Source organism: Mchenga conophoros, linkage group LG7 (assembly GCF_057382185.1).
Source record: "Mchenga conophoros isolate Kocher_MC1m ecotype Shallow Benthic linkage group LG7, M_conophoros_male_GT1.1, whole genome shotgun sequence".
Lineage (NCBI taxonomy): Eukaryota > Metazoa > Chordata > Actinopteri > Cichliformes > Cichlidae > Mchenga > Mchenga conophoros.
Window position 1 is genome coordinate 16,482,699 of NC_140532.1, and position 241,439 is coordinate 16,724,137.

A 241,439-nucleotide genomic window follows, 5' to 3' on the forward strand; every position below is an offset into this window, starting at 1 on the left:
TGAGGAAACTGAACAAGTAGAGGACAAAAGAAACAAGTTAAAAGCTTGAAAAATATCTACAAGAAGTGAAGCCTGTGTGAAAGTAAATGTAAACTTGGAGAGAAAACGAAACAACTGAACACTGTGAGTCATGGATTGGCCTCCCCAGAGCCCGGACCTCCACATTATGGAAGCAGTGTGAGAACGGAACAAAAGGCAGGCATCAGAAAGCTTGTTTAAGAGAGTTTGTGTTGTTTTGATTAATAAAGGCGGCCATGGCAAAATATTCACATTCATTTTAAGCTTATTAAAATTGTACAAACTTTTTTTCTTCTTAGTTTTTGCCTTCTCGACTGTATTTCCATGTCTGTTTACACGTTTCCCATTTTCCAAGTGAAATATAAAGAAATGAGGGGCGGCTTAAGACTTTTGTACATTACAGCAGATTGCTGATTATATTTGAGAGACATCACGTGTGGAAATTGTTTCCTTTTCTGGTATGCTGGAACAATCAAACATTAAACACTTAAACTCGATCAACAAGAATATAAACAGGCATCAACCTCTTGAGGGTAAGTTCACCTTTGGCCTCATAGGGACAGTAAAATGTCCGATTTAGGAGAAATAACTTATGGATGACTGTCGTCAGTCTACCATATTAGCCTACTGAACCCTTCCATTGAAAAATTAATGTCGTTTCAAGGTGTTTGAGGGGTTTTGATCCCCTGTGCATGCTTTTACATGTACTACCTGCTTCAGATCTTCAGTCGAAAGCATTTCAGTGGCATTCGTTTACCTGCCCATTAAATAACACTTCATTTGTTATTTTTGATCTGTGTCCTGGTGGATTTGCATGTGTGCTTTGGTTCATTTTGCTGCTAAAAGATCTGTTTCTGGTTCAGTGTAAATCTTTGAACAGACACCTTCACAATACCTTCAAGCGCTCCTTGATACGATGCAGAATTCATGGCTGATTCAATTACTGCTAACTTCCAAGTCCCCAAGGGAGCGAGGCAACCCCAAACAATAACATTTCCACCACTGTGGTTTGCAGTTATTATGAGGTTTTTCTCCTCAAAAGCTGCTGTTGGCCTGTTTCTGCCTATCTGTCATCTGACTATCTTGACTAAAGTGCTGGCCTTTAGAGTAAAAGTAAACTTTTACAAGGAAGACAGTTCTTTGTTGGACAGCAGTAACTTTTTCCTGGCACTTCTCCAGTGTAACACAGATCTATCCAGTCTCTTTCTGGCTGTAGATGCACTTTGACATTGAAAATGGCCAAACTTACCTGCATGCTGTAATGAAATTTGGTTTTCTTTAGATGAGCTTTTTTTTTTTTTTTTTTATCACATAAACTGATCTTAATGGTGAATTTGCTGGGGATGTCAGTCTTAAACTTGCAGCCATTTGAAATTAACGCCAGATGATGTTCCCTGCAGCGGAGTGATGTATTTGCTATCATTTGGAGATCATTTGGAGATCTTTTGCCAGACTCTTAGGCATAAATGTTTTGGGGTTTTTTCCCCCTGAAGATCTGAAGGAGCTCTTTAGATCTTGGAATGATGAGACCACACATTTCAGTGGCAAAGTGAACACCAGATGTCAGATTTAAATAAATCAGGTTCCACCTGTCTCTTAAAAAGGTTCTAATCACTGACACATATCCTGCAGCCTCTGATTCCAAATTAAAGGAACTTAAGCTGACATAAATATCGAAAAAAAAAATTTTGAATGATGACTGAGTGCATCAGCAAATCTCAGCTTGAAAACAAAAGGAAATATTAATCAGAAAAATCAGGCCTATATTGCGCCATCATCACGCCAGCCTTAGTCACGTGATTTAAAACGAACCTCACAATGAGATACATAACATCCACATGTAGCAGCAGTTGTTGAAGGCATGATGACAAGCTGTCTCCTGCTTTCAGAGAGAACAAAGAAGGTCATTGACGATGAGAGCTGAACGATGTATTTGCACTGCAGTTCTCGGGACGAAGACACGTGAAGAGGGGCCTTTACAGCCTCCTGCCTCACAGGGCTCCTTTGGCCTGTGTATAATTGATGAGTGGAGTGAATAAGGGATGAGTTTGTGACTGTCAGCCACCCTGATGGGGACAGACAGAGCTCAAGTTTGGCTCTCCTCATCTGGCTGATGATGACAATGATGGTGATGATGATGCTCCTGCTTCTTCCATGACTCCTTCGTGGTCTGTGTTTGGACTGTGCATCACCATTATCGTCATGCTCACTACTACCTTTTCTGGATGGCATGCGGGGGGGAGATGAAGTAAGAGAGAAACAGCTTGGAAGTGGAGAAATTTGTTCAAAAGAAATGATGAAATGCAAATAAGACCGGGATTTGGTTTGAGAACAAATCGATCATTGCAGAAGGAAAGTTTTAAATCATACATATACATACATATAAGAAGATGTGCATTCTGGTCGACTAAATCTTTGGCAATCGTAGCCTATAAACTCAGCAGGCAGAAAAGATTCTCGTGGATAATCTTGCCATCCTTATTCTTCTCACATTTCACTCTCAGGAAATAAAAGCACCTTGGTCATACGGGATGTTTAAAGGTACATCTTCCCTCAGGAATTCTTCCATCATGGTAAGGTCAGCCAGAGTCACCAGGATTTGGTTTAACATAAGCCTTTGAAGCCCACAGTTTGATTGGATAGTTATTACATGGGAAGATCCTCACTTCACGTATCTGTCATTGTTGTCCCAGTACACCACTGGGGTTACGACCTTTACTGCTCCTCCTGCTGATCCCGTCTAGTGACTGAGATTGATGTGAATGCTCACAGGTTAGAGGCGGGAGGAGAAAAAAAGTCAATATATGCCCAGGTCACATAGGACGCAGTGTGAGGTGACGAGATGGAGGAACTGCGATTAGAAAACTGAGCAGGAAACACCTTTCACAGTTTACTGCGCTTCCAGAGTATCTATTTTCAGTCTCAGGCGCTGCCGCAGAGTCTGTGATCGAAGAATGTTTAACCGAGGGCCCTGACACATTTAAACAGTTATAACGCCGCTCTAGTGAAACTGTATCAAGCAGAATATTGTCATGATTGCGATCGAAAGGGCCTGCGATTGCATGTGTAACATCAGGAACGTTAGGACAGCAGTGTATGAATGAATTACTGAGTTTGCCCCTGAGTCATTTTCAGTCTGTCTCCTCTTTTTAATAACTACTCTGCCATTCTGAGACAACAATTTACATATCAATGTGATCCTTCTGAGAGGGATTACCAGCAGAAATTGGACTTGTTACAGATTTGATGGGGGGGAAAAAGCATTCTACAAATGGCTTATAAAGGAAAGCTTCCTGAATGCTGATGTTAAGCTACCATCATAGTGCCGGGAGATAACTTGGCCATGTTTAAACTTTCTAGGACAAAACTGTCAAGGATTGACCGAGCTTTGAGAGGTGAATGTTAATCCCCCGCCGCAGTTAATGAATGAAGGTAATGTTGGAAAATGAGGATGTGTGCTTGTGAGCTTATGTGTATATACTTGTTTAATCGTTAAATGAAATACACATCTACACATTAAAGCCTCTTTTCAGCGCCAGATGGAGCATTGTGAGAGAAGGAAAAATTGCTCTAAATGTACAGATAATAAAGCTTACACGATGACTACAATTTGTTTGTAAATTAAAACATAATCTGCAATTCAGCCTTGTAACATGGCATGTGTCAGTTGTGGGGTAAAAACACCATCTGGCATCGGCTCTAAAACTACACTCCTCGGTATTTGGATGGTTTGCTTTTTTTTCTCTTTCGGAACAAAAGTCGTCATATTTCTTTGAGAAAAGTTTTACATTTTTAAACGGATTATGTTAACATTTTACAGCCAGCCGCCTCTTCAGTCAGTCGTTCTCAAAGTTAAAATAATAATGATGGTCTGTAAGCAGACATGGATTATAGTCTATCAAGACAACTCAAGAACTGCACATTAATCTGACTTTTCTCTTTTATTTATAAAGATAAATAATGAGTCTCATTGAGATTGACATTTCCAAGAGAGGGGCCTGGCCATACCACACATATAAAAACACAGCAAGTATAAAACAAATACAATATTCCACACAAACAAGTGAGATCATTAAGAGCAACATTAAAAACACTCACGCTCACTAAAAGACTAATTCTCTCACTCCTTAATAATGGACTGCAGGGTAACCAGTGTATGTAAAAGCCTTTATTACCGATTCAATTTCAAATTCAATGACGTTTTTAGACTTAATATAGTGGCTGCTATAATTTTGAATTATGTAATAATTGATCACAAGAAAATCCCCTAAATATCTCTCCAATCAAGTGAATAAGAAGGCCAGAGTGGACAAACTAATAGAGTTAGTTCAAGATTGGGAGAAGCAGAAAAATTCTTCTGAAAATTTTCTCTCTAACCTCTGGAGAACAGGTGGCTGGGCAAACTTTTCAATCTGCTGAAATGGTTGTCTAGTTTTTTTTATTATAGATACTCGCGGCTGTTCCTGGGTGAACTCTAAAGATTTTTTTCCAAAATGCCTTGCCAGAGTACCCCTCCTGATTGCTGTATCACTTCTTTAAGAAACTGTTGTGTTTACATTTTCTTTCTCTTGAATCTACTGACGCCACAGACAGTCTAAGGCTCGGCAATATTTTTATTTATTTATTTACTTTTGCTCAATAATCATGTAGATGCATAAATCATTGATATCCGGTTCATCCTTTAAATATTTAATAGAGGAAAGGTTAGGGAATCTGATGGTTCAGTGAAAGGCATCATTAGTGGCATGGCGAAAGAACGTCTGCCCTTTCCACAACCTCTGAGACTAGGTGACTGACATTTCTGGTAATGTCATCATATGAGCCGTGCCATTTCAATGAAGACATGGACAGATGCCACCCTGTGCCTACACCACCCTGACCACACAGGAAACTCTATGTCTCGCTCTGTTTTCAAACGAGAGCCTTTGGAAGTAAAGTTTCTGAAGCCTTCTATGAAACTACGCTGAGTCCTTAAATCTCAAATGCTGAATTATTCAAATGATCAATAAGTGCAGGGGTCAACACGGAGGCAAGCACATTGTACGCTGGGACATCACATGGCTGCACATGTGGAAGGTTTTCAGTGCTTCTCGCTACAGGTTTAGTTTATTCGCAGACATGGCAAGTTGCGTGTCTGAACGTCATTTACCGCTAACATTTTGCAACGTGTTTTGTTCAGATGAATCCCATTTGTTAACAATGCATGATCTACTTTTACAGCAGTCCCTGTAATCTGACGGGAGTGAGAGCTTGCAGAGCTCTGAACTCTCTCGGCTCCCTGACAGACTGCACTCACCCTCCCTCTACTTTGTGTCTTTTGGGGGAAGGTGTTAGTTGGATATGAAGCAGACGAGCCGGCAAGCAGCGTAGCAAGGGGAGCGAAGTGTTTCAGCTGAGTCCAGCGTTTTTCTCTCCACTCGCTGATGGTTCCCAGATGTTTTTAGCAGACACTCTCTCTGTATTTGTTCTCTTCATACCCCCTGTCTCCCTATCCCTCCTCTCACGTATTCTCCTGGCTTCTTCCTTTCAGTGTTTTCCTCTCTTCAGGAGTCGCACCCTTGACAAAAGTGCTTGCTTCACCTTGTCTGATCGTAATCGCCCTTCGCCAAATAAACGCTCCTTCTCCACACTTGTTCTCTTATTCTGTGTCTCTTCTTTTCCCCACCCCTGCTTTTCCTTCGTTTGCTTCTTCCCCTCCCTCTCATCTTTCATCACTCATCATCTGGTCTGATTGAGGGCAACGGCGTACTGTTTCTCCTACAGTGTACCTGACCTTCTCATGTTTTTGCTGTGTTTGACCACAGATCAAACTGCCTTCACCATCAAATGCATTGCACATGTGAAAACTCTGTGATTGTAATGCACTCCAGGCCTAGCAAAGATTCATGGTTTTTCACAAGGAATCTAAAAAAAACAGTGTAAGAAAAACATTTTATCCATATTGTTGATATCAAAAGTTTCCACCACTAGTTTGGTCTTCATCAGCACATTTAGACATCTGATTGCACTTTTTCAGTAACTACTTGGACTTCTACAAACTCTTGACAATCACTGCCCTTTTTTAGTTTTGCCTCTAGGCAGTTATTATAAAAACCTTATGTAAAAAATTAGCAAAAGCTGCAACTTGTCATTGTGTATAAAAAATTCATGTAAATAATCACCAGTGAAATTTGATAAGCTTTTTGTAAAACGCAAAGCTTATTATACTGTCACACAACAGTTCAACTTAGTTCACCACAAAAAGAGTGCAACCTAATCTTCTGTTGTTTTTTATACATTCTTTTATCTAACCTCACCAGCGCACTCGAACAAATACCATGTCGTGCACTTGGCCATAGTATTCTACGTATAAATATTACCTATATATTTATGACAATAATGTACATTTCGCTGCAGCTGAACCTGTCATGAACCTCTCTGTAGAACAACACAATGTCTTGTTTCAAGGTTAGCCCTTTGGGGGTAATCGTGAGATTACCGCCATCTTTGGTCGGTGCAGGACTCTTTCGTAAATTTCTGCTAAGCAGTCTTTCTCTGACCTTATTAGTGATGTCAGAAACGGCATCAGATAACATCAAATGTGGCACACATCTGCAGTTTTTATGGGGCTACATAAGGCCTTCAATGATAGCCTTGACTCACAGGTCAACATATTACATGCCCTGTGTCAGATGTGGGCAATATCTGGTCCACATGACATTAGCCAATGGTGTAACTGAGTTGTAAGTACCAAAAGTAACCCACATGACCCACTACTTCTGTCTGCACCGAACCAGTAATGCTAGAAGTCTTATTTGCACAGTGAATGACAAAGGGCTCTGACATGTTAACTATTCAAACCTAGCTTAGCAGTAATGTATTAGTTAAGCAGTGTTACAGCCTGACAGCATAAAATGGAGAAATCAGAGTTTTTAGAGTTTATTTCAAATTGCTATGTAACCTATTCTAAAAATAGCAGCTAGGAGGGCAGGACATGGCCTAGCATGTAACATGCCCAGGCATCACTTGCACCAGGTAAGTGCTGCAGAGGAGTGTTATGCTAGTAACACCTAATGCTAACAACTGGCTAAGGCTAATAATGCTGAGCAGGTTGCTAGTTAAATGCTCCTTTGATATTACTAGTAGTGAGGTTTAAAATGTCATAATGGTGGATAATGACTCCAAAGGTTCAGTTTTGGCATCAGGTATCTTTATTCATACGGGGAAATAGTAATTTTACTGAATGTGGGAGTGCTCTTTGAAAACCTTTGTATTCTTTTCAGAGAGGTAAGGTAGAAACTTAGGGAGCTTATTTGTCATATTGCTCTGTTTGCACACATTCTGGATATAATTAGCTTAAAAAAAATTAGTCAGCTAGAGTCAATTACCATTTTTAAGCCCATAGTGTTTACTGTTGATATCATTTTCTTAACAGCCACGGATGGATTGTTGCAACAGCTAGATGCAGGTTTCACATGAGCTTGCGCTGACAGACAGTGAAGTTGACTGTAAACAGCGTGATCTGTTTTGATGACGCACAACCCACTGCAAGCTCATTGATATGGAGAGTGAACTGAGGGCAGGAGCTGCTTCCCCAGCACACACATTCCTGTAACGTTGACCAAATGAACCCCACAGTCTGCCGTTTTGCATCTAATGGAGGTAGATATGCATTAATGGTTAAAAGCCCAGAAATGATCACACAAGCAACTATTAAATGCACCCAAGTAACTGCCTGAAACTCTATATCAACCTTGCACTCTTTCATTCTAATTCCCATTTCACACCACTTTTTTTCATCATCTCATTTTATGTAACCCTATAATCTCCAAAAGCATAAATGAGAAGCAGGTTGTGATGAAAGCAACCTATAGGGAGAGATTTTCCTCTACAAACATAAACATAAGCACGAATCTAAGCTAATTATTGCACAACAGTTCCTTTAATTAGAAGACTACACGCTGGTGCACTTTAGCACAATGACAACTTACTCCAGATTCTTCAAATCATACGTGTTGCAACAATACTCGTTACGAGGAGCTGTGTAAGTACCTCTTCCTGCACCCATCTCTCATTATTTTCTTTTATTTCTCTTACTTCTTTTAATCCATTTCTATTCTGCTAAAGAGGTTTACCCTGCTCTTTCTGTGTCCTCCCGCTCACTCACTCTTGCTGATTACCACTTACTGTATCAGAGTCCTTTCCATAATCCCCCTCCATCCCCTCTCCTCCCTCTGTCCCTCCTTTTTCTTATTAAAAACTCTTCCACTTGAGTGTTGCTCTGGCCCAGGTCCCACTTTTCTCTACCAAATGATCCAAGGCATCCTCCTGGGGGTTTCGACTCCTCCCCGTCCTGCCTCTCTCCTTCCAGCTCTCCCTCGCTGGCTGGACGTGTAAAGAATGACGCACGGTGCTGCTGCTGGGGTGAGATAGCAGACCTGGCTGTTCCTGTGACGTCACCAGGTTATTCCAAGCTGTTCTCATGCGGTACTCAGACCGGCTTCAAATACACACACATGAACTTGCATGTGTAGTGTTTAGCAGTTGCAGAAGCACAGCTGTCGAGATTACAGCGCCTCTGCAATGCTCTCACACCTCCAAAAACTGCACATCAGTTATCAGGGCACATGCCTTAGTGCCACACTAAACGCTACACTACATCGGTTATTTACGTGCTCCCTTTTCTTTTTACTTGTAGCAAGCAACCACTCATTAATACATCTACTCTTCTCTTCTGCTATGCTCAGATCAGACTTGCTGCATGTGCACAAATGAGTGCGTCCTACTTTATACTACAAAATATCAATTAATGAGATCTTAAAGCAGAATATTTGAGTAGGGATGTGCAACATGAGCTGGGGATACACATTGGGACACATTGCTGCCTTTCTTTCCAGCCTTTAATATTTCATACAGTCATTTCAATCAGTAACTCATAGTAGTTTTGAAAATTGTGCCAAATGCCCATCGGTTATCCAGAACCCTGTTTGACACTGTCACCTGTCTTGTTCAGTGCAACTAATTTCCAAAAATCCAAAATAACGATATTTAATAATTAGTGGGAGGAAATTACACAACATTTTATTCACGAGTACCAGCAAATGTTTGGTATTTTTGTCTGGTTTTAAATTGTTCCTACTTTTATTGCAGCCATTTCAATTCACATTGTCATGCAAACAATTTCACAACTTGTTTTCAAATGTGCTAATTAGAATTAAAATAAATGTAACGACTTTGTAAGTAAAATTAGAAAGTTCTACTTTTGCAAGCAGAATAAGAATAAAATCAAATGGGCGCAATAAATGAAACTGAAACTCACCAGTCTGTGATGCAGTTGTGCCATTAGTTGAAAAAAAGAAAATTAAAGTACTGATAATGGGAAAATATCCCTGCTGTCAAACCATTAGTGAGGTTAATTTGGAACCAGTGAGCTCCATTGCTGCACCACCTCCTCCAGTAATGAAGGGAGAGGCGAGCTTGGCTGTGGCATGTTTTCACAGGTGGGTAGTAGACCCAGAGTGTGGATGATGGATGAATATGGAGGTACCAACCCCCGGACAGCTGTTTGATCAAGACTCTTAACTTGTGATGGTGGTTATATTTATACTGCATATTAGTGAGCCTACAAGCTCAGAATGCTTTTATCATTTTTAGGACCAAAATCAAATGCACGAGATTCTTCTTCCAAATTTCCAAATGAACCATATTTCCAAGTGGCTGGAACTTTGCATGCATTGAAATCAACCCCCACCCCTCATATCCATCATGCTCAGTGTATTCCTGGAGTTACACGTCCATCAGAACTGCATTTATAGTCACACCACCTCCTAATTGTAATTTAAGTGACCAGTATTTAACGAAAAACATCCACCCATCACTCTCTCCATTTTCTGTGGCCTTATCCAGTTCAAGATGGCAGGATGGGGTGATTATCCCAGCCAGCATAGGGGAACACACATTTTCGACAGGTCGTCAGTCTATCACGGGTAAAACAAATCCTGTTTACATGAAGGTAAGAGTGCTCTACACACAATATACACCAATGTAGCTTTTGTGAAGACATTTGCAATGCATGTGCCCACAATATTTCCTTCCTAGATGTCAATCCTTCTTAGATGTGTACTAGCATCCAACTTTTGCAGGTTTAGTTAGTTAGTTAGTTAGTTAGTTAGTTAGTTAGTTAGTTAGTTAGTTAGATAGATGGATGGATGGATGGATGGATGGATGGATGGATAGATAGATAGATAGATAGATAGATAGATTCCTCCGGTAAAGCTAGCTGAAACGTTTTCTGTTGCTTTTTTTGTTTTTGAAATATTATGTATAATTATACTAGCTGTAGAGGCTTTTAAAATAGGTCAAATAAGTCAACAGGTCAGTTTGAAACTTTCCTAATATGCATTACTTCTAATACAAAGTTAAGCTTTTTCTGGTTTTTGGTTTTTATGACAGCATTTATCCCTTAGGTACTGTTAAGAGTACACCACTTCCACAGAGAGCTGCACTGGAACAGAGAGCATTTTTTCTAATAGAAATTTTCAATGCCTGATTTCACATTCACAGTCAGTCTTAGAGTAAACCTTGTCCAAGCCCCAAACTGATTGGAACCTTTACGGCCAAGCACAAAAAAGGGCCAGTCTTTCAATATTCCTTTGAAGTAGAAAATCAGGCAATGGTGAAGTTCAGTGGGTTTGGGTGGGATTCATATGAATAAAATTGGACGGCCCACTTTTTTCCGCTTCATTGAACTCAGATGAGGACGTGATGCCAACTCTTAGATGTGTCGCAGAATTTGGCAGTCGTAACTTTATGCAGAGGCAGCTGTGTTGAATAGCGTCGACCTCCGGTAGAACTGGGAGACTCAACCACCCAAATTTTGATCTTCTTGTTCTTTACAATCATGTATGGATTCTTCTTTTTCACCACATTTGTTATTGTTTTCTTTTTAGAGTAATGAAAGAATGTTTTAATACTTTTCTCATATTGCATTGAGTGTCTCTCTAGGCTGTCATCAACATCCTGTCCGCCACTTGGCTGCATGGAGCCCCGATCTTACCAGAAATGGGGCAGCCAGATGCAGGCAGATGTTTGGAGTGGTGTCTGGTTGTGTCCATGAAAAATGTTAGAGGACAACAAAAACAGCAGGACACACTTCTCCTAGCTAATGATGCTGGGTACAAGAGGAGAGGACTGGGATGGATGCCGCCACTGTGCTTTGCTTTGTGTTCACCGGCTTACATCAGCCAGCCCTGATGCAACGTGGCTGAGGAGACGAGGGTCACAGTAGACTGCTGCAGAATACCACTTTGAACATGAACTCTATGTGATAGTGATCTGACATTAACAGCATGTCAGGAGAATTTGTTTTGATTCTTTCAACGTAAGGGTGCAAAGTGTGATCACAGTGGTCTCAAAGTCTGCTTCTGTTCACTTGCATCTTATTTAAGCTGTGAGGCGTCACAGTCATGTTTGTGAAGTTATAAATATGAGATTAAAATACAAATGTGACAACTGCAGTGCATTTGCAGTTTGCATGAGCTAACACCCACATCATCAACAGTTGGAAAAGGTGAAATTATCAGCATATAAGAGATGCAACTTTCCCGTTCCTGACACATAAAAAACAAAACAAAAACAAAACACACCTGATTCAAATTTAGAGGTGATATTTATCTCCCCTTCAATATCATCTCTTTGTGCACCCCTGGACGTCTCTCAGTGCACTTTGACCATATCCACTTCTGGCTCTGCACCATGTCACAATGAACTTGAAATGATACAAAGAACATGTATCAACTTATTACATTTATCTCAGGAGCTGAGTTTCTGGCTATGACGCAGATACTGAATCAAGAGTTCAGCTGAAGAATCTGCAATGACCCAGTAGAGCAGGGCGATATGACCAAAAATATTTATCACGATATACATTTGAAAATTTGCAATAACTATATAACTGACGATATAATTGACACTAGACAAAATGCTTTACAACTCCACAACTTTATTAGTGCAAAAAACCCCATCAATGTATTTTCACTTAAACAAGCAGCTGTTTTTTTATGTGCATTAAAGTTATATAAAAATGTAACAGTGCAAATGCAAATTCCTTGCTGACAGTTTAACCAAAAGTCGTTTCCAGTGGAAATTGGAAAACAAATCCTCAGCATAACCATGTATAATATCCACAAAACTTAAAAAGAGGTTATACACATACAATACGGTAATATTATGTTGAAGCACAGTACGTACCGTATCACTCCGTGAGGCTCCTGCCTATGATAACCGTAATGCTCCGACAATCCATCAAGCGGTGCGGGTTCGTAGCTTAGCAAAGTCGTACTAAAACATTTGACAGATTGCTGAGCACCGTGTACGACATAAAATTGTTTCGAGGTCAGTAAACACAACCAGAATTCATACATAAGGCACACGGGATTATAAGGGGCCCTGTCGATTTTCAGAAAATTCAAAGGATTGATTTTAAGTGTGCCGTATTTTCCAAAAAACACGGTAATAACGACGGCCCGCTAGCATGCTCTACCAAAAATAGTGCTTTGTTGTGTATCTGACGGACGAAAGCCAAACCAGTTCCACACCACTGAAGTTGCAGCATTTTTACAAACCAATTCTGGTTCATCCGTTTCATTCAACGATCTGCTTTCGCCCTTCTCATTCTCCGCCGCCGCCATACTTTTTCCGCTATGTGCGTATGTAAACAAAGGCACTGCGCATGCGCGTTTTACCCATATTCTACGCGATATTTCATTTTCTTATCGTTGCCCAACATTATACCGGTATTACCGTGAACGGTATGATATGGCCCAGCCCTATGACCCAGCTCAATAATGGCGCAGTAGGTAGGGAATATAAGCATGAGGATGTTTTTTTTTTTTGATGTTCTCAAATATTGTACCCCATGAATTTGTCCACCATGTTTTCATTGCATAGTTCTGCACTAATGTCCTTTTTTTTGTCTTGCAGCACATTAGAAATGTGGGGGTATTTTTGGCCACACCAACACAACTGTAGCTCACCATGAGCAAGAGAACTTGCTTCCTACAATTTTCTCCTCCCTCCTAAAATGACATGCAAACCAAGTTTCTGGTTTGACACAATAGAGGCGATCCAGTGGGCATGACAGTGTACACATGCAAGTGGTCAGACTGCGATTTCCATGAGTAATCTAAAAATCATAGCCAAGGAGCGACTTTGAAGGGAACATCAGCCAAATAAAAATCAGGCAGCACTTCAAGTTCACCCACCCTATTGACTGATAGGCTCTAGTGCATTGTTTAACCTTAGTTTAATATATTCAGTCTTCTGACCAACAAACAGATGTTGAAAGTGTCATCTCATTTTATTAATAGTGTAAAATGTATCATGTAATATGAATAATAATAATGAAAATTTAAAACTTATCTTAAAGGCTTAATTGTTATTTTAAAATGATCTGCACAGCTATCCATGTGGTGTATCTGACTAACACATCCAAACCAATGGTCCACTGCTGCAGTCAGGTCAGCTCATCTGAAGCAAATTTCTTGGATGAGTAAAACAGCTCTTTACACCTGTGGTCCAGTTCTCATCAAATATGCAGTATGCATAATTGTCTGGCTGTACTATTTTTTGACTGTATTTTTTTTTAATTCAAACCCTGTGTGAAAAGGTGATTGCCCCCCCAAACCTAATAATTGGTTGAACCACCTTTAGCAGCAATAACTGCAATCAAGCATTTACAATAACTGGCAACGAGTCTTTGACTAGGCCACTCCAAAGTCTCCATTGTGTTTTTTTAAGCCATTCTGACGTGGATTTGCTGTGTGTTCTGGATCATTGTCCTGCTGCAGAACCCCAATGCATCAGCTTGAGCTTTTGAGCTTTTGTCTCGTCAGTCTGCAAAAAATATTTTTGGAAAATGTGAGATAAGGCTTTGTGCTCGTTTTGGCCAGCTGTTTTTTTCTCTTTGAACTCGCAAATCGATGCTATCATAGTCTCTTTATATTGTTGAATCAAGAACTCTGACCTTAACTGAAACACATGAAGCTTGCAGTTCTTTAATGTTGTTCTGGGTTCTTTTGTGACCTCCTGGATGAGTTGTCGATGTGCTCGTTGAGAAATTTTGGTCAGCCGGTCCTGTTCCACTCCTGGGAAGCTTCACCAGTGTTCCAAGATTTTCCCATTTGTGTATAACGGCTCTCACTGTGGTTGAGAAATGCCTTTGTAAACCTTTCCAGACTTATAGATGCCATGACTTTGTTTCTCAGCTGTTTCTTTAGGTTGTGGCCTGTCAGACAGCTTCTACTTAATTGATTTCTTGATTCATGTCTGTCAGTAATCAAATCTGAGTGTGTTTAGTGAAACTGAACTTTTTAAAAAAAAATCACAGTTAATTCATGATTTAACAAGAGGGGCAATTGCTTTTTTACAAAAGACCAGGTAGATTTGAACATTTTTCCCTTGATCAATTTCATTTAAAAACAGAATTTTGTATTTCTTGGGTTATGTTTGTCTAATAATAAAATTGTTTAAGTTGGTTTGAGTGTGCCTAATATCCAAAAACTAGAAAACCAGGAAGGGCTTTTTTACACCACTGTGTGTAGTGCTAGAACTAGCTTCCAGGACACACAAGTGTTCTTTTTACTTTTCTAGGCTTACTTTTCCCGAATCCTCACATCATCAGTCAGCACAATCAGTTCTTGGCATACACATAAACAGTTGGCAGTGTGCGAAGATGGCATTCCTCTCTTTTGGGGATTTCACTCCTGCAGGCATGATAGTGTGATTCACAGTTCATCTGACTGTAAGTCAAACTAAGGAGAGCGCAAGGTCAGAAGCAGTGACCACAGTCCCTGTGCTCAAATGTGCCAGCTTTCTTTTTTTTATTATTGTTGTTTGTTTGTTTTGGGTGGGTTTTTTTCTGTTGTTTTCCTTTATGGTCATCATAAATTTGAAATCTGAAATCTGTCAACCTGGCAAAGGCAGGCATAGGCAAGTGCCAAAACCGGGAAACAATCTCTTCATTTGCTCCACATCAAAAGAATGCACTGTGTGCAACATTAACAACTCTAAAGGGGACAGGAAAGAGATTAGTGAGGAGCTTAAAATGCAAGGCAGATAATGATGTCCTCGGTTTGCTTTGGAAAGATCCTTTGGAGCCAGCACCAGAGCAATCAAACAGGTCAATGAACTATAGAAAAAAATAGCCCCAAAAGCCCAGCAGGTTTCATCAGTCTCCCTTCAGTGAAAGCTGATCTCCTTCCTGACTCAGTGTATTAAACTTATGAACATTCGCATAATTCACGCTGCAATTTTACCTCTCGCTGATTGCTAAAATATATCCATTCAGTAAAAGTTGTTTCCCAGTTCACTTCATGATGACAGATAGATAATCCAAAGTGTATCAGAACCTCTGGTTTTGACAACAAGCCAATATTCCATGCTTAGCTGGGAAGGATTTACTGGGCTGACTGACGAAAGATGACTGGAGTGTTTCTGGGAGTTGCTATGTACGGTGGAAATGTCTGAGTAGTTCTGCTTGTTCTCCCTCATGTATGGATGTAGTTATTTTTCTAATAAAACCACTTGTGTCATGGATCCAAGCTACTGGGTTATTAATGCATGTAGGGCTGCTCAATTATGGCAAAAATGATAATCACGATTATTTTCACTGAAATTGAGATCACGATTATTTGACGATATTTATTTAACCCTTTAAGACCTACTATAGAACCAAGTCCACCAGAGCTTTTTTTTTTTTTTACATGCTGTAGTGCCATTTGTGGGAGCATTTCAAGTTGCTATACAACTGTTATAGCCCATATTTTACTAATATGTATGCATTAAGTCCATAGTAATTACATGTGATGAAGGAGTACGTATCTGTGAGGGCTATTGTGTAGTGTTCATATGCAGCTGAATTATTCATGCAAAAGAACAGCAGAGTTTTATTATTTCTTTGTCACGTATTTAAAAAAATTGATGTTTATAAGAAATTAAAAGAAAATTAAAGAACTGGTCATTAAATTAAACTTTAATTGACAATGTTGCCTTGTCATTTGAATTGGTGGCCCAAAGCATTCATACGGTCAACTACAACACCTTGAATTAAGGTTTTGTTGCACGAGTAGGTTTAATGACTTAAGATTTGATTCAGTCATTGGATAAAACTTCATGCACAAGTTTTTCAAGCATTTTAAATTCTTTTGTCTTAACTATTTATTTAATTATTTACTTTCTCACTTTAATGCTCACTTCCTTGATATTGTACAATTTCATGGGCTGGGATCACACAGGCTGATGGTGTATTTAATCTCCCGCTTTTGCTGGCATGACAGTAAAAGGCCAAACCCAGATGTGGCTGTGATAGATTACTGTAGTGCCCTCTGCACTGTTTATCAGACCTCTTTCTTTTTTACTGCCTGCATCTACCAGGCTCACAGTAGTTAAATACTAAAGATAAAAGCATGTAGTGCTGGGCCCACATAAAAACAGCCTCTCAGTTGATTTATTAAGCCGTCCTCCACCACCTCCACTGTGGCCTTGTGGTTCTCAAGGCCATAGGACAATGATGGCTGCCCTGCAACATGCCATGTATCTAGTGTTGTGCTGTATCCACTGACAGCTCTATCCACTGTGCCCCCTGGCAATAATTGTCAGCTTATTAATGGCTTTTCTACTTTGATGCATTTTTCACATGTTGGTCGAACATGGAGCTACTTGAACATGTTCTTTAGGTGGCCGCCTGATGTTGTATGTATTCCACTCACAGTTTGTCGTGCCATAGATTGTTTCCGTTTCCTTTAATTCTAAAATTTAAAGGGGGTTCCTAATTGAATAAGGCATGGGGAACACCTCTCCTGCGTCCTGTGGTTGTTTAAAATGTGTTGCCTGTGGTTCTTTTCTCCATTTGATTGACATTTAGAGATAACAGCAGCTGAGGGAAAGTACCTGTTTGCTCACAGTAAAGCAGGAGCAGGGTGGGCAGCCAAGAAAAAGAGACTTGAAAAGATAGACAATGTGATAGAGAGAAAATGGGAGGGCAAACTGAGATAACCTCAAGTCCTCCTCCGATGACACATGCTCCTATCTCTGACTAGGTCGATTATGATGACAGCAGCCTTTGCTCACCCGGGTTCAGCATCAGCATCACATTCCTCTATCTGATGAAGACATGTGAATAAGAGACTTCTTGTTAAAGCAAAGAGGACGATTTTGAAAATTTCAAATGAAAGCTTTGGTGTAATGCTTTTAAAGCCAGTTAAACATGTAAAATACTATTTTATAAAGTGTTACTAGGAAGAAGCCAAAACAAAGAAAATCAATGCACAGGCCAAAATTTACATCTGAAATATCATACTGCAGTTCCAGCTTCCTGTCCCATGATACCCACAAGAAACCTGGCATGCACATTTAAAGCATGCTAGTCTTTAAATGTGCTGTAATGTTTCAGGATCATTAATGAGTTAACTATAAATATAATAAGAATTTACAGCCTAATTAAAGCTACTTCTTTGGCTGTCATTAAATTACCATCAGGCAGGCAGATAACACAAAAATATCCTCTTTTATATTCTTTATCTGATGTAAAGAAAAACCAAGGAATGAAGCGAAACCAATTAGTGAGCCATGATTCTGGGGAATTTCACACCCCTCATATTCATTTCAAGTTATTTATTTAACATGGGCCAATGCAGTTAACCCAGTTCCAATATGGGGCATGTCGCTGATGTGCTGCACATAAAGTTTGTGGCTGTTGCTGATTTCCAACCTTTGACCCATGTTGGGTTTTTACATCTACAGTACACAATCAAAATTATAACACCCAATTACGTAAAACTACAATACACTATGAATATAAAACTTTTTTTAAAATTAGAAGCACCTAATAGTTTGCTTTAGGAAAAAAAAACAATATTCCTTTATAAATTGAAGTGAAAGAAAATTAATGAACAATGGTTGGTTTATGGAAGTCTCACGCTACGTGGATGTCTACTAAAGATAGCTTTGTGTGGCAGTTGATAAGGACTCTGAGAAGAAGTTTGCTGAGAGTTTTATGACTCCATATTGTTCTACGACAATCCACTGCCAGATCTTTGATAATTCCACATCATCTGCATTATTAAGTTTTGTGTTAATTATCTACTGGGATCATGTTTGATCTCTTATAAATACTGACGTACATGCTGTCCTCATCTGGAGAAATATTTTCTAATGCCAAACCCCTAGTTAATGAGTGGCCACAGTAAGAGATTGTGTTACAGAATAAATGCTGAATGAAACCACATTTAAAAGACATTTAATATTCTGTCATCAACTTGAGTGGCAAGGGCTTAGACATCAGTTTTCAATATTTCACTGTGTGCTCAAGCCTTGGCACTACACGAGACTTGGATGTTGTGACTGTGTGATCGTGGCGTAACCCCAGCATTAATGTTGTCACATTTGTCTGTATTTGTATGCATTTTGTGAATTTAAAAAAAGTAACATCATTCAACCAAGATTGCTTCTTGTTATTGAACTGTTGGCCACACATTTGTAACTTATAAAAAAAAACAATGAAGGGCACTGAAAGAGTGGAAGTATATATGCATACACAGTCGTGAAGCTTTTACATATCAGGACCAGAGATGGGCAGTAACGCGTTACTGTAATCCGATTACTTTTTTCCAGTAACGAGTAACGTAAGGGATTACTATTGCAAAAACGATTTTTTTTGCCAGAATGTTTCATGACAGTGACGTAAGCGAGTGCGACGTTCGTGACAACAGCTGTGTGCAGATCAACAATGGATCATATGAGTGTGGGAGAGAGTATGAGCGTGCAGCGTTTAAAGCGTGGAAGTACTGACCTTACTTTGAGTTTGATTCGATAAAAAGTGACAAAAACATTAGTCTCCACTGTGCGTGGGAAGAAAACTTCTTTTCACAGTGAAATAAACCCCTAAACTTCCGAGCAAGCGCCGAGTGCGCTATGACGTAATGGGAAACTCACAGAGAAACTCGCGGATTCTTCAACTGACCGCTGCGGCTCACCTGCACCAGGGTAAACCTCCGCCTACGCCACTCCTGCTTTACAGGTGAAAATAGAGCAACAGGACCGCTGAGTCTTTGACTTTATTTATTTTCTGCTGTGTTTTACTTGCATCTATTTGAAAGACTGAGTGTAAACACAAAAAAATATTTTATTTTATGTGCTGGAATGTGCAGAAAATAGGTTTAAATATTAAACAAATTTCTTCCAGTCAGAGAATATTGCATATAATTAAATTTTTACTTGATGCATAAAATTAGAAGATTAAAACTAATAAAACAAGTTTTAAAAAGAGGCTTTTCCATTTGATTACATTTTGTATGATAGATTGCAGAAAAAGTAGAATTGGGCTGAAAGATCTATCGCTTTATCACCTATTCAGGTTGTAAATCGTGTTTTTAAAAAGTAACTAAGTAACTAAGTAATTAATTATTTTTGAAAATAAGTAATTAGTAAAGTAATGGGATTAATTTTTTGGGGAAGTTGGTCTCCAACGCATGTAGTTAAAAAGCACTCAGTTGTGAGATTGGGTGAATGTGGGATGTTGTATAGAGCGCTCTCAGTACTCTGGGAGAGAGAGCAAAGCGCTATATAAGAATCGGTCCAGTCCATGTTTTTCTTAGAAAGAAGTCGCCTTCTCTTTACAAATATGCCACATGTGTTCAGTCTTTTCTAATTGTCCCTTCATGAACTTTAAACATTTAACGAGATAATTGAGTTTTATAGCTTTTAAAGAGGTGACCACACGCTTATGATCAGTTATTCAAGTGTATTACATTCGCAGGTCATGGCTGTTACTTACCTTCTGAATTCCTTTGGAAGCAGGAGTGGTGTACTTGTGTTCTTTTTTCCCCTCACACTGGCTGTTGTTTATCTGAAGCTTCATTAACTTAAGTTAAGATCAAATGATTTTTATGATGCCCTTATTATTAAAACCTTAAAATTGAAAGAAGGTATTCATATTTTTTTATATGACCATATATTTCATAAATCGATGTCTGCAAACATGTCTCAGTCTCAAGAGTTCTTCTGCAGCTCGATGGCATTTGTACATTACATCACCTTCATGTTCACAGTAAGTGATTCTATTACTTCTATTCTATTACTTACTATTGATTCTATTATTCATACCTTTTATATTTCAGCGATTCACATTTTAATTTCTGTCCTGTTGCTTTTTTTTGTTCAGGGAAATTTAACACCTTTTCAGCAGCAGTAGACGCGGCGTCGGTACATGATTAGAATCTTTTAGCCCAACCGCAACCACCACTGCCGTCACCACCACTGCCACAGACCTTCGAAGGAATAGATCACCTCCAAATATCATGTTATGCAACCTTTAAACAACTGCAGATTTCTCTCTCTCTGCCTCTTTCTTGAGAGACATGGGACCACAAGCGTGCCTGGAGGCCATATGCAGATGATGGTCTGTCAGTTTGCGGACCCATGGTCAGGCCATCATGATGACATTTGCACTCCAAGAATGTCTGTAGCACTCATTCTCAACCATGTTTCCACCCTCAGCTTGAGCAATGTAGGCTAATTCTCCCCCTGCAGAATGCGGATTGTTATGAGGGATTGCTCATTCAGTATGTTTGTTAGACCACAGTACTCCCTCTTTAAGCCTTTTTTCTTTGTGGTGCATGCAGTTCAGTGATATATAGTCTTGGCAAGATTCTGCACAAGCGTCGAGATTGAAACATATTTGACAGAATTCCTTTTTTATCAAATATTTGTCTGGATTTGGGGTGTAAATATCAGCAGTTATGTGCGATGTGCTAGCCGCAGTGACCGTTCGAGCAATTCTGTGCAACATCAGCGAGTGTAAGTGAGGATAGATGAAAAGACATTTTCATGCATGGCAGAAGTCCCTCTGGATCTGCTAATGACATGGAGAACTTCAAATATTTTGAGCGGGACATGCATACTTCCATTCAGTCAGTCTCACCACCTGACTCTGTCTCGCTCTTCCTCCATTTTTTTCTTTCTCTGGCCTTTTTTTGTGATAGAAGCCCTGATATAAAGAGAGTTTCATGAAAGAAATATTTAGACAGATCACAAGCTTGAACCGGTGCTTTGAAGCCCACGATGGTGGTGTTGACAGCAGCTACTGGAGCAGCTAATTAGGCTGCAGAGACGGCATCTCCGTGAGGGCTTCTGTGATGCAACTTGGAAGGAGCCCAGCTAGTGCCACCACAGTAACACTGCAAAGATAGCGCCTTTGAAAGAACTGATTAGAGTTTACAGTGTGTCAATTGGATCTGTAGCATGGATTTACACTCAGGTTATAATTGCTGAGCACTTTGGAGAATGCCTGGTAGAAGTTACTAGGTTGCTAGTACACTGATCTGAAGGTTTGAGGTTAGCGGGGGTGCAACAACAGGGCTTGGCGTGTCGCTCACGTTTGATGTACAGCTTTCTGGGAAACGATCAATCTTGGCTCGGAGTTCCGTGTTGATAAAATGTCTTAGGCAGGAAACTAGAATAGCTGTTGCCTGTATAGTCAGCTTCCTGTATGGAGTCTGACTCTGTTAGGCCCTGTGTGAATTAAATATGGACCAGGGCCATTATAAATGACAGGTCAGAACAGCCAAATAGGGTTGGTGGAAAAACAAAGAGACCAACAGGATCTATCATGTCTGCCAGCTCAGTGAAACTTTGTTGAGTAAGGTCATGTCATCAACAAACAAACTAATACTAAAAATCTCTGACTTGTCTTTTACTGTATGTACCACCTTTTGCACATAGTACAAATACTACAGTACTCTTATAATAAAGTTTATTTCTATCTATCTAAAATAAAAATAACTTCATTTATATGATGTGGCAGAGGCTGTTTTTTGTGTGGTATGGTGTTGTTGATGGTTTGTTGTAACTGTCTGATTGATACTGCATTATTCCTACCCCATGATACTTAAGAGAACACTTTAGGCATGTGCCTGTATTCATTATCTACAGAGACTCAACCTAATGATCACAATAAAGTTTCCAAAACAAATGAAATGCTCATTAAAATGTAACAGGTTTACTTAAATTTAATAAGCAAATCTGTAGCTTATAACATTTATACAGTATGATAACTAACATGTTTTATGTAGAGATGAAATGATTCAAAACTTAATGATTTTATGTTTTTTTTTCTTTATAGGAATGACAAAACTTCACATGCAGAAAGGGTTAAAAATATTTGTGAAAAATATTCTGATTACTCAAAAATAATACTTAAAACTTGTATTTGCCAGTATCCTGTATTGTTCAGGTTATGTCCAGTGTGTCTTTTGTGCAGCATCTGTGTAAATATTATTTTGCCAGCTAGAAAAAGCTTATTTTTCACTCAGCAAATGTTTCCACTTGACTTTGTGATGAACTTTCAAATAAACCCAGATTCACATTTCCTGGCATCGCTGACTATCTTTTCCTTTGACTCATCTAAAAAAGTGAAATAAATTAACAGCTCTATATAAAAAATAACATTTCATAATGATCAAGGAGATTGCTACTAACCGTCATTCATCTGAAGCTTTCATGTTTACTTGTCATTGTTGTAGCAAATGCACTGGGCTATCTTCTCAAGGCCAAGTCACTGCCAAGACTGCCAATTCAATCCAAGGTTCTCACTGGAAAAAAACCCCAGTTTGTTTCATATGTCTCAGCCTTGTTATCAGGAGCAGGAAAAAACACTGTGATAAAGTAGACTGTTAAAGAATGGTGTAGCTTTACAAAAGCACATTTGTCTCTCACCTTGTGAAAATAAAGTGAACATGTTTGGAGTTAACACGCAGGCCTTAGCGATCCTTACTGCGGCTGGTCAGTAAATGCCACTGGTTTGGGGCATTAAGAAATAACATTAAAAGGAGAAAACCTTTACATACATGGATTACTAAATTAATTTGATTTTCACGTGTCTGTATCTACAAGTACATTATATCATAAATTACTTATGAATAGAACACAGCTTTGGCCACTTATTGTGCCTCATATACAGAAATTTCTCTTTTTTCATGTACCTGTTTTTTCTTTTACTGGGCGTAAATGCAAAACATAATCATTTACACTGCGTTTTCTCTCGTTCTTACATGTAGGCTATGTTTATTCACTTAGGTTTCAATCTTTCCTTTGTTCTGTTGTTCAGACGATGTGTGCTCTCATTTTCTTGTAAACATTGTAAATGACTTTCTTGTAAACTACAGTTATTTAAGTTTTTGAAAGCAGTTGTTTTAGGGTTAATCGTCTCACTTAGAGTTTGAGGCACCAAAATGTCACAGTTGGAGTTTTTAATTGTAATGTCATTTACAAATCTCTATTTACCTACACACCTACTTATGTACCTACCTACCCCCCCCATACACACACACACCTACCTTTTTGAAAGCAGTAGTTTTGGGTTTAATCATCTCAGAGTTTGAGGCACCAAAATTTCACAGTTAGAGTTTTGATTGTGATGTCATTTACAAATCTCTACCTACCTTCCCACACACCTATCTACCAACCTACCTACCTACACACCTTCCTACACATCTACCTACCTACACACCTGCTTACACACACACCTACCTACCTATACACAAGACATTTCTGGTGAATTCTGAGCCAAAAGCTAAGCTCAAGTCTGCTTCAAAACACTGTTTTAGACTGTTTTTCTAATCTTGGCTATGTATGAAGTCAGTGCTATGGATATGCCTAATGTGGTCATTTCAGGCATACAGCTCTGGCCATGAAAGCAGGAGCCCCACCCACTTGTGATTCAAATTTTCCTGTTTATCAGATACAGCCAATCGAGAGAAAGTTGCCTTAAAAGGGAGTTCAAACTGATGATTAAAGCAGTGGATTAACTAATGGTCTGCACCGTCAGCACCAAAGCCCAGTATAAAGATAAAAAGATTTTTTTTTTTAACTGTGGAAGAAAAAAAGCTGCTACTGGAGTCCAAGCATGAAAATATGAACCTGGAAATGAGCATAATAGATCCATTTAAAATATAGCCCCGAGCCTCCTCGTTTCCTTAATCAATTAAACCCGCTGGATTTCTTGCAACCTGAGCCTTATTAATAGTTTGATGCCTATCGAGTTCTCATACACTGTAATATAGCAAACTGCAGGCTGACTCATACCCCTTCAACTCACAGTTTCTGTTTTAATTGTAACACTAAATAATAATGTGTGTTATTACAATAATCTTCTCCTGCTAATATTGTAACAGCTTAGTGCATCAAGCTTGACTTTAGGGCCAATTAATTTCTCCTGGTGGAAATGACAGCTTGTGCTGTGTTTTCCTTGGAATACTGAGGAGATCGTTGGTTAACACAGTTCTCTCCGGGGTTTAACATTAGGTCAGAAGGTTGGGAGCTCAATCTGTCCTACAAGCTGAGCGTATCCCAAAGCTCACCAACCAATAACTATAATTAACCCTCTGCTCCAGAGAAACGTGAACTTTTGAACTTTTCCCCGGTAGTTACGTTAGCTCACCCTTTAGCATCGGGACAGGGAATGGGGATTTCTCTCGGCAGACAAACTCCCTCTTGAGATAACTGGCCTGATAAAGTTGACATCCTCTGCCAACTTTCACAGAACAGTTATATTGTACTGTCAGTTTTCCATTCCCAGCCACTGAGGGTTGGAAGTTTTCCACACAAAGTCAGTTTTAATGACAGCTTTGCCAAATTAAACCCATAGTTTCTCTCTCTCTCCCTCTCTTTCAAAGCATGTTGTAAAAACCGAACTCAAATTCCTGCGTTCACAAGACTGATTGCGTTTGTTGCATCTTTGTATCATTCCAAACTGAATATCTTTGGAGGTTTGGTGTATTGGTCAGAAAAAAACAAGGAATTTAGTGACCTCATCCCTCATCGTGGCTTCTGTGATTGACAGTTCTTCACATGTTTTGTGCATTAGACTTTTCCTCATCTGTTAGTGGTGAATCATGCTGGCAGATTAATAGATAGTGAATGTTTGTTTCAATCCTACGGTCGTGCTTCTCTGTGCTGGCCTCCTTGCTTTCATTTACTGCTGTTGGTGCAGGGTGCAACTCAGTAACTACGCATTAGGCGTATCTTATTTTATAATTTTATAGTATATATTTGTTTTAAAATATGGAACCACTCTTTTGCATCTTGGACTAAACCTTCAAGTCTTGTGAGAACCGTAACTTTGAATTTCAAAATGAACATAATAGTATATCTCAGTGGGTCAAAGGTCAGCATCAACATTATTACAGTGCTACATACGCAGCTAGGCAAACCTCTGATGGGATTTAGCCGAGTTTTTGACTGTTATCTTTTTGAAATCCTAATCCACTTGCAACAGGGATATCAGTTGTAAGATGCTCTTTGGAAAGTGACCCATTCCTTTCATCCCTTGAATTTATCTTCTCCCTTTCGATGTCAGGCCTTTTCCCAGCCATAAATCCAGTCTCTTACAAAATGCTCTAAAAACCATGTAATTGTACATTGCTAACCAAACAGATTCCTTTCTTGATTACTGCTCAGATAGAGGGGCCAGCTGGAAAGTTTCCCTCGTAGATTCTGCCCTGAACACAACAGAGCAGCCAGAAGAAACATTAGTCGGGCGGCACGGTGCAGGGCAGCGGTCAAAGCTACCCACCCCACACTCGAGGGTCAAGGATTCGGTTTGTGCTCCTGTAAATACATCACTGGCAACAGCACACAATTTAAAACTACATAAAGATATCAGCGAAGACCTAAGTAATATAAGCAGATAAATTAAAGGCCCTCAGATGGTTAGGCAAACACAGTCAAGTCTTAATTCTCGTTTATCTAATAAATACCCCGATTTTCCTTTCCATTGTTTTACAAGCAGATTACGCTGTGGGTGTCCTGCACTGTTAGTATGGCTGTATCTCTCACATTCCTTTTTGTCAGACAGACTATCGTCTAGTGTGGTCTAGAAGGTAAACAGGACCCAGGGGGGTCTCTGAGCTCTAGTCTGCATTCGCTCCTCAGTGTCAGAGTCAAGTGTTAGCTAATGGAGCCTGTCAAAATCCCTCTAGCCTAAAACCACCTGCCTTGAGAGGCCTTGTGCGTCGATGTCAACTTGCTATACTACTCACTAGCCCTGGAGCTAGAACCAATACTGTGCTATCACACTTGATTTATACACTAAGTGTGGAGGAATAAATGCTACAATTAATCTTAATTAAGCCTTAGTAATCCTGACAGAGCTCTCTTAGCTGTGACTTGTGTGACCTTTAAATTGAAAATGCCTATGTTTTCACACGGTCACTTTAATAATAACCCTACAATAAATTAGAGTTGAGGTGCAGCTGTGTGGTTTACAAACAAGGTTGTCTTACCACTCAGGAATCCATATAGCCACTTTGTTAGGTACATCTGTTCAACTGCTTTTTAACGCAAATTAGCGAGTCATATGGCAGGAACTCAATCAGCGCCAAATCACAATAGCAGTAACCTCAAGGTGCTTTATATGATAAGGTAGACCCTACAAGAATACAAAGAAAACAGAGAAAACCAGCAAGCACAAGGAAGAAACCTGCAGCAGAACCGGGCTCAGGGAGGGGGTGGCTATCCTCCGCGGCCGGTTTGGGTGAGGAGAGGAAGACAGGACAAAAGAAATGTTGTGGAAGAGAGCCAGAGTGTACTAATACATAATAAGTAACACAATGCATATCGACATGTAGTCAAATGGCTTGCTGAAGTACAAACTGAGAATAGGAAGAGAGGTGATTTAAGTGACTTTGAACGTGGCAAGGTTGTTGGTGCTAGATGGGCTGATCTAAGTATTTCAGAAACTGCTGATCTACTGGGATTTTCCTGCACAATCATCTCTAGGGTTTATACAGAATGGTCTGAAACAGAGAAAATATCCAGTGAGAAGCAGTTCTCTGGGTGAAAATGTCTTGTTACTCCCAGAGGAGAATGGCCAGACTGCTTCAAGCTGATAGGGAAGGTAACTCAAAAAACCACTTGTTAAAACCATGGTATGCAGAAGAGCATCTCTAAACACCAACGCATCCAGCCTCGAAGCACACAGATTATAGCAACATAGATTCAGATGGTAGGGTCAGAAATTTGTCACAAAAAAAACATGAAAGCATGGGTACATCCTGCCTCATATGTTGCCAGGTCTTGAGATACAGCTGCATTAATGCAATACACATGGCATCATGGTAAGTGAGTTTACATGTGCGTGGACCATATGTTTATTACCTGGTTAATAAATACATCATGTTTTACTGAGTAACATGTAAAAACATAATTTGTTTGTTTATGTATATTTATGATTATTTCAAATCAGTTTTCATGCCACATTGTCAAATGCCCCTTATTGACCTGTACTTACCTTTACTGTCCACTCTTTCTTATATTTTTCACAATCACTGAGTGTGAAATTCACAGTAACATATTTTCCCTGGAAAATACAGCCCTTGCACCATTAGCTGGCAAACAAACTGTGTTTGTGTCGAGCTGCACATAAACAGTTTTTGTATTTGGTGATAATTGTCACCAAGTACATAAATACCGAGGACTGAAAAGTGAATGAAAAAAAAAATATTCCATTTAGGTTTGCTTATTTTCAGTGCAGCCAGCTAGAGGCAGACGTACTACAACCGCAACTTTATTGACATGTACATAGATTAACATAATCGGGTTGAGAAGGAAAAAAGGGATGCGTGCCATATCGTGACTCAATTGCGTCCTTGGCATCATTGCCATTCTGCAGCACATGAAAAATAAACTTATTTAAAAGCATTTTACGGTGGCCCCGAGAGGCCAAACGGATCGCAACTTAAGAAAACGCCAGCAAAAGCACACAAAACACAACGGAAATAGGAAAAACGAAAACAGAAATAGAAAAAACGAAAACAGAAATAGGAAAAACAGAGTTCCTAAAGCACAAGGGAAGTGTTTCTGGGGAGACAATAATCCGACGGACCAGTTGCAGGAACCAAAACATGCTAGGTAAGTGTATTTTAATCTCATGATTTATATAATACTGATGACGGATTTTTAGGCTAATGGTTAGGCTAACACACTTACCTCTCGTCTTTTCTTTCCTCACAAAACTAATAGATCCTCCACATCTTTTAAGTGTCTCCCTGTGCAATTGGTCCGTCGGATTATTGTCTCCCCAGAAACACTTCCCTTGTGCGTTTGGAAATCTGTTTTTTTGTTTTTCCTATTTCCGTTGTGTTTTGTGTGCTTTTGCAGCATTTTTATTATTGCTGGTGTTTTCTTAAGTTGCAGTCTGTTTGGCCTCTCAGGGCCACCATAGCAGGGGCATTTTGTATTTAATTCCCTAGAGTAAATTACACATTAAGTGAAAATGCAAGAATGCTATTCTGAATGATTCAGACCCACTTTGACTCCTGTATTTAATCACCCAATCAACTCAATGCTCTGTGCTACCATGGTCAGACTCAAATGTACTTAAAAACTTGAACAGCCACCAACCTAGAGTGTCTTTTAGGATTACTGAACAAGACAAAACAACATCCACTCATGATGTGATATTATAGTATATAGTATATCAGAAATCTGTTCACTATTTTTATTACAAATTATATCAGTAAGGAAGCTGACTAAATATTCACTGATAATTTATGGGACAGGGGTGGGATTAAATAAGTGTATACTTCTTCCCACTCCCTTTCAACATGTAAATTAATCAGAATGTTTTTTTGTATGTAATTTGTATAGTATTTTTTTTCTCTCTTATTTCTTTTCTAAATGTACTTGTATATTGTTCACATGTTGAAATAAATTACCAATCAATCAATCAATCAATCAATCAATCACTTGTCACTTAAAATTCCCATACGCTTAATATAATTTAAACAGTATGTTTCTACAAGTTGCTATCATAAATGGTAAACACTTTTTGTTAACATGTTTATTTCTGATTTAAAGTATTTCATTTTAAGTATTAAAAGTATAGAAAAAATGAACGTAGGTCCAGACACTATGACTTCACCCACTGGACTCAGTATTAGCGCCTTGGTTGTCATCATGTTGGGTGGAGGGCTCAGACTGCAACCCCCACCTCCTTCATTGCTGAAGTTGGGGTCTGTCTTGCTCTGAAGCTAACCTCCGGTGGCCATTCAATTATTTATTAGCCACTCCTAGCGTGCACTACATTTTTCATATTGTTCTGTCAGTTAGAAGCTGTAATTCATAAAATGGGTTGCTAATGTGGTTTTTATGAATGGAACAATAAAAAAAAAAAATGATGTGATTTTCTTGAATGCAGTATAATTTGTTTCTATTTGATGGAAACAGCTAGTGGTCATACGTTTTACTGAATACTGCACCACTGACAGTATAATTTTAAAGGAGCATGCTACCCTGGGTAGATAAAACCACATGATGTCATAGCCTCCTGCATAGCACGCTACACAGTAGGTGTTTCAACCTTTTTCTTCAACGGAAACGCCATCCAGCTTCTCTTCCAGTCATCTTGGATCAGCCAAATATCAAGCTAAGGAAACTTGAAAACACTCCGTTCTTCCCAGATGGTGTGCCTGCTGTTAAATCCAAACATGATGTGTGTGTGTGTGCCCTCAGCTGTACATACAAACAAATATAAAAAGCTCTCATACGCATGCAAATGTAGCTGCAGGCTGGGCTTGTCATGCACACTCAGCTATGGTTATATGCTCATGCATCCATCTACAGGCATAAGTTCCCTTAACAGACGTTATCTTTGGATTCCTGAGTGGTTAGTTAGTCGGCAGGCTTATCTGGCCTCTGAGGCCAACGTCAGAGTGCACATGTAGAGGAAGGAGCACTTTCCCCGTGCACTAGACTAATAACAAGCTCTGCTGGCTTTTCATGCCCAGTGCAGATTATATCAGAGCCAGTGCCTGATGGTTTGGTCTATCTGAGACTCTTTTTGCTCTTACCATTTGGACTATGTGGAGGTTTTCTCCTTTGGGAAGCAGAGTAGAGTGACGCAGGGAAAGTCAAAGCCAGCACACACTGGTCCAAGCACCAGGAAGTGCAGACAGGAAGCGACCTGGGTCTTTGGAAGTCATTAAACCCTTAATCTGATACCACGGGGAATGGACACACTTCAGCAGCTGCCATTCCCTCTCCTGTCGATTTATTATTCAGTTTTTCTAGGGAAGTTTTCAGCTCGTTATTTCATTTTTTTTGCTGCACAACCAGACTGTTTTTGTTTGATTTGATTACAGACGATGGCTCAGATAAATTATTAAATTCGCGAAAGTATTAAATATTTTAAAATCTAACATATCATACAAAGTCAGATAAAAATAATCGCACCACTAATATACTTCCAACAGAGACAAGTGTTAAAATCATTACAGTCAAATATTGACTAAACAGAAACACGTCCTAGATTAGAAAGTCCTAGATTAGAAAGTCCTAGATTATACATTTTTCTTTTCTTTACTCCGTTTTCACCAGAGTTTGGTTGCTCTGTGCACCAGAAATTTAAAACCAATCCTTTTTAAGTCTCTACATGGCTTATGCCCTGTGAACATCAAACTGGTGGGACGACGAGAACAGTGCAGTGCTCAAGTCCAGCAAAAAGGGGGGTGTTTAAATTTTAAACATATGCCATTTTAGTCTTTTAATTATTGAATGCTCACAGTGAGCCATGAATAAGTTGTGCATAATGTACACCCAGAGAAATGTGTCAGCACCGTATAGTCAGAAAGATTTGGCTCACGTCTGTATTCAGCAGTTCTCATTACAAGTGTCTGAAAGAGCGGACAAAAATGAGCAGCGAGAAGATTGTTGTGTGATGGGACTCGTAAGTCAGTTATGACACATGTTTTGCCAACATAAATTTCTTGATCGGAATTCCTCTATTTAAGTGAATTTGACTGTAAATGTACTGAAAAAAATAAATAAATAAAAAGCAACCAAAATTACAGAAGACACAACAGAAAACCCAGATGTCAATTTCCTGAGACAAAGCACTCAATGATTAAAGCAAAATACTTAATGACAGGGTTGCTTCATATTTTGAAAAGAAAACATAATATTTAATCGAGTGTCGAGACTATTATCATTATCGAGCTCAGGAAATACATAACTATGCAAATGCCCAAATTAAACAAAAGAATAGAAAATAAAAAGAATAGAAACAACATTAAAGTAATAAAATTGAATTTCTAGTGGCACGAATTGAAATAAACAAAGTGTTTAAAAAATTGGTTTCCTTATTTGCATTTCATTGTGCGTTCCCATCTGGAGCGTCAAACTGATTTTAATTCCCAGGCCACATACAGCTGGACAACTTACACCGTTGCAGAACAGCCCATAAAACTAAGCACACTCCATTTTTCCCGTTTCTTTTAGTGTAAAAAAGTACATTCTGAATCCGTTCACATTAAACAAACCATTCATTACAAAACAGAAAAGTGCAATTTCGATGGTATCTCTCAGGTTTTCCACAGTCAGTCGGTTTGCTGTCATTAGGAAGAAACGCTTGTGTCATCACTCAAAGAAACACATCAGTACGGCTCCTTGGCTTAACCACCTCCCTTTGGTGTGGTATGGCAGGCTGTGGGTAATATCTTTGTCAATAAGAAGGCTGCAGAAGTGACGACTGACACATCTGGCTCAGATCGTGTCGTGATGACACATGATCCATTTCTAATGACTTGTAAGACAATGCTTTAGGATGGAGAATCTAGTGAAACTGCGACAGGATTTATGCCTTTCAACTACATTTTGGTGTTTACTTTTCTGGCCTTGATGCCCCTGCTTTAGATGCTGGTACTGTATAAAACTCATTTATATTGCACTGGCTATCCAAAGCACACTAAAGAGTGTACTTGCTTATCTATGGAAAAATTTGGCTTTCAATTTTTGTTATTCCTTTTTTATAATTATTACTATTCACAAACCTTTAACTTTATATTTACCTCGACCCTGCGTAGAAAATCTGTATTATCACATTTGGCACTATTACCAGCCTAACAATACCCTGACCGCTCGCTTTTCCTTTAAAGGGTAACACAGATCTGTTGGTGCAGTCTGTGCATCACAGTGTTATAAACACTCCTGACACGGGGTAATGTTCATTGTATCTAGGGGCACACACGCTTTCTGTAAAGAAAAGTGGAGACTGAAAAAAACAGAAACAAGTGAAGCCATATATTAGCACTGGGAATGATAACATTTAAATTTATGCTTTAAAACATGCCGCTTAAGTCTAATCTTTCACGCTGAATTGAAATTTATGTCCTTAATCCGTGGCAACTCTAAGTCATTTGTTAAATAATGTCAGTCAAAACAGTTCCTATTACCAACAAAGCACTACATTTCTAGATTAGTCCAAGCAAAAGCTTTAGCTGAGCTGCTACTAAATTATGACATTATTTGTGTCCATTTCCATGGCAATCGAGTAAACATATTGAGTCAGCGAACATCTGGAGTAGTGCCTTTATGTTAATATAAAGAAAACAAGTGTAGTTTTTGCATTGTCACCAGCACCGGTTTTGGTATTTTGGCTTCTTGAAAGTATCCCTTTGTCCTGTTCTGGGTTAGACAACGCTTAGATATGAATATTGCACAAGTGTATTATTTTTTTTTCTCTTTAAAGGAACATAAAACACTTGTACAAAGGGGTAGAGGTATTCACAATGGGTTTTTTTTCAGCACATCTGGAATTCCAACACTGCTTATTCATTTAAACTCCTTCTGTCAAACATAATGTTTTATGCCACCGATAGATGTTTCTGCTTTTGATCTCTTTCGAAGATAATATATTGTAAGATGAATATAACTCTTGTTTCATGAGGTTAAGAAAATATTGTCCTTTCCACTTTGGTAAAGCCTAACTTACGGCCAGTGATGGGAATAACTAACAACCAACAGCGTTACTTTTTTCAGTAACGAGTAATCTAACTAATTACTATTCCTATCGCTACAACGCCGTTACCGTTACTAACAAGAAAATGCGGTGCGGTCGCGTTACTTTTTTTCAAGAAACAGACAGTTGAAGCTGTGTTCAGCTTACCGCAATTTATATCAGTTGCACGGAAGTAGCTGTCTACGTAAGTAATCTGGGCACTACAGCTTTAAGCAGCTGCGCGCGCTCCCGCGGACGGTAATCACGATCACTTTTTGGCACAACACCTGGAGCAAAGGGGGCAAAACAATCGCATGAGTTCTGCTGTTTGACTGAGGAAGATTAAAGTAGTCGTGGTAAGCCAATCACATGTCCACTTCAAGATGACAAAGCAACAAGGTGATATATACCAGTTTTTAAATTGTGTTGATAGGCCACATACAACCATGATGTAGATGATAAACAATATATATGCAGTGTTTTTTCCTCAATAGTTTCATATCATCTAACATCTAAGGACAGCGACATGAGCAAAAAATTAAAAAACAAAACAAAAGACGCCCTTTCGTGTTGGTGGAAAAATGTACTATGTGACCAATCAAAAAAATGATATGACAACATGACATTTGGTTGTTTAGGAAGAGGGGGAAGTTTTAGGAGTGATGGCGACAGAGAGAGAGAGAGAGAGAGAGCAGAAAAATAGAGAGAGCAAGTACGTACATATTGAATACAGAACAGCTGAGTGTTATATAAATAGTTTGAAATGGTTATAAAAAAGAGGGTAAAAGGTAAACAGCTGCAAATAACTTTGTTGTTTGCAAAACTTGTGCATATGATTTTAAAATTGACAACTTATATTTGCATTTAAAGTTATGAAATATGACTCAATAAACATGTTTGTGATTATTAAAAAAAACACAGTTTTTCCACTCGGATTTTATGTTTTTTATCTGATTATACATCAATTGTGTTAATACAGTATGTCAAAATGAAAACATAACTGTAAATTCAGAAACGTGAGGTTGTGCTGAAAAGAATGATACCAAACAAGGCAAAGTAAATCGTTTTTAAAGGTTAAATGTAGAGGTAAAATCAAAAGTGGTTAAAAATAGCCAATTATACCCTGGAGCCCAGGGGGTTAAACTTTTTTTTTTAAAGTAATGTAACTTTTCAAGTAATTAATTACTTTTAGAATCTTGTAACTCGGTTACTATTTTGAAGAAGTAACTAGTAACTATAATTAATTACCCTTTCAAAGTAACTTGCCCAACACTGATTAAGGCACACATTGTACTCAACAGATGCTTGTGAGTGGCAAGGATCATGTAAGATTTTTCCCTGTTTACAGTGTTCAGGCTCAACCAAATGACAACTGTAAGCTGTTAGCGCGATTTCTCCTCTTTGTCAGTTTACTTTAGACAGTCTTTCCTCCATTAAATGACGTCAAACGGCCACGGGCTAGACTAAGTAGGGCTTTTTAAAGTCTCTTGTCCGTCTACACGAAAGTCCTCACGCTGATCTTAATGGGGGGGATTTTAAGTCCATCTTTCTCCGCTTATGAGAACAGTGGTGAATACTTTGTATTCTAATTTTAAGAGCTAAAAAAACCCCCTGTTGCTTTAAAAGTCTCTGTTTAGGGTATCAACGATGTAGGTGTTTCCTATAAAATGTTAGATAAATGACAGAACAAAAGTGCAGCGCGAGAGTTTGTAAATGGAGGCCTAAATCTGCCTCCTTCCTCTAGGGAGACCACACACTTTACGGATTACTTCCTCCTCTTCTCTGGTCCAAGAACAGCATAATGTGTGCCGGCGCCATGCTCTGTGATGGCAACCGGGATGAATTGTACAAACAGCGGGGGATACGAGGCAGCTTAAAAGCTTCTGTCCCAAATAAAAGTTACAAAGAACCAGAAAGGGAGAGGGGTTGTGACAATCCTGAGATGAAGAGTGGCTATGTGAGAGGCAAAGCTGATTGGACAGAGATGGGATCAGTCTGCCGTTTCTTCTGCTGCTTCTTCCCTTTCTTGGGGACGGGAAGTTCTGGCTCCCTGACTTCTCACAGCCTCTCCTTCTGTTTAGAAGCCAGTTTGCCTGTCTGCTGTTTTTGGCTGCTTTTTTGAGGACTGTTTGTAAGTCGGCTAACAGCAACCTAAAATCTCATTCTATCCTCTTTATCGCAGGACAAAATCGTGTTTTACAGTAAACTGCTAGACAAGTGATTCAGAAAGAAAACAAAACAAAAAAAAACTTTTTATGAAGGTCTGCTTAAATTCAGAGGATTTGGCCTGAGGAGAGGAAAGTTGACTTGCATGCTTCACTGAAAGCCCACAGCTGTTTGATGATTCTTAGTGGTGCCCTAAATTGTTCCGTAGGTTTTCGTCCTTGATGATTGTTTGTGTCTGGCATTTGAAAGACCACTTCAGATTCCACTGTGTATGAAGTCCTCCTTACGCAGCTAGACACATTCTCCAATAGCATATTTATGCCCTAGGAGAATAAAGTGTCCAGCCAGCCTAGACAATGTTACTAAAATATTACAGCAAGGAATCTGACCTTCTCTCCTATGAATTTTGACCTACACTTAGGTTATACATCTGGTGCTGCAGCATACCAAATACCACTGCTCACTTGTTCCCAGATTTAAACATAAGTTACAGTCATGTGAAAAAGAAAATTTTCACTGGACTCTGTGAACGTGCTGTGAAAAACTAAGTGCACCCTTACTGTTTGTAATCAAGAGGCAGCGGTAGCAGCCAGGTGCTGCTAACGAATGACTTAACTGATTCTAACTGATTAAAAAAGCAGAAGTGTTCATTGTTTGCTGGCCTGGAAATTTCCACGTGTCTGTTAACACAATGCCACAAGTGGACATCCTAGCAAATCAGATGATTTGGCTGGAAAGGAGAAAACGTTTTCTCTCTAAAACATGGCAGTTAAGCTAAGGTTTACAAAGTTGCATCTGAACAAACCACAAGGTTTCTGGCACAATGTCTTTTGGACAGATGAAGTAGAAGTTGAGATGCCTTACTAATGCACAGCACCGCAGTTTGCAAAAACCAAGCACAGCATTTCAGCACAAACACCTCATACCAACTGTCAAGCACGGTGGTGAAAGGATGATGATTTAGGCTTATTTTACAGCCACAGGACCTGGGCACCTTGCAGGCATCGAGTCATCCTTGAACTCCTCTGCTTTCCAAACTATTCTAGAGTCAAGTTGGCGTGAAATTTGGTCATTTATGTATTTATTTATGTGCTTAAATTATCCCAAGCACAGCAGCAAGACTGTAAAAGAAAAGAATCAAGGTGTTGCAATGGCCCAGTCAAAGTTCAAATGTCAACCTGACTGAAATGCTGTGGACATTGAGTGCTTTCATAGACTGCAGAGAATTGTGTGAAAACTTTCACACTTTCACTGTATATATGACAATTTCAGTCCTTGTGTTGTCCTGTGCTAGCTTTCTGTGTTGATACAATTTTCCAGTTTAAAAAAAACTACATATAATTTTGCTAACATTAACATAATAAGCATCATAATAAGGGAACAAGGGGTCAGTATAGTCTCGAAATTACTAATCAGACAAGTAGCTTCATACCAATTTGTAACAGAGCTATATTTGGCCTTACTTTCACTAATCAGAAGCAGCTTTGATTCTTTAAGTTGAGCTACCATTTATAACTAATGAATCTAAGAAATGCGCTCCCGAAAAAAAGGTTGCATTTGGGTCCCGATATGCAAACACTGTTAGTTTGAAAAAAGAAAAACCTGAGTTTTCAAATTGTCCAAAATATATTTTTTGAGCTTGATAGTCATGCTTTTTGACTCCATCCAGTTGCCTTGGAACGAGTTTCATCTGCAGAAGTATCCTGGGATTTTATAATCCTATAAAAGTCCTTGTGATCCTTCAGCTGAAAGTCAACAAAACTGGAACTGCACAGTTTCTCCTGACCGTGGTGTTCCCATGACAGGCGTGTGCTGCAGTTAATAAGAATTTATTTGATTGTTATTTGTGATTATGCTTTTGGAAAAGGCTGCCTGTTGCCACCATGCTTTTTTTCCTGACAGGAAAGTTGCCGTGAAGCACTTTATCCATGACCCCATGTTTCCCTGACAAGTGAATCGAGGCTATGGATCTGTTTCTGGGCCTCAGCTCCAAGTAGCATTCCTCGTGTTTAGGAAAACATGTAAACTGACGTTAAAAAAATAAAAGTGAGCAGTCAGCTCTTTTGGCCTTTCTTGCACGGCCCAGATGCCCATATGAAAGCTGACTTTTGTATGCTGGACAACTCTCACACAAGGTGGATGGCCTGTGTTTTTCCTGGCATGTCTTGAACAAACACAGACCAATTACATTGGGCTGCCTGGTGTGTCAGCCTATGATCTACAGTTGTATTTTGCATTATTTGAACAGGCTTAGGAAGTAGGTTTGCTCTTTGCAGAACAAGAGAGACAGAGATATATAATACAAGTTCATACAGTTTCCCTGGGTTAGCATAAATCCCAGGCACAAACTGATATCTAGTTTCGAAGACAGGCTACATCCTGTGCCAGCAAAGTGCCACATGGTTTAAGCGAGCTACAGTTGCAAAAAGAACTTTGAAAACTTTGATCTGAAATATTCAAAACTCATACATGCAACTTTTCTGAGGCTCCTTAGTATATATGCATTAAAATGCGTGGCTCCTATCCCACTCAAACCGTAGAATTGCATTATTCATCTGAGACAGTGTTTCAGCGTTCTCTCCGAGGCCGCAGTGCTCCCACCCACACAACCGAGTACCTGTCTTCTAATTCACTTTGGATATTCTTTGCAGTCACACTCCAAACAGTGAGTCTTGTCAGCGCGTGCATGTTCTGACTTTTTGTGCATGATAGAGACACATATGACTATTACACCTAATCATGTCAAAGAATGAACTAGCAATAGCACACTATAAGAATATGTACTGCTTCAATTTTACTTTTGAAGAGTCATGAAAGTATTAGTTAAAAATGAATTACTTCAAATTTGGCAGGAAGGGACAAACTCAGTGGTATAATTGAGGAACCGAAGGGGCGGTTCTTGTCATATTTGGTTTGATCCACTACTAAACTGATGACAATAATTACAGACATCCAATTAAACTGATTTGATTGTGTAGGAGTCATTTGTGAGTAATAGTGGGCAAACTTTTAAGGCTCGTGCAGATTTACCATGTGGGAAGGTGGATGGGTGGCAAAAAACATGTTGAATTGAATTTTTTCTGGCCTGCTGTCTCACTGGTGATGAGACTTCTGGTTTTATCCCTCGTTTCTTTGTATTTTGCTCTTGAGCAAAGTTCTTTTTGGACATTGGCTTGTTTTACAGGTATTTTCAGTGTGTACTCATAATCACTTTACTCGGCCATTTTCAGAAGAATTGTTGTTTGTTTGTTAAGCCACATAATACTTCAAAAAGCATCTAATTCTACCTTGATGAACTAGTGTTGTGTCCACACAAAACAGACAACCGAGGAACGAACGGATTTAAATTTTAGTTTTAGACTCTTTGTTATTATAAAAACCCACAATTTGTTCCCATTTCTTTACATGAATCCATGAAATATGTCAAAAGAGCACATTTTGACACGCATAAAATAGTTTTTTATGTGATAGAGATGATTCCAAAAGTGCTAACTTGGCTTATCTTGGCACATTGTTCAGCATTTGCTTAAAGAAATTTGAGTAAATGGGACAAGTGGAGGACAAATGAACAAGTGGCAGTCCTAAAAGTCCACCTAGAGCAGATTGGCAAAGTCTGAAAAACATGTTCTCAAGAAACAAAAAGAATCCAGCAAGTACTTCACCCAAGACCTGACCTGAGAGATGCGTCTGACCCTTCAGCTGATCCATATCCGGTCGTTAAGTGATGACGTGACGAATCCTACTTCCGGGCCTAAAGTAGTCTGCGTTTAATATGGCTTTTGTGTTGTTAACATGTTTAATGTTATGTATTTTCTTCTATTTAATCTCAAAAAGCTCCTAAAACAGTCAGTGATCACTGTTGACCTCCCTCGGCTTTTATTACCGCTAATCATTTATTTAAGCTCAGTTTTTAAAACCTTAGGATGTAACTACAGCCCAGCCCATGCAGCAGTATATGAATGACTAACCGCGTATTGTGGATGGATTATCTCAGTTGTTCTCCTGGCTGAAGTTTGGTCCTTTCACAGCATCCTGCCATGCGATTACATTTGTTCCTGACCACCGAGAACACTCACGTTAACTTTTATCGAGTGGAAAAAAAGTTAGCTTGTTTATATTATGCTAACATAGCTGTGTTGCTAGCGGTCACGTAGCACATCATTATATACCAGCTAGCCAAACTTCAGTAACCCTGCAAACGTCACTGCTGTTTAGTTTTTCTGTCTTCATTTATGTTGGAAGTGATAGCAGAGCTGTACGTTTTAATTTGTTTCCAAAACCCCGCAGTCAGGACATGCTATATTGTATTTAGATAGAAGCTAGCGAGCTAACTCCCTGCTAACTTCTAACTCTGTTAAATGTCGTAAATTCCGTTTTCATGGATGCCTGGATGTTAAACTCAATTGTTACACCTGGTAGAGCAGAACGCTGATCATTTTATTAAAGATGAAAGACTTTAGACAGTTTTTCAACTCTCAGTAATGCCATAGTGATCATTTGATATATGGACCTGCAGCGGAGTTTAGGCCCAGACACGGCTAGTGACGTCAGACTTAACGACCGGATACTGTTCACTGGATACTCACCTGAAATGGTCTCAGTGGAAGGTTGAGTGTAAAGAAATATTCTCAAGGAAGGTAAACAGGGAGAGAAGGCTGAAGTACGCTTAAGTAAACTGGACTTTAAATCATTGGCAGGAAATCCTACGTGGTGATGAATCCAAATTTGACATCATTATTATGTATAGAAGAGGTCAGTACAGGGCTACAACAGTGTAAAACATGGCCGAGGCTCTGTTATGGTTTGGGGTTGCATATAAGCCAGTCATGTTGGTGGGTCAAAATTGATGTAATTATGAAGGCAGAAAAATACCATCAGATCTGGATCCACTGTGCAGTACCATCTGGAAAGCATCTGATTAGCAACAACTTCCTTTTTCAGCTTGGCAGTGATCCCAAACACACTGTGAATACAATAAAAGCATGCCTGGATAGAAAGAAACACACAATGCAACACTATTAGTTATGGATTGGCGTCCCCAGAGCCTGGATCTCAACATTATTGTTGCAGTGTGGGATCATCTTTACAGAGAACACAAAGACAGCCAACAGAAGAACTTTGAATGTCCTTCAAGAAGCCTCTAGAACTATTCCTGAAGACTGCTTAAAAAAATGACAAGAAAGCTGGCTTAAAGAGCTCAGTTACCAAATATTGACTGTCAAGCTGGTTAGAGTGATACAAACTTTTTGTCTCACATACTGTTTTTCCAGATATTGTTTGCATATGTTTCATTAAATAAGTGCACCTATTTCCCATTTTCCGTGCAAAACATGGAAAAATGAGGGGTCACTCAAGACACCTTTGCTTTGTTACTCAGATCCCCCCTTCATTTGCCACATTTGGTTTCAAAGTCAAGGTCCATTTTTTTGGAAAGACATAAAGACCTGGATGGCCGCTAACTTTCTGCTTCTTAATTCAGATAAAACTGAAGTTATTGTACTCGGTCCTGAAAATCTTAGAAATATGGTATCTAACCAGATTCTTACTCTGGATGACATTACCTTGGCCTCCAGTAACGCTGCGAGGAACCTTGGAATCATTTTTGACCAGGACATGTCCTTCAATGCACATATTAAACAAATATGTAAGACTGCTTTCTTCCATTTGCGCAACATCTCTAAAATTAGAAATATCCTGTCTCAGAGTGACGCTGAAAAACTAGTTCATGCATTTATTACTTCCAGGCTGGACTACTGTAATTCATTATTATCAGGATGTCCAAAAAACTCCCTGAAAAGCCTTCAGCTAATCCAAAATGCTGCAGCAAGAGTCCTGACAGGGACTAGAAAGAGAGAGCATATTTCTCCTGTTTTGGCTTCCCTTCATTGGCTTCCTGTTAAATCCAGAATTGAATTCAAAATCCTGCTCCTCACATACAAGGTCTTAAATAATCAGGCCCCATCTTATCTTAATGACCTTGTAGTACCATATCACCCTATTAGAGCACTTCGCTCTCACACTGCAGGCCTACTTGTTGTTCCTAGAGTATTTAAAAGTAGAATGGGAGGCAGAGCCTTCAGTTTTCAGGCCCCTCTTCTGTGGAACCAGCTTCCAGTTTGGATTTGGGGGACAGACACTATCTCTACTTTCAAGATTAGGCTTAAAACTTTCCTTTTTGCTAAAGCATATAGTTAGGGCTGGACCAGGTGATGCTGAATCCTCCCTTAGTTATGCTGCAATAGACGTAGGCTGCCGGGGGATTCCCATGATGCATTGAGTTTTTCCTTTCCAGTCATCTTTCTCACTCACTATGTGTTAATAGACCTCTCTGCATCGGATCATGTCTGTTATTAACCTCTGTCTCTCTTCCACAGCATGTCTTTTATCCTGTCTTCCTTCTCTCACCCCAACCGGTCGCAGCAGATGGCCGCCCCTCCCTGAGCCTGGTTCTGCCGGAGGTTTCTTCCTGTTAAAAGGGAGTTTTTCCTTCCCACTGTCGCCAAAGTGCTTGCTCATAGGGGGTCATATGATTGTTGGGTTTTTCTCTGTATCTATGAAGCGTCTTGAGGCGACTTTTGTTGTGATTTGGCGCTATAGTCTGTCGCAGGGCCGGAGAAATACTAAAACTATAAAAAAACAACTTGTCTTGCTATAAATTCAGTGTACTTGAAAGTCAATCTACCAAATCTACATCATGTGTGTGTGTAAATATATTGGTAATAGACATCTGTTTTGGTGTGACATTTCATAACCTTCTAGACACAATATGTTGCAGTCTGTGGAGAGTCAGCAGTATTATTTACAAACAATAAAAAGGTGACTTTGTTGAATGGAATCATTTATTGTAGAATTCAGATTCTAAAACACATTGATAATTAAAGTTTCCCAAAGCCCACGTGAGTTGTCTTGTTTTTGTACGTCCACATTCTTCAAATCACTTCTCAGATTTTCAGACATTTCCTGATAAATAATCTGTCGGCAGACCTGTGACTAATCTCTTACTTATTGCAGATTATTTAGCGATAGAACATTGTTATAAAATTGTATCTTGTGCAATCTGATGGAAATTCGGAATATTGACTTGAAAATTCTGGCCGCTGTCGGTGTCACTGACCTAAACTGATAATAAAGTTTTTGCCCTGATTGTGCAGAAGAATCCGGCACAGACTAATTCCAGTTATGTTACGAACAGGCTCCTCTTTGCAGAGAAAGGATGCTCGCTGATTCCTCGGTTGCTCGTGCTAGAAGGCCCGTGCTCTACAGGCACTCGTGCAACTGTGTGTACGAGTGCCTGACACAAATAAAAGACTGTGTCAGGGGATGCGTGCACGTGCATGACTGTGTATATGATGGCGGTGGCATTTGTGTCTGTGTGTGTTTATGTGTAGCGATGGGTGCCCACAGCGCCACAGTGGAAACTTGGCCACGAGCCAGCTTTTGCCCATGAGGGCTGGTAAACACACCGTGATGGATCTCGTTCTCTGCACTCAAGTGCCAAACACAATGTAAACTTGCTTCCATCACGCCACTCAGCCACTCTTCTCCTTCTGTTCTTTAGTAGTTCAACACTACATTAGGCTGCATTCGATGTGTAACGTCAAGAAACAGCTTTTTGCATCTCTTTTTAACATTTTTTGACAAAATCAAACAGACATCTGCAATTTGTGTATACTTGAAAGCTATTTACAACACAAATTGCCTGAAGTGAAACCCAAGCGTAGTATATGGCATCAGATCATGTTCATATTGGATTCATGAAGCGCAAAGAGGCTTCTGGGTCAAGTGGTTTACTGGTAAATAAGCTGGCCTTTGGATATTCACACTTCCAGAGTACACATCTTCCTGTAGCAGGCTCACAGGCCGGCGTTGGTCTGAGAAAGGTCACTTGTGAAGACTGCACCCCCATGCAACATCAAAACCAGATGTCTGATGAATTGCTCCTCATAAAAGATTCCTCTTTTACAATGGAGCGTGGCATTGCCAAATACGGTAAGACAGTTAGGTGAGCATTCCCCAGTTGTTAAAATTCCTTTGGGTAATTCAGAATAGTAGCGTTTTGGAGAGACAGTCGCAGGAACGTTTCACAATGAGCTTGCTGTAAGATTCTAGATGTAGTGCGGGATATGCTCCAGGTTTGGAGTTATTTCCTTTCATCTGCCACAAACAGTCTGAAACAGGATGTGATGCTTTTCATTGAAGAATCTATCTGACCGTTGACGGGTTTGTGCAAAACAAGGGCAGCTGTTAGCTTTAAATTTTGATAACACAGGTGGTGTCCAAAGCATCCCAACCTGGTGTGCTTCCCTTTACACAATCTATTTTTGCAACCTATCACATAATAAAATCATGTTGCATTTCATTACCACACACAGCGATTTAACGAATGCGTGTATATCCTGTATTCTGGCTGACTTCAGCTCTGCCCTCTTTTGTCTTCCTCTTATCTTCCGTGTTTGAAGAGGGAATGTTTCTGTTCCTATCACCTATGAAATAAACCATTCTGATAAGGCAACATTGTTTCAGCTCTCCCTGAGAAAACTTACCTATGGGTTCTGATAAGCTGAAAAAAAAAGTCCCAAAAAATGTGGAGCCAGCAGCTGCCTGGTGACACGCTGCACTGAAAGGACTGTCTGGCTCTCTGCGAGCGTGTGCTGAGAGGTGATGGACAAGACCCGGCCTCCTCCCTGCTCCTATCACTCCCTGTTAGCGCGTCTTCTCCTCCCCTGCTTCTAACTAATCACAGCTGACAAGGCATACACAGGGCTCTGTAATACGCCATTGGGTGGAAGGAGTTGTGCTGACCTGTCTTAATCAGGGGAGAAGGAGCAGGAGAAGGACGTTGGGCTATAAAAGCGCGACCTCGGCTTAACAGAGACAATGCTCTGTCTTCATGAGAAGACCAGATGTTAAATGTTAAACAGCTTCAGGGTTAAAAGTGTGTGCTTAAGTGTGTGTGTGAATGTGTAAGAGAGAGAGAGGGAGAGGAGGGGGGGTGGGTCAGGGTTGAGAAAGAAAAAAAAATACTAGTCCAACGTGAGGCAACTTCTTTGCACAGCATCAAATATGAGATTACCTGTGCTTGCTTTGGTGGATCTCTGTTTGCATATGGTGCATCCAATTCACGTGATAAGGATGTAATCCCACGAGATTATAGCAGGCCATGTGAGGAAACACACATATGCACCTCATGAACTGTGAACACCGTGCATTTATACACCCACAGGCTCTCTTGTGCTGAAACATTGATGCAGACCTTTCACTGTGACGTAATACTGTATATCATCACTGACACTTACAGTGGGATGATGGGATAAATATTTCAATGGAAGGGGGGTCGAGCTGGAGGACAACCACAGCACTGTTCCGGGAATTTCGCCGAACTACAGTTCGCATGCAGAGCGCCCCGTTTCTCTCATCAGCATCTGCGCATAGCCTCAATTTAAAATGAATTCATCTCGAGGCAATTTGAAGCTCTGAAGTTTGCTTGGTTCTCCTGAAAAAATAAAATAAAATTTTTGACAAAAAAATAATGTAAGAAAATGATAAATTAAAATAAACTCTTTGTGATGTAACGTGCTTTGAATTTTTGTTCCTAAAGACCCCGTAATTACTCCAAACAGAGAGAAACTCCAGGGAAATATAGGTCGTCCACATTTTTTTTAATTTTTTTTTTATTTTCTATCTTAAAAAAACGTATACAAATACTCATATGCATGTATATGTTACATGGTGATGTATTAAAAATGTTTTAAAAAAATATATGTGAGGACAACGCCTGCTGGGCTGGCTGAGGAGGATTTGGGGGTTTCACTGCCGCTGCAATATCTTGCTCCCTGTGTGAAGTAGGAACTCGGGGGTGTGAATGAGCTGAGACTCACGGCTGGTTAAAGAGCTGGTGACAAACACGCGAAACGCTGAGCGACAACCTGGCGGACACTCACTCGAGCGGCTTAAATTCCTCAGCGGCTTTTATCCTCGAAAGTAACCGGAGACTCTTACCGTTTGGGGAGAAACCGAAAAGTGTCGAAACAAATGGTTTAAGGCTGAATGTTCGCAGAACGGGACGGATGTTTTGCAAAGACTGCTACTGCTGCTGCTGGTGCTGCTGCACGGGCCGTGGATGTACAAAAGAACGAGAATGACAGCAGACAAAGTCAAAGAGACGGCGCGCCACAAAGGAGGGCAACGCGGGACATGTGTGTGCAAAGAAGCGGTGCCCTAGATCTGTAACACATCTGAGTAATTCTGTCGTCCATGCTTCTTTTATGTTGTTTTGGGGCAGCAGTTCCTCATCCCGCACCTGGAAAAACAAAAGAGTGCATTCCCTGGCAGTACATCTCCATGCGTAAATGGAGAGACGTGTGTGCGTATTCGCCGTGGTCTTTTCCTTTGTGCTTACAATAAATTACGCTTGTTTTGTCACTTGTGTCCTGTCCCATGACCGCACTATCATAGATGCATTATAGACTTCCTCATACTTCATATCTGCCATGAGTGATGGCGATGCCTTCAGAAGCTTGCAGTAACGGTGCGCAGAGTAGCACTTACGAAAGAAGCTTCGGCGCACCGGATCGCAATGGTTATGTGAAAACATGTGTCATTCCACTGTGGCGAGACCGACACTATGAGTCGTGGGTGAGACTGATGTTTACAAAAATATGGAGTTCGCAAAGACTCCGGAGTGCGGTGTGTGTGGGCTCGCTTTCGTTTTTTCTCGCTCTGCTGGTCAAATGTGCAGACTGGAAAGCTGATGCCAGCAGCAGCGCTGACAGCAGACTCTCGCATTCATCGTCTCCCCTTCACTTCGTTTCAGGCTGCGCAGCAGAGCTGTTGCAAACTTGCTGGAGTGTGGTTTCGCCATTGTTCACCCTTGTATGTGCCTTCTTTTGGGTCGGTGTGTACTTAATCCGCTGCGGGGTTCTAATCCAGACCGCCATCTCCCTCCTAACCTTGTGCCACCTGGGCGAAGTAGCGGCGTGGTCTCTTCTGGATGGGACAGATGAGCAGCTGTTTTCATTCACGACAGCGGCCGTTGTTGTGCTCCTCTGCGTGGCCACCGGCGCACTCATGGTAGTACGGTTGAATCAGGGCATATCGGTGATCGTTTTCATCAGCGTAGTCAGGACTATCTCACTCTTCTCTCTGCACAAAGTGCGGGCCACTTGGAGACCATACGTAGCGTACCTGGTTGGAGTGCTGGGCATCCTGCTGGCGAGGTATGCTGACAAGCTCCTTCCCAACCAAGGGAGACACAAGGAGGGCTGCACCCCTGTGACTGAGGCCAGGGAAGAGATCCCTGTATTTAAAAGGCGCAGGAGGTCCAGTTCTGTGATAGCCTCAGACATGGCACACAGTCAGTCCAACAGCAAGTCACATCGCCGGACCTCTCTGCCATGCATCCAAAGAGACCAGGTAAGAAGTTCTTGTCCCCTTGAACTTTTCTCTTTCTGCTTTGTGTCCTATGAATTTTTTTTGTTTGTTTTTGTTTTTTTGAGTGGAGCGGAGGAAAGATGGGAACAGTCTGAGCAGTGGCATCAAAACATGGACCACTGGCCCTTTATGGATCTGATCACAAATTTCAATGTTATTTTATTATTATTAGCAGGGATTTTAACAAAGCCAGACAGTGTGCAGGATCCTAATTTGAAAAGGAAAGTCAGGCATGTCACAACAGAATAACATAACAACAGAAAGTCTAATAATATGATAATACAAGTATTATTATAATTATTGTTAAGTAATGTGCTGTTTTTTGTATTTTTTTTTAACCTTGCAGTGTGGAGATTACAGTTTACTTGGGTGTGCTTTGATCTTTGATCAGATCAAATCATTTTTGACAGATATCTTGTCATATTTTGTGGAGCTAATTGCAGCCACTCTCAGGCACAAATTCAATACTAACAAAGGATTTATTTTTCCTATTTACATCCACACTTAAACTGTTTAGACAAGTTATCATTACAAATACCTTTTTAAAAATCTAAACTGATAATACATCTTAAAAAACATATGAATTAATGCAGATTTTCCTCATTTTTCAAGAAATCGATGCACATTTCAAACCAGTGTAATGTTTTTGGAGTAGAAAAAAAACTTCGGCCTATGGTTTAATGTCAAGCTCACTTTTGTCATTTCAAAAATAAAGTACCAAATGTGAAGTGTTTTTGCTAAATGGAATGCTATTTTTGAGTCCGTGCCTTCGAGTACTGATGAGAAAGGGAAGCTGATCCCTGTCATCCCTAATTTTTTTTTTATCAAATGTTTTCCCCAGATAATGTCTGAGCCACTGCTTTTCTGTCTTGGACTTTAATGTCACTTGTTTCTCACCACTTTACTTGCTTGCTGTACTTAAACCTCTGGAATGTGGTTGCACTGACTTTCAAATTTTTACTGATACTGTTACACATGCATTCCTGCGTTAAAGAAGACAGGTTAGCTTCACTTAAATGAACTCATATCAACTCTTAAAGCCTTTCGAATGCAAAATCAATGAATGGGAAACTGACTTTTAGAGCCATCAAAGCTATCGTTGTGACCTATGAGTGTGGTTAGTGTGGCAGATGAGAGGCTGCACTGTCGGCCACTTGAAAGATGCCTTCAGGGCTAGTTAGTGTTGCAGTGTGCTAGTTTGTTTTTCTTTGTGGTCACACACATGCACACATATGGTGCACAATTTGGATATGAAAAGACTCTTAGATATTTTACACTTTGCACTTTTTTTTGATTTAGGAATGATTTTGCAACTGAAGCTTATTTTTGTGTATTTATTTTTTACTTTTTTTTACTTGAAGTAGGATGTTAAAGAGTTGTCCCACAAATAAAATAAATTATTTCATATTATATTTATTTACACATGAGGAAAGCAGTTCAATTTCTACATATAGTTTTTGATATCTTCTCAATTCTGCATGAAATATTCTCTAAATTTGCTCTTGTTTTCAGTGTACGCGACGATGCTTTTAAAACAATTCAGAAATCGAGTAAAGGTAAAAGTTCAGTAAAGTATATTTTTAATTTCTCCATGCCTCACCAAAGCAGTGAGACTACGCGGATACATTTGACGGCTAAACTGCAATAAGTCACAGCAATGCACCTTTACAAAGCTTGCAGATGTCAAAACACATAAAAAAGGGTGGACACCAGGTTTTACTTTTGGATTCAGGCTCCACTGAATTCAAAACAGTTGCTTAGAGCACAGTAAAAACAGACAAGTTATGATTTATGATGTTTTCAGTCCCCATACCTCACTCAAAAGCAGGATGGAACCAGCTGACAAAGTAGGCAATATCATGAAAGAGTGCAGACATTTACAACATCTGTGACTCTCCTACATTGTCACCTCAGCCAGGCTGGAGCCCTCTGCTGAAAGACCGTCTCAATTACAGGTGTTTGTAGTGGGACGTAAAGACGGCAATGCAGGCACCCACAGCGCAACATGAAGAAGTTCACGACATATTAAAGCTTCTACAACAAAGGCCAAGTGATGCACCCTTCCCTTTCATCTCTGATGGTTCTGCTTAGCAGTTGACCAGTCACCGCCTGCATGTAATTGAGCCACACATGGCGTGCATATGCTGTCTTGTCTGTGTGGTCTGTAATGTGTAAACAAGCTTGCGCTGATCCACACTAGTCATCACCTTATTCCCACTGGGCTCTGGCATCCCAGGGGGTTGGTGGGGGTGAAGGGGATCAGTCACACTTTTCGGGGCCCGCGAAGCAACCGCCACATGGTGATGGGAACAGGAGAGATGCCAGACAGCAAATATATACATCTATATATTTTTTTAAAAATCCGTCTGGCAGATGAAAATATATGTATTTAGTGTTTAACAGCAACGAGGCTGTAATTTTCTAGGAGTGTCTTTGTTGTAAAGAGGCTGGTTGATGTTTTAACAGTTTGCCCTTTTGCTGTTTTCAAGAGAGTTATGATGTTTTAAAGAAGCAGCATAACAAGGAGTACATCTGCGCTGTGTTGACCCGATGATGTTTACACTAGTGCTGTGTGACTGAAGTGTTTGAAGAACAGTGTAATCCTGGATGGAGCATTACATTTGATACTTAACTTTATTTTTCTCAGGAAGCTTCTCTCAAAGACCTTTGAGTCTTATTAAAAAAAACAAAAAAAAAGAAACAAAGCTCTTCAGATTCATAGTCACAATGTAAAAACTGTTTATTCAGAAAATAAACAGAGCAAAGAGAAATCTGTTTCTTTGCTTCATCACAAATCTCAAAGCTTCTCTACCCCCCATTCTCATCACCATCCTTCCAAAGTCACGCTTTGAGGCACTGCTCAAATTCGCACAACAGTAGATTTGATAAACAGTAATTTTCCCTTTTTTTAAACACAAATTGGCTGCCGACATCTATCAGCTCACTAAATAGATGCATTTTGCAATGCTGGGGTTGTCCCCCCCACCTCCCACCCCCATCTTTGGCTTAATAAAAGAAAGTCATTATCAGCTGATCTGATAGCAGCTAGCAGGGGCCTCTGCGGGATAGTTCTTCGTCTTGGTTTAATACGAAATGACAAGCCGGTCTTCTGTATTTCAGTTGGGGATATTGAACTGGAGAATAAGGTGTGGACTCGTGTGGATCACTTTTCACAGCATGTGAGGAAATTTGAGTCCAAGGCTGTCCTGCTGCAGACATAAGCGCCACCATAGAACTTTCTGTGCGCAGAAGCAGAGGAAAGCAGTTTTGACCTCTCCTACCTGAGCTGCAAAGTTTGGGCAGAGCTGATCAGGCCGGTAATGGGGAGTAAAGTACTACACCCTTTGCAAGGTCTTTGAAGCCACTCCCCTTTCTCTCACTAACCCTGCCCCTTTCCATAGCTATTTCTCCACTCTCTGTACTCTCTCTGACACCAGCACAAATATTATCCCAGCCAGAGGAGGAAATTCTTTCTTAACTCGGATGATGAAGATATTCTTGAAATCTATGATAATGACTTCCTGCAGAATGGGTTCCAAACACAATTACTGTTGCTCTTGTAAAGGTTTCCTCTTACTCTATTTTTACCGCACTGTCCGTAATTGAATTGTGTTTGGGATGGAGGAGGTTGTTGATAGCCTGTAGGGCAGTGATTTACCACTGCACACTCTCATCCTGAGCAGCTTGTTTGTATTCTAAACTCGTAGCCTCATGGGACATGATGCGTTTTAACTTTTTTTTTTTTCTTAAATATTTTTCAAAAACTTGAATGGCCTCTGGGTTAGGAATGGTCTCACTGAAAGCCTCCTTTTGCACTTGGAAAGGAAGCTGATATCAGCATGGGGTTCCGTGTCTTGTGATTGGGCGTTCCACTTCACACTTTCAGTCCTCATTCAGTCCCCGTGTATTAGCTGTGCTGTGCGTGTGTGAAGAGGAGGAGGCGAGGGGTGGAGGAATCGGGGTAGGAATGAAAGTAGGTCATTTGAGGTTTTGTTTAGTAGCCAGGCAAAACACCAGGCTTACTCTTACCCCCCCCCCCTGAATGGTGGAAGAGTCTTGCGTTTTACTGATGCAGAGTAGCAACTTTTAACGTGCTTATGCTCCAGATTTGTATGTGTTACCTCTGCCATGTTGGCTAACCAGCATGAAGCCACATCACTCCAGGTTTTGGTCTTGAAGTTGCCCGTCCAAGCCTCCAAAGGTTCTCTTGGAATTATGAGAACTGGGTGCTGTTTCCATAGTTTTGTCAATCACTTCAATCAAATATGTCGTCATTGTGCACACTGAAGTGATTAATATGTAGTTCAGCTGGCTTAAGTATCAGATAAATGGCTTTGACACTATGTAACCAAACCAAACAGGTTATCTATGCCAGTGGCTTTTGTTTTTTAATTTCTTTTAAATAATGTATCCAGCTGATCAACAAATAGTTTTAAACAATGCCTTTACCAAAAGCTAAGACTTTGTCCAGTGTTTTTTTCCCAGATTTTTCCACAAACTGTCAAGTTTTCAAACCGTTCCAACGTCTTCTTCTGTACATCTGTATGTCTCTCAGCTTCCATACTGGAATAGCATTCAAATGGCGGTAAAAAACCACTACGATTGTACACTTGTGTCTTCAACCAAACTACAGTTGCCATGGCGCAACGTGCCAGGTTACAAAATCAAGAGCTGCACGACTGACTGAAGTGCTACAGAGATTGTTGTGCGCGACACAGGCTTACAGGATGTGATGTCAAATTTGCCGCATGACACAGTGCTATATTTTGACAATGAGCTAATTTTCTTGTCCATAATCACTTGTTAGTGATATTACCTTGATCCTAGAGCTTAGCATTTAACTGAGCGAGAACAAAGTTATCAGTATTGATCGCAAAACAACACAAATAACGCCCAGGCTTTGATTAACCAGAATTATTCTTTAAACTACTCTCCTGAATCACACATCTGTGTCCACTTCTTTCATTTCAGTCATTTACAGCAACAAGATCTAGCTCATTCCCTGTATCTCTGATCATTTAAGCCAACCAAACTAGAGGTCCGGGACTGAATTGAATATCCTTCCCTCTCTTCCCTAACCCTGGCACAACCACGCTCTGGTTCTCTACTGATTACCATGGAAATTGCAGACGTCTGTGTGAGCATGTGTGCACATGTGTGTGTGTGTGTATGTGGTGCCAGCAGCTTGATGGCTGCCAGCTGCTGTAGGCTGAGAGGTTGAATCCGCTCTGAGAAACATGGAGGGCCTCTAACCACAGACGCAACCCAACACAGCTGGAACGGCTAGACAGATGCAGGCCTCCAGCTCTAACACACATCACACATATTAACACCTCAGGTTCCCAGTAACTGGCTCACACTGGACTACAGCAGAATCTAAAGTGAAGTACAGATTTTTTTAAACTTCTTTTTTTGCGTGAATTGAATAGTAGATTATGAACTGTACTCATTTCTCCTGTGTTCTTGACTAAGGCAACTATGTCACTCAAGTTTTCTGTGTTACCATAAGAGATGGACTATTTCTGTAATGGAGGTGAACAGAATGTTCCTGGCACAAAAGTGTTTATGAGTAGAGTATGTGGGCGTCCGTGCTTGTGCATGAGTGTGTGTCTGTGTATGTGAGACAAAGATAGAGAGAAAGTGTGCGCACGTGGTGGTGAAGAAGTGGATGTCCGTGCATACCAATAGGGCTGGATAGTGTTTGTAATACTACGTAGCCAATACTCGCGTCAGCATGTCATTACCATAACTTGTTGATTTTTTATTTTGAGAACTGTAGACATGTTTTTATTTTTCTAGAGAAAAGTTTTTTTTACTTGTTATAGCTCATTAATGTCTTTTTATCTTACTGCTAGAACAACTGAATTTGTAATGATTGTATAAATATATATATTTTTGGTCTATTTAAGACTGCACTTTTAAGAACTGGCCGGGAACAACTTTAAAAAATTAGTCTATATGGGGAAATCTGGCTTAACAGTAAGCATTATCCCTGCTAGATAGATCTAAATGCATGAAGAAATATTAGATAGCCCACTTTGTAAATGTGGTAAACTGCCCTTAAAGAAAAATAATAATACCAAAGAAACTGCAGAAGTAAAGAATATTCAGCTTTATTTGTCATTACCATAACATCGTTTATAGAAACATGCAGCCTAAAGTGATTTTAGAGCACAGACGGTGGTAAAAACATAAATAGAGATTTTATAAGATCTTAAAGTCCTCAGATCAACTAGGAGATCAGTATCTTCTTATTGATCTATTTGGTAGATATATTGATTCTTTTAAAAAGCCACAACATCGCTCTGACCCTTGAAATATGAACATAGGTCCTTTTTGGGGTGTCCTGTGATGCCTGTGGTACCAGGAGGGTGGCAGTGGTGTCTTGTGGCTTGCAGGTTGGAGCCCTGAGGGATCAAACTTAGTGTGGCACATCCTGCAGATGCTCAGACTGCAAACAATGTTTTGGTGGGTAGGCTTGTCATAGTTACCCAGACATAAATGACAGAACCCGAGAATTTTATTCAGTTCACCTAGTCAGAGGTTTTAGTGTTGTGGCTGATCACTGTAGGTCAAATGCATGCCTGAGAGATGGTGCCAGACTACAGGGGCAATACAGGAAATATCTAGTAAAGGATTGTTCCAGGAAAAAGTCCTGCTGGTTCCACATTCCAATAACGGTTGTGGAATTTTTATGGTGGATCTTTTTTCATAATTAGGCATTGTGGTCCTTAGGCCATGGCTGCTTTCTGGCTAACATTTCTAGCATCACTGTCAGGCCTTTACAATGCATATGAAACGAGGGTATATGTTGAAAATTTACTTACAAACTTATATTAGCAAGCAAACATCTAACATCTAAAAGAGTCATAAGATAGCTTTTCCTAAATTCTGAAGTCTGAAACCGAAAAAAATTTGAATAACTTCAGTATTTTCTTGAATCCAAACATTTGTGTCTGTAACCCTGAAGCCAAGCCATTTTGCTCTCTAAGGGATGGGCAGTACATTCGTTTGGGGAAATGAATGCAATGCCTCAGGCTTTCATGTCTATTTATCATCCTAGGGGCCTTTCAATCACAAGAGGAGCCCACCTTTAAGACAGTAATCCCTTACATGAGGAGACATTCCAGCCGTTGCCCTGCTGCTATATGAATTGGAATGTGCAGGTTGAAGGGCCTGAAGGACAGGCCCACGGGCCCATTTACTCAGCCCTTTCCCTTTCTCTCCCTGCACACCGTGACCTGAGCCAACACCACCATCCCGGGCTGTCACCAGGTGTACAGCTGGCCTCTGCCGAATGAATAGATACTCTCACATTTCCCCAGGAGGTGTGTGCTCAAGTGAGCATGTGTACGTATTCAGGAGAGGGAGGTGGAAATGTAGTTCTAGACTGAAATAGCGACAGCCAGTAGAATGTGTGAAACACAGAATAAATAACTGTTCGTTTCCACTCTCTCTTTTCTTCCTTTTATATTTTGGAAAATACCTCCCCAGAAAAAAAAATTATCTAAGGACTCTTTCATCTGAGCTCAGATTGAGTAGGGGAAGGTCAGCTAATCCTCCTGTTCCAGTATCATTGTGTCTGCATTAGAAACAGAGCAGGCCACAGTTGCTGCTGTCGCTCCTGCTGCTGCTGCTGCTGCCATGACTCATTTAGCGAGGGGGAACATTTTGAGCCCCTATGACTGAGGCTGCCCAATAAATCCAAACATAGTCAGCTATTAATTGATTATATATTTCAAGAGCATGACAAGAGAAGTGGTTTTCAGTGATGAATGACTGCATTTAGTAATCCACTGCCTGGTTTGTTTCTCAGGCTTTCAACTGTTCAGACTGTCGAGACTTTTTTGTTCAATTTAACTTGAACATGTAGTGTGAGTTGTCCCTTAAACATTGTACTGTTTCCAAAATGCCAGTGTTTATAGAGGTATTCAGATCCTTGATAACAGCTTGCATGAACACAGGAGTGGTGGAGATTCAAACTATTCAAATTCTGTCTTATAAATCCAAACAACTTGTTCTTTGAGTGTTTTGATTTCATGCCCCTTTGAGCTTCTATTGTGCATAAATTCAAACATATTTTGTGACACATTTACTTTGAGTATTGAGATTAGACAAAAAGATGACAACTTTCTAAATTGTAATTAAAAAAAGTAAAAGTTCTTCTTATAGTTTTGTGTTTTATTAATGAGAATCAAGTAAGTGCAACACTTAGCATTAAAGGAAGAGTGTATTTCCATAATTACACACACACACACACACACACACACACACACACACACACACACACACACACACACACACACACACACACACACACACACAGTGCTTTTTCTTTACATCCTCACAGTAATAAAATTGGCCTTTAGTTTAAATAGACTGCTCAGTCCACGATTTACGTTTGTGCTTAAATATATGTACTATAAATATATGTAGATATAGGTACTTTGATGTCACTGCCTCAACAATGCTCTATATGGGAGTTAAATATACATTATATCATGGAATTACTATTACCTGTTCCTCAATATATAAAAATTACTTTAGGGATATATCTTGCTGAGTTTAGGCTCAATCTTTTACGTAGGTTAACTTTTTTCATCTGCACATTATAGCTGTAAACCTAATAGAATGAAATGTAGAATTTTTGTGTCTGGTATACAGTGTAGAGTGTAAGTATAAAGTACTGGAAAATTGAGATTTCAAGTAGATTAAAAGTTTGAGTGCAGCACAGTAAGTGGAGTAGACTTACTCAGCTACATTGTGCTAAAACAGTTTCAGCTTCATATCGTTAATGACAGAGTTCCCTGGTTAATAAAGTACATATCGTATCTCACTTTATTTCATTTGGTCAAGCTCTGACTATGGAATATAATCTTTTAGACCCGAATGTAAAGCCGATTTAGTCAGCAGGCTTTATGTCTCTCCCGCTCAGTGGCGTGGTGCAAGGAACTGTGTTATTGTAACCTCTGCCTGGGGAGCCCTCCCCTTCAGTCCGGCCCACTGCCTCACTGGCTCACCATGAGCCCGTCTGTCCCTGCAGCCAACAAGGCTTCTGCTGTTCCCTGCTCAATGCTATGTTTTACTCTCTAAATATGTTAGAGAAAAAAAAAATCTGTCTGTACATCTGTCTGTCAGTCGGGCTATTTCACCACTTGCAGTGGCAAGAGTCTTCGGGTTTGGGTTAGGGGTTGTTTTTTCACAGTCACTTTCAATTAACCAGATATTAAAAGTGCAATGTATAACTGTAGGTACATGCTGAACTGGCATGAAGATTAATGGTGTTGATATGATTTGTTTGGTTTTTTTTTAAAAAGAACATTTTTGGGAGCATTTTATGCCTTTCTTTTTAATAATACTATTAGAGATAGACAGGTAATGCAAGGAAACAGAGTAGGGGAATAACAAGCAAACTGGTGATTCATTACCCATGTGGCATGCGCTCTAACCTCTCATCTATTGGGTCACCCCATAATTTAGATTTTTATGGACGTGCTGTGGATGAGGTAATACCAAAGTAGGTTACATTTAATTTAACAGTGCAGAGCCTCTTTTGGACAACTTTGGTTACATTTTTAATCCACTATGCAACAACAAATAGCTAATTTTTCAGAAATAAGTTAGTTTTCCATCCATACATCCATCCGTCTTCTTCTGATTATCCAATTCATTGCCAGTCTATCCAAAGACATGCATGGCGACTGCTGATTCTGAAATAGCCGTAACTGTAAGTTTTGACTGTCTTTCTCTGTTAAGTTCAGGGAGAGTTTATGTTATGTTTTAATGATGTGAACACTAAAGTTTAGAGGAACTGTTTTCTTTTTGTTCAGTGTGTGTATGATAAATATTTAAATCTTTATTTTAAGTGAGTATTGTGCACTTGACATTTACTTGTTTCAAGATGCAAAGAAAGCAACCAAATGGCCCTCCGACAGACTCACACTTGCACGACTTAATTGCTCACTCAGTGCTCTCGTATTAAGTTAGAAGTGTGGGTCTGTGTCCAGTTGTTAGAAAACAGTGAGACGAAGGCAGCGCCACTGTCCTACATCTATCATCAAATGCTTGTGCTCTTTAAGTATAATGAAGAGCACGATGAAGTACCGCTGTGCATATTTTCTGGACAATGTAACTGCCTTCCAATATACAAACGCACAAACAGATTGCAAGGTCCCATTGATTTGTTATGGCACTGCTTGGAGACACTAAGCAATGCAAAGGGCAACTTGCTTTTATGTAGATGACATCCATTTATATTCTGCCTGAGTTTATTGCGATGAACAGCAGGCTCTTCCATGTATGCATGTTTTGCCACACAATCCTGTGTAAATATTGGACTGTTGATTCCAGGCACCCCTTCCTTCCCAAGTTAGCCAATACCAACTGCTAGCTGCTTGAAGTAGCACAAGCCAAACCAATAAATGATAATGTACACTCATATGTTTAGTGCGTGTCTGTAGTCTGTGTGTTGTGAAGAGAAACGCTGAAAGCTCATACAGTAGCAATGGGACTGAGATTAGAACAGGAGTACCAGGCTTTTTGAATGGTTATTTGCCAAGGGCCACCTTAGATTTCTCTCTCCACATTCCCTCTCTCTCCATAATATTTTCCATTAGCTGCTGTTCCATTCATACTCTCTCTGGTTCCTGCATCGTCTCCTCCGGGGCCTGACAGCTTGAATGAAATCTCCATATCTATGATTATCCTTCCCTTTTCTTCTCTTCTGTTCAGATTGGAAAAAAGTTTGCCAACATAATATGTCTGTCGTGTTGCACCCCCCCACCCCTTCCCATGTGGTCAGTCACACTTCAGTATTGCCATTCAAAAATTCTGATAGGTTTGGCTGATGATTCTTTAGGGTTAGCGTTTCCATTGTAAGGATGAAGAAAGGCATGTGGTGGTTTTGGCAAAACTCCACAAACTGGAGAGGCAGAAGGACCTTTGTCGTCATCAGGAAACGTGACCCACTTCTCAAGAGGCAAGGAGCCTTGGGCTGGTTGAGCAGATGTTGCACAGATGAGCCTGCATGCGCACGTGCATATACACACGCACACACTAACACCTAGTTTTTATGCACACATTGTACTCTGTCTTTATTTTCCGTTAAAATGCCCACAGAAAGCGAATAAATGACACAAGACATTTAGGTGGGTCTCATTTGCGTTTATGGCTGTGCGCAGACGTGAACCAATGCGGTCGTCTGCTTGTGAGATATTAGTCTAAGAGTTAAAGCATCACAGAAGTGACTTAGTGAGTCACTGAGGTAATATCTGGTGGTTTTTCTCTAACAGGTGTCCGAGCGACAGGAAAAAAGGAGCCTGAAGCCGATTCTACAGTACGTCTTTTAGTTATGCCACTTTGGTTATGTAAGGTGGATGTTCAGCTCTCCAGCAGCTCCATCAATTGTCTCCTTTTCCCATCTGCCGTGATTTCAGATGTTACATAAAGCCTTTCTTCCTGGTCTGTCAGTTAGATATGTAGGCTCTCTTTATCTCACGGCTATTTGCACCTTTTCCTGAAAATGCAACTGTGCCTGTCACGTTTTTTTGTTCCAGCAGAGTGACTGCACAGTTCAAGCTGACATGCATTCCCACTGGAGAACCAAACCTGTACAGTTTTGTTACAGGTGTGACATCTGCAATCAATATTATTATGCTGAAGCTGGGTCACATGACTTGTTGTAGCTGCACTCATAGCTTAGTCACCATTATTGCCAGAATCTGCCGTTCCAGCTCCTTCAAGCGCTTTACTATGTTTTAAATCATTGTTTTGGTTTTCTAAAGAATGCTCTGTTGCATGCAGAAATCCCAATAGGAGAAGGGTCGATTGATTCTGACATCTATTGGTTCTATAACCTGAAATCACTGAACAAGGGCACACTATTGACCAGGTGTTTGGGGGTCTTTCTTTTTTAAAAAAAATCTCTTGTTCTTGTTTTTTTATGGCAAGTGACCCTAACCAGGGAAGGTTAAATCAGATTTTAATGAAAAACAATCCTTAAAAGTTGAGTCAACACAAACATTTCTGAGAGTAAAAGAAAAAATTAAACATAGAAGCCCTGCTGGAGGTTTTCCTAAACTACATTACAGATCGCTGTTGTGGTCTCACATGTATCTGATCAGTCTGTAATTAGAAGGTATTGAGTATATCTGTATATTCAATCATTTCATTGCCGTTTTAATGTCAGAATTCAACCCAGAAACACAATTATTATGGGTTTGTTTTTATTTATTACTTTCAATTTTTGTTTCTCTTTTAGCCTTTTCATGTGACATCATTTGAATCTGGACTCATTCTCCCGTGGGAGTTTCGTCTAATCAGATTTCACCCCCTAAACCTGATATGCAAATCTGCGGCGTAGCTGATCTTCTACATAGTTTGCGCTAATTTGAACAAATTTGATTACATCAAATAATGGAAACAGCATGTTTATTCACACAAGAGTTAGATGTGTAGTCTCTCTCATTCTTCCTTTGTTCATTCTTCAGCAGAGAAAAGGTGCAAGCAATTCTTTGCTGGCAGAACAGTCGGCGATTTTTATATGAACAAGTCCGTCTTATTGTCTTTGCAAACACCTCATTTCCAGGGATTTATCCCAGAATCTTTGCAAATATTTGGATTTTTAGACAAATATTTTGGATATCTATGTTGCATATACGTCACAATAATATGTTCAGCCTTTCTCCCTTGCTTCACTTTCTGGCATGCCACAGCTGGCAGTCAGTTTCCAATTTCTGAGAAAAAATTTGCTTATCCTAGATCTTAAGAAAGGCAAACATCAGTGCCTGTTGATCTCAATTAGTAGCTTGGCTGCGCAGTCGTGATAATGTTAGGTTTTTAATCCAGATCACTTTTTAGCAGCTGTGTCCTCTTTGTTAGTTATGGGAAGCATCAGAGGCATCATATTATTCCAGGCAGATGTTTGATCAGGCCTCTTCACGAACAAAATGGTTGGACCTCTAGAGGGTCCTCATACTGTTTATGACGAGCTGATTATTTCGGAAATGTCAGGGATAACGAAGATTGGTCACCTTCAAGAAGTGACCCAGTTTCTAAGATTTTTGCATTCCTCGCCAGCCCCTCTGGTTGCTGACGGACAGCGGGCTGAGACCCGAGCCAACTACATTACATGTTTATAAAGATAATTATCTGCTTCATTTTACACAAAGTGCACATGCACGCATAACACGCGCGCCCACCTGCAATAAAGGGGGCCAGAGTGCAGTGTTGCCACAGATGTAATAAGCACCCATTTATTTCCACATTGGCACAATGTTAACTCTGATTCAGGGACCGGCGGATGAAAAGGTCAGTGGGCTTGTTTTGAGTGTAAGATTTCCATCATCACATCGCACGCTCTAGCAGATCCAGTCCAAACTGCACAAACAGTGTCTCTGCAGCACTTGACAGCCTTGATTCTGCCATTAAGTCAATAATCTACCCTCACCCACTCCCTCTCCTCCTCCCTTCACAACTGACCTGCTGTTAGCTTACGTACTTCCCTTTTTACTTACCCTCAACAACTCTTATCCAAACAGCAGTATAATTTTCCCCCTTATGTGTTTCCCTTTCTCCCACCGTGTCATTTTCCACAATTCTTCCTTTGCATTTTTTTCTTCTCCCCACACTTCTCACCCAGCATCTTTTCATTGTTTCCAGACACAGCGGTGAAACATATTGAAGAGAATGTGTGGAACGTCAGAGTCTGTTTTCACAGAGAAAGGCAGGGATACGGACACACACACATACACACACACACACACACACACACACACACACACGGGGAGAGATGTTCCAGGAAAGTGGCATCTGTGCAGCCCATTAGGGAGGGATTCAGTGGACCTGTGTGGGCCTTTTACATATGGTGATCAGCTGCTGGAAAGGAACTGGAACCAAGGGTCACATCTGAGAGGAAACATTAGGGGAGATGAGACATGTTGGACAGATGCATTCCCTTCAAGGTCCTTTAGCGCTCTATATCAATGCCGTGGTAGCAGCAGACTGGTCAGGTTTTTCAGATCGGCAGGACTGTGCTGCAGGTTGCAGCAGCCAGCAATTCCATTGGCTGCAATCGAACCCTCCCACTAACTCAAACATGTGGATAAAATTCTAACACTCCTTGAATCATAATCCCTAACAAAAAGTTGTTCATTTGTTCTCAGGAAGTCTGAGGATCAAGAGTAAACGGTGCGGGAGAAACTGAACTCCGATCAGCAGTAGCACTGTTATTACCGCCGGTCCGCCCTAAAGTAACGGATGCAGAAATGGCTCTCTTGAGTGCAGGTGTACCCTCTTGCCCTTAGTAACAAGAGAAGTGAGTGAGGAAGAAAGCGTGGCAGAGGTTTTTGTTTTTTTTGGGAGGTGAAGTAATGAGGTGGCCTTCTCTTCAGACCCCGCAGCTGCAGTTCATCAGTATATTTGTGTTGCTAAGTCTGAAATGACTGGACTAGATCCCGACTGGATCCCGTCCATGTCGGGGCAAGATACTTCCTTCTTTGCCCACCCCTGTCTTTAGTAATTCAGTTTAATGCTAACTTGTAATGAAAATATTGTTTTCAATCCCCAAAATATCAGAATTCATTTTAAATATGAAATGTAACTCCTTCTATTACAAGTTGCATTAGTTCTCGGTGCTGTGTAGCTTCATCGTATGTAAAGTTGGGGGGGGGGGTTATTTTGGAGAAGAAAATACTTTTTAGCCAACAACACTAAGCAAATGTTCCTGACTCAAGCTTTACACAGTGTGTATTAGTGTGTAATTCCATCTTCTAACAAACTGATGTATTCCCGGAATCATAGAAGCTGCCATGTTGCCTTCCCATCTCGAATACATTGGCCAAGACGAATATTGCTGCTTGGCCCAGTACTTTTTATTTATGTGGCTAGAGACCGGGCATATTTGTAGTAGTAGAAAAGAAGTCGTAGGCATTTGCGACAACGTGACCGTCATTTGGATAAAATGTCATCCTCTTCCTCCTCACCTCAAACCTCATCGCCTGAACTATTTGGAGCTCTAACACAAAAAATGTGCATAAAAATGCTCATTTATTCCAGATCTTGTAAGAATTACTTGTTGTCGGCAGATTACAGAAGCTGACAAAAACTGGCTAAGCATCCACCTTTAGCTAGGATTAAGCACTTGAATTGAGAGGTGTTGACTGCAATATACTGACATCTAGTGGTGAGATTTTAAACTCTGTAACTTTAAAATAAGAACAATAACAAACACTAATGATGTTGAGAGTTGAATAGGAAAATGGAACAAGATTATATGCAAAATGATTACAAAGTAACTGACATTTTCCCGCTTTAGGCAATGTTTGTGACAGCCTTGCACCTTTTCAAAAGTTAGTTATAGTTAGCTAGCAAGATTTTAGAACAACATTTTAAAGTAAAACAGTTTCTTCTTAGCTGGTCACGGTGATATTACTAGAGGAACCGTCCTCTGGGAGGCTCCTGCTCACGTTGTTTTTTGAAGATGTGTTGTGTCAGAGCACCTGGTCATCAGAGCCTCAGGCGGTGGATGTGGCTGTGCATGCTGCATGAACGTGAGACTCATTAAGCCCACTGGCGTGCCAGGTGGACTGCAGCTTGTGCTTGTTTTAACACACACACACACACACACACACACACACACACACACACACGTGTGCGTGCGCACGTCTCCATAAGCTTATTCTGTGATGCATCAACACATATATGTGTGCTTACTAATAGGAGCACAAATAAGACACATTTACACAATTTGCAGTGACACACAGAGGTAGGGAGAGCTACTGGCCTTGTAAGCCTCTAATTAGATCATCTCAGATATGGTATCATTGTAACCAAATTAGTGATGATGCAGAGTATAGTATATCAGGTTTTGGCCAGAGCTCAGTCACATTTGTGGCAGAGAAATGACATGGAGTACTTGTCCCAAATGCAATAACTGAACTTGCGTCATGGAAATTAAGGACAGTTAAAAATACAGATACTTCAGAGGAAGGTAGATTGATGCCTGATAAAGCTCACATGTAACATCATGTTCGAGCATAAAGAGGAAAAAGAGAACATTCATCTGGCTGGATGAATACTCCTCTTGAAATCACTCAGCAGTAGTTACAATCTGTCTTATGATCGATCAGTGCTAACCTGTGTCACTTTTTCAAGAAAAAACTCCTTTGAAATGTCAATACAAAGAAACATATTTGTTGTTAAATTGTATTTTTTTTAATCATTATAACATTAAACTAAACTTGACTACTATTGCCAGCTGTCTCAAGATATTTGTTTATAATTATTGATATTTTTCTCACATGACATCATGGGGACATTTCTCAAGAGTTGTACACTATACTTGGTGTGATAAAACCACCAGTTTCTCAGGAAAAAGTGTCTATTCCCTGACTGCTTGGCAGTGGTTCCTGGAACTTTCTTGCTGTCTCTGAGTGAAATCAGTTTTAAAGTAAGGGTTGAACCCAAAAAAAAAGCAACCCCGGGTGATTGATTTGGTTGCTAGAAGATTCCCACAGTTGTCTGTGGGTTTTCATGTTGTTCGTGTTGGAAAAAAATGAAAAGAACAAGGTTCACCTTCAAAAGTAAAAGTTGGGCCTTTTTCAAAATGTACAGCTTTTACTTGGAAGGTAAACCATTTCCATTTCCAATTTGCATCACACGTTTCATAGTTTCGCTGCAGTTTGAGGGATAGCTGGACAGTGTTTGTAGACAAGTCCATCACTTCCATTCAAACCATGACTGCAGCATTATGCTAGCAACCAAAAACAATTGCAAGGAAGTTTTTGCCAACCATTTAATGATTACATGTTTTTCTCTGGTGATGGTGGTTGCCTGGAGTCACAGACTGGTCTGTAGACTTGTATGACTTCATTTTCCCAGCGACTGCCACCGACTTCAAGCAACTCTTACAACCATTTCTCCCTTCATGACTGGTGGTTGCCTGACGGTCATTTCTAAGTCTGTGTGACTGCATCTTAATCACTTGATCCTACCTCATCTACATGATTGTTACACACTCAAAATGCTGGGCAAGGTTGTTTTTCTAACCTGTCATGTCAAGCAGCTTTAGCAAGCAAAATCATGATCTGAATCCACTGTTGCACCTAAAACATTTACTTTGTGGACAAGTTAACGTCATAGTGGTCACACATCTGAAAAAACCCTCAATATGTATTATGATTTTACATTACAATAAAACAACTGGGAATAGGTGAAATACCAGATTTACCCCTTTGATGTGAAAAATCTGCTAAAACAACAATGAGTTTTAACACATTGTTTAACACAAGCACCTTTTTATGAACAATCACTCTTATTTAAAAGTTATGTCTCACTAATGTAGTTTGACCACATTTAGATTTATGACAGTCTATACTGTGTGTAGCCACATTATTGTTAAGACCACTAAACAGCATCTTGCTCATATGATTAAAAGAATTATAATATTGCAACCCAGTACCACATATAATAGACACACTGGTCCACTGTGTCGATTTCACACTTTGCCTCTCCAAAGCGTGAAAAAGACATGCATCCAGAAGTTGCAGTACTAGTTGCAGTAACAGCAGAGAAAGATATTTTATTTTATTTCAAGCCAACATGAAAAAATCACGGGATGCAACTTCTGCATGCGTGTCCAACTTTTCCCCTATCTGGTAGCATATAAACATGCATGCTCACCGCAGTGTGCCATATTTGATATATCGCCCACTCCTGGGTGAAGTGTAATTGGTACATTTTTAATAATGTTTTAATACTACTCAAACCTTATAGTGAACAGGATAGTTAAACTAGCAACTTAATTAAGTATTAGCATATTATAATGGAGTCACTTCAGGCTGGTGTATTAAGTTGTGCTTTTGTGTTCTTCTCAGTCCAGAAAATAGTAGGACGTCTCCTAAATTTTTGAGCAACCCATCTTTCATCTCATTTTTCCTGCATTCTGACATTTTAATATCTCCAGCTCCTTATGGTTACTGTTTCTACTTGTTTCGACTTGATTTTAGTAACATACATTCCCACTGTTTCCATAACCCATGAATCTTTGTTTCTGTGGGCTAACTAACATTACTGCAGCTATTAGAAAACATGAGCTGGCTAACATCAAGCTAGCAGCATTTTGAGCAAATATGCATTGTTGAATACACATTTAGCAGTTTCTGGAGGACAGCTTACGGTCTGCTGTGTCTGAATCAACTCTGGTGAGTTAAGAAGTTTAATTATTTCAGTGCAATTCAAACATTAAGGTGCAAAATTCATAAGCATTGATTGGTATTTGCAACAACACGTGCCACTTCTTTTGTGTTTATGCTAGCTGGCAGTAAAAAATAAGAAAAATGACCTCATTGGCTTTCCATGCTCTTGCCGTCCGTCTGAACTCACCTAATGGTCTTTGTGTCGGGAATGTGTAAGGCCTTTATAATAGAGTCTGCATTACATGTTTGTCTCTACATGCTCTTCTCTGATAGGCCCATTTTTCTTAATTACCAGAGTGACTGTTTATCCACTCTGTTTGCCTGGATCCTTATCAGCCCTAACAGTGTTTTAACTCCCAGTGGAGAATGTGTGGGAGAAGACGAGAGGAAGTGTGCATGCAAGTGTGTGTGTTGTGACGCACAATAGTGTACATGTAACCGTCTGTGTTTGATGTGCTTTGTCAGACACGGGTCAGAGTTTGTGGAATGCCGAACATGCAGATTCTGTCAGTGATATCCAGGTTGTGGTTGTGCTGCTGAGGTAGTGTTTTGTGTTCCTCCTGGTTGCGATGGAGAGGTGGGTTCTCTGTCTGTTGTCACCGAGTGGACACTTGTGTTGACATTTTAGAGCAAAGCGATGAGTGTTCAGGTTATTGCCTCATTCCTCAGCACTGACATTATCAAGCATACAAGGAATTTGCATGTTTTCCATGCCAAATCAGGAGCATTTGTAAAAACTGGCATTATTTTAACAAGCCTGATTGTAAAAATGTTCTTCTAGACCGTCGTCTGCAGTCTTTTTCTCATTTAAAATGGAGCCGTTTGAATGAGTTGGCCATGTGTATATGTATATGCTTTTGTTTGTGCTTTTAGTGTACGTGTGTGTGCGAGTGCACACTGAAGTATGTGTGTAACCTGAGCTCTGGCCATCTCCCTGTGTGTGAGTAATGGTCCCTGTTTTATTGGCCCACTCCTCAACAGAGTCTATGAGTAATCACATAATGCATGCTCTGACGTCAGCACTGTTTCCATGGTAACACAGTGCTCCCCACTCTGGGGAGGTGCGTTCATTTTTTTTCTTTCCCCCACATCTCGTCCTAGAGCCTTCAAAGCTCCGGCTCAGGATGGAGACATTACTCCTAAAGCTAGAATCACCTCCCCCCCAATCTATAGTTTCACAATGTGCTTGTATGATTAGCACCAAGGACTTTGCTCTATTTTACCTGCCGCTTCTCCTTTTTTAGTTCTTTTCATCCTCACGTCTCTGTGTTTCACTCTAAACCTTGTAGTCTTTCATTTGATTTGTCCCCATTTTAGTCCTCCTCTGTTTCCTTTTGCCTCCCAGCTCTCTTTCATGATTAACCCTCATTTTAATCTCTGCCCTCTCTCTTCCCTTCTTTCTTCTGCTCTCAAAAACTCCGTAATGGTGAACAAACCACCTCTCACGCCAGATGTACTCATTTCCCCCCCGTTTTCACGCACTGCTGAATTCCACTGAACGGACGACCCCTCTCTTTTCTAAAGGCTTTCCTTTTTTTGTACGATATTTTGCCTTTTCCCTTTTCCTTCCTTGTTCTGTTCAGAGGACCAGCTGTGTGTATCTGTTCCTACCAAAGATTAATATAATTCCAACCACCCGAGGGTTGCGACATTTCACTAAAGCAAGTTCAGGTACAGTTCATAACTAGATTGTGAATGGAGTATGTCTTATCTACACAGGTACTCTCTTAAATTCATTTAGCGTTAGATTTCTATCAAATAGATGCATTAAAAAACAAAATACTGCATTGCATAGTTTTTCCTGCAAAACTAAAACCCTAACTCTTACCCACTGCAAAGGTTTTCTAACTCCACTATGCCAAATCTATCAAAGTTCCACAAAGTCTAACTTTTTTCCAAGCCTGAAAACCATCAAAATGTCAATAATCAGGCCAGCCTCGATCTCTAGCTAGCAGCAGACTGTCTGTCTGGCTAGCCAAACACACAGTGAAGCCATTAATGGCTCTCTGTTTTGTCTGTTGTTAATGCACAGAGAGGCAGAGACTGAAAGCATTACGTTGCCCATTTTAACCATCTCCTTTTCCTACTGAAAGTGGAGCGTTGCTGTTGAGAAAAAGGGCATTGGGGTCGCCTAAACCTAGCAGTGATTTGCCACTGCCTTTCTGTCATTTAGATGCTCGACTCTGCTGTTCACTGTCAGGTGCGTAACTGGAGGCTAAGAGTGAAGACTGACTGGTTGTCTGGGTGACAAGGGAGCAGGACCGCTGTAATAGACTTTGTGTCTCTTGTTAATCAACAGGGCTCTGCTCACACAGGCGTCCATCTTCATTTTCCAATCAATTAGATCCAGTGCACACCACACACACACACACACACAGGTGCATGTGACTGAAGTTACTCTGTGGATGTGTGGAAAAGAGGCAAAAGAGTCAGATGGAGGAACCCCGAGGGGTAGTTATAAACATGTGTGATTCTGTGCAGTTTGCCAGTAAGGCAGTCATAAAAAAAAAAAAAGCTTTACTGGTCAGCCTTGGGTTTCTGGATGACTTCGCCTTGACTTTGAGAGGCCCAGGGACACACAGAGCCACAGCCATTTGTGTATTTGTGTATTGTTGCATGTGAGTTGAGTTTTGACCAAAGACCCTGAGAGTGCAACCGAACCATAAACCAGTAAGCCCCAGTTGAGGGCTTAACCGCCCGAGGCAAGGTCTGTTCTGCCAATGCAGGTGCCTTGGTTGCTGACAGTTTAACACAGCACTGCCAGCACTGCAAAAAGATCAAGTGCAATGAAGGACAAGGAAAAGGTGAACATTAGAGTCAGAGTATGGACTAAATATGAATGTAAAAAAAATATATCTAAAAATTGGGAAATTTTATGAAATACAGGTATCTAAACTTGTAAATATGACACTACATTCAAGAGATGGTTAGCTAAATGTAGCATATGGAACAAAGGGATGCTGCTGCTCTCTTAATGTCTGTCATTTTCTTCCAAGCTCATACACTCTGTGATTTCTAAGCCAGTTTTGTTTTTTCTAATTTTGCTTCACCTGCTCTCAGTGTGTAAAAATTCTTGGCGCTACAATGCATAACCAAGTTATATCAATTGTTGTTTTTATGTCATTTTTTTTTCCAGGAATAGCTTTGCGATCTGAACAAGAGATTTTTGGCTTTTCTGAGGTTTTAGGTTTTTAGGTCTTGGCAATCAGGAAAGAAAAACTGTAGTTACTCACTCTATTTCACCTGAAAAATCATTTCATTCTTCTTCTGGTAATTGTATATCTGGTTAATCAGTGCTTCAGAGGAATTGCATCATCCATGTCTTTGAGCTAAGCTTAACAAAACTGTAGCTTTACTCTTGAAGGACAGATACAAGAGTGTTAAACCACATCTTCTATCATTTTACGTTGTCGATCATTGCAAATCTACTAATTGCTATTCAAATGTATAAATGATTGAAATGAATTGTGACACATGGCAAATGCAGCAGCTCATTATTGTTGCTGTGATTAGTCATGTAATGTTGTAATCACCAGCAGCGACTGTTTTGGATGTGAGCGCAGGCTGGACGAGCTCTGCCCATCTTGCTTCTTCTCTTTAGGGATTTACAATGTGACTGTGTTAGAGGTGGCCAGATCTGAATTTTGCATTCACATCCGTGCCCCTCTTTTTCAGCAGGAAAAAAGGGGTACCAGATCCACTTGGCTCAGGCCAGGCGCATGTGTACTGCTCAGGTTATAAGCGGAGCGGTGATTTACTTGGGGTCTGTTTTCAATTAATGTAGTACGCACATGCAAATGATAAACATGCAGATTTTTTTAATATAAAAATTTCCATGGTTTTTAACTCCAGGGTGGCCATTTTGTATTTACAAGTCCTACACAGTACAGCCTTATCCACTGTGCAGTTGTAGTTGTTAATGGCTTGGTTTTATGATACCTATCTTCTAGTCTACCTTTCCAATTAATTGAACTACTTCCCATTATAGCGGATTATCCTTCCCAATTGGGCATTTTTTGAGCCAGGATTGTTTTTACAATGTTCGTCATTTATTCAGAGTTGCAGCAGACTTTATTTCTTTCTGCTTTTACATGGTCTATGGAAAGTACAATTAAAGCAATTACAGATGAGAATTAACACTAGCTTCAGGCTACAGACCTGCTTTGTTGGACTTATACGGGATGTGAACCTCTGCTGAACACGATCTTAAGGCTAAGGCTAATCTTTCTTTTCATTGTTTGATTAATTATCCTGCCAACATTACTGATTGACCAATTAAGAGAATAACAAATGAGCTTTTGGACCATGTAATGACTGCGCGAGGTTAAACACAGCCTCCATCAAAATTCTCCATAACATTTTTCCTGCTTTTTTTTAAGACAGTAGCAAGATGAGCCTGCTGTTCTGTGGTGTCTTTTGAGCACGGCGTGGGGAGCAGAATGTTAAAGGCAAAGGTCTCAACAAATTGTTTCCTCAGCTGTGCTGCAAAGGGAACTGCAAAGGATAGCCTAAGAATTCAGCCCTGTTAGAGATTTGTTGTCTTAAACTTTCTCTGTTGTGAGAGTTTTCCTTGGTTTCAGCAACAGAATGCAAAATCACCTCCTGTTGTCAAGAAGAGCGAGAGGAAGTTTTTCCCAGCTCACAATACGTTCATGTTTGTGATCAAATTTACTCTGCATGTAATTGTTAACATTAGGGATGGGTATCGTTTAGGTTTTATCTGATACCGGTGCCAAATCGGTACTTTTGAAACGGTGCCGGTGCTCAAACGGTGCTCAAACCAGTGCTTAAACAATGGAAAAAATACAAACTTTGTCCAAAAACCTCTCATGTTTAGCTGTTTCCCTCTTTTTCTTTGGTCATTTTAGCCTTTTTGGCCAGGGTGAAGGGAGTATCTGCCATCAAACAAGAAGACAGCCGCATGTAGCTATGATGATGTTTGCTAGTTCACCTTACCTGCATTAATGTAATAACGTGGTTAGCCTACTCAACGTAAATTACACACGAACAACATGAAGCTACTCACGCAGAGAAGAACGGCTGCTGCTGCCATCAAATACGGCGCATTTCTCAGCTTTTAAAAAAAAACGCTATGCGTCGCCAGGTGTTTCATCGGATTCGAGGTGTTACTTCCTTTGACAGTATCACAGTATCAGCTTAAAGCACTTGTTGCAGGCTGCTGAGTTTGCATATTTTGCTGTGAAGTACAGCCAGACTTTTGACCGCTTCGCCTTGGGCATTTTTAATCTGTAGCTCTGCATAAAAGAACGTACGTACCTGGCCCCGCCTACTATCCTCGGAAACGTAAAATGATTGGCTAGAAGTGTATCACAGCTCAGGAAAAAAAAGCACTGAAATAAAGCACCGAAATGTGCGCTGCTTTTCGGTCTGGTTACTACCGTTTATGCCAGATGGCACCGGACACCGGTAACCATCCCTAGTTAACATATTAATATTCACCCTCTGTAAAAAAAAAAATCAAACATGTTTAGACTTAAAAAAATGTCACATATATTTTTTCCACACATATTTCACATTTCAGAGCTCTTTTCCCTCTTAACAAATTAAATCGTCTAATATTGAATTGGTTTGATGATCTGCAATATGAAAGTGTGACATAAGTGCAAAAATGAAGAAACTAAGAGATCACAAAGAGAGCAACTATTTTTCACAGCACGTGTAAATAAACAAAACCAGCCTTTTAACCAAAAAGAGATCTTGGTAGATAAATTACAGCATAAAAAAAATCATTGGTATGGACACTGATTAGCGGACAAATTGGAACCTAAACACAGTGTTGGTGCAGAATTTAGTAACTGCTGAATCTGTAAATGTGACAAGGTTTCCACCCATTAATGTTTAAATTACGAGTTTTTATTTGAGTTAGTGTTCAACTCATTGCTTTTTATTTTTAGTAAATACAGGGCATTATCTCTCTCTCTCTTGCTGCTTCCAGCTGCTTTATTCACCAGGGGTGGCCACAGCAGGTAGTGCCACATGTTTGATTTGTCAGATGTTTTTACGCTGGTTGGCCTTCCTCACACAATCCCAAAGGGATTTGTGTCTCCTCCTGAGACTGGACCAGGGATTTTTGCTTGTTAGGCAAATGTGTAAATGACTACACAACGGAGCCACTCAACATATCTCATAAACAAGTGAAAGATCCTGGCAAGGAAAATGTTAGTCATAGTCAGTCTACTCATCACCGTGTTTCTCTTAAAATATATTTGCTGTTGAACAGAAGCATCATTTAGGTAAACAGCATACTTCAAGTCATGCAGAGTTTGCACATTACCACTGTTCTAGTAGTATATGCCCTTGCTCTATACATTGTATATACACTCTAGAGTTACCAAATACTGTAGTCCAAAAGAAGCAGAATGCTTTTCCTGTTATGTAATGGTTGTAGTGTGGTAAGTGGTGAGTACAAGTTCCATTCCATTTACGCGATGACGTCCGGTACCCCAAGCTTTTGCTGGGTTGAGTGAGGAAGTCACGTTTCCAACATGATGCAGTGCTTCTTTGCTTTTTTAAATCAAGTTTGGCCTGAATGCTGTGAAGCTTTTCAGACCCCACTTTAACCCTGTGAAGCATGTTAATTAAATGTTAAAATGTTAAAGTTATGTAGAGTGCAGCTCATGTTTAGTACACCAGGTGCTCTCTGCTAATTTGGCATTGTGCATGCTGACTGAGGCTCAACATATACTTTAAAAGAAAAACAAATGTAGCCATCATCCTCATCTCAGAAATGGTAATTGTGATACTGAACTAGTCCAACTCCACAAAAAAACAACTGTTTGTTGTTCAGTTTTTTTGTTTTATCTATCTTTTTTAACATCTTTGCCTACATCTAAATTTGTAGCCGTGCTAGTTATCTATTTACATTGGTGTACAAATTGAAAATGAGCCAATGGAATAAGAAAAAAACACTGCAAACCCTCACAAAAACACAATAACATGACAAGCTAATATTATGTGCTAATTGCAAATCTGTATCTACAGTATTATATGAATTGTGATTAAAACACACATTACCTTGAATCCTGTTTCTTCTCAGCAAGTCTCAGTGCTTCCTTCATGTCCTAGTTTTTGTCACTTTAACTGCTTTGGTTATATTATCGTCTCCCAAAAAATACTTCTGTTTTTGTTTTATTCAACTTCTGTTGTGTTTTGTGTGCTTTTGCAGTGTTTTGTTAAGTTGAAGTCCATTTGACCTCTCAGGGCCATCGTAAAACAATGACGCAATCAAGAACAACGGGACTTTCCCATATTTTTGATATCCTAATTTCACTGTCTGCAAACTCTCTGAAAACTATGTCAGAAAAATGTGATTTATTGGTCTGTTTCCGATCCCAAAAAACAAATACACAAGACACTATTTTGCCCCTGGTTCTCATCCAGCAAAGCTCTCTGGTGTGAGGGTAAACTCATCACAGCCTCGTGTGCCTGGGTGCACAGTCAGCCAATAAAATTTGTCCCCTTAGTGATGCTGGCAACTTTTCCTTATTTGACCTGCGGTGATAATGCTGTGTGGATTGTGATCAATCAGCAGTTTCTTGTAGACAGTTTTTAATCCGAAGTTTAATCATTTGCAACTGTGCTACAAAGGACTATTTATTTATTGGAATTATTAATAAACCACAATAATTTAAAGAGTAGACTCAGTTTGTAATCTTAGTTAGAAATTCATAAAAATCAGCAAAGACATAAAACCTTTTTTTCCTTTCCCAGAAGGGAGGACGTTTGTAATTGATTCCATTTGTTTGTCTGTCTGTTTGTTAGGAGTCTAGCGTCTACCGTTTTCAGGATATCGTTTTCAAATTTTGTGTGATAGTAGGTACCAATAACAGCTTGAGCTTGATCAAGGTCACAGCAAATGAGTAAGAACTTTATATTATGCACAATTTTTTATGCATTGTCTTTATACTGCACAACAATATACTAGGCCTTGGGGGACATGATTACCTAGGTTGACTAAGAATTTGACTGTAACCTTTAATGTTAGCGTAGTGCTATGGAAAACAAAATAATTCAAGAAACCATACTGAGTAACTTTCTCTATGGAAGGGCGTGTTTTTGTTTTTTCAATATGAAAAAAATGCTTTTTGTTTTTTCAATATGATGCTCTATGACTATAGCCCTTGCCCTTCTGGGGGCTGTATAACATGAAACATAAGAAAGTCAAAGGCGCTTCCCCTTTTTTGTAGGAAACATAAAAAAGGGGGGAAAAAGGACTTTAGCCTGCTGTTTGCATGCTGCGTCACATATAGCTAGCAACCTTATTTGAAAAAGCAGCAATTCCGTTTTTTCTATGGATGTCTAGATGCTATGGATGTGCTTTAGTGGAATTATTATATTTTTAATCTTTTGCAGCTCTCATCGGTCTCTGTGTGTTTCTTTTCTTTGGACAAGCCATCATAAGTCATACATTCTTTTACAAGTTAATTTAGTCAAGCAGTAACTTAATGCCATAACAGGAGTACCAGGAGTATTGATTGTAATGATTCAAGGATATGGACCTTTTGTACATTATCATACATACATTATTGTAGGATCCTCATTCTTCCTGTTTGATTCTTTATCACATAAGCTAGAAAAATAATAGGCCGCCCACCTAACACCCAAAAGAAAAACTAAAACTGAAGTATTCCTGCATATTTATGTGGTGAGTTATTTCTTCCATGCATCCATCTCTTGACAGCAGTTTTGCAATTATTTATGGACTTGATGTTTTAAGTGGAATAGGCTATTTTGGGCAATCCCTGTCCATGAGCTAATGAAAACAGATGGCAAACATGACGCAGTGCTTATTTATTTTATCAGGATAAGATATATATATATATATATATATATATTGCTTTTATAATGTATGATGTTTGCTACTTCTGTTCCACAGCATCTGAGACCATATCAGTGAGAACTGAGGCTCATGAATGTGTGGAATGTAAGCTGACGTCAGTGGCCCTACCGTAGCTCCAGTCACATGGCTAGGTAAACATGAGTAGCCATTTGGCCTGCTGTGCGTGGGTTGCATGAGAAGCTCTAATCAAGAGGATCTAAGAACTAAATTCCAAGTTTTTGCTCTCTGTTGTTGAGTGCGAAGAAAACCCAAATCCTCAGTGTATTTTTACTGGGATTCTTTTCATGTTTAAACAGCAGACTAACAAAGTTTTTTTTACTACTGTTTTCCTAGCATGTGGCAAGCCTTAATACTATTCCAAGTCCTGAACACACTTGCACACTGTTACAGATATATGCTGTATATGCAATTTCAGACACAACGCAGGTATAGAGATACAATGCATGTTTATTGTAATGTACTGATAAACTAACAGACAACAGTCATGTAAACACATAAATGACCTAAGGCCAGACATGAAGGATGTTCAGATATTCAAAGGAGCTTGCAAAGAAAAGCGTCTGGACTTCTTTAAGTTGCTTGAAGACGTTTCACCTTTGCAAGCTCCTTTGACTACGATGACCTGGATGACTGAGAACCTTCACAGACAGATGTTCAGATATCATTCATTTAAGCTCAATCATGTGCTTGCACCAGTTGTGCTATATAACAAATACAAGTACATTTACTTCTTTATTTCCAATAATGCTGATTCATTCAGTTGTTTTTCCTCCATCAGACTTTTGGAGGGAACTATTGCACTTTCTACTGATATATCCAACAGTTAGCCGCAAAGAAGACACAGCTGTATCAAATAGCAAGTACCTACCATTACACCAAGCTTAAAACCCTAATAAAGTCTTAGAACTAAAGTTGTTTTTACACTTGCAGTGCACTCCTTAACTTCCCTGAGCTAACAAGTTTACAGCTAGTGAGCAGGCATCATGTGTCCTGGCTCCTGCACACTCTAGTCAGGCTGCACCTCGGACTAAACCACAGAATATCTCCAATAATGAGAGAGCAGATGACACAAAGTATCGTTTGTTGTCTACATGTGATAAAAGACAACTTCAGACTGTTTCCCCGACCTGATTTTCCTCAAATTTAAAGTTTGTAATATGTCAATGCCATGTCTGCTCAACCCTTTAGCAAGAAAAAAGAAAAAGTAAAATCCTTCTTTCACTAATGATTTAATGCATAGCGTCTGAACACCTTTAAAGCATTTGTTCTCTCAAAAAACTCTTAAAAAACAAAACAAACACCTTTGCTCCTGTAAAGACTGGTGTTGGCTCTCTCTGTGGTAGAGTATCACTTCCTGTTTCTGTTACAACATGCAGTGGTGTTTTTGTGTCTTTTATCTGCATAGCCAGTTTAATTAAAAATGTAAAGATAACGTCTTATTACGAAGTGTAATCTTAACATGCTTTATCCAAAGCACACTCTCTGTTCATTCACCTGCTAATTATATTCACAGTATTCGCTCACTGTGTCTTTAGGGATTCGCTAGCTTAACTTAGCTCGTAGCCAACTAGGGTTGCCAACTTTTTAACTATCAAATCAGGGATACTTTGATGTGCCAGAGCCACAATACACAGCCAGCTGAGCATAGTGTAAATATGCACTTTATGTTCATATTATTAAAAAAATAAAAATCAGTTCTATTTGTTGTTATACATCATCCACCTGGGTCTTACTCAAGAGTTTTTGTTTGAATTCTCAGACTTTTTATCTGATTCAGTGCTCAGCTCAGATAAAATAATTATTATGGGTGATTTTAACATCCATGCAGATACTAAAAATTACAGCCTCAACATGGCATTCATTCTATTATTAGACTCAGTTGGCTTCATTCAAAATGTAAAAGGACCCACTCAACACTTTAATCGTACTCTAGATCATGTTCTGACATATGGCATAGAAACTGAATATTCAACAGTATTTCCTGAAACCCTCTCTTGTCCGATATTTTCCTAATAACAATTTACAGCCATGGATTACACAGCAATAGGGAATTGATTTTATCATAGTAGACGTCTTTCTGAAAGTGCTGTAACTAAGTTTAAGGATATAATTCATCCACTGTTATCTTCTTCAATGCCCTGTGCTAACACAATGCAGAGCAGCTAACTGAACCGCTATCTTGTTAATATTTTTACAACTCTGGATACTGTAGCTCATCTGAAAAAGAAAGCCTCAAATCAGAAGTGCTTGACTCCCTGGTATAGAATTCAGAATAGAATAGAATAGAATTCAACTTTATTGTCATTGAACATGTCACAAGTACAAGGCAACGAAATGCAGTTTGCATCCACCCAGAAGTGCTTTAGCCATAATATAGATATATTAAAAAATATATATTAGCAATAATATAGATATATAGATATATTACAGAAATCGGTCTATTGTAGGTATGTATGAGGGTACAAACACACCTTAAAGCAGATAAAGCTGGAGAGGCAGTGCCATCTCACTACTTTAGAAGCTCATCATTTTGTCTGGAAAGCCAGTTTGCTGCTCTATAGAAAAGCCCTCCAAAAAGCTAGAGCACCTTACTCTTCATTACTGATTGAAGGATATAAGAAAAACCCTAGGTTTCTCTTCAGCACTGTAACCATGCTGACAAAAAGCCAGAGCTCTGTTAAGCCAAACACTGCTTTAACATTAACTATTAATTTCTTTCTAAGTCTTTCTAAGTTTCTTCTTCTTAGTTGAAAACCCTTTGCTGGCAATGACACCCTGAAGTCTTGAGCTCATGGACATCACCAGATGCTGGGTTTTCCCTTTTTTAATGCTCTGCCAGGTCTTTACTGCAGCGGCTTTCAGTTGCTGTTTGTTTGTGGGCCTTTCTTTCCAAAATGTAGTCTTCAACAAGTGAAATGCATGCTCATTTGGGTTAATATCAGGTGACTGACTTGGCCTTTCAAGCATATTCCACTTCTCTTGAGTTTGTTTGGCTGTATGTTTTATGTCCATCTGTATTATGAAACACCGCCCAATCAATTTGACTGCATTTAGTTGGATTTGAGCAGACAGTATGTCTATGAAAATCTCCAAAAGTTGATTCTGTTCATCTGGACTAGAAATGTTTTCAGTGGGAGAAATGTTTCGTCACTCATCCAAGTGACTTCTTCAGTCTCAGCTGACTGCAGGTTTCCCCAACCTCAACAGTACATTTGGATAATGACTGAAACCAGCACCACTGAAGGAACAATGGGCTGGGAGGTCAGTTCCTTCATCATAATTATGCAAATCCTCATGGCCATTGATCAACAAAGGCCACTGATCAATGGCCATGAGTGCCATTCACAGAGAGTTGGGGAATGGATGTCTATGAAAACCTCAGAATTCATCCAGCTGCTTCTGTCAATCAAAAAACGCTAGTGTTTCAGTGCCACCGGCAACCATGCACGCCCAAGCCATCACACTGCCTCTGCCGTGTTTTACAGATGATCTGGTATGCTGTGGATCATGAACTGTTCCAAGACTTCTCCATACTTTCGGGAATGTTTTTCCCTCTGGTGGCTTTTTTAAACATTTTTTTTCAAATATTTTTTCTTTTAGCAATGTCCAATCTAGCTTTTCTCTTCTTCAGGCTTATGAGTGGCTTGCCCTTTGCAGTGAACCCTCTGTCTTTACTTTCATGCAGTCATCTCTTTATGGTAGACTTGGATATCAATACGCCTACCTTCTGGAGAGTGTTGTTCACTTTGTTGGCTATTTTGAAGTGGTTTCTCATCACCATGAAAATAATTCTGGGATCGTCCACCACTGTTGTCTTCTGTGGACATCCAGATCTTTTTGCGTTGCTGAATTCACCAATGCTTGCTTTCTTTCTTTCTTTCTTTCTTTCTTTCTTTCTTTCTTTCTTTCTTTCTTTCTTTCTTTCTTTCTCAGGATGTACCTGAGACCTCAGTACAGTGTTTGATACTGTAGACCATAATATTTTTATCACAGTGATTAGAGCATGCTGTAGATATTAAAGGTACAGTGCAGTGGTTTCAATCATATCTATCTAATAGACACCAATTTGTTCATGTAAATTGAGCATCTTCTTCACACTTAATTATGGAGTTCCACAGGGTTCAGTGCTAGGACCAAACCTGTTCACATTATACATGCTTCCCTTAGGCAGTATCATTAGAAGGCATAGCATACACTTTCTCTGCTATGCAGATGACACCCAAATTTATCTGTCCACAAAGCCAGATAACACACACCAATTAGTTAAACTACAGAAATGTCTTGAAGACATAAAGACCTTGATGGACTCAAGCTTTCGCCTTCTAAATTCAGGTAAACCCGAGGTTACAGAAATGTGGTTTCTAGCCAGATTCTTACTCTGCGTGGGAGCCAAGTTAATATAGTTCATATATATTAGTATTTATATTTCGCTGTTGTTAAACTTGTTTGTGCAATTAATAATTTAAATAGTAAATGCATGTTTATGGTGGAACTAAAATTATTTTATTGCTGTGTTGGCTTGGTTACGTAGTACCGTGAATACATGTGTCTTAAAGGCTTGTGTTTATAGTTAAATCCGGACGTCATGGATGTATGCAAATGAGCGCATGCGGTGCGGGAGGGGGGAGAGAGAGAAAAAAAGTTAATACGCGGGAGCTGGGGAGAACAGAGCCACACGGTTTTCCTTCCGTAGTAGGTTTTTTTTGTTGAGGATAAGTTAAACCTGACCGCTCTTGTAAGATGACCAGCAAACTGTGGAATACATTTTTTGTTACATCTTTTCATGTCGGAGTCCCGTGGAGTTCTTTTTCCTCTTCAAACTAACGTACACGAGTGAAGCACGGGAAAACTGGTCTCATGGCTATACACTCTGGATGACATTGCCCTGGACTTCTGGGAACACTGAGGAATCTTAGAGTCGTTTTTGAATTTAGCAGAATTGAATTTAAAATCCTGTTCCTCACATACAAGGTCTTGAATAATCATGCCTCATCTTAACTTAATGACCTAGTACTGTATCACCCCAATTGAACTCGCAGAGTATTTAAAAGTAGAATGGAACGCAGTTTCTTCTGCTTTCAATCCCCTCTTCCAGTTCAGATTTAGGAGACAGACACCATCTACCTTGAAGATTAGGCTTAAAACTTTCATTTTTGACAAAGCATATAGTTAGGGCTAAATCAGATGACCCCCAAATCCTCCCTTAGTTACGCTGCAATAGGCCTAGGTTGCTACGGGGATTCCTCTATACATGGAGTGTTTCTTCTTCAGTCACCTTTTTCACTCTCTGTGTGTTTATAAACCTCTCTGCATTTAATTATTATTATTTTTGTTATTTAATCTCTGGCTCTCTTCCACAGCAAGTCTTTTGTCCTGTCTTCATCGACTCACCCCCAACCAGTCGCAGCAGATGGCTGCACCTCCCTAAGCCTGGTTTTGCTGCAGGTTTCTTCCTGTTAAAAAGGAGTTTTTCCTTCCCACTGTTGCCAATGTGCTTCCTTATTGGGGGTCCTATGATTGTTGTTTTTTTTTTCTATGTTTTCTTTCTATTATTGTAGGGTCTTTAGCTTACAATATAAAGCACCTTGAGAAAACTGTCATTGTTATTTGGCACTATATAAATAAAACTCAAGTGAATTGAATTGAATAATCACTCTGGGTGGTCAAGTCATAGAACTACTGTCACTTTTCACCTGAGCTCTATTATCACCATGCTTTATGTGGTAGCTTTGCCAAAGGCAAAACTGCTACACAGCAGAGTGACAGCATATCATTACTTCATTATGTGTCTTTTTTTAACACATCATATATCACATTGGCAAACAAGACAGGGAGCTTTAAGGTAGTATGTATTGTTTATTGCTTGCTAAGCCTCAGTGAGCTCCACTGAGGGTGTGATTGAAGAAGATGGCTTTCTGTCACTCAAAGAGCCTGCAGCTTATTTCCCCAGAGGACAGCCGGCATCTCCCCTGACTTATGCCACTGTTTGCTTTCCACTAAGCCAGGTTTCCAGGATAGGCATTAGCATGATGGGTCATTCTTAATGGCCGCATGTTTTGTCTTGTTAAGAAAAAAAAAAGGCTCAGCAGAGACCTGTACCATCATTGTCTCCTTTAGTTCACGCTATACATGGAACTAGAGCCCAGTACCCCATGGGAATTTCATTGACAAAGCAACTATTTTACAAGCTAATTGTGAAAAACCTGCCAGTGGGGTTGACGTGAGCCTTTTCTACCTGAGCGGGCTACCTGCAAAAAAGAGGAAGCAAAGATTTATTTCCCCATGCAGACATACACACTGTTTATCTGAGCCTGGCATTTAAACACTTTCATGCACACACACACATGTTTAGTTAGTACAAGGGGGCTGTCCCGACTGCACGTTTATGTTTGAACACTGGTGATTTATGAAGGATGTAGGGATGTGATTTAAAGGCATTTAAAGGATTTAAAATGCTTCAGCGGACAATTGCTGTCTGTTTGTTTACTGAAGTCCTGTGGGAATCTTGATGGGACTGGAAATTAGGGATGGGTATCGTTTAGGTTTTATCCGATACCAGTACCAAACCGGTACTTTTGAAACGGTGCCGGTGCTTAAACGGTGCTCGAACCGGTGCTTAAAGAATGGAGAACACAAAATTGGTCCAAAAACCTCTCATGTTCAGCTGTTTTTTTGTAAAAAGATAACAATGTTAGCCTTTTCTGCAGCTATAGGGCATATATGGTATCACTCTTGGCTGGAAGCAGTGCTTAATCAATGGAAAAAACACAAACTTTGTCCAAAAACCTCTCATGTTTAACTGTTTTCCACTTTTTCTTTGGTCATTTTAGCCTTTTTGGCCAGGGTGAAGGGTAGGGCTGAACGATTATGGAAAATAATCTAATTGCGATTTTTTGCCCCAATATTGCGATTGCGATGCGATATGCGATTATTTTTTAAGGTCTTTGTCTTCTGTATTATTAAACAAAGACAAGCAATACATCTTATAGTATGGCCAATACTATATTACATTAATTTTAAACTGTTCTTTCCTGGAAGACAGACCTCTGTTATGATGACATGAGGTGATGCATGAATTGATGACTGACATTTTTATTTAACTTCTTCAATCACAACAGTATATTTGAACATACACAATAGTTTATTTTTAGCTTACAAACATCTGAGCATAAAGTGCTGACAAGGAACCCTGGTGTAAACATTAAAATGAAAGTCAGTGCAATGTGCAGATTGCAGAAATATACATAAAAAAAATCGGTGGCTTTACCACACTCAGTTTTTCGACATCTGTGAACTACTAGACAGTCATAAAATTAAAAAATAATATTAAATAAATAAAACTAATAAATAAAAAATGCACACATCTTACTGATCTCTGCAGTCAGTAACATTACACATAAAGTGCAAACATAATAGCAATTGTATAAACACACACACAAACACGCCTTTAAATTAAAACTGGCTGAACATCTTGATTATCTGCAGTAAGTAACAGCAACACAGCACAAACTAAAGTGCACAATGAGTATGGCTCAGCTAGCCATAATCATCCTAGCTCACAGGTTTTTTGCTAGGAAGACCAGCATATCTACTTTTGCTGGCTTTAAGGATGAGCGAGTGCAGGTCACTATATTTCCTCCAGTGCTGAACAGACGCTCTGAGGGGGCACTTGTGGCTGGCTTGCACAGTCGTGGAAAGTGAATGTTGTGCACCTTCCACCAGGCTAAGGGATCATCCTCTCCGTCAATGACAGGGGTCAACAGGTAACTATTCAACTCTGCCTCCACGACATCTTCAAGTGGCAGAGGCAAAGCTGAAGAGGCCGCACTGGTCCTCAGACGGTCGGGTAGGCCGGATGTAAACGGCCGTGAAATTGGACGGTCTAGCCTTCTGATTAGCGTCACCGCTGTCTCGGTGGAGTTTAATAAACTCGGCCGTCTGCTTCATGCTATCTAAAATATAACCAGACACTGGTGTAAATTCTCGACTGTCTCATACTTCTGTTTAATAAGTTTTCTGTTTGACGTTTAGTCAGCTGTGTGAAAACCAAGGAGGAACCCACCCGGGGGATTAATAAAGTTTTATTTTATCTAATCTAATAACTTTAATCTCAGCCAAACCGATTTACTCACGAACAAACAAAACACTGAAAAAAGCCCAACAATAACATTTTTAGGTTGTCTAAGTGACTTATATATTACGTTTAACCCGAGCAGCGAAAGTCCGCGGTGATCTGAAAATGATGTGCCGGGAGTTGTGCTGTTCTCGGCCGCATCAGTAACCCTCGAGCTCCCGGCTAGCTATCGAGCTGGTGGGTAGCAGACGCCTCCGAAAACGTCGAAGCACTTTTGCAAATATGCGATATCTTGATAAACCGAGCAGATATTTGATGTTTACACAACTACTTTCTCGCCTGAAAATATGTTAAAAGTTTATTTTGTGACCCAGAAAGATTAGTATGAGTAATTTTAAAACTTAGTAGCGGCCGCCATTGTTGGAAACTGGAGTTTGGCTGGGCCGCGCTATGAATTCTGGAATATGGTAGGCCACGAAGGACACACCCGACCCATCCTTCAAATTCGGGGAAAAGGAGGACGCATTTGTCGGCTACATTCGGAGGAGTCTACGAATTTGGACAGCCTTCGGCGCGTCGCTGTGACGTAATCGGTCTACAAATGCGGCCTCAGGAGGATGCAGCCCATGAATTTGGACATGTCCAGAGTATAATCGCAGCCTTTGCGGTTAGAAAATTGCACTTGATCATGTCGCGATATTATCGCAAATGCGATATATCGTTCAGCCCTAGTGAAGGGAGTATCTGCCATCAAACAAGAAGACAGCCGCATGTAACTACGACAGTGTTTGCTAGTTCACCTTACATGCATTAATGTAATAACGTGGTTAGCCTACTCAACGTAAATTACACACGGACAACATTAAGCTACTCACGCAGAGAAGAACGGCTGCTGCTGCCATCATCATCCTTCATCATTTCTGCTACACTGGCAGGGCTAGGGGCCAGGACTCTCCTCTTCGGGTTTTTGGGGGATGTTGCAAACTCCGGGTCCGATAACAGGCAACCCACCCGCAGTAGATGTGCCCGGTGTGAGGTCTCGCAGCAAGCTATCAAATACGGCACATTTCTCGGTTTTTAACAAAATGCTATACGTCGCCAGGTGTTTCATTAGATTCGAGGTGTTACCTCCTTTGACAGTATCACAGTATCAGCTTAAAGCACTTGTTGCAGGCTGCTGAGTTTGTATCTTTTGCTGTGAAGTACAGCCAGACTTTTGACCGCTTCGCCTTGGGCATTTTTAACCTGTAGCTCTGCTCTAAAAGAACGTACGTACAGGTACCTGGGCCCGCCTACTGCGCTTGCAAAGGTAAAATGATTGGCTAGAATCCAAAGTGTATGACATCTCAGGAAAAAAAAGCACCGAAATAAAGCACCGAAATATGCGCTGCTTTTCGGTCTGGTTACTACCGTTTATGCCATAATGGCACCGGATACCGGTACCCATCCCTACTGGAAATGCTGAAACTGTTTCTGTGCCTGTGAAAGTGTCTATGTGTGTGTGTGTGTGTGTGTGTGTGTGTGTGTGTGTGTGTGTGTGTGTGTGTGTGTGTGTGTTTGTGTGTGTGTGTGTGTGTTTGTCTGTGTGTTTCAGTGGTCCCCTCTCTGATGAGTAAAGACAGAACACAGAATACAGGCCTTGCTGAGTCAGACCTGTGAATAAAAGATGAAATAATGTATGCTCTGGAGGCACAATGCAGGCATGCATGCAAAAAAATCCCTTAGTGTTTTCATAACATGCATTTCCCCAATCTGAAATTATCTTGCAGCAAAGCTTAATTTGTATTCTCGAGCCAGATAAGAGTCATTTCAAAGAGTACAGTTCCACGCATCGCTATTTAGCCAAAAATAACCCTGTTAAGAAATTCTGTGGGGTTTTCTTTGGTTTTCATGTAAAGGTCAGGTCGGAATAGGTTTGTTATTCATCTGTTCATTAACTTTGAAAATCCTGCTTGACATACTTTGCGTCTTCCAAAAGAAATATTGCCTCTTGTCCCAGTCAGACTTATGGCTTCATAAAAAGGTTTTACAGTGGAACACTGTAACACCCACTCCTGCTGTTGTCTGAGACCATTTTTCATGGCTTAAAAAACACCACTGAGCAACAAAATAGAGCAAGCTGGATTAACTCTTCTCATTTGCTGACATTCTTTGTCATCTGGCCTTTCATACACAAATGTGTAATTCACATATGCTTCATTATATATGCAAATTATTTTGCAAGACAAAGTAGAAATGTACAGTTTCTATTCTCTAATGAAAGTTCAGATCATGTAAGAAGCATGTAAGAGAGAATATCTTTCTGGTTAGCTGTTCAATACGCAGGTGTAGTCACCTTTGGGGAAAATACCCCACAGCCATGGCTTTATTTATCTGTATGGTAAATGAAAGTATTTAAATGAATTTTAATGTCGTAACTGATTTTGTTTGACATAAGCCTTCAAAAAAAGTGTGCTGTTTCCTGAGCACAGCTACCGTTGTTGACGTACTGTACACTGTTCAAATCAGTTGGGAATTAAACCGCACAAAGCCCACTGGCACCTTGCAAACCGAACAGAGTAAAGGCTTGTAAAACAAACAAACAAGTGGGGCTGCGCTCCCTTCTCAGCTCTCCAGGACCCAGCAGCAATCCTGACTGTACTATTATACACTAATGGCTTTGGCATGCTGTTTTTGGTATAGGCTGCCAGGTCTGCCCAGCCAGATCCCCTCTTTTTCACCCCGTTGCCTGTGTGGAGCTGGGAGCTCATAAGCAAGGAAAAACAGTGTAATGTTAGCAAAAATAAGTAAATAGGTGTCAATTTTACTCATGAAACACGTCTGTAAAGTCGGTATCAATAATGTAGGCCTTCACGAACAGATTTTCACTGTCTGTCTGACATATTTCATATCATTGTCTTTGAAACCTTTTAGCTCAGAATATAGGGTACCCGCACTGAGGTTTTCTCTGGGTCACGGCATCCTTGTCGTGTGTGCTTTCACCCTCAGAGACTGACAGATCTATCTCTGGCAAAGATTCATACAGTGGGTTTCTTCTAGGATCAGCCAAAGTCTCTCCCAGGAAACATAAAGAGGATAAATCCCATTAGCCGCACGTTTGAAATTATAAGCGTCTGAGTAAGAACATGTCACAGGCAAGAGAGGGGAGAGGGAAAAGCCAGTGTGCACATGCAGGACTAATGTGAGAAATATGTCACGGATCACGCTTGAGCTTGTAAGCTTTTTAAAAAAAATTTTTTTGGTGATTTTCTTCATTAATTGAGTGCTTTGCAGGAAAATGAATGTGTGCGAGAGAGTGTGTGCACACATTTAGATGTACATGTGCTAATAAAGTATGTTCCTCATTCCCCGCACACAGCCCCCTCCTCTGCCCTTGGCAGCCCACCTCAATAGTTCCCTTCCCTCTAGCGATGACGCAAATGACCCACGATGACTGACCCCCACGGTAAAACCTGTAAATCATTAGCCAGCATGAATAGGAATGACTCTCCATGCACTCAACTCAGCCTTCAGGCAGAGAAGGATTTATAAGAGTCCTCCCCAACTGCTACACTTGGGACGGATGTGGCAGAGGAGAAGGTGGGGTGAGGTTTTTGCAGTCACCTGGACAAGGAGCCACACAGTTTGGATCGCAATTTTTTTGTGCGTCTGCCTAAACAGGCTGTAGTTTCGCATTAAACTTTAGCATACACATACCGTTCAAACTATCACCCTTTAATTTTGGTTTTTATCCTTTTGAAAGTAGCTTGTGTCAAGACACATTCATTAAAGTTTACAAAGACATGTTTAAGTCATATGATAGCTTGCTTAACGAAAAAGACAGTAGAGATTACCAGAGGTGTGGACTCGAGTCACATGACTTGGACTCGAGTCAGACTCGAGTCATTAATTTTATGACTTTAGACTTGACTTGAAAAAATGTTCTAAGACTTGTGACTTGACTTGGACTTTTACACCAATGACTTGGGACTTGAATTGGACTTGAACCGGTTTACTTGAAAAGACTTGATATTTTACCCCAAATATAAAATTTAACATGCATATTATATAGAGATTGAAAATGTGACGTCATTCACGGGTAGAACCGCAAAGGATTCTGGGAACTCGTGGCAAGCGGTACTAGCGCACGCAGGCTTTCAATTGAAATCAGTCACACAGCGATAAAAAGAAACACAAAAATGTCAAGAAGCTGTTGTGTTATTAACTGCAATAGCCGGTCGCATGACAGCCACGGGAAGCCGACGGGTAAAGAGATCGGTTGTTATCGGATTACGTCGTTGAAGAGAAATTGTTCAAACCATGTTTCCGAAGTAACAAAGACGCCACGGATGGCCTGGATTGCAGCCATTCAAAGATAAAATATAACGTCCCAGAACACTCCAGCTCACAGGTTAGTCTGCTCCAAGCATTTACACAAAGGTCAGTCTGCTGTTGTAGTTAATGCGTCATTTTTCTTAACATAATTGGTGATATAGGTTACAAGCAAGTCTGGCGCTGAACAGAAATTGTCGCGCTATGCTCCTTTATTTATTGTGCATAAATAGTGAATTGTCCTGACACAATATTGCGTTTCGCCTCTGTTATTATGGCACATTGACAAAAACATATACTTTTATTCACGGGATAAAACAGGTTTTTTGTATCACTAATTGCCCAGTACGATTACAGCATACAATATTATTGTCACTGCTACATTTCTGTGATGGGTACCAGAAATTATTTCCACTACTAATTAATTACCGTTGAGCTCAAAGGTCCTATTAATAAACTGTTAAGGAATGTGTATTTATGACGACAGTTTGTGAGACTGGTAAACTTATGATACATACGATGGTCTTTCGTTCTACACGGTGCATTTCAAGGTCCTGTACCCATCCGTAGGTAAACTGTACCTGGGCTTGTTGCAGTGACCTGAAGTTACTAAACTTCATGAGTGTATGCACTCACTCCAAGAAGCGTATAATTATAAATATGCATATAAATATGCTAAGATGAGATAGCTGACTTCATCTAACTAGCAAATGTTGTCCAGGCTACGTTGGTGATACAGTTTTTTTTTAATGTGTATGATATTTTTGTCATGCGATTTTAAAGCTGGTCCTACAACCGCATCCAAGAATAACATGCAGCTTATCTCAGAACTGTCGGTGAAAATTATTCTAGGAGCTAGGTTTAATTGAGCTGCATTTTAAAGAGGTGCAATTTCACAATTTGTGTATATTTTCTAAGTTCACTATTTTGTCATGTGTTGAGAAAAACACAGATTTTAAAATTACATGGTCTAATATTTACATTTAGCATATAACTGCAACATTATTTTTTCGTTGTTTTTTTTAAAGACTCGAAAGGACTTGAAATTCAAAGTTTCAGACTTGTGACTTGACTCGGACTTTTACACCAGTGACTTGAGACTCGACTCTGACTTGCCTGACATTACTTGAGACTTGACTTGAGACTTGAGGATAAAGACTTGAGACTTACTTGAGACTTGCAAAACAATGACTTGGTCCCACCTCTGGAGATTACAATACAGGGTAAAAAGAAAACCTTAATGATCACACTTGTGCACCATTATGATTACTTTTATCATTAACATGGGTCCAATTCTCCGAGCTAAATGGACTTTATCTGTCTAGATTTCAGGGCCAGGAAATTATAACAAGACCCTGGTAAACCAAGCAGATCGATCATGTGTCCAGAGTGTAGCTGGTAGATAACTAAGATATTAAAGTTTATCCTGAGAAAACCCCTATATGATTTGGTCTAAATTCTGTGTTATATTCCAAATGCTACCATTATTAAATCCTGATATTATTGCATATTTGTTATCACAATATACTTATTTTCTAAAATGTCTCTAAAACTCATAAAACAAACAAACAAAACTTTTCAAAGGGCGTCCCAGGAGAAACCGTACTCGTGACACTAATCATGAGAATACCTCCACCTGCAGGTGTAAAACAAGACTACACCTCGTTGTCAAAGGTAGGGCGAGCAAAGTAGAGTTTTACTGTGGTTCTAACACCCATGAAAGGGAGAATAAAGTTCTTTGATTGTTGCCTTGATGGTGTCCTTAGGGCTAAGCCGCTATAATTTCTGAAGCTTTCATATAGAAAGACTTAGTAGAATCTGACCTACTTTCTTTATGTCAGCTAGAGTGAAAGCGAGTGCAGGGATGTCTGAGTCAAACACTACAGACATCAGAATATCTTTGACACAGTGCACAGATAAAAGAACAAAGGAAAATAAAGAAAGGAAATACTCAGAGACCTCGAGGCGGTGGGTGTGTGCTCATGTATGAACGAGTTCGCGTGCGTGTGTAACGGACATATGTGTGAATTCATGACTTTGCAGACCTAACCGTAAGTGAGAGTTTAATTGGACACAGAGGTGCTTCATTAAACCTTTGGGTCAAGCTCACTGGAAATCCTGCAGACTGATCTTTTGGCCTCACAACAGCACCTTAATTAACCCGACCATACTGAAAGACCTGGACACAGCTCTTTTTCTCCCTCCCTCTTCTCTAACAGGGTGATCGGCTGGCACCGACTTCTCATCCCAGCTTCTAACAGCCCTATGTATGTATATATATATATATATATATATATATATATATATATATATATATATATATATATATATATATATATATATATATATATATATATATATTTATATATGATATTACGTAATACACTATTATATAAATATGCAGAACATAATGAAAAAAAAGAAAGGAAATAACCCATATCGTTGTTCAAAATAATTCATCTTGTTTAACTTGATAACAGTGGGAAGTGTTTACTGTGAGGCTTCTGGTTAGTCACAGTAAAAGTGGTGCTATAGGTGCTGCTGCTGCAGCTCCCACCACTTCACAGCCACAGAGATGTGGTTCTCAGCTGGATATTGGCGGGAGCAAGTGAAACAACAAGCATATTCCAGTAGTTTGTTTGTGCTTTGACACCATGGTGTTTGCCCAGCACCTCAGAGGCACGGCAGCGTGCCATGGTGGTAGAAAGGTCATTTTCTGTATACTGGAATCCACACAGCTGCCCTCTTAACACTCTATGCTTGAGGACGGTTGGGAGTTTACTTGGCTGGTACTGTTTGAGCCATGAGATCACAGCTTGGTTGGGATATTGTGCCTGGCTGATCCCCATTACAGTGTAAGAGCATCCTTATTCATTCTTGTAATGCGTTATGATGCAAATCCTGCTGCGCTGCATTTTACAGTCAAATGTGATCAGTTATTTACGCGAGATAATTAGAAATAAAACTAAAATAGCTGAGACGCGAGCATATAAATTGGTTAGTGTGGTTTTATTTATCAGTGCTGTGTACTTTAAATAGCACTCACACCATTTCTCTCTCTGGCTGCAGATTTTACTTTTGTGTTCATGCCATGCTGCTCTGCACCATGCAGACCGATGTCCTTAAAGAGCTTCTTTACGCTTTATTTCCACCTATTGTTGGCGTGCTTCACTGTGATTGGTGCACTTCCTTCAGAGCAACGAGACCAGAGATGTGACTGGCTAAGAGTCACTTTACTGACCACCTCACCCTTTTGGTTTAAATTCACCTTCAGCCAGTCCTTTGAACTTTATGTGCAGCTGCAAATAAAGGAACCAAAATAGCAGGTCCTGTGGGTCAGGCAGATAGACAGTGTCAGCTTTTTGTCACAACTGAAAATATTGCCTTCCCACTCCAATTGGCAAGTAGTATAAATGCAAGAAGGACTGAATGTATAGTGTAATGTGGTTACTTGTTCCTGTTACTTATTTCCATCTTATTTTACGGAAGGAGCCTCAGTCTGGCTGCATCTTATAAAGTGAAGTAATCTGCTATTACTATTACTGACGAGTACCACTCATTCAGATTATAACAAGAGTCTCATAAAAATGCCTCGGAGCTTATTGAGTGCGTCATGTTATTCAGGTAACTACAGCAGAAAGTCTGAAAGAGACGACTCTACTTTCAAATCACCACCATTAGACCTGGCTTATTCTGACTTATGGCCCGGAATAATGAATCAGAGGGTGAAACAAAGGGCACAACTTCTACAAAGTTGTTATTTTTCCCAGTAGGTGTACTGGAGCTTTAGAACAAAAACAAGTCCATTTGAAAGTTTTACTGCTTCAGCTGTGTTATGCTGTCTGGACAGTGTCCACGAAAACCAGGAGATATCTAAGAAATCATTCATGTGTGGTTTTACCTCTTCAGAAATGATACTGGCAGTGACCTTTCATGTGTTTTAAGTATTATCTTTGACCACTCTCCTCGATCCCTTCGAAGCAAAGCAAACATAAAGCAAAACCAAGACTTACTTTCTTTCTTCTAGTTGCTGTAGATTGTATACACTGATGTTTAGTCATCTAGTTCTTTTTCTTATAGACTCATATTGTTGCTTTTTGCCTCTTTAAAACAGATGATGTGTGTGCATTTGTTTGCTTATTGTTTATTCTAGCACTGGCAGCTTGTATTTAAAAGCATAAGTGATTTTCCATCTGTGGTTAAACGCACACACACATACTGGCATCCAACTGCACCCACCGTTTGAGAAGAGCAGCTACTGTACATGCACATGTATTAACATTTTTTTTTGAGTACTCTCAGAAAAAATAAACTTCTGTGGCCGGGGAAGTCACTCTGCGCAAGAGGCTATCGGCACGACTCAAATGTTGTGCTCAGCTTAGGTATTGTGTGTGGGGTTTTTTTTTTGGCACATCAAAGGCAGCGTGTAGACTTCTGTATAGTCTATGTCCGTCTCTCAGAGCAAGGAGATGAAAGGTTGGGTTATATAAGATCGTCAAACAGAAAGGCTGTTTACTCGTGTGCGCCTGGAGAGACTCACTGATACTAGGACTTTCTAATGGAGTTCGACTCTAGCGCAACTGTAGAGTAGCCTACTGCCAGCTCCATACTGTAAGAAAAGCTGTCATTAGAGCTGTAAAGAATAAGACAAATAGCACTGACTGGGTAATACTATTGTCTACAGTGATTTACATCCACTGCATGAACATACGCCTTTTACACATTTGATTGTTGACTTCCTTTTGTACTCTATCGAGTATAGCTCTGTTAGTGCATGAGACAGTATGTTCAAGCTCGAAGTAGTTTAAAGCAACTCACAGATGTTATCGTGCATACAGTCATTGCCAAAGCACAAGAGTATGTTTTGGGTAAACCCTTCACATTGTGTTTTATTCAACATCCTAACTGTAAAACTGTGGCACGTCAGCTGCACCTAAAGAGTGATTTACATTATATAGCAGTGACCTTGTTTGCTCTCTGTCACGGTCACCACATTTTGTGCTGCAGTACCCATTGTTGTGAAAACCTTGACTAAAAGGATGAGCGATACAATAACTGTCCCACAAACTTAACAGCAGATTGCACTTTACATTTTGCCACAAAATATGTCGAAGCTGTTGCTTATTAAAGCAATTTAAAGCTGCTGTGACTCCTAAATTCAAGACCTTAAAAACTGTTTCCCCTCACTGCTAAACAACCTACTACTTCTGACTATGAGCGATGGATCCTGTGCGACTTTCTCCCAAATTTGGAGCTGCTTCTGTTTTCTCACATGAGAAGTTTCTGTCTTTGCTTCTTCTTCTTTTTTCACAATTTAGAAGTAGGTAGAGCTCAGATGGAAAAAAGGATTTGCTGGATTTTAGCAATACTTGACTTCAAGTGTGGTGACAGCTGGAGGGTTGTTTGCTTATTTTGGCCACTGTCAATCACGTGTGATTAAACGGTGCCCACGCAGTGCAGATGAAGTGTGAAACTGTTCATAGATAATACCCAGAAGCTTTATTACCAAAACTTTATTTTTGATTGCTGCTTATTGAGTATTAATTATTTAACGTTAAAGACACATACTTTAGATTTGAAGTACCCAGTAACAAAAACAATAACCTGCTTAATTTTTTTCAGTGATTTTGTACACCTGGCCGTAAACCGAGGCATTTTTTCCCAATTGTAAAAAATGACACTTAAAATTAACAAATTTTTTTGAATAAAAATTTAAATGCTGTGAATAAAAAAGGAAATTTTCTGTTGGCCTCCAAAGTGTAGTGGGGGTAAAATCCCAGTTTATTAAGAAGGTACAATCCCAGTTCATTAATGGGTACAAGAAGGCAAAAAAATATATAAAACTAAATTACCCTAATTGGGCAGCAGTAACAATAACTCTAAAATTGCATTTGTTTAAAACAAAGCAGCACTGTGGGGGAAAAAAAGCTAAACAACAGCGCTGCCCACACAAGCCCACACAAGCCCACAGCACCGGCAAATGAAAACCCACTGTTTTCCTAATGTTTTTACTCACAGCATGACACAACTCAATGACCTACACTGACACAGTAAATTACACCTGAATTATCAAATTGGCTCTTATGCTGGAGCCTCTTGCCTCAGTGTGTGCAGCAGCAATTTGTCAAAGCAGCCTGCTGGGGTTCTCAGGACTTCTCACTTATGGGGCAGAAAGCCCTAACAGAGCCAGTTGGGCAGAGGGGTGGCTAACGTTGACTTGGCTCTGCAGTGTGCCCACCAACCATCAGTGACAGTCGCTGCACTCCTGCATTTAGTTACTCCCAAGAAGGTGGAAAACGGGTTTACAAGGCCTGTGGGAGGACACAGTGGCTGGTAATTAAACAGCGTAAAAATCCTCAGCCTTCAACAGCCCCTTAGGCGGTGAATAAGAGCTAAAGTAAACCAAACCTGACTGTGAAATTGCATTAGACGTCTGTGCTTAATGGAAAGTGAAAAAAATAGACAAAACCCATTTTTGCTTTTATGAGCGTTTCCATTTCCCCCACACTTCTTCCACTTCTTTGCTTCTTTTTCCTTTCTATTCTGCTTGAGCAGAGTTTATCTGCATTATGGTGGCGCTGCTGCTGTTGTAGGAAGCGAACAGAAACAGGATGTGCAGGACTGTGGTTTGAACATGTTTCTGTTTTTGTTTCCCACAGATGCTCCCCCGTTCGGATTGGGACCACAAGAGAGGCTCCCGAGGATCACAGGTTAGCAGTGTCCACAAGAAAAAGAAAAAGAGAGACAGAGAGAAGAGAGAACAGGATCTACATCCCCGATCTCTAGTATTCGCCTACATGCACCTTATAAATGACGCAAACACCATAAACCCTACCGCTAACTGGCCTGTTCACACCCACTTATTTTAGTAGTGCTTAAACAGCATTTCTCTTCCCACCAGTGTCCTTGTTGCACTGTTAGTTTAAAGGACGCGTGCATGTGAGTTGGCTCTGAGGAGCTGCGAAAGCCACCAAAGATCAAGGGAATAGTTCAGTGTAGGGGACGCAGCTTGTAGAGGGCAGGCACAGCCACATCCTCGACATTACTGTACCATCTCCATCTTTGTGTGCGCATGTGTATGTTTAAATTTATGTATTGAGTTGCTACAGTGCCACAGGGCAGGACTCTGGAGGACACGGATAACAAACAATGCCCTTGGCACTGGCGTGGCCGTATACACTATGCGTGTGTCCTGTACTGCATGGTCTCCTATCAGGAGGATATCCTTTGGAAATAAATAGACGCTGTGTCTTTGCTGACGATGTATGCTTGAGTAGCAACAGATGTTGCAAAAGCTGTAGTTCAGGGTAAGGCAGAGTGGGGGGATAGTGTCAAAAACTGTACAGAGCAGGATTAGACTTGAAAATTACAGCATATAATTTAACAAGAGATACAGCTAATGCAGTTTTGCTAAAATCAGCCTTACAGTAAAATCCCGCTCCCCTCACGGAGAAGAAATTTTCAATCGCATGCTACCCTCTTAAAATATTGTCCGAGGCCAGCGAGCACATATTTTTTGATTGATGCATTCCCTTAGCTGCCATTTAGATTCAGTGGTCAGTTCTGTCTTTTTTATTTGGACTAGTGCAGTGCATTCGTCAGTGGAATCCTGTAATAGTCCAAGGACTGACAAGACATGTAAGAAGTCGGGGCTTATGTTGGCATCTCTCTCCATCTTGTGGCTATTTTCCCTTGGCTCCGCTGTCTTGGACCACGTTGTCGGTCAGAGAGGCCGGTTGCACTTCACTATAGCACCTCATAGCGTGTGTAAATCACACAGAGAGAACCGGAGCGCTTGATTGATCTCCACTGCGTCACATTCGCCAACATGCACACATTAGCAGGCTCATTTTCCAAACCACATCTTCTTCTTCTTCTTTTTTTTCTTTTCCCCCGTGCAAAGCTTGCGGTGGATGTTTTAGCTTAGGAATTGACAGTGAAGTTATGTATGGAAAAGAGCTTTTTAAATATTTGTATTCAACTTGGAGATACATCGGTTTTGGAATATTACCCGAGGAGATTATCGGAGAAAAGAGTACTTGTAGGCCCAGATTTTGTGGATGTTATTCTAAATTACAGCATGACATCGCAGTCATGTAGAAGATTTTTCAGAAATCGCTGTGAGCGCTTCAAACACTGATCAACATTTTTGAAACTGCAAGTTTGGAAGTTGGAAAATTTCTCTGACGTCTTTGTGGTTGGTCCCATAATAAGAATCTAGTAGATTATTTTCTCATTACGCAGTGTCCTGTGGCAAGAGTGAATTTAAGGGTGATATAGAATGAAAACACTGAACTACTTGTGCTTTTGACTATCCAATGCCTGAAAAAAATAAATAAAAAATGGAATAATATAGATGAATTGCCACTTTTAAGACTTAGTTTTTTCAAATTACTTTTAATTTTAGTATATCTGCTCATATTCTCTAAACACATGAGTGTGTGCACTGATGTGCTCATGATGAATACATTAACCTCTGGTTTTACACACACACACACACACACACACACACACACACACACACACACACACACACACACACACACACACACACACATATATATATATATATATATATATATATATTCTTATATATCCTTTTTTTAGCTTCTGCCTCTACCACTCTGTCTCACAGCTTCTGTTTTTTGCATATTAGCTATATTAGTGGGCTCCTTTGCTGGAATTATACACAATGAAATATGTGGAAGAGAAATGTGAAGGGTCAGTGGGCTTGACCTTTCCCAGTAAATCATAAATGAGGCAGTTATGCTTTTTTGTTTTGTTTTGACACCTCGTACAACCTCCCAGACGAGCCACGTTTTAATAAAATATATAATAGCGTGTAATTGTACCCTGGCTGCAGAGCCGGGACCTGGCTCAGTCAGTCGGAAGGTTTGTGAGGAGAGTTGGGTCGCAGTGGGGCCGAGCGTTGGTCTGAAAGTGAGAAGGGTAGTGCTGCTTCACGAGCTTTGGCTGGGATTTCGGAGCGTCTCAGTGGAGTTTTGTGTTACCCTTATGCTGTGATTCATACTGTATCACTCCTCTGTTATTCTAGAGAACATCGTCGTCTCCCTAGCTTCTGTTCGCCTAATCCAACCCGACAGATGCAATCAAGGCCATTACGTTAGCTGCGCTACCGCTGAAACTGAAAACTGCATGGTAATGATTATTTCAAAGGTGGTCAAAGTTTTGGGTAAATAAAGTCAAAGTAAGGAACACACTAAATTATTTTCAGATATATTCCCCAGCTTCTTGCTCAGAACATTCTTGCTCTTCCCATTTTTCTTTTTTTTCTTTATTTTTTTTTTTGCGTGGGGTTAATTGCAAAATAAGCTCTGCAGTATATGTACCTTATGAAAAAGCAGAGTTGCTTACATTATTGCCGGACCTTCAGCTTCCCTCTGGGACACATTATATTCTCACCATTGCACAATTTTCAGAGGCCCACATATCACTGTTACTTTACTAGAGGCTCAGATGACTGTATGTTTAGATGAGTGAGCCGAGAGGTTAAAGGTGCATCAAGTGGACTCTCTCAAAAATTACAAATATGTGACCTTCCTGTCTGTGTATTCCATTAATAATCATCATTAGACAGAAGGATTAGGATTTTGTTTGTTGCACCGAGTATATTTCATCTGTCATCCTCAAAGTTTTTGGCAAAAGACATGGGGACACAGCAGGAACACCAGTAATCATATTTCCACTGTTCTGGGTGGTTGCACTGGTCAGCAATGTTGTTTGTAACAGCTAATTCTCCAAAATGTACAGTTTGTGCATATATTTAAAATTAATTAAACATAGTGTCATAGGCCTTTAAATTAACTGTTTATCGTGAGGTCAGGTCATCTTCAGGTTAACCCCTACTAAGAAGCATCCGCTAATAACACATTGTATTTTGCGGTACATTTCTACAGCTAAACCTACCTACACAATTGCGTATAGGCCATATATTAGTACAGAGGAAAAAAAACAGACTCTCACTCTTCAGGAATGATTGCTGGTTTGTTTTGAATGGCCCTCAGTTTAGTTTATATGAACTGCTGCTCGGGTGCTAATCTATGGCATGGCTATTGATGTACGGTTCTAAAGTGTGTTCACATAAACAATTAAGACCATTGATCATGTGCACTGCTGTTATTCATTGTACAATGTCATAACAGACTGTTCATGCATGGTTTAGTATATGACTTAGCTTTTTGAGCAGTCATAAATTCTGTTTATTGATGATGGTAGTCAGGTTTACCTAATGTAGCATGTCAACCCCCTAACAGTTCGGAGTGTGTGACTAATAGGGCACACATTTCTGGTAATTTTGTGATCAAACTAGGAGGATAAATTGGTGGTTAAGATCAGCAAGCTTTTTGTAAAAGGTTAATGCAAAACATGCTTTATAGCTACAAGCAGGAGTGTAGCCACGTTTGTCAAGCCTGGAGGCAACTGTTGTTGTGATTAAATTGAACTTTTCTGTTTATTTTTAAACAACTATCGAGTCAGCAAAATTAACTTAGTTAACATAGACTGTAAATAAAAGATGAGCTTAACCAGCACAAGGCCTCCCACTGTTTTTTGGACTTTTAAATAATTATGGCTGACAGGATCTTTTGAGAGCTGGGAGTAGCCATATTTAGACGAGAGTGGAGTGCAAAGTAATTGGCTAACTTCAGCAAACTTCGTTAGCAAGCTGCATTTACAGTCATGGTTAAAAAAATATTACACCTTCTTTATGGTTTTGCATAGCAGGACATAATTAAAAAAAATCTGCAAAAAAGAAAGTCTTTAGCGGGTCTTAAAATGAGATAAATACAGCCTCAAATCAACTCCAAAACACAGCATACTACACCGTCTCATTATTTATTCAACAAAAATCAACTGAATTAGTTAACACAATGCCATAAGTGGACATCCTAGCAAAGGCGTGAACGTCCCAGCAAATCCATCCCAAGATCAGACCCTGCAACGCTTGGAGAAACTCTATGTTAGTAAATACAAATCGTTATTATTCTTAGTAAGGATTTTATTTGACATATTAAAAGATTTGTGTTCAAATTACTAAGGCAGCCAGGCTGTGATATGTATGCTCAATGATTCCAAGCAGAGCAGCAAATCTACAACAGAATGGCAGAAAAAGAGAAGAATCGAGGTGTTGCAACGGTCCAGTCAAAGTCCAGACCTCAACCTGATTGAAATGCTGACCTTAAGAGAGCTATGTGTAAACAAATACCCGTAAACCTCACTAAACTGAAACAACACTGTGAAAAATAATGGGCCAAAATTCCTCCACAACCGTGAGAGACTGATAAAGTCATATAGAAAATGATTACTTTAAGTTATTGCAGCTTGTAAAAGCGGTTAGACAAACTACTGAATCATGGGGCGCACTTATTTTTTCACACAGTGCTTCTGCTTTTTGGCTCAGTGTTGTTAAATAATTAATAACACCATGTACCTTCTTGTTGATCTCTTAGCAAGTGCGCAAACTTTTCTAAATTTCAAACTTTTAATAATTGTGAAGGAGAATAGCATAAGTTCTTTTTTAAAGGAATAACCATATGTACGATGTACTATTCCTAAATGTTAAAACCCATTGTTTGAATATATTTGATCATTATTTAGTTTACAAACACGCATGTGTCTAAGTGAAGAAAGGTCTATTTTGTAGCGGTCACATCTGTCTCCAAGTGAAGCCTGCCTATGAATTAGACCAAACATCTAACCTTTACACAAAGTGCTTATATAATTTTTGGATATTACATAACTCACTTACAATGTCATCTATTCCAGGACATCCATTGATGATTCTCAAGTGTTATGTTGCAGACTGTTGAAACATTGGGAACATCGGGAGGTATTTTCTGGGCAAGACGCATCTTTTGAGGCATAAGTAAAAGCTGAAAGGCAGGGATAGTTGGGATTTCACATTCTTTATGTTTCCTACAATGTGCTTTTAATAGCTCAAAGTTTAAACTCCTCATGTCTAAATTTTATATAGGTCTCACAGAGCAAGGGAATGGCTTAAGTGTTATCCGGTTGTTCAGTGATGACGCGACGAATCCTACTTCCGGGTCTAAAGTAGTCTGATTTTAATATGGCTTTTGTGTTGTTAACATGTTTAATGTTATGTATTTTCTTCTATTTGATCTCAAAAAGCTCCTAAAACAGTCAGTGATCCCTGTTGACCTCCCTCGGCTTTTATTACCGCTAATCATTTATTTAAGCTCAGTTTTTAAAACCTTAGGATGTAACTACAGCCCATGCAGCAGTATATTAATGACTAACCTCGTATTGTGGATGGATTATCTCAGTTGTTCTCCTGGCTGAAGTTTGGTCCTTTTACAGCATCCTGCCATGCGATTACATTTGTTCCTGACCACCGAGAACACTCACGTTAACTTTTATCGAGTGAAAAAAAAGTTAGCTTGTTTATATTATGCTAACATAGCTGTTTCGCTAGCAGTCACGTAGCACATCATTATATACCAGCTAGCCCAACTTCAGTAACCCTACAAACGTCACTGCTGTTTAGTTTTCTGTCTTCATTTATGTTGGAAGTGATAGCAGAGCTGTACGTTTTAATTTGTTTCCAAAACCCCGCAGTCAGGACATGCTATATTGTATTTAGATAGAAGCTAGCGAGGCAACTCCCTGCTAACTTCTAACTCCGTTAAATGTCATAAATTCCGTTTTCATGGATGCCTTGATGCCAAACTCAATTGTTACACCTGGTAGAGCAGAACGCTGATCATTTTATTAAAGATGAAAGACTTTAGACAGTTTTTCAACTCTCAGTAATGCCATAGTGATCGTTTGATATATGGACCTGCAGCGGAGTTTAGACCCAGACACGGCTAGTGACGTCAGACTGAACAACCGGATAGCAGACAGGCTTCGCTAGCTTTTCGAGTAATAGAAATACTACGAATTCCACTGTGTCCAAAAACTCCCACCTCAAACACTAACCCAGCACCTGGAGTCTTTCACTACGCTTGAATGTTCATGTCCTGCTCTTAGCTTTAAGTTGCTTACTGTAAGTTCAGTTTCAGACCCGGTGCTTTCATCATTAACATCCTCTTATGGCCACTTAGTCATGCAGTGTTCATATTCCTTACCGAGTGTTCATCTGTCCTTGCATTGCATGCTTAAAATGATGCCCTCTCTGTATTCACTTATCAGACTTTAGTGCCTTCTTTATGTTTTCACTTCGCTTCGGAGTTGCGGCTGTCGCGTGAAAACAAAAGACAGAGTTTGCAGAAGTAGCAGATGAGTTTGCGTGTGTACGTGCATGTGCGTTTGGAGCCACTGAGACCCCCTAAGGATCACTGTTGTTTTTGTCCAGCCAGATGTTTTTCAGCCACCATACTTTTGTTTAACCCCCTATTTAGCGAACTCTTAAATCAGGCAATAAATGAGCTGAAAGACAGGTGTTTACATCTCATGCTCGCAGTGTAAAGTAAAAGAGTATAGGAAATGTGAGCGGGACAACAGAGGGCAGCGGGGATAAACGATGATCTGTCCAGAAGTGTTCCATTCGCCTTTTAGAGGATGTCTGCGTGTCATCATGCGTGGGTCACCCTATGTGGAGGACTTTGCTTAAACTCAGAGAACACATGCCTTTTGTATTCTTGCAGACCAACAGGAAAACGTGTATAAATACACCAACTTATCTGATAGGATACTAGGAAAACAAAATGCGAGACCTTCTCTGTTCCCACAAGAGGAGACGAATGAAAGGTATACACACGTGTTGTTAACGTCAACCGCTTGCTACTTAGCCAGTGTAAATAAAATAAATCTGGGTGCCCGGCAGCTGGTGTCAAAGTGAATGGGACACTGGGGGGAGAAAAAAATCTGATAACATTCTTTGGGGGAAAAAGGGAACTCGTGGGCTTATTAGATAAATTAGCTGGCAGCCAGGACTGACCTGTGTTTAGCTGTGGTTGTTCAACTGCTCAAGGCACAGCAATTAAGAGTGGGTTGTGAACTTTTCACTTTACCCTGTGAAAACAAGGCTGACTCGCGCAGCGCCGATGCCTTGAAAGCTGTGCAGCAGACGGTCAGAAACAGACGATGGCTGTTGGCCATCTGAGAGGTCAGGAGTGAGGAGGCCAAAGGTCAGATTCTATTTGAGACACTGCTAATGAGTCCATTCAACAAGGATCAAGTAATCCACATCTGTGCTGAACGTGTTTCAAACTTATGTTGTTATGCGGATAGTTAACAGGCTGCTAGAATATCGAGGTCTACTACTGTGAAGTACATCGCTGTACTCCTCCTTCTCATGTTTTAAAAAGAGCCATATAAGGCAAAAATAAAGACTTTGATCTATGAGTGGATGTAAGTTTGCGTGTTTGTATGTGTGCCTGTGTAACACCACAGCTATAAAACAAACCCTGGCAAAGTCTAACACTACTACTGAATATATTTCTATACTTAATAGTGGCACAAAAAGGACTATTTCTTGTTTTTATATCTTTATGTGTTGGGTTTGGATCTTGTTTATTTATGCGATTGGCTACTTAGCATTTGTATAATTTGTTTTCTGATGTTGTTGTTTTTTCCTGAACTAAATGCACATTTCAAGGGATTTCGCAGCGTCACTCTACATAAAAGATATGCTGTAAAAGTTGAACAAAGCAATTGATGACTTTGAACTTTTTAATAATTTTTTTTTAATGATTATATGCACAGACACCACTGGAAAGCAGGAAAATCAAGATCTGTATATTTTTAATGCTTAAGATTTTATTCATAGATTGTTGTCTCATTTAATTTTTCAGTCATGTTTTAATGCCCCGTAGAAAGACAGCATTGAATTAAAATGCATAATCCTGAATATATACTTAATCCCAAATTTCTATTTAGTCACTTCTGAAACACACACACAAGCCACCAACACTGCATTTACATATACCATACAGTAACATCATGACATGAATTCAATTCATATCAAATCAATTCAACTCGGTTTTATTTATGTAGCGCCAAATCAACCGTTGCCTCAAGGCGCTTTATATTGTAATGTAAAGACCCTACAACAAAACAGAGAAAACCCCAACAATTACATGACGCATATGAGCAAATGCCTTGGAGACAGTGGGAAGGAAAAACTCCCTTTTAACAGGAAGAAACCTGCAGAAGAACTAGGCTCAGGGAGGGTGGCTATCTGCAGAGGAGAGGATGACAGGACAAAGACACAATGGAAGAGAGCCAAAGATTAATGTTGTCTAATGACCAGAGATGGGCAGTAACGCGTTACTTGTAACTCGTTGCTGTAATCCGATTACTTTTTTCAAGTAACGAGTAAAGTAAGGGATTACTATTGCAAAAACGGTAATTAGATTACCGTTACTTTCCCGTAGGAACGCTGCGTTACTGCGTTACTAAAACCGTGATTTTTTTGCAGAATGTCTCATGACAGTGACGTAAGCGAGTGCGCTATTCGTGGCAACAGCTGTGTGCAGATCAACAATGGATCACATATCAATTGTGGGAGAGAGTATGAGCGTGCAGCGTTTAAAGCGTGGAAGTACTGACCTTACTTTAAGTTTGATTCCATAAAAAGTGACAAAAACATTAGCGTCCATTAGCGTTGTGCGTGGGAAGAAAACTTATTTTTACAGTGAAAAAAAACCCCTAAACTTCCAAGCAAGCACCGAGTGCGCTACCACGTAATGGGAAATTCACAGAGAAACTCGCGGATTCTTCAACTAACCGCTGCAGCACACCTGCACCAGTGTAAACCTCCGCCTACGCCACTCCTGCTTTACAGGTGAAAATAGAGCAACAGGACCGCTGAGTCTTTGACTTTATTTATTTTCTGCTGTGTTTTACTTGCATCTATTTGAAAGAGTGAGTGTAAACGCAAAAAAAAAAAAATTATATGTGCTGGAATGTGCAGAAAATAGGTTTAAATGTTAAACAAATATCTTCCAGTCAGAGAATGTTGCATATAATTAAATGTTTGCTTGATGCATAAAGTTAAAAGATTAAAACTAATAAAACAAGTTTTAAAAAGGGACTTTTCCATTTGATTACATTTTGTATGATGGATTATGCAGAAAAAGCAGAATTGGGCTGAAAGATCTATCGCTTTATCACCTATTCAGGTTGTAAATCGTGTTTTTAAAAAGTAACTAAGTAATTAATTACTTTTGAAAATAAGTAACCAGTAAAGTAACGGGGTTACTTTTTTGGGGAAGTAATCAGTAATTGGTTACTGATTACTTTTTTCAAGTAACTTGACTACTAGCAGAGTGCTGTATAAAGACGTGCCATTCATATATTCCAAACTGTTTATTTAAAAGTTCAAATTCTTAAGGATGCACTGGAATTCAAGACTGAAAATCAACAGATACCACAGCATAAATTGCTAGAATAACAACTTGTACAACAATCTGACCACCACCAGTAGGCAACATGGGGTTAGTATCTTGCCCAAGGATATTTGGCATGCAGCCAGGAGGCAGCCTGGGATCGAACCACCAACCTTCTGATTATTGGCTGACCGGCTCTGCCACCTGAGCTACAGCCACCCAGATAAATATTAGCCACTGACACTGGCAGGCCAAATAACATCCAGTGATTATTTGGCATGTCAATGGATTCCCTTTGATTCTAGGACTTACAGGTCTTATAGTTTTTAAAGGTTTTATAACCCCAACTCCGAAAAAAGTTTTAGGGCACTGTGTAAAATGCCGTAATTTGCAAATCTTATAAACTCACATTTTATTCACAATGGAACATAGAAAATGTTTATATGTAATGTTTATGTTTAAACTGAGACAATTTACCATTTTAAGAAAAAATGTTAGATTTTTCATCTCATAAAATGTCTTCACTTGGTGAAAGATTTATGTGTGCTTTAGTATTGTCTTGCTGAAATATGAAAGGCCTTCCTTAAAAAGACTGCTCCCTTTCCAGATGAGCTAGCTGAATAGGCACTAATACACCCCCCATGCCACCAGACATGAAGGCTTTTGAAGTGTGTTTTGGCCAGAAAAACAGTGTTTCTGAATCATGTTCACATATGGTCTCATCTTTGTGACTTGTGTTCACAGACAATGATTTCTGGAAGTGTTTTTTCTCAGTCCATGATTTCCATGACAGAATGTTCCAGTTTATCCTAAAAGTAGTCACTAAAAAAGAAATTGTCTTAATGTAAAAACACCATCTAACCTTCAGCATAGTTTGACTACCAGTTCTTTAGCATAAACAACAAAAGAAATTCAGGTGTCACAGTTAACCACATTATATACTCAGAAAGGAGCTGCTGACATAGTTTACACACCCGCTCTTCATGCCTGCCATCGAGAAGCGGAACACGGCCACTATCAGACTCAGCCGTTAATTAGCATCAGCTCACATCAGCTACTGTTGCAATGATGATTAACTCTTCGTTGTCTCCTTGTCATCCTACAGTCATCAGGCACAACTGTCATGGTGGACATAGCAGTGATGGGAGAAGCCCATGGACTAATTACAGACCTGCTGGCTGACCCCTCTCTCCCACCCAACACCTGCACGTCGCTGCGGGCCGTCAGCAACATGCTTACCACCCAGCTCACTTTCCAGCCCCTGCACCGGCCACGCCCTGCCCCCCTGCATAACCCCAGCGATGTCTACACCTGCTCTGACTCAGAGGAGGTACCTGAGAAAGGAGAGAAGACATCCATCCACAAGGTAACAAAATGAGTTAACACAAAGAAATGTAGCCCTTGGAACCAAAGATGAAAGAAGGGATATTTTTCATCCTTAAAAGAAAAGTCAAACGTGTTAATCAGAAGTAGTCAAGAGGCTGAAACAAAATAATTTTATTTGGAAACAGTGAAATATTCCTTGGATGGAAATGTGGTCCACCTTATTAAGGCCAAATGATTTATATACCACACAGCACTCCCCACACATGTTAATCTTTTAGCCCATGTTTCAGCTAATGAGTGCTTCCTGCTCTCAGAACTTTTAGCATCAAATGAAGGAGTATTTTTGTAGAGTTGAGTGAAGAAAAATAGAGCGCTTGGAGCACTGTTCTTCCCTTCATAGCTGCAGCTGTGTCAACATGACAGATGTGCAGAGCCATACAGAGTGTGTGCGCACGAATGTGAGGAGCGGAGTAGAAGAGGAGAGGCGACATGGAGGTGAATGTATTCCTCTAAAGGCTGCAAAGACCGACAAGCGTGTAAGCAAACCTGGACCTCCTCCATGACCGTCCAGCTATGCGATACCTGTTCTGGCCGTTGTGGAAAGTGTTGTCACGTCGCTGGTCTGACAGGTGCACGTTTACATCATCTGAACTGTGGAAAAGTAGTCAAGATGAACTGCACCTGTGGAGTAGCCTGCGAAACTGTGCTCATTAAGACTTTCCTCCCCCGAGGGACAATGTGCCCAGTTCTGCCTGCCCAGGAGGAGAATAACAGGAGTGAAGGTTTTCCAAGCTCATTTTCTGTCCAACACAGGCATGTTCTCTGTCTCCATTGCAAAATGGCAACTCCATTGAAAGGGCTACAAAAAAAAACCATGAATGACAAAACAAATAACTACTTGTTAAATGTTGAAACTCACTCTGCCCTCTTAAACGGTTATACAAATGATGAAATGTCGACACTGCTGTGTGTGTTTCTGTGCCATGTATTTCTGTTTTTGGTTTTAACGTGATAGGGCTTTCTTTATGGAAATTTAAAATTACAGCCTTGCACAATTTTACCATTGGAAAAACATAGATTTTTGATGATAGAAAAAAATGGTAAATATGGTTGTATTCATAGCAGAAACAAGATTTTCTTTTAAATTTGTGTGAATGGAACTAAGGTTACATCAAAGCTCTAAAGGTAATGTAAGTGAGATACATGGCTCCTAATGCTGTACATGAGTTTGTGTGTCCTAGCACTCAGCATATGAAGCCTTGTTGTGAATGGGCTCATTCAGGATTCTAAGGCAATCTTTAGTAGGTCACTCTGCAGAGGACGGAGAAAGAGAGTCTGCCATGTTTAGAGCTGCTGTGCCAAATGACTGCATGGCACAGAGCAGATGGAGGCATTGCACGGGCACAGACTGGGAATCCCAGGGAAGGAAGAATAGAGAGAATAGACATAGAAAGCCTGTGACTGACAGAACAAGACAAAAGAGACTTACAGAGAGAATAAGAAGCAGAGAGGCTAAAGCCTATATGATGAAAGGCATCTGCACAGTGCTATATAGAGCCACAGCTGCCTGCTAATGTCCGATGCGGAGTTTATTCTCCTTGGATCCAGCGAGGCAGATTGTGAAAAATGTTCCAGGTTATCACCAGCGTCATTTGTTTCAGATTGGCCAAGTGCAGAAAAAACAACAATCTCATCCAGATGATTTATTTGCCTGGAGACAAAGCAAACAAGCATTAACTTTATCTTACAGGTGGGAGTATTTTTAAAGCTTTTATCTATTTAATACAAAAGCAAATAGTCATGTTTTCTGACCCTGCGGCCACTCACTGATTTCGATTTTTATTAAACAACAAGTGATAAGATAGGTTTCCGGGGTGGTTAACTGTGTATCTGTACTGTGCATTTTGTGCAGCGTCTGAGGCGGAGCCTCCACCCCGGCCTTCTGAGGAGGATCTCTTCCACGTGGACCACCACCACCTCTGCCACAGGACTTCCCACAATTGAGCCGGGACCCGTGCGAAGGGACCGCAGCGCCAGCATCAAACCCTATCATGAAGCACTCACGTGCAGGTACCTGAGCCACAGCTGTTTCACATGCACCTCCTGTATTTTTAGACCCCAGGTTTTAGTCACTTTGGTTACTTTGTTCAAGATTTGGCAGATGTAGTTCCACTTACACCTTATGGCTTGCTTTTTCAAATCCCTGTTGGGAATTTTGTTAGATTTTTAAATAAAGGAATAGGAATAGAATAAGTCCTATTGTACTATAGATATACACGACTGAGGCACAAACACACTAAGGAGGGCTCCTACAATGCGAATCACTCTGAAGGATATTGGGTTTTTCAGCATTATGGCTGTAGTCATACTAAAGCCATCAGTGTCAGTGAAAAGCAGTGGCACAGTTCAGAAAAGGATGTGTGTGCAGTGGGAGCCAGAATGGAAATATGCCCCACAGGCGAACGCATTAACCTGAATAACTAAGACGCACATCAACCCTGAGCACATTAGTGCTGAAGATAGCACAAGGCTCACGCTACACAGAAGTATCATGGCTCCAAAGTCGATCTGTGAGCCTTTCATAGAATAGACAGTGTGTGGTTTTATGGAGGTGTTTTCAAGCTTTTTGTACTTTTTAGGAGAAATATGATGCAGGATGGAGAAAGTTAGAGGTTACATAAGTCCTGATAAGCATTTGTTTGCATACAGTACTAAAGCAGATGCAGTGAATCTGATGGGAAGTGCTAGGTTTTTCTGTTTTTTTCCTCTTGGTTTTTTTCCCCCACTAAATCACATTGTTGCATCAAATCTTGAATAAACACAGGATCCACATGTATTAAAGCTGTTGTGGTTAGTAAGTGAATTGTTTAAGCACAATTTACTGTGATCAGTGCAGAGATAGCATTCCTTACAATTACTTTGTGATTACTGTAACATTATGTTTGGATTATCTTAGAGCAGCACAGGGGAAATTATGCTTTTTTCATGAATTTCAAAGGAGTTTCAGCTTGAAATTTTTCAGCTGTGCATGCTCGCATGAGTTTTCATGCATACAGTATTTCTGTGACGCAAAAGCAGCACTAGACAGCACATACGCTCTGATTTTAAAATATTAAATATGCCTCAACAAGAAAGAGTCTATTAGTGTTTCATCCACCTTATTCAGTCTCTTCCCATCCAGTTTGTGGCGTTTGTCTGCAAGTACCAAAGCTTCCGGGTGTCCCTGGATTTCAAAGCAGTGTCTCAGTTTCCTGTAGTGTACCAACCAACGGGGAAAGTAGGGTTTGTGTATATGCAATTCTCAAATGCTGCATAAGAACATTTGTCTGATCTAATATCTGAAATATTAATAAGTGGGAGAATTTACGACAGCTACGTCTGATGATTCTAAGATTCACTGAAAACTGCCAGCATAGATTCAGAGAATACAACTTCAGCTCAGGATAACCTTTGCATTGTTCATTAGCATTCATTAGCCCGTGTTAAAAATAAAGAGCAGCGGTAAATGTATCTCTATGTATTTATGGCTCGTATTCTAACAAAACCCCAAATTAATACATGAAGATTTTTTTTTCCAAAATTACAGCTTCCAAGTGCAGAGATTTGAATCAGCTCACTTACATACTTACAGTCAGCAAAGCTTCAGGTAAAAGCGACCTCGCTACTTCTGCGAACTCCCTCAAAACCTATTTTAACAATTGTTTGGACTAAATGTTGCAGATGTAAAATGAGGCATGACTCTGCAACTGCATGGCCTATTTCACTCGCAGATGAATTTAGAAACTCATTTTGTGTGGATGGTTAAAAAAAATATGCTTTCAGAAGAGCTCCAATGGTCTTTGAGATATATATATATATATATATATATATATATATATATATATATATATATATATATATATATATATATATATATATATAACTAGCAGCTGGTTCATTTGTGCTGCTAACCAGCTGCTAGTTAACGAGAGACACCCGGAATGGCTAACTGAAGGCCGGACGGTCCTGATCCCCAAGGACCCCAAGAAGGGACCGGTACCCTCCAACTACCGACCAATAACCTGCCTCAGTACTACATGGAAGCTCCTGTCAGGCATCATATCGGCTAAGATGAACAGGCACATGGGTCAATACATGAGCGGGACACAGAAAGGAATTGGCAAGAATACCAGAGGCGCAAAACACCAGCTACTGGTAGACAGAACAATCAGCCGAGACTGCAAGACCAGACTGACCAACCTGTGCACTGCCTGGATTGATTACAAGAAGGCCTATGACTCAATGCCCCACAGCTGGATACTGGAATGCCTAGAATTGTACAAGATCAATGGGACCCTAAGAGCCTTCATCAGGAACTCAATGGGGATGTGGCGTACAACACTAGAGGCCAACTCCAAGCCCATAGCACAAGTCACCATCAAGTGCGGGATCTACCAAGGAGATGCTCTGTCCCCACTGCTGTTCTGCATAGGCCTGAACCCCCTCAGTGAGATCATTAACAAGACTGGCTACGGATACCGACTACGGAACGGAGCAGTTGTCAGCCACCTCCTGTACATGGATGACATCAAGCTGTATGCCAAGAGTGAACGAGACATCGATTCACTGATCCACACTACCAGGCTATACAGCAATGACATTGGAATGTCGTTCGGACTGGAGAAGTGTAGTCGGATGGTATCAAAGAGAGGGAAGGTAGTCAGAACTGAGGGGATTGAACTACCAGAAGGCAACATTGCAGACATAGAGGACAGTTACAAGTACCTGGGGATCCCGCAGGCAAATGGGAACCATGAAGAGGCCGCTAGAAAAGCTGCAACCACCAAGTACCTGCAGAGGGTCAGGCAAGTCCTGAGGAGTCAGCTGAATGGTAAGAACAAGATCCGGGCCATCAACACGTACGCTCTGCCCGTGATCAGGTACCCTGCTGGGGTAATAGGCTGGCCAAAGGAGGAGATAGAAGCCACTGACATAAAGACAAGAAAGCTCCTTACCATGCATGGAGGGTTTCACCCCAAGTCCAGCACCCTGAGGCTGTACGCTAAGAGGAAGGAAGGGGGCCGGGGACTGGTGAGTGTCAGCACCACAGTCCAGGATGAGACAACGAACATCCAAGAATACATTGGGAAGATGGCCCCAACTGACCGAGTGCTCAGTGAATACCTCAGGCAGCAGAAACCCAAGAAAGAGGAGGGAGACGAGGAACCATCATGGAAGGACAGGCCCCTGCACGGTATGTACCACCGGCAGATAGAGGAGGTGGCTGATATCCAGAAATCCTACCAGTGGCTGGACAAAGCTGGACTGAAAGACAGCACAGAGGCACTAATCATGGCAGCACAAGAACAAGCTCTGAGTACAAGATCCATAGAGGCTGGGGTCTATCACACCAGGCAAGACCCCAGGTGCAGGCTGTGTAAAGATGCCCCAGAGACAATCCAGCACATAACAGCAGGGTGCAAGATGCTAGCAGGCAAGGCATACATGGAACGCCATAACCAAGTGGCCGGCATAGTGTACAGGAACATCTGTGCCGAGTATAACCTGGAAGTCCCGAGGTCAAAATGGGAGATGCCCCCAAGGGTGGTGAAGAATGACCGAGCTAAGATCCTGTGGGACTTCCAGATACAGACGGACAAAATGGTGGTGGCTAACCAACCGGACATAGTGGTGGTAGACAAACAGAAGAAGACGGGCGTAGTGATCGATGTAGCGGTTCCGAATGACAGCAATATCAGGAAGAAGGAACACGAGAAGCTGGAGAAATACCAAGGGCTCAGAGAAGAGCTCGAGAGGATGTGGAGGGTGAAGGTAATGGTGGTCCCCGTGGTAATCGGAGCACTAGGTGCGGTGACTCCCAAGCTAGGCGAGTGACTCCAGCAGATCCCGGGAACAACATCGGAGATCTCTGTCCAGAAGAGCGCAGTCCTGGGAACAGCTAAGATACTGCGCAGGACCCTCAAGCTCCCAGGCCTCTGGTAGAGGACCCAAGCTTGAAGGATAAACCGCCCGCAGGGGCGTGCTGGGTGTTTTTATATATATATATATATATATATATATATATATATATATATATATTTTAGAGTAGCATGAAACAATAGCAATCACAGGGCATCGATGTTCAATCAGGTGTACAAGTCGTGGCTAATGAGGGCAGGTACCCTGGCTCAAGTGATTTCATCCATGTTGTCGTTAGCAAGTGATACCAGCCAGACTTTAGTTTTGTATTGTTAAGTTTTTTGCTTTAAGATTTGTTAAGTGAAGCTATCTAATGATAATGGTCGTACTGTAAAAGTAAGCGTTTTCCATAAAAACCACATGTGTGCTGTTTCCAAGGTAGTTTTTTACATTTTTTTATACCTTGGAGAAAAAGTCTAGTCGGCAATGCTGTGTCTTCACCTCGTGGTAAACAAACCCACAGTTTTTATTTCAGTTTGTGGTCGTTAAACTCATGTTCCATGACCAAACTGGCTTTCTTTACTTACTTACTTAATTAATTCCAACAGAGATCCCATTAGAAATTCTTTGCCAAAGACCCATAAGTATTCCCGAAATTATATTCAGGACTATGTCTAAAAATTACTGTAATACCTTAAAGGTAAATTTTTGTTAAACTCCTTGAATTAAAGCTGAAACTCTGCACTTCAATCACACCTTAAAATCCACTGCGATGGTGGAAGGAGGCAAAAACAGTTAAAATTGTGTTGTTGTCCAAGTTCCATACTCTTATGGAAAGACTTTGCAAAGGAGTCCTGGCTGATATGGTGTCAGAGTGATGCTCATAGTATTTAGGGTTAGATGTTGTATTGTGTATATTTTTCTACAAAAATGAACCTTGTGCCTCTTTTTAAAAGCTCTAACAAAAGTCTGAGTGGAGGCTTATTGTAATAATCAATCTATATTAGAAAGCCTTAAGTTCTTTTTTTACTGCATTAAACTCTTTGCACTGCTTTCTTTTGTGCCTTCAGCCCTCCAAAGACCTGCGTAGCCTGCGCCTGCCAGCGTCGTGTTTGGTCCTGTTTGCACAGTGACAGTGTGATACTTGAACACAAAGCTTCTGTACACAAAGCCCCGTTGCCTGGTCTTATATCTTAGCGCAGCCCAGCAGCATGCCCCAGCTAAGGCCACTTACTGAGTGTAAACAAACACCTGGTTCTCTCCCCAGTCACGAGAACACCACAATTAACTCACACACTCGCACTCTTAGATACAGCTGCTTCTTCTGGCTTACACGGTCCGGAAACAATTGGAAAACACAGAGATTTTCCAGGTTTCGTTCACAGCAGTGGAGAGGGCTCTTTTCTGAGCAGCACTTCAGTTAAATGCATTGTAGGCATCTAGCTCTTATCCAGATGCCTGAAATAATCAAACAGGGCTGGTAAGGCTTCGGTGTTTAGCTGAAAGACACTTAACCAGAGCCCATGCTGACTGAAAACAACTTGCTGTGTTTGGGATCCGACCTTTGATGGTCTCTTAGCAAGCAGCAACCTGCCAACACGTCATTTCTCAAGTAGGCTTTGACACCTAAATCACACATGTTAGGGAGTAATAAGGAGTGTTTTTGGTAATTTATGTACTCTAAACTGTATTTGTTAGAGTGTCTGGCCAAGACCAGAAGCCTATGAATTTCCTTTCACATCACTGACACACCACCACTAATCATTCCTGATACATCCTCACACAGAGTGTTGGGAAAGAGGGAAGGCGAGAGAGAGCGAACACATGGAAGGGAGGTTGGGCGAAAATGAACACATGGCTTCAATTGCCTTCTCTCTACTCCATCATCAAATCTGCACAATCTTAATTAGGACATTAGGCTTCTTTTTTTCCCCCTCCCTCGTTTTTCCATCATGTCAGCCTTCAATGACGTACACTGTTAAGAAGGAATAACACCAACTTCAAAGCTACATTATCACCTTTTTTTTTTTTTTTATCAGATAGACCCTGTTTAAAGGGCCCAATTGAATGCCTTCCATTTCCCTCAGCCCCAGCCACTGTGTTGTTATCTTCTTCACGTCATCTGGCTCGAGAGTAGGTAGATTACTGGAAGCAGAAATAATAGCTGCGGTGTTTATCGTGGCTTTGGCACTGTCCGTCGTGGCTCTGAACCAAAGGTAATCTGTCAACCTGCTGCAAGTGGCTGAGTAAAAAATCTGCAGCGGAAAGGTTAGCAGGCTGAGGCCAGCCGGAGCTTACGGCACGGCTCAGGCCATACAAGAAGAAGTCCTCAAAAATGAGGAAAAGCAGGCAGGGCTGCAATTTAAACTGAATTACATTTGCTTGATTAAGCATCATAGTTACAGAGTGAGTGCCAAGTGCCTTTTGGTTTAGAGATGAAGAGCAATTTTTTTTTTTTTATGACTTTGAAAATTATGTATGTTATAAGGCAAGAAACCAACCTTGACCTTGATGATGAGACAAAACTGCGCCTGATCCATAAAACTGATTTTAGAGCACAATGACATAATGAAAAAAGGACACGAGCAGTTGTACTAAGAAGAACCAAAAGAAGTTGTGTGGTTAGTTGATTGAAATATAGCGCGTGTCATTTTTTAAATCTAAAATTCACTGTATGATGCATGTTAAATTTCCTGTTTTTTGAAAACAGGGGAGATATTTTGGAAAAACTGTATTTCTTTTTTGTTCTTACCAACAATGAGCTTGTGTAGAATAATCATTTACACACTACCACATATTGAAATTGATTTGAAGCCCTCGGTGCGTTTATTTTTCTGTAAGACTCATCGCTCTACACAGAAATATTTTTCAATCTTTACGTGGTTAAGGTTACAGAATTGCAGATAGCGACATTGTTGTATTAGAGAAACCGCAACCTTAAAACCTTTGGCTAAATGTAACTAAATTCCACTTTGAATTCCTCAATAAAACCACACTATAGGATGGTGTCTGTTGACTCCACACAGCAAATGTGTTTACAGCTGACAGTTGCGTTCTCCCAAAAGGCAAAGTAAATTCTTACTACTGGTATATAAATGTTATTTCTAGCATAGAACATGATAGCAAAATGAAAGTGGAGTGTGTATCATGTGTACATAGTTTCTGCGTGAGTGAGAGAGCGAGAGATAAAAGCAGAGCCACTTGATATATGATTGGCAGATTCCTCGACTGAAAATGACCGGCCTCCTTATTTACATTTTGTGCTCAAGGCTCAATGTCAGTAGCCGAGGTTATTCTGCTGCATTAGCAGAATAGGAAAAGTGTCTGCCAGTTCTTCAACTTTCATTAAAAGTAAACCTTTTAAGCCAAGTGCTGCTGCCTGCCCAGACCCCCCTGACAATAATGTACTAACTGTTCAACCGCCAAACTATCAAACTATTTTATATTCCACACCTGCTAGGCATTAGACACAGTGGTCCAACCTGGCCGTACAAACACAACAGAACTCCCTTTGTTGGGGCCTTAGGAGCATTATGCTGGGTGGGTACAGCTCAAAAGTGTTCCAGAAACACTTTATCAGGAGGAGATAGACACACTACAGGCCTTTGTGCTCCCTGTGACACCATGCTCTAACGGCAGGCATTTCCTGCTCCGAGTAGGCAGGTTTTACAACATTTAGGGAGAGGTATTTTAATTGGAACCACCTACAGCCTGACAGTGGCCTCAGTGGAGAAACACGGAAAATCTGTTGGGAAAAGTCTGGGAGGCTCCCCGTGGTGTCACACAGCTAACTGACCAGTAAAGGCCAGTTCTTTCCACAGAAGATAACATTTGCTGTTTGATTTATAAAGCCAGTCATCAGATGGGAATGTTTTCATCTGAGACTGAGAAAGTGAGTTGTTGTTGAGGCCGACACTGGTCTGTCATAAATCTCAAAGAGGGTGGGCTCAGTTTCTAATGAATCATTCATAACAATGCCAGCGTTTGGAGTTTGCTTTGTTGTTTATTCCAGTTGCATTGTGTTAATGTGCGCATCCATTAGATTCATTACTACGTATTTTCTTGAAGCAAGTGTGCAACGGCTGTTTTTGTGTGGGGGCTGCACAGTAGGAACCCCATTAAGTTCTTTTTTTTCCCTACTTGACAACTTCTTCTGACTGTTTACACATCGAAGACAGATGTGGCGAACGGCGATATTCACACTTCTTTAGCAGAGCCGCAGATAGACTAATACATATATTCTGTATTTATCTTCCATGTGTTTTGCCTGTTAACTTTGAACTGCTGTGAATGGTGTGGAATTATTTGCATTCTGATAATAATCAAATAATTAAATCAAAGGAATAAAAATTTCATGTTATCGTCATCTGCTCAAAAAGATACAGGTCACTAGAGTGTGATTGTAACTCAAGTATATCCACACGCAGTAGTTAGGAATGCACATCTGAGATAAATAGAAACTCTTTTATTTAACTAACAGTGAATCCCCTCTTTTCTACAGTTGTGGGAGACCATACATCAGACTGAACCACGGTGAGGGCTCTTTAGACAAGGGAGACAGGATACCACGTTCAGGTATGCCCCCAGTCTTTCTAGCATTCCCGCAAAGCAGCATGGGAAGAGTGTTTGTGTTACGTTTGCTGGCATAAACACTGAATCGCTTTTGTTTCTCTCTCTTTGAGACTGTTTGTTTCCATTGCACTCAGCTGATATGGGAGATTGATATATATAGTAAACACGCACAGAAAACCCCAAACAAATGACTCGAGTAATGAGTTTGTGTTGATGATAAAGGAACACTACCTCTGCAGTATCTCATACAGTTAGTTGCCTCTCTACACCATCACAGTGGTTTTGAATTCAAACAGTCACAATGTGATAGAAGTGCAAACTTCAGCATTAATTCAAGGGGTTTAACAACCACTTTTCATCAACTGTTTAATAATTACAGCTATTTTCACACACAGTCTGCATTTTAAGAAGCTCAAAATTAACTCGACAAATTAACATAATTTTATACATTAATGGATGCATAAAGTCTAAAACACATTGTCATCGCCAAATTCTTGCTTCCCTCATTGAGAACACCTGGTGCTTCTTATTTGTGGATCTTCCTGCATCAAGTTTTGTATTTGACAACTGAAAAGCATGCTCCGTTGGGCTGAGATCAGGTGACTGACTTGGCCAATGACTGACTTGGGGTTTTTTTTGCCTATAGAAACTCTTGGGTTGCTTTTGCACAGTGAAGAGCTGTCCAATCAGTTTGGCTGAATCTATATAGCTCCCTACACATCAGAATTCCTCCTGCTGCTCGTATCAGCAGTCACATCATCATCAACGATGAGTGACCCGGTTCCACTGGCAGCTATAAATGCCCAAGCCATAACACTGCCTCCACCATGTTTGACAAATACCTCGGTTTGCTTCAAATCACGAGCTGTTTCTCTCGACCATATTTTTATCCTCCCATCATTAATCTTGGGTTCATCTGAAATTCTTGTTCTTGAGCATAACCAGTGGTTTTTACTTTGTTGTAAACCCTCTGTATTTATGAAGGCGTCTCTTGGTTGTAGACCTTGATTGTAGACGATGATACGCCTACCTCATTGAGAGTGCTCTCAACTCGGTTAAATGCTGTGAAATAGTTTTTTCTAACTATGGAAATAATTCTGTCATCGTGCATTTTTTGTCTTCTGTGGTCTTTCGGCTCTTTTGTTGTTGCTGAGCTGGTTCATTCTTGTTAAAAATGTACTACAATGTTGTTTATTCTACTGCTCCTAAAGTTTGTGAGCAGCACTCAACATGAGCACATATAAGTTTCTGTAGAAAGAACTAAGTGTGCTGCTTTATAAAGTAGCACCTCCAAGCAGACTCACTATTAAAACTTGCTTTCAGTCACGTGAGAGGCAGCAATCGGGGATCTTTGAGTGTTAATGAAGGCAGCAGTGACTTTCTATGGGACCTGCAGAAAATAACCTATTACAACAAGCCAGGATTAAAGGAAGTGGATATAGAGAAGACGTAAATCCACATACTCCAAGAAACCTAGTGATATGCATCAGTTTAAGAAGATTAACAGTGGATTTTCTCCCGAGGCCGCAGTGTGACATCTCTTTGTTTTTCTTACACCAGCAGAGGACCAAGTGGTTGTGTCATCAGACTATGACAGCACCCACGAAGCCAACCACAGTGACAGCAGTGATGTAGCACATACAGAGGACGATGCAGAAGAAGGAAAAAACTCCCAGAATGTCATCCTCCATGCACTAATACCTCCGGAGGTAAGGCGGGCCAAAGCAGCTGTCTCAGTCACATTAGTACTGCTAATAAAACAGGAACATGTACTCCTTATGTAATATTTTCCTTATTGTTTTCACGTCTTTTGACCATTTGTTACTCACGCAGGACAAACCAATCTTGGCACCAGAGCCTTTAATAATGGAGGGCCTGGAACCTCTGATGAGTCAGCTGAACAATTGGAACTTCCCCATCTTCACCTTGATAGAGAAGACCAATGGGAAATGTGGACGAATCCTCAGTCAGGTCCGCCAGAGTGTCAAAGTGACAAATTATTTTATATTACAAAACAGTAGCATACTTTACTATTTATAACACTGTCTTTTAATTTTTTTCATTACATTTTTCAGTTTTACACATTTATTGAACACTTTTGTTATATTTAATATATCTGGATCTGGTGATGTCCATGGGGTCTGATATATATATATATATATTTTATCTTTCAGGTATCATATAGGCTCTTTGAGGACACTGGCCTGTTTCAGACTTTTAAGATCCCCGTAAAAGAATTCATGAACTACTTCCATGCCCTTGAGAATGGTTACAGAGACATACCATGTAAGCTCGAGCATCTTCCTGCTTTTGTTTTTCACTTTGCTTCAGATTACTCGTTGCAAGGATGAAAGCAGCCACTAGATGGAAATGTTGAGCAATCTATGCAGCATTAGTACTCTGCACTGCCTTGAAGTTTAATTGAACAGACATTAGCAGCCCAACACTGCACCCTGGTGGAGACGATCACACACACTGAGCAGACTTGTTATCTTCTCTAATCCAGATCACAACAGGGTCCATGCCACAGATGTGCTTCATGCAGTCTGGTACCTCACCACGCAGCCTGTGCCTGGCCTGCCCAGCCTCATGACTGACCACGGCTCTGCCAGTGACTCAGGTATGTCCATCAGTGCATGCATGCTGACAGCTGATGTCCTGACAGGTGTGTATGTGTATCCATCAGTCCATAAAAGTATGCAAAACTTGTTGTCAAGTTTTTAAATAAGAACAATATTTGCTCTACTGTACTTTTTTGCGCTTAAGATTTTCTATATGTAGGTCATTTTTTTTTTTATCCTGAATTTTTTCACATCCCCTGCAGCCATCTCATTAATGTCAAAGTATCAAACCTGCAGGAGTGTGTGTTCTTATCCCACTCAAAGTTGGTCTTATCTTACTCAGGCTTTTGGCACTTGCATACCAAACACTATTTGAAGTCTAGAACAGCATGAAATTGCAGGCAGATTAGAGTTCCCTCTTACCCATATTTCCATAACCTCATTTGTATGCCTTACTTGGGCCATCCCTTTGATCCACATATAAGTGGATTTGAACGTTAAAGTATGTGTGTGTGCTTCTGTGTGTTGTGCTCCAGAGCACGTGCGTGCGCGTGTTTAGGTGTGTGCAGATGAAGGTACTGTACAGTTGTGTGTGTCTTGTGTAAATTCTGACACCTTTCTCTTCAGCCTCCTCACTTTGTCTTCTCCCCCGTGGCTAGACTCCGACAGTGGAATAACACACAGTCACATGGGCTTCCTGGTTTCAAAGACCTACACTGTGTCAGAAGATGGTTATGGCTGCCTGTCAGGCCTCATACCTGCTCTGGAGCTCATGGCTCTTTACGTGGCTGCCGCCATGCACGATTATGATCACCCAGGGCGGACAAACGCTTTCCTCGTGGCCACCAGCGCCCCACAGGTGCTCATGCTATTCAGCCTACAGCATGGTCAACAGTATGTGATTAAATAAAAGTTTGTTTACTTGATTTACTGTCACACCCTTGTTTTTCTTTTTCACCTGAATTATGATTTGATAGATTATTTGTCTATTTCACTGTCAGCCTGCTTCAAAAAACAAACAAATCAACAGTTAGAATACCTGTTTACAGGTTACCAGGTAGAAATGTTACTGTTTGGTCTAGTTCTACATTGTGTTATCAATAAAAAGAAATCATAGAAATTATTGTATTAAGTAAATTACCCAATTTTGAGCAATGATGACATAATGATACTGAAAGAGTAGCTTGCCTATCAGAGAGCAATAATGTAGGCTTTAATTTCCCTGTCAGTAGTGTCTAACAATTATGGTTTGTTTTGTTTGACAGGCGGTGCTCTACAACGACCGCTCAGTTTTGGAAAACCACCACGCTGCCGCAGCCTGGAACCTCTTCCTGTCACAGCCAGAGTACAACTTCCTGGTCAATCTGGACCATGTGGAGTTCAAACGCTTCCGTTTCCTGGTCATTGAGGCCATACTGGCCACTGATCTGAAGAAGCATTTTGACTTCCTAGCTGAGTTCAATGCCAAGGTATTCTAAAAACATCCCTGTTCAATGTTTCACATTCATTTGACAAATTAAAGAACTCTTCAGAGGTAGTTTATCCTTTTAAGCCAGTGTAAACATTGAGTTGAGCATATCTGTTTTCAAATATAACATGAAAAGCTTAAAATTGATTTTTTTTTTTTGGTTATTGTTAAAATTAAATAGCCAAGTAATAAATTACTTGGAAAAGTTGGGGTCAAACATATTCTGTAGACATGCTTTCCTAACAGATCAGTTCTTTTAAAAACTGGGACAACGCTTCAGGAAAAGGAAGCTGTCAAGTGGTCTTCGAGGAGCAGATCTGTTTGTGCAATACATTGCAGTGCTCTCAATGTAAGTCAACAACACAAAGTACCCCATAGCCTTCAAGAACTCACTGGAGTGCAGACACAGTGTTGGCTTTCGATTTGAGGGTCCGCATTCCTCTCATTGTGAGTTCTACTACAGCGTTGCTGCTCGATGGCCAAGGCCTGTCAGCTAACATTGAGGTTGCTGGTTTGGCAGCAGAAGTAACAATAAGGTCTCTCAGAGTCCCTGCTCTGCTCTTCCTGGACGCGAATTAGCTTTGGGTGAAGTAGCCGTCAAGCTTTCCTGTTTCCTGAGCCTCTTTAGATCCGAAGCTCATTAAGCTTAACTAGAAATAATCGATTCATTCAAAAAGTGCTGAGATCAACTTTATATATGATTGAGTCCTGCTTTTCTTAGAAATATGTTCAAGCTCTGTATAGGTTAAAGCACCTTATTGAAGCATTGTTTATATAGTAAGTAGCTTTGACAACAAGAATTGGGTTATGTCAGTATTAGCTTAACTACATAATCCTAAGTCTTATATATGTTTGTTTCGTCCTCAGTCCAATGAACTGATGCTGTAAACTATAGCTTAACAGAAAACATTTCAGCAGAAGATTATAGCTGTGGTTACATAACATGTTTGAATATGCTAATGCTGTCATGGCTGTCTGTCAATCCCTCAGGTAGGTGATGATCCATCTACAGGTATCGACTGGTCTAACGAGAATGACAGGTTGCTAGTCTGCCAGATGTGCATCAAACTCGCTGATATAAATGGGCCTCTGAAGTGCAAGGAGCTACATCTGCAATGGACAGAGGGCATTGTCAATGAGTTCTATGAACAGGTGTGTGAACAATCTTTTATGGGACCTAAGAACTCAGCTAAGCTAAAGGTCAGGGTGCACCTGCACACCAACATGACACCACACAGTACAGTATAGTACTGTCGCATAACACTAATCATACCAGTGTCAGTGTAACTTTTTAGCCATGACCTTTTTAGTAATATTCGGGTGGTTTATGCATTAATATGTATTATTTGTATAATAACAATAATGTGTAAATAACTGATTATGATTTCATAGACTGAAATAACATTGCTGAAGCAATGCTAGCAACAATTTAGCTTTTATTTCTATGTAATTTACAGGATATACTTAGAGGTAGTAGAATTAGACTACCTCTAATGTCATGACATGCAACACATACAATAAGATTTGTTGTCTTTAACAAGAGAAAGTTGCATTTTACACATGCCCAATAAAGCTGTAAAAACAAAACAAAATAAAAAAGTAATAAAAAATGCAATACTATAGAAATCCAATCTATAAAGCAATGTACTTAAAAGATAAAAATAAAATAAAAAAGTGCTATTTCTGTGCAACTAGTGACTTAGAGCTATTGGAAAGATACTGGGAGGGGAAAACTGAGTTCATTTTTGGCTGTTGGATAGAAACGGTTCCCGGATCTGGAAATGCAGGTCTTTAAAGTCCTACAAACAGAGGAGAAACAGAGAAACAGAAACAGAGGAGATATTTTAAGCGAGAACTGAACTCTAACTAATCTTGAGTTGAAATGAATGGCTTGAATTCTGCAACAGCAAAGGTAGAGGGACGATGTGATGGGAAAGATTTTAAATTTGATTCTGGAGCCATTGATAATAATATGGGAGAAATATGCTCTCTCTTTCTAGTCCCTGTCAGTATTCTTACTGCAGCATTTTGGATCAAGTGAAGGGAGTTTTTAGGACAGCCTGATAAGAACGAATTACAGTCTACAAGTAATAGATGCATGAACTAGTTTTTCAGCTTCACTCTGAGAAAGGATGTTTCTAATTTTAGAGATATTGAAGAACATACAACGACTTCAAGATTGCTCACAGTGTTATTGGAGGCCAAGGTAATGGAGGATGGAGGCTCACTGGCTCACAGAAGGCAGGCAGAAAGATGATTGGACTACAGCAGTGATGTCAGCAATGAGTCTGACAACATGAGAAAGTGGAAATTATGCAAAAAATAAACCAGCAGTCAAACAGCCAGGAAAGCCGGCTGGATTAGCATACAGTAACATACTCTTTCTTCAAAAAGATTCCTTCTGATTTACAATTAAATAGCAATCTATTTCCAGGATAGCACTGTATCAAAGAACCATGAAAGAAAACATAACCCTGTTAGACAGAAAATAAATAAATACATGTAATATTTGTAAAAATCGGCCCTAAGAAAAGCACAGCATGTATGTTGTGTGTGACGTCTTCCCGGATATGAATGAATAACAGCTATAGCAAGGATTCCTAGTTGCCTTGGTAACCAACCCCAAGTGTCATACTGTACACTATAGACTAGAAAGCCTCTGTTCCCACAGAGCAGAAAGATTGTAACGCAAAACCAAATGAGTTTTATAAAACGACTGGATCTCAGACAGATCTTCAATTTGATGGAATTTATTAACAGTTGGACTCACATAAAAGAGGATACAACGAGGGGAGGAGGAGCTCTGAGATCCGGTTTTCCCTGTCATTACAGTAGCCTAAACAGAAGCGTTATATAATGACAGTGAGCAGATGCTGTCTAAATTAATACAAACTCATGGCTGGAAGAAAATTTCATTAACTGCCTCCTCATGTAGGCGCCTGAATTTTCATTTATCCCAACTTCCCTTTGATGACACTTTTGTGCTCTGTTTAGTTTGTAAAAGTTGAGGCGTTCCCCATGCAGTGGCACAGTATTTATAATACTGTAGATTTATATCTGTACATTGTGTAGAAGTCGTTCTTTGCTGTTCTTTGTTTCACATCTAGGGCCTTTGGTCCATCTCCTTTATGAACTTCAGTCTTACCTGGGGCATACACACCAATCTATTATATTGCCAGATGCTCTCCAAGAAGTCAGCTTTTGTTGTTAGTTTTGGCAAGCATCCATCCATCCATTTCTTTTGCTTATCTAACTCGGCTGTCCCAGGGGCCTGGAGCCTGTCCCAGCCGTCATAGGGGGAGAGGCAGGGTACATCCTGGACAGGTCCCCAGTCTATTGCAAGACTGTTACATAGAGACAGACAACCATTTACTCTCACATTTACACCTACAGGGGGGTTAGAAAGCACACACTAAAAGATACATATAAAGGTAGGAGAAGCTGACAGGAAACCAAGAGTATTTACCTGTGGCCTCTGCCAACTCCCTGAATACTTGTGACAACTTGTAATACTTCACCAGCGGATTGAGTAGACTGATAAAGAGCCATAACAGACAAGACTGGAGGCCTATAAGAAAAGAAAAAGTAAAAGAAAATGAAGTTGGGGAAAAAGTTAACAGAAGGAGCAGAAGGGAGAGAAAAATAGAGTAGAAGAGCAGGGCCCACGCCTATGAGGTGCCGTAAGGGACATTATTACTGAAACGCTCTCACACACACTACTGAAACGCTCTCACACACACTACTGAAATTTTAGCTCTCACACACACTACTGAAATTTTAGCTCTCACACACACTACTGAAACGCTCTCACACACACTACTGAAATTTTAGCTCTCACACACACTACTGAAACGCTCTCACACACACTACTGAAATGCTCTCACACACACACTACTGAAATTTTAGCTCTCACACACACTACTGAAACGCTCTCACACACACTACTGAAACGCTCTCACACACACTACTGAAACGCTCTCACACACACTACTGAAATTTTAGCTCTCACACACACTACTGAAATTTTAGCTCTCACACACACTACTGAAACGCTCTCACACACACTACTGAAACGCTCTCACACACACTACTGAAATTTTAGCTCTCACACACACTACTGAAACGCTCTCACACACACTACTGAAACGCTCTCACACACTACTGAAATTTTAGCTCTCACACACACTACTGAAACGCTCTCACACACACAACTGAAACGCTCTCACACACACACTACTGAAATTTTAGCTCTCACACACACTACTGAAACGCTCTCACACACACAACTGAAACGCTCTCACACACACAACTGAAACGCTCTCACACACACACTACTGAAATTTTAGCTCTCACACACACTACTGAAACGCTCTCACACACACAACTGAAACGCTCTCACACACACAACTGAAACGCTCTCACACACACTACTGAAATTTTAGCTCTCACACACACTACTGAAACGCTCTCACACACACTACTGAAAAACCAAGTCATTTCAGTTGAACAGGAAGGCATTTCAGTTGAACTGGAAGTTAATTCTTGACAAGGAAACTGAAGGAAAAAGTGTTAGATTTCAAACAAACCACTACACAGATGTCTACTCAGCAACCTGTTAGTTAGGGGTGGGTTTTTATAATCGATTTATTGATTAAAATCGATTCTGGCTTGGATAACGTGAAATCGATTCATTAAAATCCTGAATCGATTTTTTAATATAAATTTATTTTACCCGAAATGCCAGAATCTCTGGTGAAACCTCACAAAATTTCAACAACCACCAAACAGCTAAGACAGTAAATGAGAGCAGGTACACGGCTTCTGCACAAAGACGTAAACACACAGCGCGACCCGCGGATCAGAATCAGTGAGATGTCGCCTTTCTCACCCGACAGCACGGACACGGTCGGGGCTGAAAGCCGACAGCTCGCTGACTCTGATCTGTCGGCAGGTCCGCGCTTTGTTTTCACGCCGTTTTTGCGCCGATTCTAAAGCTGTTAGTTTTATCTCTCTCCAAACAATATTGACTGAACCAGCAGCAAAAGAAGATCCAAACTGCGCTTCACATAAACATCGTCACGAATTCCCTCACTGTTTTGCTTCCACCACGATAAAATCGCACGTCATGCACAGCCCTCTCTCTCTCTTTCTCTCTCTCTGTACTTCAAGAACAGTTTCCCGTCTAAAAATCTGTTTTCTGTATTATTCGCTTGCTTGTTATGCACAAGTCTACTGTTGTTTACAGCGCAGTCGGCCGCTGTTTTTTTTTTTTTTTCATTTTACATACTTCCGAAAAGAAAACCTAATTTCTGCCGTTCAATACTGAATAAATTTAAACTTTTTTAAATTATGCAAAATGTCAAAACGTTAGCCGTGTCTCTAATAAAACCGCTGTAACGTCAGAGATAACGTTCATATGTTGATTAATGGTTTTCTTTCGTTTTTGATGTACTGCAGAATATTTTTTATAAAATCCCAGGCCAGGAAAACCACCTTCATGTTTTTATGTGTTTTATCTTCAGCTACTTTGACACAAAGGCATCTGCTGTGATGCTCACACCTTTGATAAAGTCTTGCGTGTGTCAGCTTCCTTTTTTTAAATACAAAAATATGTAAATGTACTGATCTGAATTATAATATTTCTGACTGTCAAAATTCCCCATAATCAAATCGAATTGAATTGAATCGAATCGTGGAACAAATCGATTCTGGACCTTAGTGAGACAGCTGCATTACTTAACAATATATTAGCCTCAGCATAAGTCAAAATTTAGAATAGCGGGAGACGTGCATTATCCTGGTTATTTTTTTGGCATATGTGCTTTTTGTCTTTTTTAGCAAAGAAAAATATCTTAAAATCATCAATAAAACCAGGGAGAGAAGGCTTAGCGTTGCTCCATTTAGCACAATGGATATGATATTTACTCAAAAGTATGATGATGTTAATAATGTCTGAGACATCCAATGCTAGATGATCCATATAAAAAAAAATTATGATGTAATTCAAACAGTGGCACATCATTAATATTTAGGGAAATCCAATTTTTTAAGTTGCACCAAATACATTGTCTGATAGGGCATAGGGAAAAAAAAGATGTTCTAGGGTTTCATTTTCATCAGTACAAAAAGAACATTGATCCACCTCAAAGCCAAATCTCTTTTTTTAGAAATTCTGCCACAGTATTAGTTTTGTTTAAAGTGTGTTTCTTTAACTTTAGGTAGAATAGGCTATTTCATAAATTTTTAGTATGCTTTATCCAGTGTATATGAAATAACTAAATTAGAACCATGCCATGTAACCATTCTGTTGTAACTATGAAATATTTTGTCTTTGAAGAAACTACTAACAAATTTCTTATTGCATTTTTATCAAACAGCTGACATTGCCCTAGCAATAAATTTGGGAGCACTGATGAGAAATTATTGTATATCATAAAAATTTTAATCAAATGAAGCAGAGGCAGTGGGACCAGTTCACAAAATTTGTTATATTCTCTTTGAGAACAGTTTAGACAATATTTTTCTGAAAAGTCTGTGTAACTTAGAATGACACCGTTATCATCCAACAAATCTGTTATGAATATAATGTTTTTGTTCAAACCAGTCACTCTTGAAAATTGATTTTTGATTAAGTGTTATTACCCTATTATTCCATAAGGTTGAATTATGGGGAGAAGTTGTGGGTAAATCTCATTTTCCCAAAAATGCAACGTCTGTTTTATAAAGTTTGATATCTTTATGGGGATTTTATTTGCCGCAAAATCACATTTCGAATAAATTCTAATCCTGTATACTATTTTATTAAACAAGAATCATGGGATGTGGAGCTAAGTAGAGTCTGGCTGTGACAGACAAGATTTTAACCATTTAATTCTAAGGGTGCCAACCATAAATTCCAATTCTGGAGTTTTGATACCACCTTTATTGTATCCCTTCACAAGCTGAGATCTTTCTATGTAATGGGTTTTATTCCTCCACAAAAATTCGAACACATTTCTATTTATGGTTTTCATGGTATTTATCGTTTTTTTATTTTTATATCGTTTACGTGGCGCAAAAAAGGTTGGGGACTGCTGTACTAGCAGGTTGCTGAGTAGAAATCCTTGTAGTGTTTTGAAATATACCACTTTTTCCATCAGTTTCCTTGTCAGGAAACAACTTCCTGTTCAGCAGAAATGCCTCTGGTTTCAGTGGTGTGTGTGAGAGCGTTTCAGTAGTGTGTGTGAGAGTGTTTCAGTTGTGTGTGTGAGAGCGTTTCAGTAGTGTGCGTGAGAGCTAAAATTTCAGTAGTGTGTGTGAGAGCGTTTCAGTAGTGTGTGTGAGAGCGTTTCAGTAGTGTGTGTGAGAGCGTTTCAGTAGTGTGTGTGAGAGCGTTTCAGTAGTGTGTGTGAGAGCATTTCAGTTGTGTGTGTGAGAGCGTTTCAGTAGTGTGTGTGAGAGCGTTTCAGTAGTGTGTGTGAGAGCATTTCAGTAGTGTGTGTGAGAGCGTTTCAGTAGTGTGTGTGAGAGCGTTTCAGTAGTGTGTGTGAGAGCTAAAATTTCAGTAGTGTGTGTGAGAGCGTTTCAGTAGTGTGTGTGAGAGCGTTTCAGTAGTGTGTGTGAGAGCTAAAATTTCAGTAGTGTGTGTGAGAGCGTTTCAGTAGTGTGTGTGAGAGCGTTTCAGTAATAATGTCCCTTACGGCACCTCATACACGCCCCGCAAAGCAGCCGCCAGGAGCGAGCCAGTACACACCGGAGTATCCAGCCCCAGACACCGAGAACCAGCAATTCACTGGTGGGGGCACCAGCCACGGGCAGGGAGTGTGTCGTGGGTAAATAGGCCCCAAACCTGGTCGAGCATGAGCTTTTCTCAGAGAGAGGGGGAGTTTAAAACTGACCTGACAAATAGACATAGACAAACAGGCACACACTGACACACATCCTGCTTTAAAAACACTTGAGTGTTTGAGCCCGTTTGAGCCTGGTGGTTGACTCTGTTGGCTCACAGCAAGAAAGTCCTGGGTTTTAATCTACCGTCTGGGCCTTTCTGTGTGGAGTTTTGCATGTTCAGGATCTCTCCAGGTACTCCAGCTTCCTTCCACAGTGCAAAGACATGCAGTTAGTGGGGTCAGGTTAATTAGTGATTCTAAATTGGCTGTAGATGTGAGCTTAATGGTTGTCTCTCTCTCTCTGTTAGCCGTGCAACAGCTTAGCAACTATGTCCAGGGTGTAACCCTCTACCTCTCGCTCTGTGACAGCTGGAAAGTATTGAGATGTATTGTTTTGCTGGTTATTTTCTCTTTCTTTCTTTTCTTTTATGGAGTTGAAATTTCAGGTGAAACCAAAAACTGATCTGACGTGAATTGCAGCTGTGCTAGCATCACCGCATACAAAACAACTAAAAGGACAGTGCTGCTAGACGTGGTGATGAACGCAAATATCCTGTAGAGCTTTTGCTCTATGTGCCTCTCCTCCCAAAAAATTCAGAGGCACATAATGCCCAGGGTGTGTCGTCACCTAGTAACCGTAGTCAAGATAAGGGCTTGAGCATATTCTTCTTGACCCAGAAGCAATTAGCTGAGGTGTGTGCCAAGCCTAAATACTGTAACAAAAATTCACTGTGGGTGGGTTTAGACTAAAGGCAAAAACAGATTCTGTTTGGTACTGCAGGGCCAAAAAAAAATAGGCCATGATTACATATGATATTATTACAATGACAACGAAGCCAAGCATACATAAGGCCTACAGCATATATGAATCATTAGTTGTTGTTTTTTAAACAAAGCTATAAGATACCCCAGCTGTCTCCACTGTTCTTCTCTTATATGTAGATACAATGTAAAATTAAAATGTACAATATGTGACTGAAAAGATACAATAGTCCTGTCATGGAGTTATGACAGCTCCTTACACAATAGCAGCTCTCAGAAGGAGCACTTCCATTACTTTCTCAATATGTCAGAGGGATTAAATGAAGGAGGAATTAAGGGGAGCAAAAAATCAATCATGCCTGAAATCCAGAAGTCTACGTACAGGAAAAAAATACAGAAGAGGGCGACTATGTTTCAGTATTAGTACTTGCTCTTCTTTGATTGGCATATGACCTGGACAAAAACAAATGATATGAATCTTAAGCAGCCGGCCTTCGCAGTCATTGAGGCGACTTATGTTGTGATTTGGCGCTATATAAATAAAATTGAATTGAATTGAATTAACAGATGACTAAAAACATCTCTTATTGCAAAACAAAACATCTATGGCAGCGGTTTTCAAATTTTGTCTTGCATATCAGAAGCTGAAGTGGGATAAATATATTAATTATGGCCGGATTCCATTTAGGAGAGATCCTGCTCTTGTGTGTGACAGGTCACTGTTATGGTGTACTGGAAAATTTGACCTCTGCCATCAGTTTTTCCACCTGGTTTCCCTTCAGTCAAACCCAATCTCAGAATCAACTATGCTTATGCTAACCACAATTACTCATTTCCTGTAAAACAATATGAAATTAACTGGCGATAATTTTATATCTAAATGGCTTGTACTTTGTGTAGGGTGATGAGGAGTCCAGCCTTGGCCTTCCTGTCAGCCCTTTCATGGATCGAGCAGCCCCACAGCTTGCCAAACTCCAGGAATCCTTCATCACCCACATCGTTGGACCCCTGTGTAACTCCTATGACTCGGCCAGCCTCATGCCTGGACGATGGGTGGAACCCAACCCGGAGGAGGAGGGGCCAGAGGTTGGAGAGAATGAGGAGGAGGATGAGGAGGATACTGCAGAAGAAGACACGTCCACCTGCTCGGAAGCGTCCCGTAAGTATTCAAATGTAAATCTGCAATAATGATAACAGTATTTATATTTGAATGTCTATCTAAAAAGAGAAATTTATTTGTTTAGAATAATTTGTTTGTGCATTCATGGGCAGCATTTTTTGATTAACAAAAAGAAAAGAAGAACTTAGATTCCTGTAAAAGATGAGACGTTTGGGGAGGCATTTCCTCCCACTCGTAAGTTTTTACCCCTGCCAAAGATGTCTGATCACAGAGAACGACGGACGTATTAATTCACGGAGGTGTTTGTTTTCTCCAGAGAAAGCAACTCCCAAGAAGAGGAGGAAAGTCTTCTGCCAGATCACGCAGCACCTGCTGGAGAACCACGAGATGTGGAAAAAGGTGATTGCAGAAGAGAACCAAAAACAGGCACAAGGAGCGGAGCCTGTCCATTTAAACAATGTAGCTGAACCTATTCTGGCTATTCATGAAGAGGAAGAGGAGTCAGGTAGCAGAGAGGAGCTGATAGAAGGAGAGGATCCAGAGGAGGAACCAGAATGGCCTGTAGCTCTGAGGGAAGACTCTAAACCTCAAGAGCAACTAGAGGAGGGGGACCCACAATGAAACAACACAGGGGAAATATGGCATCATTCAGGACAAGGACATGAAGAAGTGTTACTTGGTTTTCTATTAACTGACTCCTGTTTTTGCCAGCACATCACTTAGACACAACACTGTAGATGTTTGGGAAATGTGTGCCTATAAAGAAAAAAAACAGGGTGGCAAAATATGTGCTTTACACATGTTATCTGAATATTTGATTTCACCAAACATATAAAGCTTTCCATATTGCAATACGGGACTATTCCTATACTTTAGGATAAAAACTCTTTTGCTACTGTCAAAAGAAGAAGAAGCCTGGTGGCACAAGCTTCAGCCCTTTGTGGTAACGCAGGACTCCAGAAATTTGCTGCCAGTTTATATATAATTACTTCCTGAGTGCATATATATATAAATATATATATGAACTTGTGTTTCAATTTTAGCATTTTTGAGCTCTCCCACTGGCTGTGTGTTATTTCTTTTGTTTTTGTTTTCTATACGTGGATTATAAAGGGGGTCAAAAAAATGAGGAACATTGGTGTTTGCCAAAATAAATGACTCACCCTTGGGAATTAGCATACAATATCAACTATTTACACATTTTATGTTTTCCATTTGTTGCCATTTTAGTTTCACACAGAGACCCGAGGCTCGTCACGCTATGCATATGTGCCCATTTGTGCGTGCCTGCATGTTTAAATGAATGCGCTCATGTGCACAATTCCTCTGCAGATGACATAGATGAATTCAGAAGGTTTCTTGTTATTTGTAATACATTACTGTCCCAGATATTGTATTCAAAGGACCTGCACCGGCAGCAATCATGCATTCAAACAGAACCAGAAAACAGATCCTTTTACCACTTAAGAAAACTTAACGCCATCTCAAAAAAGGTGACATTTAATTCAAATTCATTTGTGTCCCCTCAAGTATTGTTTAAAAATCGCCTTTTGACAGGAAGTCCTTTTTTCTTCTTGTCATCATCATTTTAATACTCATGCAGCTGGACTCAGTGTGTCGTGCAATCTATAATTAGTGTTGCTTAAAATCTGTAAACGATGCTGACCTTGAACCCTCAGGAAACCCTCCCCAGCTGTTGAAATTCAACGTGAACATCACATAACAGGACATTACGTGAAAAACACACCAGAAATCTAAACTTTAACTCTGTTCATAAAATAAGGCTTAGTTTATGTCACAGCTGCTGACTTTGATTTTTTCATGGTGACTCTCTCTGAATCCCATCCTGGCACCTCAGGGAGTTAATTCTTCTCTTCAAGTTCAGTGCAGGCAGAGTGCATCAGCTGGTGGATGAAGTTTCGCAAAGAATATTGATTACATCAGTTTGCATGATAATACACGAAGGGAATGTTTCCCCTGTCATTTCAAATTTAGATGATCATAATCTGTCTGTTTTTTTAACATCACATGACTTTCTCTCACGTCAGTCTTCTCACACTGGCGGTGCAGCAGCATTGGAGCCAAAGCAATTCTCTCTGTTTATGTAACAATTGCAGCTGTTTGGAGTTTGCGCTTTATTTAATGAAACCAATGTTCAGCAGATAAATGCTGGGAACCGTTTTTATGATTTCACCCGGGTCAAGATAACAGCACTGCAGCATGTAATGTTTTATCAATTTCACCTTTCGTCACATCAGCTTCTTTCCATGTGATTTTTGTCCCGACTGTCTCCCGTTTCTTTGTGATGGTGGGAAGTATTTATGAGTAACATTGTAAAAACTGTGAAATTTCACAGGAATTATTTTAGCAGCCAGACATTCACCAACAATTCTGACAGTTAAATGTTAAGTCACATTTTTCAACTGAAATAAAGCCATAAGTGTAAATAACCAAGTACATACAGAAGCTTGAATAAGATACAAAATCTAATGAATATCCAACTTAATTTGAATCACTGACATTTACACACAAACTAAAAAAATGAATGCATTGAATTGAATAAGTGCTCTATTTAGAATCAGCAGTTCAAATTTCTGTTACGGATGCAGTCAGCAAGCATCTCATGCTGCACCACTGCTCTCTGTCATAATCTGATTTCTTTAAACTGATCTTTGGAAAGGTGGACGGCAGATATACGAGTCTGTACACATGACACGAGAGGTGAAATTACACTGTAACACACGGCTGTGTCAACGCATTGTATTCTAGCATATCCTGCGTTGACGTAGCGTCACACAATATGTCCGGCTGTGCTGAATAGAGCGCCGCATCCACAATGGGCCGTTCTGCTTTTTCTGCCTCTCCTCTGCAGTTTGTCTTACACAGGGAGGAGCGCACGCACAAGCTCAATAATTGGTTGACCTACTGATTAGTAGGTCATCTCAGATTTACGAAACCCTTTATCAGGCCAGAATTGTTACAAGCCATTGAATCGGGACAATGTTAGTTCTTTGGGCCTCAAATGACCATGGGTTGCTGGGTGCATTGTGTCTTGTAAATGCATGCTCTTTTCTGTATGCTGATGCATTTCATGCCCAATGAGCTATAATCATCATTACCTGCACAATGGACACATTTTATTTCGCTTTGGAAAAGCCCCGTGAGTATTCATCAATGTTATGTAGGAAAGCTGTTCAGTGTATCTAAGCTTAAGTGGTGCAGAATTGGAAAAACATACATTCTGTCTATGACTCATTGTAACTTCCACTTTCAGGCTGTACAATTACACAATTGCATCACCTCAAACACTCTAGAAATCCTTCCTTTTTGAATGTATATATACATTATTTAGTGTATCTGCGAGAGCAAAACAGTGTGTGTTTGCTTCTATGTCTATTCTTCCATTGACCCCTCTAATGTGACTCCGTCCTGTATTTAATTATCTTGTACTGTTGGGGAGAAGGGGATAGAGATTGTGAAGTAATGAAGGGCAAAGCGATGCTGTGAGTAGTTCTTCAATTCTTCACGGATACTCAGATGAAATTATTATTCACAGAAAGTCCTATAGGATATTTCTCCTCGCGCTTCCTCTTTGATCTGCGTACTCTTAGCCTCACAGACATAAGCACTAGAGCATTCATCACGCAACATCTTTAAAGGCCAGCGGACCGTGTCCACTGTGTTTATTTCCTGGTGATTGCAAGTGTAACGCGTGCGCATTTTGCCCCACAGTCACATCAAGTCAATACTTGCATTTGAGTGGATACCACCGTATATCAGTTTTAATCGTGTATATTTTGTGTCGTCATTTGTTTTAGTTGATTGCCATGCTTATTCACACATGTAGAATAATTGTAACCAAGAGAACCAAACAAGTTTTACAATTACGTAAACAAAAGGAGATGATGTATTTTTATATAGTTGACACATAATTAACGAATTAATTGCTTTCTTCTCACAAGTACCTTGCACTTACCACATGTACTAAAGAAGAATATGTCCAAATACATAGTATTTGTGAAAGTAAAATAATTGATTTCCTTGCAGGTCGATGCTCCATTTTGTACAAAATACATACATGCTGTACAGTGAAGAAATTTTAAAACTACAAAAACTCTTTTAGATATACATTATTTATTTTTACCATTTTGTAATTTAGACACTATACTGTAGCTTCAATATTGCCAGACTTACTGGAAGTGCCTATATTGGTATTATGTATTATACAGTGAATATATTTGAAGATCAGTAGACGTCACAAACTGAACCATGTGGATGTTGTAATGTGAATACATTGAATTACAAGATTACAGTTTCTGTGGTATGCTTGTGTCGATGTGTCGCATCTTCTTTGTATTTAATTCTATAAACGCGTACATGATAACACAATTTCCTGATCACTTCAAAGTGCCATGTTTTATTAAACCATCTTTGAGCTCTGATTGCATTTAGAGTTTAACCATTTCTCTAAGTATGGGTATGTTTCTTTAAAAAGGCACCTCTAATCAAATATATACTATGCTACTGTATATACTTGAGTTGATATATTTGAGCCTGTGTATATAATTTCGGGATTTAGCTGTGATTATAGCTAATATACTGTCAAGTCTTAAAACAAATCTTAAGAATTAAAGTAATGTGGCATGTAGCTGCTATTCATACTTGCTGATATTAAAAAGGATGTTTATGTTCATGCAGGTAAACCATGCTTAGGTCACAGCTTCTAATTGTTCAAGATCCAAGAAGAAGAAGAAGAAGCAAGTGCATAAAGTGCAAATTCACTGTGTTTGAACAAAATGCATCAATATGTGACAAATACTGAGTACTGTAATAAAACAAAGGCACAAAAGGAAGCTGGGGAAGATGGCATATGAAGATATTACTACTGAATGCTGCCATATGTAGACAAAAATGCTTCTAATTTACAGCTATTAGTTTTTCATTAAATATTTTATTATTAGCTGGGATAGGCTCCAGCCCCTCCCGCACCCCCAAATTTAATGGATGGATGAATGTATGTACCTTGATATGGTACAAACCATGAATTCTGTTCTACCATGTTTTCCGTAAAAATCCTTTTTACTTCTTAAAAAAGAAACAACAGCAGGAAAAATGGTTTTACAGTATATCTCAGTGTAGAACATCATGTTCTAATAAAAATAAAAAGATTATGGCTTAGGTTATGGTTATGGCTACTTACTGTCTATGTATGTAACTAATAGGTTCTATTAAGTGCTACTAAATCCATATTCTAATTTATTTTAGGACAGTGGGGGATCTTCAGCCATGGTCAGTCTCCTGTCTGTTAATTTATTTATTATCATTTCATGAAATTTGGTTAGGTAATATAATCTTGTTGACAGACTGACAAGAATTTGATACATATGTGAGGAACAGCGTTGCATAATGGGCACAGAGAATAAGCACACCATTCCCACCTGACAGCAGCTGTAAGAACTGGAAGCACATTAGATTCGATTACAGGCAGAATTATAGAATATTTTTAAACCTTCGCTACATAATTTTCACGTTATACTAACAATGAAGCTATATGGGGCGTTTTTGACATATTCAGTAAAAGCTACATAGGCCAGGTGTCCCCATGGCAACAGAGGAATTTAAGAGATTAGGTCCCTCCTTTGTTGATAGGCACAGTGAGGAAATCATGACTTAATTTATTGATTTTTAATTATTTTTTATCAAGGGGACAAACACTGAAAGCACATTTGAACCTTTGTTGTTTGTGCAGACTTTTACTTTTGTCTAAATTAGTTTGCCTGTTTGTTACAGAGCATGCATTTTTTTTCTGAGGCCAGTAAGAAAAGCAGTCTGAAGTTGAACTGACATTTTATCCTACATCTTATCCTATTCACGTGATACATGTCTAGGGTCAAGGCAAGTTCACTGAAATGTCCAATTAGTTTTCAAGCAAAGAACTGAATCTCGATCGAAAACTTGATTGAATATTCACTGTTGCTGGCCTACTTTTAACAGAACTGACTTTTCCAGGATTCACTAAGTTTCACTGGATAGAAAAGTATACAAGATTTGTCCAGTGCTACCATGAACACCAGACCTTAAATAGCCAGACTCACTATAACTGAGTAACACAGTCATGGTTTGATCAACAAATGCGCAGTGAAAACTGCTGCATTATTTAGTATCTGCTGTAATTACAAGTAAGAACTACGCCATCAGACTATTATCAGCTTAATGACAGTATTATGCACTTCATTTGCATTTGTCTGTGAACGTCGAATTGTTCACCTTTAGTGTCTTCACCCCTTGAAAGCTGTAAACACTGCATACTGTTCAGCGACTGGAAGCCACTGGCAAATAATCCATGCACTATTTGAGCGGAATTATGTGAAAAGCAGAGCGGCTATTGCATTTTTTTGCGGCAAATTTGCGTCACAACAGGTCTAATCTATTAGATAATCAACGCAGAAATTCACGACTTAGTTATTTGGGTTGCTTGACCTACCTGCACTCATGCACCCATATGTAACGTTTGACAGCCTGCAGATTACTAGGGCTCAATGAAACGCAGGCTGGGCATAGTTTTGCTCCCCCCCCCCACTCTGTTCAGGGTATATGCGTGCTCCACCGAAGATCGTGCTCAGTGTCTACCGTGTCCAGCGAAACACGCTGTTCTCCCTTCATAGCCTAAGAGCACACCGTGTGAGTGTAGGCGACTTAATGAGGAGAGACTGAAGATTTTCTTTTAAACCACTGGATGTCATTTCATCTCCTCTTTGTGTGCTGAATAAGAAGTAGCCTCAAATACGTCGTTAGGAGAGAAAGCTTTGAAGCCCCCACAGTTGGGTAAGTATCATGATGTTCTTTCGAGTTATTATCCCCAGTCATTCATGAGAATGAGAATATTCCTTTCTTGACGTATGTGTGTATTTAGTGGATAATCAGCGGTATAATAATAGCTGTAGATTCAAGTGACAAGAAAAAAAAAGCCCCAACAGAAAACTGTCAGTGAAGCTTCAACTGTGCATCATCAAACACTTAAATGGTGCAGTGCACACAGCTGTCTGCAAGAACAGCAGGTGATTTGGAGAATTCGGTGAAAGCTTACTGAGTACACAGTGATTAATCAACCTGCACGCACTGCCACCGATGGATAATTAAACAGGGGTCACGTGCTTACCATCATTTGAAGTTTCTCGGTGTTTTGAGCTCAGCTTGATTAAAAGTGTTTGCTTTTCGCTCGGTGATCATTTGTCTTGCGCAACTGAAAGCGCAAAAGATCCTGGCGTGTTTTTCCACAGTGAAACTGTAACAGAGCAAAGAGCCTCACACATTCATATCACTGATATTTGTAGCATCAGAAATGCAATTTCTGTAGGTGTGTAACCATTAATCACTGAGATTCAATAAAGGACCTGCCAACAGATGGCACTTGGATTCACCAGGACCTTTAGAGAGAAGGCGGTATGATTGTACAAAAGGAATGCTTCCTATCAACATCTCTATTGGAGGAAACTTAAACAGGCTTCAAGCCAAACATATGAAATGTTTGGGGGATTTTGTGGATGTTTATGCACACTAATGATTGAGAAACCTTTCATTACACACAGGGGGATCTTTGTTGTGTGTGCAACCTTAATTGGTCGAGGTTTTATAAAGAAAATGTAGCTTTGCCAGTGCAAAACATGAGTGTGGGCATTTGTATAGTTTCCAGACTAGCTGTGTCAAAAGAAACTGCTGCTCCACTGAATGTCTGTCCTTGTTGAGTCAGTGTTTAAGCCTTTACATCTTCAGCCCTCTCAGCTTTTTTTTCTGTAAGACAGAAAGGAGTAGTTCAAAGCCATGCTATGGTTCAGTGCACTCAGTGAGAAGTTCACATCACTGAACAAGCATCCTGGCCCTGCTGTCTCTCATTCTGTGTCATTTGTAACACTAGACCACATGCCACACACAAGGTTTTTCTTTATATTTTTATATCACCAAGTTGTTGCTTCTTCGTCTCCCCAGGATGAAATAGCCAATTTGGTGTATTTACTGAGCTGCCCTTCATCCATAAATCAGCTGCTTGTATTTTCCATTAGCTTCATGAATGAGCTGTTGTTCCTGCTGACGTGAATGCAGTTATATGCTGTCATATAGTGCTCGCATTATGAAAACACTGCTTCTTTTTTTGCATCATGAAATCATTAACATAATGTCCCCAGTGTTTAAGAACGAGTGCTGCTCTTCTGCTTGACTTACTCTAAATATTATTTGCAGTCTGTTTTGAAGACTGTCAGATGAATTCGCTATGCTTACCTAACGGCGACATTTGGAGAGTGGCTCACACATTCATTGTCTTTATCCGCTTTTTTAAAAAACAAGGGTGTGGGGATTTTTTCCCCTTTGAAATACCATTCAAGGAATTGCACTAGTCATTCTTGTAGTTCAAAAAGCTAACAATCGTGAATAAGAACAATTAACTGAAAGCAGATTTGATTGAAATCTGGTGTACAAATTTGACAAAAATTGATTGACTAGATCTAACTAATAGTCACATTTATACCACACACACATTAATTTATCGGTTCTGGAGATTTTGTAGATCTTGTAAGTCTCGTGTTGATCAAGGAAGAATTTAAGCATAAAAATGTGGAAACTTAGAAGTGGTATTGTTTAACAAATTCTTAATTTGATGCCAGCATCAAGTCTCAAAAAAGGGCATATAGGGCTGTGCCCTACATTTTTCATAGCAGGCTTGTACAAGTCATTTTATGAGTATTTCTTTAAGTTATGAAAGCTACTTTCATCTGCTTCCTTATTCATAAGACGTCACCCCAGCAGGTTGTTCCACATGATGTAAGCCCGAAGGGATTTGTGTCTCCTTCCAGGATTGAACCAGGGACTCTGCAAATGCTGTTATCCACTTATTTCCTTAAGCTATAATAACCCTTAACAATAAATATTCCTGGACAGGGCATATATTACTAATATAACTGCTAAAATAGGAAATGGTATTTCTATAGTTAAATGCCATGCAAGGTCTTTGGCACCAAAATCCATGCAATTAATCCAAGCATTGATATTTTCTAATCTTGATTATTGCCCAGTAGTATGGTCGGGTGGTACAATGGAACGGACTAAGAAATTGCAAATGTTACAAAACAAGGCAGCAAAAATGATTTGAATGGTTGTCAGCGTAGAACAAATATTGTAAGAATGCATAAATGTCTTAAGTCAGTTAATTGTAAAATTTAGATTTCTTTATTCTTTACTTGTATTTATTAGAAATATTATTGTTACAAAGGTAGTAATTCATTTGTATAAACACTGTATTTCAGTATAGACAGAATATGCTACTAGTTAGGTTAGTTAGATTTTTGTTACCCAAACCAAGAACTAGTTCAATCAAAAGAACAGTTTTGTATAAGGCTATGGAAGAACTGAATTTGTTACCAATGCAGATAATACAAGAAACCAGTAAAACTGGATTAAATAATTGGAACTGGATTTGGTCTGACTTTTGACCAGTGTTAAAAATGGCAACATGAATTTGAAATATTGTCTGTGCACTGTAGTAATGATGGTAAATCAGTCTTATCTGTGCAAAGGTTAGGTGATCAATGCTTACCCTGATACGAGACCTTTGCATTATCAAAATGTAAAGCTGCGTTGCAGCAGCTGATGGGGATCTTAATAAACTAAACTAGACTAAACTGGTTGTTGTTGCACAATAGTGGCTTGGTATGTAATCTCTAAATCTGACTTCATTCCAATAGGCCCAAGTGAGAACAGCTACAGTAAGTCATCAAAAGAGAAACCACAGTAGGAGGCTGCTATGAAGAAAATGGACAACACAGCCACAGACAGCTGGATTGTGGACAACAACCCTGACTCCTCCACAGTGAAAAACTCCTGTCACCCAAATCTGAAGGTAGTCTACTTTCTCCCTCTTACCGAAAACAATCTTAAGTGAGTTAATATTCACAAAAAACTGGCATCATGTATTTTTAATTTCTAAATATTAAAAAATATATATAATTCTTTTGTTCTCATTCTTAAAAAGTCCAAACATCAAACTGGGAGGACCTTCCTTTCTACGTTTCTTTTATAAAGCCTGTAATTACACATGAGACCAGCCAACGGAGACGGTTATGTTTACCAGAGAAAAGTCATATGAACACGTAGAAATCATTTCAGCCAAAATGGACAAAGGCCCCACATGTTTGTCATTTTCCCAAGTCATCTGACTGGCCTAGAGGGTGCACACAAATCTCTCTCTCTTCCTATCAAGTGGGGTCACGTGTGTCTAAAAGACACAGAGTAGATTCATTAGTTGGCGGCACTCATTTATGTGCTTTCATGTGTAAAAATGGTAAATGGTAAATGGCCTGTATTTATATAGCGCTTTACTAGTCCCTAAGGACCCCAAAGCGCTTTACATATCCAGTCATCCACCCATTCACACACACATTCACACACTGTGTAAGTAAATGCTACTACTCGAGATAACTCTTCAGCCAGTTTGTGTAAAAACACTTTATCACACTTTTTTCTCTGTGTTGACGAATCTATCAAACACCTACTTAAAATCTGAGTTAAGTGTAGGGCATGTAAGCCTTGTTAATGACCATGCGAGGTCTAGTGCAACAGCTCACGGTGCCCTTTGGACTTGGTATTAAGTCGCTGTGAAAAATTTCTTAGACAAAGTTTGTGCTTTTGTAAAAGAGGTCTGAAAGGAGGTTTTGTACCTCTTTATTGGATTATGAGGCACACTGAGCAATAATTAAAAAGCTGCTTAGTGAACTGCTTAGGTAACTACAAGAAACAGTTACATGGAATTCCAGTAATGCTGCTTTTTTCCTCTGTGTGTGCTTCCCATTTCTGCATAGTAAAGCTATAACAAACCTCTCAGCTGGTTCTACTGATACAAGCGGTCTGCATACTTTTGATCTGAGCAGTCTCCATGCTTGTTAATCTCAGATTAGGCTTGTCCTATGTGCATGTGTTCTATGTCACTTGCAAACACTCTGAATATTCCAGTTGACTTTGCATGAAACTCTCGTTTAGATTCTTGTTGAAATGTGTTTCATTTGTCTAGTAATGATTTACAGAGACAAGCCACCAGAGATTTGGCTTTAGTTTTGTGGAGAAATTTCAGTGCTTGTCCAAATTTCAGCGTTTTCTTTTTAAATTAGTGTTAAGATTTTCTTTATGTGAAACGTTACCTTTTCTTCAATGTACAAAACAAAAATGTTTCTGTAAGCATATTATCTGTTTTTAATAGAGGTTTCAATAAATGTTAAATGGTAAAATTTAATGTGTTATTAAAAAATATAGGTTAAAAAAATTCTTGAAGAAATTAATACAGAAAATTCCTTCATTTTTAAAATGTACATTGTACCATATTTATACAGATTTCTTTTTACTGTGTTGGTATATATAAGCTCACGGCTGATGGTCAGTTCCTATAGAAAAGTGTTAATGGTGAAAATTGATTCGTTTGAATCAATTCGTTTTCTTTTGCTATAAAAGGAAAAGTCCAGAGTTCATTATTTTTCACAGTGTGCAATACAAAGGGAAGCATATGAAATGGAAGTAAGTAAGTAAAGTAAAGTAAGTCTGGATTGAGTGCTGCTGCTCAAATGTGGATATAGTGACAAAGCAATATGATATCCTCAATGCCTTCAATAGAGGAACGAGAGTCTGCTAATTATTAGGGCCGAGGTCACTGTAAAAGAAAAAGAACAAGTACGCTGGCAGGGCCCTTGGATGTGGATGGTTTCCTTAAGGATCTAGCTTGGGTTTGCAGAGACTTGTGGAGGTTTTTTACTGAATGATACACGTCTGTAACGTCATGTAGCAGGGGTACTAAAGAAGAGAGTTTATGCAATAGTTGACCTTTGGAGGAACAATGCAGTTTTCACTGTGGCCATGGATCACTGGGCTGGCACTGTCTCGGAGATATTCGAACGTGTATGGGAGTTTGTCCAGCTTGTGTTTTGCGCATTTATTGTGGTGTCCTGTATGGGGTGTGAATAATGATCCTATTTATGATAATTTTGTCAGTTATGCAATCATTATGTTTTGAAATTAAACTTTAAATTGTAAGAAAAAAACAAAGTGAAAAGAATTTGATATTTCTGGACAAGTAGGTTATATTGACATATTTATTATAATGCATTTATAATGCATTGCAGTTTGTTGTTTGGAAGCAGTCTCTTCTGCTTTCACTATTTTAATCCCTTACAGTGCAGGCTATGGTTACCGCACACCTGTTTCCAATTATGTGTCCAAGGATGTGTCTGTGTCCTTGTGGGATTGGCTTCTCTAATCCTCCCTTTGTGACTGACTGTCAGTGTCCACAGGCGGCTGAGCAGAAGAAGGAGGCTGCTCAATACACTCTCTGGCCCAGCGCATATTGCCAGCTGCCCTTTTATAAAGATGTATCTGAACTGCAAATTCATGTCATACACACACACATGTATCCTCAAAGAAATGCATTCACGTGCACTGCTGTAGCTCACTGGGTTCAGCATGCAACCCATATCCCATATGCCCATATAAGACTATTGCAGAGGCCCGGGTTTAAATCCACCCCCAGCAGTTTACTTTGTCTTCCCTCACTCTTTCTTCTAGCTTTTCTCTCCACTGCTCTGTCATAATAAAGCCTTAAAACCCCCGTATAAAAGAAATACATTCACTAAGTCTTGTGATAGGTTTAAGGTTAATTAGTGCAGGCTTGTGTTTTTGCTTGTTAGTCGAACTTCATTCAGAAATTCATTTTTATTTTGTAGTTGTATTTGAATCTGCGCCTGAAAAATGAAAGAAGGAAATTATGAGATGTTTGGACTGCAGTCAAAATCAAAAACAATCATATATCCATATCAGAGCCAGTGTGCCTGACATTGTATTGTTTTTTTCTTTTTGTGTCTCTGCAGATGTTCCTTGCAGCCTTGTCCTTTGCTTACTTTGCCAAGGCTTTATCTGGCAGCTACATGAAGAGCACAATTACACAGCTAGAAAGGCGATTTGATATCCCCAGCTATCTGATTGGCATCATAGACGGCAGCTTTGAAATAGGTGAGTTTCTCTGGCTCTTTGTGTACATTTCTGTATTTGGTGGCTGTATTTGTTTATTCTCTATTTATTGTATTTTTATGATACTAATGCTACAGCGAGACTGCTTAAAGGAGGCTTAAAAGTAGAGACGGGTGACAAAGCTTATAGTTAGAACTGGATCAGGTGACTCTAAACCATTCCTTAGTTATGCTGTGGAATACTGTGAGGTCTTGAACCAGGAATATTATGACGGCATGTTAATATTCCCAATACCATTGCATACTTCCATCTCATTTAAGCTTTGAATAGTGCCTTGTTGCATACCTAACTGACTATTGAAGAGTGAAAAATAGTTTTAAGCCACAGTATGCAGACTTGGAGTAATGGTTTATGTAGTTAGTTACAGACTTGTGGATCAGAATCAGTGCTTATCAAAGATAACACATCATGTGTATGATGTAGTTAGTGAGACTTTTCATGATTTATGATTCTGAGCAGTACATCTCATGTTTGGTGCCTCTGACTCCTCTCCATCTTCTTTTCTGATCATCTTAACCCTGTAGGGAATTTGCTGGTAATTGCGTTTGTGAGTTATTTTTGTGCCAAGCTCCACCGACCCAAGATCATAGCAGTCGGGTGTATTTTGATGTCTTTTGGAACCTTCCTGATCGCCATGCCTCATTTCATCATTGGCCGGTAGGCAAAGCGCAGTGTCTGAATGCATGCATCGCTGTTCACAAATTCCATTCACATATTACTTTGATCTCTGTAGTCTCTGATGTATTTGTGCTTCACATTGTGAATATCTAACAATACCTGGTGCTTTCTCCCTTCCCTTGTTTAACAGTCACATTGGTATTTTATACGCAGCTATAAGATCGAAACATCAATTAGATCTTCAGTGAATTCGACCAATAACCTCTCTCCATGTCCGGCAAGCTCACCTGAGTCCCTGAGGGCAGGTGACAGACCCTCTATACTGCCTTCTAGAGGTAAGACAAAAAACATTTATGTTGTTTATGACAACATGTGATTAAGGTTGAACTTTGTTTTTGCAGATACTGTTCGTGCTAGCATCGTTGCTAGGTCAGCACATGCGTGTTTATGTTTTAAGTCATTTTTGATGATGAATTGTGATAACTTGCACATATCCATGCTATAGTACTAAATGAGTAGGCTATTCATTCTGTTGGCTGTGAAATAAAAATGATACAGTACTTTTTAGAAGGTGCTATAGGTACATAAATGCAAAAAAGGTCATTTTAGCCCATTATAGGGAAGTTTCTAGGAAATGTGATGGTGTTATATCATACAAAGGCCAGCTTTTTTGAATATATATGCAGATACAGTGGGGCAAAAAAGTATTTAGTCAGCCACCAATTGTGCAAGTACCCCCATTTAAAATGATGACAGAGGTCAGTAATTTGCACCAGAGGTACACTTCAACTGTGAGAGACAGAATGTGAAAAAAAAATCCATGAATTCACATGGTAGGATTTGTAAAGAATTTATTCGTAAATTAGGGTGGAAAATAAGTATTTGGTCACCTCAAACATGGAAAATCTCTGGCTCTCACAGACCTGTAACGTCTTCTGTAAGACGCTTTTCTGTCCCCCACTCGTTACCTGTATGAATGGCACCTGTTTGAACTCATCATCTGTATAAAAGACACCTGTCCACAGCCTCAAACAGTCAGACTCCAAACTCTGCCATGGCCAAGACCAAAGAGCTCTCGAAGGACACCAGGAAAAGTATTGTAGACCTGCACCAGACTGGGAAGAGTGAATCTACAATAGGCAAGCAGCTTGGTGTGAAAAAATCAACTGTGGGAGCAATCATCAGAAAATGGAAGACATACAAGTACAACATAATCTCCCACGATCTGGGGCTCCACGCAAGATCTCATCCCGTGGGGTCAAAATGATCATGAGAACGGTGAGCAAAGATCCCAGAACCACACGGGGGGACCTGGTGAATGACCTGCAGAGAGCTGGGACCAAAGTAACAAAGGTCACCATCAGTAACACACTACAACGGCAGGGAATCAAATCCCGCAGTGCCAGACGTGTTCCGCTGCTGAAGCCAGTGCATGTCCAGGCCCGTCTGAAGTTTGCCAGAGAGCACATGGATGATACAGCAGAGGATTGGGAGAATGTCATGTGGTCAGATGAAACCAAAGTAGAACTTTTTGGTATAAACTCAACTCGTCGTGTTTGGAGGACGAAGAATACTGAGTTGCATCCCAAGAACACCATACCTACTGTGAAGCATGGGGGTGGAAACATCATGCTATGGGGCTGTTTTTCTGCCAAGGGGACAGGACGACTGATCCGTGTTAAGGACAGAATGAATGGGGCCATGTATCGTGAGATTTTGAGCCAAAACCTCCTTCCATCAGTGAGAACTTTGAAGATGAAACGAGGCTGGGTCTTCCAACATGACAATGATCCAAAACACACCGCCCGGGCAACAAAGGAGTGACTCCGTAAGAAGCATTTGAAAGTCCTGGAGTGGCCTAGCCAGTCTCCAGACCTCAACCCCATAGAAAATCTGTGGCGGGAGTTGAAAGTCCGTGTTGCTCGGCGACAGCCCCAAAACATCACTGCTCTCGAGAAGATCTGCATGGAGGAATGGGCCAAAATACCAGCTACTGTGTGTGCAAACCTGGTAAAGACCTATAGTAAACGTTTGACCTCTGTTATTGCCAACAAAGGTTATGTTACAAAGTATTGAGTTGTATTTTTGTTATTGACCAAATACTTATTTTCCACCCTGATTTACGAATAAATTCTTTACAAATCCTACCATGTGGATTCATGGATTTTTTTTTCACATTCTGTCTCTCACAGTTGAAGTGTACCTCTGGTGCAAATTACTGACCTCCGTCATCATTTTAGGTGGGGGAACTTGCACAATCGGTGGCTGACTAAATACTTTTTTGCCCCACTGTATGAGAAGTTATCGTCATGAAATTAAAATGACTTGATACTTACGTAAAGCTTTGTAGGTGCATGAGGGCCAAAAATAGGTCCTTTTAGCCTGTTGCTTGGTAGTTTCTAAATGTTGATGTCAAAATATCTAATGCTGATAAGAACCTTCAGGGGCCTAAGAGTAACCAAGTGTGTGGCCAACTTCTGATAGTGCAGGCAAAGTTGGGGGACAAAGAAACAAACATACAGACAAACAGAGAGAGATTGCGGGGATTATAGTAAGATGTGTTGACTTATTGTGATAATAGAATATTTTTCATCAATGTTTTGTTAGTGTAAATCATAATGTATAGTTTCGGCCCATCTGGCAGATGGCGAGGCCGTTCATAGTTCACACAAGTCTTCCTATTGTATTGTTCAGAATTCAACCAATCTTACACATAACAATCACCATGTGTGTCATAATCCAAACTGTTCTCAAGGTCAAGCTCAAGGTCACAGTTGTTGTTTTATGGCCAGTAACCTGCGAAATTGAGATGGATCATGAGCTGCATAAGGCTCTATGCCATTGACATTCTGACTGCTGTTTTTAAACTGCAGGCTGTGAAAAAGAGTCCAGTGTTTCCATGTGGATCTATGTCCTGGTGGGAAATATCCTGCGTGGGATTGGAGAGACTCCAGTGCAGCCTTTGGGAATCTCCTATATTGATGACTACGCACAGTCCGATAATGCTGCTCTCTATATTGGTAATCCACCTTTGTTACAGCTGATAGCTTTGATAGGAATTGGGGTTTTTTTTAGAAATTTTTTGGAAGGTTATTTTGAAACTAGAAAATTAGATACTACTAAAGATGAGTTAACCTTCTATAGATTTCTGTAATAGGAATATTCTTGTTTCACTGTGCTTTCATGTTAGGGAATATTGGATGTCTTTAAAAGAAATTAAAAAAAAACAAAAGTGCTGTCAACAGGCAGAAAAACAAAAAGTTTTGTAATGTTGTTTAAGTTGCACTTAAACAATAATATACTGCAGGGACTGTACAGGTAGGCGAACATCTGCTTATTACAGATGAGAGCAGGTTCACCCTGAGCTCATGTGACAGATGAAAAGTGGTTCTGGAGAAGCTGTGGAGAACATTATACAGCCTGTAACACTGTTCAGCATGAGTTTGGTGGTGGGTCAGTGATGATCTGGGGAGGTATATCCATGGAGGGATGCACAGACCTCTACAGGCTATGCAAAATAACCATGACTGCCATTAGTCATAAGGATGAAATCCTTGGCCCTACTATCAGACTCTAGTGCAGTCAGTCCTGGGTTCCTCCTGGTGCACAACAATACCCGGCCTCATGTGGTGAGTGTGCAGGAAGTTCCTGGAGGATGAAGGACTTGATACCACTGACTGCCCCCCTCACACACCTGAGCTAAATCCAATAAAAAAAAATCTAGGAGCTATTATGCTTCGGTTCATCCAATGTTGCCAGGTTGCACCTGGCCGTCTCATTAGGAGCATGCATTAGTATTGTCCTGCAAGCACGGTGGGGCCATACAAACTACTGAGCACCATTATGAGCTGAAATTTTGGCAAAATGGGCAATCGTGGCTAAAGAGTTGGCAGTTCGTCTTGTAATTGGAAGATCGCCGGTTCGAGCTCCGGCTCTGACAGTCCTTGGGCAAGACACTTCACCCGTTGCCTACTGGTGGTGGTCAGAGGGCCTGGTGGCGCCAGTGTCCGGCAGCCTCGCCTCTGTCAGTGCGCCCCAGAGCAGCTGTGGCTACAATGTAGCTTGCCATCACCAGTGCGTGAATGGGTGGATGACTGAATGTGTAAAGCGCTTTGGGGTCCTTAGGGACTAGTAAAGCGCTATACAAATACAGGCCATTTACTAAAATGGACGAGCCTCATGCATCATTTTGTCACTCTGAAAATAGCTCTTTTCCATGAAGCAATTTGGCATATTTCTTTTTTGGTAACCTATTACCTGGTCCATATCAGTATAGAGATCCAGATTATTTTTTCCCCCAATGAGATCTGACATGTTTTCGAAGTGTTCCTTTAATTTTTTGAGCAGTGTATTTGAGCCATTCCTATTGTATAAATAATATAAATATAAATAAAATTGAGGGCAGCACGGTGGCACGGTGGTTAGCACTGTTGCCGCACAGCAAGAAGGTCCTGAGTTCAATTCCACCATCAGGCCGGGGTCTTTCTGTGTGGAGTTTGCATGTTCTCCCCGTGTTTGCGTGGGTTCCCTCCGGGTACTCCGGCTTCCTCCCACCGTCCAAAGACATGCAGCTTGTGGGGATAGGTTAATTGGACAATCCAAATTGTCACTAGGTGTGAATGTGCGAATGAATGTGAGTGCAAATGGTTGTTTGTCCTTGTGTGTTGGCCCTGCGACAGACTGGCGACCTGTCCAGGGTGTACCCCGCCTCTCGCCCTATGACAGCTGGGATAGGCTCCAGCGCCCCCCGCGACCCTGAAAAGGATAAGCGGAAGCGAATGGATGGATGGATAAATAAAATTGGAACGTTTGTTGTATGTAAGCACAACCAAAGCAAAGATGTCAAGTTCAGAGTATGAGGGGAAAGAAAGCCCATTTTGAGAAAATAACCTTTAAAAAAACTTAATGCATCTTTATTAGAAAACACTAAATATCATCATACAGCTGCTCCATCATACAACTAACGGTGCCTGACTACAGTTACACTGTTTTTGCCTGTAGTGGCTCTCTTCATTTTCAGTTTTCAGAAGTTTTAAGAAGATTTACTAAACTATCCAGTACAGTTTGATTTCTTTTTGTTTATAGGACATAATGTAATCCATTATGATTATGATTATGATTTTTTAACGATACAGAGATTAACCCAATATATATTAGGCTATAAGTAGGTGTTTTTTGTGTGTCTCAGGTTGTGTCCAGACAATATCAATAATTGGTCCTGTCTTTGGGTACCTGCTGGGGTCCCTGTGTGCCAAAATCTATGTCGACATTGGATATGTGGACATGGGTGAGTAACATGTCATCTAACCATCAACTACATCTTTAAGAATTTGAAAAGGTAATCAGTAAAAGTAAAAAGTGATCGTTTTTGCTTCAACTCAAGTGCTTAAGGAGCATGTGACTTTAGTAAATACATAATTGTGGTTAATTACAACCATAAAAGAATGAACAGCGCCAATAATGTGCTTCTATCTTTACAGAAACTATCACTATTACTCCTGGCGATGCCCGCTGGGTGGGCGCATGGTGGCTGGGCTATCTCATTGCTGGTGCCATCACCCTCATGTCGGCCGTTCCTTTCTGGTTCCTGCCAAAATCACTGCCGATGCCTGTGGAAAAGCATGACACCAACTGCACACCAGAGCAAACCAGATTTATTAAAGATTCCCCAGGCTTGAAGCACATGTTCAGACCCGAGGAGCCAGCTAATTTACATCTGATGGCCAGTGGTAGGATAGTGATCACAGTGTGCTTTATGAAAGAATGTTGATTTTCCATTTTAACCGTATTATTAAACTGACTGTGTGCAATTAATGGAATCTTAACGGCTCTAAGATCTGTTTTACTGCTATAGTATATATAATACTGTCATTTCTGTCGACAGTAAACACAAATAGAAGTTTATTCCTTCTTGTCAATGTGAGAAAATCAAAATAGTTTTAATGATAAATCAAAATAAAAGGCTGAGGTTACTTCAAGAAGTGAAAATCACTCATTTAAACATCCTTTCACAGAATTCGTCCCCACATTGAAGAGTCTCCTTGGAAATCCTGTGTACACCATCTACTTATGTGTGACCATTGTTCAGTTCAACTCTCTCATTGGTATGGTCACCTACAAGCCCAAATACATTGAGCAACACTACGGCCAGTCAGCTTCAAAAGCCAATTTTCTCATGGGTGAGCAAGATATTATACTAATTTATATTGTTTACCTCATTTGGATTATTTTGTTCTTTTATCTTTGTAAGTGATATCTTTGTAGAGCTAAAAGCTTGCTTAGAACCACTGCTGTTTGGCTGAAAAGTACCTATTTAAGGATGCAAAGTGATGTGAGCTGGATGGTAATCATAAGAGTTTCATGAGCTGGCTTTTGATCAATTTTTTATACCCCGACTCCCACTTCCCTCTTAAGTAAATGCTGCAAATTCAAGATGACAACCTGGTTTACCTCAGTCCTTGGGCATTTGACAGACAAACGACAGACATTGATTTAAAAGCACTTGAGGCAATCAGACCAATTAACATGTTTCCCTGATGCGAATGGAGACAACGTTGCTCTTTTTGTCCCCTGTAACCGAGTGGGTTAAGAGTACATCGGCTGATGAGAAATACGTCCCAGATCCTCTGAACCACCATAACTTATTTTCATCTTTCGCAACATGACTTAAGTAAAATATAAATGAGAGTGCTTTGATGTACATGAGTGTTCTGACTTTGATCCCTTCTGGCGAGTGATGTTGCTGCCTGATATCGCCTGTTTAAGTTCTTTCTCGATTCTCCATCCATTTAAGGATACGCTGTATTCTGCGGTGTTTCATAGGCATGATCAACATACCTGCAGTGGCCCTTGGGATGTTCTCCGGAGGGGTTGTGATGAAAAAGTACAAGCTGTCTATCATGGGAGCAGCTAAATTTGCCTTTGGGACCTCTCTGCTGGGCTACTTTCTGTCACTCCTATTCTTTGCCATGGGCTGTGAGAACGCTAAGGTCGCAGGCATCACAGTTTCATATAGTGGGTATGTAATACCTTTGTATATTTTCCTTAGTGGACTTGATAGTCATCAAACCAGGAAGTAGATTCAGAGAAAAAGGGATTGGGGTTTTATTTATTTAATCTGCCACTGTTTTTAATTCCATGGCTCGTTTTTCTTGTCTGATCGATGTTTTAAAAGGGCTGACAATCACATGCCTTTTTTTTGTGTCACATGCAGACTGGGGGGCTTATCTTATCAGGAGCAGTCTCTCATCTCTGACTGTAATTCGGATTGCTCGTGCACAAGCAGAGAGTGGGATCCAGTGTGTGGAGAGAACGGGATCACCTACGTGTCCCCGTGTTTGGCTGGATGCAACTCCTCCACTGGCTCTGGCAAGAACACGGTCAGACACACACCACTGCCCTCGTGAAACTTGCATGCTTTTCAGTAAACGCAGCATGATATTCAGGCTTGATTCTCAATTTTCATTCATATCGTACCGCAGAGAAGCATGTGACATTTCCGTGATTATTTACAGACAGAACAAGTGTTTCCTGCTGTGCCGCAGCTCATTTATCACTGAGTCACACCTTGTTTTCTTTTCTGTCAGGTGTTCAACAATTGCAAGTGTCTCGCGGTGGCTAATACCCAACCAGGCAACTTGACAGCCAGCCTGGGTCAGTGTCCACACAGGGACAGCTGTGAGAAAGTCTTTCCATACTTCCTGGCTATGTCTGTCCTCAGTTCCTTCATCATCTCTCTTGGGGGTACACCTGGCTTCATGCTGCTTGTCAGGTCTGTCATATTCTGCTTTTGTGCCTTAAAGCCACTTTTTGCTGTAATGTTGTTTGTATTGTTCTGAAACGTCTCCCTCTAAGAAATACAAACGTCATTCTTTCATTGTCATTCTTTAAGTGTTGCCAGGTTAAAAGTTGAGTCCTGTCTAATACCACAGTGTTGTTTCTAAAGGTGCATTAAACCTGAGCTGAAGTCTCTCGCTCTTGGAATCCACACCTTGGCCACTCGTACCCTTGGTGAGAACCACCTTTGCTGTTCTTGGCATACATCACTGTCTATTTCATTTACATTTCAGGCTCACAGACATTTCCCTCAAGCTGACTTTCAGCATAATATATATAGTGAGCACAGTTATTGGGAGATCACCAATAAAAATTACTTTTTATGTTAAATTAACCCAAAGTATTTAGCTTAGTACGGCTAATTATCAGTTTAGCTGTATAATTATTAATATTCAAAGTTATTGTAAGGAAGTCTGACTTGTTTAGATTGTAACGTGAGTTCAGGCGAACCGTGATTTGACTTGAAATTCTGACATAAGTTACTTTATATGTTGTAACTCAGCTGGAATACCTGCCCCTATATACTTTGGAGCCATAATTGATACGACCTGCCTCAAATGGGGATACAAGATGTGTGGAGGAAGAGGAGCTTGCAGAATATATGACACTTCAGCTTACAGGTACTTGTAAGATGCCTTTATTTTAACTTTGCATGTGATTTCTATGGGATTGGCTATCCTTCAAACTCTTGATTTAGTGACCCTGTAATCAAGTTATGTGCAAGTTATTACGCACAGCCATGAGTTATGGTTGATTTATTTAAAATGCTGAACCCATAGCAGATCTTAAATGTACCGCTGGAGGAACAGTGCATTCAAAATAAAAAGTGAAGAACAATTGTTAACAACTGTCAGACCAGTGATTTTAAACACTTTCTGGCATTGATTTCTTTTTCTTTGTCTCAGCTTCAGACACCAAAACAAGCGCATGTTCATTTTTTTTTAATCACTAATGATAAAAAGGGATTCAAGTTCAATTCTACCTAAGTAAGGATTAGCATCAGAATTCTATCAGACATTTTCATTACAAAATAATATTGATTCATTCTCCCCCCCCCCCCCCCCCCCCCCCCCCACTGCACCAAACTACTGTTGGGGCTCTGCCCATAATCTGAAAACCACTGAACTGCACGCTGTCAGCAGTGAACTGATGGTGTTAGGCACACTAGGGAAACTATTGGTTAGAGACTTCTGCACAACAGAATTATAGCAACCATGTTTAATGACCTCCTTGCACTTGAAATGGTTGCTTCAAAGATGGAAACAAGGTCCAAGACCACTTCAGTCAGTTTTCATCTTCAGACCGACTTTGGTGAGTCAAGACCACGAAAAAAGGGCAACAGGATGGATTCAGTCAAGTATCAGTTTGTCACTGAATGGAGTCAAGTTGGCAATGACAAACAATTTGCTTGTTTACTGTGAAAAATCATTGAAAATGACAAACCTGGTTCTGTCTGTCTACATGTTTTCGTATTACTCTTACACTTTACTCTTAATGTTTTTTTCAGGGTGGAGTGATTGTACGGGATAGGTTTTTAATACATTTAAAAAAGAAAACTTGGGTGCACTCGTTTAAATTTAGTTGAATCATTCACTTAAATCTTTTAATAAGTGGCTCTACAAAACCTTTTAACTTGACGAGGCCAAGTCCTGTTAACTTCTTGTTAATGATCAAGATTGGCTACAACTGGTAGTGTCTTTTTGAACTCCTAACCACAAGTGTGCATTGAGAGTCTGCCCAGAACCTCACAGAATTAAAACAGAAATTCAGAATTTCCTCCACAAATAGTGATGTAGTTGCTGAGGAACAGCAATTTAACCACAAAGTGGCACGGGCGCTCAGCAACCCTGCTTTTATATTTCTGTCTCTCTTCCACAGCATGCCTTTTAGCCTGTCTTCCTTCTCTCTCCCCAACCGATCGCGGCAGATGGCCGCCCCTCTCTGCCGGAGGTTTCTTCCTGTTAAAAGGGAGTTTTTCATTCCCACTGTTACCAAAGTGCTTGCTCATAGGGGGTCGTTGATGGTTGGGTCGTTCTCTGTATGTATTATTGTAGGGTCTACCTTACAATACAAAGCGCCTCGAGGCGCCTGTTGGTGCTATATAAATAAAATTGAATTGAATATAGGAACTAGAGTATAATCACTTGGCAGGCAGTTGGGTCAAGCCCCCTACTGGAAAGAAATGCATTGCAGGCAAGTATTCTTCACTTGTGATCACAACATGTTGGAAGTGTGTCTGCGTTCAGCAGCAGCTGTTTGGAAACTTTCACTCGTCTTTCTGAGACTGATTGCAGTCGGTCCAAATTGAACTGCAATTCTTTGACAGGTTGCTTCCCACCAGGTGACCGGTGCAATCGCTTTGTGACAGAAGGTGGTCATCCTAGACGTTGAGGGTGTTGCCCACCCTCTGGGCAACCAGCTGCAGTAGTTACTGCAACTACATGCAAAATGCAAAAATAGTTCAGTAACATCCCTGGGCTATTACAGATTTGACCTTGTCACAGTCAGGTTTACTGCTGTGTTTTAACGGTAGTGCCTGAGAGATTGCAGTTTTGGACCAAAGTATTTTGACTGTAATAAATAAAAAGAGCAGTAATTTTACCTTTTCTTAATTTCAAGTCCTGTCTTTAGTAGAGAGCTAAGATTGTGGCATTACAACATCTTCCAAAAGGACTAGAAGAAAATGCTATTTATACAACTTTGAATGGGAAAAAGTCCAGTAGTGACTAACCTTTAGGGATTTGTAGCTTCACTTAGAGCTGGCCTAAACCGTGACGGAGCAGTTCGTACTCTTAACTGTTGCTTTTTTTTTTGTACAGGAGAGTCTACCTGGGTCTGACTTTGGGCTTGAGAACAGTCTCCTTCTTCCTTTGTATTTTGGGATTTGCTCTAATCAAAAGACATATTAGGAAAGAAGAAAAACATGTGCTGACCAATGGGAGTGCAGAGTTGGAAACACTGAGGAAAGAGGAGAACAGCTCTATACATTGTGAGCAGTTTGTACTGGCCTTGGACTGCAATCCCGACAGAGAAACTCGCTTGTGAGCCTCGGCGCATCTTCTTTTCTTCTGACTCAGCCCGACGAGCACCTCACCTCACATCTACTGAGGAAGACACACTGTGGACATTTTTCATAGCACACAGAGTATATATATTTGTAAAGGATTTGCGTAGATGTACGGTATCTGAAATTAGTCATTTTATAAAACAGTCTGATATTTCTGGAATGTGTATGTGTTTGTGTTTTTCATGAATGGAAGACTTTCATAGAAAAAAAAAGATTGTAATTGTGTTGTACTTTCTGTTCTTCATTTTTATGATTAAACGTGATAAAATCAGATTTTGCATTTTAACATTTAAGATGCCTGAATATGATGGTTTAACATACCTGTTTGTGCTGTGCTCATGGCTTTGCTTTTAGTTCATGCATGCACAGGTCTGTCTAGTGTCTCTCACACCTGCATCGCGTTTCTACTTGTGAATGAAACAATTGGTCAAGGGGTAGATCAAAGCTTGAGCAACAGGAGTAGCTCCTTGAAAGGGTATCTCCTTTCCATACAGGGTAAAACCCATCACTTCCTGTACAGATATAAGGGGATGTATTCAGTGACCTAACTGTGCCTTACAGTATGAAATTAAATAGCACAAATTCCACAGCTGTTTTATTTTTGACGTATAGTGGCTTTCAAAGCACCTTTTCTAGGTGATTATACAATCATCTACTACAAATATACAACACTGGGCCTCTTAATCACACTGATCATAGCAACAAGTTCAGGAAATATTATTAATTATTATGAAAGTTTATTTTTCATACTCATATTTATACCATCAAACTGTCACCAGAGTATGATACAGTATGTCAAGATTAGGTTTGCCCTCCTAAAGTCAGTTCAGTTAGAGCCACTAGCTTAAAAGAAGATTATTATTTCCATCTTCCATATTTTATACTTGAAGATATGGGTCTTACAACCCAAGCCTTCCCCAGAGGCAGACGAGGCAGGCAGAGAACGAGTAGAGCTCCTCATACAGAATAAAGTGGAGGTGCTATTCAAATCGGCTTCCAATTTGGCAGTAAATAGCATAGATTATATGAGATTTGTTGATAATCAGCCATCAGCTGATGGCTCACAGACATCTGGTGAAATGGCATTTGTGAGCAGCTTATATATATGTGTATGTATATGTTTTTACAGGAATCTGTGCAGGTTTCTGGAAAACTAAGTACACCATTAATGCTTTCATAGGAATTACTATAAGAGGGTAAGTAGCAGTCAGGAGCTGCTAATCAAATGCACATGATTAACTGATCAGCAAGCTTGACTAGCTCTATAAGCAGTTCTGTCAGTTTGCTGGTCTGGAGCATTCAGGTGTATGCAAAATAATGCAACAGGCTGTGAATCCCCCACAAATTAACCTCAAAGTGACACCTTCTATTGTTCACAGAAATAGGAAAAATCTAAGAGCAACATCTCAAATTACACAGCTCTCCATTCACATGTGAAATGTTCAAGTTCATGACAGCACATCCCATTACAGTGTATAGTTTATAGTGTGCATCCCATTGATGTACAATATAAAAGTCATTACAGTAACACTAACACTTTGTGTTTATAACACAGCCTAGCAGTCAGTAAAAAAAGAAACAATGCATATTCATAATGAAGAGTTACTGTAAGTTAATAGCAAGATTTGTCTATTGCACTCAGTTCAAACTTTAAACAACAATGAAGATTCAAAGACAATAAAAACAGGTCGGGTAGCAAACTAGATACAGCACACAATCGAGAGGTATAAGGAAATAAATGTCCATGGAAGGAAGTAAGAGCTGATACTGTGTTTTAATGTTCACCAATCCTTTTTGTCTTCAGCGCTCTGACGATTCTGTCAATTAAAAACAGGATCAATGTGGGATTAGCAGTGTGAATATACAGGAGATATTCTGTGATGTGTGTTTGTCATGTATTACCTGGAGCTGATGGTGTTCTCTGAGCAGTCTGTCATACTCCTGAGCCAGACCTTTGGCTTGTCTCCTCATTGCCTCAATATCAGCATCAGACTTACGAACAGCTACACACACATACACGCACTTAATGATTACAAATTTGGACTACATATCATAAATGCTTTTCAAAATGTATCTATTGTACAACCATATGACCAAGAGACCTCTTTGTCTACATGCTCTGCAAACGTAGGTGCAGCTTTCCATTAACGTATTTAAATTAGGTCGCTCACCCTCCTCGGCAGTCTTCAGCTGACCCGCCAGCTTTTCCACCTCCAGCTTCAGCTGCTGCTTTGCTGCTGACATGGATTTTTCCTTTTCCAGGAAAGACTAAGCACAAAGGATTCTCCTTAGTTACTGAGCTTAAGCTGATTATTTAAACAGCAGATGACAGAGCACATGTTAAGTAGAAAGCATAGGAAAATGAAATCACAGCATGGTGTGTGCCTACAGTATGCTAATGCGTGGGCATGACCCAGAAACAAACAAACAAAAAAAAGCAAAGTAATTTTTATTATGTTACTTGACAAAAAAAAAGAAAAAGAATTAAAAAAAAAAAAAAATTAACTCTGTTTCTCACTTGCTTGAGGGTCAGTTTGTCCTCCTGCTGCTGCTTAGCTGCTCTCACAGCATTGTCTATTTGTGACTGAAGACCTGCGCTGTCCTCCATGGTGACAGCAACCTGGTTTAGCAAAGTGGCAACCCGACGCATCATACTGTGTTGAAGTCACAAGACAGAAAAAACACAACAAAATAAGACAGTACTTCAACACGTGTGAAGGGTGTGCAGATGGAGCAAAGTAAGTGACAAAATTCCACTAACAGCCAGAGAAAGAGAGAGAAGCCAGATATGTAGAGGTTCCTCTGGGCTCTGAAAAGCTTCATGTGGACGTGGTCGTACACATTTGGGTTCACTTTAGCATCTTGCATGGGCTCAGGACCGGAATACTTCTGCACCTCCCGTAAAGCGTCTGGAAGGGTGGACAGAAACACGACCAAGTGGGATTTGAATACACTTGCTATTATTTTTTAATATCTGTCACACAAAGGAGATTATGTCTGACTCAAAAAAGCTCGCTTACCCAGGAAAAGAACAATAAGGACCATTATTATTGTAAAAAAGCATTTATTCCAGTAAGGAGATAACCAGCTCCATATTCGCCACCTGAAAATCAAACGCCACCTGCAATGTAAAGGTATAGACGGTCTGCTGGGGAAGGATTTGAATGCACTCTACTGGCTATTTGTGTGAACTGCCCGTTTGGGATGATATATCTTTTTAATTATTTCAGAAATTGTGCTCCTTAAAGCAAGTATCTAAATAAGCTTTTGATGACTTATGATATGCTTTTAAAATTGCCTTACCGCTGTGCTGATATTAAAGGCACACACAAAATAAGGTTGACTGTGATCTCTGCATATAGGAAGAAAGCCACCACCGTCCACTGGAGAGTCATTGCCACTGTGATTCTCTGCAGAGATAAGCACATTGATCTATGGGTAGTGTTTTATACTTGTGGAAATCTGTTTTGCCTCCATTGACGAGAGCATTTGTCTGATAGATACTAGCTTTTAGATTAAATTACTCTATTAAACAAGCGGAAGTGGGTGTGAAAGTGGCCAAGTATTCCTCTATTTTGATCTAAATTTCATCTAGGAAACCAGGCACCACGCACGAGTTTCTGAGCATGCATATAAATGTGTCTACAGGCCTACAAAGCAGGCCAACAGTAGCAGCTATTCGGCTGTTTTCTCTATATGGGACATTTATATCAACATTTATACCAAGTCATTCATCACCGGCTGTTCTGAATGCTGAGCTGGAGCCTACAGCGAAATATAAATCTATGCAAAGCAAAAATATAAAGTTGTTGGCTTACCGGACAAAGTTGTATGGTGCAAAGTAGGCTACTGGAAAGTCCAGACGAGCACACATGCGCGCACACATTCACGACAGCTGCTGGGGAGCCTCAGAGCACCCACAGCCCTAAATAAAACTCTGCCGGATGGCCTCATTAGGGAGTCCCCTTTGGATTGCATCAAAACCCTTAAAGTGATCAAAAGATTAGTTTTTAGTGACAGAATGATTTCAAGAAGTTGTTTTTGTTTGCCTTCATAATGTTACTGTACAAAAGAACTAGGGGAGACCGGGGATAGTTGTAACGTGGGTCAGTTGTAACACTTCCAATTTCTCCAATCAGGGCTAAGTTTCAAATGATGTGACTCATCCTGTGCATGCCCAATTCAGTTCTGCTATCACATGTGAAAAATCAGCACATTTTGTCAAACACAGACAATTTAACACGAAAAAATGTAATTTGTATGCCAAAAAGTAAGTTTTTCTACTGTATTTCAATGTTTAATAGCATTATCTGCTTTACAGTTAAACTCATCAAATTTAAATGATGTTATTTGTATGTCTATGGGGATATATTCTGTGTAGGTCTTTAGAGCTAGTGTTTTAGCCGTTGGCTGTAATGTTAGCTAGTTCATGGCTATAGGAGTCTGGGTCAGTTGTAACAATAATGCAGATGTTACAACTTACCACACTATTACTTTAACTTATATTAAACAAGTTGGGGCAACGACATCAGCAGAGAGAGGTTCACTGGTCGCTTTTGTATATGTGGTTAATGCCATTGGCAACACAATTACTTCACTGTTTGTGTTCCCCACACATATATTATGCAGACCTCTGTGTCAGAGATGGACCAGTAGGAAGTACTGGTAGTGGAAATAAATCAGGATGGGTGCAAGAAACAGATTTCCTCATCTTTCTGAGGCACTTTGCAAACCACACCAAGGTAAGCCATGATAAAAAGTAATGGAATTGCGATGCTGGTGAACAAATACATTTTTTCAGCTTCATTGTTATGTTTAAAATTGGTGCAAGAGTTGTAGGTTATAATGCCCACTGAGCCAATGAGGCCAAACTCAAGGAAGACCAACCAAAATTAATGAAATATTCAGTTGCAGAAAATTCCATAATTTGTCTTTTTTGGGGGGGTTGGAATATGTTCAAAAGCTAGATTTCTGCATTCTGTCACACACACACACACAGCTACATAAATGGCTCTAAGTGCATTCATGTGTTGAATAAATAAAGATTACATGTTAATATTTTGTCAGTACCCTTATTTCATTGTGTTACATTTCACCCCAGGATATGTTACAACTAACCCAGACTATGGGGTTAATTGTAACATTTCACTCTTTGTGTTTGAGGCCATACCATGCAATGGGTAATTGTGCTGCAGAGAAAATAGCTGCACTATTTAATAGCCGAGACATGTAAATACTTTGCATTACATTTTGAATCCACTACCTTAAACGAGCTCCAAATTACAGACAGAAATGTCAAAAATGTTACAACTATCCCCGGTCTCCCCTACCCAGTGATCATTATATGATTATAGCAAATCATTAAAGCAAATATAACTGATGTTTTTCCCAGATATTATAATGAAAATAAACAGAATTCATATTTGCACTTCGGGTATAAATATGTTGGCTTTTCTAAATGATTTTTCTTTTCATTGAAGACTAGAAGGCCGTCCAGAAGGGGGCGATGTTGATTAAAGTTAGCTGTTGCAGAGGCGCCTGGAGGAGGACGACTTGGATATCTTTTGCAAATACTGCATTAAACTCACTCCAACACAATTCCTCATGTGATAATCAAATATAAGCACATTGAAAAGTGTGGATAAACGGTTCTATTTACAAACCAACATAATGTAAGTGTCAGTAAAATAAGGAAATACGAGCTCATTACAAAAGCAAATTGATTTCTTAGTTGATAGAATTGCTCTTATTGTGTAACCTTTAAAAAGGCTTCAGATGAGGGTTTTTTTTTTGGACATTTCTTCCTCTCAAATGTACTCAGCTTGCAAAGTGTATTCACATGGGCTTCCTCTGTGAAAGAGACTGGGCTGCTATCCTTTTTGACTGCATTTCTCAGGAGGGCTGAGGAGCAAAATCTTTACAGCTGCACCCTGTGATAGCTTTTGGAGAGCGGGTAAATGAGTATGGCAGAACTGAATGTGCTTTGATTGCGCTCCTCTCCACATCATGTTAGAGGCTACACCCACTGTTTGTACTCATAATACATCTACAGGGAGGCATCCATAAACATGAAATTATGTACACACACCAAACATTTTATTAGAAACACCTGTACACCTACTTATTCATATAGTTATCCCATCAGTCAATAATGCGGCAGCAGTGCAGAGCATAAAGTTGTTCAACTACAGATCAGGAGCAAACCATCCATGTGGACAAAAAGAAACAAAAACACGATGGAAACAAAAACAAGCAATTACAGACATGATTCTGCAGGTTGGGCAGGTTTAAATATTTCAGGAACTCACAATAGAAATAGAAAATACTTGAAAAGAAAAATGGGAGTGAATGGCAGTTCAGTGGATGAAAATGCTTCGTTCAAGAGCGAGGTCAGCCGAGAACAACCAGACCGGTTTTAGCTGACAGAAAGGTGGTATTGGTTCAGATAACCACTCGGGAAAAGAGCATTTCAGTGTGCACAATCCACCTCGAGGTACAAATAAGTAGGGTGATTTGTAACATGATTGTACAGATTACAAATACATAAGCTGAGAGTAAAAGGGGGAAAAAACTCATTTGTAAATTGACAGTTTGGACTCAAGTGGTTTATTCACTCAAATTGTCCCACTTCAGCATTTACTTACAGATGAATGTCAATGCTTCACATTTCTCTTGCTAGAAATATGATTAAGCAGTCTTTATTAACAGGCTACGTACCACAGGCTTTTAAGGTGGCAGTAGCTAAACCATTACTTAAAAAGCCCTTAACTGATCCATCTGTCTTAGTTAATAGACAGTTAGTTATTATATTCTTTTAGTAGTCTTCACAGAGTTAGCTTATTATTTGCCAAGAACTGGTTTATTTGAAGAGCTTCAGTCAGGATTTAGTGCAACAATGTACAGAAACAGCATTAGTGATGGGTACTGATAAATCTTCTTACAGTATCTGACAGTGGACTCATCTCTGAGCCTGTTAGACCTCAGTGCAACATTCAACACCAATGACCACAATTTTTTTACTACAGATATTAGAAAACATAGTTGGTATTGTAGGAATGTTTAGCTGATTTAGAGTTTAGAAATGTGTTAACATAGAATGTAGAATTATTGTAGAGACACTGACACTGCCCTCAATGTAATAAAGGCCTGACTGTGTCATGAACTTAGGAGTAGATTGTAGGAGACCCCTCCCCCAGTTGAACTGTGAAAGGTCTCAACATTTGTAACTGGAAAACTGTGGTCTGGAAGGGAGATGGGTTTTTATGACCCCTAGGGAGTCGCCTACATCCACAGTGTTTTAACTGTCACGCACACTCACTCACGTGCACACACATACACACAGGTATGCGTACACAGTCACTCACAAGCACTCACATAGACACGCGGGAACGCGCACATGTAGGTCCTCACCTGCTTGTGCACATAGACACAGACACAGAGTTTGCAGCACACCGTGGGGGGGGGTTATGATGGGGTCGCCTCTATAAAGCTGGCTGTAACTAACAAAGGGGTGAAGATTTTGCAGAGAGTCACACCGGCCTCGCCTTCCCTTCTAGAAGTGCATGCTTAAATGAAGATGAATAAAGATGAATAAAGGTTTTGTGAAATAACTACTGAGTTCCGGTGCCATCTCTGGAAGTTTCGACGAATAAAAGAACCGGGGTGAAACTGATTTCGTAACAGTATTAAAGGAACTTCACACTGTGATTTGTAATATATATATCTGATAGATGTAAATGGTCCTTCCCTTATATATTAATCATGGAGTTCCACAGGGTACTGTGTGGGGACCAGTTCTATTTACATTACACAGCTTCCAATAGGCAAAATTATTAGATAAATTCTGTATGCATTTTCATTGCTATATTGATGACACCCAGCTTTATCTATCTAAGAAGCAAGATGATACAAATCTATTACTTAAACTGTAAGCATGTCTTTAAGCTATAAAGGCCTAGATGACCTGTAATGCTAAATTAAGACAAAACTGAGGTTATTGTCCCGATCCTAAAAATCTAAGAAACATGACACTTAACTTTTATTTTATAGAGCAGTACCTTAGCCTCCAGTACGACTGCAAGGAATCCTGGAGCCATTTCTTGATCAAGAAATGCACATTAAACAAATCAGTAGGACTGCCTTGATTCATTTGTGAAATATCTCTAAAATTAGAAACTTCCTGTCACATTAAACGTGATGCTGAAAAACTAGTTCATGCATTTATTATTTCTAGGCTGAACTACTTTTACTTCATTATTATCAGACTGCTCTAAAAGTAGTAGAAGAAAAGGCTTCAGTTGATACAGCATGCTGCAGCAAGAAAGAGACCATATTTCTCCCATATTAGCTTGTGTTTACTGGCTCCTTGATAAATTCAGACTTCAATTTAAAATGATTTTCCTCACACACAAAAGCTTGAATAATTAGACGGTCATATTTGAAAGACCTCATACTATCTTATTTTCTTAACCGAGCACTTTAGTTGTGGCGGCCTTACTTGTGGTTCCTAGAGTTTTCAAAGGTAGAATGGGAGGCAGAGCCTTCACTTATTGAGGCTCTTTCCTGTGGAACCGGCTCCCAGCTTAGATTTAGGAGACAGACACTCTCTATCTTGAAGATGAGGTATACAACATTTTCATATAGCTTACATTGAGGGCTGGATCAAGTATTTACCTTGCAAGATAAATCTCCTAGAGGCAACTGTTTTTGTGAATCAGCAGTATATATTAATAAAATTGAATTGAATTGCAGAGTTTATGAATAGCATCAAAATATGCACCTTTTACCTTCTTTCTGACATTTTCATGTGACAAACATATGCAATATATCTTGTTTCTCTGACATTTCAAATCAAAGCTAACTACAAACAGCTAACTTGCTAAGCTTCCAGTCCCCGGCTATGCACAGCATGCGTCAGTGAATGTCAGGGAAGGCTGCCTGACATATGAGGCCCTCATAAATTTCCAAACTGATATATTTGAAAAACAGAATTGTTATTAAGCTGTAATAAAGAGACAAATATGTCCATAGTTTTACTTTCAGTTGCAGGTAGACTTACCCATATTGTAAATGGTTATGGAAGGTCACAAATGTGTTTGTATTCACTGCCGTTCACTGACTTTGGTGACTTCTTGGCAAAATTGTTCTGTGGTTGGTTACAGTTGTTATCAAGCTGATGATTTCAGCTCTCTCTGAGATTGCTTTGTTAAATGGGACATGTTGAGAGTCATTGATGCAATATTGAAGAGCCACGCCAGCCTCACAAAATCCAGGGTATTGTCTCCCCCAGCTCTGTGTCCTTACACAAGGACGTGTCATTTGGGCTTTAGATTTCCTTAAAAGTGTACTTTCCTGCCTCAATTTCCTGTCATCCCAAGCCAAAGTCAGCATTTCCTTACCTTTGCTGAAAAACAATTCTGAGGAACATTTCGCACAGCTCCTGAGAGCTTTTGCTTTGGGAACTACAAAGATTTTTATTTTTCCCCGGTACACTGCTTTCTAGACTAACAGCCACAGTTAGTGTGATGTTCATCTTTCTGTTCTCAGGTGTAGTAAGCACACGGGTTTTCAGTACATTACAACCATAATAATTTCTTAGCTAGCCTATTGTCATCAATAACAAATCACAACTGATTAAATCAACTTAATTGCAACATCAACATTTAGCCTACATTTGCAGGTGTAGAAATCTCACTGCAGTCAAAAGCCTCGAGTTATCCAAACTCATCAACCAACTATTTTGGGGGACTCCCAGAGCTTTTACTTGCCTTCTGTTGTGTTTGCTTTAGACTTAGGTATTTTAAAGACACGGAACTGTGGTCTCATTTGCATACACCTATGCAAGTGCCAAAGTCACAATCTGAACTATTATGAGCACTGAATGTGAAAGACTCCACTAAGCTAAGGACTCAGGTCACTGTCTCTGCCTTGGTTCAAAGCTACAATCTTTATATTTATAGTTAAATATAAATGTTTGTGCAACCTGATTGAAATGATGTAAAAATACACAAAAAAAACATACATGCCTTTATCCACACAACAATGTAGAGAGAAAATGAGCATTAGTGACACATAGGATAATTCAACCATGCATGCACACAATTTCAAGCCTGATCTGGAAATGAAAAATAAGGTGATGCATAATTTAACAAAAACAAAACAGACAATTTCACAGAGCATGCATCTTGTGTTATTTTTTGTAACATTTTTTTTCCCTTCACATATTGACCCAAACTCAAAAGGTGTGATTTGATAGATTTAATGTAACGTTCCTAAAGATCAAATCCAAAACATTTTGGGTTTGTAAACAAATGCTAGTTATAGTTAATAAGCAAGAAATTATAGCTCTGCAAGGATGGAGAACACTATAATTTGAGGATGGAAAGGTTTTGTACATCGTCTTTATTTTGCTAACTGAAAACGTTAAAAAATGACATAAGTTCTGAAAACAAAACCTTTTTTTAAATCGCAGAAGTAGTAACAGAGAATTATCAATCTATGTTGTTTCTACTGATGTACCATGATTGATTTAATATATAGATTGTATTGCAGCGTAGTTTGTGAAACAATAAAGTTCAGTGCTGTCTGCTGAACTGTGAATAGCAGACTGTAGCTGATAACTAGCTTTTGAAATACAACGCTGGAAACAGTGACATAACATATTGTATATATATACAAATGTTGAGGGGTATACGCATGTGCATGATCCGATATCGTCGTGTTGGTGCTGCTGCTGATCAATAAAACAGTTTGGTTTAGGTTCAACATTGTGAGTGACCAATCACATTGTAGTGATGTCATAGATTTGCAAAACACGTCACACGACACAGTAAACCACAACACTAACCCCATAACCGTAAACCTAACCCTGACTATAGCCCTGTAACCTTAACCCTAAACACAATCACATCCTAACCCCCCCAACCACAAATGCCCCTTTTTTGAATTTCATCTGCAGTTTTTTTTCCCCAAGTTGCAAAGCTATGACAATGTAATTGGCCAGATGCAATGTTGATCCTGGACAAACAGTATTATGTGTAACAACACAAACGTGATGATATCAGACAGACCATATGGATGTAGTCATTTATAACTTGAAGACAGCCCAAAAAATCCACTCTGTTGGGCTCTTCTGCCTCTCCATCTGGCAAGATGCATGATTAAAAACTGTCAACCAATCATTCGCCTACCTATGATACTGCTTGGTGCATATTTGTTTCAGAAACAGAGACCATTTTAGTTATGTTAACAATACACACAATACACATTTTTGTGATAAATATGGACTAAAAGTGTAAGAAAGCACTTTATTTAGGCAAAGAAAGATATTAGGTATTCCCAGCTCGACAAACACTACACCTGTGTGTAATATCCCACAACCACTGAAATTTTGCAACTCTGTTGCGACACCGGGACACTTGAAATCCAGCAGAATGTAAATTTAAAATTCAGTTGCCAATCATGTCTGCACCGAATGCAAACCGCATCGTGCCAAATTTAAGATGCTGGGCTCTGTTAGTGAGCTTTGTTATGGTGGTCCCATTGATATCATTCCACGAGGGGGGAGGAGACTGGTGTATAATCACCAGACAGCAGTCATCACTGTGAGGAGAACTGGAGGGCAGCAATTTTCTCTCTGCTGTCTACCTTCTCACACACAGTGGTTGACACTCTGTCATTGCCTGATAAACATTTGGACTGATATGTGGCTTTGTGCACACATTATATGGGCATAGCAGCACATGCTGGCATATACACTCATGAATTTAGGGTGCACACAATGCTGAATAGTGAATAGTGGACACACATGTGCACATGCAATTGGTTTCTGACTGGCAGGTGCAGTTAGACACACACAGACCGGGCATGTAGCCATGTCAGCGCAAAACTTGTGACTTCTTTTTGTCCTTCACAAGTTTGGTTCAGAATGATAAGAATGTTCAAGTCTGCCTTTTTTGTCTATTCAGACTGAAGGATGAGAAAGATTTCACAACATAATGGCAAATCCATGAGTCTTAATAACTATGCTTGATAAATAAGAGTTTCTGTAGTTTCTTACTTAGCATGTATCCAAGTTGCTTATCCATGTTTACCCCTCTGGATTTCTTTGTTCTCTGACATACAGTGGATTTTAGAGATGAGCACTTGTCTCATTAAGTGTCTGCTTTCTGCTGATAACAACAAGGGAATACTGATCTGCACAGCACTGTTTAAAAGGCAGGCAGTGTTTCATGTTTTTTCTGTATCAATGATGCCATTAGGGTCATGTCAGGTGGAGGTTATGTTCCATTGTATCTGTCTGCCTTTAATTCCTGCTTCTTCTTTTCTTTAATATCTCAGCCATAGATTTTCTTGTACAGAGATTATAGGTTTTTATCAGAGTCATATATCTTTCAACTCTATAAAGTGTCCTTCCATCTCACTAAATGTGGCTTGGTGAGAGTAACATTTGGAAAATGACCACAAGCAACGATTTGTCAAAGTGTGCTGGCTGGTGTGCTCAATACACTTTCTTCTTCTCTACAGTAGCAGAATTACAGTTGAGTGTTCGCTGACCTAATGCAATAGAGGCTCCATACGGACAGAGTAATGTGATTTCCCAGGCTTTTATTCTGTGTCTGCTGCTAGATAGAGAGGAGCCCCGAAGAGATGCCATCTGAATTGGGGATGGCTGTTGGAGAGAGGCGGCCATTGAACAAGGGATGGAAGGACATAATGCATGTGATGCAAGCTGCAGCCTGGATGTGGACCGCAGACGAGAAGGACAGAGGAAAAAGACAAGGACTCCCTGGGGTCAAGTGATTATTATAAGGCTCTCAGTGAAGCATCACTGACCCTTTGGTATTAACTGTGCTGCTAAATAAGAAAGTACGGAAATGCTTAAATATCGAGCCTGCGTAGCATTTCCAATGGGAGAAATGTTTCGTCACTCATCAATGCATTAATGCAATCACAGCATTGTAGCCATTCCCCAACTCTCTGTGAATGGCACTCATGGCCACTGATCAGTGGTCTTTGATCAATGATCGTGACAATTTCCTTATTAATGATCAAGGAACTGACCTCACAGTCCATTGCTCATTCAATGGGCTGGTTTCAGTTATTGTGCAAATATGTACTGTTTATACGATTGGGGAAACCTGCAGTCAGCTGAGACTGAAGAAGTCACTTGGATGAGTGATGAAATGTTTCTCCCGATGAAAACGTTACGTCCAGATGAACAGAATCAAACTTTTTGGGAAGCTTATCAGTCCCAAGCTAAATGGAGAATGACTGAGACTGTTTGTTTTTTCTTTGCTTGTTTTATGTTTGGTTTCTTCGATGGACAAAAGATGTTGATCAGATTTTAAAAGATTTTTTTAGGATGTAACTAAAGGCTCCGCACATTTTCAGTATATCTTAGAAACATATGGTCTGGGAAAAATATTCAAAAAGATTTGATTGTTATAGATGAGCCCAAGACAAAATATGTTCCACAATAGTTGTCTTTATTAAGACTGAACTCGTTTCCACTAACAAATGCCTGCAATACGTTAAAACCAAATGAAATTTCATTTTTGCAACAATTACAGAGATAAACACTACAAACTAGTGCACGTAAACAACAAAACAGTTAAAGGGAAAAGAAATTCACAGCCCTGTTAGTAAGCAATGTCCAAAGAAAGATATTCATCGTTTTAATGTTGCCGTTTTGATTTTGTGTTAGGTAAGAAAGGACCTCACAATAATATTTAACTACTTTAAACATAAATAAGACAAAAACAATCTTTTAAAATTGGTTTTGAAACAGTGGAATGTGTGATATATTCATGGTCTATGACAACTATGTTGAAAGCATTGTTTGAGTAGAGAGCGTATCGGTGTAATGTGGTATTTTACTGCAAGTGTGAAGGGATTAAGATGTATCTGTAGTTTAAATGCTGCTGGTGAGCAACTGCATATAAAATATGGATGTATAGTACTGTGCAAAAGTCTTGAATCACCCCTAATTTCTTTATATTTTGCTCTCAAGGCTCCAGACTTTCTTTCTGTCATGTTAAGAAGTGGTCCTGAGCAATAGTTCTCTAGGCTTTCTGCAGATCAGGTTTTTCTTTGGACATTGCCTGTTTTTTTTTTCATTATTTTTCAGTCCTGTCCTTGTACCTGACCATTTTTAAAGCAAATATTATTTTTGTTTGTTAAGCCACTTAACACTGACCTAAAAAAGAAATCCTTAACTCAAGTAACGAACCACTGTGTCCAAAAACACAACAGACAATTTAGCAAAGAACCAAAATATAATTTTAAATTGTAACTTTAGGCACTTTTTAGTAGCAGCCTGTTAAAAAAAACATAATTTGTTCCCATTACTTTAGCTTAATCTGAAAAAAATGACCAGAAATAACATTTTGACAGATATAAAATAGGATTTTTGCACCAACAAAGGGAATTCCAAAAGAACTATTATCTGAAACTTGGCATATCTTGGCATGGGGTGCAGTGTATGCTTAAAATATGTGAGGAAATTGGTCAAGTGAAGGAAAAAAACAAAGTAGCAAACCTAAACAAAACTACAGCAGATGAACAGTATCAGTGAGTCATGTCCTTAAGAAATAGGAAAGAATACAGGAAAGAACTGGCACAGGACCTGAAAAATACATCTGGCCCTTCAGTTTATCAATTTAATGCTTGCCTCAACAGAAATGGTCTCATTTTCAGGGTCACTGTCAAGGAGAGGTCAGAAAAGAGGTATAACAGTGAGTGTCCACAGCCATCAGTAAAACACAGTGAAGGCTCTGTCATGGTTTGGGACCGGCGGCCATATTTAAAACGTATGCTTGTATATGTTGCAATAAATGGTTCTACATATTTCCTATTTTGCTAGCAAAATAGGGAGAAATGAGGAGTGGCTTGAGACTTTTTGGACAGCAGAAGCTGACCTCTAATAAAAATAAATAAATAAAGTAAAACATAATGGGAAATAGAAGAATGTTTTCATTTCGTTCTCTAGTTTCAAGCGTTATTATGTATTTTCTGTAACCTATGACCCTCATTAGAGTCAAAGCGAAGTATGAAGCAGGATATGTTTTTGCGATTGACAAGTCATTATGGTACTAGCGAGCAGTGTGGCTCTTTTATCAGTCTGATCCTCCCCTTATGACAGCTGTCCTCCTGCTTAAGGCTTGACATGGTGTTTCACTAACCAATAGGTGATGCCAGAGTGGCTACATCCATCTTTAATTTTCAACCTATGGTCAGCACTCAAAGTGTTTTGCTATCCCAGTTTAGAAAACACATTTTTCTGAAGGCTTGTGCAATGTGTTTTGTTGCCACAGAGGAAATGAAGCATTAAAACAATTTTATAGCGCAGTATGTGTAATCCAGAAATGAATGAGGACACTGCGGCTCAAAAAGGTCAGTCTGAAAAATGCCAACTATATTGACAAGAGACCCAGGCTTGATTTTACACATTACTCTAGTTCATTTTTCAGTTGCACAGGAGAAGAGCCTTTGCAATGAAGAATATTTTCTCCTCTGTTATAGTCATGGTGTTTGTAACAACATCATATCAATAAAAAAGGTCTTAGTTGGGATAGTTTGGAGCATTTAATAATGCAATATTTTTTCAAAATAAGAGTGGAGATTGATTTGGTTTAATACACTGCTAGCCTTTCCATTTTTTCTATGAAATGGGCTACAGTGTGACAAAATAATAATTTTGTATTATTAGATATTAAGTAGATAGTCAAACTTCCAGACCAACAAAGCAGCTTTCATTTGTGGCGACAGCAAACAATACAGGCCATTAACACTAACCTGTAGTAGACTTTGTGAAGATTTTTGCCACTAGTCAAACTAATGTATAAATAAGATGTCAGCTGGTTAGTGTGGTAGAAAAAGTGTCTTTTTCATATGTCCTCTGCATAAATGTGGAGGTGTTATTCCTGCTTAGAGAAATTTTCAACGGTCTCTGTGAACTGATAAGGACCAAGGCTTGTGACCTGACTTTAAAATAGCTGGTAATGGGAACAAGAAGCTACAAAACACAACAGAAGTCTAACCAAGTAGGCCCTTTAAGGTCAGTATGTATAATAGAAATAATGCAAATAATGGTATTAGCATTGCCATTAAATGATGTACCCAGTACTCACACATTTCTGTGTGTGCAGGAAGTAACATCAAGGGAACTGATACATTACCCAGCACATCAGGATATGTTGGTGTGTTCACGAGATCTTTTTTTGGCTTGTTTGTTTCTCTCCAGTGTGGCTGCACTTGTGGATCGAAAACAAATTGTGACCTCAGAGTCTAGTTAACATAAATTGTATTGGTCTTTGCGGGGTAATTTTAGGAGGGAATCAATAAAAAAGATTTTTTTTCCAGCAGCACTGATGAAGTTTAGAATAGTACCTGGCATTTGAGCACAGATCTAATTCACGTGTTTTCCAGGAAGATAATCCTGTTGGTTATTGTGTCTCACTGTTGTATGCCCGTATAAATGTATAGACTTATTTCTGATGCCTCACCTTGGAAGTCTGTCTTGTAAAATTCCGACTTGTATACATATTCATGTTAGGTTTATCCTCTGGCTAAATGTGCCATCTTGTAGGTCACTTTCTTTGCCCTGTCAGCTAATCTGTTGCTGGCAGTGTTCCCATCTCCACTCTCAATCACAAATGTGCCCTCAAGGCACCATGACATCCACACTGCTTGTTAACAGCGGGAGCCATAAAGAACCTCGCCTGCATCAATATTCCCATATCACTCCTTTCTGCTGTGCTACAAACCAGACGCCGACAGCTAGAGAGGCATCTGATCGAGGTTGTGTAATCACTCTGGTAGCCAACACAACTGTGCTCTCGGGATTTAAAGGGCTCTTCAGTTTTCTACCATACCTGATGCAGCAACGGCACGCATGTAAAAAGTTCATTACAGAAATGTACCATGGGAACAAATGGAAATGAATTTGTGTGTACCTTCATGTATGCATGGAAATGCGATGTGTGTATCCACATCACAGATAGAGTCTAATTGTTGACCCTGGGATTGAAATGAAGTAGACTGCCACAGTAGCTGAGGGGGGTTTTACATGCTGATGAATATTGTTACTCTGCATCCAGATTTGGTATTAAAGTGCACATCAAATGTATTAAGGTGACAGTATTTTTTTTTTCCTGCAGATTTTTACTTCAGAAAGTCTTCTGCAGCTGAATGAATAAATTATTCTGAGTTATTTAGGGCAAATGTGTCAACTAGACAAGTTGAGCCAAAAATACAAAGCTGGCTGCATCATAATCTATCAGCTGAAAAATACAAACACATTTACCGTCCTTTCTCTTTGATAAACAATCAAAGGCATGCACTACTGGTAGTTACACGCAAGCATGGAAGAAGAACTTCATTGTTGTGTATTGTAAACAAAATCTTTTATTTTCCTTCATGATATTTGCAGTGATCCTTTATTACAGTCACGGATTTGCTTATTTGGAAAGCATTGTCGTTTGGCTGTTGTTGTTAAGCACAGACAATTCGATAATACAACAATTTCCCTTCGGTTAAGAAACTTGTGTATTGAAACGTTATCTGTGGATTATTGTGCCATCGAAAATAAACACAATGCTTGCTGATCATTCATTCAGCGTGTTCAGCATGTGCTCGTCACTGTCACAGTCTCCTGTTCTGCCACAACACAATTCATCAAATGAAAATAAGGCAACTGTAGAATTTCCATTTGGCTCAAAGAGGTGACTGCTAATGCGAAACAGATTTTTCATAACATCTGTTTTTATGTCAGACGTGATGATGAGAACTGTGGCGTTCTGTTGCGTCTGAGAAATGTGATCTTGGTCTTTGTCGACTATAAAAGCGGTGTTTGTGAGCGGCAATCTCAAAGGTTTTTTTTTACACTTTTAGCTAAAGCAATAAAACATCCACAACTTCCAATACCTATGTTTCCACATTACATTTGACCTGTGTGTGTTTTGGTGTGGCTTCACGCTTATTGTCTCATTTAAGTGTGAGTGCTCTTTCTCGGCAATAAGGTCAGTGGTCACTGGTGATATCAGGGTCTGGTGTCAGAACGAGTTGCACAGTGATGAATGGGAGTAATCTCACAGCTGTTACACAGTCACAGACATTTTACTCGGGGGAGGGGAGAGTACGAGTGAACACAAAATTTATTATAAATATACATTTACATAACAATTTCTATGTCTTTGTCTCTCTCTCTATCTCTCTCTCTCTGTCTATATATATATATATATGTATATATATATACTTTGTTTACCCTATTCTGTACATGTATTTGTATGTACACAATGTTATTTATGTTGCGACTGATACAAAAAGCCATGCAATATCTACAGTACAGTAGACAGTATATCTATGAAACCTAGTTTTGTTCTCAATAAATAGTAATAAATAATCTAACTCATGTTGTTGTATGTTCTACTGCCCATAACATTTACATTACTGCTTTGGATTAACGTTTTCCCTTTTTCGTCATGACCTGATGTCAGTTTTAGCTGCTTTGACTGTATTTGCTGATAAGATGATAAGTTCCTTCACTCCACATTCTCTGAAGATAGACATTTCAGTTGGGCGTCTTTGTCCTCAAACGTCACCTTTTTGTTCCTCTTTGGGTCAATCCAAGAGTTGTGAATAATAGCGTTATTGGGGGTAGGGTCCGCCTCAATTATTGACACCACTCGCTTCTTCATCTTGCTTTTCAAGACTTTCTGGAACTTCTGCCTTGTGAAGGCATAGAGTAGTGGGTGAAAGATAGTTGTCCCGTAAGCCATGACCAGGAAGCCTAGTCGCAACTTGACCATCAGGTCACTGAGGCCCACGCTGAGGATTACTGTGTTTAGTACCGTGATGGGCGTCCAGCACAGCAAAAAAGTAGACACGATGAGGAGGGACATTCTGAAAACTCTCTTTTGGCGTTCTCGTCTTTCCCTGTGACGTTTAACTGCCCTGCGCAAGGCAATAATGACGGAGACGGAGGTTCGCATACCCAGCGTGGGATTACGGGTGCCACTGCTCTGCGAGCCGTCCGTGGTCTCTTGCTGTGTTGTCATAGTTGTCATGGACAGACGCTTTTTCCTGCGAGCTTTCTTCTTCTGTGAAGCATGGAAACGCGTACCAATGCGAATGTTGAGCGCTTGCAGGATCTTTGAGTAGGTGATTAGCATGACAATTGCAGTAAAGAAGAAAATAGGAATCTGAGCAAGCAAGTGGTAATAGAGGCCAAGTTCATTGTAGTACTGGTTAGTGGGGACCACGTTCTCCACCAGTGTCTGGTTCTGCTCTGTGTGGCCTTGAGCAAAGAAGCCCACCTCAATAAAGGGTACAAGGAAGCTAACAAAGGATAGCACCCAGATGGTGGCCAGCAGGGCCAGGGCACGACCCATGGTCAGGACTCTGTTGGCTGGTTTGACAGAGATGTCGTAACGATCAAGGGTGATGGCCAGTACATTAGCAGCAGTGGCAACACTAGCGAAGGAAACACAGGCTTCATGGAAGCAACAGACGAGGGCTGTGTCTCCTTCCAGGGAGAGTAGGACCACCACAATGGTGAGAGGGATGCAGCACACGCAAACCAGTACATCCAGCACATGGAGGTTCATAGTGACGATGTTACTGACGGAGCTAATGAGGTTTGACTTCATGCAGTAAAGGGCAAGCACAGTGAGGTTGGAGCTCAGGCCAAGCAGGATTTCTAGCATGAGGAAGCCTGTCAGGGAGACCTGAAAACTAACAGGATATAGGCTGGGGGTCGCCGGACTCATGGTGCCGCTGATGGGCTCAGTGTTGTCGGTGACCGTGACGTTGCTCATGGTGGCTTCTTTTTCAGGGCACATTATCCTGTGTGTAGGGAGTGAAAAAAAAATAAAAAATTTATGAAGTGGAAAAGGAAATGACGGGTTTTTGTTTGTGCATCTCTGGGAAGTTCCATTTAACACTTATGTGATAACTCTTATCAGATGAAGTTATCCAGTAAGAAGGAAGCGTCAGCATTTAAATGAGAAATACCAAGAGCACACACTTAAATAGAGCAATGATTTTCTTTCCTGTTATGCCCTGAAGATTAGATTGTCTCACTACGTGATTGGCATGACTCCTTGGTAACTATACTGTCTCAGTGATCCTATTTCAGGCTGTTGCGTCTACACCGGAGTCATATCACAGACTGAATTCCAATGTTTTCATTTTCAAGATTGCTTGGTATATTGTTGTTTTGTCAAAACCTACTTGTGGCACAGTGTAGTTCTGAGCATCTACTGAATAACACTTTATAACACATTATATGTTCCTTAGTAACTAAACTAATCATTTTTCACAGCATTTTCTCCACTGCAAAATTATGAATTATAGTTTATAACAAGATGACTCTGCCAAACAGGGATGTTTACATTGTCAGACTTCCAGCTATTAGAGATGCACATTAAAATACTGAGTGTCCATTCAGGCTAATCAATGGATCAAAGAAAAAAAGCTGCTGGCATTTGGAAATGTCATAAAATTGTTGTTAGGAAGAAGAAAAATTATATCTTACTCTAGGATAAATCATAACAGCTTATTAGTGCATGCATTATTAAACTCATCTAGCCAACCCCAGTCAAATCTGAATATGGTTATTAGATGACATGGAGAACAACAAATGTTTCTGTAATATTTACCCTTGCCTCCAGCACTATCTGAACACCAGAGCGGTGTAATCAGGCCATAGAGTCCATGTTAGATCCACAGAGACGAGCATCGCATCCAAACATCGCTTGTAGAAAAGTGCTTCCGTTCAACTAGAGCCCCCAGCGAGGCTTTTCCTTTTATTGCTAGTCCCTCCCAGAGAGGCCGAAAAACCCCAACTGTCTCACCAAAGATGTCAATGAGTTGTCACTTTTCTCCTTTCTGACCTTGTTGGCAAGAAAGCTAAGCAATTAGCCACCTGTATCCAGTGGATGCTGGGGAACATAGGCTGATGTCTTCTAGGCTGATTTTTTTTTCTTCTCTCAGATCTCTGGTTTGATTTGGTAATGCTGAGATAACTGATAGATGAGCAGAGCAGGGATCAGATGTCTGAGCCACCTCCTGTTTATAGTCGCATGATATTCCCAGGCAGGAGAGTCACAGCCAACCAAGAAAACAAAGAAACGCAGACTCTCTTTCTCCAGTGCAGTGCTAAAATGTACTGCTCATAACATGAGCCTTTTTGCTTCTTTTGTATACAGTGAGAAAATAGCAGTCAGATATTTGTGTATAAGAAAATAGTTACATCCATATCCATGTCTGGTACTCCAAGAAGCGCAGTTGTCTGTCTGCCATGCAGATATTTCCGGTGCACACCACAGTAATGTCCCACATGTATTTGGGAGAGGTCAGAGTGTCCGGCCAGCATACAGGCCCATGCTTCCCCTGGGAGTACTAATGGAACAGGCCTTCAATCTCTACCTTTCTCATTAGTCTCTGTTCTCTTGGCTCCAGCTGCCATTGACTGAGCACAGATCTCCAGTTTGTCCCACGACATGCTTAAACCTAAATCACCGGAGATGGCATGACTGTAGCGTATGTGTATCCAGTCGCAATGACATATGTGAACACTGTCATTTGTGATTACCAGTATTTAAAGGTACTCAGGAGGGCTGGGGTGGGGTAGGGTGGGGGCTTGAATCTGCAATTCAGGCAAAGGTCATTATCGTGAGGTAGTGGATGTCAGTTCACCAGAGAGAGAAATTGCCTTTTAGATTTGTAAAGAGATCCCAGACAATAATTAGTCTTTAGGAGGCCGGATGTGTAAACGGTAACATCTACATGTCCTTCAGTTCCACACCTTTCATTCACAGTGACCTAAAGAGACAGAGAGAAAAAGAGAGAGGACAGGAAAATGGATAATAACGAGAATAAGATAAGGACAGAGAGGGAGTAGAAGGAGAAGAAAAGGGAAGTGTGGGGGACGAATTAGTGAAAGTAGACATATCCTCAATAGAGAGGCGACAAAGAAATTCTCATTAACAAAGCAGCAAGCCTCTGATGTCTTATCGTGTTCCTGTGCAGAACCTGATGCACTTGGTGAACGAGACAGTAGCACTAATAAAGGGATGCACAAAAGCCACGGAGTATTTTACATCTCATCGTTCTGTTTTGAGATTCAAGATTAACTGCAGCGTTATCTTGTGATTCGTGTTATGCATGTACATATCAATAAAGGAAAATGCTTATTAGGATGCTACTTGTGCAGCAACAGTGTTGGTGACATTGCTGTTGTTGCATTCTCACCAACGGCACAGACTTGCTTAAAGCTTTGGTGGAGTGCGATCCGTTGGGAAACTTGCTACAGAGACATGGATGCCTCCTCGCATGCCCCGATATGTGATCCATATAATCTCTCTGGAAGAACACATCTGTCACTCTTCAAGGTTGCAAAAGTGAGATATGCCTTTACTTGTATACCAGAGTGCCATCATAAATGATCGTTCCTCTGTAGCACGTAAGACATACAGCACAATTTTAAGGTGAACAACCAAGATTTCATGTTTAGTTTCTTATATCACAGAGCATAGGGCATGTGCTTGTTTGTAAGTAGGTGTGTAGCAGTAAGACACAAGTGTGCCCACAGTGGAATACACGTACATTGCAGTGGATAAAATTGAAAAAAGAAGAAAAAGCCTTTTAGACAATTAGCTTCCTTGAATTGCCCATTAAAAACCAGAATTGGTTTTATTTAGCTACTAATTGGTTTAAGCAAAACCAAATGTTTCTCAATTAAAGTCCTCCAAAAACACATCATGACTGAAACTGTTCAGGAAATTATATTTGCGATTTCTAATCCTTCACAATTGTTCTAACAGAGATGTTTGGTCCTTCATTAATCTTTGCTGCCATATACTCTCTGCTCGGCTTAGCGCTGTAGATCAAAGCAATAAGTATAGAGTGCCCCATCACAGCACAGCAAAGCTCACCATGCAGAGTAAACACAGATGCTCCTGAGCTGGTCTGTTCACCACGCTGTCCCCTGTCCTTCCACCTCTGCAACAATTCGGTGCGACTGACAGAAGCTGATGTTTTTCTCTTGCACTTCTCCCAGCAGGAATCCAGGACTGAATAGTGATGAACATACAAGGATCACACAACTGACAGATGTTCTTTCCTTCCTGAGTACCAGACAGAAGAAGTCCAGAAAGATGAGTCTTGACATGGATGTTGGTGGGATTCCCCTTTTTTCCCTCTTTTACCCATTTTACTTTCATCCATCCATGCGCACTGTGAAAACTCCTTTAGCCACCCAACTCTCTGTTGTGATCGCTCCTTCTGTCAGGATAGGAGTGCAAACCATCACACTCCTGGTATCTCTCTCCTGCTCTGCTCCCCTCTTTCTCCCTCACTCCCTCGATCCCTCCCTCTCTCTCTTTCTCTCTCTCTTACTGCGGAGGTTTGCAGTGCTCTCTCCGTCCTGATTGGTCTTCTGTAATAGGCTTAACTCTTTCCTCTCTGGCAAGGGGAGGTATTTCCTTTTGTTCTGATGCTCTCCTCTTTCCCTGTCAGTGATTGTAGCATTCCATGTGAGCCTGTAGTGAACAGCATGGGATTAAAAAAAAAAAACTACTACACTTATGCACAGGGACTTTAGATGTCACTGCGCTAATCACACATCCTGCTTCAAAAGCAACCGGGCAGACTTTCGAAGCAAAAACAGGGGTAATGCATCCAGGATGATGTATTAATTAGCTCTGTCACAATATAATGAACAAATAATGCGTTTGTAGACCGTGGAAGGAATGATGAGGATGGAGAGCCAGAAGAGAGAACCAATATTTCAGCATTGATTTTTGTGCACAGGTCTAATTTTGCATGTGCAAGTGAGCATGAGAGACAGCAAAGCTGATAGAGAAGAGGTCAATTCTACGTGGGGGGGGAATGGATAATGCAGGAAAGGTAGAATTCAGAAACAGGAGATAGAGTATTGTGGGCTCTGATTGATAGTTTCAATTAAGTTACTTTGTCAGATCAGTGAGAGGTTGACCACCCTCTGTTTCTTTTTCAAGTCTCATTTGTCAGGTGCAGTTATTGTCAGAGGGCATCCTGGTACCTGACAGCCTGCAGTAAAGAAGATGATGCCAACTGTCATTCTGGCATAGTGACTTGAAAAGAGCAATTAGCCCACACTTAGATTCAAAATTAGACCTTTACAAATGCGTTCAGGAGAAGAAAATCTGGGAATGCGCAACATATCCAACCTTGAAGTCAATGAGTGATGGTGAAAAAAGAAATCTGTGGTGGTCAAAAGCTCACCAAAACTGGGCAGCTGAAGATGAAAAATACACCTAAAATTAATAAAGTGATTGTTTGCAAAAGCTTTAATTTGCAGTTTCAACCTGCCTTATATCAGCAGTCCATGTTTGTGGTTGTGTGCGATGGTGTGGGAAATGTTTTCTTCACTCACTTTAGGCCCCTAAAACCAGTCAATGAATATGTAAATGCTTATCTCGGTATCACTGCTGAATATGTGTCTTAATTGCCCCCTGTTTTCCATCTTCTAATGGCTACTCCTGTCGTGTTATTACACTATATCACAATCCAAAAGTTGTGTTAATATAGTTTTGTCAATATAACATTGGAGACAGTAGCCTATTAGGCATGTGCTCTGAAGATCCAGATTCAGAATCTTGGATGTTGTAGAATTGAGACATTTTTAGGATGAATGTGTATCTAACACATCGGCAGAAGTGACATAATGCAATAATTTTAACATGGACTCAGGAACATTTCCAGCATCCAGCATTGAGAGCTAAAGGAGAAAGAGGGGTTGGTAAGTGCTCAGTAAGTGTAGTAATTGCACGTTATCATCTGCCACCTACTTTGCAAGGCATTTAGAGTTTTTTGTATCAAAGGTCTAAATAAGACTATGAATTACAGCACCCAGTTTCAAATAAATCAGTCACTCTATCAAGTATACATCCATGCATCTTCTTCTCCTTTTATGTCAATATTTCACTAGCTTGAGCACTTCAAAAGTGAGGATTTTCTGATTGCTCAATTTCAAATTTACATTGTTGTTCATCGATTCGGTTTGAAAACCACAAGTGTGAAAAAGTAACTTGTGATGACAGTTTTTTTTTAAATATTTTATGACATTAGATTGGGTAAACTTTTATAGCCAACTATTTGTAAAGAATTATTTTTGCCAATGTAATGCGGTGCCTCTTTCATTTTTATTCTGTTCTTCTGCTAGAGTTGAAAAAGAGTTGTACACCGATGGAAATACGTAATCTGTAGAACTGGTAGTGCCACATAGACCTGGCGTTGTATGGTAACAAACCAGTTGAGATATGGGAAGTCTTTTCTGAGCTAATAAGCTTGCAGCTCAGGCAGTTATGTGTTTCTACTTTTTCTCTAACAGATTCACACGCTGATTAAACACGTTTAGTAGAATTTGTCATTCATTTGATCATTTACAGGATGCATGGCAATCTGTTAGCTTCCATTAGCAAGAAACAAAAATAAACTCTAGTGGATGATTCTGTATCTTCCTCTATGAGTGTTACAGTGCACACTTCTACCAAAATATATGCGGGGCTGACGGACACCGGTTGAAATTAGTTTTTCACATATTGCTGAACTCTAGTTGAAAGTGAGGTGGTGAGCTTTGCAGCGGGTTTAATGGAATCAACTGCTTGACACTGTACCAATGCCAGCTCCTTCAGTGTAAACCAAATTGGAAGTCAAGGGGAAAACAGTTTCACCATCACTATCACTGAATCATGTGTTTTCTCGCAAAAAATCCATAGAGTGATAGCTGTGAAAAGGTAGCTGCAAATAAAAATGCATTCTCAAAGCTATCAATAGAAAGGATAAGGTTAGTATTTCATTTCCATGAATATTTCATTGAGCTTTTTCGCTCCATCTCATATACTCTACTGTCTGATATTCACTGCAGTTTTATTATTTAGTCTCTGCGTGCCTGTAGATGTCCACGGATATGCTGTATGCATGTTTTTGTACATATTCAAATGTGTGAATATCTTCGCCTATGCAAGATCCTCCTTGTCACAGAATGTGTGATGTGTCTGTGAAGAGGACCCTCTCTGGCCTTAGCCCATCAGATGAAGCAGATGCAGATTTGCCAGACAGGGGCTGTCTTATAACAAGTGTACAATTTGCATGCCAAACATCAGCAGGCAATCATGCATTACAGGGAGGGAGCAATATGGGCCAGAGAAACCTACCGCATTCACTTTTATCTCTGTCTTGCAGCATGCATTGTGCAGGACACAATTTGGTGCCACTGTGATTTGTCCCAGAACGAAACTGCTCTCACCTGATCTATGGAAACTGCCCTTTTAACAAAGTCCGAGGAGCTCCTGCTTTAGCCTCATGCGAACATGTGCGGTCATTTGGAAAAGGAGAAAGGAAAATGATGTCTCCTAAGCTGCTCCTGTATTTGCTTTTCTTGTTGTAGGAAATTCTTCCCAGCTATGGCTTAAATCCCTCATTTGTCTATTCATCGCTAATCAGTCATTGCTTTCGAGAGAAATCAAATGCCAAACTCTTATTTTTACTCTTAGGATCAACGAGGGCTGAATGATGAGCTAGTCTAAATAACCACTGTGTTGTGCAATCAGCACTTAGAGTGAAAAATTAAACTGGCAAAATGAGAGTTGTTAGCTTCACGAAGGTCGATCTTTCATGGAATAATGAGGAGGATTAAATGACTTTGTGAACATAAAAAGCTTGAAAGAGTGGAGTGTCTTGCTGGAGTCATGAAAACCATATGTCCTAAAAATGAGAGATCATGAAGCTGTCAAAAGATTTGGAAGCAATTGAGAACACAGACAAATACTTTCTATGGTATTAAAAGAACAGCTGCAAAAAGCTCATCTTGAGCAGCAAAGTGGCATCAGCAGGAAACTCAAACCAGCATTTTGGGTACTTGTAACCAAAACCCAGACAGAGAAACATTTGCAGTGAATTGCCACTCAGCCCTAACAAGACTACAACATCAGAAAGGAGGTGGTGGACAGATGATCTTGCTGGAATATTGACCAGTGAAATGAAAATATCTCATTAGAATCTCTTCTATGGTGTGAAAAGAAGATATCTTCCAGAATAGTATTATCATCATGCAGGACAACACACCATCCCATGCTACACAAAAAAAGACTTCTTGGTTGCTATGGAAATAAAAAGAGAAAGAAATTCATGGTGTGGCATCATCCCCTGACCTAAACCCTGATGAAAACCTATCTATTTAAGAAGGATGAGGGAAGGTATAAGCATGCCTTGAAGCAGTAGTGGCAGAAACCATACATGGACTTAAAGTTGAAAGGATTAGAGAGCTCGTAAACTGATAACAAAAAAGGGCCTTTGTATGACTCTGTTCTGTTCATGACACAAACACAACACATATCTGTTTGGCATCTGTTACGACCTGCTGAATGGTTTTAAACTTTATTCTGCATTGTAATTTGGTCCAATGTATTTTGTTCTTTTCAAAAATGTGTTAGATTGTAAACAGTTGAGCACAATCTGATAGAGTTATGTTCTTGTTCTGTCACTTTGTGCTGTGGGCTTGTTTCCATCCTCAGAGAGGAATTTGAAAGATTATCAAACAAGACTTGAATACTCCAAATTTGTTCATGTTAAAAAAAAAATATTGTATTAGATTTTTTTTTTTCATATGCTCTAACTTGATTTGTCCAGCCACCTATCCCACACAGTGATATAAGTTTTTGAAAGTTTCCACATGTACTTCTGAGCGTTTTCTCCAGTGAATTATCAGAAAACAGGTAAATTATCCAGGGTAAAAACTATATATTTTTTCTTTTACTCAACATACCGTATTTTTCAGGCTATAAGGTGCACTTAAAAGCCTTTAATTTCCTCAAAAATCGACAGCGCCATATAATCCGGTGCGCCTTATGTATGAATTCTGGTTGTGCTTACTGACCTCAAACCGATTTTATGTGGTACACGGTGCTCAAAAATCTGTCAAAAAATGTTTCAGTATGACTTTGGTAAACTATGAAGCCACACCGCTTGATGGATTGTTGTAGCATTACGGCTGCCGGAGTCAGGAGCCTCGCAGAGTAATCTGGGTCCAAAACTCTGTCTGTTTCAGGTCACAAAGTCAAACAAACACTGCAGCATCACTGAGAGTTAAAAACTGTCTAAATTCTTTAATCCTTAATAAAATGAGTGTGAGGGTGTAACAATTAAGTTTAACATCCAGGCATCCATGAAAACAGAATTTATTAAATTCAATTTAGAAGTTAGCAGGAAGTTAGCTCGCTAGTTTCCACCTAAGCATGATATAGCATGTTCTGACTGAGAGATTTCTGAAAAAATTAAAACATACAGCTCTGCTATCACTTCCAACATAAACAAAGACAGAAAACTAAACAGCAGTGTCGTTTGTAGGGTTACCGAAGTTGGGCTAGCTGGTATATAATGATGTGCTACGTGATCGCTAGCGATACAGCTATGTTAGCAAAACATAAACACAGTAAAGCTGGATGATAAATGCTAACTTTTTTCCACTCAATAAAAGTTAACGCGAGGGTCCCCAATGGTTAGAGACAAATGCAATCGCATGGCAGGGTGCTGTAAACGGACCACACTTCAGTCAGGAGAACAACTGAGATAATCCATCCACAATACAAGGTTAGTCATTAATATACTGCAAAAACATGGGAACAGAGCAACTGCAAGAGAATTCAACATTAATGAATCAATGGTACAGAAGTAGAGGAAGCAAGAAGACTGAGTTGAGTAAAGTTTGACTTATCTGACTGTTTATATGGTAATCAAAATTAATGCAGAGTTGATATTTAAGCTATGAAATTTCTCATTATATTGATGCTTAATAGTTTATTCTCGAAAAATCAGCCTGTATTAAAAACTTTGACTTTAGATTATAACAGCTGGAGATGATATATGATTGAATTACTGTAACTTGGAAAATTTCTACAGTATGAAGGTAATATTACGCATGACTTCATAAAATATGCTAAAATGATTCAAACATTTAAAGTAATGCATAATCTCTGAGAGATTATAAAACATACTGACCTTAACCTTCAGTGAATAATACATTTACACTTAGAATGTAACAGTAAACATTGTACTTTCATACGGTGCTCAAAACAATTAAATGAGCACTTTTTAATCAGAGTATAGCATCAAGTCAATTAACTTATGGGATATTGATCTGGTCAGTCAAATAGCAGAGGGGGGTGTTAGTTAATCAGCTGCTTTGGTGTTAATGAAATTAACAACAGGTGCACCAGAGGGGTAATCAGGAGGCAACTCCCAAAACAGGAATAGCTTTATAGTTGGAGGCCACTGAAAGGGCTGTAGAAGGTCTTTTAAAGATCAGATACAAACCTCTTTAGGCTAGACAACAGCACCCTGGCTGCCATTAGGTATTAGGATGACATCCTTGGACCCATTGTTAGAACCTTAGTGCAGTGGAGTGGGTCCTGGATTCTCAACAATGCCCGGCCTCATGTGGCTGTCCATCAAGGCAATTCATGGAGGATGAAGGAATTGATAGCAAGGACCAGCCCTCACACTAAATCTAATAAAACACCTCTGGGACATTATGTTTGCGTTCATCCGACTCCAACAAGTTGAATCTCAGACTGTCCAGGAGCTCAGTAATGCTCTGGCCCAGATCTGGCAGGAGATCCCCCAGGACACCATCCACCATCTCATTAGGAGCATGCTCCGGTATTGTCAGGCATGCATACAAGCATTTTTTTATTTTTTTATTTTTTACATTTCAGTGTTGCCTTTGAATTCAGCCCTCTGTAGGATGATAATCTTTATTTCCATCAAACAGTTTGGCATCCTTTCATTCTTAAATCATTACCCAGTCCACACCAGTATAGATACTCATTATGATTTCTTTTTCCCATTGAGATGTGATGTGTTTTTCAAAGTGTTTTTTTAAATTTTTGGAGCAGTGTTATGTTTACATGATGATCATGATCATCCCTTCGGAAAGATGACTTCGTATACATGTTTTCCATCCCTTCCTAACGAGCAAAAATACCCAGTGTTGCTGTGGCCTTCAGAGTCTAATGATCTTTGTTGTCTGTGTGTTTCAAACAAGGATTTCCTTCTGTGGTGGGTCTCCGATGGCTAGTGAGCACAGAAATTTGGATTTGTATTAGTAGTTAGTCAGAAAGCCAAAGGCACCGACAACATTCGGGCACTGGCAGTGTCACTTAGTGTTATGTTTTCTAATGTTACTATGTTCTATGTAGAGCAAGCTGCTTAAAAATGTCCCTACAGGGATTAATAAAGTTGTTTGAATTCTTTTTTGTTGTTGTTGTTTTTTGTAATAATACTAACACAATAAAAACAGACACAAAGACGTGTGCAGACCGACTTCAAGCCTCTGGGGCTGAGATGTCCTTTGCACAAAGCATGCTTGAAAAATAATCAATTTGTCCTGATGTGTATTCAAAGCATGGACTATTCAAAAAAAATCCCCCAAACCAGTTACTAAATAGTCAATGACAACAAATTGGTTACTGAAGTCCTTTAACTGCTTGCTCATATAGAGTGGCTGTTTAAGAAAAAAGCCATATTTCCCAAGGGCAGCAGCTTGGCCTGATGAAACGCTGAGATGACAAGCACTGTGTTGCTCTGATGGCCGCCTGCCTGTAGGGAGTAGCCTGAACGTGTGCATCTGCGTGTTTATCTGCAGAATGTGTGTGGTTTGCCTGTACGTGCTTCCCCCAAGATTCAGGCTCTCACTGCACTCGTACCTCCCTGTGAGCGTGTGGGGGTCCCGCATGCATCGCCTTGTGTTCCCACGCCTTGGTCAACTCTCTTTGACATTGCTAACGTAAACAGATGTTATGCTGCAACAGGAAATGGACTTCTGAGGGGCTGATGGAAAAAAAAGCTGTTATTCTCAGTGACAGAGAACAGTGACGAGGTCACAGTTCAGCAGAAAAAAAGCAAGGAATGTCTCCCAGGCGTCAGCATTTGCGGAGCCTATTGGGGATTGAAGAAACTCGATGGACAATCGCCAATTTCTTGCTCAAAGTTAAACAGTTGACCTCACCTAGTTACAACTTTATGGTTATAGCCCTACTGACCTGCTGCATCATCAGGACTGCAAATCACAGGCAGAGTACCAAGGTCATATCTAAGCACAGCAGGGAAGGACAGGTGATTGACTATGACAGAGAGAGACACAAAATGACAGAGTGAGAGAGAGAGGAAGACAAAGATTACATAATGGTGGCACCTGTATATTCAACTGTTGAGTAATAGCTGTAAAAAAAAAATTAAATAAAAAAGATTAAATCACAGCTTTTATTGAAGCTCTTCATTTAGCGCCACAGTATAACACAAGCCAGAACAATAAAACTGTTCAATAACTGGGAAAAGACACGCTTTCACTACCCATAAGATTCAGACTCGTGTTCACCTGTTCGTCATCAATCTCAAGGAGGATGTGAGAACGATTTTCCTTTCACCTTTTCCAAAGGTACACTTGGACCGAGGCCAAAGAGGACTGCTCGGTGGTCAAGCCCCAAGCAAAAAACACCAAGGACGTTGGAATTTACTTTTATCCTTTTCTTCTCTTCTTCTCTCCTTCAACTCTGTCTCTTCAAAATTGTTTTCTCAATTACATTTACTGTAAGTGCCTCATAAATAAAATCTACTGCCTGCAGGGAAGGGTTCCAATATTACACCTTGTAGACACAGGCAGTATAGCACAAGCCTTTTTGCTGTGCTTCTCTCCCTTGAATTTTTTTTTGCTTCTGCCCTTTCTTGTGCCTTTGCATACTTTCCTCTTTCTCACTTTCCTTAGTAGGGCCTAACGATAATTAGACACTGCTAGCTTTTGCCTTGTGCCTAGTCACCGCTTGTCATTGAGGCCACTCTTGTCAGCGGTTCGCCACTAATGGCCTACTCCCTTGGCTCTGTCAGCCAGGATGTGCCCATCTTCTTCACCTGCTACCAATAAGGCCTGCCTCAAGCCACTGTTGCACAAAGACCAGAGCCTTTGTGTCTGCATATGCCACAGCATTTGGGGATCTTCACAGCATCTCGGCTCCTCCTTAGACTCAGTTCATAATCCACATGCCAATTCGAACGCCTCAGCAGGGATGGTATCGTGGCTGCATGTCCGCTCGTCTGGTGAAAGCAAAGAAGCAAGTCAGTGAAGCTGGTGAAGGCTACTATCAATCATATAAAAGTAAGGAATTAAAATTGACCTAACCTCTAATCCATAAGACAAGATGTAAAGGGTCTCAATGTGTGCAAAAAAAAAAAAAGCATGAAGACAGCTCTCACTCCTACTTCTTGACTGTGTGAATGGGATGAAATAGATGTCAATTATATATAATTAGGGTAAAATTCAGCACTAGGCTGGTCATCTTCCGCTGCTTACTGCAAAGACGACGTTAGCTGTGAATTGAGTTCTTTATTTTATTTTGGGATGGATGGATCTCGACCTCTGACGGGTGTGGCGTGGACGATTTATCTTGCACAGAATTACTGCAGTGTCACTGCAGAGTATTTAGCCTTTTCAGAGCATCAGTGACACCAGGTGCATTTCAGTCCAGTCTCCCATGTTTCACTGAGATGACTGCTGCTTAGGAGTGTGACAGTCTGCGTGGGTGGCAGCTGTAGGGTATGGGCCCTGTCTGTGTGCATACTGGGCTCCTGCCCTTGATTGTCTGGCACAGGGTCAAGGTAAGAGGGCTGGTCAGTACTGTCTGCACTTCTCACTGCACGTAGTTTAATAACACTCAGATGTGTGTGACTGAAGTGTTTTTGCTCGTAGGTGTCCGGTCTGTTCTTTTAAGGTGCTATTAATTTTGATGCTGTTTTTTTTTCTTCCTATGTTTTGCTATTAGTCATGTTAAAGTAGACTGCCAAAATATTTCTATATACTCAGTACATCATTACATGACATAGTGACTGACTCATCCGCTTGCACTCTAACATGCACATCCTGTTTCGTGCGCTTAATTGTAGTCTGTGATCAAACAGTTTCATCCGGTAGTGTCACAGGAAATTGTGCACTAGTTCATTCAAAAAGTAGGAAGAACCTAGAATATTATTCACACATCTCTGTGGGGTTTATTATTTAGCTATCATTTTCCATTAAGAGATTTTTGCCTCCACTATGAATAAGTCTTGCTGTCTGCATGGAGGAAGCTTACTCATCTCAGCAGAATGCAAATTGATCGTACTTTATCCAGGCAGAAATCCAGGGAGGATGACTTGGGAATTTAATTGAGTGGGTGATGGTGTAAAATAGCGGTGGGTGAAATTACTGTCACTTTAAAAAAACAAAAAAATACAAGAAAACAAAGAATCTATCTATCTATCTATCTATCTATCTATCTATCTATCTATCTATCTATCTATCTATCTATCTATCTATCTATCTATCTATCTATCTATCTATCTATCTATCTATCTATCTATCTATCTATCTATCTATCTATCTATCTATCTATCTTAGTGATTCTAGGTAAATGGCACTCCAGCAGGGGTCCTTCTTACAGTCACTGTATCTATTGCACTAGTAATATTATTTTTTGCTCTTTTTATAAACTAGCAAGGTAGGCTGAGCCTGAATATGCAGGTCATATTATTTTAATGGAAAGAAAAAGTAAGTGACATCACTTGGATATAAATACTAGGGTTTATTGTCTTATTACCCTCTCCATTTACAGTTTTTCTCAGTCGCTTTGGTGCGTTCCTCAGAACACCATTAACATTTGCACAGCAGTTAGTGCATTTCCCAAAACAATTAGTGCAAACTGCAAAACCTAGTGGCTAGCCTGCAAAAGCACGTCACATGCACAGACTTGATTATCCATACCTCAAAAGCAAGTATCCATGTCAACGAAACAGTCAGTGCCATCAAAATGAAAAGTCTTGACACCATCTTTATGAACAAGATAGTCAAATGGCATTGTCATGTTTCCACTATGACAGTTTATAATTTCAGTGTTTCCCATTGCAAAAACAATTGGTGACACCTGAAAATGCTGACAACAGCACTATGGCCTACCTGTACAGCCATCTGAAATGTGCAGTAAAGTCACTGTAGATGTTATGGGAGTCTTGGGAGTAACTAAGACACTGAATACGTACGTTTCACATTTCCATTGTGTAGAAGTGTTTGTAATCCTACAGAATTGTGCAAAAGAAAAATATGCTACAGTCACTTGTTCACTGTAGAATACATGTAAACATAAAATCACCCATTTGGTAGAGCCTCCTCATGAGTGACAGCTGTAATTCACCTGAGATCAATTGTTCAATTTCGGAGACATTTCCAGGAACAATGATACAGAAAGGTATAGGATTTGCTTGACAGATGGCCAATATTTGGCATGTGATAACTAGTTCAACAATTTTGTGTGTGATGACTTAAGCAATGGATGTATGACTATTAGTTTTATTGGGAATGACTATTCAGCATCCATAGGTATGATTACTTTTGACTGACATGACATAAGCAAATGGAAATGTCAGAAAGCAGCAGGGAAATGTATGGAAGCAACTGATTCATGTCCAAAATCATTTGCAGTTTGTTCAGAGAGAGGAGAAATTGCTACTATGATGTGCACAAATGACTGAGTGTTGTGGAGGTTGAACTAATAGTTATGAGAATTTCAATTCTGATCTGAGAAACGCACCAAAGCGACTGAGAAAAACTGTAAAATGATTTCAGATAGCATTTGAAACAAAATCCAGTTATTGTGGAATGTGTGAGTAACACACACTTACATGTTTCAGATCCATCAAACACATTTTAATAATAGACAATGGTAACCTAAATAAATACGAAATGTAGTGTTTAAATCATGTTTTCATGTATTAAAGGGAAAAAGCTACTATGACCTGTGTGAAAAATTCATTGTTCACTAAAGCTAGTAACTGGTTGTCTCACACTTGGCATCGAGAACTGCAATCAAGCATTTGCAATAACTGGCAATGAGTCTTTCACATCACTGTGGAGAAATTTTGGCCCACTCTCCTTTGCAGAATTGTTGTAACTCAGTGATAATGGGGGGTTTGAGCATGTTTATTGTCATGCCAAAGCAGCTTAATTGGATTTAAATCCATACTTCATTTTATTTATTTATGTATTTATTTGAGCCATTCAAAAGTGGACTTGCTGGTATGTTTCAGATCATTGTCCTGCTGTATAACCCGAGTCTGGTTGACCTTCAAAGCAAAAACTGATTCCTTCAGTGTTTTTTTTTAGAGAGCAGAATTCATGGTTCCATCATTTACACTGAGCATCCAGGTCCTGAAGCAGCAAAGCAGCCCCAGACCATCACACTACTGCCACCATGTTTGACTGTTGCTATGATGTTCTTTTTATGAAGTGCTGTGTTACTTTTATGCTAGATGTAACCGAAATCAAACTGTCCAAAAGTTCAGATTTTGTTCCAACAGTCCACAGAACATTTATCCAAATGTTTTGGGGATCATTTGATGTGTTTTGGGAAATGTGAGACAAGAAGTGGTTTTGACCTCAGAGCTCTCCCTTTTTGCACAGTTTCTTTCTTATTGTTGAATCATGAACACGACATCAACTGAGCCTAGTGGGGGCTGCAGTTCTTTCGATGTTTTTCTGAGATCTTCTGTGACCTACTGGGTGTTATAATCATGCAGCACCTTCTTAGCGCCCCTAACAGCAACCACCAAACTCCTAGAACCACTCAGGGAATCTACATTTTACCCCTGTGACCAGTGATTGTGTCACTTTTAAATGTGGCAGACAACTCTCAAGCAATGTGCACATGTTGTCACACAAAAAACCCTTAAGCTAACAGTACGGTGATGATAGCTCTAAAACTGATTCTCCGACTGTGTGGATCTAGAGCGAGGTTCTTGGCGGCATCTAAAGTTTGGATGTGATAAGCCAAGAAGGCGCAGGGCTTGCAAACAGGCTGTTTAGTGGGCCCTGTAAAAAGAGCTTCGTATCATTAAACAGACAGATTAGATTTTCGTTCCACTTGACAAATTGATTGAAATTTCTTTTGCTGTTTGGATGAGACTGGATTCTGCTTGGCTCCAGACAAATTTACCAGAAACATTAGCAAAAACAAACATCTAACAACTGATTCGAAGTGTCTTTTTACATTACCTTGTGCCCAGATCGATTTACTCTAGACTTAAGAATATGTACGACAATGAATAAGAAGCTGAACTGATTCAAAAAGAAACGATAAGCTGTCTTTATGGAAGGAGTGGCAGAGTGAGTAATCGATGGTGCCCCGCAACAGGAAAGATCTCAAAAAGGAAATACATGCCACAGTGCCAAACGTGGCAAACAGATGGCAAGCAACAGGGCCCTGTCAGTCCAGTGCAAGGTTGGGCATGTGGAAGAAAATGCAAGGAAAAAATGGTCAGGATGGATGATGTCAGGCCATCTGTCTACATTAAAACAAGGTGTCATTTTTTAAGAGGGTGGATACATTCGCTCCCACTCTTTCCTCAGATCTAGTCTTTAAAGCACAGCACTCAAACAACTGTGCTTCTGCCTCCTCTGTCTTTGACTTTTTATGCAATCAAATCCCACAGTGTCAGTTGCATAATCGTATTTGTTTTAACGTTTCTAAATTCACGAATACTGTATTGTAGCACTGATGTTTTCTCACACTCTTTTTCAATGCATCCTTTCTGTGCCCTCCCTTAGATCTGTCTGTCTATCTCTGTCTGTCTCCGCTTCACTTTTGTGCTGCATCTGTACTGCACTGTGGTCAATGATGCGGTGTTGATTAGGGATGTAACAGTTCCTACAATTTTCTCTTCAGTGTGTTTTAAGCAGTGAGAGTTACATATTATTGCATTTTAGAAACCTATCATTTAAAAGGAGTAATAATTTTTTAAAGACATGATCATCTGGTTTTATTAAAAACTGATGACGCTTAAGTAGAGGTCTTTTTTTAATATGCAAAACATCACATACCACACATAAAACATTACATGTCATTTATCTTATGCATAATCATAGTCATCTGCACACTATCCAGCCAGCGTCTTGCACTGAATTATTAAATAAATAAATTACATTGTATGGTATTATGCAATGAGTACTTTGAGTACTCAGATTACCTTTTTGTTGTAATGAGTAACGCAGCACTTTGTAGTTTAACAATTTGGTAATTAGGTAAGTTTTAAAATAAGTTGCTTTTCCCTGTTCGCTTTTATTGCGATCACTGATGCATTTGCAACATTCCTTGTCACGTGGCTGCCTGCCAGATTTTCTCTTCACTGTTGTTGTGGTCAGAAAATTCTCAATAACTTCATTGTTGTGATATAAATAGAAAACATGTTTAGAAAATGTAGCAATGACCCAGTTATTTACAGTAATATGCATACATATCTGCATTATTGGCACAATATTAATATATACGTTTTTAATATCAGGGTAAATAAATATCAACAAATACACGGTTTGATGATCTATATAATTAGAATTGCTTAAACTGAAATTTGGAATATTCTTCTTGGGTACAGCGTTCACTATTCAGTGTTTACTATTTCCTTTTCATTTGATACATGTAATGATATAGTTCCATTACAGGTGATTAAACTTGTGTACTGGAGCCTGTACTGACTGGCATGGAAATATGAAAACATACGGACACCACACTGCACATTTAAGACAATAATCTACACCAATACTCCACAAGAACTTAGAGTATGTGTCTAAATGTATCTAAATTTTATAAATTTGCATTCACAGCCTGACTTTTAGCTCTGTCAGACACATCTTTCATCAGTTAACTACAAAAAAAATATTATCCAATCACCTTATTGCTGGTGTCCTGCCAAACAGCAGGTAAAACATTACTCTAATGGCAGAGATCATTTCGAAAACAATGCCCAAAACTAAGCTGAGTTACAAAGTGCTAATAATATAACTACTACTAGCTTGTTTTAGCCTGCTAGCTATGCAAGGTGACTGTCACGTGGTAGCTAGCAGAGAGAGACACACCAGGCTGCTCTGCTGGATAATTTAACTAAATGTTAAATTTCAAAGAAAACAAAGGAAATAGTGTGAAGCTAGTAGCATTTATGTTACAGATAAGCAGTATTTAGTTATTAACACTAAAGTTAATAGGGTGACCATATTTTGATTTCCAAAAAAGAGGACACTTGGCCCAGTCATGAAGAATTTTAATAATACTGTTTGTTTAAAGAAAATGTTAACATATTTAAAAGATGCCTTCTCTGTGCGGTTAGTAAATGGTGAAATAAAAAATGTCATATAGGCTTTTACAAGTATACAAGTGCAAAAAAATAACTTAAAAACCTCTGGAATTAAAAAATGTAGCAGAAATAATGCCTCATCTGTATAAGAAAAATTACCAGTGAGGTATTGTGCAATGGTTTCTGCTGTTTCATTTGTACAAAATTAACCTCTATTAATTTTGTTTGCACGCCACCATTCTTACAGTCAAAGTATGATTGGGAATATTTTTTCTGTCCCATGGTTACTTAAGTCTGAGAAATGCCCCAGTACTGGATTTCATTAGCTTCAAGAGTGAAAATAACTTCAGTCTTGGTGCGGGCACTGCTGAACTTTTTAGCTGTGTTAAAGTCTGGAAATGCTTTTTTTTTTGCAACACACTAGTGCAATCCTTGGATCTGTTGCTATTGTGATGCTTCATAGTATGAAATGCCAGTGCACCTTCTGCTGCAGATACAATAGCATCCTCGTTTTTCCAAGGTGTAACAAAGAACTGTCAACTTACTAGATGAATTTTCGCCTCGTGCAGCCTTTTTATGTTTTACTGTGTCCATGTAAGCAACAAGATCTCTGGCACCTTTGTTAGACAAACAAACGTATGTGCCAGCTCCGCACACAGTGCACTACGCCTCCCATTTATTCCGACCGGGATGGTACGAGGGAAATTTCTTTTGCAGTTTGTCTGAAAAGATGCACTTTGGCATCTTTTCAGCCTGCCACTCTGTCCCGTCTGTGAGCGGGGAACAACCACTTACAACACAGCAGTTGATGACGTTGCACATATGGGTCCTCTGTAGGCCTAAAGGATATTTTCATCCATCTTGAAAATCCCCCGGGACGCCCTGGACAGAACGTCAAAAGGGTACATGTCCGGGGAAAAGAGGACGGTTGGTCACCCTAGTTCCCTTTTTTCTCCATCTTTTTTACCCCACAAATGAAAAGTCCTCCAAACTGGCATCAGTCATAGGGTTTCAAATCATTAACACCACTGGCAATGGGAATGAGTTAAGAGGATCTCCCCTAGGAAGGTTACTGCAAACTTTGCACATTGCCACGGTTGGTAGGTTAAAGTCTATTAGCCCTCTTGGCCCCTCACAGGCCTGGGGAGCCAAGTAGATGCCCACCTTGCCTGCTGGGAAATGACACCTGTTACAGTAAGTCTTTATTGCTAACGAGATTTGGTTCAGGTATCAAAGAAATACATGTGAGGCCAGTTCAGCACGGCAACAGTTGTAGTGAGGCTGCTGCCCACAGCTCAGAAACAACAGTGGTTGCCTTTTAGTTTGGCTAACTGTCCAGGGAACATTAACAGGCTTGTTGTGGTGGAGCACACAGCTCAGCTTACTATGTATTGAGATGGAATTACAATCACAGATAAACTTACAATATGCTGTACATGCTGCAGAACATAAGGAGGGGGGGTTCAATATAGCATAGCATCACAATATTTTGTATAATGACAAATATTTACATTATATAAATTGCAAATTCAGTTTTATTTATGTTGCACCAGGAGGTCATCTGCACCTGGTCTGTTTTTAGTGAGTTCACAGAGGTGATTTCAGCATGTTAGACAAAGTTTGTAAAAAGATCAGATCAAACATACAGATTTTCTTTTTTTATGGAAATGACACATGGGGTTTTCAAGGAGTTTCGGAAAAAAGTAAAATACTTTTAAGGACACGCAAAATGCAACGGATGTTTAATTTTTGTAATCCAAGAGTGCTTTAACAAGTTACTTTACTCAAAAGATAATGCTGTAATGTAATGATTACTCTTTACTGGCATAAATCTTGTAGAAGAAACACTTTGAAGCACAAAAGCCAAAAGTTCGCTGTTACAGTAAGATAGTGGTTGTGCTATTCAGTCCGTTTCGCTTGCTGGCACTCAGCTTCCACTATTTAAAACCATATTTTTTTCATCACTGTGAGCTCCACATTATGGCCTGACAATTGACCCATACAATGTGAGATGAGAAATCTGCAGGTTCTGCCCAGGCAGGGAGGCACATTAAAGTGTGCGGTGAGAGTTAAAGCACAAGAATAATAAAAATCCCATTTCCCCAGTTTTATAATACAAACCCTATTAGCACGAGAGGGCTGGTGACAGTCTTCTAAGATTAGCATTTTGGAGGCAAGTGTTTTTTACATAAATAGACTACTCTGACAGTCCTCTAAATTCTGAGGGATACTGAACCTAGGAAGTCGAACATGTTGTACCAAACAGTTTGGAACAAATACACAAAGCCTTAGACACGTAATGCTCATGTATTCTAATGACATTCATAGATAAGAGGCTTTGTGCAGAAGGAAGTACTGAAATTCACACACGAAGGGGGACATTCTTGCAGTTACCAAGTGGAAAGGAGTTTGTCCGCCTACACACTCAGAAGACCAGGAGATGTGTGTTTGGGCCTGGTTTAGAGGCTGCTGGCTTGCTTTACTGTAGCAGGTGGTGAAGATTTTTCTTTTACAAGAAAACACTAAGTGTAGGCAGCAAAGAGGAGGTGCTGTCATCTATGCCTGCATCGAACAAAGCTGTTATAAACTACTTTGTGGCAGCATGAATGATCACTTTGCATGGATGCCACTTATTCTGGCCTCTGTAATATTTCAAAGTTTACTCAGAATAAATCAGAATATTGATTAACCTCAGTTAAGTCTTTCAGACTGTCCTTTTTAGTTAGTATCTAGTGTCAAAACTAGCATATTTAACCGATACAGCAAGCACTTTCTGCATGAACACAGCTGAGTTTCAGAGAGTAGCGCTGCTACCATTCAGGAACAGCAGCGCTCTGGCGACACGTGCTTTCAGCAAAATGAATGCAGAAGTGATGTGCTATATCAATGCCCCACAAAGTTTGAGTCTTTTTCCTGAACATCTGTTCTAGCTCAGAGTTTTCAGCAGGGATCAGTGGATATGGGAGCTTTTCAGTTTCTAATGAAGTTGTTATTTGGTGTTATTTTTAATTACATTAATTTGGTCTCTCTTTAATTTGTTCCTCAATTTCATGATGAAGACTAGAATTCTAGTTTTGTGGTTAGAAAGGTTCTGGTATGCTATGGAAAAATGCTGCTGCGCTTTTCAGTGATTTTTAACTATTATATATAATAGTTGACGTGGATGACTAGGGATGCAATTGCATTGCATTCCTGCCAGAGACTAACAAAATCCAGCAATCGTAAATGAGTCACCCAGCCAGCAGTAACTGAAACAGTTCATTCCAGTCAATTTTCATCAAGCAAAGAATATAATTTAGCCTACGATAATAACGTAACAACACAAAACTTACTCCATGATACACAGAACACTTTCTATTTTACCAAAAAACATGTAACCACACTTCAATAGAAGGCTTCAACATGCTTCCAAATAATGCCTGGTAGCCTTTTTAATTAAAGAAAAAGAAAATCAAGAAAACACTTAGCTGGCAGCCGACAATGTTTGATGAACTACTCAAGTAAGACTCTAAAATTAGTTCCCTTTTTCTGTTTAATGAATAGAGGATCGATTTTGAGTTTACCAACGGATAGAGGAATTGAACAGTATAACAAGAGTTGTAATTGGATTGAGCTTCCCAAATATTTCCAGCCCTACAATCAAGAACATGCTTTGTCCAGGGATGAATATGTCCTCGTTAATCTAAGTATTCTTGCTTAGGAACAATTTGACCTATTTTTTTTTGTTTTTTTTATCACCCCGAGGCTAGTTTATCACTGTTCAATAATGTCTGTCTGTATGAGAGAGATATGTGGATCAGTGTTATTTGGGCCAGTATAAGGTCATCTATTTAGGACTTTTGATTTGATCTCTTTGATGGCAGACAGAGAATACCATGCACGTGTGCCAAAAAAAAAAAAAAAAAGAGGGACTGACAGACACTGAAAGCCATATTGTCATGCAAGACATGAAATGTAGATAAAAATATATAGACTCAGTTTTGGCTCTTGTCATCGTGACCCAGAAAAGTCATGGAGAGCTCAGGGGGGCATTGCCCTGATTTACGTGTCTTTCACATGCAGGACTGATGGAAGGATGAAGTGTGACTAAAAATCAAGGACAGATTATCCCTGCCTTTGTCAGGCAACTGCAGGATCCCACACTAAAGGAGTTCAGCAAATAATAGAGATTATGCAGTGAAGCACTGGTTACCATGATTGGGATTAAGGTGGAGCTTCTAGGGATTCGTAGTTGTTGAGGTGTCCTTCACTGGGTCCCTGACAGACTGCATGGTGGATGTTGTGTAGGTATCTTAAAGTTTGTTTGTTTTTTTACTGTTCCATATAATTCAGCAGCATTACCATGTACATATATAAATACATTGATCCTTGCAAATGTGTTTCATGTAAATAAGGCGGCACTAAAAAAAGATGACACAGACTTCTTTTATGTGCAGCAATGGTTTGTATATACACTGAACTGAACATTGATGCTGAGTAATGTTTGATGATGGCCCAAGCTTGTTCAGTTCCCCGAATGTGATGCGCCTCGGTGGCTCTGGTCATTATACTCAGAACGAGCATCCTTTAGAAGCACTTTTAATGACAGGCGTGCTGCAATAAACTGCTGCGGTTAGACATTAAATGATGAAATTATGTTCACGTGGAGTTGTTATCACCATTGCTTTTCTTACTAAATAATATTATTTACTTGCTAATATGAGTTCTGCATAGCCTTGTTGATAGACAGAGACATACTGATTACATTACCGTCTCACTGTTGTTGTAGCGCCGCACTTGTTCGGGGATGAAGAATGAGGAATCTATTCACACGTGGCTGAACGCTGGAACCTCGTTTCCCTCATTCACCTTCTTGTTTACACTGTGAAAAAGATAAACTATACATTGATATACATTTAAACCTAAAATACTTTCACATTTTTCTTGAAGCACTCTTATAAGATAACACGTGATTTCTTGCTATTTCTGGAGCCTCTACATCCTACTCCAGGCAGTCATTCACCTCACACATTGCAAACAATGACAGATCCTTGCGTTTTGCAGGTCTCTCCCCCTCTCACGCTACAACGCCCGCCCCCTCCCAACATCTTATACCCCCACTCCCACCACTTCCCCTTGGGCAATAAGAGCCGAGATGGAAGGAAAGATGGATGATGTTATTTTGAACTGTGACATGTCTCCATGCAAGTCATTCCATTATTATTCATAAATAATTGGCCAGCACCGTCTGTAGAAGCTATTTATAGAGCTGATTGCTGTTTTGATAAGGAGTGCAAACTCTTAGAGCGTGCTCTTGTTTATACAGCAGAAGGTTCAGTTTTCATAAAACTCTTGACTTCTTGCTGATTTTCGTTTGCCCACAAACACCGGTCAGATATTACAGCCGGAGTAAATGTGTAAGGTATTGATTCTAACTCTGTCAACTCACCTCTTCATGCTGAAGTCTTGCGAACAGTTTTAGACGCTTAGAGGCATTTAATTCTCTTTTACCGGCAGCTAGAGATATTAACTCCATCCCTCTTCTAAAGATCTATCTTCCACTTAAATTGAAAATCAATAGAGACTGATGATGCCGGTCAGTTATGCTGTATTAAATAGTGCCACAAATCTTGCTCAGACAAATAGCTTGCACACACATGAACCGCTACTCATTTGTTCACTCGGACTGCAAGATTACAAAATTAGTTGCATCAGTGGACGTACGCATATCTGGAGGTACTGGTATAACTAGACATGCGTGTGCCCTTGAATGATGATCTTAACAAAGAAAACCAAGAAGAGAAGATCTACATGTAAGCAGTGAGGAAAAAATGAGAAACTAATCTGTTTGGGAACAAAGGAGTGGATTATTTAACCTTCATTAGGATAAGCCCAGAGCCTTATGATGGATATTACACTTGAGCATTAGGATAGATGAAAAAGCCTTGCCCAGACAAGTTATGCACACATGATAAGTGCAGACTTAATAAATGTCTGTTTAAAAAGATGGATTCTAAAACAGTAATTGCAAATGAAAAAGAGCCATGATTTTTTTTTCTTTGTTTTTTGGCATTTTTTGAGAAAGCACTTGGAGTTAATGCTCCTTCCACATGTGTGCGGAATTAAGAAGAATCAAGTGCAGCTAGCGATGGAAGGATTTCACATTCATCAACTATCCCATTTTAGAAAATCAGGATTTTCAGGGATAACACGTTAAACTAAAAAACCAAATACAACAACATTACGTGTTTGGCTTGAGCTTATCTACCTGAGAATAAGGAATTTGATTTGAAACACAAGTCGGAGCATTGCATGTGCTGTAGCAAAGCAGACCCCGATGCAGCGCCTCATAAAGCGCTCCATCTGCACCGCAGCGTGACAGCATGAGAACATGGCTGGAATGCAGGATGACAAGGCTGTGTGGTAGAAACAGTTGACTGTCATTAGTATGCAGCACAGACCCATCTTGTCTAGCTGGACCTTTGCAGAAACTCTCTCCCCCTGAACAGGAGATAAATTGTCTGTAGTGAATTGAGCAGCTGAGGCAAATCTGTGCTCTTTTCTACACAAGAAACGATTTCTCTTGTTTGGAGCCGCTCCACATACAGCAATCACAATGGACCAACTACAGAAGTTGTATGAAGAAAAGGGTCAAAGTTTAACTTCCCTTTAATGCTGCCATGAGAAAGAGAAGCTGGGAGACAGATAGGGAACCTTATTAAGACCTGCTCTCCAGAGGCTTAGTTCTCAACTCCTGAGTGAGTTTTATCTGAGAATCCCTTCAAGCATGACCACAGTAATGAACCTATTAGCCATGAAATTGACTTTTCTGATAAATAGGGAACAGATGAGAGTTTAGAGGACCAATTCCGCATTACAACCCTTTTGTTTGCAATTCGTAATTACATTTTGGCTTTAGTCTCTTTTTTTTTTTAGACAAATTGATTTGCATTTGTGCACATGAGTTTTTTGCCATCCCTTTTTGCTTTAGGCATTTCCTGTTTAGTTGCCACTGCATGTCATGGTCCTGCGTTTTGGAGGCACTGTTTTGATTTTTATATCCTTGGTTTCATTTTTGTCATTTGCATTTACCCCTTTGTGTGTTTCACTTTAATCTAGCTTCTCCTGTGTGGTTTTTTTTCTTAAATTGTGTTGTCAAGTCTTCGTCTCTGTTTCAGGTGTTCCCATTTTATTTTGACAGTCGTTGCATTTAGTTTTACTTCCCTTGTCTTGTTGTCCTTGATTAGTTTCAGCTTACGTTACTGTTCCCTGTGTTATCTTGTGTATGTTTTGTCTGAGTCTCCTCTTGTCGCACCATCCACATTGCTATTTCCCTTGCTCTGCTTTCTCCGAGCTTCCTATTCTGGATGTTTGAATTATTTGTTATCTTTTGGATTTTGGACATGTTAAATATTATAAAATAGCATTTTTGAAGTAACAAGGTAAGCCTGTTAGCCTAAAACCCAGTGTCACGGTTGTGAAAGCAGGACCCAAATGCAGGACTTCCTGTGCAGAGAACAGTGCATTTATTTAGAGTGAATAAAATGACAACAAGCACAAAGATCCTCTGTGAGTGTTTCTCTTTTTGTGCGCTCGCTCCCTGCTTCCATGCTGTGACTTCTCCAGTGTTCGTGGTGAACTTCTTTTCCCTTCGGTGTCTTAGTACAAAGTGCTCCCTTTCCTCCGCTTGTTTCCGCAACACTCTGGAAAATAAACACAAGCTGCCGTTAACGCACGTAATCCACTCCACTAGAACACTATCACACACTAGCTGGGGACTGACTGTTTTCTCACAACGATCCAACGTCGACTGAAGCTCAGCTCCGCTCTTAAGTAGCTCTTCAGATGAGGCTGATCAGCAACAGGTGAGTGTCATTAACTTTCAGGTGTGTCTGGCTTAAGGGCAGGAAACTCTGCGGGCCCGACGTCTCCGGAAAACCGCTGTACACACACACACCAACTCACACAAGTGGAAACGACAGGTCACCCAGCGGGCACTACGGACCATGACAGAGGGTATCTCAGCATAGTTTATAATGTGTTCTTAGAAAAAACTGAGGAAATTGGACAAGTGGAGGACAAAAGAAAAAGTGTCAGGCCTAAAATCAGGTTCGCAGGTTTTATGGAGTAATGAATCCAAATGTAAAATTCTTAGGTTGAAACTGATGTATGGAGGAAGTTTGGTGAAAAGCACAACACTAAGTTTCTGCAGCCATGTATGAAACACGGCAGCGGCTCAGCCATGCTTTGCAGCAGGATTTCAGCAACTTTGGGGATCTTGTCAAAACTGATGTAATTATTAACACAGAAAAGATGTGGAAAGCAGCTTTGCAATAGCTGGATAGAAAAACACACAGTGGTTTGACCTCACCAGAGCCTGGATCGAAAATTACTGAAACAGTGTGGGTTCACAGAGACACATGACAGAGAATGGCGCAAAAAGCATCCAACATCTAAAGAAGAGCTTTGAATGACCTTCAAAAAGCCTGGAGAACTATTCCTGAAGACAAGAAAGCTGCCTAAGAGAATTCAGGCTGTGTTGAATATTAAAGGTGGTCATATCCGATACTGACTTTCAAGCTCTTTAATTGTGCAGTTTCTGTTCCTGCTTTAATAGCATGTAAGGAATGCATAACTACATTTGGTACAAGGACGTTACACGTGAAGGTTGTTGGTACTGGCACTGCTTGACTGAATTAGAACGTATCCACTGGGAATAACTCCAATAAAGAGACAACTGTTTAATCTTTTCCTCCAGTTAATTTGAGCAAGACATCATTTTAACGAGAGTAATGTTTCTCAGAGCCACATATTTATTAGTTGTAGTTCCACAGATGTTATTCCTGTCACAGATACCAAAATAACATTTGCAGTTAAACATAACATATAGTGAAGTAGTAGTAGTACACATTCAGCAGCAAAGAGAGCTTCCTGAGGTATGTTGCCCTTCAGTTCTGTTTTCCTTTTGCCTCCTCCTCATTTCTCCACGCTCCATCTTACATTTGATTTAACCCATCAAATAAACACAGCTGACCATCAAAATGAAATGATTTATGACCACCCTTACAATTGTCCATGGGGTAATCTGTAGTGCTATTTGGCTATTGAGTTTCCAGGCAATCAGCCACACACATAAACAAATTTGCCAGTGCAGATGAATATATCACTGATAAGCTCAAGCAAAATGCATCCCAAATAAAACTGGCAATTCCAAGTGGCTCATTGTCATATGCTCTCCAATTATCACAAACTTTTCTGGGATTTTGGTGACAGTCATGTACAGACAGTCTGCCTTTGTCCTCGGGGGGAAGAGGAACTGAATAAATAAAATCTGAAGAAAGCAAAAAATATTTCCTTAAATGGAGTTTATGCAAAATAAATATTATACCTTCATCTTGGCATGGCAGTTTCCTACCCCGGGGTTTTTAAGCATGATGCTGTTCAGGGTTCCATCAGCCTTCATATTTTTTCTTAATACCAGTACTTAGACTGCTAAATTTATTATAATATGTTGTCATATTATTGTTTATAAAAGTGAGACTTTGTGCTTTTTATTTTGGGTATCATTTTTATAAATTAAAGACCGAGTAATGTAGTGTAACAGGCTGCCTGAAGGAGAGATTTGAACGAGTGCTGATCAACAGGGCTAAGAGTCTGACATGTATCAACTCATAAACAGGTGTCAGTCAACATGAGATAAAGTCTGAAAGGTTTTGGATAAAAATACAAATACTAATAACATGACATTCAATCTAGTATTATGTCAAAATCAGCTTGACAAACACAGCTGTCTGTAGATTCTTAGAGTGCCTCTCATACTTGCAGTATTTTGACCACATTCTTGTCATCACTGTGGAGAAGCAGTCAGGGATTTTTTTTTTTCTGAAGCAGGTGTTTTGGGGATTTCACTGGAAAGGAGCAGAATACCAATGAACTTAAACTGTTGCTGGTGTGAAAAGACCATCAGACCATCTCAATATATCCCATTGTGGTGAGTGTCAGACCCTTGTTGATTGATTGTAGTTCTGCTTTGCACCCCTCTGCTCAGAGCTCAACTTTGCAATGACAGAAAGGACACACAGATGAATAATGCATGCCTTTATCAACCCATCTTGCAGGCGCAATGCAAGGAGAGAAAGCGATGGATAGATAGTGGGACAGATGGACATGGAAAGTGAAAGAAAGACATGAAATTATGAGTCACGCCATCTCGCATAAAGTGTCAAACATGACATGGGAAATAAATAATTAAAACCACTATCTTTCATTTAGATAGCTTCACTAATTTCAGATAACTCTTTTCAGTAATTTAATATATGGCTTTGAGATGGCTTGTTCGCTCAATACATAGTCTAATTAAAGGTCAGTTTCTTTGAGGTCTCACTGTTGCTCTCTAAATTTACTAATTATAGGCCTGAACTATGCCATTTGCTCTGCTAGACAGAAGACTAAATTACTCAGCACCTGCCACAAAGCAATATTACTTATTAGAACAAACTCATCAGTGACTTGAAATATACGGTAATCCAGATGGAGGACAGATGCTTTACTCTGCACAAGAACATTTACCCATATACTGACTAGAAAACCAAAAATACACACTGGAGCACAAGCCTGTTTCCTTCTGCTGCACATTAATAGACAATAGGAAGATTCAGAGATATTGATATCATTATCATTTCCTTGTGTAAAACTTAGGTTGACTACATTCCTTTATTTCACCGGTGTTATTTGTTTAAAGTATGGAAAAACTCAACAAAGGCATCATATTCGGGGGGTTTTTTAAATATGGATAAATAGAAAATCTCCCTCTCACTCCCTGGGGGTTGGTATGTGTGTCATCAACTCTGGACAGTGAGCTCTGATGTTGCTCTTTCAGGTTAAAGGTTACAGCTCCCAATGCTCCTATTATCACTGGGACAGCTTAGGACTTTGCCTTTCACATCTGGTCCAGTTGTTCCCTCAGCCACTGATGTTGGTAATGGTGCTGTCTGCTAGGATTGCCACATCTATCACAACTGCAGCTTTTCCACTACTATGGTTGGTTGGCCAGCAGCTGTTTGTCTGTGTGGGATTCGACGTCCCACAGGACTTTACCCTGTTGTTGTCAACCCCCTTTGGTGGCATCTCCCATTAGGAGTTGGGGACTTCTATGTGGCATACACACACACACATGTCCATCTGTCCTACTATCTATCCATCGCCTTCTCTCCTAGCATTGTGCTATATATCGATCAGGACTGTCCGGCCTTCAGTTAGCCATTCCGGGTGTCTCTCATCAATTAGCAGCTGGTTCATTTGTGCTGCCAAATGCTCATGGAGAGTAGTCAGCTTCTTCAGCCAGTTGGCATCAATCATGTCAGGGCCTGGCGTTGTCCAACTTTCATACTGGAGACTCTTTGTTGACGTTTGATGTCTGTCACTGTGATAGTCACTGGATCTTGTTCAGTGAGGTTGCTGTGATCTACTCTTAGATCCATTAGCCACTGAGCATTGCTGTTATAGGTTTCATCCTTCTCCCAGAAGCTCTTGTAGTATTGCTACGTCTCCAAGGCCTCAGGTATGGGCAGCTGGTTGTACTGCCCAGGCACGCCTTTGTTCATCGCATAGTCTCCTTGTTCATGGAGGATACCACTCCTTGTGGCTGTTCAGCTTGTAGCCAAGATTCTCCGTGATCACTGCAAAGAAGAATCACAAAAACTGGCCAAGCTTGTAACATCATACTCAAAAAGACATGAGGTTGTAATTGTTGCCAAAGGTGCTTGAACAAAGTATTGAGCAAAGACTGTGAATACTTATGTGCATGTTATAGTTTTGTTTTTTATTTTTTATAAAGTAAGAATTTCAACCAAGCTTTTTTCACTTTGTCATCATGGGGTTTCTATTGTGTGTAGAATTCTGAGGTGAAAAATGAACTGAATCCATTTTGGAATAAGGCTGTAAAACGACAAAATGTGGAGTGAGGGAAGCACTGTGAATACTTTCATGCACTGAACAAAATAATCACAAAATATTAGGCACCAAAAAGCATTAAACCACTCGATAGCATATAGTGCTTCTAAGTGGGGTATTTTTACATTCACTGGCCTGATGAATTAATCATCATAACACTATCGTCATGCTCATCTTCACCCTCGCAAATGACCATCAACATTATGTAGCAGAAAATGGTATTAAAAAGACTGTGTTTTCCTCTCTATTTGTGCTGCCATGTACACATTTAAAGAGCTCTGAGCCCCCCTTTCCGTCCCACCTATTTTACTCTTAAGGTGTCTGGAAGTTCTCTGTCCTTTCCTAGCATGTGAGCTCACATACAGAATGGGGTTTAACAGGGACTGAGAAGAATGAGTGTGTAGTATAGGACCTGATGGAAGTGAGAAAGGGTGACTTGTTGGAGCTGCACATTATGCTAATCTATGAAAAGCCTTGCTCCTGCTCCTCACCTGAAACAAGTACTATCTTTACTGAAGCCAAAAGCTCTTTCAGTCCAAACATTTTACATCTTTCACCAAATAACGTTCCATTGATCTTTTTCATGTCTTTTGTCCAAACAAATGGTTTTATGTGCCACTATGACTACAAATGCATTTTGGAGTTTGAGAGAGTTCCAGTAGTTCTTCATGTCCATCATTTATAAGTCCTAAATGGTTGACAAAAGCATATGATCACCAGTTGTCACATGATACATCTGCAAATGTTGTAATTTTTTAATGACGTATTCTCAGTTCTGAAAGTGAATGTTATCCTTCCGTAGTCCAGGACCTAACCAGTGTTACACAATGATTATCAAAGCTGCCAGCAGATAATTTTAGTTCCATTCTGTTTTTGTTGGCTTTGCTGTATAGTTCATATGGTCCTCCATGAGGATTTGCCTAATTAATACCCCATACTCTGTCGTCAGAAAAACTGCACAATCAAGGGAATCAATGGAGCATTGCCACAGATTCAGGAATCTTTCCACTTTTGTACCGAAGCATCACAGATGCACCGTCACATGAGGGTGTTTAAGAGAAAGGCCTTTTTCAAGATAACATCCAAAAGAATTCTAATTTGAATATGCTGCCTTCAGTTCTTATATAATCTAGCACAGCAAGCGCAGTAAAAACTTTTAATGTAGTTCCCTCTCTTTTCATTTTGGACGAAATGTGCAGTTGTGTGTGGGAGCATGCCACGACTGGAGTGGTGAATCTTTATCATGTCCGTACCTGCCAGTCTATTTTATACTCAAAGCTCTTGTCTGACCTCCGGCACAGAGCTCGCTCATAAGCTGCACAGAAAACCCTGCAGTCATTGGCTGTTTTGGGTTTTGGTTACTCTGGCAGATATGACAGCATCAATTATTTTCCACAATACAAAAAAAAGGACACATGCATCCAAAGTGTTTACATACTTTAAAAAATTGTCACATGTTGGGGTTTTTTTATATCTATTGTACCTGAGCTTGAAATGCATTTTTAACGTGTTTCATGCCCACGGTGTTTTTCTGTGTATTTGCTTTTTGTGTGTTTTTTCCTGGACTCAGAGACAGACTTTTTTCTTTTTTTGCAAATGGCATAGAGCTCGTGTTGTTCATTTTAAAGCACTTTCCTAACCAGCCAGCCTCGTGCTCCCTTCATTCCCACCATCCTCTGCCACCTGCAAATTCGTACCATTTTCATTTCCATGCTTTTAATGCTGGTCTCAAGCGGTCTGCTTCCACATACCTCTGTGCTAGCATCACTGCTACTAGCAGTGCTTTTAGTACTTGTTATGCTGCTACTATTTATATCATGCTGTTTGGCCATTGTGAAGCCAAAATGTGAAAAATAAAACAAAGTTTGTTTCAATTATTTACTTATTTTTGCAGTGATAAGACCTTTGTACACTTGGTACACTGGCAAACATCTTGATCTCACCTGGAGTGCTTTTTTTTTTATCACTGTTTAAGTCACTACATGCTAACCCCTCACTGGCTCCTGTTTTATCCACAGTCAGTCAAACGTATCCATCTCAGGCTATCACACAATACTCCATCACGTCTTTTATTGCCAAGAAGACCTACAGAGCTACATTTAGGTCAACTAAAGCTACGGCTTTTGTTTGGTGTCCTCGCTGTTTAATTGTTGCATTTCTTTTCAGATAAATCACCCACAAAGCATTCCCACAGCACCACACCACCTCCTCCATGCTTCACAATGGGAATCGCACATGCACATCTATTTCTCAGTATTCACAAATACTTGAACCAAAACCAATCAGACCTAATCACATATTTTCTTTGGTCTAATGCCCATTCTTTGTTTCTTAATGCAAGCACTTCTCTGCTTCTTATCAGTCTCCCCCAGGAATTCAACCATGAAGGTCAGATTGATGCAGGCTTCTGTAAATAGTTGATATTTAGATGTGTGTATAGCAGTGATGTGGGCATCAGTCTGAGGTGCTATTTTGCCATACTGATTTCTGGATTTCTCACTGTTAATAAAATTATCCTCCCCGTCATTTGTAACTGTTTTCTGGAGTTGGTCTGATAAGAGCCACTTTCATCAGAACCTTTGATTGGTTTTAGACTGTACTCAAGGGAACTCCGAGTTATTGAAGTTTTACACATTGACTGAAAATGTCTTAATTGACGTTGTTTCTGCATCTCATTATATGGATGACTGCAAGAGTCAAAGGGTTGTTTGTGTCACACTGACACTTCTGATGTCTCAGACACATTAAAAAGTCGTAAAATTGCATTGCACCACATAACTTTGGACAAGGCCCATTTGTTAATTAAAAACCATTTCAAATTACAGTCCCATGTGTGTGTTTGGAATGTCTCTAATGGCAAGAAGAAAATCAGTGGCCACTTTTGTTTCTTTAGTTCTGTATTACAGAAAACCCCTTAAATAAGAAGGTGTGTCCAGTGCGTTGCAGTACATCTATATCTGCTTTCAGTATAAACTTTTTGTGAGGGTTTTTGGTTTAGTATGGTGAGCTAAACAATTAATTTCCACCTGAAACATTTTGACAGTGCATCAGTTGTGACTAGTGTAGCATGCTAGCAGGTAAAATTTTGAAAGCATGTTAAAAGCACGACAAAAGCATGTTAACTCGCACTGCACATTTTTAACAGTCTTTTTAAAGACAGATTTTGTGACTTCTATGCTCGCACTGTGCAAACCAATCAATGGACAACCATGTGAAGCACTCGCTGGATATAATCACAGAAGCCCAGGTCTTTTCTGTCCTGTGACCAGTGTTGGGTAAGTTACTTTAAACTAGTAACTTAGTTACATTACTAGTTACTTCTCTCAAAAGTAACTCAGTTACTTCAAGTTACTCGTTACTTTCAAAGTAACTAGTTACTAGGGAAAGTAACTTTGGTTTTACTCAGAATTCTCTTGTTAATGTGTTTCTTCCATAACTTTGCCAGTCTTCTAGCTTGCTTACTTGCCACAAGTGCACTGTGCCACCTACCAATAGAAAGGAAAAGATAATGTGCATATTTCCACGAGAGAAATCCCACGCCTGGACCGTCATTGACTGCTGCCATGATTCTAGCCTACGTCACAGCATCATGTGCACCTTTTACATCCAACACAAAAACTGCAGTCGTGGTGCTTTCGATTGTACTCAGAACTCAGAAATTCTGCCTTCTGAATAGGAAGATGTAGGCAACACCAGACTGCAGGTGAGATGCATACAGGGCTGGACTGGGACAGAAAATTGGCCCGGGCATTTTGACTAGAGACTGGCCCACCATTATAGGAAAAATCTTAAAGCCTTTGAATGAAAACAAACACTGTTGTGACAGTGATGTACACTGTTCTGATGCTATGCATCAATCTATCAATCGTTTGTTGTAAGATTCAGATAATTATTTTTTAAAAGCTAGACATTTTAAATGAGAATAAGAAAGAAAAGTATTTCTTTGTGCCCCCCCTCTCCCTGTTAATGCCCTACCTGGCCCCCTGGCAACACTTTGCTAGATCTGCACCTGCACAGTTACCAGCTGTCAGCTACTTAGAAAAGGATCCTGGTGTTATTTGTCTCTCAGAAACAGTTCATAACTTCCCTTCAACTCATTCATGTCACCTAAAAGGTAAACCTGTTTCTCCATCACAGCTCTGATGATTCAGTAAGGACATCTCCTGGTTTCATCTTCATGTTTCCCTCTCACCAGATAACCAAACCGATATCATGACCAGCAGCTTTACAGCTGTGGCTCCAGCAAACATCAGCTGATACTAGAAATTAATATTAAATAAATTCTAACAACAGCTGATCGAGCTTAAATGTGCTGCTGTTGTTTAGCGCGACATCCGCTGGTTTCCTCTTTCGGTGCAAAGTGGGCAATAAACAAACAAGAGAGCCGATCAGCTGATCATTGATCAGTTTCATGATTGAAGTAGAAACGGGAGAGGGAGGGGGAGAATGAAAGAAGAAGAGGCAGCTGTGCAGCAAAGACACAGAATAAATCCAGCTTTGTGTCTTTTTCATTGTAGCTGAATTACGGGACAAACTGTTCCTTTTCACCTCAATAAGAAACGCGTAATATTTTCTCTGAATACCAGACGGGACGGTTGGCAACTCTAATAACTTATGAACAAAATAAAGTGCAACTTCATTAACTTCATAGCATCACCCAGCTGTATAGAAACTCCGTCATGCTAGCTAGCACGCAGTACGGAAAAAGTCAGAATAACGAAAATAAACTCCAACTAAACTTGGTTCATATCTGACCCAGAGAGACTGCAGGTCATAACTTCTTACCTGAAGTTCAGTTCACACTTGGACCGGTGGCCGCCTCGGGTCTCTTTTCCTTCTGCGTCCCCTTTCCTTCATCCACCTGCTGGCCTCCACCACTTGCTAATGTTACTGACTCTGTGGAAGCTCCGCGATAGCCACCACACGAAGTAACGAGTAACGACCCTATCTAAATCCCAGTAACGAGTAACGCGTTCCTGATTTTGGCATAATAACTAGTTACCGTGCTCGTTACCACAATAATAACGTAGTTACTGTAACGCGTTACTTAATAACGCGTTAGTCCCAACACTGCCTGTGACATTTCCAATAAAGTCTTTTCAGCCACAACAGCTCGGTTCTCATCACTGACCGAAAAAGAGAAGGGCAATTTTTCTGCGGTTTCATACTTTAATGGTTCATTTCATTCTGAATATACTGCACTTGTCTTAATGGATTTTTTTATTTATTTTAGACTTGAGAGTAAATGGGTAGGAGTCCTTGCTTATTGTTATTTGTTTTGTTTTTTTAATCTTGTTATTCTTATTCATTTTTATACCAAAACCATCTTTTAACTCACTTCTATAGGAACTCTCTGCTCATTTGTATTCCAGCCTTAAAGAAGAAAAGAAGGGAGGGGTGCGTGGGGAGTGGTTAATGCATAAAAAATTAACCTTTTAGTTTAAATCCAGTTCTTTTTCAGGTTCCTCACAGACAAAAGGGAACGTGGGTGAGTGTGTGAGTGAGTGTCCAAAACATTTGCACAGCCATGGGTGGATGGAAAACATTCAAGCTATGATCAGCTCTTAATCCATCACCACTCTGGTTGTATTTTTGCTCTTTTGCACAGTTTCACAGAAGGTTTAAAAAGTACTTACATATTTAAGAACAGAGAGATAAATGTAAGATGTACTTCTGCATGTATATAAAAATGAAGACGTGTTGGTATTTCAATCGAAAACTGCAGGAGGCATCACAAACCACAATCTTAATGTATGTAGTGCATGTTCATAAATACCATAGGATATACAGACAGCCCACCCACTCACATATGCGGTAGCTGTAAATTGGTGGGAATCCAACGGCAGAGCCAGATTAACTCTCCTTGTAATACAGAACCTCATTATAAGATGAAAAATGAACTCAAAGCTAGAAAACCATACATTGGAATCTACTGTTGAATTCCTGCATTTCTGTTGAGCTTTCGGAGTGTTTTACAGTATTTATCTTTCATAATGCGCCGATAAATTGAACTCAGAGTTTGATTATATCCCCAACCTTTTACAGTTATGACCAGTTTTTAAATGTTACGTGAACCTCTTGGTAAGAATTTCAATTTGTGACTTGAACATTTTTCATTTTGCTAAAACTTTCAAAATATATATGATTATACAGTATATACAAGGCACTGGAAGATTGTGAATGTCTTTTAAATCATTTCTACAGTTTAACCTTTTCTGATTTGAGATTATTTAGACTCATTTTTAGAGTTTATATGTTTTAAGAAAAGAAAACAGTTTGCAAATGCAGGATGTATTTTTCTCTAGTCGCAACATACTTTACCAGCATTATATTGAACTATAAATCCTTCTGTAGAGCCTAGATGTACTGTAAACATGCATTTAGCAGAAAAATAATGAAAATATCAAAAGACAATGACTTTTCATCCAGCAATTGTTGCCAGTTGCAGAGAAATATTTGAATATGACCCAGTTTTAGGAGATTACTTGCGTTTTGCTGACGTCAGTGTCTAAAACGCTGGAGGCCTGAGAGCTTCTGCATGAAAGAAAGACGTCTTAAAATTTTAGGAACCCTATGCAGGAAGGAGGGCTGTGGGAAAACCTTGTTTGAAGTTTCAAACCGGCTCAACCTCAAGAGCATAATAAATTTAGAACTACTAATTTCACTAGACTCTAAGCCTTAGTGTTGCATTTAAAAATCTCTGCGTCTCTGATAGAGAATTGTTAGGTTGCTGTGTTACTTGGAGTCTGCATCCTGCAACTGACTGCTTCATTGCTTACCTGGAGTTTTGTATGAGGTGTGTAAAAACAAAACAATCGGGCCCATCAACATGCTCAAAACCATTTTATACTAATAAAACCTTGTTAACCTTCTAAATAAGCTGTCAGGACCTTTAAGAAACACAGCCAGCTCACTCCGTTATTAAACTGCGCTGTTATTTGTCCTATTTTGTGCATAATTCTCATTGTCCAGATTTGGCTCAGAGATAACTGCAGATAACAGATTCCAGAAGTGAGTTTTGTGTTTGTAGGAAGATGTGGGTGGGCACCTCTATCAGAGTCCATGTAGATAGGAGTGCAAAGCTAAATAAGTAAAGCACTCTCTCAGAAATGCTAATCTGTTTAGTAGGCTCACTGTTAGATTTCCTGTAGCATAGTACACAATTAAAGTGATTGTATTGATTTTACATTTCCACTGCTGATAAAAAAAACTAAGATAAGTCATTACTGCAGTCATGGCATATCCTCTTCTGATTTTAATAATGTGCTTTTTCAGCCTCTATTACATTCTCTCAAAACTGCCTCCTGTCCTTGTGAAGCATGATGCTGCTTGATGGATTTCATGGCGTTTTCTTGGCCTTGTGCATTGAATCCTCCCCCTTCTGCATTCCCCTGTGGCAGCAATTATCCCTCAGTTTGTCAGAGGCTAATGGCTTTCTAACCGAGTCTCCGCAGGTAGTTTACCTGTTTGTGGAGGTTAAACGGAAACAATGCGGGCAGGACAAAGATCTCCCCCCCCCCCCCCCCCCCCTCTTCATCATTTTATGGCAAACAGCAGGAAACAGTGTCCTCAATATATAAGTGTCATCCTTCCTGTCTCTCAGATTGTCACCCAACTGCTCTTCATCCAGTTTGCTGCAGTATCGTGCTGTTCAGCTTTGACTTGTACTTGACTCCTTTAGTCTCCAGTAAACCTCAAAATTCAACCTTACACCAAATGTATGCCTATGTTAACACATTTAAAATTTACAGTACGCTTTCACATCAAAAAGTTAATTGACAGTATGACATTTTTTTTATTTGTTTTACAGGTTTTTTGATAAATTGGAAAATTTCACCTTGCAAAACTATTCCAGTGCACCACCATGCATCCTTCTTCTCATTCCTCCGCACCACATATATCTTTGCACCCTGCATTTTACCTAGCCCCTACTCAGCTTCAATCTTCTTTCCAATATCCCTCTCCTATGGTACATTTTCCATTTTCTATTATCATTCTCACACAGGGCTGTCTCTTTTCTTTAGATCCACAGTTGCCCATCTGTGTGCCTTTTTTCAAAAGCTTTTCTTTTTCTGCCTGGACTGAAGGACACCATCAACATCTCTAATATCACTTGCTGTATTTTTAAAAAATGATTCTTACATTCCTGTTCCCCAATTATTTGCTAGCTATGGGACAAACCTAAAATAAAAGTATCATCTCTCTCACCTTCATCCAAATGAGCACCTCTTCGTATTGATTGAGTACTAAGTGCATTAGTGCCTAAACATGGACTCTCGCTCCCAGCCTGGTAAAGCAATAAAAGGCTATTGATCATCCTGCTCATCTGACATCTGCCTTTTTTGTATGTGTGTGTGTGTTTGTGTGTGAGAGAGAGAGTTTCAGGTCATGCATTGCTGATGGAAGTGTTTGTTACATGTTTTTTTACAGAATTTTTTTTTACAGATTATTTTTTTCTTGCATAGTAGAGACGTGTAGCAATGTAATGGGAAGCTAATCATTTAGCTATGCACAGGTATAAGCCATTATGACAGAAAGAATAGCTTACAGCTGCTGTCCACCTAATTGCACCTGTTGACCTTTCCGAGGCAGTTTGGTGCAAAAACAGGATTGCATTCACAAAAACAGTCCCGTGTAATTATTGTACACTGGGCAAATGAATTTGTCAGAGTAGGTTTGTGGGATTTCGGTATGGATTTTTTTGCTTTGGGCACAACATCTACATACTACTGTCTGAACTAATTGTTAGTGAATGAAATCTCAATCATGCATCCCTCTATTTTCTTCCACTTTTCTGAAGTTGGGTTGCAGTGACAACAGCCTTAAGCAAGGTTTTCTCTCACCATACGGTTCTTGTTAGTGGATCCTGAGGTAATCCCAGTCCAGAAGAGATATAGCTCTACACCAGGTTCTGGGTACACCCCAGGATACCCAGGACCTGGGTATCCCGAAAGAATCTCTGAATGGATCCACCCAGGAGGCATCCTTGAAGATGCCCAACCCATCTCAGCTGGCTGATCCCAGCCACCCTACAGGGGAATTTCATTTCAGTCACTTGTATTCGCAACTTTAATATTTCAGTTATTACCCAGATCTCATGATCATAGTTGAAGCTTGAGACATAGATTGGTGAATCGAAAATTTTGGTTTTTAGCTCAGCTCTCTCATCACCGTGACAGTTCGATTCCTGCATTACTGCCTGTACCACACCAACTGACACTTGAATGCTTCATTCCGGCATGGATGGCATGAAAAAGTAAGGTTAATGTTAATGTGCATCATGGGACTGTAATTGTGATAATAGATACTATTTTGCTAAAAGTGTCAGCAATTACATGGAGGGGAATTTCTGAGTGCGAATAAATCAGACATCACTTACATTAACAATCATTGCCGAGCTATCTCAAAAGTAAATTAGGTACATATTTACCCAGCAGCCAACTATGATGATCACAAGCTTCATAACTATATTTCTATTAGGATATATTTGTCAGACAGCCCAGTCTGTGTTGTGCTGCATGTAATTTATGAATTTACTTTCATCTATAACATATCTATATATTGTAAGTACTGGATTCATTGTCAGTCTTACATAACTGATTATCAAGTTCATATTAAAAAGTGAAAACATTTTTTACTGCAGTCAGCTTACATTCCCATTCCCACTTCATCATTAGCTCATGTGGGAATCATCATTAGGTATGCCAGATAAAAGGAAAAAGTATGTGGAGAGAAGTGGGAAAATAAGTCAGTATGTTGTTATAGGATAATCGTTGCTATATGCATGAAAATTATAGTCTATGTTTGTTGAGGGGGGATGATAATGGAAAACTCCAGACCTCAAACTTAGATTTGGTCCCTCCAAAGCTGACTCCATGCCTTCCCACATGTTCATATTTCATAATAAATGATTTAATATCATGAAAGGTTTCTCTGGGTGTTTTTGTAACCTGTGATGCATCACTCAGTTTCCTTGACCATAGAACAAGGTGTTACCTCTGGGAAGTGAATAAGAAGGCAACGTGCAATCATAGAATTTCGTAACATTTAATTTAACTTTGATCAATCTTCCCTTCAAGGAAACCCCGTAGCTCACTTTCGCTCGTACAGTAAAGCACAAACTTGTTTAAATAGCAAAGATTCTGTGTTCAACTCAGCTAACATTCATGTGTAGGGTCATCACTGATGACAGTTCCCAGTGTCCAAGTCCAAAGGCTGTGCATCAGGTGAGAAGCAGAATCAGGAGCATTTTATCAACATGTGCAGCTGACACAAGATCAAATGCAAATACTGTGCAATGACATCATGGGTATGCTAATCAGCACTGTTAAGCTGTGTGTCATGGGTTAAACATGCCTGTGACATTTGAGCGCCTCATAGAAAATACAGAGATATGCAATATACAGTTCATTGTCATTCAACCTAAAAATACCACAATCTAAGTTTTGGTCCATCTGCATCAGAAAAAGCTGAACAGCTGTGTTACTATTAAGCAGTGCAACTTCTTAACTTCTGCAAGTTTTCAAATATTTAATCTTCATACAGTTACAGTTGATGTGATCTAAAGTGTGCAATGTTTTGTCATTTTAACCAGAAATGTTTAAGATGTAAAGCTTTGATCGTGCTCCTTTTTTGTGTTCTCATCCTAGCCGGATTCAAAGACAATTATTTATTACACATACAAAATATTCCACTTTTACATTTTTCTGTAGTTGCAGGGTTCCAAGATGGATGTATGGCTCAAATTTTTATGCTAAATGCTAAACACAGCACAATTCCCATACCACCAATGTATCAGTATCAGATCAGAGCATCAGAATGAGGAGAATAAAACACAGTAAGCCCAGCGAAGCCTGGAGTAGCATTTGTTTGACCCTATCAATCCTAAAAAAAAAGGTTTGATCCATGCCAACAACAATCCTTTAGAATAGCTTGGGGCAATAATTCATGGTGCATCATACTTCTTATATTGCTCAGCATGTCCTAAATTATTCTGTACAAATTTCAAGGCATAGAACAAAGTGTTATTTGGGTTCACTTGTGTTCCTGTCCCGTGTTTCTGCTTCTGTGTTGTACACAGTGTCCTCTTGGTGTCACTTCAGAGTTAGGACAGCTGGCACAGGACTATTTGTTTCCCTCTGTAACGTCTTTTAATTATGAATAAAATTAGATCTCACAGGGCCGTAGCTTATATGCAGATCCAATTCACACCAGTTTGTCCTTTGGGCTACTGGTACCCTTTTTGCTACATTGTGCAATATGACGAGCCTGCTCCCCTCTATGAAGAAAGAATTAGCATATCTGAAAAACCCATTGCCTGCACAGGTCTTTGACCATTATGTGCATTTGATAATTTTGTTTCTCTCGAAGTGGCTTTTGAAATAGAATTCACAGATACAACTGTATGCTTCTGTATCTCTTTCCCACTCATTTTGCTCAGAGCAGTGGAGCAGAAAATGGGAGTGTGGTGCATGGGATTGTGTTTATGTGCGTATGTGTGTGTGGAAGGGGGGGGTGTACCTACTTGTGCATATTTGGAGTGGGTGTTGTTTAAAAGATGTGAGATTATGTGCATGTGAATTATCTGGTATTTTCTTATGTGGTTCAGGGACATCAGCTCATTTATCAGCGAGCAGCCTAATTACATTAATTCAAAAGCCACGTGGTTTTCAGGTTAAGTGACATTTAAATTTTGCAGTCTGTTTTCGAAAGGTCTTTTTAACGATGTTGCACACGATGGAGAAGGGTGTGTGTGCATGTGTGTGTTCTTGTGCGCGTGCGTTTTTGTGAGGGAGCGAAGCAAAAAGACAGAGGGGGTGTGTGCATAGAGAGGTGAGAGAGAAGGAGGAGGGATGTGAATCCATGATTAATGCAGTATTGCCCTTGTATGTTTCAGAGGAGAGAGGACGGAGGTAAGCCTAACAGCATTAGCATTCTGCTGTACTCCTGGAGTAGTCTGCTGTGCCACTGTACAGATGCTCCATTGCCTTTCCGATTACTTGATATGTGCTTCACAGACACACTTTAGTCTGGATGCGCACTAAACAGACATTTTCCAAAATCAGTTTTAGGCCTATAGTGTACTCATAGATCGCTTTATTCTTTAATACAGTTTTTTATGGTGTGTCCATTCATCTGGTCTCAGCTGTCATCTCTCTTCATAGCTCTCATTCTAATGCTATTATTGAATACATAAACAATAGAGTTTGCTACCTACTGTAATTGGGGAATCGCTTTAATGGTACTGGGAAAGTGAAATATTATTGCCTTCAAGTGACAATGTTGTCCAAGGGCCTGGCTTCAAACTGACTTCAAAACTCATCACATATTTAAATCCCGCCACGCTGCCAAAAACCTTTGGGGTGTTATTTGGAGTAGTGACAGCAGGCACTTCAGGGTTACTGGTATGCAGAGCAAGCCGTTCCTGCACATGGAAGAGCTACTAGCCTGACGGTGCAACTTTTGACATTTCTGGTTCTGTGCTGCATTATAATGTGAAATATGAGCACCAACCTAGCAGAAAACTCCGTCACCAAGTTAACTTTGGTTCTGTACATGCCTGAGCAGGACCAATTCTGTCCAAACTACAGACACAGGCGTCCCAATTTAACATTTTTCTTCTCACGTGTGACACAGATCTGAATGTGAGCAGCAAAAAGCACAAGAGCATTATTTTTCTAGTTTAAGTTGGGTCAGCTTTTGTTAAAACCTCAATGAAACAACTCAGAATGCTTACATTGAGGATGAACCCATGCTTGGAACAATCATTCATCAGCACACAATATATGAAGTATTTAAAGTTTTAAGTGTTTCTGCAGCATTATTTGTTCTCAGGAGCAAAACCATGGTATACAAATTGACTGCTGATCATTTTCAAGACCAAACAATCTTCTGTTAGGAGTGTTTTCCAACCTTTAACATATACGTAGTTTGAAAATGACAAATTATTTCTGTTTCTGTTGCTTGTGTTACTCACTTATGGCAACAGTACCTCAACAGTGTTGAGGTAGTTTTTCAGAAAATGTAATTCATTATGCATTACTCATTAATTTCCTTAAAAGTAATGCAATTCATTATTTTTATTCACTGTACAGAGTACTTTGTTATACTACTCAAGGTCAAGGTCAACGTAACTTTATTTATACCCAAAGGCAAGGTAAATTTGCTTTACAGAAAAATGACAGCATTACCTTACTGTGGTCGTGAAGCGTACTGTCACGTAATTAAGGTCTAACGATATGAAACTAAGGCTACCATCCAACACACACACACTTTCTTTTCCTTTTTGTATGAACACAGAAATCAAAAACGTAAAGCAAAGTTGAAAACGTGCAGCTTCAGCATCACTCTGGGGTTATTGCTAGCTTTGTGTTAGCATACTTCTGTCCAGATGCTTGCTTGCTAGCTAGAGTGGTGCTAGCATAAAAATGTGGTTTTTATGCACACATTACAACACAGGAAGTAGGGCTGATTGTAGCACTAAGGAAGAAAAGAACATGTTTTTTGGAGTTTTTTCTTTCTATCTGCCTGTCGTGCTGATAACTGCAAAACCTTTGTAATATGAGTAATGACCTTATTGTAACTCTAATGTAATTACTAACTTATTTAGTACGGTAATTTACAGTAATAAAAAGTGCATTTTCTTCTATCTGACAAATGTAATGTGATTGCAGAAGCATGTTATTTTGGAATGCATTACACAAAACCTCATGACAACAGTAAAAATCAGATGATGGAAAAGGCATTTTTTCATGACAATGCAAGAATTTGCTGTGAAACCATGCGTCTTGGTATGTTGTTTTTACTTTGACATATACTAACCACCAAAACATTGCTACAGTGAGCACCACCCCATCACCCCAGCCCTTTCACACTGAAGAAATTACTTGAGGAATGCAACAAAGCAGACCCCAAACAATTAGCCAGATCCAACCCCAGACCTACTCAGCAAAGAACTCAAACAATCTATTGTCACCTTTGTGATCTGGACATCAAAGGACACCCTCGGAGCTCCTGCATCCATGACCGAGAACTTTAACAGGTAACAAAGGCAGTGATGAGCAGTCAGGTTTGTAGTGTTGTAGCCTTGCACATGCCTATGAGAGGCTGAAGTCTCCTGCTGTATAAAAAGCTACATCAACGTAGAGTCAGCCTCAAAAGATGCACAATAATGAGATATGGATATTGTGGGGGAAAATAGACAGCTCTTGACATTTAATTGCGATGGAAAATTGATCTTTGCATTTACTCAGTCAGTACCTCTCAATGGATCAAACCTAGTATTTCCTTAACATCCAGAGGTAAACCATATGTTCACACTGGTCGTGTAGAATTAAGTAATGCTTGGAAGTTAATCACAGGTCTAGGTACTAAAATGGTCAAAATCTCATAGTTCTTATATTTTGCGGTATAAAAATTGTCATCTCGTGTTATTGTGGCTGAAAGAGGCTTGTTTCAGAAACAACGTGAGCACCTCTTTGTGTTGTAGGAACTGCTTGATTTTTGTGCCGGCAGTGGAGGAGCTGTTTAAGAATGTCTTTTTGATCCATAGAGCCGAGATCATCACAGCTGCCATTGTACCAATCGATTCCTGCATTTACCCTCCAGTGCTTGTCGTTGTCCTCGTGTTTCTTCTCCGCTGGGTTAAGGAAATGTTTGCACACATGGCTTGTTCGGGTACTTATTTCTGCTCCTGCCTCAGGTCACATATTGAGCTGAACCTGGCAGTAATGTTTGTTATATTGTCGGTCAGACATTAACTCTGCATTGTCTCCTTGTTACATGCTGTGCCAGAATGATTTTTTTAGCACTTTGACCTAACTATCATTCTTAAAGGACAATCAGTGTGGTATGGTTATTTTGTCTATACTCATCCTTAAGTTTGAATATCACCACAGATCAGTTTCATATTGTTAACTAATGGAGTCTTGGTTAATCAACCAGCTGATATGCCAAATGTATGTTATCACTGATAATGTGTATACACTCATCAGCCACTTCATTATATCATGCTAGTTCTGGGTTGCTTTCCAAGCAATCCTCGGAGATATATTGACATGATAGAATCACAGAGTTGCTGCCAATTTGCTGGCTCCACATTCATGATGTGAATCTCCTGTTTCACCACATCCCAAATGTCCTATATTGGATTGAGATCTGGTGACTGTGAAAGCCATTTGGAGTACATTTGAGAACTCATTGTTCTGCTCAAGAAACCAGCTTGAGATGATTTGAGTTTTGTGACATGGTGTGTTACCCTGCTGAGAGCAGCCATAAAAAGATGGGTACATTGTGGTCATAAAGGCACGGACATGGTCGGCAAATGTACTTAGGTAGGCCGGGACTTTTTAAACAAGGTTTTCGCTAATGGGCCCAAAATGAGCCAAGAAAATATCGCCGACACAATTACACCACCAGCAGCAGCCTGAATTGCTGATACAAGGCAGCATGGAGCCATGTTTTCATTTTGTTTATATTATTCTCACCATATTCTCACCCCACCATATCAATGCTACTATAGAAATGAAGAGTCATCAGACCAGGCAACATTTTCACAATCTTATATTGTCCAGTAAGCATGACAGAACTGGAGCCTCAGTTAGGTTATTAGAAAGGAGTGGCCAGTGTGGTCTTCTGCTGCTGTAGCCCATCTGTTTCAAGGTTGGCATGTTGTGTATTTAGAGATGGTATTTACCATACTTGAGTTATAACAAGTGGTTATTTGAGTTGCTCTTGCCTTCCTATCAGCTCGACGCAGTCTCCTTCAAGCGCCGGCATCAACAAGTCATTTTCACTCGGAGAACTGCAGCTCACTGGATATTTTCTCCTTTTCCAGAACATTCTCTGTAAAATCTAGAGATGGTTGTGTGCATAGTCATCCTAATCTAAGGAGCTTGGAAAGAAAAGCGTCTGGACTTCTTTAAGTTGCTGGAAGACGTTTCACCTCTCATCCGAGAAGCTTCTTCAGTTCTAGGGTCAAATGGTGGAGAGTCCCAGATTTATGCTTTGTGGGCGTAACCCACCGAGAGGGACAAAGGACCTCCTAATGATCCTCTACCTAATCACATGAGCATTTTCACACCTTGGCTCATGTGATTAGGTAGAGCTTAAATCTGGGACCCTAGAACTGAAGAAGCTTCTCGGATGAGAGATGAAACGTCTTCAAGCAACTTAAAGAAGTCCAGACGCTTTTCTTTCCAAGCTCCTTAGACTACAATGACCTGGATGACTGAGAACCTTCACAGACATAGTCATCCTAAGTTCATTGAAAATGTTGGGCAGTATCATTATTTGAGTTAATTAGTCAATAAACCAGTTAATTTGTGATTACCTATGAAGCAACAAAGTCACTATGTAACTATTATAAGGATAGTATATCTGAAATTATTTTAATAATGAAATGCATACAGATTAGATGAAGTTTAACTTTGTTTGATGGGTGTAAATGTAACCTTAGTATTGTAAAACCTGTTACTTCATTCATTTCAGCAGTTCTGAAACTTTTCTGGCACCATCATAGACTCACATGAGAAACTGGAAAAACCTCAAACTCTACACCTTAAAGGTCTTTTATCAATCTTTAGAAAGGAAAAAAAAGGATCCAGGTTCAATTTTGCTTAAATAATGAAGGTCAACATTTTCACAAGATTCAGTAAAGTCCTGCTTATTAACTTCTGTACACTTCTTATTTTTCACCTGGTTGTCCACACCCTAACCAGAAGGGTTTCGGCATCCTACCATGGGGGGCAAACAGTTTGAGAACCACTGATCCGATCCAACACTGCTGAATAACAGCTGAAGGAACCAGTTTATATCTTCAGATGTTGCAGACAATAGGCACGTAACTGGTGCACCTGATGTCTCGGTAATTTCAGAAATTGTCTGAACTTATGTCATCGGATGGGATTTTCTCATTCATGCTTTCAGGAATCATAAAATCTTCCCATTCTTTGCTATCGATGTCTCTGCAGAGGGTACAAATGTCAGCCTCAGAGGTAACTTTTGTTCACCAAATTCACAAATGTGATACGCATATTTTTAACCTTATTCACATCAGTTACACAGTTTTAATAGTGTTTTTTCTTTACGTGCTGTGAACTAAAAAATGACTTTCATCAGTTAAAATGTAAAAAATCTGCTATTTAAACAGCAAAACCTTATCCACGGATAACCTCAAGTATCACGTCTTCCTTGTATACATAGTATTTCAGTGTAGTTCATTATGCAGGCATATTGTGTTCAGCCACATTTAAATCAGAATCTGTTTTCAGTTAACAACCCACATTCATCTGTTCACATCTTCTACCTTTGATACTATCATCCATATTTATCTGGCATATTTTAGATGTGCATAACACAGTGGTTTGGATGTGCACTGTGGGACTTGTGAACGTTGTTAGCCAAAACAGCTTGCATATGTTAAACTATAGGTAATTTCCATAAGTTATCATTGATTACCATGTAATTGTTAACGTCTTTTAGAAGCATAGTTATTAGTTAAAAATCTTGCTGAATGCTAAATCCATTTTATGTCACTTACAATACTTAAACACTTCTGTTCAAACAATATATAAGTTTTAAAATTTAAGTGAAGTTTGTCTCTAGCTCAGAAGTAGCAAAAGTGTTATTTTTCACAAAAAAAACAAAGCCTTCAGCTCCTGCCTAGTCATGTGTTGGACTGGCTGTCTGAACAGTCGTTGCAGTGGCATCTTTTTCTTTTCTTTCTTTCTGTTTTTCCCTTTTTTTTTTACTGCCCTCTGCTTCACTGCATTGTGGAAACGGATGACAGCACCGATACAAACAATGCTATACAGTTACACACCACAGATTCAAATTTAGAAAACTTTTTCTTCCCCTTTTCACGTTCCGCCTTTAAATATCTTTTGCTGCAGCTTCACCATTTATTGAAACAGACGTAACCTTTGCTTTCCCTCATTGCATATGGTTCCCCTGTGCTTTTGGTGCATCCTAAAATACCTCTAAAAATTGTTTCATGTGTTACTGAAGTAGGGAAAGCAGGCAACCTTTGGGCATCCAAATATGGGTCATGAAATAATTTGAGTCCTGTGGATGTGAGGATATCTTTGTGTTGGAGTTAAAAAATATCAGCAAGCTGAAATGTCATGGGGGTCGTGTCTATTAGTGAATAGATTTTTTTAGGGGGATCAGGACCTGTTGCTGTTTCTAGGAGTGACTTTCATGACTCTTAGCTTTCCCCAGCACCTGGGCCCCAGAGCTGGGTTTCTGTGTTTGATGTAGCTTAATTACTTTAACTGTGCTGTAGAAGTCAAGGTCTCCACCTGTCTCCGGTGCCTGAAGTATAGTTCATTTTGCATCTTTAGCTATCCTTTAAAATTTTAAATGCTCTGCTGAGAAGGTGATTGGCTGCAGACTCCCATCTCTGCAGGACCTGTACACCTCCAGGACACTGGGGCGTGCAGCTCGGATCACAGCTGACCCTTCACATCCTGGACACAGTCTGTTTGACCTGCTCCCCTCAGGCAGGAGGCTCCGGTCCATTCGCACCAGAACCTCTCGCCACAAGAACAGTTTCTTCCCCTCTGCTGTTGGACACATGAACAGTAACCGTATGACTGTTCCCACCACTAACACATGACCCTACGCTGTGTTCACTGCATCATTCCATGTTTGGCACTGATCACCACCTGCACTCATGTATATATCATGTATATATCTATCTATCTACTTAGCACTTTTAATTCTTATTCTTATTTTTATTTTCATGTCTATTTTAGCGTCATTTATGACAGTATGTTTGCACTGAAGCACCGCAGCAATTTCCTAATGTTGTAAACCTGCTCAACATTTGGCAATAAAACCCTTTCTGATTCTGAAATTGACGTCAGTTCACTCCTGCTTGGCTTGAATGATAGTCAAGTAGCATCCTTCCTGCCACTTTCATATACATAACTTTTATTTTACAGGAAATTTTCCTCTTTATTTATCCTGCTGTATCTCAAAACATTTTATTCTGAAAGCAGCGTAACAACAACAAACCAAAACATATGATAAAAAAAAAGTATTTTCAGCAACAAGACGAACAAGGAGTGTGTAACAGATGGTTTGACCTTAACAGAGACTTGATCTAAATATCCTCAAGTCAGTCTGATATTACAGAGACAGATAGAGACAGAAATACTGAAACAGACAAAATCTGCAGAAGTGCGGCAAATTTTCTAAAATGCTCACGCAGATAAATTGTCTGGTATTTGCATTTCAGCATGGACGTCCCTGCCAACTATGTGTATGGACACTTGTTCAGGAACCATTAATACTATTTTTCCATAAGCAGGCACATCTTTTACCCAAAATCACCACCTTTTCCAAGTAGTTCCCCCAAACTGTGGCCTCCTAAATATGGACAAAGTTACAGCTTAAACATTTGTCATCCATCCTGCCTTTGTATACAAAGTCCTGCTTCAAACAGGACTGTTTAGTGTCCAGTAGCCGTGGTTAATACGTCAAGGCACTGACACATTGCGTGTCTGTCACTTAGCACTTGATACCCTTAAATGTGACTGTATTGAAGATCTTCTTTGCATTGTTTTTGAAGGGGTACTGATTTAACATCAGCGCTGCTAATGCTGTATTTATACAGGGTTTTTCTTTGTTAAAAATAATGCAGTCTGTATACCTCTGTCCACCCAAATCGTACACAGTGAGTCATGGCAACATATTTCAGGCTAATGTACAAAGAGCAGGTATGTAATTTCAAATATTGCAGCTTTGAATAACTGAAATGCTGTCAGAACCACCTAAAGCATTGCTTTGGACATCATTCTTTGTTACTGCACCTTATGCTCTAAATTATTTTCTGTGCTGTCAAAGTGTTTAATGATAATATGCTGCAGATGATTCATTATCACTGTGGTTTAGAACAGAGTATATAAAATGAGGCTGATATTGCTCAATTCATCTTAACCCATGCATACGCTGTATATGACCGCAGACTGTGTTAAACTGCAGCCACAATCACTAATATAAATTCTCAGCTGTTGAATATTTCCCCTGAGATGTGTATGCAAAGCCAAATAATGTACTCTCTCCTCTGTTGATAATTAGAGACGTTCACCTAATCAGGGTTGTGAGACCACCTACAGTAATGTTAATATATTAAAGTCCCCGATCTTCCCGGTGAGATCTTATTCCTCTGCAGTTCACTGTGTTAGACTTTTAAGACCCAGATCTTCTCAGCGGTAGCTTCTCCAACCCTTATTTTTCAAACATTGTACTATTCTCCTGCTGTGCCCCAGGTTTGAGGCTGTTGTCGTCATTAATTCTGGACACAGCGCAGTGTTGCTGTGACCCATTATAACCCACATCTCCATCTTGGTTCTGTGGTGATGCATTGCTCTATAATTCTCATTAATAATCCCAACTGCAAATAGCATGGTGGTGGGATGAGGCATGGCAAATGCACTACAAAAGGCAAGAAAGCAGTGTTTAGATAAAGCAAAGCAGAAGTAGCTGATGGCAATACTGAATGGAGTATTAAACCACCTGTGTAGGTTAATTACTGTGATGATCCATTAAAGTAGCTATGTCCACTGATGCTCCTGGGAAATGTAGTACTAAACTAACTGGTCATGGTTGTGTATTATTAACTTTCAAGGAGCTAAGACAGACCTGAGGGAGGTTTGTGATATCACAAATATAAGGCAGGCATGTTTCCCTCCCACAGCCTTCGCTGTAGCTGAAATGATAAATATTTTTAAGGAAACAATCTGTTTGTGCTTCCTCAAGTTTTCAGTGTTCAAAATGTAAATTTTACCATTTAAAACATGTCTGAGGAGATCAGTCATCACGTAAAGCTATTATGTTTTCTAGTGGTGAGGAAAAATGTCAAATAATTAATCGATGGGAGATAAACAACATGTAATTTGTGATAGCTGCGAGTCTGTAGCGTTAGTGCAATAATTTATAGCAAACAAAACTGCTGCAATGTCAGGAGAATCTGGGTGTAGTACACAACAGAAGACAGGCAGAAAGATTCAAGGGTTAAGCACAGTTGCTGCCTGGGTAGGACATGCAGGACACGTGACATGCTAGATGTGATTTCTCTGGAATATTACCTGCACTCTACTCACACAGACTTTTTCCTCTGCAGGTTAAAGGCTGTTTAATGTCTCATGTTGGACATTTCAGGTCTCGCATCAACCTCCATCAGATAATGTCTACAAAAGTTGTACAAAAAGGGTGCAGTGCATGTGGAAGAACAAAAAACTGTTAATGAATCATTTACTCTGTCGGTTCACAGAAATTTACATTATTGCGGTGCACTTTTAGAGCTTTCAGCAATACATCGCATGGATTTTCTTAACAACTTGTTGACAGTTTTCTAGTGTCTTTCAGGATGATTTGTAATATTTTACAAAGATGCATATTTGCTGCAAAAAAGCAATGTTTGTGGATCTTTACTGCTAGCGAGCGTTTTTGTAAATTCAATAAGGAAGATCTGATCTCTTCTCTGCCTGCTTTCCTGGGTGGTCTGCTGCTTTTCTGTTCTTTACATGACTACAGCTTTCCCACGCTGTCAATCTCAATACTGACATCATTACTTTAGACTCTCCACCTCCTCCCCATCTCCACCTCAGACACCTCAAGCCTCAGTCTTCATCTTCTCCACCACCAGCAGCTAGACTCTGTGGTGTCCTGTCCTAAATCCTATCACCACTGGGATTCTCTTCTGCCGTGATGGTTCATCGGAGTCTGATCGCTAAATACATAAATTTCACTACCTCAATAAATCACGTTCAATTCTTTGGAGTCTGAAGGCACTACAAGCTCCATCGCCAAAAGTCACGCCATGTGTGTTGTTAATTTGTGTTATTTTTAGACTACACATGCACAGATAATGGCCTGCATTGTCAAAAATTTCATGTAGCCAGTGAGCTGATATTTCTAGTGATTGTTGTTAGCACATACTGTACAGTACAGTGCTTTAGGCTGCTGCTGGATTTCTGATATTCTTCATATCATAATTAGATCTAAACAGCTGAGATGGTCTTATCAGACACGCAGAGCTTGTTCGGTAGTCTTGTTAGTAAATGGAACTGAGGCAAAAAATTGGACTCAGACATGAAGGACATACTCTATTCACTGCACCATTCAACATTGTGCAAAAGTCTTATAGTCTAAATTTTCCTGGGAAAAGGCTTACAAAGCAATTTACGTGCAGCATTTTATTCAAACAAGCAAGCATGGAAATGCTGTATAAAAGACTAAAACAAAGCTTGTACAATTATAACGAGCTTGAAAGTCAATATTTGGTATGACCACCGCTATTCTCCAGCACAGTATGAGCACTCTTTACTTTACTGTGTTTCTCTAAGTAGCCCTAAGCTCTCTAAGCTCTTCTTTGGATGCTGCCTGCCTTTTTGTTGCATTTGCTGTCCAAATGATCCCACACTGCTTCCAAAATTTTGAGTTCTTGGCTGTGGGGAGGCCAGTCCATGACTGATAGGGTCCCATCGTGTGTTTGCGATCGTTGTTATTCTGAAAATAAAGCCGTTGCCAGTTAGATGTTTTCCTGATGGTATTGCATGGTGGATCAAAATCTAACAGCAATGTTCTCAGTTCATAATCCCATCAGTTTTGACAACATCCCCGCCACATTATTGACTGAAGCTGTAGCTCTGAATCAGAACAGAGCCACCTCTGTGTTTTACTGAGTGCTGTTGACTCTCACTGTTGTACCTCACCTGATGAAGGCTCAATCATCCACATGAAGAAATCCCAGAAAGTTGATTCTGTTCATCTGGAGGGAGCTTTTTCAGCTGGAGAAAAGTTTCTAACCTATAAGAGAGGATCCTTTATGAAGATGACAAAAGCCTAGAGAGTCTGATGGAAATATGTTTGCTGAAAATAAAGCTGTAAAACTATTTAATATCCTATTTGTTTTGAGGGTTATCTCTCCCATCTTCCATTTTCTTCTTTTCACTATCTCTGACTGGATCACTTGGAAAGGCTTACCTGTTTGAGCCTACTCACTATTCACTCAAATACAGGGCTGTCAGGCCTAAATGAAGAAAAATTTTTGGTGCTAATCAAGAGCATATGTTGCTTGCCACCAGGGTGACTAGGAACCTCACTGACAAGGCAGTTTGGCACACTACAGAACTCCCAGAATTAACAGTATGTTGAACGGCACTGCCAGGACTCCTTGATGAATCCATCACACTGTCACTGTGATACTCAGAAGATTCCTCATTAATTCAGGTATTTTTTCACACGACCACATTCACTTTAATGGTAAATGGTGAGTCTTTCTATGTAAGTGCTTTCTATCTACCATTCACACACATTCATACTCTGATGGATGTATCAGAGAGAAACTTGGGTTTAGTATTGTGCCCAAGAGCATTTGGCATGCCGAGTGAAGCAGACGGGGAGCGAACCCTCTGATTAGTAGGTGACCTGCTCCACCACCTGATCTACAGCTACCCCATAATTGTGATACTGTTCTCTTGATTGTCTATTGACAGTCACTGAATTGGCTGATTTATTATTAGTAGTATTTTTTTAAAGACTGCTACTATTACTTTTAAATGAGATTTCAGCTATATTTGATTGCTCAGGCCAGCCCCTTCAGGTACTGTTTCTCCATCTGTCAATCTTTCTGATTTGTTGCATGGCAAAAAACGAAAATGCAGCTCACAGTATTGACCATTGCAGATTTAAGTCTTAAAATTATTTGTCATTTTTTTTAAACTGTGGGCAGCTAACTGCAGGCAAAAGCAGAAAAACATTTGATATCTTTCTGATTATCACTGATTCTGATGGATGGACAAATGTTACAGGTTGCAGGTGGGCTACAGCTAATTCAGCTAAAACAAACTGCACTAACTTGTTAAAAAATACTGCCTGTGAGGCATGAAGTTAAGGGATTATTCAGACAAGTGTGTCATTTTCATCTGGTCGTTTTTCAACAAAAAAAGGTGACCACTTGTAAAGGAATGTGCTCTAGCTTGATCACATCCATTAACCCTAAACAAGTTGTGTTTACTGCTGTGACCTAATCACCACATGCTAGAAAAGTTTAACATGAAGGGTAAGGGCTGCCTGCTCACTGAGTTTATTAGTGGATCCGTATGTCATGAGGCAAATGCAGTAACCCTGGTTCAAATATTCCCTGAGGCCAGTTATTTCCTTCCCCCGGTCTTTCTCCCAGCTTTCCTGGCTTCTCTCTCTCTCTTGGCTGTTATACCTGTCACTTAAGTGTCAACCCAGGGTGGAAACATTAAATTCAAATGTCAGCATACCCAAGATGATGATCCATGTGGAACAGAGGAAAATGAAAGAACAGCATTGCTTTGTATACAAAGTTTTCCACAAGTATAGGATAAGAACAAATATTCAATGTTATTATTTTAGTGTACATGCTTTTTAATATATATACATGTGTGTGTGTGTGTGTGTGTGTGTGTGTGTGTGTGTGTGTGTGTGTGTGCGTGTGTGTGTGTGTGTGTGTGTGTGTGTGTGTGTGTCATCTCTGGTAACACTGAGATTTCATGATTTTTCTTGGGAGTGACCAGCAGGGACAGGATTGAAAATCAGAGGGACAGCTCAGGTTGAGTGGTTTGGAGACAAACCTAGAGAGAAAAGCTTGATGTGGTTTGGACATGTGCAGAGGTGGAGTGCCACAGAAAAGATTCATGGATGTTGTGACGAAGGACATGCAGAGCATTGGTGTGACAGAGGAGGAGGCTGGGGTTAGAGCAAGATGGAGGCAGATGATCTGCTGTGGCCATCCCTAAAGGGAGCGGACAGAAGAAGGAGACCATCTCCGGTAACACCGACAGGACTGCTAAAAGTAAACATCCCCAAAAACTAATAAAGAACTGTACAGAGCTGGTAATGTTACACTAAAATCTGATATCTGAGAGAAGCAAGCCAGGTCACTGTGCTGTTGCTCTTATGTTCTCATCTTGGAGAGCCCAAAATATGACACCACTCTCCAAACCATCTAAATATGCCTCAGTTCATTCCCACCAATTTAGGTGTTTAGAGGTCAAGTGTGTTTGGTTCTTTTGTATTTATTTGTATTTTCAGTAAAATGCAAATTCTCCGCTGTTTACATTTTTCATAACGTTTAGATGGATTGTTGCTGTTTTATACGATCCTCGGTCTATCACGAGAACCAAAAAAAGACAGATTTGTGGGATTTATGAGTATGGATTTAAACTCCAACTTGCAGAAATGGATTTTTTTTTTTTACATCTAGTTTTGAAATGTTAAACTGTTGGAAGGCGCTCCTTTAGTTGTCCATAAAGATTAACTACTCAAGTGCAGACATCTGGGGAGACTTCCTCAGCAACTGTGATGCTTATGACTCTGCCTGCACACAGCAAACACTTGATGGCTTAAAAGGAGAGTTTGTGAAGTGCCACTTAATATACTGATCATCGCCTACTGTAAGTGTGAAAGTCCAGGCATGTCGCTCCATCTGTTAAGAAGAAGCAGTGATTATTAGCTCGCGTTAGGGTTGTTGTCACTGCTAGAGCTGGCCAAAAAGCAATGTGTTCAAAGATTAACCTTAAAGCTTGGAAGATTTGTGCCAATGTATGAGAGGGGGAGGGGGTCAGAGTACTGCATGTATTATTCAAAAACACTTATTTAATCATCAAAAAGAAAGAAAGAAATGCATTATTGACCAGTTGCTCCGCAAATAACTATGACTTTATTTGTTTGAAAGCACCGGATAGCAGTGGTAAGAATCGGATAACAAGCAAGGGCGCCGATGCAGTCTCCTCGTCTGTCTCTGATCCTCCTGACTTTCTCATCCCGAGAGTATAACCGTCATCTGTGGGCTAAGATCAGTGTCTTACCTGAGAAGATCTTCTTTCCTCATATGCAAGCTATGCAAGTGTTTTATTTTGTGGGTACAGTCACAGGACGATCACGAATGGTGACAACCACGTATTTAATGATTGGTTGTTTTTTTTCTTCTATGGAAGATCAGAAAGACGTGCTCTATTCACACTAAGTTTTCTATAAAGATAATTTTGCATTTCTGCCACATTGGTTCTGTTAGACTGGACAAAAGTTGCACAGTTTTTGTTCAGTGTAATTTTGCAGAAATATTTCAATGATTTTTTTTTTCCTGTGGATGGCTGAAGGAGAATAGAACAGTCTGGCAGACTGTGGCATAACACTCTTTCTTATTTACATAATATGTCAAATTCACTGGAGAAGCAATGATATTAGAGTCCACTGGTGCTTTTGCAGCTTTTAGTTAAATGTTGGGGGGGGGGGTTCTTGCTTCTCCATCACAGCAAGAAAATTTTTTCTCACTTAACATAGTGAGATTACATATCCACTATGACAGAAAATAATACACAATCGACATAATCTTCCCTTTGCCTGGAACAGTGAGGAAAGAGATGAGCAGGTAGCTGATAGTGAAATAAATATATAAATTTCAGAATCAATTTTCCTCAAAAGTGTATGTCACAGAGTTCATCAAGCGCCATCTCTGACCTTAGAACTTGAGGCGAGTGAGCGCACCTACATGAATGAATGTGACAATTACGTTCAGGCTGCACTGCGCTTGCTGATCAGATCAGCCCTGTGTTTACATTCCTGATGCCTCCCATTCATCACGTGAAAAGAAGTCTATTTTTTAAGCGCTAAGCATCACTATGAATGAATTATGCGATCGTTTTATAGCTGAACGTGGCAGAAGTCCTTTTTGATTTGCACTCCAAAGATAAAGAGGTGTGTAATTCAGCAGTGCTTTTGCTTATTTTATCCATTTTATTTTTTAGACCTAGTCAGCCTCGTTGATTTGTATTGAATCTGGCAGAGATGCAAAACTCTTTATTATCTGCTTTGACTGGCTAAGAGCCTCAATAAGTGGATTGCATACATGTACAGATAGTAGTGCTATAATACGTAGATATGTAGATTAACTGAAATGTCATCTTTCCAACTTTCTTAGATTTTGCAGGTATTATGGGGATTACTGAAACATGCTGCAGAACATAACCATTCAGAAAGCGATGATAGCGCAACCATCAAATGGTCTCTGGCAAATCCTGCAGAGACCATATGTCAAGCAGTATCTTTGAAAGAGTTACAGCTGGGTATTTTCCTCGCATGTTCACATTTTCCTTCAGTACTGATGGCTATAAAAAAATAAATAAGAATAAAACTGGGCTAGTCTCTTGGCGCTAGGGGTTCCAGAAATACCTGCAGGTGATAACTAGCTGAGACTTTGTAGCAGGTGTCCTGTCACCTTCACCATTATCATAGCTGTGGGTGGAGGTGGTAATTAACTGTTGTTTGCCTTTTTTTAGAATGTTGCCATGACAGCTCTCCCTGTCTCTCTCTCTTTTCACCACTATTTTCTCAATAACTGTCACCTACTTCCAAATGTCTCTGCTTCTACATTTTTACCCTCTAGCTATGTGCCATTACACTTGTTCCTCGTTGTTACATATTTTTTTAAAATAGAAAGTCTGCACAATGCAGTTAAAATAGAATCATCTCATCTTACAAATGTGTGTGCATGTGTTTGTGTTTTCTTCAAATAAGGATGGTTTTGATGGGCTGACAATGTCATCCATCACGGTCAGGTCAGTTCATGCACTCTGCCCAGTGGGTGGTGGCCTGCAGGTAACAACAGCTGCAGCACAGTGTCTCAGTTGTCATCGGGGTACCGAACATCAGTGCGACAAGCCCTGCCCATGTCAGCCTGTTGTAATTCAATGGGCACACACGTAAAAACATCCCTGTTCTTGTTGTGCTCTGAGCCCTTTAAAGCCTGTTCTTTGATCGATGTTGATATCCAGGCATGTGGGTTTTAAATTACAGTCTTGCAAAAGAAGAGAAGATTTTTTTATAGTTGGGTTTATTTATAACAGTTTGAAATGATTAGTAATTATTTGTTAGCTGAGAGACAAATGCTTAAAGGGGAACTATTAGAGTCATTTCTGGCTCCATATTTTTATTCTTGAACTCATCACAGGTCATCACAGCGGGCGGCTCCGCATATCGGATTTGGCTGATTTTTTACGCCCGCTGCCCTTCATGACACAACCCCCAAGGGATTGGTGTCTCCTCCGGGGGGCTTTCACTTGTCCTTGTTTATCTTACCTACTGAGCTTGTACTCGTGCAGCCCTTCAGTCCATCCACAGTCCAAAACAAGTCGTTTTAGCTCCATTCTCTTGAAGCCAATTTTCTTCTGACTGGCTGCACCTTGCAGGCAGTAGATTTGAAGAGCATAAGGGAGGGCTTGCTGTGTTGACAGCTAGAGCTGTGTGCCTGACATGACTATATGAAGTATATCTGCTCTCACTGACATGATTCAGAGCCAAGAAGAAAAAAAAATGGAGAGGTCTGACTCCCGATCTTTTCCTCACTGGGATTACTTGCACATATGCTGCCCACAGGATTTGAAACTTTTACCATGTTTAACATGACCATCCTCCATTGTTACAGTGCAAAGATGACAGAAAATACTGAAAAGCATATCAGATCTCTTCGAATTCTCAGAGTTTCTGCAGAAATCCTCGTAATTTTTACGGTCCACAAAGCTATTCTTGTGACCTTTTTCTTTTTAGCTCTTCCTCTTGTCTCATTCAAATGCACTTACTGCAAGTTGCTTTGGGCAAACGTAATTGTCCCGGGAATGTAATGTTAAGGTTCAGCCATGTATTGTGCTCAGAGGGAAATGGAACACTTAGAAATGATTCTCAAATAATCTGTAATCTACTGTACCCGTGGATTTGTTTTTTCTGTGGAAAGATGATTCCGTGTTGCTGCTGTTGGCTTCGAGGTTTCCTGCTCTGTGTGGATTTAGTCATATGCATCTTACAGCGAATAAGCATGTGGTACTACCTCTGCTTGTGCTTGTCTCCCTTCTGTAGCACTATAGCTAGATGCTGAAATTCCACTGTCTTAATGCGGGGATGAGGATGAAAAACGGGTGTATAGAGAGTGCAGGTGGGATGATGGGGTGACATTACTCTGTAATTTAGTGAGTGAGTAGCCCCGTGAACACCAGGCTGCGGCACACAAAAATGAACTCACTTCATATCGTTATGTATTAAACTCCTATTAGGTCAGTCCCAAATCATTCCGGCCCACTTCAACCCCTGACTGTGCTACCTCCCTTACTACAGATGAGTTTTTTTGTGATGACAGTTTGTCATTCAGAGTCAGTCACTGGTGAGTGAGCACCATCATAGCCATGATGGACAGGTCCCTTCGAGGGGACCCTTTCCCCCAAAGGAGCAGAAGCTCAGACTTGTCCAGGTCGAGTTTTCAGGCAGTCCATCTCAATCTGCTCTCAGATGTCAGCCAGGCAGGCATCAATCTGCATGGAGTGTAGCGTATCTGGGAGCAGATAGGTCAAGGAATATGAGGACAGAAGAGTCTGTAGCGGAATGAAGCTCTCGTGCTACTGCGAGGATAGGCAAACTAAACTGGTGGGGATCTAAGAGGTAAGCAATTCTGTTTTGGCCATTTGTGGGTCCAGTGTGTGTTGACAGTGTGATAGTGATAGCAGCAAATTTGACAGGAGTAGAAAAACCAGACAGGTTTTGATAGGGTTGGTCCAAAAGGAGAGAAGGTTGGAGGTGACAGACTAGTGGAGGATAGATAAATGGTAGCAGGTGGGAGCAACTGGAAGTCTAAATAGGAGGCGGGGTATAAGATTGGATTATTTTAAATGGAATTAGATTGTCCAGGTGTTACTGAATGAGCACGTTGTTACCAGTACAAATTGTCACATTAAAAATTATGTCTAACCTCTCTAGTTCAGTGACAAATGAAGTAATAACATGAAAATAGTGTCACGGCGAAATATTTGTTATTTAAAAACCAGGATAACAGATATTAATATTGTGACTGAAAATACTAGTGCAGCATCATCAAAAGGTGAGTATTAGTTGAAGAAGGAGATGATGCTTGAGTAATGATATCTCAGGTCTGCGAAAGCTCTCCTGTGCATCTGCTTGAACACTGGTGATGGAGAACAAAGGCGATAAAGAGCAGACATGCCAGCATTAACATGCTACTGTAAATCACTCAGGCTTTGGGGGCCTATTTTGTAGATTGCTTGCAAGGCTCAAGCGCTTGTTATCTGTACATGTTTTCACCATCAGAGAGTAAAAGGTTATATCTTCTGTATTTCATCTTCAGCTGGTTGATTGAACTTGATTTGATCCTGTATTCTTCTGTGCTGAAATTGATCTACCACAATGATGTCTAAAGTGTGCTGTGTTAAATCTAGCAGACCATAACTCAGACAGCACTGTAGCACATTTTAATGGTTTTACTGCTGGGAGTGTGCGAATGAGGATGATCTGTTTGGTTGTTAAGGATGTTTTACTGAATTAGACACACAGCCCCTGTGGAAATGCAAAATAGCTGTTTTCAAATCATGCAGACTCTTAATTCTAAATCTCTAAAGCAGGGGAGTCAAAAAAGTCAGTCAAAATTGGCCTGTAAAGACTCCAATCCAGCTAACTGAATGGCTTTAGAAAATGTGAAGGGGCGCATACATTTTGGACTTTCAGCTTTTGCTCCTCTATCATGGTCATTCAAAGAATCCTTTCTTTTATTTACCACAGCAGCATGTCTCTATCATGTAGAAAAACTGAGACGTACTGTTGATTTTGCATTTCTTATCTTAAGATATCTCTGGGATAAGATGTGTAGTTAAACTCTTTTACACTGACAGGAGGGAACGTTTGACTGCTCCAGCCCTCTTAAGATCAAAGTGGGCTGCATGTGGCTCATGATGTAAAATGAGTTTGACATCCTGCTCTAAAGAGACACGTATGTTTGCAGATGCGCTACTAAAACTGACAGTAAATTTCATTCTCGTGATTCCCGCCAGACATCCGCGAGAAGCCGATATTCTGCAACAGCATTGATTTTTTTTTCTTTCTTTTTTTTTTTTTGTACGGTCTCAAATTACAAACTTCAGCTGGTGTTTTTGGAAATCTTTGTTGAATGTACTATATACACTTGATGGACAGACCCGATATCAAGGATTTAGCCATACCAGCGGGCTTAGAGCAGCAGCTTATTAGGTTTTCATTAATGTCTCCAAAGATTCAATAAAAGATAAAGCATCCAGATCTGAAGCTGTGCTTGCCCCTCTTCTTCTGTGTCCTTGGCACAGACTAATTCTCACTCATGCTGGCATATTTATGGTGTGAAGCACAGGTTGACTGCCAGGTTAAAAGATTTACTTTTGAATTTAAGAGGATGTTTGGAGTGAGGGGGGCTTGAAAGAAAGTTCATATTATGTGGTTGGGAAATAGGCCTGTATATATTGTGAGGCTATAAATTTACCAGTCTTCAGATATTTTTACTACACTGTTTACACCGTGACAGCTGTCACTTTTATAAAGGTAGCTTCGGATGCAGAAGGTCTTTGTGCACTATGTTCTAAAGTACTGAGGGCAGCAGCTTTATGGCAGTATTCGATTTTTCAGCCATTCTATGAACTCAAGGAATGTCACAATTGATCTGCCTGCCAGCCTGTCCAGAATAAAATCTCTATTTATTGGACGTACTGCTGAAATTTGTCATTTCTACGACATAAATCTGGATGTTTTTTGACAATGCCTCGATTTTTCAACCAAAGCTTTCAAGTACAGTTAATCTTTGCATATTTTATGGGTTTGTTGGATTGCCAAAAGTTATTTATTTTACTTATGCACAGTTTTCAGGTCAGAATTGATCTAACATCTATCTTAGGTCCATTGATGAAATTCCCTTTTGCTGTAACTGGTGTTAAGTAAGTAAGTAAGTAAGTAAAGTTTATTTATATAGCACCTTTCACAGACATGTGTCACAAAGTGCTTTACAAGAAAGGTAGGAAAACACAATACCGTCATAAAAACATCATAAAAACCCCGGTCTAATTAAAAGCTTTTTGACATAAAAATGTCTTTAGCTGCGTTTTGAAGGCAGAAATAGAGGAAGTGCATTCCAAACAGCTTGGAAAGATCGGTCCCCTCGAGTTCTGAAAAGAGTGTGGGGGACCACTAAAAGGTTTGGATTCGCTGACCTCAGGTTACGAGAAGAGGTACGTGTACAAATCAAATCAGCAATATAGGGAGGGGCCTGTCCCCGTAATGCTCTAAAGGTTAAAACTAAAATTTTAAAATGGAACCTAAATCTGATTGGTAGCCAGTGTAGCGACATTAAAACAGGGGTCATATGAGCTCCCTTGTTCGAGCGGGTCAGTAGCTTCGCTGCAGAGTTTTGAACAACCTGTAGACGAGCTAGCCCTTTCTTGTTTAGACAAGTAAACAGACTATTACGGTAGTCGAGTGTTGTAGAGACAAAAGCATGGATTATCATCTCAAGTTCACTTGTTGACATGATAGATCTAAGTTTTGAAAAGTTCCTCAAGTGAAAAAAGCAGATTCTTACTATCTGATTTAAATTTCCCTCCAAAGAAAAAGCTTAATCAAAAATAGCATTTAGATTTCTAAGGTTATGCTTCTGTGAGGAACCTAAATCACCCAGTCGCTGTTTAATATCAGACATTGCACTGTCTGGTGCAATAATCAAAGTTTCTGAACTTTGATCTTATGAACTTCAGAAGGCTTAAATGAGTAGTATAGCTGAATATCGTCAGCAAAAAGATGATAAGATACATCAGGAAACTACAGTATTATCTAGCCTAAAGGAAGGATGTATATTGAAAACAGAATAGGTCCCAGCACGGAGCCCTGAGGAGCTCCCCACAGCAGCTATGTAGATTTTGACATAATCTGGTTTGCAGATACACTAAAACTCCTTTCAGATATGTAGGATGAAAACCAGTCTAGAACAGAGCCAGACATCCGAAACAGGTCTCTCAGTCTGTTTATCAGGATGGTATGATTAACTGTGTCAAAGAAAGAGGTAAGGTCTAACAAGACTAGGACTGTGATGATAAGCTGGTGTTAGTAGGCCAAAGGGCTAAGCACACAAGATGAACAGTTGTTTCCATCATTCTTTGTTATTATACGCATGATCTGCTGCCTCACAGACCTGCTACCGCTGCTGAAGACTTACAATATGCTGACAGGCTGCAGGGTCCTGTGTTCGAGTCTTGCTTCCTGTTCACCCTCTATTCTCCAATCAAAAAAAGGTTGATATATTCCTTTAAATACTGTATAGGAATACTTAAAATGACATGTACTTTAACAGAGGCTTTGGTCTACAATGAACCCCCCTGCTTTGTGCAAAGGCATTGTCATTGCCTGTCTATGGAAGCATACAAACACCACTACACACAGTCATTAGCGCTGAAATTCTCCTTTTAATTCATATGTAAATTGCTGGAGCCTGATTAAGTCAGGATTAAGATAATGAAATTAAACAGCAAAGGTTCAGAGATGGTAAAAAGGTTTTGAGAAGAGTGTGTAAGGCACCTGTGGGAGTTTAGTAACAACAATGTCTGGATGTCTCAGAGCAGCAGTGTTGTTAACCTGTATTGTTACCCTTCTCTGCGGCTTCCTGGGCTTTTGTTTGGGATATTTAGTATCGTTATGTAGTGTAACACAATAAAGGACCCACGCGCACAGGGTTGTAGGTTGAGTATTATTATTTTCAGAGTGTCTTTGCGGCAGCTTTCAGCTCACCTCCCCTTCTGTTTCACGGTGCACACAGTTTTGTCTTCTTATTCCAGCGACATATTCAAATGGAGAGACATGATCAAATGATGGAGGTCAGATGTGTGAGTCAGCCTCCCCTGACACCACACCCTGAACTCACTGCTCCACCCCTCCAGCTGAGCCACAAACCACACCCCACAACATGCTGATTAAAATGATTTCCTTCACAGATTCATAGTCAAATTAATCTCTCTCTTACTCTCACTTATTAGCAGTGCATCAGATGGTAGCTTATGTATTAGTTAATGAGTCACTCACACTTGAATTTATTTAAATTATTGCTAACATATGTCGAAATACAATATATAAGTCAATTACTGAGCTTCAAAGTCAATACTTGGTATGAACACAGCCTGAACTCTCTTACGTTTCTTTAAGTAGTCTTCTTGAAGGACATCCAAAGCTCCACTTTGCCTTTTTTTTTCTGTTCTCTGTCAAGATGATCCCACACTGCTTCAATAATATTAAGGTCCAGGCTCTGGGCTCTGGGGAGGCCAGTCCATGCCTAATAGTACCAGTATTCAGTTGTGCGTTTGGGTTCATTGTCATGCTGGAAAATTAAGCTATTGCCAGTGTGGCGTGATCCACATGGTATTGCATAACAGATGAAAATCTGACAGCATTTTTTTCCACTCATACTTCTATCAGTTTTAACAAATCTGCTTCTCACAAAGGCTCCTGAGCAAATAAGAGGGCAATAACATTATGTTGAGGTAGTAGTGATTTAATTTAATAAAAGCATTTTTTTTAATCCACCTAAACATATGAGAACAATCAATGAATTATATTTCCCAGTGAGACCACATTCTACCAGTATTTTATGGCACCTTATAGAAAAACTATTTATTAAGCATCCATTCACTCTCAGTGAACCCACTGGAACATAATGTGAGCAGAGTCTGATGCCTGACTCCATACGTCTCTCTTTCATGTCTTGAAGTCTCATTAGCTGCGTGCTCTAGGGCTATTGATCTCGAACAGACGTTAATTACATTATCAAAGCTCGAGTTCTATCCTTCGTTATAGTAAACACAGGAAATGAGCATATGAGGCTGGTTTTAGTCATGTACTGACTCGGGCCTCTAAGTGAACCTCCAGTTTCACTGCTTGAATAATATTAATCAATTAATATACGAGCAGCAATAAAAGCTCCTTGTATCTTGTTTAATATTTTCCTGTGAGAGATGCCTTTTGCTTTCTAGCTTCCTCTCTCTTACTTCCTTTACATTTGCAGTGAACTAACAGTATTTTTTCTTGATTGTTAGTTTTTGAGAATGAATCACTGCACCACTTCCTGTCCCAGTCCCAAGATCCACGCTCATTCTGTGGGTTATTATTATATGTTGAATACAACACATAACAGGCAGTAAGCTGATTGGTATCACTTCTAAATACATTACCACTGAGTAGACTGATCATAAATGTCATCTGTGACAATTAAAGATTAATGGATTCAACAATCATACATCGTTAATGATACTTTAAATAGAATATCTACATTGTGTTACTGTGTTCCAGCAGCGTATTGGACCTAATGCAAGTTTTTCTTAGTTAAAGGCTAATTCATCAGTACAAAAGCTCTTTTCCCGTCCTGTTAGCACAGCTGATAAAAGGAGTAATAAATCTGGCTAGCTGGATGCCCGGAAGCATTACCCTGGTACAAATGTCTCAAAGTGGGGGAAAAAAGGCTTGTTTTAAAACTGTCAGAACACTCTCGGGGTTAAGAAATGCAGGCTACTTTATCAAGGACATTTCCAAATTTCGTACAAACATTATATACTACTCTATTCACAGAACACCACAAAATGGGAAAATGGGTCTAACCTTAATGGAAGAAATGATGTCTTCTCTGGTTGAGAAGCAGTTGCCTCACATGACTTCAGCTGGCAGCTTTGTTAAACGGTACCTGCAAACCATCAGGATGTAGGCCTTCTCGCTGTAGTAGGACATAAAAAGAGTTGGAGTGACCCATGAAGCGAGGGATTAAGATAAACACAAGAAGACAAAGATAAAGAAGAAAAAGATATTAACAGCAGACAAATTAGATTCTAGATGCTTGGATCAAAATTAAGGACATCTGTGAACAGACAAAGACATGCTAGAGGAGTGCTTGAAGTCTTTTTGTTGGGAAGTCTAGATATTTACTGAATTATCCTGATATTTTGACCTGTACTGTAGTGGATCACAGTTGTTTTGGTGATTCTTTGAGTTTTTATGTCTCCTGATAGATTTTAACAACACTCACTAGATGAAGTGACGCAAAAATGACACATTCTAACAACTGTCCTCAGGTTTTCATGATGTTGACATTTTACTTTGTACCATAAGCAGCTTAAATTATATATTAATTAACAAAATTAATGTTTTAATTTTTCATTGCCCTTCTCATTCTCTGATCATTTCAGCCCCAGTTTACTTGGTTTTTAAAAGGTTCTGTAACCCAATTGTGACACAACTTTTTTTTCATACTCCAAACTCAGTCACGCAGAAAGTGTGCGTTGTTAACATTAACAGCTATCGCACATAATCCAGGGCAGCAGCTACTCTTTGAGCATTAGTGTAGATTAGTCTGAAACAGCGGCTTCTCTGGAGCAATGTTCAACTCGTGTGATTTCTGTCCTTTCAGCTGTTCTGTTGTTCAGCTGTCAGAGCAAAGTGCAAATTCTATCAGCAGGAGTTTATTCAATCCAGTTTTCCCCAGCCTGAAACCTGTGGACCGAGAAAATGGAACGATTTTCCCCCCTTTCACAGTGTTCACGCACCATCCAATTAGAGAGCCGAAACACAAGGGACAGCGCAATAGGCAGGCAGAAATGTGGGCAGTGTTAAAGGACAAAAGAATGGTAGTACGGCAGGTCATAGAATATTATTAGAGAAGGAAGGACACACAAAGAGGCGCAGAAGTGGTGTCCTTGAATGCCAATTATGTGCTTGTATATGAAAATTAATTGAATACATTAACAAATGAAAGTTCACTCTGTAAGTACATGTGTTTTCTATGTGGTGCAAAAACTGAGTATTTTAGAGCTAGGACCAATATATTGCCCAAGATTTTCTTTTGGTTACTAAATCAGATATAAATGTTCAACTGCTCATTATTGCAAATATCCAATTAGCCAATCACATCTCACAACCAGCTCTAGTGTTTACAGAAAATGGTCCAAAAAAGGGAGTAAAATCTCCAGTGAAAGACAGGTCTCTGGGTGAACATGTCTGGTTGATGACCTGATAGGAAAAGACCTATAACTGAAAAAAACGATTACTCAAACTAAACTAAACAACCAAGGTATGCGGAAGAGCATCTGTGAACACACACCACGATAAACATCGAAGCAGAAGACCACACAGGTACACTGCTGTGAGCTAAGAACAGGAAACAGACTACAATTCCCATGGTTTTACTACAACTCAGCAACAGAAGAGGCCTTCCAGCTGTTCTGTTTTTCAGCTGTAATAGCTAATTCTATCAGTTCAATTCAGTTTTATTTACAGAGGCTTATATCACGGCTGTGTGTGTCGAGATGGGCCAAAATCTCTGAGGAATGTTTGAGACTTTAAATAGTAAAAACACTCAAATATCTTTTAAATCGATGTTTTCTTTCAACTGCATTAGGATTGATTTTAAAAGTCCAAGCTGTCTTATAATTTAATTATATACACTTAAATCTATAGATCAAGTTCCAAATCTCTGACATGAATAAAAATGATTAGTGTTGTTGCGATTTGGCACTACATGAATTGAATCGAACTGAGTAGTGCGCAGGATAGTGGATTTCTTGGTTTTTATACCATACGTGAATTCTAGGGTGCATGTCTTTGTGGCATGCACTTTCCCACCAGACAGATCTCCTGCTACATGCTGCCACTGCATCAAAAGGCGTCCCCTGAATCATCGTTAACCTCGGCGAGCAGAGATTTCGTGATGATAGGTGTCGGTCCTTCCCACACAGCACTGATGGAAAGGACCAACACCTTCTTCTTCCAGCGGTCAATTTTAAATCACAGGGGGTGACTGCGTTTCTGCTTGAGTAAGGCAAAAGTGGCAAGTTAACAGTCGCTATTCTTTTCTGGACTCTTTGCAGGTAGAACAAAAGCAAAGTGACAAATATCTTTTAGGGTCGGTGCTGAGCTTATCCATCACTTTGGTAGCAGAGCTGTCAAAAATCGGAGTGTTCGGCAGCCAAATTGGGATTTATGTTTTGTATTTTAGGGCAACTAAAAGAAATAAAAGTACTGACTTTTCTCTGACGCAACTAAAGTGTAGGTTTTTTTGTCTATTTCTAGTATCAGTTAAATAAAAAAGAAAAACACAGCAATGTGTTTTTCAGCAATGTGAAATTGGTAATATTAAAGTGCTTTTCAGTAGACTTAACACGGCTGAAAAAAGATGCAGGGGCATCTCACTCTTCCAAACCTTTTATTTAATATGCATCAACTCCTAATGAGAAGTTTGTGCATATTAGATAAAGATCACGAGCTCGTCTTTTTCTTAAATCCCAACCTTTAACTGTTTTTTATGTTCTCCGAGTCAGACTGTTGCGAGCGATAGCTTTGCATTTTAAAGCAGCATTTAAAATTATTCACTGTGCAAGTAAAGTTCAAGGAGAATTAAGCAACCAAGAAATTTTGTAGTAGGATGGGGGAAAAACACTCAGTGCAGCAATATATCCTATCACATTCTCTTGTGACATGTTATATACAAACTGTATGTTTTTGTAAATACATACAGACGTTCTAAAGAGAACTGTAGTCCCAATTTTAGTAATATCACCATAATGACCAACTGACTGTAAAGAAGAAACTCAAATAACAAGGGAAAACATTTCACTAAGCTAATTAAGCTGGCACATTATTGGAATTATACTTATTATTATTATTATTATTATTATTATTATTATTGGAATAACATTGATAATCCTTATACACACTGATGGAATGTAATGAATAAATCCACAAGTTTTGCTTTTTTTGGCCTTTGTAGTGTTGTGTTTATTTCTTGTATCTTGTGCTCCCTTAATTCAAACATCTATCAAACAGACATGATTGTGTGGACTGGTGGGGAATAAGTGGACCTAGATTGCCTAAAAAGCACCCTTTTGTAGCTCACTTAAGTGACACATACGTCTTTCCCGTCACTACTGACAACCCAGTGAGCCTGCAAACATGTTCAGCTCTCTTCAGATGCCAAGGCAAAAGTGAGCTGCTGCTGATGGCTGTAAAGACTTGCCTTTTTACAAGTCATCTCCTTTTTTTTCCCTAAATCGTCAAAGCATCTTACACTGCGACATGTGACAAATAGGCCTCTTGCATGCATTCAGCAATCTACTCACATAATATCACACA

The 241,439-nt window shown here is 39.9% G+C and overlaps 4 protein-coding genes across 7 annotated transcripts; 2 read left to right on the forward strand and 2 right to left on the reverse strand.

Moving 5' to 3' along the window:
- Positions 1-44,651: 44,651 nt before the first annotated feature.
- On the forward strand, positions 44,652-132,729 carry LOC146569902 (cGMP-inhibited 3',5'-cyclic phosphodiesterase 3A-like). Of its 2 annotated transcripts, none has more exons than XM_085282570.1 (14): positions 44,652-46,402; positions 92,519-92,569; positions 103,278-103,538; positions 105,411-105,568; positions 113,898-113,971; positions 115,532-115,677; positions 115,802-115,939; positions 116,143-116,254; positions 116,475-116,588; positions 117,189-117,388; positions 117,795-117,998; positions 118,988-119,149; positions 127,528-127,786; positions 128,064-132,729. In XM_085282570.1, exons 1-14 carry the CDS (start codon positions 45,488-45,490, stop codon positions 128,366-128,368), a joined length of 3,099 nt encoding a protein of 1,032 aa, XP_085138696.1. In that variant the 5' UTR covers positions 44,652-45,487; the 3' UTR covers positions 128,369-132,729. The 2 variants fall into 2 exon arrangements, with proteins under 2 accessions (XP_085138696.1, XP_085138695.1); XM_085282569.1 differs by having other exon boundaries at positions 44,653-46,402; positions 115,529-115,677.
- Positions 132,730-134,383: 1,654 nt separating this feature from the next.
- Positions 134,384-152,600, forward strand: LOC146569903 (solute carrier organic anion transporter family member 1C1-like). Of its 2 annotated transcripts, XM_085282571.1 has the most exons (15): positions 134,384-134,572; positions 137,485-137,639; positions 140,647-140,788; positions 141,331-141,463; positions 141,638-141,759; positions 144,298-144,444; positions 146,613-146,711; positions 146,905-147,153; positions 147,439-147,603; positions 148,247-148,442; positions 148,638-148,803; positions 149,011-149,195; positions 149,370-149,434; positions 149,763-149,880; positions 152,080-152,600. In XM_085282571.1, the coding sequence occupies exons 2-15, from the start codon at positions 137,544-137,546 to the stop codon at positions 152,303-152,305; spliced, it is 2,109 nt and encodes a 702-aa protein (XP_085138697.1). In that variant the 5' UTR covers positions 134,384-134,572; positions 137,485-137,543; the 3' UTR covers positions 152,306-152,600. The 2 variants fall into 2 exon arrangements, with proteins under 2 accessions (XP_085138697.1, XP_085138699.1); XM_085282573.1 differs by lacking the exon at positions 137,485-137,639.
- Positions 152,601-152,903: 303 nt separating this feature from the next.
- LOC146569904 (B-cell receptor-associated protein 29-like) lies at positions 152,904-157,775 on the reverse strand. Of its 2 annotated transcripts, XM_085282575.1 has the most exons (8): positions 156,146-157,775; positions 155,631-155,737; positions 155,348-155,448; positions 155,089-155,236; positions 154,846-154,981; positions 154,499-154,595; positions 154,230-154,330; positions 152,904-154,144 (listed from the first exon to the last, which is right to left on the reverse strand). In XM_085282575.1, the coding sequence occupies exons 2-8, from the start codon at positions 155,720-155,722 to the stop codon at positions 154,109-154,111; spliced, it is 711 nt and encodes a 236-aa protein (XP_085138701.1). In that variant the 5' UTR covers positions 155,723-155,737; positions 156,146-157,775; the 3' UTR covers positions 152,904-154,108. The 2 variants fall into 2 exon arrangements, with proteins under 2 accessions (XP_085138701.1, XP_085138700.1); XM_085282574.1 differs by lacking the exon at positions 156,146-157,775 and having other exon boundaries at positions 155,631-156,131.
- Positions 157,776-169,707: 11,932 nt separating this feature from the next.
- LOC146569905 (G protein-coupled receptor 22-like) lies at positions 169,708-175,930 on the reverse strand. The gene is made up of 3 exons (XM_085282576.1): positions 175,265-175,930; positions 172,988-174,152; positions 169,708-172,172 (listed from the first exon to the last, which is right to left on the reverse strand). The coding sequence occupies exon 3, from the start codon at positions 172,166-172,168 to the stop codon at positions 170,870-170,872; it is 1,299 nt and encodes a 432-aa protein (XP_085138702.1). The 5' UTR covers positions 172,169-172,172; positions 172,988-174,152; positions 175,265-175,930; the 3' UTR covers positions 169,708-170,869.
- Positions 175,931-241,439: the final 65,509 nt, after the last annotated feature.

Coding starts and splice junctions, on each gene's coding strand:
- LOC146569904 (XM_085282574.1), bottom strand. CDS start 155,755: ATGTGCTTATCTCTGCAGAGAATCACAGTGGCAATGACTCTCCAGTGG. Junction 154,982..155,088: donor TTCTCTCTCTTTCTCTGGCT/GTTAGTGGAATT, acceptor ACTTCAACACAG/TATGATGCGTCGGGTTGCCA. Junction 154,596..154,845: donor ACAAACTGACCCTCAAGCAA/GTGAGAAACAGA, acceptor CTTTGTGCTTAG/TCTTTCCTGGAAAAGGAAAA.
- LOC146569903 (XM_085282571.1), top strand. CDS start 137,544: ATGAAGAAAATGGACAACACAGCCACAGACAGCTGGATTGTGGACAAC. Junction 141,464..141,637: donor CCTCATTTCATCATTGGCCG/GTAGGCAAAGCG, acceptor TTTTATACGCAG/CTATAAGATCGAAACATCAA. Junction 149,881..152,079: donor TATGACACTTCAGCTTACAG/GTACTTGTAAGA, acceptor TTTTTTGTACAG/GAGAGTCTACCTGGGTCTGA.
- LOC146569905 (XM_085282576.1), bottom strand. CDS start 172,168: ATGTGCCCTGAAAAAGAAGCCACCATGAGCAACGTCACGGTCACCGAC.
- LOC146569902 (XM_085282569.1), top strand. CDS start 45,488: ATGGCGATGCCTTCAGAAGCTTGCAGTAACGGTGCGCAGAGTAGCACT. Junction 103,539..105,410: donor AGAAGACATCCATCCACAAG/GTAACAAAATGA, acceptor CATTTTGTGCAG/CGTCTGAGGCGGAGCCTCCA. Junction 113,972..115,528: donor AGACAGGATACCACGTTCAG/GTATGCCCCCAG, acceptor TTCTTACACCAG/CAGAGGACCAAGTGGTTGTG.